The 249,363-nt window shown below is 35.4% G+C and overlaps 1 protein-coding gene across 1 annotated transcript; it reads left to right on the forward strand.

The window, feature by feature from the left end:
• The first annotated feature begins 15,675 nt into the window (after positions 1-15,675).
• On the forward strand, positions 15,676-186,478 carry LRRTM3 (leucine rich repeat transmembrane neuronal 3). Its single transcript, XM_047761435.1, has 3 exons — positions 15,676-16,232; positions 16,584-18,115; positions 184,783-186,478. Exons 1-3 carry the CDS (start codon positions 16,229-16,231, stop codon positions 184,990-184,992), a joined length of 1,746 nt encoding a protein of 581 aa, XP_047617391.1. The 5' UTR covers positions 15,676-16,228; the 3' UTR covers positions 184,993-186,478.
• The last annotated feature ends 62,885 nt before the right edge of the window (positions 186,479-249,363 follow it).

Consider the following 249,363-nt stretch of genomic DNA (forward strand, 5'->3'; position numbering starts at 1 on the left):
TGAGAGAGCAATAAAAATCCATCTGCAGCACTTTTTTATTGAATACAGATCACAAATGGTGAAAGATAAACCAGTATTCTAGCTTGCGGACCCAAATTTTGAGTGTTTGTTATACCTAGTACATACATTTCCCTTATAAATGAGCATATCTTGGGTAACATAGACTTGTGAATCAGCAACCCTTCTCCTTCCAGTGGTCCTTCATTATCATAGGAGTATCTTTCCTTGAATCATCTTGATTTTTTTTTCCTTTTAACAAACATATACTGAATATGTAGCTATTTAAAGAGGACTGATATTCTACCATCTCTGAATTTAAAGGATAGTCTGTTGGGAAAATTTACATATAAACAATTACGATACAATGTATTTATATGCCATATGTATATGGTATATAACACAAAAGTGCTTATGTGGAAGTCACCAAAATTCCTCGAGAAGGTTTTATGGAGATTATGGCTTTGATCTCATAGACAATTTCACCCAATAGGTGTGGGGGGAGGCTACTCCTATAAGAGAGAACACTGTAAACACAGATGTAAGGCAAAGCACGTAGATTGTTCAGAGAATGGTACACTTTGATGTGATTGGATTGTAGATTGCACAGCGTATTATACAGTAAGTGGAAATAATGACAAAAAGATAGCTTAAAGTTTACTCGGAATCAGATTTCATTCATTGTCTTTCATAACTGTAATTGGCCCCATCCGAAGCACCTGCCGAGTTTTATACACCATGACTCTGCCAATTCTACCAAGACTCTCAATCCTCCATGCCATCTGATTAGACTCAAGGTGATCACTTTATTCAAGAACAACCAACTCATAACCAGATAGCAACCTATGAGCTGGCATTTTACAAAAGCATCAGACTTGCCTTCACCATAATTTTAAACTGAGAAATACTGAAGAATAAGCTGATTTTCAATATGGTTTCATCATGAGGTAGCGTGTAGGCACTGAAGATATCATGGCAAACAAACTACATAGGAAGCAAGTACCATGAATAACACTGGAGCTTTGAAGCAGAACAGAGGTGAACACAAGACAGGTAATACACATGGAGAACAGCATGTGCCCAGCACTAAAAAGAAGCTATGATCCCTCTCCAATAAGGTTCATGCTTTTCTAGACAGCTGATTGTTTGGCTTTATCTAACAACAAAATAAATCAAATCAGAAGAATCTTGTGTGTCATGAAGATGAGTCTGCTGTTTAACTGGAGGTGACACTGAGCTATTCAAGGGATTTAAGCAAAACAATAACAGTACCAAACTGATGGTACTGTTTGAGGAAAGTAGTAAGACCATGGTGGAGTCGACCTTTGGGTCATTCTGCTGAAGACTCATCAAAATAAAAAAAAAAGCAGGAGTTCCCGTCGTGGCGCAGTGGTTAACGAATCCGACTAGGAACCATGAGGTTGCGGGTTCGGCCCCTGCCCTTGTCAGTGGGTTAACGATCCGGCGTTGCCCTGAGCTGTGGTGTAGGTTGCAGACGCGGCTCGGATCCCGCGTTGCTGTGGCTCTGGCGTAGGCCGGCAGCTACAGCTCCGATTAGACCCCTAGCCTGGGAACCTCCATATGCCGCGGGAGCGGCCCAAGAAATAGCAACAGCAACAACAACAACTACAACAACAAAAGACAAAAAAAAAAAAAAAGCAAGCAATAATTCTTTTCCGTTTACCTTGTCTTGTGGCAGGGGATAACTCACTATTTCAAAGATTATGTCAGCCATGTGGGAGAGAGACTGTATCAGAATATCAGTGCTTCCTTTCCTTTTCAGAGCCAACAGTTTACACATTTCAGTGACTTAAGTGAAGGTGAGCCCCAATGATTCAATGTCAATAAAGATTGTCTATAAACTAAGTGTCCAACAGTAGAAGGGATTTAAAATAATTGCTTCTGCTACATCAAGGAATGTGATGTGGACGAAGGAATTAAATTCAAGTTAATGAAAAAATTTGTGTAATTGCCAAAATTGGTATAGTTCATATAATTCCCAAACTTCGAATGGTGAAACCCTGGTCCCTATGTTTTATAGTAAATATATATTACTTTTATAAAGGAAAGGAAACAAAGAATTGTTTAAAACATGTGTTTCACTTCTAACAGAATAGATTTTAAATCTTAGTTGTCTGGATAAATCTATACATGAGGCTAGGTAACAAGTTACCTTTTAATACCTGCTATTGTTTTTCACCTGGTACAAAAACTTTGGTTTGGATACAAAGAAGACAGAATGGTTATAAAAAACACACTAGAGACAAAAGATCTAAATTTCACACTAAGATCCTGTATCTGTGTCACATGGGACTAGAGCCAGTTACTTTATCTCTCTGGGTTTCAGTTTTCTGATATGTAAAATGTAGACTGGACAAAATAATCTCAAAATCCTTTCTGATTCTATGATTCTCTAAGCCTTTATATCATTATTACTTGGTATTACTACAATATTTTCCAAGTTTAACTTACAAAGCTTATAAGCCACTTAAAATTATGTAAAACCTCTCAAGCCTTTTAGAAGTATCGACAGAAAACCTTCAAAGCTTAAGAATTAGGACTAATTGTCTAAACGTGGAATGGTATGTTGAATTGTTTTGGTTTCTCTAAGCAGAAACCTAGAGTACCTCAGTAGAAAATCATCAAGATTGAAAGTAATATATACCAAGTAAAAAATATTTTCATGATTTTAAATCAATATTATAAAAATGAAAAAATACAGAAATAATGTAGACTGTTGCCTTTAAAGTCTGGTCTTAAACACAGCCAGTGAATTAAATAACTAACTTACATGCCTATATGATACTTATTACTAGTTTTTGAATATAGGTCCCTATTGGGTTATAAGAAGATACAAATTTGGGTCATAAATAAATTATTTCCTAGCTGAAATAATATATTTATTTGAAAGCTCTACTTCTTAGAGGTATAAATACACACACATACTACTATATACCTCTATATTAAGTTCAAGTTTTTCTATTTTTTTTACTATGAAGTCACAAAAATAAATTTGAAAAGAATAAAGTATGTATTTTTCAATTTGAAAATTCATTCTAAAGTATAAGTGATAATAATCATTGAAACAAAATTTTGACACAAAAAAGTGGGGAAACAAATCCATATTTCAATTCAGGCTATAGTTCATTTCCTGAGAAAACATATACATACAACCCTATTATCAACATTTCATTATAAAATTATAAACTCATTCTTTTGAGGAAACACTGGGATCAGGCAAATTACACACATTTATAGACACTGAAAATGTATAAATTTGCAAGCAGTTACAATAAATAAAAAATATAAAATTCTAGAGAAATTTTAGCTTAAATGAACATGAAATCCCAAAAGTCATTCTATTTCTACCAAATATATTCACTCAAGAGCCATAGCAAAATATAAACCCCAAAATGGTATTAAAATATATATGTATTTTCCTAGCACTTTTGAAGGCTCCTGGCTTGCAGAAATGAACAAGTTGATCTGGGCTAAAAGGAGGATATGGAAGAAACCTCAGAGAAGTGATGAGTCAAAGTTCAGAAATGAATGAACAAATGGAAGGACACTTCAACAGAGACACACAGAAGAGACAACAGAATAATAGCAGGCGCACACTGCATTACATAGCCAAGGAAGCCACAAATAAGTACAATATAGCCAAGTTTCTTCTGACTTAAAATATTGTATAGAGAAATAAGTACAAAGTAAAAGACCTTATAATGATGCTGGTTAAAGGTAAATAAGAGCCTCAAGGAGGAAAGCAGCTCCCTTTTATAAGTAAAGACTTCCGCTTTCCTGTCTACCCTTAGGCTACCATCCTGGCTTACATTCCTGGCTTATAAACCTTGCCAGTTTCGTTCCCACACCCCTGTGATCACCTGTCATGCCTGAAATCTGTCATGAGAAAAATTATACCTTAAATATGGCTGATGCATTACAGTTTATTACCTCATCCTCCTCAAAACTCATGTGATGACAAATGAATATAAACAAGGATAAAGACGAGGTAAGAATGGATGAAAAATTTCTACAAATTTTTGGAAAACAAAGAATATGTAAGAAATGAATTGAGTCAAGGAAACTACCTACATACTTGCTGAAGGGAGACCCTACACGTTACAGCAAAATCTTGAAAGCCTCCGGGGCGGTGGTGGGGGGGGGGTCCACTGAAAATATGGGGACTGGTTTAAAGTCTTCATGGAGAATGATTGCCAGATCCCCACCTTCAACCCAAGAAACCGAGAGACTATGTGACATGAACTGAATGCTTGAGTTCCCCCTCTCCCCCACAAATTCATATGTTGAGGCCCTGATTCTGAAAGTGACGGTATTTGGAAGTGGAGCCTTGGGGAGATAATTACGTCATGAAGGTTGAGCCTTCACGAACAGGTTTAGTACCATTATCAGAAAACAGAGATCTCTCTCTCTCTCTGCCATGTGAGTATACAGCAAGAATCCATCCATCTGAGTACGAGGAAGAGGGACCTCACCCAAAACCCAAATATGCCAACACCCGGATCTCAGATTTTCAGCCTCAAAAAACTGGGAGAAATAAATTTCCGCTGTGTGAGCCTTTTTCCCCCCTTTTTTTTCTTTTATTTTTTGTCTTTTTAGGGCCGCACCCATGGCATACGGAGGTTCCCAGGCTAGGGGTCAAACCAGAGCTGTAGCCGCTGGCCTCCACCACAGCCACAGCAATGTGGGATCTGAGCCAAGTCTGCGACCTACACTACAGCTGACAGCAATGCCGGGGCCTTAAGCCACTGAGTAAGGCCAGGGATTGAACCTTCATCCTCATGGATACTAGTCAGATTCATTTTCACTGAGCCATGACGGGAATTTCTGTAGCATTTATTTTATATGCCCAAACCAAACTACACCCTCACATAATTTCCAAATACCAGGGTAAATAAAGTATAATAAAAGGTTCCAGAAAGTAAATAAGAGATTATACACAAAAGAGTAGGAATCAAAATAGCATCTGATTCTCACCAGGAAGAGAAGGTGTGAGAACACAGTAGAGCAATGGCTTAAAGATTCTGAGGGAAAATGACTTCCGATTGTGAATTATGTATACAGCCAATCTATTACTCAGTAAAGTTAAATTTTTAAAAATTCAGACATAAGATTTTTATTTCACATGCACCCTATCTTAGGAATCTACTAGTGAATATGCATCAACAGAATGAATGATAAACTAAGAAAATGAATATATAATCCAGGAAACAGGGGATATCACCATAGGCTAATGGAGAAATGGAGTGCTGCAGTATTGGGAAAATGACAAATGACAAATCTTTTTTGGGGGGTGGGGTGCTTTTTAGGGCTGCACCTGCAGCATATGGAAGTTCCCAGGCTAAGGGTTGAATCAGAGCTGTAGCTGCCGGCCTACACCACAGCCACAGCAACACAGGATCTGAGCTGAGTCTGCAATCTACACCACAGCTCATGGCAATGCCAGATCCTTAACCCACTGAGCAAGGCCAAGGATCAAACCTGTATCCTCATAGATACTAGTCAGATTTGTTTCCACTGCACCGCAAAGGGAACTCCAACAAATCTTTTTAAATATTGTGAAAAACATCTACCAGACAAAACTAAGCAAATTTAATAGAAGAGGGGAGAGAGAGAATGGGACTGTTTCTTAACTATAAGAAAAACAAAAGGTTGAATGAGAATGGAAGCACAATCTAGTATACCACTTAATCCAACAACACTGTTGCTTACGGAGAAATCTTAAGTTAAATACTGTCCGTGTATTTAATACTATATTAACATGGGGAGTAGGGAAGTGAGAGAGAGGAGATACTAAATTTTCAATGATAATAGCAAGAAATGGAGATATCAACAAAATTCAGAAATATTATGAGAAGGAAATAGTGGCCAAAATAAAACGACTGACTCTAAAACAGAGAGATTGGTGAAGAAGCTAAAAAGGAAAAGCAAGTATGGATGTTTTCAATACAAATCTTTTTCTCATATTTGCTTTTCAAACTATGTACATAAAATTCAGTTCTCCTATACCTTAATGTTCCTTTTCTTGGAGTTACCTATTAAATTTCAAGGTCACTGAGAAGGCTAATACTACAAACCATTGTAAGCTTATACCATAGAATTCACTTGTTGATAAGTGGAAAAAAATCTCTCAAAGTTCTGGGTCACCCACAGGGACGTGGGGACAAAGTATTGGAGATGAAAGAAAATCACTGAGGGAGAGGGAAGGAGGTACTTGGAAGAGAGGCTGCTCACTGACTTGCACGTGCAGAAGTCTTATTTAAACAGTGGGTTTACTGTGTGAAGATGAGATATGAGTTGTAAGGCCTGTGACAGTCTTCGAGTAGGTGGAATCACATCTGATGGAGCAAATATCCCTGAGTCTAACCCTCAATCAGAAAACTGGGTCTAAGAAAGCCAACTCTAAGACTCACTGTATGAGTGATGTTGCTAAGTTTGTTCTCTTTATCGCCTAAGTTTCTTAATTAGAAAAAAAAGTCTTCAAATGTTATCTCAGCTTTCAGCTGTGCCACTTGTTCCAAAAAGAGACTATGTCCATTCTTGGGTTGACGTTTCAGAGGCGAAGCAGCAACAGTGCACAGTGTAAAAGTGTAGGTGGTGATTAGTGAAAATCCCCCAGGGAGATTACATCTAAAGGGACACGGAGTCGCAGAAGTTGCTTTCTGCTGGCTCTCAAATGTGAAGTCCTCAGAAAGGGGCTCTCTGACCACTCCATCAAACTGTTGCCAGCCCATAAACTCTGTTATTTTTTCTTCAAGGCACTAATCTCGAGCTGGCATTGTAATGGGTGCCGATGATGTTTATTTTTGACTATCTCCCCAGCTAGAATGCAAGTCCTCTGATGGAAAACCCTGGGTCTTATTCACTCTTGCATTCCCAATACCAAGAACAGTATAAGAGCTTGATAAATATTTGTTGAATAAACAAATCCTCAATCTAGTACCAGATAAAGAAATTTTATTTTTATTAGAGATGCATGGCATTTGCTTCTAGGGACTCAGACAGTTTCTGCCTGAATCACAACTTTGCCACATGGGGGCTCTGCTGTTAGCCACAAAGACTCCTAAACATTCCCCACACTCTTAAGGGAAATAGTTTTCCATCAGGATTACACATGTTCAACACAGAGAAGGGTTCTCCAGCCCAGTTTAAGAGTCCCCAAATAGACTGAAATATTTCAGTGTAATATAAGGACCCACAGCTCCTATTCTCTGCCACTACACTGCTAACCTATGCAGAATTTCTTTTCTATCAGAAGTTTAATATCTCTTAGGGTAGGTCTGGAGCACAAAATTTTTTAAAAATTAAGCAATGTTCCAGAAACAAAAATAGAGCTAACCAGTGGCATGTTATGCTTTATTTTTTCTTTTTTTTCAAATCAAGATTTATATTATCTTTTCCCACCTGGTGGTTGGGAGGGCTTTAATTCTTAATGCTGATATATTTGTCAAGAAGGTCAATTTAAAAATATACTAGTGTACCTATTGAAACTATGGTACATAATGCTTAAATACTACAATACAAAATGACCTGAATATTTGTGCCCCCTCCTCTACAATAAATCATAGGTTGAAACCTAATCCCTGACACAATGCTATTTGAAGGTGGAGTCTTTAGGAGGTAATTTGGTAAATAGGATAGGTGCCCCTGTAAAGGAGGCCCCTGAGGTCTTCCTTGCCACTTATACTATGTTAAGTTCCAGAGAGAAGATAGCAGTCTATGAGCCAGGAAGAAGGCCCTCACCAGACATAGAATCTGACCACATTGTGACCTTGGACTTCCCAGCTTCTAGAACTGTGAGAAATAAGCTTCTGTAGTTTATAAGCTACCCAATCTATCATGTTCTATTACAGCAGCCCAACTGACTAAGACAGAAATTTTTCTTTAAAAAAAAATCTTGTACAACACAATATATGTGAAGCAATATAGCAAAATGTTTATTAGACCATTTAAAGAATATGATTTTATATTGAAAGCAAAGCTACAGAGGAATGCAAAGTAAAACATCAAATATGAAGGTGCAAATCTGGTTAAGAGACTTTTATAGTTTCTCTAAAACTCCTTTGTTCTATTGTGAGAAATAAGTTTGGGACTATACATGGGACTATAATTTTTACAGTGTGTCTCTGGTGCCACATGTTTCTTCATGGAATTTGTTACAAGTGAAAAGTTAAAAAACTGATTTATCTCAATATAAATGACTACAAATGAATAGTAATTTTTGAGCCTGTTAGAAGAATATCCACCCCTCCTTTTTTTTGCGGGATACACCTGTAGCATATAAGTTCCCAGGCTAGGGGTCAAATCAGAGCTGGAGCTGCCAGCCTACACCACAGCCACAGCAATGTCAGATTCAGGGTGGATCTATGACCTACACCACAGCTCACAGCAACAGAGGATCCTTAATCCACTGACCGAGGCCAGGGATTGAACTCGCATTCTCATGGATCCTAGTCGGGTTCATTACCACTGAGCCCCAATGGGACTTCAAGAATATCCCAATATTAACACAAAAATTAGCAGGTTGGTTGAGGAAGGAATGATATCAAATAATTGTTTTGCTGACTCAGGCAAAAAGGCAAGTATAGTGAAAAGTGAAGAACAGAAATACTAGTAAATATGAATATTAAAAGAACACAGACTCATGACACTTTAATATATTTTTTTAATCTTTTGTCTTTTTAGGGCTACACCTGTGGCATATGGAGGTTCCCAGGCTAGGGGTCAAATTGGAGCTACAGCTACTGGCCTACACCAGAGCCATAGCAACACCAGATCTAAGACTCGCTTGTGACCTCCACCACAGCTCATGGCAATGCCGGATCCTTAACCACTGAGAGAGGTCAGGGATCGAACCTGCAGCCTCATGGTTCCTAATTGGGTTTGTTTCCACTGCACCATGACAGGAACTCCCTGACACTTTAATACAAATTCCTGCTCCCAAACTTGCCGTGTGACCTATTACCGAATTCCTTGGTAGTTTAAATACCACAAAATAGACATACATATTTTCCTTCAAGATCTAAATGTCATCTGATTCAAAAGCTCTGCAAGTCTTAAATTTACTATCAAGAGTAAATAGCTGCCCCAAATATTGATTTGAAACTGGATATTCTTCTTAAATTAATGAATGGACTCTTGTTCAGGGCATATGCCATTAAAACTTAATACTTGCAAGTTAAATGACACTGAAGAAAAAAATCAACTGAATGTGAAATGTGGGGCAAGCTACAATCCAAATGACCCAGTACCTCCCAATAAATTGATGGCATTAAAAACTTAAAGAAACTTCAGAAACATGAAAATCAAATGCAAATATATGGGCTTTGCTTAAATCTTGACCATAACCAGCCTTAAGGACTTATTATTAAACATGTTAATTGTAATAATGTAAGATGGTTAAATTAAAAGTCTTTATTGGTTAGAAAAGACATATATATGTGAAATGACATGATTTCTGAGATTTGCTTTTAAAAATACTCCAGAAAGAAAAAAAAAAAAAAGATGTATGTGTGTGTAAAGGAAGGTGGGGATAGGTGGAATAAATTAGTAAAACACTGATAAATGCTAATATTAATTATACTATGCTCTCTACTCTTGTGATGTTCTTAAATTTCCACTAAAAAAATTAAACCAGTTATTTCCCCAAAGTCAAGTAGTCTTTTCAATCTTCATAAATCCACCAATAAATGTTACACTTTAAGAGTTTATTTTTTCCCTATTCCCAAGTTTAGTTTAGGGCTACCTCTGCAGGAAGTAACAATGAGGAATGCAGTAAAGCCTGAGAATATGGACTGATGCTGTAGCATAAAAGTATCTTTAGGGGAGGGGGAGGGAGATATGTTGGATAACCTTGTAGGTCTCATTCATTTGAATTTGCCTCATTCCAAAAGGACACAGAAAGCACTTTGATGGTCAGACTTAGAAATTTCTTCATCCATTTATCTACATCAGAGATATTCCCTCATAACCATATGTGACCAGACAGGGCTTTTAATGGAGCCCTTGAAGCAAGTAGATCGAAACCACGATATTTCAGAGACATGTTAATGCCTTGATGGAAGAGCAAAATATAGTTATAAATGTATAAATGCATATGAGTACTCTAACCAAATAGAAATGAAGAATATAATCTTCACAGTCGTAGGGATTCTATGATAGCATTCTATCAATCTTATTACATGATAGGGTAAGTGAGTCAAAAACAAGCTCTTTGCAACACCTAGATTCCATGCACTTATTGGTGAAAGCACTTTATGATTTAGAACACAGAATGTCAATGATGTACAGTCTATAATAAATGGTTGCAGTATTAAAATTGTAGTGGAAAGGGAATACTGAAGAAATTTTTTATAATCTTGGTAATTTTTGACTCTGTCCTTGGCCATGCAAGTGACCTTTGATATATATTTGTTTCAGTACGTGCTCATGACCAGAGAACCTAGACAGAATTCAAAGAAAAATTAATTTTCTCATAGGAACTCTGACTTCCAAAATATTTTATAGCACTTTATACTCTACAATGTATTTACACACAAATTATGGAAGTTGATCCTAAATTAAAAACTTTAGAGATTCATAGCACAGGTTTTATGAGCACTAGATAATCGAACTGAGACCCTAACAAGACTGGCCAGAATCAGTTCCAAATTCTAAATGTTAACCAACATATGCAATAAAAAGTATATGTCATTCTCTAAATTATTTTAGAAAAACATTTTGGACATACCAAGTTTATCTCTTAAAGCTCTTAGTCCAAATATTCCCATATCTGGTCTTTATGTAATTTTTATCAAAGCTTTGGTCCATTGTCCCTCCAAGACCATATGCACAGATAATTGCCTCTGTGTAGGCCATCTGAATAGCAATCCATGTGGCTATTGTTTAGTGCTTACTTTTGCTAATCATTTTATAAAATATTTAAAAGTATACCATAGTACTTTGAGGTCTAATATCAAGATGTTTGCAAAAATTAAAGTCTCATAAAATTGAAGAAAATTGAGAACCAAATTCAAACATAATTCAAGTCTGTCAATCTCTTGATGTTATTCCCCAAACTTGACCTATAGAAGCAGTTGATGTCTTCACCATTCCTCTAGTGGCTTAGCCCCTAAAACTAGCAGTCATCTTTAATTTCTCCCTTTATCTCATATCTCCACTTCTCATCCATTAGAAAATTCCTGTTGGTTTTACCTAAATATAAATCTAGAATCTAACCAATTCTCACTTCTACTGCTACCATACTGGCCCAAGCCACCATCATTTCTGTCCTAGATTGACCTTCTTACAGGCTTACCTGCCTTTACTCTTGTGTCTTTAGACTCTATTCCCTCTCCAACTTCATCTCCAATTATCCTCTCCCTCATTTCTCCACTCTAGACTGACTGGCCTCTTTGCTATTCATTGAAAATATTATTTGCTCCCACCTGAGGGCCTTTGCACCAGCCACTCCCCATATATAGCTAAGGTCAACAATCTCATTTCCTTCAAGAAGTGCTCAAGCCACTTTCTTAGTGGCCCTAATCATTCTATTTATGTGCAATCCATCTCACCCCTTGCACTCCTCATCTTCACTATCTTTCTTACCTTTCTTTTTTCTATAGTATATACTACCTAATATTATGTTTATTTTTTCCTGTACCCCTTCAGAATGTAAACTTAGATATCTGTTTTGTCCACTGATGTACTCTAAGTGTCTGGAACACAAAGGATATAGTCGGTACCCAAACTATTAAATGAATGAAATCTCTGAGATCAACCCACTGCTAAGATATACATCCATTTTAAGTTCTGATTTTTCACAATTTATATTTGGCAATTCAATTTATATTGGACTGGAGTTTGGCATTCTATAACTGAGATTGGATTTATTTACCCAATTTAAACAAAATATGTTAAGCTATTTGAAGTACTGGAAGTGCAATTAAAAAAAAAAAGTCTCTAGATACATGACACTATGTTTCATATAAGTATATAAATGATTAAGGCCCTAAATTCGTTAGGGCAATTAAACTTGTCAGGTAGTTTATGGTTGTTCTGTATGTAGTGATAAGTGCAAAAGAATTTGCTAAAGACATAATGTAGTATAATTTTGCTTCTTTTGAAAGGCAAATAAGAAATAATCATCTTGCTGTAGTCAACAAGTAAGAGGAGAATAAACAATTAAAAGTATACCAGTGGAGTTCGCATCGTGGTTCAGTGGTTAACCATTCCAACTAGGAACCATGAGATGGCGGGTTTGACACCTGGCCTCGCTCAGTGGGATCTGGCATTGCTGTGAGCTGTGGTGTAAGTCACGGATGCAGCTCGGATCTGGCGTTGCTGTGCCTCTGGAGTAGGTTGATGGCTACAGCTCTGATTAGACCCCTAGCCTGGGAACCTCCATATGCTGCGGGTGCAGCCCTAGAAAAGGCAAAAAGACAAAAAAATAAAAGTATACCAGTGAGTTACTAAAATCTTTTAGAATATAAGAATTTGTTTTTTCTTTTGAGAAATTACTTTATGTCTTTGGAGTGATTTCTGTAGCTTCAAGTATTCAGACTGGTTTAGGATGGCACTAATTTATTTTTTGAATTTTTCATCTAGCCTCATGGATGGCCTTCCCTCCTCAGGCTCCTCATTACCTTGAACCAGGACAGGTCTGGTGGTGATGCTGGCTGATAGACCCGTGCCAATGCAGGGGCCTCTTAGAGGGCCTGGCATCAGACCCAGTCCAAGAATGGCTACTGATTACTATTGAAGAAAAGATCAAGAGTCAGTATTAAGAGAAAATACAAATTTTGAGATCCAAAGGTGAATGTGATGTGAGAACTATTGAGCAAGATAAAATCCGAAGCCAAAGCACCAGGAAAATGTCTGAAAACTAAGGACGAGGTATGTAACACAGCAGCACACATTATTCACCATAATTAATCCAAGAAGATTTCTTTCAGGAAAAGCAAAGTGAGAGAATTATCTCCCCAGCGGGCTCATCTGTGCTTTTGTCAGGGAATGAGAGAAGAGTAAGAAACACAAAATTGATGGAGTCTCCAGCCACCCTAGAAGAGCTCCTTGAGGCTAATAAGCAAAACAGACATCTTGATGGCCACTTCCCAAGGAGAAGCAGGAATGGTGAAGAGAAAAATCAGAGGTTTTCAAGCAACAGAGAGATGATTAAGGGGTGATAAACATGATTCCCTTTAGTCTTTTTTATTAGATACAAGTTGTCAAGCCCTATTTGGGATGGTAGATGATAAAAATTGTAATATGCCAAAGGGAAATTCAAAACCATATTTGCCATTCTCATAAAATTTATAGTTTAGCTATGAAGATGAGATGTCTACATGAAAAGTGACGATCACTTGCTGACCATCTGAGAATTTCCACTTTCCAGCATGGTGCCTTTTCACACACATTTTTTAAGAACACTTTCTCCAAAATTGTATCCAATCTCATTGACCAAGGAACTCTGCAGGGATATATCCCATGTACACAAGACTTGTATTACATAACCAATGTGTCCTATATCAAATGTACTTGTAACCCCCATAAAAATGGATTCACTCAATAGATATTTATTGAGCATCTGTAATGTGCCAAGTGCTATTGCAGGTTTTAGGGAAACATAGTTTTTTCTCCTCATAGAATGCATATCACATAGTCATAGAGTTATATGTCCTCTCTTCCTTCTAGGAGAAAATTTATTATTTTTATTTATTCCCTTACAGGGCATTTCTTAAACCTACTTGACCATCAAAATCTGTTGATAAGTGTGACTTCTTCCGACCCCTTGAATCAGAATCTTGGAGGAGGGATCGGGAAATGTATCTATTTAACAAGCTCTCTAGGGTATTATATCCATTCACAGCATGAATAATTTGGGAGAAAACACTGCCCTATTAATGGCATACTGTCTAAGGAGTTGGTGACTTTCTTTGGACTATCTTTATGGGACCCCTTTCGATTATCCTGACTGTTACCAAACTTTTCATCCTTAGAGAATATGAAAGCTCATCAGGATTTTCCACAGCCAATTTGCCTAACAAAGACTAACAAGGTAAACTAATTTTTTTAAACAAAATGACCACTTACTTTTAAACAAAATGGTTTTCTGTATGGGGCAGATGTTATCATAGTCTGCTTTGGGGAAGAGAACAATAAAGCATTCATTTCAATTAGGGTTCATTTTAAATATTCTCATCAAAGATGGCAGGACCGCAAGTCTCTCAGAAATCCATTGTAAACAATGTAAAGATATTCAATATAAAAAAGTAGTTCCTTGTGAGTTGACAGTCAGTATAGACAATATCCAATACTAAACAACATGCAATACCAACAAATACAGCAAAGTTAATCATATTAATCAATTGACAGCTAATACAAGTTTATTATGTGCCACAGACTAGTCTAAGTACTACAGATATTAAGATGACAATTCTCAAACCCTCCATGAAATGCAATTTTGTTATTACGCCCATTTTGTAAAATGCAAAGGGAAGATAAGTAACTTAGTCAAGGTAACAGAGGTGGTAAATTTAAGGAGGATTTGAACCTAGATGCAAAAGTCCATGCTCTGAATCACTAGACTAAGCTGCTTCTCTTTAGTTTTTGTAATACTTCTTTAGAAGACTCATACCAAAGAAGTTTATGCAAATCCACTCTAGAAATTGAGAATCCTATTTTATTATAGCTTCCCTGCCACAATGCCTTAATCAGGCTAATTTTCATTTGACTCACATTAAAATGAGGATAACAATGTTCTTGAAGTAGGATCATCTAGCGGTTAGAGGTTGAAGCATAAGAGAGAGATGGTTTTGAATCTCAGGTCTGGCATGTACTTGCTATAGGACCTTGACAAGTTACCTCTCCAAGTCTCAGTTTCCTCATCTTTAAAATGAAGTTTATATCAGGACTTACATCATAATATTGTTTAGAGATAAAACAAGATAGCCTGTTCAAAGCACTTAGGAAGTGCTCAGTAAATATTATTAGTGTAATAAATAGCAGCAGCATCAATAAACTGAACCAAATGATCTCTCGAATCTTGTGCTCACACGAAAAATAGTTTTCCTCATCTAATTAAAAAAAAATGACAGCAACCAACAACAAGCCAAGTCATAAGCCATTAAACCAATTATTTCCTTTGTGGGAAAACCAAAAAGGTTGCTGGACACATTAGTTTCCATGTCATGAGTTATCCTCTCTATTCCAAAATGTACGTGCTCTAGCATCCTGAGACACCTTGAATAATATAATCACTGTGACTCCAAGAGGTCGAATGGGCAGGCAGTTAATGCTCCTCCGTGAAAAGCTCAATAAGTCATATTATACATTTCAGTTCAAAGCCTATGTTGAGGTTAAGAAAAATTGACATTCGGTCTGTGAACTTAATGTCAAGCTCCAGAAAAACTCCGGGCAGCACATGTTTAGCTATTAAGTGGATGCAGACAATAAAGACGTTGCCAAATTGTCAAACAAGACCGGGGAATTACAGCAAATGTTGCTAGTTATTGATTATGGTGACCGCTCGGTTCCGATTGAGCCACCCAAAAGAATCATTCATTTTCTAGCAGAGAGCCTGCTCATTTGCAAGATAAAAGAGAGACATTTCTGCACATGCCCATAATGTTCTTCACCACTGGGGGCAGCTTTACATAAGACTGCATTCACTGAAACCAAAGCAACAGTCCGAGCAGCTTTCAGAATGACAGTCTGCAGAAGTGAGCTGAGCGTGTGTGCGGTACGGGGCTCTCCTGCCTTCTGGGTTCCAACGCAGCTCTGTGGCTGAACTGAACTGGGTGCTCGTCACCAGAAATGCCGGGCTATGGAATACAGATGTGGCAGCTCAGGTAGCCTCACATTGCCTGGAGGAATATATCATGTTCTCCGTTAAGAAGAAATTGTAGAAGCCAGTTTTTTGTTTTTTTTTTAACCCCCCCCAAAAAAAAACCTGTAAAGATGCAAAAACGTAATATCCATGAAGATCCTATTACCTAGGAAGATTTTGAGGTTTTGCTGCGAATGCGGTGTTGGGATTTATTTGTTCTTGGAGTGTTCTGCGTGGCTGGCAAAGAATAATGTTCCAAAATCGGTCCATCTCCCAAGGGGTCCAATTTTTCTTCCTGGGTGTCAGCAAGCCCTGACTCACTACAGTGCAGCTGACAGGGGCTGTCATGCAAGTGGCCCCTTAAGCCAAAGCAAAAGACCTAAGGACGACCTTTGAACAATACAAAGGATGGGTATGTTTTGTCATTTTTCTTCTTTTCTTAAAAAAAAAAAATCCTCTAGTCTATATATGAATTCTGCTTTAATTCTTGTAGAGATTACCTTGCTCTGCCCTAAGACTATAAATTCAATTGCTTAGTGGACATGTTTCCTTGCTTAACTATTAAAAAAAAAAAAAAGCCTAAAGACAATTCTCTTTAAATTACCAGGAAATGATATTTGGTGATATTAAATGTGGTTATCTAGATTTACATGTCTTAAAAAAAAAAAGAGAGAAAGAAAATACATGCTTCTTTTTGCTTGATTAAAAAACCAATGAATTCTTTTTTGGGGGGATAACTTTTCTAAGTTGTTTTTGTTTCCAGGTTTCAATGTAATTAGGCTACTGAGCGGATCAGCTGTAGCACTGGTTATAGCCCCCACTGTCTTACTGACAATGCTCTCTTCTGCCGAACGAGGATGCCCCAAGGGCTGTCGGTGTGAAGGCAAAATGGTATATTGTGAATCTCAGAAATTACAGGAGATACCCTCAAGTATATCTGCTGGTTGCTTAGGTTTGTCCCTTCGCTATAACAGCCTTCAAAAACTCAAGTATAATCAATTCAAAGGGCTCAACCAGCTCACCTGGCTGTACCTTGACCATAACCATATCAGCAATATTGACGAGAATGCTTTTAATGGAATCCGCAGACTCAAAGAGTTGATCCTGAGTTCCAACAGGATCTCCTATTTTCTCAACAATACCTTCAGACCGGTGACAAATTTACGGAACTTGGACCTGTCCTATAATCAGCTGCATTCCCTGGGATCTGAACAGTTTCGGGGCTTAAGAAAGCTGCTGAGTTTACATTTACGGTCTAACTCCCTGCGAACCATTCCAGTGCGAATATTCCAAGACTGCCGCAACCTGGAACTTTTGGACCTGGGCTATAACCGGATCCGAAGTTTAGCCAGGAATGTCTTTGCTGGCATGATCAGACTCAAAGAACTTCACCTGGAGCACAATCAATTTTCGAAGCTCAATCTGGCCCTTTTTCCTAGGTTGGTGAGCCTTCAGAACCTTTACTTGCAGTGGAATAAAATCAGTGTCATAGGACAGACCATGTCCTGGACCTGGAGCTCATTACAAAGGCTTGATTTATCAGGCAATGAGATCGAAGCTTTTAGTGGACCTAGTGTTTTCCAGTGTGTCCCGAATCTGCAGCGCCTCAACCTGGATTCCAACAAGCTCACATTTATTGGTCAAGAGATTCTGGATTCTTGGATATCTCTCAATGACATCAGTCTCGCTGGGAATATATGGGAATGCAGCAGGAATATCTGTTCCCTGGTCAACTGGCTGAAAAGTTTTAAAGGACTGAGGGAGAATACAATCATCTGTGCCAGTCCCAAAGAGCTGCAAGGAGTCAATGTGATCGATGCAGTAAAGAACTACAGCATCTGTGGCAAAAGTACCACGGAGAGGTTTGACCTGGCCAGGGCCCTCCCCAAGCCCACATTTAAGCCCAAGCTCCCCAGGCCGAAGCATGAAAGCAAGCCCCCTCTGCCCCCCACAGTGGGAGCCACAGAGCCTGGGCCAGAGACAGATGCTGACGCCGAGCACATCTCTTTCCATAAAATCATCGCAGGGAGTGTGGCCCTTTTCCTGTCTGTGCTCGTCATCCTGCTCGTTATCTACGTGTCCTGGAAGCGGTACCCTGCCAGCATGAAGCAGCTGCAGCAGCGCTCCCTCATGCGAAGGCACAGGAAAAAGAAAAGGCAGTCCCTAAAGCAAATGACTCCCAGCACCCAGGAATTTTATGTAGATTATAAACCCACCAACACGGAGACCAGCGAGATGCTGCTGAATGGGACGGGACCCTGCACCTATAACAAATCAGGCTCCAGGGAGTGTGAGGTATGAACCATTGTGATAAAAGCCCTCTTAAAAGCTGGGAAATAAGTGGTGCTTTATTGAACTCTGGGGACTATAAAGGGAACGCGGTCCCCTTTCCTCTCCTCAGCCCTCTCCCTCTCACTTCACTGGCAAGGTCCTTCCCTGTCCGTTTTAGTAACGTTCAGAATACTGGTCATTTTCCTTTCATACATAATTAACCCACTGAAATTTAAATACCACAATCAATGTGAAACTTGAACTCTGGTTTAGTATAATGCCTATTGTATAAGACCCTTTATTGGTTCTATTGATGTCACACTTGTTTTAAGATAAAACTTCTTTCATAAGTAATCCCTCACATCTGCTGTTAGTCTCCCTCTGGTAGGACCAAATTTATAGTTCTGGAAGGTTTGCAGTTCATTGGTAAATTGAGGAAAAAGTAAATGATCCCAGGTGCTTGGAGCTTGAACCTAGTCTAGGAGATGATTGATTATAGGAACATTTAGAGACAACCTTAAAATAATGCCTTAAACAGAAAACTGCAGGAAACTATCAAAAAATGGTGCTCTGTTAAAGCAGCACCAGGAGCAGCTTCCAGAGGTGTTTGAATTACAATAAAGCAAGCCTAGTGAAAACCGGTGAAGGGTTAAAATGCTGCAAGTAGACAACTGCGAAATGTGAGGAGATGGTAAAAAATAGGTTTTAGGCTGAAAGCCTTGTCTCTGAGACTCAGCTCTGTAAAATCAGAGTGGATGGTTCACTGTCAACTTCTTCTGGCCTCCACATTTCCAAAATAAGTAAATAAATAAATAAAATAAATAAACAAATAGGCACACGACAAATTCGAGGAGGCAAATTTCTCCAATGCTCCTCACCTTAAGGAGTTTTCAGAGATGAGGCTCATAAATGGGAATGCAGCTTGCTAAGTGCATGTGGTTGGAAGCTGACCAGAATTGCTCTTTCCAGCTCTTTTAATGACCCTAATGTAGAGAATCATAAGCTCTATCTGTTCTTCTGTTTGAGATTTGTCAGTCTGTCCTGTTGTGTTTCACTATATGCCCTGCACACACACCAGTCCCCTGATGACTGACACTTCGTTCAGAGGTGTACAGAGAACACATTCCAAGGCATGCTTTCCACCAGCAGCCTCAGTGAACAGGATAATTTTGATAACACCTTAATAAAATAAATCTTACAGGAAAAAAGGACCAACCCCATGGCAGTTGTCTTTTGCGTCCCTCTTGTTGACGTTACAGTGTCCCTGTGTTCATCTGTATTGTGAACTCCATTCATCAGTATGATTCTGTACAGACCCTGTTGGCAATCTGCAAGCTGCATGCATGTTTTTATGTCGATGGTGAAAGTTTATTGACTGCAGCACAAATATCACAGTTTCTGGATTTAAGTAATTTGACCACCAATGGTTTAGGTTTTAGAAAAATGTCTTTAGTCTGTATCCTCTTTCATCCTCCAAAGTGAACAATTTTAATGGGAGCAAAAATCGGGAATTGTAACATTGAGACTGTTTCATTTAATTTGGCTTGCCAAGCCCTACATCTTTAACCATGTTCCTGTTCTTTCAAAACAGAATCGCTGCAGCAAAAAGGAAAAAGTAAATGGCTATTTTTACCAGCATTTTTTATATAGTTTGGAGGCTTTTCATTTGCTGAGAGGCAAAATCTAGGCAAGTCACATTGAGATATAATTGCAAGGAAGCCAGATTATAAAAAATCATACTTTTATAAGCGATAAAGGAAAACGAACATCTAAAGTGGATTTCTCAGGTACTTTGATTTTGATTAAATCTTAAAATGAATGCCAGTTCTGAAGAGCATCATAGCTACAGTATATTTACCCATAAAGAACTGTTGGATATACATTTATTAATGGCAAGTAGTCATGGATTCCCAATTGATTAATGATGCAGATACTTCCTTCAGTACTATGAACTGGATGACTGAGCCTACTGTGATGTTTTTCACCGAAGTTGTAATTTTATATTTTTCATAAAATGTCAGTAAATACATATTGCATCTAAAAAGGACATTTTCTTTGGTCAGCCTCATTTTTACCTGTACTAAAGATGACTATATTAATTAAATGCAGTGTTAAAGTAAAAAAGGCCCATTTCTATTATTTGACTTGAACTTCTGCCTTATTTATCACAGATACCAAATAGATTCAGGCAAGTTATATTTATACTTATATTTTAAATTTTTTGCAAATTCTCAATGCTGTGGCACTGCTGGTTTATATAAAATATGTTTGCTGTATTAAAAGTGTTTCTAAAATTCAAAGCCACTTGGTATGTTAAGATTACATGAATGCCAACATTTTGAAGGCTGGTCATTTTTTTAATGTCTAACTACTTATAAATTTAATACTAGGGAAGAACCAAAGTAAAACCCTTTAGATTGTAAAAGTAATTTTGATTTAGGACATGAAATGACCAAAAAAAGAAAAAACAGTTTTTTCCTTCTCTTTGGGAATGAAGCTTCTCCAGTTCTCAGTATGTAATTACTGTAGGTTAGACGATCTCTAGTTCACCACTATAAATTTAACAAAGCCAACTGGTAAATGTTCTCCTGATCAAAAGGTGTCCTCACCTTTACCCCACGGCACTTTCCATAATATATACCATAAATCTTGGTTCTTTGTATAAGTATTTTAAACTTACTGCATATTAGAAAAATGTAATGATATTTCATTTTCTATTCCAAAATTTATATTCAGCATCTGACTTCCTTTAAGGGTGACAGCCTGACCTGTTGAACTATACAACTGAGATGCATCAGTGTGAAACAGATTCAGTCACTACTTTGAAGGTTTTACCAGAGAGACAGGAAATACAGTTTAGTCTCTGAACTGTATTTTTCCCCCCAATTTCCATGAACCCAGTAGGCATAGTGCTATTGCAGCATGGAGGGAATGGTCACGGGTCCAGTCTTCTAAGCAATACTGACATAAGTTATATATTCCTTTTAAGTGAGTTTATATTTTTCAAGGATGTTGACATTACATCTTTTCAAAGAATTTAAACCATTTTTTACTCTATTTGGTGAGTCAACTGAGTAGACAAGCAGGCTATAAACTCTTTCTGTGGAGCCGCAGTGACCTCCAGTGGCTGGTTAGACTAACCACAGCTATTCAAATATTTTATCGAGTTTTTTTTTATCTTGCATCCTTATGTAAATGTGGTTGACAACATATAATTTTCTAAATGTGGTCAGATTTAAATTTTATTTTGTTCCTCTTCCTCGAAAATACATTTACAGTGTAATTTCTTAAAGTTATATTTTGCATGCTGACTTCTAATGCTCAGAGGCCACAGAACTAGAACTGAGGACTCAAAATAAGGGTCTTAAAATGAAGACCAAATAATACCGTAACAAAAATAGGTAAGGAATCAATATTTCAAAGTATTTGTAATCATTGACACTATCCAAATATTCTGATTTTCATTAGGTGAGAATATTTTCCATAGGCAGGATAATGAATGATAATGTAATTTAGGTTGGGGGGGCGGGGAATGTCAATACTAATACTGAAAGAAGCAGCAGCAGCAGTTATTTACTAGACAGTAGGAATGTCTGAGCCATGGAGTGAGGGAGGCCTCCCCTTCCAGCTCTAGAACTCTCCAGTTGCTTGATCATGGCTGTGACCTGTGTTTTGCTCCAGTGCTCTCTCTTTCCCTCCCCACTTTCAGTCAGCTGAACACTGGTTCTATTAGGCTCTCTGACAATGATGTTTCAGTCTAAGAGGTGATGATTCATAGATAATGAAATTATGCTCTCCTTCTGGGGAAGGGTAATGCAGAGTCATATTCGTAGATTTGGCAAGGATTTTTAGGATGCTTAGGTGCATGAAATAGCTTCTCTTCCCTTGACATTTACCAAGAGGAGAACTTAAATACTTTATTTAAAGTATGGATTAGACTAGCATCAGAAACAAGCATCAGGCCATGAAGCCTAAGACAAAATGAGTTCCAGACAAGACAAATGAGAACTGAGCCATGAGAAATGAAAACTTCAGAGACTGTGTTGCTTCTTGTATTCCCTTTTCCCTGGATTCTCATTAGAACTTAGATCTGCAGCAAACCCATGGAGTTTGGCTATACTTGTATTATCTTAGCTGCCTCCATTAAAAATCAGAGGCAGCTAGATGAAACAATGAACATGGAAAATAATATCAATGAATTTGAATTACAGTGTTGTAAGAGAAACAGAACTGATGAAAGTGGAATAGCTTGTATTAAATGACTCTTAAAAACTGATAACATAATACATGGGTGAAGGTGATAGTTTCTCTATCATAATCACCTATAGAATTGGACACACTTTTTGCTTACTCTTCAAAATCAATGGTGGTTTTTGCATAGTTGGGTGGAATACAGTAGAAATACCACACAGAAAGTCTACCTAAAAAGAGTTTATGATTCTTTTTGATCTGGGAAAATGTCACAGCCATGTATGATAGAATATAGATAGGCCTTAGATTCCAATTTCTCTAGCACTTACACACCAAATAATACCAGGGAAATTCCTTAGCTTTTCTGAACTTGAAGTTCCCCAAGTAGGCAAATGGCAAATATTACTGGGCAAATATTATTACTTCACATAGTTATTGGGAGGACAAAATATGAGCAATACTTTGTAAACTCTAAAATGGCAATTACTTCTTATTTCCAAAGGGCATTTAGTGAGATAGGCAGCAATGTTTGCCAGTGTTCTATGTTTGGCTTGGGTTAAAAAGACATTACTAACCTCTCTATAACAGAAGCCCAAATCCATTTTACATTAATATGAATTCTGAGACTTGACAGTGAGTCTAGAACTTAATTTGTCTTTGATTTTTATTTTCCAAGAAAAGTTTCTTCCACCCCATGTCATCTAAGTCTATGAGTTATCAATAATGATCACAGTGTACAGTAGATATAAATAGACACCAGCTAAAGAACACTGAATCAAAAGCTTATCAAACTAAATCAAAATCATATTGTGTCCCAAACCAAGTCATTTATAGCAAAGGCTTGCAATCAACATAGGTTACTTGCTTTACCCCTTTCTAGAATCACTATTTTGAGTCTTCTTTTTACTTTATATTATAAATATAACATTTATGACAAGATGACATCATTATTGAGCAAAATGTAATTGCTTCTAACATGTTAGAGTGAGATTAGCACATGTTCCAGGTATCAATTATATAATATCTCTTCTGTTGCTTCTTTTTTCCCCCCAGTGAAAGACTATCAAAAATTTACTCCTAGTATAGAAATTACTGTTGACTCTATCAATTATTGTTCTTGAAAATCACTGGATTGGAGTTCCCGTCGTGGCGCAGCGGTTAACGAATCCGACTAGGAACCATGAGGTTGCAGGTTCGGTCCCTGCCCTTGCTCAGTGGGTTAACGATCCGGCGTTGCCATGAGCTGTGGTGTAGGTTGCAGACGCGGCTCGGATCCCGCGTCGCTGTGGCTCCGGCATAGGCCGGTGGCTACAGCTCCGATTCAACCCCTAGCCTGGGAACCTCCATATGCGTGGGAGCGGCCCAAGAAATAGCAACAACAACAACAACAACAATAACAACAACAACAAAAAAAAAAAAGAAAGAAAGAAAATCACTGGATTAAAAAAAAGCATAAACATACAAAGGCTATTTTATAAGTGACAACCTATTAAGCAAAATTAAATCCTGAGGAGTACACTTTGGGGGTCGTTCATCAAAAAATGACCAATGTGGAGTTCCTTTCGTGGCACAGTGGTTAACGAATCCGACTAGGAACCATGAGGTTGAGGGTTCGATCCCTGGCCTTGCTCAGTGGGTTAAGGATCCGGTGTTGCCGTGAGCTGTGGTGTAGTTTGCAGATGCAGCTTGGATCCCGCGTTGCTGTGGCTCTGGCGTAGGCCGGTGGCTATAGCTCTGATTAGACCCCTAGGCTGGGAACCTCCATATACCGCGGGAGCAGCCCAAGAAATGGAAAAAAAAAAAAAAAAAGACAAGACAAAAACAAAAATGACCAATGTAATCAAAAATCTCTACTGAAGGTAGCTTTTCTTATCAAGTATGACATGGTGGATATATTTCCAAAAGTCTTGTAATGTAAGTAGAAAATCGTTCCTCTTTGACAGCTGAATTTCTATGAAATCTCTGAAGAACAGAGAGAAGATGGTTTTATCAATGGAGAAATCTTTTTGGATTTTGTGCTGCTTTACCTTCATAGCATAGATTACTCGTATATATTCTTTGTTATGTCTCCTGAACATGTGAGGACAATTTCAGGAACACAGACAGAACAAGAGTATCTGGGTCACAGTGTAAGACCTAGCAGAGGCAATATGTTTTACAACTGTTCTTTCTAAAATAGCAGAACCTCCATGTGCAATAATAATTCTTTTATTGAAAAAAAAGAAAAAGAAAAAGAGCTCCTGTCTTACCCTATCTAGAAAATGTTGTAATGAAAATTAATAATTTTCTTGACAATTCTTTATACTTTATTTTCAGGGACTTCCACTCCCCCACGCCAGAAGGAATTTCATTTAATTCTTTCTCCCATTCTTAAATTGTCATTCTGTACCTCCTATATCATACACAGTCTTTCCTCATATAAATCAACATAACTGGTCATCTTACTCAAAGGAACATCCTATCTCAATAAAACTAATTAGACCATAAAACAAAATTTAAATCTGGCTGACCCGTCCCCTTTTCCTCTACAGCTTCCAAACCACCTCTACAGTATCTCCTAATTTCTAGTGGAAGAAAGAAGAAATATAGTTGAATTACCACTCTGGCAAAGTATCGTTGCTTACTATTTCCCTTTTTAATTAACCAACTACTAGAAACAAAATATAAGACTTTATGAATGGGAATACTCAACTACATGTCATTCATCAAAAACATACCAACAATCGGAATTTTGTCTCTTGCAGGGATAAAATGCAAATGGTGGGGGGGCTCACAAATAAAATGATAAGGCAAAGACTACATGTACTGAAGGCAATTTCTTTTAAAGCTTCATTGAACTTCTTACATAAAGCCAGGGTATAAAATACATTTCATGAGTAAAGAGCAAGACTTCAATTAAATATAAATCTTTATTCAGCACTTTTGGGGCTCAAACTTACTGATGAAGTGGGGATAAAAAGAGAACCTCTTCAGACAGCGAGGCTCTAGTATAGTTACGCTATACTATTGAGTGGTATTCAAGGCTTCAACTGGGTGGTTTATGTGCATAGCTAAAAAGTGCTTCTTGTCATTAATATTGCTCTGTTATAACTCTCTGAAAGAAGGAACGCACTTACCCCCTTTTTGATACATGCAGCCAGCATCTCACAAAGAATTTTTAAAGGAAACTTGTATGTTGAGCTTGAAGTAGTAGAAAATCTCTTATAAACCTGTGATAATTCATAACAGTGAAAACTAAGTTTAAAAACTAATTCAGCACTTTAGGATCAGTGTTGGTTTGTCTTTCATCAATTTATGAAAGGGATTCTGCATAATTTGTACAAAATTTTAAAGGTAAAACGTATAAATGTTTGGTTGGAGTATGGATATTTACCCAAAGGAAGGTTAGGCAACATCATTGAGTGACAATTAAAATGGAATAAGTAGAGATCTGTTTAGTATGACAGAGACCAGATGACTTAAGTATTTTATGCTTTCCACCAAGCAAAGCATGTTGTTGATGCTTAGGGAAAACAAAGAATCTGTATCCTTCCTATAAGGATATTATGCACAATTTATTACACATTTATTTGTGTGTATGCATATTTTTGTGTACTTGACTTATTATGTGCCAGGAATGTGTGTATAGTTGTGTTTTTTTAATATAAGAGCAAATCCTTGTGTCAACTCTGTTCTCTGATAAGTTTTATCCATTAATCCTAAACCTTATGCCTTCTTTCTAGGGCTATTCTAAAATAACTCATACCATATGCACACAAGCCTTTTCAAGCCAAAATAGACATCTCCATCTCCCATTAGGAAACAATATCCAATAATTTACCATTAGGATATCCCTCTGCTGGTTCAATTCTAATCTGCCAGTATAGTCTTCCTCTCAGTCTGTGGCACCCACTCTAACCCATACTTTGTCATCAAAAGGCAGCATGCACTTAGTCCTGTGGACTTGAACAGGGAGGGCTGACTAGTAAAATGTAAAAATCTACATATATTTTTATGGCCTTCACTTTAGTTGTTTTTATGGTCTAACACACAGAGAGATGTGTGGGATCTTTATTTACACTGAAATGCAAAAGCATTAAGCTAGCTATAAATTAAAAAGAAAAGGTCAAGATAGATTTTTCAAAAAATAGAGTCCAAAGCTCATGTTACCTATATCTTAATCTTAAAAATAGTACTGGGGGTTCCCGTAGTGGCTCGGCAAAAGCAAATCTGACTAGTATCCATAAGGATGCCGGTTCTATCCCTGGCCTCGTGCAGTGGGTTAGTGATCTGGCATTGCTGTGAGCCATGGTGTAGGTTGAAGATGCGGCTCAGATTCCACATTGGTGTGGCTGTGGTGTAGGCCGGTGGCTACAGCTCTGATTTGACCACTATCCTGGGAACCTCCATATGCCACAGGTATGGCCTTAAAAAGACAAATAATAATAATAATAATAATAATAAACGTCCTGTATTTCACTTTCCTGACATAACTTTACCCTCCATGTTTACTATCATATTCTTGAATTTGTACCTGTCTTACTTTTTTTCCACTTCTAACACAGAGGTTTCTTTTGTTTGCTTTTTGGTTATTTTATTTTGTTTCCTGACTGCAGACCTTTTCCCAATTCTTTCAGTGTATCACTTTGCCTGCTTTTCTAGAATCCCCACTCGGGTTTTGATCCTGTCAGAACATCTCAAAGAAACTCATCAGTTTTATGCTTCAAGTGATCAGACAGACGGATTGGGTTTGTCTCAAGAGTGCAATCAAGTGAAGCCTGAGATATCTGCCTTCTATCTTCCCAGCCTCCCATCCCCATGTCTCTTCTCCATTTAGGATTATCCATATGGAAGTTCCTCTATCCAGTGCTACCTAAATCTCTCTTGGTTCCTTGCTCTGTACCCAAATATGCCCTTGGATCTAGACTGGTATCATTATTCCTCCCGAGGACACTCACACTTACATAGCAGCAAAAATCTTTTGCTAAAGATACGAAAGTCATATAATAAGAGTGAGGGTTGTGTTTCTGAAGGCAAAAGTTCTTTGCAAGCACCTCTGAAATCATCCTTCATGGATAGCTCTGTATTTTTCTCAAATCTGAAGTTGAGTGTTACCAAAGGAACAAACACCTGGCAAATAATCCATGTATCATTCAACGATTTATAGTTTGAGAAATCTCTTCAGTGAATCTTCATTATATGCTGGCTTTCTCCTAGTTTTTCTACACCGAGAGACAATGTTGATTATAAGAAAGAATGTGGGCTCCAGATCCAGTATGAACCAGTTTGGATTCTGGTTCGTGGATGTATAACTGTAAAATCTTGGGTGTTAGCTACTTGGTCTTAAAAATAAAAATATGTAAAATAATATATTCTGCACAGGATTGTTACAAGAGGGCAACAGGTCAGCATTTCTTGAGTATTTTACGTACTTTGTTTTGGCATATTGCATATATTATTTAATTTAATACACATAAAGTTTCTATGATGATTTTTTTAATGTCTTTTGTCTTTTTAGGGCCAATCCCATGGCATATAGAGGTTCCCAGGCTAGGGGTCTAATCAGAGCTATAGCTGCCAGCCTACACCACAGCCATAGCAACACCAGATCCAAGCCACATCTGTGACCTACACCACAGATCACGGAAACGCCAGATCCTTAACCCACTGAGCGAGGCCAGGGATTGAAGCTTCATCCTCATGGATCCTAGTCAGGTTCATTAACCACTGAGCCATGATGGGAATTCCAGGATCCTAATGCTTAAAGGAGATGACACAGATAAAAATCACTTAGTACAAAGCATAGCATGTACTAGTAACTAACTCCTTCCCTTCATTAGTTCTAATTGCTAAAAATTTCAGTACAAAGTATGGATTAATGGCTGTATTCCACTACCTCTTTTTATATGACATGAACAGGTATTTGGCAGGCTTTTAAGAAATAGAATCTCAAAAGCCACAACCTCAGGGGCACCTGGACATATCATTAATATTGAAGAGTCATATGGTATATAAAGCCAATGTCCTAAACCTCCCATCAAAGCCCAACTACACCTCTGCTTTTATTTCCACAGCACTCCCCATGCTCAGCACTGGCCAGAGCTTGAAGTAGGATGTGCTTTCCTAGCTCTCTGCTTTGGCTCAACTTATTTCCTTTGTGAGAAATGACTTCCCTCTCCCTTCAAATCTCTGAGTCTTCTTATAACAGATCCACTTCAAATTCTGCTCATTCCAGAAGTCTTCTTAATCTTGCTTGCCCTTCTCAGTTTCCCATGATATTCTGGACCTCTATTGGAGACAGCTTCACGAGCTGCCCTATGTTAGAGTTATCAATGTGTTTTTATACCTCTTTTAGGAAATGAATCTTCTTTTCTTCTTCCAATGATTATTGGTTATAGTCTTTATTCATAATAGATGTCTGTTGAATTGATTTTCTTCTAATTATGACAAAATTCTTATAAACCTCGTATTTATTTATATAATCTACATCTATTCTTTGTTTATATTTTATAGTTAAAAAAATTATTATAATATAGTTGACTTACAAAGTTGTGTTAATTTCAGGTGTACAGCAAAGTAAATATATATATATATATATATTCCTTTTCAGATTCTTTTCCTATATAGGTTACCACACAGTACTGAGTAAATTTCCTGGTGCTATACTGTTGGTCTCCATTACCCATCTATTATTTATATAGTAGTGTGCATATTTTATACATACTGTTTCACATGTAGTTTTTTCATTTATCAGTTAAATGGCTTCAAACATTATTCTTAAAAATTATGGATTTTAAATATCATATTCTGATTTAAATTGCTTCTATGTTGTGAATGATCTAAAAATCATTTTTCTTTGATAGTTACCAAGAGTATGACTGTGTTAGCTAGTATGTTAAAGTGACTAAGAGGTAAAAAAACATTGTGAGGCAAAGAAAGAATATTTACAAAGAATGAATACATTTTGATTTTAGTGAAGTACAGGTAGCCAACATTTGTTGTAAAAGCCCTATATTTGTGACTGCTTCTTATCCACCGCCTCTTGGGAAAGGTCCTTTTCTTTTTAGTTTGGATGTCTTTTCATTCCATGACTAGTGCCACAAGGCTTCTAATTTAGACCCACTCCAAGGCCTCTCTTCTCTTCCCAAACAAAGTGTTCACCCTACACTATCACAGAGGCCAAGTCAGAGGCCTTTGGCTTTCTGATTACACACATTTTCAAAGTAACTATTCAACTGGAGGCTTTGAACATCAAATACTCAGAATCTGACAATTTGAACTAAGCTTTTTTTTTTTAACCTCCTGAACATTGTCTATGCAGAAGGCACAATTGATTATAAAGGATTAAAGCATCTTCCCTTTGCTGGGTCTCTCCTTTCTTTCCTCCTTTCTGTTCATCTTCTTACTCCTTTTCACCAAATTTCTTTTCTCTCTCATCACCACTTAAAATAGCTTTCAATTTTCCCCTCTACCCAACTTTTATTGCTAATTCAATATATATCATTTGAATATGCACCTTCTGACTGGGTGAACAGGAAAATACTAATGGTTTTTATCTCTCAGAGAAGCAATAATTAAGATGACACAGTCTAATTTAATTTAAAAGGGAGTCAAAAATCTATTTGTATTCAACAGCTTTGTTTAGTGCTATAAATGAAGAACTGTAATTTTGTAAATTGTAGTATAGTTTGGGAAATGGAAATGACATCCCTCCCTAAGATATTTTTAAGTCACATTCCAACTGTGATTTGTAAAGGCAGGACAGATTTGTAGAACATTCAAGTATTCCATTTCATGTGAGGTATCATTCAACCTTGGATCCTGGTTGTCTTTGCCATCAATGGAGCAGATTCATTTTTGGAACATACGTAACAAGAGAATTGAAATGAAACCTTTATTTAGTCCTAAAACTTTTAGCTATGAGGATTTTTGAGAACCTTGACATCCAACCTTACCTTCTATTTGAAACTCTAAGCTAATAAATACATATTTAATGATCTTCCAAGGACAGCATTCCTTAGCCCCTCTCTTACCCATTCCAGGGTTTTGCTACAAATATTGCATCATTTTTTAACTCTAATCTAGATCTCTCCTGCTTCATATCCATCCAGGGGTTAGTTTTATTTTAAAAAGATAATTTTTGGTTTCCCTTATTGTTTAAAAGGAGGAAAGAAAAAAGGAGTTGAATTTTTGTTTTGGTTTTAATCTTCAGTATTGGAACCTGTTTGGTCTCTCACTCAGGTAGAGGGCCCTGGGCTCCATGGCACTACTTTGAAAAGATGAAAAACTACTATTCTGAAATTAGGACTAATCTACCACAGATTCAGAAAATTCTACGTAGTTAGCTGAAAAACAGGAACTCTGTGCATAACTAACCTATAACCAATCATATAGGCAAGAAGTTTCCAGCAGGTTGTATTCAGTAGTTCTTAATACCAGGCTCTCAAATTATATTTCCAGAAGTCAAATTTGCATGCAACTCTTTGACCTGCATCTCTCTCCTCATACTCAACTCAGTTTTAACATCCACAGTGTGTTATGCAGAATAATCAACGGTTAAATTATTCCCATTTTGTTGGCTCAGCTCACAGTAGCCCATTAATTAGTTTTTTTTTAAAAAAAAAAAAAAAACTATTTTATCTTCAATTTGTATTTCAACCGTACCCAAGTGCAGATGCCATCCCTGGTAAATGACAAAACAGATTTGAGTTTATAAATGTTTCTGTGGTTCCAATAGCAGCACGCACCCTGCAGTAACTATACTGTAGCCCAAAGTGTTGTAAAAAATGCAACTGAGTTTCCTGGAGAATCATTTGAGAGCTAATTAAACCTTCTCCACCTGTAACTTAAGAAAAAAAGAAAAAGCCCAACACTCCTAAAGACCATGGGGGAAAGGCAGTTTAAGAAATAGAAGTCCTCTGTTTATCCAGGGAGGTACTTTACAAGGCAGACAGCTACACCACAGTAGAGAGACAACATTTCCTCAGCTGATTCAGTTAATTAAAATGCACAGTTATAACAGGCTTTCTTAGAGCCTGCAGCTGAATGACCGAAGTCTCCATTTTCCTCCAGTGTCATACAGAACGTGAAGAGGCAAACATACTGCCCAAGCACAATTTGACTCACTAAAATCCAGTACTATAAACACAAAATACATTTTTCAGGCACATTTTAAAAGACGTCTTATCAAGATTTATGGCACCAGGATAGAAATATTTTGCAGTTAGGCAGCGCCAAGAGACTATCCTATATTCCTCTCAAAGTAGTTTGAAGTAAAATGTACAAATAAATCTAAAGGGTGGAGTCCACTTTCAATGCAGAAATTTTCAACTCTTTCCTTTCGAATGTAGGGAATTTGAATCTGACAAACAGCCCATCCATTGCCGAAATTTACGAGCGATATGAAAAAAAAATCAAAGGCCACAAAAGCTATTTGTCAAATAAACTGCAGAACGCAAGACCAGACTGCAAGGCTCATTTGCAGAACTCCTGATGAGCAAGGGAGGAGGGGGTGCAAACAGCTGCAGCCTTGACTGCACTGCCCGCCCGTGCCAGCCAGAATTCAAGATGCAGGAGCTGGGTATGGCTGAAAGAGGGGCCAATAAATGGGAAAAAAAAAAGAAAAAAAAAACAGAAGAGGTTCTTTTATCAAAGTTTTTATTAAATCAGTACATCAGCATGCACAGATAAATACCTGCAGCACCAATTTTAGACAGATGTGGCCTGTGGATGTTCCAATTAAGTCTGTTTATGGGAGCCTACATTTATTTCCTGAAATGGGGGAGATATTACAGCCTTTGAATCAGTTAGACTAGCAGCGTGGCATAGCATCAGTTTTCCTCATCTGTAAACTGGGAACAGTGCTTCACATCTCAGGGCAATTGTGAGGCTAAATCGAGTGTGGGCAGAGCACTACTCAGTAAAAGTCATTCTCCTCTTTCTCACTAGGTGTTTTCACAATGCAGTGAGGTGAAAGTTCCCATATGAACCATATAAATTAAAAAGTCTGATCTTGGTATTGTCTTTTTCTAATAACTCAGCATTATTTCCTTTTCATAAACATTACTTGAAGAACTGACTATATTACTTCTCAGATATTTCTCTTAAATGTTGTTCTAATGTCTATCTCACTCTTTTTTATTTTTCTTTCCTAAACATAGACATATTACAACCTCCCACACTCAGTACTGAAGGGAACATTCTATTACAATCATAGCAAATAAAATGGTCTGTATAACTTAGTACCTAATTTTCATTTCCGGGGTGGGGATAATTTAGGCATTTGGAAGCGAGGAACACAATATTAATATTTATATTTTAAAAAATTCCAATTCAGTTTGTGAAATAATGGCTGCATTATCCAAAGCTGTTTAAACAGAAGACTGCCAATGGATATTAATTGAGTGCTTACTACCTGCAGGCATACCAGTGGATTTTTGTTTTTCCTCAAGGCAAGCAAAGCATAATATAATGGCAAAGGATATTTGACAGAGTCATGTCACCAGGAAAGCCCTTGAATTATTATTTGGAAAATCACTTCTTCATAAAGCATTGGGTTTTCTCTTCTCAAGTGAGAAATTTGATATGTGCTCTTCACTGGAGACATGATAATAATTAGTTCTTTTTAAAGACTTTGAAAAGAGCAGAGATGAAAAGAGCTGTAAGAGTTTCTAAATGACATGAGATCTGTGAAGTGGTAGATATTTAACACAAACCTCATATAGCTGTTATGTGGATTCATTAGTTAATCAGTTAGTTAATGACTTTGAAGTGTAAAACCTTATTAGACTTTTTTTTTTACACTTAACACATATGAAAAACTACTTCATCTGAAATTAAAAGCTGACTATACCGTTCTAACATATTGGATAGTGCCATGACATACCTTCAAGATGTTCCTTCTTAGTCTGATTTTCTTTTTCCAGACAATCCCTAAAAGGTCTATCTAGACCCTGACCCCCTGCCCCTTTATTGTTCAGGACCAGCACTGGCTTTCAAACACATAATTGAAAACCCCCCAGGACAAGTTATTTTTATAAGATGTTATTTGATGATAATGATATCAACTGTTAAACTTGTAATTTAAATGCAGTTTTGTACCTCTGTACAGCAGGTGGGGGGGGAAGCTACTGAGAGAATCTGAAAGAAAGTGAACAAGGGAAAGAGTTAAAAACCCTATGATAACTACCTTGCTCTTTGGAAATAGTGACTAATTTCTCTCCTGCATGATGGGAAGTTGATAAAGGATGGAGAGGCATAACTAGTTTAGCAATATTCTACTATATGGGAGACATTTCTATAGCTTAAACAAAAATTTTGGCTGACAGATATCATACACAGAGAAAAGTGCACGTATTATCAATGCACAGCTCAGCCGATGCTGGGCACTCTTATGTTCTCTGCAGCTAGTTTAAGAAATAGAAAATTCCCAGAATTCCAAAAGAACCCTCTGGTTCCTCCAATCACTGGCTCTGTTTCCAAGGGTAACAACAACTCTTACCTCTCACAGCATAGGGTAGCTTTATCTTAGTATTTCGTATAAATGGAATCCTAAAGAATGTACTCCCTTTTGAGTCTTGCTTCTTTCTAGAGACATTATCTTTCATGAGATCCATCCATATTGTCGAGTGTAGTTGTAGATCTACAAATTTCTAATCTTGTGTCCCTCACTCCTCCCCCACCTATACACACACACAGAATTAATCCTTGTCTTACTCAAAGAATGGTCAAGGATCCCAGGATTTAGAAGTTCTTGATGAACTTCATGGAAGACTCAGGAATTGCTGGTGAATAATTTCCTCCTGTCTTTTTTTGCATCGGTAAATATAATGCAATCAAATCATTTTGCATTTTTAACTACCTAGTCATGGACAGAATCAGCTCTGAGGTGCACACTGAGGTAATCATCTTCTTCAGAAGCCCTTGTTTTCAGCCGCAAATCCCCTCCAAGCTGTCCTTACCAGCAAAGCCTTTGGTCCCTGGCCTTCAGCTCCTAGAAAGCCTGCCCTACTCAAGCAGCTGCATAAAAAAACTACTGGGTAAACTCCTTCACACCAAGGTGTTAATGCCTAAATCGTTAGCTCTCTAAGGTATGGCCCCAGGACAGTGCTGTGACACAGAAGCCCAATCACTCTCTGATTACTCTCTAATGGGGTCTCTTATAGAACTGTGCTTATTGACTTATGCTGTAAGGTTCCTTTACATTGAAGGACTCTAAAAACAGATCACTGGCATTTGATGTTGTTTTTACTATTAGAACATTATTGAATCTATTATTTCAGGACATCACACTGTATTCTCTTTATGAAAACCTGTGGGGGAAGGGAGGCTAGTTCTACTTCTTCTAATTAACTTTGTTTTATAAAATATATTGCTATTCATGCAACTGATCCTGTCTGAACTCTCCCCTACCATCTCCTCAACCTCTCTTCACCAAAAATACCAAAAAACAGAGACAAATACTTCTAACAAGTATCAGAAGTTTATAACTTGTATTTTTGGTCTACCTTCCTCACCCTCGGTTTTATCTTTTTCGTATGTTCTGTTTAAATGTCTTTAATTTTTTTAATCTTAAAGAATTTAGAAGGATATAGACTAATTTGATAAAATATACTATCTCTAAAGGAAAAAAAATTCAGTCACTGACATTAAGGCAAGCTGGCCAACCAAGGGGTATATATATTTTAGTCAGTGGGCTCTTCTAGTACTTTTCAACCCCTTTGGTTGGCTGTGATCAGAAAGAGTAGAGGGGAGTTCCTCTTGCAGCTCAGCAGGTTAAGGACATGAGTTGTCTCTGTGAGGATGCAGGTTCCATCCCTAGCCTCACTCAGTGGGTTAAGTATCTGGCATTGCCGCAGGATGTGGTATAGGTCTTAGATGTGGCTTGGAATCGGTGTTGCCATGGCTGTGACTCTTTTTGACCCCTGGCCTGGGAACTTCCATATGCTGCAGATGAGGCCATAAAAAGAAAAAAATAAAGATAGACTGGAGGAAATGATTTCTGAAGTACTAGATGATGTAGTGCCTTACACAAGTTAGGTTTTTAATTAAAGCTTTGCTGAATGCATAGACTGAAGATATTTTCCAGCAAGTGAAGTGGAAAGAAGGAGAGAATGTCCAGGAAAAATCTAGATCCAGAACAGGATAAAGATAAAAGTACTTGTAAGAAAATGTGGAGTTGAGTTTTCAAGAGAGTGGAACTGTTACTATATTTGCTATGTGATATTTTGCAACTACTAGTCCGTTCTTGTTTCTAAGACTCTCAGAGTTCTACTTGGGAAGATTTGATTAATGCATTATTTACCTAAGAGTCATTGATTTATGGAGCTTAACCATGAGATATGGCACAGTTCATTTTCTTTCTAATATTTATATCAACAAAAAGAGTACCATAATGACAGGGGGGTGTTTTAACCTTGACTGGTAATCCATGGAAGTGATCACCCAAACTGACAATAATAAAAACACTAAATAACAATCTGTTATTTGCTCCCTTCAATGCTAGGATCCCGCTAGTTAAATTAGTAAAACAATTCCTAGAAACTCAGTGATAATCTATAAATCATACCATAAAATGGTCCAATGGTCCAATGGTGAAATGGGGAGGATAAGATGTCAAAAGTAGATCTTTAAATCCCATGTTTAGATCAAAGAAATAACTCCAAGTTCAGATAAATTAAAATTATGGCTTTTTTTTCTTTTCTGTTGAAACTATCTGATTATGACACTCTGGGAAAGGCATATCATTTTACCAAAAATATGAACAAATTTATTATCAGAGAGTATGTGAGATTAGTAAAAACTACAGTATGTATTGATGATATTCCTGAGGTTTTCCATGGTACCATAATAAGACAGAACAGTCATATGTATGTAATTTTTTACTTATTCACATATGTTTTGCCAAATTAAAAATAAATTTGTTTAGAAAATATCAGTCTTGAAAATACCATGGTAAACATTCCCTTTAAAAATCATCAAAACCAATATAAAAATTAGGATATATTAGGTTAACTTTTTTTTAACCCAGTATGTTAAACAACAGATTTTTATTCCCTTATCCTTGAAAAAATAGCCATAAAAGGTAAGGGGTACAGTTCATACCATAAAACATTACACTTCATATATTTCATATATAACAGATGTTTACCATTTACAGTAATGTGAATGACTAGACATGGCAAAATAAGATTTCAAAATAGAAAAGTGTCATCCTATAAGTTATAAGTTGTCTTGAATTATAAGCAGCCTTAATTGAACATACAAAACATACATTGAGCTGCGGCCATTTAATCTTTATCCAAAAGTTGTAAGAATTTTACATAGAGAACATGCAGGGGAGGGCTCTGAATGATGGGCCCAGAAGGAGATTCCAGAGGTTTTGTGTGGTGCAATTAAATGGACTGTTAACCCATTTTACGGGTAAAGAAATTGAAGTATAGTCACAAAGCACTGGAATTTGAATCCTGACTTGTTTTAATTCAGCATGTCTCTTACAGTCACTCAACAATAGCATCTCTTAATGTTAGCTTCCCTCTGAATAGATGGGATGCTTATTTATACACAAATCATTTTGCTCTGTCTCATAGTATTTACCCCAAGCCATTCTCTGCTCTCTCTACAATTTCTTTAAAAATAAAAATGGACAAAAACACAAAGCTCTCTCTTTTGAATGGCTTACCATGTTTGAGGCACTATGCTAAATGCTTCCTTTAAATATTTAATTCTTACAACAACCCTGTGATATAGGTACCAACTTTACTAATATTCCAAGATAGGGGAACTGAAACATAGAAACTTAATCTCAGAACCAGATCTCTGTTTCTACTAGTGTTTCTACTAGGGCTTCTACTATTACTAGAAACTAGTTTTTCTAAGGATAGGAAATGGAACTTGAAGTCATGATTTCCTTATGCTTGAATCCAAATTTTTAACTGCTCTATTTTATTGCCTTTACTCCTTTTTACTAGTCCTTAATTTTTTTTTTCCCAAAAAGAAAATTGGATTATTTGAAACACTCGCTATCTAGAATATTTATCTTAGCCTGGGGAACATTTAACACTAGACTTGGAAGGGATCTAGAGGACAGAAAATCCCTGGTGAGAGAGGGATAAAGAGAAAGGGTCCTCTTACCGGGTTTAACTAAGCTGGTTACGTTTTTCAGAGATCCCATCTCCAAGCCCAGTCCTGGACCCATGCCAGGGCCATTTAGATAAACAGAATGCATATCAGGGAAGCAGCCAGTACCCTTAACGAATTGGCTGGCTTGTCTCTCATCCCAGATCCGTGACTTTCAGCAGCTAAGCATAATATGGGAAACAAGTCAATATTTTCCAGCATGTTGAGCCCATTTCCTCCCCCCAATATTTTGAAGTCCAGGACAGGTGTGGAAATCATTTCAGCCACCGCTGCAGGAGGGCACAGCAGCTGTCACACAGTCACACAGCAGCTGAAGTCTTTGCTAAGATTCAAAATGGAGAGAATACTCATTGTAATTGAAACTATGCAGGGGACAAGGCTCCCCAGATGCACACTAGAGTTCTGAGGGTTTGAAAAGGGACAGATGCCACTTTTACACTCAAGCTAAGAGATACCACATTTCAACAGCTCATGAGGAGGTCCAATCAAGTCTTCAGAGAAAAAAAAGATGTAGGCAATACATCTGCAGCATCCCCGAAAAAAAATCTTATAAGCTACAAGGGGCCTTGAAGGTGATTCAGGGTATACTCTTTTGTTTTCTACTTAATGACAGCAAGGTCCAGAGAGGTGAATACTTGTCTAAAATGAGTGAGTAAAACCGTGACTTCATATTTCTTCTACTGTACACATTGCCCTGTAATCTTATATCACTTTTTTGTTCAGTTTTAGATTATTTTGCTTCTTTTTTTTTTTTGAGGGTTACTTAATGAAAGACAAGTATGACATAGCAATAACACTAATTCAAAAGGAATTTCTTCCAATACAGGGAGTTCTTTCCAATGCGCATTTCTCTCCTGGCCAAGGCATTCAGTTGTTCCTTTAGCTAAAACAGAGAACTGCTGTCAACAGTCAAAAGCTCATGGCAAGGAAATAAACTGGAACAGGTATTCCTCTTGGCTGTGGCTGAGCTCAGCTCTCTGATTCTGAAAGGACACCTTCATGAAACCTCAGAATTTCCTTTGGATGAGATATGAATTATCAAATTACTGTGCTCTGTTTTAAAATGGTCAGTTTATCCACAGGTCATAAGAGATTTATGTTTTCATCAAACCCCAAATGCATTCATTCAGTGCCTAATAAGACAGACTAGATGCTGGTGATACCAAAATTAAATATCTGATGTATAACAGCCATTTCATAATCATAGAAAAGTAACATCCCAGTCTGTGATGCAAGGGAACACAGTCAGTTTTTATTCACGCACTAGCAATCAATTAATAAACAACTTACTAAATGGCTTCTTATAAAAAGCCTTATGATAGGTACTGCAGGAAGATACCAAAACATAAGCTTAATATCAAGTGGAGAAGATGTACTCATATGAAATATGTAAAAACCTAATATTTAATCATTTTAATGATATACTTTTTTACCAATATGTTAAGATTATATAGGAGGGTATAGTATTAAATACGTAAAGCATGGAAGTTTCCTAAACTAGGTGTTTTGAAAAAGGGATGGATGAAAAAAAGATGGATGGAGAGAAAATGCAGGAAAGCATGTCTAAGTGTGACGATCAGCAGAAAAATTTTACAAGATTAGCTTGATTAATTGAAGTGGACTAACTTAGATTTCATAGCAATGAAAAAAATTAATTCCATGTGTGTGTATGTGTGTGCAGTTGTGACTGACTGCTTATGCAATAATAGGCCATAATGAATGGATAAATCAATTAATTCTAAGTTGATATTGCCACCCTCAGATGAATTCAGGATCTTCCTATGTCTATTTGCATTCATAATCGGAGTGGTAATCACTATGGGTATACCCATTGTTTACAGCCAGGGACTCTTCTGCTTAGTCAATACTATGCCCTACTAGTTGTTAAATATATATATTTTTTGGCTGTGCCCATGGCATACAAAAGTTCCCAGGCCAGAGATCAAACCCACAGCACAGCAGTGACAATGCTAGATCCTTAACTGCTGGGCTGCCATGGAATTCCATTAAATATTTTAAAAACTGTCCCAGATTATAACACTTTGTATAATTTCAATAATTTTCTGGGAAGTCTGATACAAAAACAAGTTTTTTTTTTTTTTCCAGTTAGTAACTTAGAGTCAATAACCAGCAAAGCAGCAAGATAGACATTCAGAATGCAGAGTGTCCATTAAAATACTTTTATGGAGCAAATCTAAATAGTTTTCAAAACCCCTAGAACCATTGCTGTGATTTCCACTTAACTTCCTTACCACCAACTGGAAAAAATAGAGCCCATTAAGAAACAACTCCACCAACAGTGTATGAAGGTTCCCCTTTACATTGCTGATGGGAATGTAAATTGTTGTAGCCACTGTGGAAAACAGTATGGAGGTTTCTCAAAAAAAAAAACAAAAAAAAAAACCTAAAACTAAAACATCACATGACACAGAAATTCCACTGGGGGAAAAAAATGAAAAAAAATAAAAAACGAAAAACATTAATTTGAAAAGATGCATGCACCCCAACGTTTATAGCAGCATTATTTGCAATTGCCAAGATATGGAAACCACCTAAGCATTCATCAACAAATTAATGGATATACACCACATCTTCTTGTACACACACACACACATACACACACACACTGGAATACTACTCAGCCATAAAAAATGAAATTTTGCCATTTGCAGCAACATGGATGGACTTGGAGAGCATTACACTAAGTGAAATAAGTCAGAATGAGAAAGACAAATTCTATATGGTATTACTTATATGTGGAATCTAAAAAATATAACAGAATCTAAAAAATATAACAAACTAGTGAATATAACAAAAAAAGAAGCAGACTTACAGATACAGAAAACAAACAAGTTGTTTCCATTGGGGAAGGGGAGGAGGAGAGGCAATATAGGGGTAGGAGAGTGAGAAGCATAAAATGATTAGGTATAGAATAAGCTACAATGACTCAATACAGGGAATATAGCCAATATTTTATAATAACTATAAATGGAGTATAAACTTTAAAATTACGAATCACCATATTGTATATCTGTAACATATGATATTGTACATCAACTATACTTCAATTAAAAATTTTTAATTTAAAAAAAATTAATGCAGAAAATAAAAAGAAACAACTCCAAGGGTAGAAAGAAACCAATCAGCAAAACCTAAAGGAAGTTCCTATTCATGTCTTCCCTCAGTTATCTTAAGCACAGACTTGACCCAGTATTTTTCCCTGAGGCACTAATAAGCTAGTTCTTTCAAGATCTTTCTAACTTTTCTGTGAGCACCACACAAATCAATCCAGGATATCACTTCTGATATCACAGGGAAGTAATTGTTTGAAGAGGGAAATCACTAATTGCTTTTCAATGTGCGCCTGCCAACAATCCAAATCATTAAAAACAAAAAACTTCCCTACTAGCGGCTCAGTGCCAATCGTCTGAAATGAGTTGAAAATGAATACACAAATCAAAGAGGTTTATTTTAAGATTTTCCATATTTTGCTCAAAGGCTGATGATTACATTATTTTTTCCTGTACTTTCCCAACAAAAAGTAAGTCATACCATCATGTTCTTCCAGAATGACTTTTTTCTTAAAAGAATCTTACTGAAACAGACATTATCTTATAAAAATAATAAAAATACCAGAGAATGCCATCCATTTCCTACATAATAATTTCATCTTGAATCTTCAAATAGGTGTCTAAATTTGGTATTGAGATGATACTTCAAATAGGTATTTCTGGCATGTCTTATAACAAATTAATGGATATACACCGCATTGGTAACATTGTCCTCCTAAGATATTATTAGGCCATTTAAGTTTTTGTGTTTTTTTTTTCAAGTTAGCCAAAGGTGTTTGTAACCTTTGATTACTATGGTCATTAGAAACACAGGGTCCAGAGACAGATTCAAATCTTAACCCAAAGAGCTGTGTCACATTGGACAAATAACCACTGTAAGCCTCCTTTTCCTCTGTTATAAAATAAAAAAATAACAAAGCCCACCTTAGAAGTTTGTTAAGAATATTACAGTTTACATATGTAAAATGATTATAACAAAACTGGTACAGAGTAAATGCACATAAAGTATTAGCTGTGATTTACTCTCTTCATGTGTACATTGTAATTCCTAATTTAAAGTGGTGGTTGGCAGGAATTTTCTTGTTGCAGTGGAGTTTTCTTGTTGCAGTTGTCACTTCAGTGGGTTGGGTTTGATCCCTAACTCAGGAACTGCCACATGCTGTGGGCATGGTCAAAAATGGTGGTCAATAATAGAATGGAATATTCTGATATTTAATAATTCAAGCCTTATCTAAACATAATGTTTTTATTGAAAAATAACTTTTTTAGCACTAAACTTGAAAAATATGGATTTTTCTTAGTATAGTCCAGTGCTAGATTTTATGAATTGTGAATTGAGCATAGCCATATATTCTTTGGCAGGTAGCCCAAAGGGTATTATTTTGTAAACAATATATTTTATCCTAAATTTGCCTTATGTCTATTTAAACTAATAGTAAAATAAAAATTTCTGTATTGTGGGATCTTTTGGCAGGGCTCCTAAGTGATGGATGAAAGGAAAAAAATAACATAGAAACAGCTAAAATAACGTGACAACATTTAGTGCAAGGCAAGGCTACCATGTATAGGAAAGCAATTTGTGCACTGCAAAATCCTACAGTTATCATACATAGATTGCAGTGTTAATGCTGACCGCTTAGAGCAGAATGTATGGTCAATGGTTGAATATAAATATATAGGTTTGGTTTCAGTTAAACTTGTATCAAATTGTCAAAAGAAAGACAAATTTGAATTATCATCATAATGTGCATACTACTATCAGCACTTACCACTTGTATTATCTTGGCCTAGTTAACTTAACTTCTCTGAATCTGTTTCCTCAAAGGCCTCTTTCCTGTTGAATAGGAACAGAAATGCTCCTTCACAAAGACTTTGCTATATATTCCATAGAAATTTACTACATGCTAGCAGATCTAAAGAATGTTAACCGAGTTCCTGAAAAGCTATCACAACCCAGGTAGACGCTCTCAAGGCAAATTCAACTGACACTTTTTTTTGTCTTGTTCTTAAAATTTTCAAATTGCTCAAAGCTTTCCCACAGAGAGAGGATTATTAAAAGATTTTTTTTATAGTGGAAAAAAATTGTATTGGGGAAATAACAATTAAAAAAATTAAAAAAATTTTTTTTTGATTAAGAGTAGAGAACCTATTAGACTAGAAATCAGGAGCCATGCATTCTAGTCTAAGCATTGCCATTGGCTTACAATATAATTATGTATAATTTTATCATATAAAATGAAAGTAATAAGCTTTGATATCAGTTAGGAGAAATATCAAGATAATAGATGTAAATGGGCTTTAGAAAAAATTAGAGCCACAATTACATATACGGTACTATAAGTCCAAATTTTTCATCATATAATACGTGGTAAACAAAAAGTTAAATAAACAGACTTCTGTTAACCTCTGAAAAGTAAGAAACTTTTTCTAAATGTCTTTGGTCTTTTGTAATCGTCCTCTGAGTGTTATTTCACTGAAAATATTGACTTAATTCTGTCATGCACTATAGAAGACAGAAAATTAAGTGTTACGTACATAAATTACCCATATAGAATAAGAAAAGATGAAAATAGTTTGTGGTATCATTGTGTAATGCCTCTAGATAATACCTATTAATTATTAATTATTCATATATGTCAAGCCCAGTAGGCACTATACAGATGCATAGTATATTTCCTCTTAATCAATGCATAATATAGGTGATAAAATCATCCCTATTTTCCAGTTGAAGATACCATCTCAGTAAAGTTAATCATCTTGTGTAGGTCATGCATTCATCTAAGAAGTCGGGGGACCCAGATTTTAGAAACACATCTGGTTCCAAAGCCCATGTTCTTTCCAGAATTCCTCACTGCCTCTTATACAACTTGACATAGAGTCAGCACTAAGTAAACACTAATGGATAAATGGATGGATGGAAAGGTGGAAAGATGAACGACTGGATGGATGGATGGATAAATGGATGGATGGATGGATGGATGGATGGATGGATGGATGGATGGACAGAGAAATGACTGACCCCTGGGAACTGAAGTCTATAAGAGCAAGATTTAGGCTGCCTAACTGGGCTCTGTAAGAAGTTGGAATTTAGTTTCTATTATTCTTCCCAATTTGCAATTTGAAAATCCCAGGTTAAAAGAGTTTCTTAGGTATTTATATGAGCATCACCTATCCTATTATTTCTGCTCCCATAGATGATGAAGGATTTCAAAGTCTTGGAGCCTATGGTGCCTCACCCCCACCACTGAGAGCTGACCGAAGAGTCTCTCTCTAGAAAAATTGCAACAGGAATTTTACTATTTGCTCAGGCCGTTTGCTAATTCTGGTCATAGGGCCATCCCCTGTAGGAAAGGGGTTCTCAGGTCTAACTTTGAGAGAATTCAAAAGAATTTTGCAGAAGCTGCTGAGAATTGAAAGAACACTATGTAAGTCCAGAGTCCCAGCATTTCGTTTTGTGTTTTATATACTTTACAAACATACTTGACACCTGAAGGAAGAGGCATTCTCTCACTCGTTAGCCTTCCTTACTTTCTGCAGGTGGAGGGGGTGCATCTGCCCAAAGAGTCCCCCTTTTTCTAATTTACACAAGAGCAATATGTGGGCCAGTGGCTGTTCTGTACAACTAACTGCAGGATACTCAGTCCTAAAGTAATGGTAATACCACGTACATGGAGTAGACAGGAACTGGTAGGATTAGCATTGCATGTGCCTATAATTTCAAGAAAGGCTACTAGAAAGCATATTCACTCATTCATTCATTCAATGATACGTGTGTTTTTTGGGGTGGTGGGTGTGTGGGAGGTGGCCACTATAGATACACCTTATAGTTTGAATGATCAGCAATGTAGTCAGACTTGAGGAGAAATGCCAATATAGCGTGACTGGTGCCATGACACAGATTTATATGGAACAGAGGACCAGCAACATCAATATCACCTGGAAACTTCTTAGCAATGCACATTCTTAGGTCCCACCTCAGACTTACTGAATCCAGAAATTGTGGGGCTGAGCCTGGAACTCTGTATTTTAATAAGCCAAGCCCACCAGATAATTCAAAAGCCTGCTTAGGTTTGAGAACCACTGCCAGAGAGTGTTTTGGGAGCAAGGTAGGGTCTTCCCAGGGAGGGTCATAGTCAAAGTGAGTCCTAAACAGTGAGTAGACACTACCTGTAGTCTTGTTAGCAGTATGAGCCCCATAAAATCAGTTGATATCCAGATTTAGCTAAATCTCCAGATTTAGCACCTCTTGGCTTGCAGATTTTGACTTGAAAAACTTTGCAAAACATCCAGACAAGAAACAACAATTATTCCTACTCCTTAGCAAAGGAAAGGCAAGTTTTGTAGGTAACTGGTAAGAGTTGTAAGTTTCCTTCTGGTGAAATGTTCTCTGCAAAAAGTGAACAATTCAGGCAAAGTAGTATCATTTCACGGTGAAAGGAATGCTTCTGATCATTTTTACCTGTGGCTCTGCTTCCACACAGAAGCAATTTCAGTACCTGGGTTGTTTTAAAAATAGACGCATCTATATTTTTTCAAAGTGAATGCTTAATTGACTTTGACTGAATTCATCCATGGCAAATCACACTCCAGGAGGAGCCTGAAAACCGATCCAGGGACAGGCTTAACAGTAACAACTGTCCTGTTTACTCCTAGCCCTTAAGAGACCTAGGGAAGGGTCCTATGCTCTTACAGGATGAAGGGAGTTTGAAATCTTTTCAGAAAATAAGTGAGAGGCATCAGAGACACCAAATGGCTTTGCCTCAGAAAAAGAAGTGGTAATAAAAATGAAAGGAAGTTGAGGGAATCACTAGAAAGGGGGAAGTGGGAAAAAGGCATAATGCTACCTAACTTTGCGGAGATGAAATTCCTGATATGTATAAATCACATGATTCCTGAAACACCATCTCCTAAAAAGCAGCAGAGAATAAACAGGAATATCTCTCCCATAAACTTGGGCAAAGACTTAGGTTTAATGTTTCCTTTTACGGTTAATAGATGCCCAACTTTATCAAGGGTCCAATATCTCCCCTAACCACCCCAATATTGCTACAGCAAATGGATAAAAAGTGAGATGTAACTTTTCATTTACACTGTATCTTAAATTGCTATTTGCTTATTTCTTAAAAGAATATATTACTTTCAGAGTAGGGAGAGAGGCAAGTAAAAACACTTCAGAATAAGTGGATCCAGGAGTTTTATAGATGTTGGTTTAACCCTGAAGGAAGGAGATTGAAAGACTTTACACCTAGCCAAAATGGAAAGGACATAGGAATGGGGTAAGGAGGAGTTCCCACTGTGGCTCAGCAGGTTAAGAACCTGACTGTATCCAGGAGGATGCAGGTTCAATCCCTGGCCCTGTTCAGTGGGTTAAAGGATCCAGTACTGCCACAAGCTGCAGTGCAGGTTGCAGATCTGGCATTGCTATGACTGTGGTGTAGGACTGTAGGACAGCGGCTACTGCTTTGTTTCAACTCCTAGCCTGGGAATCACCATATGCCATGGGTGCAGCCCTAAAAAGACAATAAAAGGGGGGTGGGAGAATGGGGTAAGGAGACCTGAATCTAGGTCCCAGCGTTATTGTTTACCAGAGGAATGGCAGTTTGGATTCTGGCAGGAAATAGATGACACACTCAAAAGGGATGACTCAAAAGAGTTAATGGAGCAAACTTTTGCAAGGGTGTTGGCAGAGTATAGGGAGCCATCAAGGATGTTGCAAGCAAGGAAATGTAAGTTTCATCAAGGATGAAACACTTGGGGACAGCTACAGCAAGATGCCATTACTACCATATAGAAGAAGGACAGGGAAAAATAAAAGTGGCCAGAACTGCTGGAATGTGCCTGTCAGAGATGGCTGCCAAGATTACAGCCAGTACTAGCTTAGACAAGGAGTGAGCACAAAGATCTCTATGTATGCATCTCCCCCTACTCAAATTTACATGTTGAAATCCTAATCTCCAAAGTGGTGGTATCAGGTGGTACTTAAAGGTCAGGTTTCCTGGGATTAGTGCTCTTTAAAAGAGACCCCACAGGAATCACTAGCTCCTTCTACCACATAAGGAAACAGAAAACATGGGCTATGAACGAGGAAAAGGACCTTCATCAGAATGTGATCATACTGACTTCCTGATCTTGGATTTCCTAGCCTTCAAAATTGTGAAAAATAAATTTCTGTTGTTTATACGCCAGCCAGGCTATGATATTTTTGTTGTAGCAGCCCATACAGACTAAGATATTAAATTGGAGAAATGAGAATCCCACATTTTTCTCCTTCTGCTGTCTGGACTTGTGTATGTGACCCATGTGTATTGTTTAACACAAACAGAAGCAGCAAGAAGCAGGGATCCTCTGAAGCCTTTCATAAACTTCAGAATCTGGGGCTGAGAAGAGGGTGAAGAAGGAGGGAACATAGGTCTAGAAGGGTAAACAGCACTTCCTGAGCCCACTAGCTAGGCAATTCTGATCATTTGTTCTTTAGTACTACCTTCTAGAAAATTAAGAATCGGGGCTAAATAATGCCTGAAATTTATTCCACCTCTCATATCACTTGAGAACACTGAATCAGAGAGAAATGAGGAAAATAAATGTTCTAATTGGTCCAAATGATTTATTTGAAACAGGTGGATTTAGCAACTTATCTTTTATTGGTTAACAAACCATAGATGTTTTTCCCTCCACCTGCTTTCTTGCAAGAAAAACTGTCTGTGCCTCAAGGTTATTTAGAAAAGCTTCTGAAAGCTATTAATAGAAAGCAGATTTAAACACAGTCTCAAAAAGGCTTAACTTTGTGTACGATAGTTCTGCCCTTGTAGAAAAATTTTAAAAAGATTTTTTTTTAAAAAAAAATGCATATAGCTCAGATTATTAGCTATCTCTTTGTCACAAATGTGCAGCTGGGTTCAGAATTTGCATGTTTCCCAGGCAAAAGAATTCAATAAGCAAGTAAGCGAATCCTGCCATTTTATTAAATACTTTCAGAAAACAAAAGCAAAGCAAGCTTTCACTCAGCCGGAACCAGAACATAATCCCCAGAGCCAATAACACATGTTAAAATTCCAGCACCAGAGCCAAAATTGACAAAGAAACCCTCTCTATCCTACTACCCCTGGGGCAAACTACCCTAATTGTGATTCTCACACTCTTCTTTTTTGAGATCCTCCAAATATGGTTGCTCAAACAAAGGAAAAGGGAATTAAGAAGAGCGAAGATTTGAGGCTTAAAATGCACTTTCAAGATACATTAGTGAAGAAGTAAGAGGTTCTTGAAAGCACCCTGTATAGGCCAGATAGCATTTAACTTGCCCTAGTAGTTATACATCTGTTCGGGGTAAGAAAATATAGTCAAAATTAATTATCTCTTCCCCATAGCCTTTCAACGGACCCTTCCCCCTTAATTATACACAGCACTACTGAAAAGGACCTGCTGAGCACTGGTGTCCACAGGGTAGACGTTGAAAAAATCCTAATTGTCATGTTCAGCCTGCTGCTGTCATACCCACAGACTCAGGGCAAAGGCTTATAGCAGAAGTTGGCTCAATGTCCTTACGCAACTGATCCATCTTTCTGACAACCTTTTCTTCTCTTCAAAACCTCTTCCTCTCTACAGAATTTCATTTTTCCAAATCTTCAGTGAATGACGGCACTCTCAGAGAAGACTTCCAGAGCATCCAACAGCTGCCTGGATTGATACCTAGGGAACTCTCTAGCTAGAAGCCAAGATAGCATTTCTATTTTTATTCTTGTTTCAATCTTCATGCTAAACGGAGATAATGAAATCTTTCTTAAACTCATTTATTTTATTAAGAAGAGTCAGGACTATCGTTCTTGCAACTTTCAGGGCAATTGGATCAAGAGAACAAAAAGCATAGAATGATTGAGAGTCCAGCCCTCTGAGTTCTAAGCACTCGGCCCCTGGTTATCTGCAAGAATATTGGAAAGAGATTTAAACCTCTCTGGATCATCCTGAAAATGAAGTGGTTAAAGTAGGTGATTTCACATTCGGTGACCTTATTTGTCCCAACGATCTCCATTCCACGCCTTCTCTCTCAATGTGACTGAAGTTAACTTCACCCTCATTCTTTCTAATATCTTGAACCCTTCCTAATTTCTTAGCCGGTTTTATTTTTCTAGCTTTTCTTTTCTCATAGTTCAGCCTGGAACTCAAGAGTAAGATGCTTTGCTGTTACAAACTGCTACCTTTCTTGGTCCCATCTTCCACCAAAGCCATTTGGCAAGCCCCCACTTTGGATAAACTCCACGTCTGTATTCCTACATACAGGTCTCCGGGCATGAGTTGGCATCATTTTAGTCTAGGATGAGTTTATATTTCTTTTTCTAAGTCTCATCAAGATTGATATGTAAGCTTCATGAGTTGACACTCAGAGCTATTTGGAAAGCTTTTTTTTTTTTTTTTTTTTAACCTCTAGCAGCCTCCCTAAATACCATCCTTGTTCTCCTCAAGCCCTCAGCCTTATCTCTGAAGCTAACTACTTTTTCAGTAAAGTGATTACACTAAAACCATTTTCATAATGAAAATGTTTAAAATTTAAAACACAGCAGCTCATTTTTAGTTCTATTATATTTACATAAAAATGATCTTGAATGATCTGCAAAAATCATGGGGGCATTTCCACATTTCCATATCAGTTCAAAGTCAGCTCCATTTTGATTTATAAGCTTGACTACAATCTAGCTGTCAGACCAGATGTTGTGTAGAAAATACCAGCTAAATCTGATTGGATTTTTCAATCTGCCTCATTGGAAAGCCTACAGCGAGATAGAAGCAGTTACGAACTTCAAAAAGTTTTAGGGCATAGCACTAATTGCTAGTTGGAATTATTGTTTCTCAGATAATATGTAGCATGAAAATACAATTTAATCATTCATAAATGCCTATAAGAGAAGAGGGAGAAACACAAGGCATTTGACTGAATCAAAATATTATGAACATATCCTATCTTTGACATTCTAAAAATTATTGAAAGATTCATTTCACTTTGCAAGCATCACTTCATCGCACGACATTTCAAAGCAAAGTTTTAAGGAAGAAATGTAGAAGAGGGTAGTGTAGGGTCTGTGGTGGATAGAAAACTTTTTAAATTCCACTTTGTGGGTGCCATTAGAAAAGGGGGAGTGGTAGGATAGGACTACAGGCAATGCTGGTAAAGGGTATAATGAGAAGGGAAAAATGCACAGAAATGTTAATAGTGACCTAAAAGAGAGTGGTTCTTAAGCTTTTTTGCTAATGACTTCTAGTTAATCCCATGGACCTCCAGAACAATGTTTTTAAATGCGTAAAAACAGAGCTAAAAATGAAGTCAATTATATTGACATAGTTACTACGATATTAAAAATAAATTTGTGATATAGTAACATATGTGTGGGCTCTTAATAAAATGTTCAATAGGAAGATCTTGCATCAGCCCTGATAAATGTCATCGTTTTTAAAAAGGGATAAATATAAACTCTATTTTTTTCATTTTATTGGAGTATAGTTGACTTATATTAGTTTCAGGTGCACAGCAGAGCAAATCAGTTATGCATACACATATATTCATTCTTTTACAGATTCTTTTCCTATATAGGTTATTACAGAGTACTGAGTAGACTTCCTGTGCAATACAGTAGGTCCTAGTTACTTATCTAATTTACATGTAATAATGTATATATGTTAATCCCAACCTCCTTATTTATCCCTCTCCCCAATATTGCCCCCATTTGGTAACCATAACTTTTTTTTTTTTTTTTGCTTTTTAGGGCCGCACCTGTGGCCTACGAAGGTTCCCAGGCTAGGGGTCGAACTGGAGCTACAGCTGCTGGCCTATGCCATAGTCACAGCCATGCAGGTTCCAAGCTGCATCTATGACCTACGCCACAGCTCACAGCAATGCCAGATCCCTGGCCAACTGAGCAAGGCCAGGGATCAAACCCACATCCTCATGGATACTAGCTGGATCCATTGTGCCACAATGGGAATGCCAATAACCATAAATTTGACATAAACTCTCTTTAAAGCTAGCTGTAATAACTGCATTATGTTATGGTAATATTGGTGATGTCCATTGTTGTCTATAATCTCTGATATACAGTTCATCTCATTGTGTCTCTTTAACTCACTCCAAAGTTTTCTGTCTCACAATTCCACTGAAATCGCTACCTTCATCTGAACTCTATGTTGCCAATTTCGTCGATTCTTATTACTTATCTTACTTGACCTATCAGCAATATCTGACACAGTTGACCACTTCCTCCTCCTTGACCTACAATTGTCAGTAAATTTAAGGACAGTACCCACTGCCTATTTTCTTCTTACCTCATTGGCCTCTCTTTTGAGGTTTCTGTAGCTGGTTCCTGTAGCTGGCTCCTTTTCATCTCACCAACCTCCTAAAGTTGGAGTGTCTCAGAAATTAGTTCTTGGATCCCTTTTGTGTCTAAATTTATGTCTCTAGTCATTTCATCAATACTACTAATACAGATATATGCAGATGACTCCAAATTTATACATATAGCCTAGACCTCTCCCCTGAATTCTAGACTCATATATCAAATTGACTACTCAATGCCGCCTCTTAAAGAAGTAAGGGACATCTCACATTTAACATGTGTAAACCCGCCTCCTGATCTCCACCTCTACCTCTTCCTACTAAACCTATTCATCCCCTTATATTCTCAGCCCATTCAGTGAGATGCTTGGGTCTTTGGAGTCATCTTTGATGCTTCTCCTTCTCTCTCAAATTCACTTCTTCCAACCCATTACCATCCTGTGATCAGAAGACTCTGCTTTCTAAATATAACCAGAATCTGGCATCTTCTTTCAAACACTCTTACTGCCACTGTGGCTCATGCTATGAAATCGCTGGCTTGGTTATAGCCGTAACCACCTAAGTGGCTTCTACCCTCACCACAGCTGAAAATGTCAGCTAGAGTGATCTTTCGAAACATAAGTTACAGCATATCACTTTTTTGTTCAAAACCCTCTAGTGGTTTCCCCCTTTTCCCTCAATGTGAATGACCTCAAGGCCTTACAGAATCTGCTATATATCTTCTCACCCACCTTATCACCCACAACTCTCTCCCTGGCCCATTACAGGCAGGCTTCTTCCTCAGGATCTCTGTACCTGTTTCCTCTGCCCCAACATTCTCACCTAAATTTTAGTCCACATGGCTTACTTCCTCATCCCTGTCAAGTCTTCATTCAAACGTCCCCTCTGTGAGGCTTTGTGATCCCCTCCACTTAAAATTGTTTTATTTTTATCTTTATTTCATTATTCTCCAGAGCAACTATCCCCATACAATTTAATACGTATTTTACTGCTTTATTTATGTCTTCCCCAATAAGGTATCCTGTAAGAAGAAGGATTGTTGTCTGTTATGTTCACAGATACAGCCCTTGTCCCTGGCATAAGTATGCATTTATTAAATAGTTGCTGAATAAATGAATGAATGAAGAGGTTCTTTGGAATTTATCTTCTGTAAAGTCTAGCACATTTATCCATTACAGTTAGAAGCCCACATAATTCTACTTGCCAAAACTGTATCATACACTGTAAACTAAATAAGATTGTATAAAACAGGGTGCTTGAAATGAAACAAAGGTAGTTCCTGGTATTTGCGAAAGAAATATCATAAGCATTAACTAGCAACTAGTGACTGTATGAGATGGTGCCTTCATAAAAGGGATGCTGCATAATGTCATGGATAGAATGAGCTTTGAGACAAACAGAGTTTTGAACTCCACCTATGTCAGTTGTGAGTTGTATAATGTTGGGAAGTTATTTACCTCTCTTAACCTCTGTTATTTATCTGTAACATGGAAAATGCCACTAGTGCATCTTAAATTAAACTGTATGTGCCAAGTGTGTGGAACCTGAAAAAAGATGCTCCTTGCTCTAGTCCTGTCCACATGCCTATTACTTTCCAGGCAGAAGAGTAAAAAATAGAAAAAAAATGCTCAAAGAAATGTGAAAAAAGGACAGACTGGGAAGAATCTGTGTTACATGAATTGTCAGTCACCTCAGGTATTGGTGAGGACAAAGAGGATTACTGGGTTCATCCTAACTCTGACAGTTCCCACAAAAATAATATTCAGGTCCTTTTTCAAGGTGAGGTGTAAATGGTGTCTAGACAATAGGTCTAAAAATAGAAGGAGACTAAGTTTCTATCCATGAGGAGAAACAGAATAAAACAGTATCATCTGAGAAGCTAAGGAGCAAAGAAGAAAGGTGCAACTGGGCAGAATTTGTGCTAATGGCAAAGTTGCCCCATTCTCAAGGATTTATTGTCTGAGAGTCGTTATCAGTATATAGATTTTTATACACAGCAATCTCCTAGGGAAAAACTTTGTCACACTCATTTGGGAATCAATAAAAAGATTATTCCCTTTCCTTAGACATAAATAAGGGATGTGAATTCTGAAATGAAGAAGAAAAGATATGTTTCTCCACTTTTAGTCAATCTAGATTTCTCAACTACTGAGGCAAAAATAAGTAGAAGCGATGTGTTTTTATAAATCACTATAGGTTGTTTCTCATACTTTAGATTTTTCAAAACTGGCACAAAGAGACTGAGTTGGAAGAAGACAAGAAAATTAATAAAATGTTCATCAGCTGACAGCAAGTGTAGATATTTACGAGTTAGGGACCAGGATTCTCAGTTCCCAAGGAGTGTGCCTAGCCTGGGAGCAGCCTCATTTTGGACTAGAGGTGACTCTTGGAGACCTTTACCGTTATACTTATGCATTATGAGTCTGTCAGGTGACTCATTATTCACTTCAGAGAAACTGTCATCTTTGATGACCATTATAGGACAAGGTCACCAGTTAGCCAGGAGTTTATACTTGGTCTTCTTCTCTAATAGAAGTTCATGATTCCTCACTAAAACTAAGACAACTTAGGAGTATGAGGGGGAGAGAGAGAGAGAAAGCAAAAGAGGTACAGATCATAAACTCAGACAGGCTCCGCAAATACTAGACTTTCATCTTCATAGATGAGTCAAGTTCAAATAAATCTCAAAATGAAACTCTGCCTAATGTAAAACCTAGGCTTAAATGTATACATTTAACGGAAAAATTATTTTTGCAAATGATAAAAAAATTAAAGCTTATTAAAATTAATAAAACAAGGTGAATTCTACAGTAAAATTGCCACATTCCACCTCCTGAATTAAGACACACAAGCAAATCTTTCCTTCCTCAGGCTTCCTGTCTCTATTCTTCTGGCTACCATTTTGTGAGTGCCAGTTTTGGGTCAGGATCTGTTCTTTGTACCATGCCAGAGAGGCAGCAGGAGTCACCAAGAGTGGTGGAAGCAGTCACTCCCCTGGATTTATATAATAGTTTTCTCTGGGTTGTATTTTAAACTATTTTCTTTATAAAGAAAACAAACCAAATACTTCCCAGGAAAGCAAAACAGCTCCCCAAATCTCTTAGTTACTTCATATAGAGAGAAGGTTTTTACTGGTTGTCCTTCTAGAGCAAAACTATATCAAATCCCTTCACAAAATTCTCCCTCTCTCTCTTCCATCTTCTCTCTTACTTCCTTTTTCTGTCAAAGGATGCAAATATTTCAAAGAGCATATGATACAGGAGAATAGAATAGTACTTTCAGCTTCCATATATTTTCTCTCTCTGTTTAAGTGCAAATACTAAATTCATGAAGTGTACCTTCTTAAAATAGTTTTGGAAGAAATGCATCCTCCTTAGCTGTTTATAAAACCCATATAGTGGGTTGCTTTGAAGGCATTATATAAGTCCAGCCATGGTATGAGCTTAGTATAGTTCAGTATAAGAAAAATAGTTTATATATTATTGTGGTCAGGACTCAAAATGTGAGTCTCTTATCTATTGTACTTTGACAAATTATTTAAGATGCTTGTAGGTCAGTTTCTTTCTTTGTAAAATTTGGACAATTGGGACAATATTTCTTATTTCACAGTGCTGTTGTAAGAAATAGTGAAGCATCTAACATATAGTAAAACTTCAAAAAAATGTTAGCCATTTTATTCATTGGCATTAGTAAAGGAGAACAGGTTTATTATAATAAAAATTCCCTGTTTCCAGTGAGAATTTAGTTGATAAAATTCCTTTTAGCCAATTAAATTAAATTCGAAGTAAAGGTAGCCTTATTCTCACTTTTGATATATAAATTTTCACCATCATATAATTAATCCTTAAAGATTTTTTTGTATGATGCAACAGAAGATAAATATATTCGGATTTCATTTTTGTGTGTGTGTCTTTTCTTAGGGCCACACCCACAGCATATGGAGGTTCCCAGGCTAGGTGTCAAATCAGAGCTGTAGCTTCTACAGCTATGCCACATCCACAGCACTGTGGGATCTGAGTCATGTCTGCAACCTACACCACAGCTCATGGCAACACTGGATCCTTAACCCACTGAGTGAGGCCAGGGATTGAACCTGTATCCTCATGGATACTAGTTAGGTTCGTAAACCGCTGAGCCATGACAGGAACTCCTCATTATTTTTTAAAAGAAGCAAATGTCATATAATTTTTTTTATCATTATGAAGAACTAGCATACAAGTGGATTAACTCAACCATGCAAAAATGATTTTGTAGAGAAATTTTTTAGGAAATAACCTTTCAGACTATACAAAGAAATAGCTAAAAGTAAGCAATCAGACATAAAGAATCTTTTTAACACAGCCAATTGTGGGTCAGCTCTAGTGCCCTAAGTCTAATGGAACATCACTTAATTTTCAGGGATGGAGGGGTAAAGAGTTACAATTAGTAAAAACAAAGTGTCCCTTCCCTAGCCACTAACTAAAGAATAAAACCACAAGTTCAACATGATCATTCACTGGGAAACCACGTGCACAACTTGCCAAGAGGAAAAAAAAATCAGTGGCACTCTCATTGCCACATCTCTGCATTACCCCACAAAAGACTAGTATTTCTCCTAAAGCATGTTAAATTTTTCCTATGCTTTCCTTAATTAATTACTTATATCAGATTCGAAATGGAGTAAGAAGAAGAGAAATATTTCGTACTTGAATAAGGTGGTTTATCTTACATTCATATATATTATTGCAATTTTAAAAATTAAGTTCCAAGAGGAAAAAGACACATTAGTCATAACATAGAACCTGGTAGTATTTATTGCGATCAGGCAATTATTTTCACATCATTAAAAGTTCTGGTATTGAACAATGGGGATGGAAAACAATAATGGGATGAAAAAAATAGATTCTTTGTCTAGAAATACAAAACTTTTAGTTATGGAAACATGCACATACATACTTCACCATGATCTTCCATTTGTTAACAATTAAAGTATTGTCAATTATATAAGACTAGATCTTCTTCTCTTTTTTTTTTCCTTTTTTCTTTTTTTGCTTTTGAGGGCTGCAGGTGCAGCATATGGAAGTTCCCAGGTGAGAGGTCGAATCCGAACTGCAGCTGCCAGCCTATGCCACAGCCACAGCAACACAAGATCCGAACTGTGTCAGTGAGCTACACCACAGCTCAAAGCAGTGCTGGATCCTTAACCCACTGAGGGAGGCCAAGGATTGAACACGCATCCTCGTGGATATTACTTGGGTTTGCTACCACTGTGCCACAATGGAAACTCTCAGATCTTCTACTAATTTGCATGTGTATACATGGCGTTTGTATAAATTAAAATACATAAATAAACAAGCTAACAAACTGCCCCAACTGGCTAGATGAATTTAAAAATGGTACCTTTTCCTCAGCACTGGAGGATTTCAACCTGCAGTGTATCCTTACCCTCCACACATCTTTGAGCCTTACACACAAAAAAATACAACCACTTGTGAGGCAGGAGTATGAGGACACCCATTCAAAGTCACATTCCCAGACAAAATAAGAACTGATAGTTTTTAAAATTATTAAGATCATAAAATGAAGAATCTAAGAATAAAGTCTTAAGAATATTCAGAGGTGAACCATAAAGTAAGATGACTGTGCCAGTGGTAAAGAATTAAAGGAACTTCTGTAGTAGATCTGAGTTATCATTAATTTTATGCAATGCTTGCAAACAGTACTACCTAAGGAATATTAAGTATAATATGTCTGAACATAAGAAATCCTGATTAAGATGGAATTTACTCCCTAAAAAATTCAATTCAACAGTAATGACTACCGAATGGATTCTTAGAAATTTGGAAGCTGTTGTGTACTACTGAATAGTAATGAAATCTATGATTCAATGTATTTCAAACATTTAAGTTATTTGACAAGTGGATTTTTTAATGGCAATAGAATTATTTTTGCCTTCTTTATATACAAGCATAAGACTATTACTAAGGAAACATGCCCTGAGCATCAAATTACCACTTAGAGGCAGTTCTTTGTCCCATGAATGCTGAGGCTGAAAGATCCAATCTGTCCTCAGAAAATTTTGCCAGTAAAGCCCACAGGACTTAGTGGAATTATACAAGATCACAACACCATCTCCACTGTCTCAAATAAGATTAGTGTGTCACTGACTCTGGGACTGTTGTAATTTTTTAAAGTTCAACCTGTTTACAAAATAAAACCAAGAGACTATCTGATTCTAGGCTATAGCAAGAAAAAAGTAGCTAGAACTGTTTTAGAGAGTAATAAGTATGATAGATGAAATGTATCTAATATATTTGTTATATATTATGTAATATATAACTATATATACTATAAAATATAAATATATGTTAGTTTGATATCAAGGGAAAAAACTGTTTAAAAAGACAATGGATTTAAGCTAAAGAAAATTTACTTATATAATATTATATTTTGGGAATAAATGAAGAAACCGTATATGAATAAAGTTAATAAATCAGAAAATAAAGGGAATGTAAGAGATGGGATCCAGGAGTTTCTATCAAACAAAAAGATTGTCCAGTCAGTTCCATGAACAGCACCTAACACAGAAAATTTCCTTAATACACATTCATGTAAAGGATAGTGAATGAATGATTGTGAACTTGAGTATATAGCATCATATTGAATCCAAAATGTACACTTAATAGGTGTAGTTTAAACATATCTATTTATTTTATAAGCTATTTCTTTAAAAAAATAACATCTATTGTTCTATTTTCTGAATGTAAAATCAAAAATGTTCATTGCAAAATATCCTCAAAACATCAAGCATTAATAAAATGTGAAGTAAACATAGTATCAATGGAAAGATAAAACCACCAGCAAATATTCCTGTACCTATTCAGTCATTATTTACATGTATATACTTGGAACAATAATGCATATCAGTTTTATGTATTGTTTTTATAACATTACATTATGAGCAATTCTCACATCATTCACACTTCTTCAAAAATATGGGTTTTGATTATTTGGTCCAGAAAACGAAGTGCAATAATTACATTATTATGCTATTGATTTGATTGATGTACATTTGGATAATACATAAAATCAAAATATTGGGGAAGAAAATTGTAAATGGTCTTGTCCATAAACCTCTGGTTGTACCTCTAATTATTTCCTTATAATACATTTTTATATGTCAAACTGCATAGATTTAGATTCAGCATTTTTGATCCATAGTACCACACTGTGTTCCTGATAATTTGTATTATAACTACGTTGAGTAGTTATGAAAGTACTTATTTCATCACACTTGGAAAGTAGACACTTTAAGATTACTTTTAGAGTTTGATAGGTCAAAATTGATATAATGCAAATTTTAATGCTGATAAGATTGAACATATTTTTCTACGTTTTTTTTTTTCTATTTGTATTTCTTTTTACATGAGTTATCTGTCCTATATTAGAAGGGGAAAGCTGCTTCTTAGATTGCTCTAAGGTTTCACGGTACTGGAGATCCTCAGCATTTCCATATCATCAATAATACCGTGCTGTGTAATTGTTTCTACCAGAATTAGCTTTCTGAAACCACATGGAAAGTTCTGAATCTCAGGGTTAGTACATAAATGTGACTGTAACAATAGAGACCTACCTCGACTTCTCCCAGAACACAAGTATTACAAAGTAACTGGAGAATAGAAATGTTTGAGAGATAAGGCTAACTCCATATACAAAATGAATTGCAGATATCTCAACAGCTCCAAAATCACTGTAACCTACAGTAAATCTCTAGGTCACTCATGGACAGTCACATCCTGAAACATACAACCAAGACAGGTACTCTGAGTTATGCAACATTTAGAAACCCTGAACTATACCAGGATCAGAAGTATTAAGTATTAGATTCAAGCATCCACAAAGTATATAGAGTGTCCATCATAAAGTACTGCCATTGGAATTTCTTTACAAGTATTTTGTGAATGTACATTTTGGTTTTATAAACCATCTCTTAGAAAGATACCCATATATTTCCTGCGTACATTAATTGGCTTTTTCTCTGTATACAGCAAGTATTTAACAATTATTCTTTTCCTCTAAGACATTTTGATTTTATAAACCATCTCTTAGGAAGACACCCATATATTTTCTGCATACATGAATTGGCTTTTCCCCTGTTTGCAGCAAGTATTGAACAATTATTCCTCTTTCCTAAGACATCCATGGTAATGTTGCATTTAAGTTCAGGGAGGTAACTAGTGGCCAGAAACCAACTGGCCCTCCTCATGACCAACAAAAGGGATATAAAATCTCGGAAAAAAAAAAAAAAGACTTCTATTAGGATAATTTTTAGCACCTGCTTATTTTAACATAAAAGACTTATAATGCTAAGAAAATATATTTCAAATGGGATCTATAGAAATTTAGAGATGATTATTACTGAAACATCTACTAAATATAACCAGAAAGTCTGTGTCTAGATAATGACAGTATTTTCACAAGTCAGCAAAACTTTGGTTTCTTCAAAAGATAGAGTCTGCTTTTTCCTTGGCTCCAGGCAGAACTAGTTCCAAAGTTAAGAGATAATTGCCCAAATATTTGAATTATATCTGAAAGGAAATTCAGAATATAGATCTTCATTCTCTGTAAACTTATTCTTTCTTCCTGATATTACTTCATTTTCTCAAGATAATAGAAATGGGATCTTAACAAACCTCAATGTTTAAGCAAGAAGATGCCTTTAACCAAATTAAATAGAAACATGTTATTTATTAATGATGCCAAAATTCAGTCTGTTTCCTTTGCTGTATTTCTTCTTCCATTCATGCCAGTTTATTTGTGTTTCTAAGTATTTCCATTATTTGCCCCTTTCTAGCCCTTTTCATCTGTCTGTAATCTTAAGGGGGAGAAATGAAGATTTATCACCTTGGGTTTTCTTTAATTACATGCAGCATAGCAAAGACGTAAGAGAGTGAAGTAGAAAAAGCACAAGGTTTACAATAAGTGTTAAGACTGGGCTTGAACCCCTATTATACCCTTTATCATCTGAATAGCTTTATGCCATTTATTTAACTTCTTCAAGCTCATATAATGAGGAGTATAATTCACTCATCTACTGGAATTGCTTTATGTAAAGCACCTAGTAGAGTACTTATAGTTAATAAGTACTCAATAAATAGTAAGTGTCATCATGATTACTGTGTTGGTAAGAGCAGGAAAGGGGTCAGCCACTCCCATTTCACTGAGTTTACAGGTAATCCCTGGCAGTCATAAATATCTAATAAAAATATACCATCAACATAATTTATATTCATTACAAAGAACCCTTTCACCTCTACTATTCTTATAAATTCACATCAGACATTTTTCTGCAATATTTCTCACTTATTGGCCAAAATCTTTTTTTAAAGCTATAAGGTCATTCTGTTAAAATTTGTTTCGGGAACTGGAAATTAAATACAGTTATGTTTCTCTATTTAACCCCCATGAGTTTTGAAAATTCTCATCTTTTTCCTTGAAGCTATGGTCTTTTATAGTCTTTATGACATCTTGAACTCCACACTCCACTTAGTTTTTAAGCTTTTTAAAATGTTTCCATTGCACATCTACTCTAGAATTTGACAACAGATCACCAATTTATTGTGATTTTCAGGTTCCACTTAGATGAACGAAGCTTTATTTCTCTTACCTGCTGCTCTTTCTCCTTCCTTATTCAGCTTTGGAGTTTAACTCTTTTCTTAACAATATACAAGATAGGCTCAAAATTTCTCATATTGTATATCTGTATTATATTATATTGTATATATTACTGTCATAATATATATGGTAATGTATATACTACCTTAGAATACAATCTATTATCCTAAAATATTAATTATTTTCCTCCTCTTTTCAATAGGAACAGTATTTTTAGTGCATTCATGCTTGGACAATAGTTAACAGCCCCATACACAAGCCTGTTCTCTATGGCTAAATTGTTACATTACTTCTTTCTGGTGATAAAAATTTATTTCATAAATTAATTTTTCTAAGACATAATGTAAACAAATCCATAATAACAAAAGCTTTTATAGAGTCTATTTAAAAAGTCTGTAAAGTAAAACTTTTAAACATGTTTCATAGATAGAGAAATGTGAGGTAAAACATATGGAAGAGATAAATAATACATTTTCAGAAATGTCAGTATTAAAAATTAAGTCAGCCGTAAGAAATTTTGATATATGTCAAGAAAAAATATTATATTATCTGAGGACAGTTAAGAATAGTTCTTTTCAATTGTTCAAAATAATTTCAAAGCCAACTTATCAATCTATTCATCTAAAATAATTTTAGTACTTTTATTTTTAAAAGTCAGACAATTCAGCTTTCAGTTGAAATGAAAAGTAAAGGCTACAATGTTTGAATCTTGATGGAAAAATTGACAATAGACAGAAAATTCTATGTTGTCAATCTACCAAGCCTTTCCACATTTTTTGATATGATACTAACATTAATGTTACAAAGAATTCTCACTACTATTGATGGTGGCAAGAGCAATCTGAATTAAAATGAAAAAGTATGCTTAGATGTATCAATTTCACTGTAACTTTTTGGTCACCAAGTATTTCTGTAAGTAAATCTTTCAAGTTTGCTTTTTAGATCTGCTTTCATAACATTCTCATTTATAATTACCAGCATATAATACGTATTTTTCAAAGTGTTAAAATGCTCTTGTGTAAATTAAATATGCTCCAAAATAATTTTGTTGGACTGCTAAATTACTTACCTACTCCTTTATTTTTAATACTTTTTATGGTACTGTAATTTTCAGATAACAAAATGTGCAGATTTAGTGTACAGTTTGATAAGTTTGACAATGGTATAAACAAGTGTAACTACCAAAAAATTAAGATACAGAAAAATTTTATCATCTACCTAGGAAGTTTCCCTGTATTCCTTTACAATATCCCTGTCTCTGTACCAGACAACCACTGATTATTACTGTATATTAATTTTGTCTGCCTTTGAACTTCATAGAAAGGAAATTATTTACTGTACTCTTTTGTGTTTAGTTTCTTTTGCTCAATACAACTTTAGGTCCAGTTTTGACACAGAACATGCAATGACCTGTGCTGGTGTAAGTTGTTCCTTAAGAAAAATGGAGTAATATAAAGATATCTTACTAGCAATTCTTTGTACTTTTATTGCTGAGTGGCAGTCCATTGCATATTCACATGCATCACACTTATTTTTACATTCACTTGTTGGTGGACATTTAGATTGTTTCTAGTTTTTGACTACTATGCATTAAGCTGGAGCAGTACAAGTACATGTCTTCCATATACATATGTTTTCCTTTCACTTGGGTAAATATTTAAGATTGGAATTGCTGGTTTGAGAGTAGATATATACTTTCCTTTTTAAAGAATCTCTCAAGCTGTTTCCCAGTGTGACTGTACCATTTTACATCCCCATCAGTAATGCATAAGAATTTTGTTGGTTCACATTATCTGTAACACTGAATATGTCAGCTTTTGTTTTTGTTTTTGTTTTATTTTAGTCATTCTAGTGGGAGAAAAATGGTATCTCCTTGTGATTTTCATACACAATGCCTTAATAATTATTGACACTGAATAACTTTTCATGTGCCTATCAACCATTTATATAGTTGTCTGATAGATGGTATTCAAGACTTTTGCTTACATTTTATTGGGGTGTTTTTCTTCGTGTTGAATTTTTAGAATTCTTTATAATACTCCTTTCTTGAGAGGGAAACACATATTCTAGCCCAGGTCAATACAAGCTCTGCATCAACAGTAGGCCTAAATCCACAGAAGCAACTCTGGAACATTAGTTTTGAATCAAAGGTTCTTGATAAAGAGGAGATGAGTAGTACGGTATTTTGGACTTCATTAAGACTTGCCATTTTCTATCTGAACAAAAGGGTCATTTTTCATTCGCATTTAAAATAGCATTCCAGGGAGTGCCCATCATAGTGCAGTGGAAACGTATCCAACTAGGAACCATGAAGTTGCGGGTTCAATCCCTGGCCTTGCTCAGTGGGTTAAGGATCTGGCGTTGCCATGAGCTGTGATGTAGGCCGCAGACACAGCTTGGACCTGGCATTGCTGTGGCTCTGGCATAAGCCAGCAGCTACAGCTCCAATTAGACCCCTAGCCTGGGAACCTCCATGTGATGCAGGTACAGCCCTAAAAAGGCAAGACAAAAAAATTTAAAAATTTAAAAAAAAAATCAGCATTCCATCATTTAGAAAAGACTGGTTCAATCTAAGCAAAGCATGGTGTGATTCTGCAACTGACAACTCACGCAAGTACTGATCTGTTGTTGAGAAGGAGGACTTATAAAATACAAAGCTCTCGCCTTAGCACCTTTTCTAATAAAGGCATTCACATATAATTAGTAGTGATAAGTAGTACCAGTGAGTGGTAGAAGCAACAGACATACTGCTTTCCTCTGCAAAGTATTAAAGGAGATGACTAAGCATTGTGGGAAAGGACCTACTTGACTTAGTTGTGCACTGATGGGTATGGTTCCTGATCAGATTGGCTTCTGAGTCAGCAGCTATTGGTGCAAGTGAAAAAGAAACTGGAAAGGCTTCGCTTTCTTGAGATTTTCTATCGAAGCCTGAAGACCATTTGACTGGATACTGTGAAGAGAAATCAAGAATTGGGAAATGATCTGTCTCTGACTTCTCTCCAGACTATCCAACATTCTGAGGCTATGACTATCAAGTCCAGAGTACTTGGCTTAATGGTTTGTGTGTAACTTTTAAAGATTAATGGTGGCCTTGTGCCAGCACATCCACAAGACTGTCTGGTTCTCCATCTAACTATCAGCCAAGGTCACAGACATTCTGCTAAATCCTCAGCCTCCCTATTCTCTGCCGTTTTCTCCATTCTTCTTTTTTTCCAGTTGCTTTAAGTGAATATACAATATTTCACTTCTTTAATCAGTCCATCAAAACTGCTCACAGGAAAATAATTAAAATTAATTTATTCTTAAGAATAAATGATGGACCAATAACTGTTCAACATGCTATTAAGGTTCAAAACATGACTCTTTCTTACCCACCCACCCCCTATCATTTTTCTGTACCTTGAAGAAGTTAGTAAAGCCAGTTACTCCACAAAAATTTGTTGAATACTTATCTGTTGGGTACTAGCAGTATTGTAGTGAATAAAATAAACACAAGCCCTGCCCATGTAAGAGTTAAGGACTGGTATAGAAGACTTGAGAAAAATATTTATAGTAACTAATGAATAATTATAATTAGAAGTATTTCTAACACTGAGAGATAACACAGTACCAGAGGACAGATAAATGGAATGGAGGCAAAGGAGGAAAGAAAATCTCAGAGAACAGCAGGTGCCAAACATTCCCCAGCCTCTGGAATCCACAGGACCCCTTTCCATTTTTCTCACCATCACTTTTATTCCTGTCCTCATCACCTTTCCCATGGATTACTACCATAACCTTATTACCAGTATGCCCTATAAAATGTTGAAAAAATTCTTTATATAACATTGCTGTAATAATGTCACACATTTTTTAAAAATCTACAATGACTTCCCTTAAGAAAGATGGTGAAATTCCCAAGTTTTGCATTTTTAGACCCCTTCAGTCTGAACCAAACTTACCTTTCTAATCTTATGTTTCATTAATTCCCTATCAGACTGATCCATTCACTTTTTCTCAAAACAAATTTATTTTGGGGACAAGTGCCTTTCTTCTCACCATTCATTTTATCCAAGACAAATCTTTAAATCTCAAGAATTATTAGCAAAAAGTATATGGAATCACAGGTCTCTTAGTAGAAAACACACCTGTATTTTTTTCTAACAGTGATTGTTTTCCGAATAACGAAGCATGGATTTATCATTTCATTATGAAATACATCGAAATAAAAACTTCTAGAATGAAGAACTTTATTGGGCATTTCATGTGAAATTCAATATAATTTCTGCCTAAATGTTTCCATGAGCATTAGGTAATTGTTGGTAGTTCCATTGTCTAAAATAAGGACCTAATATAAATCAGTGGGAAATATATTAAGGGCTAGAGATGGCAAAGTGTGTTGAAAGAACCTTCAAAGCATATGATACATAATGATCTTGTGATAAGACCCTGAGTCTGCGCTTAGCAACAAATCTTTAGAAACAATAGGGGTGTCCCAGGTCAGAGAGCCCTCAGAAAGAATGATATCCTGTGGTTCATTGCCACATATAGGATAGAAAGTCAGAACTTCAGCATTCCTATCTAAATAATTTCCAAATGTGTTTTAAATTGTAAAAAATAAACAGGGTTTTGTTTGTTTTAGAGGTAAAACACACACACACACCCATGTACATATACACTCAAATCAGCTATCTACCATTGTTAGATAAGGAGTCAGTGTTTTGTGTATGACAAAGAATAAATGCTTTTCTATAACAAAGAGGAAAGGAAACAAGATTCTCTTTCTGAGATATATGGATAGGTGCTATTCATAAATCCTGTGCTTCAAGCTGTCACTGAATTTAAGGTAAGTCACACTCACCTCATGTATGTCTGGATCTCCTACATTTTAATTTGGAAATGGCACAAAATAGTTTCTAAATTTAAGTCTTCGTCTGTACCATTTATGGAAACAACACATATTTAGAAAAAAAATGACATATAGTCTAACTCTTATACCTAAGTATAGCAAAACCAAAACGGCATATAGAAATCCAGACTTTTGTATACTACCATGAGGGACATAAATGTTTATGTCTAGATGCACAGGCTTTCAATGACATTTCTGAAAATATAATCCTAGAGAATTAAGAAGATGGGGAGTTGCTGTTTAATGAGTATAAAGTTTCAGTTACACCAGATGAAATAATTCTAGAAATCTGCTATATAGCATTATGCCCTGGGTTAACAATATCATATTGTCTACTTACAAATTTGTTAAGAGGGTTGATTTCATGTTAAATGTTCTACTGCAATTTTAAAAAGAGATGACGGGGGGTGCTGAAAGAAATCCCAAATAGCTGATAAAAAAATTTGGAATTCAAAAAGTTTCAATGAATACAGTTACCAAACATGTCACGCTATTTTACAAGGGATTTCTATTTAATTGAATAAAAAGTAGCCTGAAAGTAAGGCTTGCTATACACAATAGATTTGGTTCTAAAAATATTTCCTACCCTGAATTATTATGAAATGTATTTATGTAAGGGATACAAAGCCAACCATTTGAAGGAAGAACTGACTGAATCTTTCTGATAAAGTGATGAGCCCCTTCATAAAATAGTCTCTCCCTTTTAATAAAATAGACTCTCCTCACATACCTAGTTCTTAAATATGACTTTGAGAATTGAGCTGTTCCAAAGTGAGAAAATCATATGTTTATTGATTTAAATGGTACTCTGCTGGATTTTGGATTTTAGTTTGTTCAGAATATTAGGACATAGTTATAGACTTTTTTCCCATACATGTATTTTAATGAAAAATTAAGCAATATAAGAGCTTCTAATATGAGATTCTAAATCACAGAAACAGGAAAGTCTAGGTCCAGAGCACAAACTCAAAGGTTAACTTGCTGGTCTGTGTAATGGCTCTGCCACATTCTGGCCCTGATATCTGGAAGCATTAGTTAACTATACCACATCTCACCAGCTGCATCATTAGAGTGAAGGGTAAACTGCACTTACAGAATAGACTTTGGCTGGGGCAATGAATAAAATGAGGTAGGTAAAGTGCTGATAATCCTTTTGGGCATACACTTAGTGCCCAATAAACATTAGCTCCACTAGATCCTCCTCATCATAGAAATCCAGATTGTTCAGTTTTTCAAAATTTTCTTCCATGGGGAAAAAGCCCTTTGAAATTGTACTGTCATTTCCTAGATTTTCAGACTTTTAAAAAAAAAAAAACTGGTTTGGTTTAGTTTTGTTTTGCCTCACTTTTCTGAAGCACTGATAGAACAACAGGTGGTTAACCGTGAGGTTTTTATCCTTTCGTGTTCAAAGACAAGGAAGGAAAACAAGGTTATACCTTGGCAATAGAGACATTTCTCCCCTACATTTTGGAGAGGATTAGCAACTTGTAAGGCACCAGATATATTTCCTGGTCACTAGTCAAATGAGTCAGTATTTCACTTCCGAACCACGGAAACAGACACAACTTAGGGATAAATATCAAGAGGATGACTGTTCTTTGATGATCAGTAACCAGTCTTTCTTCCACCCACCAATGAAGTCAATGACTGACTTGGAGACCACGATGTCCCTCCTGTGTTCTCCTAAGCCACCTTACCATAAGACAGAGAAGACAATGTTTGTCGGGAGCCAAACACAAGGGAAATGCTTACTGCCTACTCACTCTATTAGCTGCAAATTATAGTGGAGGCCACCTTCTGGCTCACACAGAGGAAAGAGAACTTTGGCCTTGCCACAGCTGTCACTGGCCTTTTCCATTCTCCAAGCAGAAATGGGAATTGAATGGGAACCAGAACGACTGAGACCTTCCTACCCACCTGCAACTAAATGAGCCAAAGGCATAGCAAAAAGGCAGATGGCCCTGGAGTTAATGAGACTCTTGAAAGCCCTCCATTCTGTTGAAGTAAGATTTTGCCACCTCAGCTTTCCAAACAAAATTAAACCCACTGAGCCCTCCAACAGTTTTCCCCAAGACAGGACTGGTAAATCTCAGAAGGGTCCATTATCAGAAGACAGTCTTCAAGTGGAAGGGTGCCCAGGATAGTCTCTAATCCTGTAATAGTCCAGGTTTGCTCTGATTCCTTGTGTACCAGAACTCTTTTCTCAGACATTGATCACTTCAAGCATCCACAGGTTTTTCTAGAAGTTTATTCCTAAATCAATAGCCTGCCTACAGTAAGTCCTAAAGTAAATGATCACATTTATAGCTATTTTCCTTACACCTTCATTTATATCTGTAAGCATGACTCTGATCAGACCTCCTGCTTTAAAACTTCATCTGCTCACTCAGGCATCACTCACTCTGTATTCTTCACTCTTTTCCTGGATTGGAGTCCTTTTGAATTGCCCCTGACCATATGAATTGCCCTCCCCTGCTTCTATTTCTGTCTTTTTTGGCAGCTTGACCTCAATTTCTTTCTCCTCCTCCTCATTTACAGCATATCCCCATTGCTCTTCTGGCCAACTTCCATAGCAAAATATTTTCTCCCTCCTATAGCTAAATCTAAATCTGCAGCTGTTTAATATGGCATCTGTGGTTAATTTTTGGTACAATATTGCATATCTTGAATGACAGTAATGTCCAATGCTACTGCAATATTATGCAAGACTCCAGATGGATGGAACCTATTAACTCACTGAAAACAAATGCATTATGGATGTGGTGTGATGCTTCATTGCAATATACAGTAACTGTGTGGGGAAACTCCAGATACCTTCCACCACTTAGAAAGTAAAGCCATGCCATCCCTTTCCCGTTGCTGCAGTGCTTTATAATTTTACCACTTACTTGCTCCCAAAGTAGCATCAAAAGAACAAAGAGAAGATGAAATCTGCATGAAGTTCCCAAAGGTTGCCTGTTTGGCTCAGCTATTTGTTCATTTTTCTAGGTTTATGAGATTGTTCTTGGAGATTTTTGACAATATGAGTGCTTCTTTCTACCTTTAATAATGATATGAGGGGCTTCATACTACTAGAGATATAAGAACTCAGTAAAAAACAGTAAGCCAACCAATATACTAGAGCAAACCATATCTTGAAATAGGTGTATTTGCATTCTGGCAGCTTGAAGAGCAGAGTTATTTGAAAGAATGGGACTAAAGAGAATGAGCCTTCTTAAGGATAGCCAAGAGCTAGATTTGGCTAGTTAGGCATTTCAAGTAAAACAGAGCAAGTGGAAGCATCATTTTGTACTGGAAAAAAAGAAACAGAGTTTAAGAGTAAGAAAGACTTTCAGATATCAGCTTTTCCCCTCAATAGTTCAGTGATTCACGCAAGTTACTTAACCTCTCTGACTCTGTTTCCTCACCTGTAACTGGGGATCACATTTTCCTTACATGCTTTCTGAGAAGATAATTTGACATAAAGCACCCAGGAGGATGCCTAGCTTACAGCAGTTACTTCAATTTTCAGGGGTGACAGAGGACATGATTATGCAGGGGCTGGCAGGAAAAGTTAAAAAAAAATGTTTTAGGAATGAAAGAGCAAGTGCTGAAATTAGACAAAAGCAATTAAAATAGCAAGAAGAAATGAAAAAGAAATTTTGTTCACCTTGCAAGTTTATAAAAAATAGAAAGAAAAGAGATCAATGAGCAGACAGGACCAGATGGCCAAAGACAAGCTAAGTAAGGCAAGCCAAGAGAGAAAGGGAAAGGTGAGAGAGAAGGAAAAGTAGCAGATAGATGAAAATGTCAAAAGACAGGTATAAATGGAGCCTTGCCTTTCCAGTAAGGTATTACCAGGACATTAGGGACTGGGAGAAAGAAGCTGAAGTCCTTCAGCTGACCTGGGTAGGAAGAGAGACGGGGAGAAGCATAAGACCCCAGGGAGATCATGCAAGCCATTCTTAAACAGTCTGTCTGCCGAGGGCTTGAGCCTTCCAGTTCTGACGGCGCCCTGGGCTCAGGCAGCGCTGAAGGAAGTGCGCTAATGAACAGAAGGGCACGGTGCTGAGAGCAGCGACTGCCGAGCTCTCTGGTCAGGCAGGGGCTTTTCATTTCATAAATCAATTACAGTCTGCTATATTGATTTCACCAAGTCAGCAGGACTTAAAAAGTTAATGAGCAAAATTTTTTTTATTATTATTTTTAAAACACTGCAGTTTCTGCAGTTTGGCACATTCGGCAGAAAGACAAATGGAGGCTCTGGCTGCCTCAGATGTCACTCCATCCCAGCCCCCCTCCCAGGTTCCTCATCTCAGCATCAGCAAAGAATCTGCAGTTGGCCTAAGACCCTGGTGCACGATGCCAATAAAATCTCTCTCTGGTGCCTGGAGCAGAGACGGCCCCGACTACCTAACGTGTCTGTGTTTAGGCACTGCTGAGGTTGTACAGGTGCCCAGGCTTTTCCAGATGGAGCAAACAGGGGAAAGCATGAGAAATCCACCTGCTAAAGGAAATGAATGCAGCAGGACTGCATTTGAGATTGTGCCTCTTGATAAGCTGTTATGGCACTGGTCTAACAAACGTAGACACATCAAAACGGGAGTTTTGCAAGAGCTATTTCTTTTGGACAACACCAAAAATGAGAAAATCGCTCTGGGGGATCTATTCTGTCAGTCAACCCCAGGCCCAGTGCCAAGAGCAGCAGAAATACAGTTCAAGTCGAGGGCAGCATGGATAGTTTACCTTTTTTCCAGAGGAAAAGAAGTTTTTCCCAGAATGCAATTTTCAGAAAAAATGCAAAGGGAGAATATAAATTGTTGCCCATTAATATTAGCATATTGGTCCAAAATGAGCTACTAGTCACTATTAATTTCAGAAATGTTTCTACCAACACAATGTATCTTCATAAAAAAGAAAACTATGTTTTGATTAACCTATTTATAAATTTCAGTTAAGAACACTTTGCTTTTTATGGAAACATTAGGAAACACCATGCTTCAACCTAGAAGGAGAGAATCTTTCTTTGTGCTTCTTCCCATCAGAATCACAATATTGTTCACTCAGTGATGCCAAATATAAGCAATTTTATGATCTCCTTTTATATAGTTTTCCTAAATAAAACACTGCCTTTTTTGGGAGGGTGCACCTGCGGCATACAGAAGTTCCCAAGGTAGGGGTCAAATCAGAGCTACACCTGCCAATCTATGCCACAGCCACAGCAACTTGGGACCCAAGGCACATCTGCAACATACACCATGCCGATCCTTAACCCACTGAGTGGAGCCAGGGATTGAACCCACATCCTCATGGATACTAGTCTGGTTCACTTCCACTGAGCCACAGTGGGAACTCCTAAGATATTGTCTTTCCTAATAATATTTGACATTTTGAGATCATATATCATTTTTTCCTTAAAATATTCTCTGTATTGGCTGCTGAATTGGCTTTTAATTAATTCAGCTTTATTTATGAGAACATATTTCCTTTAAGTTTCCCCCTGAGCTCTGGGAAATAGCTGTGTGAAATTTTCCTATACTTGTTAGTTCTCCCAAGATGCTATTAGGAAAGAGAATCTATGATACCTAGAGAAATGTGATTTCAATTTACAAAAAGTGTATAGGGAGAATATTGACTCACTCCACACACTCCCCACCTCCCACTATCCCTGCTCACTCTGGGGTCTCTATGGCTGACATATAGTTTAATACACACACACACACACACACACACACACACACACACACACCAAAAATTAAAAATCCTCAGAGATCACAGTGCCTTTGTAGACACAGACAAAAAAAGAATGGATTAAAATTACATTTAAATAGCCCATTCAGTAGAGAGAGAGAGAGAATGCCCATTGGAAATAATCAAGGATGTGCACTGAAAAAAAGGCCATGAAAGAAAAGCACATCCATCAATAATCCTGTCTAAAGTATTAGGAACATCATGGTAATGCCCAGACAAGACAGCCCAAATAGTTCTGAGCTTACTAAGAAAAGACGTCAGGGTCAAGGACCAGGAAACAAGGGTAACATGTTTTGGGGATAAACAGAACAGAGGCCAAGGAAAGAGGTTTGGATTCAATTCTAGCACGTCTACTACCAAGACCTATAAACATAAGCAATTCACTTCAGCATAGGTATACAAGAAAATATGAGGGTATTAAAGTGTCCCTAGATAATTCTCAGGTTCCAAACTCATGATTTTATCTAAAAACTCTGTTTCATTAAGGCAATGATGCTACCTGCTCCAAGAAGTGGCAATGTGTTATAATGAATCTAAAGCTCTATGCTTGGTGGAATTGATATTATCTCTTCATGAACCAAATGCAGGTGGAAAGGAGTTATCAGTAAAGAAAGGTTTTATAAAGTAATAGCTTGTCCTCTTGGTAGATAGAGAATTCCAGGTTTTAATGAGTCATGTATTCCTTTAACATTCCTTATTTCTATTGCATGTGTGTATGTGAGAGAGAGATTGGGGTGGTTGTGATTATTGTATATGGAGAGAATCACCCAACAGGAACATGGCCTTAGACAGAAACACTCACTGTCCATCCATGGGAACTGGACAAGGAGGATCCTGGGGTGTATGTTTATATATATATACACCCAGTTTTCTCCATTCCCTAGTTCTCAGATCTTCTGTCAAGGGCTCTGATTGGTCAAAAACAACCAGAGGCCAATGGCAAGGGAACTCAGTGATACAGTACAGAAGGATAAGCCTCCTGAAGTATAAAGCAGTGTGGAGAATAGCAAAGAGAAGATCGGGGGTGGGGGGGGCAGGGGGTCAGATGGAGACTATCGAGCATAACATCCAATCTGGTTGACACCAGCACTCTTACCATTCACTTTCTTCTAATTTTTTTTTTCCATGAACTTACAACTCTGATATCTTCTTCTTAACTTGCATATCTGTTTCTCTTATTATAAACTCCAGGTTTTTTTTTTTTTGTCCTGTTCACCTATGTCTCAGAAACTAAATTAATGCCTGTATATATTTAGGTCCCCAATAAAAACTTCTTGAATTAGATTAGCAAGACTTCTATGATTTAAAAAATTTACATGAAAAAATTGTGAATGAGGAAGTATTCTGTAGTTTATGAGAATGATACAGAATGATATCTTACTTCACCCAACAAGAATTTTAGAGTGAATTATTTGTAGTCGACCATAGTGGGTTTACAACCCCATGGTTATCAAGTTGATTCCTTTGATTTATCACACCTATCAAATAGAGAGAAATAATGCCACATACATCAGGGTTAACAGGGAGGTTAGATGAAACATATGACAGTTATTTATTCCCTTACCCATTCATTTTTTTTTACTCACTAAATATTTACTGAACACCTATCATGGCACTATACATGGCACTGGGGATACAGCAGTGAACCAAACAGACAAATTTCCTGTTCTCACGATGACTACTTTTAAGGAAGAGGTAAGCTAAATTTGAGGAAAGATTTGAAGGAAGTGAGGAGGAAAAAAATCAAGCAAATTTCCAGAAGGACAATTTGGACAGAAAGAAGAGTCAGGGCAAAAGCCCTGACGTGGTGTCTGAGCAGGTTGTGAACTGTGGAGACAAAGCAGAACTGATAACAAAGGGAAGCAGAGTGTGTTGTGCAGAGTCAGCGTCTCCTCTTAATGAAATAGGTGGCCACAGAGTGACACATGACATGATCTAACTCACACTTTAACAAGAGAACCAGGCAGAATTAGAAAGCCTGGGATAAGAGTATGGCATTAATTCAGGTGAGGGGTGATGGTGTGAGACGTGGTCTGAGTCTGTGGATCTATATTGCAAGATACAGGTAAAATGATAAAATGATAAAACATGAGGCTGAAGCATGGGAAAGGAGTCAAGGATGATGCTGAGATTTTGACCAAACCAAGATGCTCAGGAAAAGTTCATTTGCTATTCATCTGTTTGATTTATTTGTTTTGTATTTGACTCTGAGAAAAAAAATTTTACTCAGTTCTCATTGATGTTATGGCCATGAAAACTCACCCTAGTTATCATTGTCTCGTTGGCATGAATCACTGAAGAAATGTCTGGTACTTAAACTTTGTGAAGTTAGCCTTAAAACAACATTATTTTTCAATTCAAACACAAAGCACTACACTTTAAATTTAGAATACTGAACATCGGGTAAGAATTTTGTGAAATAGATATTTCAAATCTATTTCTCTTCAGTGATTCTGGTTCATACTAACTAAATTTAGATGTTTAATTTTGATCCAGATTTAAGCAATGACTTTAAATTTAATCTTTTTTTTTTTACAATAAAGCAATCCTTGTTATGTGGAATGTTTTAAAAAATCAGGTTTTCATATTAATCAATTGGTCTTTTAAGCAAATATTTCCATCATCTCAAACATAGGTTACCAAATTATAAAAATTAGAATACAGTGTTGTGTAATTAATATTGAAATTTAATATGTTTTGATCAGTAATTAACTGTGCTTTATTTAGTGCACTAGAGTCAATACAGTGCAGTGAAGAAGCACAAGCTTTGAAGACAGAAACTAAATTCAAATATTCAGCTCCCTTCTAACTTCCAGCATTATGAACTTGGGTCAGATAACCCAAGGTCATTATGAACAACTTGGGTTAGATTAATGTCTTAATCTAGGTATCTTCATTTATATAAAAATGATCTCACAAACAATTCTACCTCATAAAGTCATTGATAAGTTTATATTCAAGGTTTTGTTCATTTGGATTCAGATACTTTGGAATTTACTAATTTGACATAGATTAGGAATTTGTTAGAAATCCATCTAAACAATGTTTGAGCCAACACAATGATTTTCTTGGTATTACACAGATATTGATCTAAAATTAAAGTATGTTTTCTACTGCCACTCTTTAAACTCAATCATTTGGGGTAAATTGGAATGCTCTGACCTCTGGATATCATGCGTTTTTTATTTAGTGGGTGGTGTGACAGCTTTATTCTGAAGCTAAATACATTTTCAGACCAGTATGCAGTGTTACATAATATGGCGAAGAAGCCGATATTTTCATTATGATTTACCACGTTACATCAGCCCTTCTGACTACCTAAAACTAACACATGTTTAAAAGACTTGAAAACATTTTGCAGTCTGATTAATTCTCTTCTCTATATTAGAAGCTTAAAAAATGAGGCCACAGCTAAAGGGAAAGGAAATGTATTTTTCCTATTTAAGCTCTATTCCCAATAACAACACTTAGAATGGATGGATAATTATTAAACCTCTCCTAAAACTCTGTGTTCTCCCCTGCTAGTGCCCCTCCCTCACCTGACACACACTTAGATGACCAGGTCTACCTCTTCACTCTGAACACCCATTGCAGGCTCATCTCCCTCTCCATTCCTTACATGTCAAGGTGTTCCCTGAGGCAGTCTTCAGTCCTTCCATGCACTTAAAAAAAAAAAAAAAAAAAACCCTGGTAAACTCTTGTCGGTTTCATTACCTCTCATGGCAGTCAAAAGTGTTTTTCCCCTTCCCCAAATTTCCTGGGCATTTTATCTGTTTCACTTGATGGTTCTTGTCTAACAGAAATGAAGAATTAGAGGTTTCAATCAAGAACTTTTTGAAGGCAATGCAAGATCTTATTCTGCTTTTCTCTCCCATTGGACCTGGCAGAGGGTCCTCTACAAGTTTGATACTTAACTCTTGAATTAATCAACTGCTATTTCAAAATACAGCCAAAAAAACTCTCATGTTAATACATATCAACTTATTCCCTAAAGTCCTAAGAAACAAGCATTGTGTCAGAGAAAAGTCATTGAATATGAAAGACTATTGTTTCAAACCCTTGCTTCTTGGTTATATTTTTTACTTGTAACAGAGTTAGGCTAATTTAATGGCTAAGTTTGTTTTTATTTCATTTGTGAAATAAAATGTATGCTGTGAATGCTATACTATGTTTATATGCCATGTATGTTTTGTCAGATACATTTAGCTTGATAAACACATCAACTCAAATGTCCATTTAGTTGACATACAAGAGATGGATATACATTTTGAACAAATATGTGTACAAATATGAATGGTTTATGTAACATATCAGATAATTTGTACAGAATAGGGAACTTTGAATTTTAAAAGACTTTACTCTAGACTGCTTTTTAAGTGAATATTCTTAGAAAATTCATTCCAGTGGCATAAAGGATTATTATATTTGGTTGCTAGGCTGAGCCATCCAGGAAATAGATTTGAGTCTTTTTATTACCTGCTAGAATGTAAGATCTCAAAGAAGAGAAATTACATTATTATTTTTAATGGTACTAGAATTTAGAACAGCACCTGACCCTTAATTAGTGGTTAATCAATATCTGTTGAATTGAATTAAAAAATAAAATAAGCACTTAAATACCTTGGTTTATACATATATTCTCAGGAGCACATATATTACTTGAAGAAAGGCAACCAATAATCCTAACATAAAACAAATGACCCTAGGAAGCCCATCTCAATATAAGATGTGCTATGAAGTCTTCATTTTCTATATTACAAGCTTGTGAGTAGACAGTGTTGAGCTACTGTCCAATTCCTTCTGTTGCTCAGTTGGATGTTTCATGAACAAGGTCAGGTTCTCTTTCCTGGTAAAAATAATGAAGTGGGGCCAGTGAGTCCTCCTGCCTTCCAACATCCAGAACGGCCAGCTAACACCCTGTAGTGCTGTGGCCAGGCAAGGGGACTCAGAAAATGTGGCCTTATTCTTTCAGGCCAACACCATTCTGAATAACCACATCCTTGTTTCCACTTAAATAGGAAAGATGCACAGAGGCTCAACCCACCCATTATTTCATAATTTCAAGAAATAAAGGATACATTTTTATGGTTGTTGAAAGTATTTTCTGCATGGAATTTCTAGTCACCAAACTATCCCAGAGTTACAGTTTCACATGGATTATTCCTAGATTATTTGTACATGGAGACTAGAGAATAACAGAAAGAATTAGAAATCATTGACTTCTGGAGTTCCTGTCATGGCTTACTGGAAACGAATCTGACTAGTATCCATGAGTGGGTCAAGGATATGGCATTGCCCTGAACTGTGGTGTAGGTCCCAGATGTGGCTCAGATCTGGCATTGCTGTTGCTGTGGCATAGGCCAGCATCTGTGGCTCCAATTGGACCAGTAGCCTGGGAAACTCCATATGCTATGGGTGCAGCCCTAGAAAGACCAAAGAAAGAGAGAGAGAGAGAGAGAGAGAGAGAGAGAGAGAGAGAGAGAGAGAGAAAGAAAGAAAGAAAGAAAGAAAGAAGAAGAAAGAAAGAAAGAAAGAAAGAAAGAAAGAAAGAAAGAAAGAAAGAAAGAAAGAAAGAAAGAAAGAAATCATCGACTTTTATTATAGTACTTGTATTTATTTATCATCCAATGTAATGGAGGAACAGAAAGATCAATGTTACTCAATATAACCCAGCAAGTTAGGGGCCAGGAATGAACTAGTTAAGTGTCCTCCTCCTCTACTCCACATGGATACTGCATATTTATAGCATAGCTAACATTGAACCCTTTGGGTTTCTTTGGACAATCTGGAATTTGTATAATATCATGTATAACTACATGATATGTTCATAGATTGAACTATATAACCCAAAACTGTTCCTTTCCAATGTTGATATCCCATTCAACGGAAATTCCATTAGAATTACGGGCATCTTTATCATGTCAGTTCTTGTCAATCAAGTATAGTCTCTAGTTAGTTTGTCTTGAATGGTAAGTCAAGCACAGTGTCACTCTGCCTATGAAAACAATGCTTTTTGAGTAGTCAAATGGCTTATGCTAAATATTTAGTGATACAAATACTTGCTGGTGGTAGAAGTCTTATAAGATGTCTTGCAGAAAAACCTTCAGAAAATAATCTATGATCTTGATTAACAGATATTCTAAAACACACATGAAGGGGTTTTATACATGAACAGCATTTTAGAGTTTTCCCAACTTTTTCAAACAGAATGAATTTAAAATGTCACTATGCTAAGTTTTCTAAACTTTTGTCTTTTAAATTGATATAGTTTGAGAGAGGTCATTGGTTTTGAAATGATCTGCACATTGTTCATCAAGACATAGATTTCTATGTACTAATGTCCTTCTAAGATAATAATTAAAAGGAGCATGTGATCAATATCAACAGGCTATCTAAGAAAATTATATTAAGGTTAAATAACTGGTATTATAGTCATTTTTATGTCAATCTCCATTTATTTTGATTTTTTAGTATTTTAAAAAGCACTTGAACATTTTTAAATACCACTAACAGATAAACACAAATATGTCATAGATACATTAAAAACAAAATATTTTATCCACCATTTATAATATTTGTCATAACTCTGTTCTATTTAACTTGATAAAATTGTACCATGTGTAGGATATTCAGTTATTATTCACTACCAAAGACAATCTCTTAATTCTACGAAACAAGGCCATCTATTAACTACTTCTGCTGGCTGCTAGCCCTCATGCTTACCCTCCCAGTGTCTCTTAGATCTTCTTTCATTGTGTCTTTTTGAGTTGATTTGATTCAGTACCTGTCTTTAAATATAATCTAAATTCTCTTGACTACAAAGCTTCTATCACTAGCCTTGCTCTTAAAGCTCTAAATCTGGAACTTCAACTGTATTTTCTCCTGCTTCTCTGATGTCTCACTGTATATCTGTGTCCAAAACTGAACTCCACAAGTCCATCTCTGCCATCACCATCCATTCCCCCAACCCTACCCACTCCCACCCACCCGACCCCCACTTAACACATCCTAGCCAGATCAACCTTTTGTCAGTAACTAAATCATGGAGATCCTATTTCCCTATTATTAACCACACGGTAGCAACCTATCTTTGTATGTCTCCTGAGGTACTTCAACACTTAGGATATGGACCTCCTCAGCTTCACCAGATGTCATCAAATCACTCTTCAAAGAACTAATATCAATTTAAATTCCAATCAAACAATAAATAAAAGTTTCAATTTCTGCACCACCTAGACATTTGGTATTGTCATCCTTTAATTTTTAACATCTAATGCTTGTGAAATGTTAATCTAATTACTGATTTAATTTTCATTTCTCTAATAACTGGTGAAACTGAGCATCTTTTTTTATCCTTTATATTTAGGGGTTTTGTTTTAGGAGAGCAAGCATCTTATCATACATTTATTTGTCCTTTGCATTTCCTTTTCTGTAAATTGATTATAACCTTTGCCTATTTTACATTAGGTTGTTTGAGGCTTTCTTCTTTTTTTTTTTTTAAGTTTCTAGGAGTTTATAATACTCCATGGGTACAAATCCTTTGTCAGTTCCATGTATTACAAATATGTTCTTAGAGTTTGTGGCTTGTTTTTTAACTTTGTTTATAGCAAGCTTTTATTACACAGAAGTTTAAATTCTATTGTATTCAGTTTATCAATCTTTTCATTTAACATTTCATGCTTGTTTGATAAATTCTTTTTATCTCATAGTTATAGAAATATTTTCTTCAGTTTGCCTATCACAGTTTTAACATTTTGTTGATCACATTTAAGTCTTTATAACCCACTCGTTTATTTTTGTTCATATGTGAAGAATCAAATTTTAATTTTTTGTGTGGATATCTATCATTTATTAATTAATCCATTCTTCCTACCACCCCTCATTTTTAATGCCTTCATAGTTATACAGCAAATCCCTTATGAGTGAGGATTGCTATAAGGCTCTCTCTTTTCTTCAGCTTGATGATTTTTCTGTCCCTACACTATTATTACACTGCTTCAATTATCATAGCTTTATAATCAACATTTACGTTGGTGTTTTAGTTATCTATTGCTTCAAAACAAACTGCTACAAAACTTAGTGGCTTTTTAAAAATCATTATTTTTCATGATTTTGTAAGTAATCACAAAATTCTGCTTCCTGTGGTATCTGCTTGGGCACTAGGACGGCAGGAAACTCTAACGTAGCTTTTTACAAGTGGTTGACATTTGGTGCTGGCTGCCAGGTGGGAGCCCAGCTGGAGTTGTCAACCAGAAGCCTTTGTTTTCCTCTTCATGGGCCTCTCCATGTGGCTATTTGCAGAGTACAGCAAGTAAGATTCAAGGAGATGCTGGAAGGTGCCGCTTTCTTAGGGGCTGACCTCGTGGGAGACTCAAAGTCATTTCTGCCTTATTATATTTGTCCAATTGTTTCAAAAGGAGGTAAATTAGAATCTGCCTCTTGATGGGATAAGTAGCAATGTCACATTGCCAAAAAGTATGTGGAAAGGGAGATAGTATTGTAGCCTTCTTTGGAAATACAACCTACAAATTCTGGCAGAGAAAATCTTAACTTTTTATTATGCTTCTCAACATCATTTTGGTATTTTGACTTCCATCTATGAATCTATGAATTTTTGGAGTTAACTTATCAAGTTCCATTAAAGAAAATATTAATGGGAATTGGAATAAAGTTTCAGATAACATTCATTCAACAAATATTTATTGAGTACCTATTATGTGATAAGTATTGTTCTAATACTACTGATACGTAAATAAATAAAATGGACAAATTGCCTTCTCCAATGAGTTCATGTTTCAGATACTTTGGAGAAAACAGACATCTTTATTTTCTTTAGGCTTCTAATCAATGAACATATTTCATTTCTCAAATTTAACTTGGTTTTTATGTATGTCCTTCATTGAAGCTTTCTAAATTCTTCTTACAAACATATATCTCTTTTATCTGATTTTTCTTAGGCAACTTATTGAATTTTTTCTGCTGCTACTTGAGGCTAAGCTCTTCAAGGGCAAAAGCTGTACCTGCTTTGTGTCTCCTTGTAGCTACAGGTACATCACCAGATACTTCAGGACAATGTAATTTGCTGAATGGTTAACAGTTTGAATGAATAAAGGCACACTGAAGTGAAAGTTTAATTTTCCATTTGGAATTCTTAGCCATGCCAGGTCAAACTGCCCAAACTAAGTTAAGCTCCAAGGAATGAGCAGCATTCATGTGTCAAGTGGATTTCCATCATCATGCAGATAGGGGGACTCCTGTATGTAAAAACCACTAAGTAATGCAAAGAAGCAGCATATCTAGTTACATCAATGGTTTAAAAAAAAAAAGAAATAAAATGCATTCTAATCTTTATACGGACATTTAAAGAAGTTAAAAATGGTTTGCCTTTGGCTAATCACACCTTTCACTAATAATTTTGAAATTAACTTTTTTTTTAACCATTGATCTTAATCTTTTTAAAATGATTTTTATTTTTTTCCATTATAGTTGGTTTATAGTGTTCTGCCAATTTTCTACTGTACAGAAGTGTCCCAGTCATACATCATTCTTTTTCAAAAAATTTTGAAATTAACTTCTAAATCTGCTACAGTGAAGAACAAATTAGCTCCCTTTATAAAAGGAAAAAAGCTCAGTGTGAGTCTCTTGAGAAATCCTTGAACATTCTTATTTTCAGACCCTAAATTATCAAATATCTACAACTCTTAGTTTTACAAGCCTGCTGAACATCTAAAAGTGTATGTGTGGGGGAAAGCAGCCTAAGTAATATTACAACACCAAAATACACAAAAATAGTGGTAAGTATTGAGGAAACCTAAGATTCATAGTTCAATTTTACAGTTTCAAGTTAGGTAGCTTCTGACACAGTGTTACCGTGCATTCAACACTGTCATCAAAATTACTGTCAAAATCATGATTATGCCAACAAACAGAATTTCAAAGCATTTTAAGTTCTGATACATGGATAAGAAATTGCCTAATGATGAGGTCACTATTTTCAATATTATTTATAGTTTATAAACACAGTCCTTTGTATACATGAGAAAAAGTTTGTATATTGTGAAAAAGTTTTACAAAACACCAATACTTTGAAAAGCTACAGACAGTGTATAAGTAATTTGAAATCTGTGGAATGTTATGCTATGAAATATAAAACGAGGAAACCAGAATGGAAAGAGTGAGAAACATAAGCTCAGCTAACACTAAAACACACTGCCAAGATGGAAACCACATAGTTTCTCTGCCCCTTCTGTGCTGGTATCCCCTAGGGTCCTTTTCTTCTTCCTCCAAGTGCATGCTAATTAATTCCTAAATCTAAATCTTTAGCCCAAGATCTGTCACCTGAACCCAAGATCTGTCACCATGTTTCTAACTCCCCCGAGTTATCGCTGCTTGAATGTCACAGAAGCACTGCAAACTCAGCAATCCCAAAATGAACTCCTGATTCCCACCCTCACCCCATCTGTTCTTCCTTTTGTATCTCCTATCTCAGTGAATAGCATCATCATCCACCCAGGCCTCTATGCCAGAACACTGGGTGTCATCGAAAACCTTTTTCTTTCTCTCTTAGTTCACACATTTAATGATATTTCCAAAACTTGGGGGTTAAACACCACCTTATCCTTTAATGATGTGTTAACAAGTTTTCTCTTCATACTCACTGCTACAACCTTGGTTCAAATCTTCATCATCATCTACCTGGACCATGGTGGCAGTCACCTAGTTGGACCTCCTGCTGATAGATATGCCTCCTTTAATCCATTCTCCAAACAGTTAACAAATAATCTCTTTAAAATGCACAGAAGAGCAAATTACCACCTGTTTAATACCTTTCAAATGTGATAAATTTTCATGTTCAAATCCATTACTTGCAGGGACCTCTTGCCTACATCTCTAACTTTCTTATTAAATCCTGATTCTCTCCCCAATCTGCTACCTATTCATGCCAGACCACCTAGACTCACTAATTGATATCTTTACTCACATTGCTCCTTCTGCTTAGAAGATCCTTTCCCCATCTTTAACCTAATGAACTATTAATTCCAAAGGTCCAATGCAAGCATCATTGCCTCTACAAACCTTCCTGAAATCTATGCATGGAATTATACACTCACATCTTTGCACCATAAATATAATAAGAACTAATATTTACCAAGTATTTACCATGTGCTAGACATTGTACTCAGTGGTTTACATTATATTGTCATTTTACCCTATAAACTTGGAAATTCCTTTCACCTTACCTTAAGATATCCTACAAATACATTTATAAACAAATTCAGTATGCTTTATTTTTCCTACTTGCTTATATTTTGTATTTTTTTCTACTAGACTGAAAACTGCTTATGGCTTAACTATGTTTTACCTCATTGTCTATTACCTAAAATCCTTCACTGCACAAGCAAATCTCAAGGCTTTGCTGATAAATAGGGTTTAATGGCTCCAAGGAGATTGATATGATTGGTGGAACTTCACTGACCCTCTATCTACTTAGAATATCTCCTAACACTACTAAAGATGATCTCAGAAATTTTTTTAAATTTAAAAATGCATCCTGGATCAAAGCAATTGTCTACCTAACTTACTAGTTTTACAACAAAGAAAAAAGAGCAAGAAAAATAAAAGAAAAAAAGATAAAAAAACAAGATTTCCATTTATGATAGTACTCTCAAAGATAACCTAAATTAATAATGCGTGTTTGTATTTATGCATTTATCTGAGTTAACTAGAGCCTATGCGGATTTTCCACTTGCTCTATTTATTGAAATAAATTTTTTTTTCTAATAGCACATTTAAAAATACTGACTAAAGTAGCATTTGAAAATCTTATTCTACAACAATTTTATTAAACACGGTAATTCCAAACAATTCTTTTTAGCTAACATCTGTAAACATTTCACCAGCTGAAAGTCTGTGATTCAGTTTTGTGAGTGTTGCTGGTTTGTAACATTAAATTAAGATCTTTAATCCTGGATTAAATGCAGAAGACCATAATGAATACACCAGTCATTAGCTGCCTGACAGCAGGGGAGTTAAAGATCTGTTGATATTAATACTAACAGAGTTACAATTTCCCAAAACATTTAGATGTGGTAGCACAAATAAAGTTGAAGATGACTTACATATCAAATAGCCTCTTTATCCTTGTTTGGTGTACTAATATTTGGGAATTCAGCATTTAAGGGGTAAAATTTCCCATGGTTGGGACTATAAGGGTAACTTAAGCTACTCCATTCATAGGCTGAGGTCAGGTAAAACAGATATAACTGAGATAAAATCCAAACAAGAAGTATTCATATATTGCCAAATAAGCATAAGTGTTTTCTTGTTTGTAAAAATCAATGTAACTTTTTGAAATAATTTCAATTGGATTTGATTGTAAAACTAGCACTTTAAGTATGATGTGCCCCCTCAACAACTAATAAAACAAAATAAAATTTTCTGAAGCATATCGAATATTTTAAACTGAATTCTTATTTGTTCATAATGCTCCTATAAAACATGTAGATGCCTGCCATTTAAATAAATATATCTCTTAATGTTTATGTATAAATTAAGCACTCTTCCTATACATTGTTTTCACTAAATTCAGGGTTCTGGGTGCCCCCTTTAATAGGAAACCGTATCCCTATTTTTGACATTTTTTTCCTCCACGTTTGCTATCTGATTACCTCCTTAAATAACCTTATATTTTCTGCCATCACATGTCTGTAAGAGATACCCACCCCAGGCAGGTGCAGTCCTCAAATCTGCTGCCATATCCTATTTGCTTTTTAGTGGCTCAACCATGTATTCAATCACCCAAGCGAGAAACCTGCCGCCATCCATTCCATTATAACTCCACACCCATAACTGGTCATTAGGACCTATTGATTCTTCATCCTGAATTAGTAAATCTATCATAACTCCTCAAGTTCACTACCACTGCTTCATCATTCATCACTCAGATTATTGCAGTGATACTCTAAATGGTCTCCCTGTTCCCTAGCCTTAGCTTTATCCTCCATTCCAGTTCATCACTGTATAACAATTATAATTATATTTCTACAATGAAATGAATAATGCAATTCCCCAACATAAATCTTCCACTGCTGACAATAGACCATAGGATGCAAGCCAAACTCCTGATCATGGTATCAGTGTGGCCTGTAGGTATCTGACCAGATTTATGTTTCATCATCTTCCCGCATACCCCCACACTGCATGCAGTTCTCTTACTAGATGGAAATAAGTGTCTCCCTACATTTTGTTGTCTGAGTATTTGGTACACACTGTTGTGTTAGCACTAGTTTTAAGAAAAAGAAAATTTTAAAATTTAAAATAAAAGAGAGGATGATATTTTTTAAAAGCACAGAGAATAGCACAAATAAAACAGTAGAAATAAATCAAAATACATTAATAATCAGAATAAATACAAAGTGAGTGGTTTGTAAGTTAAAGGATAAATTGGATTTTTATGCTTCTTGCAAGCCACACAACTAAAAAATATCCAATGACACATAAAAGTTGAAAATAACAGAAAAAAGATAATGAAAATGGGGCACATATAAAGACAGGAATAAAGATGTTTCTACAAAACAATAAAAAATGATTTTGGTGATTAAAAATTCATATATAAATAATAACATTGACTCAAAATACAAAGTAAAATTGGAGAAGATTAGAAACAGTGGAAGATTTCAGTACACTCCTCTCAGTAACTGATAGATCAGAAAAAAAAAAGAATGGGCAGATTTTAGATTTAAACATCACAATTTAAAAGCTTGATGTTGTGGACATATGTAGAACCCTGCACTTAACAATTACACAACACACATTCTATTCAAGTATATCATAGACTTTAAACCTGAACACATGCCACAATGCAAGCCTCAACTAATTCTAGACAATCGCTGTCACACAGAACTTTTTTATGTGCGAATAAGATAATTAAAGTAGAAATACAATTTTTAAGATTTTAGTTATGGTAAGTTGGAATGTGGGGCAGAAGTTTATAAAATGGAAACACTAGAGAAATTGAGAAAACCCTAGAAATTAAGAAAACTCTGAGAATAGAAGGTATATACACTACTTCTAATTTATCCTCTTCAAGTGATGGTTTGTATCCAAATATTTAATAAGCAAAGGTTTGCTTCTTTTAAAATTATCTAAACATTTTGTGTTTTCAAATTTCTCAGTGGAAAGCCTTGCGAATGAACCACAGTGTACACTGATTAATTAAATAATATCTCTAACTCTACAGTGGGAGCTGACATTTCCAAGAAAAAACTTAGGACTTCTGAAAAAATAAGATATAATTGAGGTATTTGGGAAGATGAGCATCCAATAATCAAATTAATATCATGAATTTACACTAAATTCACAGAAAAGTGGGGTCTTACTGGCTAGTATGGATCAGAATATGATTAGGCAATAAAATTCATCCATCCAGCTTCACTCACTCTCTTATCTGACTATAAAAGTGATCAGATAGCATACCTTTTAGGCCATAAAATAAATCCTATTAAATGCCAACCTATGAATGGTGCTCTTGGAAACATAAAAACTGGATCTGGGTTAGTTTAGGATGAAATGGGCCTTAACTTAGATAGAAAATGGAAATGAATAGCATATTTCATAAGTCTTCATGCAAAAGATACTGGCATTTCACTGTATTTTATCACTTTAGCTCAGCTGAATTTCACATCACTGACAAAGAAATGACTTGACCATCAATTTTGCAGATTTGTATAGTAACACTGATTTTATTTTCGTGAAATTTTTCTTTCTCTAGTAACAGAAACCTATTCAGAAATGGTAATTAAAAGGCATTGAAGGTCATCTGATTTGTTGTATTGGCTTTAGATCAGTGACTAGATTTTATCAGTCACTGCTCTGTCAGCTTTAATACAAAGCATGCATTTATCTTACTAACAGTACTAATTTGTGGGATAGCTGTTTTTCACAATTAAAACTACTGAAGCTTTAATATACATGGAAATTTTCATGCTAGCATTCTTTCCACATTTCTAACAACCCTGGAAGACTCTATTATAAAAATATATACAGATGACTACAGCTGGTTTTCTGAGGATAGCTTTTAAGACTGTTATACTATCATAAGAGAAACATTTACATGAATCTTTAGATAAGTTACTAAGTGCTGCAGAAATAAACCATTTGGAATAGATTTACAAAAACACTCTCACATAAATAATTGTTAAGGGGTTGAAGTAGGAAAGGGCTTATCATGCTCTTGCTGAAGGAATAGACAAAGCTGCTGATCATGGAGAGATGAGAGAGAACTGGCACAGGAAGATTAATTGCAGGAGAAACTAAGCCGACTTGCTCAGTGAGATGATGTTGACTAATATCTAGTTAGTTCAATGAGAGAAAACATCCACTTACACAGAAGCTTCTACTGAACTGAGCTTAAGGCCAGTTCAGTAATCAACAGAATTAAGAAGCACTAGGAAGGAATGTTAAAGATAACCTAATCCAACCCATGTGTTTATAAAGAATCTGGGAAATTATATGATTTATCCAAGAAATCCAAATCAAATCTGCTGTATCCTATTACAGGCCTCTTTCCAATGAATTAAATTGAATTAGATGTGTGGATTCAATAGAAGCAATCTTGCTGTAAAGTCAATTAGTATGAATATACCCCTCACCCACCACAATGTCTGACAATTACAATAAAATTCTATGGGGAATGCATTATGAAAAGTAGAAGAGAATGCCAGTGCAATTTTGTTAAAGCTAAAGCAATCTGAGAATTTAATTTTGGTATGTCTAGCCAAAGTCAATTACTCATGCACACAGACTGGAAAGTGACCAAGGGCTGACACAGCAGCTTTCGAACTCTTCTGTTGAATTAAAAGAATAAAATAAGAAAGAAGGGAGGGGAAGTGGGGAATGAATAGTGTGAGAAAAGATATAAATTAAATAAATTAATAGCATAATAGTGAAAGTGTGAAATACTGGGCTGTGAATTCACTTCAAGAATGCTTAGTACTCATGGAAATGTATTTAAAATCAAAAGGGGGAAGTAGAATTACATTGTAGAAATAGAAAAATGCATTTAAGGAGTCCCCACTGTGGTACAGTGGATTAAGAACCTGACTAAAGTGGCCCAGGTTGCTGCAGAAGCACAGGTTCCATCTCTAGCCCAGTACAGTGGGTTAAAGGATCTGGCATTGCTTCAGCTGCAGCGTAGGTCTCAACTTCAGCTTGGATTCAATCCCTGGCCCAGGAACTTCCTTATGCCACAGGTGCAGCCATAAAAAAAAAAAATGTGTATAAGTCTACTACAAGTTTATTCAAAAGAAGATGTAGGAATTGGAGACAGGGATGGTAGGATAGGAGGGTGGGGCAATGTGGATAGAGGCAACATTTGGGGAATGGATGTGGGAAAACTATAGAGGAATCTAGACTTTTTCACCATCTTAAAGTGATACTTCCTCATTCAGAGAAAAAACTCTCAATATATAATAACTATCTAGCACTACAGAGAAGTTCAGTGTTTAGTATTTTACTTTAAAAAGAATCATTTTACAGAGTAAGTTACCACAGGACTCCTCTAGATAGTAGATCCTATTTGTATTTATAATTCAATTTACAGAGATGTTATTTACACATAGCCCCTAAGTAACACATCCAGGACACCAAAATTTAGAGTCATACTACATCAAAACAGATGAAAAACAAAGATGCTATAAAATGAAAGAAATCCACCAACATCTACTATCTGTATCTCTTTTTTTACTTTTATCTTTGTCTTCATCGCTGAGAATCAAAACTGGCTCATCCTGCAGCTACAGATTCTATAAGCAGGCATTTATCTCAATTGAAGCTTTTCCACAGCTGGGATATGAAAACTGAGGAAGCAGAAGGTGCAGAAATGACGCCTTAATTAAGGGTGCATCTTAATGACTAAGACACGTTAGTCTTGGCGTCTGAAGACCTAGGTTCTGAAGTGTCAGTACTTAGCTGTGACCATACTCAAGCTCTGTCATCTCTTATAACTCAATTTTTTCCTTTAAAAAATGAGGCGTTTGTATTAGATGATCTCTAAGCTCTCTGACAGCCTGAAATGGAGTCAGTCACTTCTTGTTTGAATTTTCCTCACATTCTCTTTAAAATGGTTGAATAGGGAGGTTTTGTAAAACAATAAGTAGTACTTTCTTAGCAATAATATTCTTTTTATATATCACACTTCCTTAGCCTTTGCCAAAGGCCCCAGTAGACAAATAACTTCAAAAAACTAGGAGTTCCCATCGTGGCACAGTGGTTGGCGAATCCGACTAGGAACCATGGGATAGTGGGTTCGGTCCCTGCCCTTGCTCAGTGGGTTAAGGATCCGGCGTTGCCGTGAGCTGTGGTGTAGGCTGCAGATGCGGCTCGGATCCCACATTGCTGTGGCTCTGGCGTAGGCCGGTGGCTACAGCTCCGATTTGACCCCTAGCCTGGGAACCTCCATATGCCGTGGGAGCGGCCCAAGAAAAGGCAAAAAGACAAAAAAAACCCAAAAACTAATTCTCAGAGCAGTACAGGTCACCTAAGATCACTGTTTACATCCTACATTAATAAAAGGGTTTTTGTACAAGTGAGAAATGTTTTTAATACTTAGCTGAAATCATTTAATGGTAGGAAAATTAATGCTTTCTACAAGGATGAATCTATATCCAAGCAGTAGATAAGAGCTACTTCAATTTGTAGAGTATCTGTGATTGAGAAGCAGAAAAAAAAACCTCCTTTAAAAGTTTTTATTTATGACAGTCTAACATTATGCCTTTGACAAAATGGACAAAGGTAAATTATCTCAGTGCTGTGTTTAATGGCTCTAATGGCCAGCTCAGTGCTGAGCCACTTATCTCAGGATACCTACTCATTTGTTGTTTCCAAAAAATAGGCTAACATGGTACTAAGTTATTGCAGAAAAATATTTTTGAAATTCCAATCCTTGACCATATTCCATGCATAACCACTGGGTGAAACATATACATATACGTAGGTGTAGGTTGCAGACGCGGCTCGGATCCCACATTGCTGTGGCTCTGGCGTAGGCCGGTGGCTACAGCTCCGATTCAACCCCTAGCCTGGGAACCTCCATATGCCTTGGGAGCAGCCCAAGAAATAGCAACAACAACAACAACAACAATAACAACAACAAAAGACAAAATAAAATAAAATAAAATAAAATAAAATAAAATAAAATAAACCGTTAATGAGACTTCTGGCTACTGAATAAAATACAATCATCAGATGCAGCATGCTTACATGATAATCATGATACTGTTTATAATGCCATGGTTCTGTCCAAAGGCCACTAATACAAATCAGCTTTTTAGATGCAGTACTTAAACAATGATACCATAATTACAGTATCCCTCTCCATTCAAATATTCTGTGTATTTTGCCACAGTGACTTCATTTCACACTGGGATGCTTGTAGAAACATGCTGCCCCAATTATTCAACCACAATGCCTGTCCTATGACTAAGTTGAGATAAAACTGAGAAATAAAGAAAATTAATGTTTGTGTTTTCCTGTCCATTTTTACTAAGCCCTTCCTTTCTTTGGTGTCTTTTCTGAAATTTATATTGAATAATTTTTAACCACTCCTGGCATAAAGAGAGCCTCAAATGCCATATGAAGTCTCGAAGCCCTGTAACAGTATTTCCCAAAGAATGTGCCAGAAAACACCAGTCTTGCAAGATATTTATCAAAAATATCAAAGAGAGTTGGAGAGGTTGCAAGATCTTATATTTTGGGGAAGGCTTTGTGTACTATAATTCCCAATTTGAGGATTCTCTAAATCTATTAGCATATCACAGGTTCTTAGAAGTCGTGCAATAATATTTTATCTATATTTAACCAATGAAAATTCAAAATGTATATAACTATGGAGCCTATCACATTTTTTTCAAATAAACTCTATTAACAAACCTGATAACCAGGGGCAATATTAGGCAAGTGCATGCCCTTATATGGAATCTAACTGCTGAGATCCTAGCCCTTCAGAGATGAGTTAGATGCTGGCTAGTTAACTGGAAAAATCAACACACACTGAAAAGTTAATTTTTTATAATAGATACATGTGTTACCTCTATCCAAGGACAGTTGATTTTAACATACATTTACAATGCATCTGCCAAAGTACAGAATACAAGAAAATTTCAGGAATTAAAGTTGAGATATCACACCTTGCATGTGTCTGTTATTGCATGAATGAGTACTCTACTGGTTTTGGAATTTTATGCTCAAAGAGCTAATATTCTGAGGCAACAGTTACATGTACTGAGTAAAGGTAATGTATGTATACACATTTAATCAAACCATTTCTCTCATCTGACTAACAGAAATGGATTTAGTCATCTACTTCTGATGCCAAAAAAAAAAAAAAGAAGAAGAAGAAACAGCACCTGCCAAATTCTGGCTTTGGAGACATGGCTGTGCCCCAACCATTTATTTAACTAATGATCAATACTTGATTGATGAGGTCACTGAGTTAAAGAGGAAGCCTTGAATTTTGATTTCTACAAAAAGATATCAGAGGAAGACTTTTGCTTTGAACAACCACTTATCTTAGGAAACTAGCAATTCGAGTCTGCTATTTCTACAACCGCCATGGGCAAGATTTCTTCCCATCTTTAACCAAAGTAGAAACTTGGAGAGGAGGCACGTCATCTATTTATATTCATGTGAATCAAAAGATACAATGGTGACTATGAGAATGAGAAAATGTGAGGGAGCTCAGGAGTGCTAAAACTGAAGTTGGAAACTATGTCAAAACATGCTTTGCTAGGACATTTCTGATACAGCCTGCTTCTCTGTTAAAATAGTAGCACATATGAGGACAGAGCGCCTGCACAGTGTCTAACAGCTTTTTAGTTCCATATGTTTATGCCCTCAGCAACCCTGATCACAGAACTTTTGAAATACAAAATATCTGGAGGCATTTTTTGTTTTTGTTTTTGGTGGAAATCAGTACTATCGCCCACAACCTCAATCCATTCTCATAGAAGGCTGTGGAATGAACCCTAGTTTGTAAGCCATTGTCTGCACTGGCAGGTGGTTGACGTCCTTAGTCTAACCAAATAATGCTTTGAAAGACTAGTAGACTTACTGATAAAACACTTTTAAGCCTACATCATGTCAATTATTTGCAACCTCTTTTCTTTATAAAATATTTGCTGGTTTTGGGAAACTCTGCAGTTTGTTTCTGATTCTTTGCATAAATATCAATATAATTTTGTTCAGTCTTATAATACCAAAGGGGAAATACCTTTGCATCTTCACCCCAAGGGGAAATAATTCTAATAAAATGCAATATTTTGGGGACAGATTCTGTTTTTAGGCTGTATCACTCCAAAGAAACATAAAAAATTAACAGACTTGCATTTGTTACTCTTACTAGCTAAAACCTCAAGGTAGTTTTATAAAAATAATCATAAAACACAAATAGTTACAAAAAATAGTACATATAGAGTTTTGGTATTTTCCCCACAAACTCATCAATGTCCTTTTTATCTTATTGATTTTTCTTCCTAGTAGAGAGAAATGCTAATTTTTTCTGAATAGTATATTAAAAGTGATTTCTTGACATTTTACTGTTTGCTTTTGCATTCTACTTAAGAAGATGATTCCCAAAGCCAGACAATGACTGTGTTCAATGGAAAATGATGACATACTATCAAAACTCTTCTCCTTACTAGTTTCCCCATGTCTCCTAATCAATGCAGACATGGCATAATTGAAGGAGAAAAAGTATTTGATCTAAAATGGCCTCTCCAGCTTTATCACTTCCCTAGAAGATATTCTCCATCTCAGCCCCTAGTTCATTTCCCTCACTGAATTTTCAATTTGAACTTACTTCCTTCTCCATTGTATTTCTTATCATAGGCCATAGGTCCCATGTGAGATGGAATTTTCTATAGCTAGTGGCTACCAAGTATTATTGTTGAAGGGAGGAATGAATAAGGGAGTGAGGGGAGTGGGAGAATATATTGACAGGTCAGAAAAAAGGCATAGTATGTTCCCAAAATGTAATCTCTAAGTATACCAAGTCAAAGCAAAAGAAATGTTTTTGTTTATTTATTGATTGATCATTTATTCATAAATTATTCAACATCTTTCATTACACTATTATTACAATAATTAGCTTCCACCTATTGAACAATATAGTGCCAGGTACTTTAAATACAATTTTGCAATCATCTTGATATACATATATATATATATATATATATATATATATCCACACACACACACAACATACAGAGAAAGAAATGAAGTCATAGTCACATACGCAGGAGGTGGCAGAACGAGGGTTTGAACTTACTTCTGTCTGGGACTCCAGAGGGTCAGGCTTGGCAGATCTCTGAGATCATTTGACAGCTTTGCTGCAGCCTAGGACAGCCCCACTCCTCTGTCTGGCTGTTCTAAGTATCCTCGGCCAGGACAGCACACCTCTGCTCCACAAAGTCTCTCATCCTCCAATATGCTAGCCCAAGCATACTCACAAGTGATGGGCTCAGGATTCAAAAGAACAACATGAGAGACAAAACCTCCTTACCTAAGAAGCATTTTGCAAGGCTTTGCTTACATTGTGGTTATTCAGTTTTTTTCTTTTCTCTTTTTTTTGGGTTTGTATTCACATGATAATTTTTTAGGCATTTTTATAAATTACGACTTTCAGAGAAGTTTTAGGTTCACAGCAAAATTGTGAGGAAACTACAGAAACTCCCCATATACAGAAGTCCCTCTTATTCATGGGGGATAAGTTATAAGACACCCAGTGAATGCCTGAAACTATGGATAGTAGCAAACAGCATACATTCTATGTTTTTTTCTGGTGCATACATATCTATGATAAGTTTAATTTATAAATTACTCAGAGTAAGATATTAACAACTAATAATAAAATGGAATAATTATAACAATATACTGTAATAAAAGTTATGTGAATGTGGTCTCTCAAAATATCTAATTATAAACACTATCTTTTCCATTTTCACTAAGAACTTATCATGCACTGTGGCTGTAACTTTTGCTGATTGAGGTATGACAGCAAAAACAGTAAAAATTTATTTTTCCTTCTTCACAATTTTACCACTGATAGAACATTTGTTTTTACCAAAGGTGTAAGCAACCTCTACATAAAATTTTTGACTTTTTTCTTTCTTAAGTAGAGAACTTTCACTTTTCCACTTAAAGGAAGCACTATACAGTTCTTCTTTGGCAAAACAAAATTGCCAGCATCACTACTCTTGTGCTTTGGGGCCATTGTTATAAGTAAAATAAAGGCGACTTGAACACAAGCACAGTGATGCTGTTAACATTTGATCTGATAACCCATAGGGCCAGAGGACTACTGAGTGACTAAAGGGTAGGGACATGCTAGGCAAAGGGATGATTTGTGTATTGGATGGGACAGAGTAGGATGGCTTGAGATCTCATCACACTACTCAAAATGGGTTATTTATTTCTGTAATTTTCCATTTAGTATTTCCAGACCTCGTTTGATCACAGGTAGCTGAATCCACAGAAAACAAAACTGAGGATGAAGGTCAACTACCATGCTCCCTGTCCCCACACCTGTAAAATCTTCCTCATTATCAATGGCGTGATTATCCAACAGGTGAATTTGTTACAAGTGATAAGCCTACCCTGGCATATCATATCATACATAAAGTGGTTTATTCTTGGTGTTATGAAGTCTATCAGTTTGGACAAATGTATAATAGCATGTATCCATCATTACGGTATCACACAGAGTAGTTTCACTGCCCTAAAAATCCTCTGTGCTCTGCCATTTCTTACCACATGTCTCTTCCCTCTAAGTCGGGGAATTTTTGATACCTTGTAAGACTGTGACCCTTGCCTTTGGGAACTATTTATTCACTCTCAGGACTAATGAATTACAAGGAAAATAAACACACATATACAATGCAGGTACACATGTGCATCCAACAGCAGAAGATTGCATATGCCATTTATAACTGTTCTTTACATAAGAGAACAGACCTGTGGTTGCCAAAGGGGAGGGGGAGAGAGTGGGATGGACAGGGAGTTTAGGGTTAGTAGATGCAAACTATTACATTTAGAATGGATAAACAACAAGGTCCTACTGTGGAGCACAAGGAACTATATCCAAGCACTTGTGATAGAACATAATAGAAGATAATACGAGAAAAAGAATGTATGTATGTATAGCTGGGTCACTGGGCTCTACAGCAGAAATTGACAGAACATTGTAAATTAAGTGTTGTTTTTTAGAAAAGTTATTATAGTGACAGCTACTATATGTTGTCTCATAATTAAGAGTAGGAAAGTAGGTCTCCTCTCATATTAATTAGAAAACCTAAAAATACTTAAAATTTTTTTTAAAAAGTATTGATTGTCTTACAAGAAAATAGTCAGGACATAGTGGCATCTGGTGTTGAACTGCTGAGGAAGTGAGGTGAAGCCTAATAATCTCTCCAATTATATTTGTCTTATCACCTCATAGTTCCAAGATGGCTATTGCCCTGCAGGCACTTTAGACTGAGGCTCAAGGCAAGAAGTGAAAGAACACATTAACTCCAACCTACCTCTTTTAATAGGAAAGTATCCCTAGTACCCCTATTATCAATATCACTTCCAGAAATTTCTACTCATATCTCAGTACCTGCTAGGAATTTTTGAGCTCTATAGTACAAGCATGCAAGAGACAAGAGACTTAGGAAGAGCTATTAATTGAGCCAAACAACAGTTTTTGCCATACCCCAAATGCTGAGAACTCCTTAGCAGAAAGAATTAGAGCTTATCCGTTTTTGTATGTCTAGCCCTTAGCTGGTTTGACACATTTTTATAAGCTAAATAAATATTGATTGAATTATATCTCTTTATAGCTGATGTTATTTATTGCTTTATGGACCTATAAATGAATTAATATTTTCAAGAAAATATGAATCTTGAACAACTATAATAGTTTATAACATAAAAATCTATAAAATCTCAAATTGTTAAGCTGAAATTAAGCCTCTGTTCATCAGAGATGCCAACCTAGCATTTCATGTACCCAAAATTATATTTAAAAAAGAATAAGGAGTTCCCGTTGTGGCACAGTGGTTAACGAATCCAACTAGGAACCATGAAGTTGCGGGTTCGATCCCTGCCCTTGCTCAGTGGGTTAAGGATTCGGCGTTGCCGTGAGCTGTGGTGTAGGTCGCAGACGCAGCTTGGATCCTGCGTTGCTGTGGCTCTGGTGTAGGCTGGCAGCCACAACTCCAATTAGACCCCTAGCCTGGGAACCTCCATATGCCGCGGGAGTGGCCCAAGAAATGGCAAAAAGACAAAAAAATAAAATAAAATAATAAAAAAAAATCTGTGGAATAAAGCCTAGGTGTAGAGTGAAGAAGAGAATGGGAGATTAGGTTTATGTTTTGATTGTGAAATGCTTTTCAGTGATTTTTCTTACTCCTTACACTGTAGAGTTAGGTTACTCTGTTCTTAATAATAGACTATTAGGAATGTTACATAAAAAGAGGAACACACTACTGGTAATACTAATATTAGAATTAAGCTGTACAGTGTATTCAGAGTACCAGAAAGTAATTTACACTGCTGCATCAGGCATTATTGTCAATATTTGTGGAAACTTTTCATTCTAGTCTATCATGTATACATGTTGGTTCTAATACAAAATAGCATTTTCCCCAAGTGTTTTAGTAGGATTAAAATTTAAGGATGATGTATTGCGTTTAATCTGGGCTTTTTCTAATGATAATGATAAAAGCAAATATTTAGAGTGCTTATACTTGCCAGGCACTTTCCTAAGCACTTTACATATATGAATTCATCTAATCTCTATAACAATGCTAATTAGTAGTTCTATTATCGCCCACACATACAGCAGAGGAAGCTGAACACAACTTGAAGAAGTAACTTTCCAAGGGCTTACAGGTAGCAAGTACTAGTCCTGGAATTCGAACTAGGGCTCTTAAACACTTGTCCTTGAAACACGCTATGGATCCCCAGGAGTACTCATACCTGGTTTTGACAAACATATTATCTCCTCTATCACTTTACGCACTCTATTATATAGGAATTACTCTCTATATTTGATATATGAGGAAACAGAAGCTTAAAGAAGTTAGAGTACCTTGTGAAAAACCAAAAGACTAATCAATATGATTGAAGCACAACTCTCTCTGACTCTAAATCTACATTACTATACACTTCCCAGTGTCCTGCACTGTCTCCAAAAAGTTTGAGAAAATCCTCCTGTGAATGATGTGCTTCCTGTGTCACAAAGTATGAGGAATATCACAAGGTCACAGAATTTCAGAGTTTACAGGGATTATCTGGTCAAACCCACTTATTTTACAGGTGGGGAATAAAAACCCAGAGTGTAAAAATATTACCACCTCACTGTGGATTGCTAATATCCTCACCTGAGGGTCCATCCTCCCTAAAATCTCTTCTCTCCTTTTGCCTTCATGCTGATTTTCCATTTAAAAATTCTGGGATACAGGACAAATTGTCATAGTTCACAACTGGAAGGAAATTGTAAATACTCATTTTTATCATTTTAGAATGACAAAAACCTTCAGTATTTCACAGCATTTATTTTCTCCAAAGTTTTATTTCCAAAAGCATTTTCTCGGTTTGTCATCTTAGAAAATATAAAATCTACTTGCTAGAAGGGCATACAGCACAACATGCATCAAGCTTGTCTCCTAGGAAGACAAAAATCGTGGCGCTTTATACCCAGTATCCCTAAAGAGCCCTATCCATCATGTATATGCTTTTTATTTATTGTCCTCCTCTTGTACAAATATAATCACTTAAGTCTTAGACTGATTTTCCATCTTCACATTGGTCTTAGATATATATCAAGATTGCTGGTTGTAGAGGATTGGCAAACATTTGTTAAACTTTATTCAGAGTGATCCCAGAAAAAATAACTGGAGCTTATTATAATATATTGTAGATTAGAGAAATCTTATAGCCTCATGAATACAAAGAAATTATTAATTAGCAGCAAGGACATGCCATTTTCAATCTTATTATTTCACCATGAAAATAAGCAATCAACACTTTCCCATTGATTTTTCTAAGCAAGGGGTTGCAAGTTCGTATGTAATGTAATAGCCATTAAGTAATATTCACTGATACTGTCATTATATATCATTATTTTATAACAATTGTAAATTAGATAGGAAAGGCATAACCCTCATTTTCTAGATGAAATTAAAGCTCAGAGATGTTAGGTGAAAAGGTAAAAGTCAAATAATAAGTTGAGAATACTAAAATTCAGATCAGTCTCCTGTAGACAATGTCCTAATACTGCATTGGGTCACCTCCCTAGTTTTATAAATTTCTTTAACATTCAAAATTAAAGTTTTATATATGTAACATTTGTTCTGTTTATTTCAATGAGCAATTTTTTAAAGCCTTTAATTCAGATATATTTTCCTTTATTAAAAGTTTTTTTAAAAATTCTAATGTCTTTAAATAATCACTGTTATGATTCCAAATAAGCAAAGGAGACTATTTAAGGAGGCAGCATTCTTAGACATGCAGCACCATTTCAAAGGCTATTCACTTGCTGTGCAAAAAAAATCACATTAGGGCACTTTATCCTGAACCGTTCCATGACCTCAGAGAACACCATACTATATGTTAATTCCTACAGGCACAGTTAATTACACTAGTCAATGGTCACAGGTAAAAATTATTTCCTTTTCTTAATACACAATTATTAAAGGTATTAACATAGTATGTTAGCTTTGAAAAATAGGGGTTTTAAGGAAAGTTATACTATCATAGGTAAGGAAATGACTCAGGGTTACAGCTATGTATATAACACAGAAAAGGAGTTTTTCCTGTGTAGAGGTTGAGAGTGACTAATAGGATATCCTTAGATAGTTCTTTCTGAATATGCACTGCTGGTCTGCATGGATTCTAAAGTCTTTACTTATAAAAGCAGCTAGGATACAGGCTCCCCTTCCTAGGATGTGCAGTGACTCCTTGCCTTCCAAGTGTGCTATGATGGGTGTGAAAGGGCAGCCACAGCCACAGTTAATTTAGCAGAGTTTAAGAACCTGCTAAGGTGGCCTCCCCAGGGAGGCTACATTGCACAACTCCAACAGCTCCATCTTTAAAAATAAGGACAGAGAAAAGGAGCCAGGCAAAAAAGCACTCTTCTCCTTTCAAAGCAAAGAATCAAGATGATCAATTTGTATCTGGGTGAGAGGCAAAAGTCAATAACTACTGTGAACCACACATTTAACTAGAAAAGGAATTTATTTGCCTAACATTCTCCACCGTGCATATCTCAGTGCTTCACGGATATACTAGTCATTTTCTTAAATTTATAACCACACTGGTTATATGTGTGTGTGTGGGGGGGTATGTGTGTGTATATATATATCATAAAGTTGATGCAGGAATGGTAATAGGTTTACACAAAAATCATAATTGATGCTATGCTGTTTTGTTGAAAAGCAGCTAAACTTCTATTTTTAGCTTTAATAAGCTACTTCATGGTTTCTAACTGTGTAACTTGTGGGGTTATAGAATACGTAAATTGGAAAATACCTTTATCTAGGACCCCCAAATGGTGTCCCCTTATAATATATGCTTTCTTGAAATATATTCTTTTAGAGAAAATTGGTTTTTAGATTAAAATATTAAGGCAAATTCACTGTTCCTATAATCCTTTTGATTTTAGGCTTCAATTCCAAAATTTATAATTCTGGCAAATACTTGAAATTTGTCAGAGACTTACTATAATAGATAACAGGAAAAAATTTCTAAGCTGAGATGGTGGTAATACTGTAAATTAAAAAAAATTATGACATTTTATTGAGACGGTGTATATGTGTGTGTGTGTGTGTGTGTGTGTGTGTGTGTCCTTTATAAAAACTTGAATTAGTAAAGTTCACAGAGAGTTTCATTTTAGGTAATCCAAAGCCCATTTATCAGAAAAGAAATAGATACCACCAACACAAAGTAAACATTATTCAAAAATTTTCTAAATATTCATTAAAATAGAAAGATGGATCAGGGAACTTATGTATACATACCTGAGTTTTAATTCTTAAAAAATAGAATAAAATCATATATATTTTAATATTTAAATACTCTATTTTCTTTTCCATGCATTTAACTAAAAAACATTAAACTAAAAATGAGAGGAATTATTGACATTCAGGTAAATGCTTCTTAAACCCAAATGATTATGTTGTCTTTTCTAAAAGAGCACTGCAACATTGAGAAAAAAAATTGAAAGACTTTAGGAGGTTAGGTTCTCTTTAATTACATATGTCAACATTAGGTAGTAGCCACTAACCCCATACTATGGATAAAAGGAAATTAATTCACTGATACTTCTTCCAATATTGCCTTTTTAAACCCTCATCATTACTATATTTACATTATCACATTTAGAGTATTCTTTTCTATGGCTATACTTCCTAAATTTTTAAATCCATAATTAAATAGATTTGATGTTTACCAACTATTTAATAATCAGTTTCTCCATTCGTGTGTGTGTGTGTAAGGAAGGGCTGCATATTATCTAGGTTCTTTCCTGCTTCAGAATGTCACTCTGTTGACATTATATTCAACTGAAAATAAAACTTGGGTCACACTTTCCATCCTTCAGAACTATGTAGAAATTGCTTCTCTGGCTTCTGACATTATCTGGAAATTGGAGGCCAACCTGTTTTCCCCCTGGTGTGTATTTTGCTTTTTCTCCTTAAATGTTCACATGATTGAGATTTTATTTATGGAGTTCAGGAAACAGTATCAACATAAATCTTGGGATGCATTTCTCTATATAAATTTCCTAGGACATAGTATGATCTTTCAGTTTAAGGAATCAAATATTTGTAATAGTTTTCTTTTTTTTGTATTTTAAATTTTTTTCTTTTCTCAGAATCACCAATTATACATACAATGGCTCTCTTTTCATTTTCTCTCACGTCTTTCATCTTTGTAAAAATTTTATATTATTTATACATGTTTCATTTTGTCAGAGTTTTTCATAGCTAGTTTCTTGCCTCTGACTTTGCAGTCAAGTTTATTCTATTTCTATTGTATCTAGTGTATGTTTTTATTTTATTTCAAATTTCATTTTTTTCCCCTGAACTCTGTTAGCTCTATCTTCACCTCCTTATATGGTCATGTGTTATCTTTTCTGAACTCTTCTGTCTCTCCCTAATTTTTTTTTAGGAAATATACCTCTTATGATACATGCTTTTCATAGCTGTTTTGCTTGTTCTCCTCTCTTCATATAAAAGATAAAATCCATGCGGTCTTAATGCATGGATTGACCTACTGGCCCCTTTCTCATCACTCCTCAACTCTGAATGAGGCTGGAAAATAACCAAGGAGCACAATGGGAAGGGGAAAGGGTAGAGAGGATAGAATGGCTGGAAATTAGCTGGGGAAGTTGGCAGCCACTCTTTCAGCTTATGACTCAAAAACCCTCTTTCCAAATCTTTTGTTTCCTTAACACTGAAAGCACTTCTCCCCCCAAGGTTTTTTTTGTTGTTGTTGTTGTTTTCCTTCACTCTTTAAAGTTTTATTGAAGTATAGTTGATTTACGATGTTGTAATAATTTCTGCTATGTGGCAAAGTGATTCAGTTATACTTATAGACACATCCATTCTCTTTCAGACTCTTTTCCCACATAGATTATCATAGAATATTGGGTGGAGTTTTCTGTACTATACAGCAGGTCCCATTGGCCAATCATTCCAAGTAATATGGTAGTTCTATTTTCAGTTTTTTTGAGGAAGGTCCATCCTGTTTTCCATAGTGTTTGCACCAATTTATATTCTCACCAGCAGTGTAAGAGGGGTCCCTTTTCTCTGTATTCTCTCCAGTATTTGCTGTTTATAGACTTTTTGATGATGGCCATTCTGGCTAATGTAAGGTGGTACCTCATGGTAGTTTTGATTTGCATTTCTCTAATAATTGGTGATGTTGAGCATCTTTTCATGTGTTTTTGGACATCTGTATATCTTCTTTGGAGAAAGTCTATTTAAATCTTCTTCCCATATCCAGAGAAAACCATAATTCAAAAAGATACATGTTCCTCTCAGGTTTTTTCAGATAAGGAGTCTACATGGATCACAGAAGCTTCCCTCTAGCAGTATGCCACTGACTTCCTCCACCTTCTCCTCTGGCAAGCTTCCTGGACTCAGAGACCAAGTGGTAGAGAAAAGAATGACCTGGTTGGTATTCCCCTGCAAGGCTTCCCACCCCTACCATTGTAAAGTGGCAAGTTGGGGTCTCTTCAGGGGTCTTCTCCATTTTCTACCAGAAATCAAGCTCTTTATAATCAAAGACTTTCAGATATGCCTTTCAGGGAATAGCACAAATTGCTGAGGCCTGAGGCAGAAAGTGTCATCTCTCAGTAGGCTTAATTATCCAAGCAGAGGCTACAGTGTTTAATATATGACTTTATAACTTGTCATTGAAGTTGTAGAAGTTTGCTTGCTTCCTAGGAGATGGTATTTTTCTCTCTCTTTGCTTCTGATATTTCCAGTGGACTTTGAGGGAATGAGAAGAAAAATGCCTCTATAACATCTAAATCTGGAAGTATATAAATATTTTATATTCGATATATCACCTTATCATCAAAATGTCTGATTAGATGTAGGAGATTTCTAGCCAGTTCACATAAAAATATCAAAGAGTACTCAAGGACCCAAATACTTGGCTAGATGCAGATGTTATTACAAAAATTAACAAGCCAAAATCCAGACTCATGGAGCTTACAGATTTATAAGTAATTATACAAGGCAATAAGTGTTATAGTAACTGAATGAACACTGTACTATGAAAACATGCAATTTAATACTTTGCAATTCCTGAACTCTTTCCAAGTCCACTTAACTAATATTCATTGAGGGCTGACTATGTTAGATCTAACAACAATACTTAAGCTGCCAACTTCAAATAAAGAAACTAGGCTGAAAGAGCTTAGGTTAATTGCCAAGGACATAGAGACATAGACATAGACTCTTTCTGACTAGAATCAAAGATTCTTTTTATACTACAAAATGCTGCCCTGAAAAGAACTGTGTTGATCACATGAACAAATAATAAATAAATCCACTCTGTAAGCAATGATGGGGATCCACTACCTATCTTCTGTGGACCACACTAGGATCCATGAACTGTCCTCAACAGAACAGACTGTGACCAACCCTCCTGGAGCAATAGAGTTTCTTATGGATTTGGATAAATAGATGTTTGGAAATATTTCTTTCTTGAAGCACAATTAGTACTGTTAAGCAAAAAAAAAAAGTTTGGCTAAATCATAAATTTTTTTGTATATGTATTTATATGCTTTAAACATAGGTATTTTAACTTAAAATATAATAAATATTCACTCATTTGACAACCATTTGATATAGAGCCAAAGCTTTATATTTTAGTAATGTTTTAATTATTGGAAATACATATTTTTGTAACATCTATTTTTCATGTATTATTCAGTATGAGAACATAACAGCACATGAAGCCCACTTCAGTAAATGTCTATGCTTTTATAATGCCTCTCTACTCTTTTAGTTTTTACCCATATCTGATTTGACAGGTTTTTTTAAGGTAATTCTCCTTAATTCTTAGCAATGTATTCAGTTTAGTTTACAAGCATACAAAATCATATTGTATTTTTCCATTCCTAGTTTATTGTTTTACATAATAATTAAATTACATAACAAAAACTAGGGCAACTGGTATAAATATGCTTGGGAAAAATACAGCTGACTTTTGAATAAGCCTTCAAATCAGCCAGGTGTGTTGTTACACAGTGATTAAGACAATGGACTGTGGAGCCAGATTACCTATGTTTGAATCCTAATTTATTAGCTACTAGTTAGTGTTAACCATGAACAAATCACTTAACCACTCTGTGACTCAGTTTTCTCATCTACAAAATGGGAACGATAATATTATCTATAGTGGGATATTGTTGTGAAGATTAGAGTTAGTTCACATAAAACGCTAAGAACAGATCTTAGCAAGTGTTAAGTGCTGTCTATAAATATTAGCTTTTATTACTAGCCAGTCACTCAGTGTACAATAGATGATAGTAACTGTGTTTTGCAGTGGAAATGGAAAACATTAGCTATTCTGGCAAGTGGGTTAAATGGAGGCTGTTAAGAAGAGCTCTTATTTTCAGTATTTGCTTGTTCACCAATGACCCTTAGTAGGTCATAAGTATCTTAAAAGCAGGAATTAGATCTGCTCTAATCACTATTGCATAACTAAAAAACACAGTGCCTGCATTTACTTAATATTTTCTGAGTAAATGAATTAATCAACTTCAAATATGGTAGGATGATAAAGTTCCTACAATATGATATCAATATGACCTTATTAAAATTGGTTAATTTACATTAGAAAGATAATCATGTTCCTTTTCTAATTTGATCTTTATGATAATTTATAGCACACATAATTATTTCCATTTTATAAATAAGAAAGCTGGAGTGCAGAGAGGTTATTTAATTTGTTCCAGGTCACACAGTGAGTCATTGTTGGAGCTGGGGCTCAAAGTCAGGACTCTTCTCTAGACGTCACCCATATAATGTCATTCTCTCAATGCGAATAGTCCTAAAATAGACTCATCTCAGGTTATACTTTCGAATCTCCAAGAATGCCATCTCCCCTGTTGATTCCTTTTGACTTTTGGAGTTCCTTCCTCTAAGTTCAAATTCTAAGCATCTGTTTCTGCAGGTATCAGTTACACTTCCATTCATGCCTAATTTTCTCTATTGCTCTATCATAAAAACAGTGAAGCATGAGATTAAATGCGGTTTATGAAATAAGAACATCACTTGTTTAATTTGCTTTAATACCTCACTGTTGATGCATTTAACAATGTAATTATGTTAATACCAATACTACTGCTTTAACTCATTGTGTCAAGAAGCATAGTACTTTAGACTCAGTCAAGGTCGCCTTCTCCTGTAACTCAGTCTCTAATCACCTGATAATAAAAAAAAAAAAAAAACTTACTATCAAAAGCAGTGAAAAGACAGATTTATAGCATTTCATATAATAGTAGTTTATTGAATGCCATGACCACCTCAATCAATTTAAACCAATCTTTAAAATATCATTCTAGCAAGTAAAGTGAATAACTTGAAAAAATAGTGGGGGGGTGGTTAGGGGTGTGGGGTGTGAAGGTTTTTGAGGAAGAACAAGAGCTCAAGCCTTCTGTTTGAATGTACTGTCAAGAAGACAAAGAGCATAGGGAACTGTATCCAATCTCCTGGGATTGACCATGATGGAAGATAACATGAGAAAAGTAATGTACATATATATATATGACTGGTCCTTTTCCTATACAGGAGTAATGGCACGATATCAGTAAACCAACTATACTTTATTTTTTAAAAACACTTAAAAAAGACAAAAGCTTATTTACACATGTAACCATTCTAAAAATGTGTCCGGTCTATGCTCTTATTCTCTTAAATGATTCTTTCTTACATGAATGGCAACAAAGATACTGTAACTTTCCCCAAGTGTAAGGTTATGTGAGATTCATCTCTTCTCATTTACAGCACCCAAGAATTTTCACCCTCTATAAGTTTCAAAACAGCCTGAAATTCATTGAATTGAAATAATTCAACAAATATTTACTAAATCTTGTTGTATTATCCATTGTTTCGGATACTATGAAGAATTGAGGCTTGCTTAAGGACAACCTTTACTTCCATGAACTTAAAATGAAATGGAAAATTCAGATTTGTACATCAAAATTTATTCTATGGGAAGAATGGTGTAAGCATCAATATTAGAATTTAAATAATGATAACAGAAATATGAAAAGAGATGAATTCTAAGGGGGATGATCACTACCTAAACTTCACAGAATAGGTAGTGTTTGTTGGTTTCTTGATTAGTAAGATATTTGAACAGGGGGGCTTCAAGTGAAGAGAAGAAAGTGAGTAATGACATGGAAGAGAAAAATAAAGGGCCTCAGGACTAAGAGCATGTCAGGATGGCTGATAATTGGTATACCTAGATGTAATATGATAAAAGGTTAGAAGCCTGGTTAAAACTTGAATGTGAAATATGGAAAGTCTGGAATACGTTCAGCCTTCTCTGTTAGTGAAAAGTCAGACGTTAAAACTTTTCCTTGTTTTATTTATGCAGTGTCATGATTTCCTGGGTTTTATAACAGCAAGAGACTCATGGATGAACAAGGCCAGTTAGGCTACTGAAATAACCTAGGCAAAAGTCATTAGATCACAGTAGGAAGTTCAAGTAGCCAACAAAACACTGGAAAAAATGTTCAACCTTGTTGGTTATTAAACAGAGGCATATTCAGAATGTAACACCATCTTCTCTCTTTTAAAAAGCCAAAATTTTAAATAATGATGGTTAAGTTAAAATACATAGGTAGCCCTTGTACATAATCAGTGAATAAGTTAATAAAACACATTTTGGAAAGAAATTAAATATTTTTAAAGTCACATGAAATTTTTCATATATATTTTAGTCATTTAGAAAAATTGCTAAGTTTAAGGATCATTTATGCAAAGAGTCGCTTAAGTAGTATTTTTGATAGAAAAAAATATTAGAAATATCCTAGATATCTAACCAAAAAATATAACAAAAATACAATAAAAATATTGATGGGCCCTTATGTACTTATGAAAGTTATATTTGTGTCAGCTATGTAGTGATATTAAAAATGTACAAAAATAGAATAAAGTATAACATGACGGCAATTAAAAATGTAAGTATGGCAATCTGAAAGGATGGGAAGAATGCACAAAATGAAAATGGTTAAGACTGAAATTGTTCTTCAATATTTTGGCAATTGTTAAAATATGTGTGATAAATAATTTATATTGTTAATGAGTTGCTGAATTAGGAACAATAGAAGTCCAAATGAAAGAATTATAAAGAGAAAGGGGTAGAAATGAATAGGAGTGAATTACTGTAAGTTAAGAATGGATGAAAGGATGGAGCAGACTTGGAGGCTAAGAGTCTGATAATCAGATAAAAAAACTTATGTAAACTAAGAAATTTTGTTCATGGAATTAAAACAATCATGTTCAGTTTTGACTATTAAGGTGCAAATAGATCTCTCCTATGTGTTTGTAATTGTGACATGTATTTGTGAAGAAATAGCAATGCTAAGATAGGAATCTTGGACTTTCCCTGCAGTAGCTTGTTTTTGAAGCCAAAGGAGTGGGGAAAAAATTAAATTTCAGTTTAGTACAAGCCAAGACAACTTTGGAAAGAACATGGAATGACAATTCCATATAGAAGGTGGGCAATTTAAAAGAACCAAAGAAGCATGGTGGGAATAAATAGTCACTGTTAAACATCCAGGCTAGTCCACTGTTGTGCAAACAAAGTTCCCTCTCTCTCTCTCTCTCTCTCTCTCTCTCTCTCTCTCTCTCCACCCCCCCGTGTGTGTGTGTGTGTGTGTGTGCACGTGTTCTTTTATGAGGGAAAATTTTTATCCAAATATTATAGGGAAGTGAAAGAAGCAAATTCAAAATAGAGATCATGGAAGTTGACTGAATAGACCTAAAAGAAGGTCACTTCTAAAAAGTAATTTCCATAGACTGGTAAGAATAAAAGGCAGATGACAAAGGAAATAGTAGGAAAGTGGTGAATGAAAATCATGCCTTCAAAAAGCAAATGTAGTCAGGCTGCAGGATACAAAGCCAATGCCACAAAGATAAGTATACTATTATATATTAGCCACAAATAATTAAAATTTTTAAAAAAATTGCTAAGTGATATTTTCAATGACTGAAATAGTTGGAGAGCTATACTATGTTCAAGGATACTGAACAATGTTTTAGAAAGTCAGTTCTCCTTAGTTGAGTCATATATCCAATTCTATTCCAAAGTCCCAGCAGACTTTGTGGAAACTACCAAGCAAGTGGATTCTAATATTATTGTGGAAGTGAAAAGGAGACTAGAGCAGACTAGTAGAAGATAAAATAGTATGGTAAACTTGATAGGGTAAAAGATAAAAAAAAACTAAGTAATATAAGAGGAATAGGGTATAGGAGATGGAGTCACAGAGTACGTAGCTGCTGAAAGGTTTGTATGGAGAATGAAATAAGCCCATCCTCCATAAGAATTTGTCTGCATGTCTCTTCACACTGCCTGATGTCAGGAACTTCAGGGGAGAAACATTAGATTGAAACAATGATTCTCAATCGTAGAAATCCAACAGTCTGACTTGTAAAACTTCTACATATAAAAAAATGACTAGAGTCCATTCTCAGATTATTACTATTTAATAGAATATTCTTAAATAAAAGGGATCTATGATAATATATGATTTTCTACCTTGCATGCTTGGGGAGAAGGAATAATGCTCTCGGACAAGCTGATGACCCTCACCTAGGAAAAACTTCATGTGAGCATCATTAAATGTAGTAAGTCATTTATCTATACGTCATTAAGAATCTATGAAGAGAAATAAAGTCAATGTATATTGATCCATTTTAGACCTACTGATCTTCTTATAAGGACATAAAAGAACAATTACATGTAATATGGATTACTGACACGTGCTTGGGATTTTATATAACACAATATTTAAGAAAGCATATTAGACTGAAAGATCAGGATATGTGGGTTTTACAACTCTTCTAAAGATTTTACAACTTTAGGCAAAATGATACCCAACACTTTGGCTACTTACTTATGTGATGATGGTAAGAAGTTGGACAAGATAACATCCAGGGTTACTTTGAGCTATTATTCAATTTCTACACCTCAAGATCTAAATTAGTCTTCTACTGCTGCTGTAACAAACTACCACAAATTTAATGGCTTAAAACAACACAAATTTATTATCTTATAATTCTGAAAGACCAAAGTAAAAAATCAGCTTCCCCTGGCAAAGTCAGGGTTTCAGCAGCGTTCCTCCAGAGGGCCTAAGGGAAAATCTATTTGCTTACCTCTTCCATCTTCTAGAGGCTGCCTACATTCCTCAAATCACCGACCCTTTCTTCTTCAAAGCCATCAGCGTAGCATCTGCAAATTTTACTCCTTTCTCACTGTTTCAATCATCACTTTGTCTCTGAGAGTCTGACTTTACTGCTTGTATCCATGTATCTTCTCTCTCTGACTTTGACCTTCCTGCCTCCTTCGTAAAAGGGTTTTTGCAGTTTCATCATTGAACCCTCTTGAATAGACCAGTTTAGTCTATCTCAGGATCCTTACATCTGCAAAGTCTCTTTTGCCATGTAAAGGTAACATCATCACAGGTACTTGTGATTAATATGTTAATACGTCTTTGGAGGGCTACTGTTCAGTCCACCACACTAACATATCCTTCAAAGTGGTTATGCATCTGAGTTACTGCAAAAGAACAATTTTCCTAATTTGAAAGAAACATAATAAAATGAACCATGTATCCAAGTGAGTTGTAACCAGCAAAGTCACTTTCAAAAAAACAGAAAATTGGCTCACTAATCTTGCCATTGCTCAGATTTTGGTAAAATACTTATTTGGAAGGGCTTTCAGAGTCAACTACATATTCTTTTGAATGTCATCGTTGTTGCTTTTAGTATCAGTTATTTGAAACCAACAGTAATGAATGAAATGACGTGTTTCATACTTTTCACATAAAAATACTAAATCAAAAAAAAAAAAAAAAAGAACCTCCATATGCCGCGGGAGAGGCTCAAGAAAAGGCAAAAAGACAACAACAAAAAATATACTAAATCACGAGAAATATTTTTCAGTATCACCCATCAATTGACACTAAAGGTAGTTACCTAAGAGGAGTTTCAATAATGTTCTGAGTGTTGGTAGCATCACAGGAATAGTATGTAGAAGTTTATTATGAGAACTTTTAGAGAACAAGACTCATTTTGCTGATGAAATTTTGGTATATTTGTATTTTAAAGTTACTTCATTAGTTTATAAGCATTAATTTTAAGCACTAAAAAGTACACCCCATCCAAAGCTAGAAAAGTTTTATATAGGCCATATATCAACCTTTTTAGCCCTTCATATCTAATTTTTTAATAAAATATTTTTCTCTCACCTGTTTAAAGCTCAGGAAAATAAGGTCATAGCATACTAATCTGGCAGAAATTCCAGAATTTTTTTTATTCCTTTTTTCTTGTCTTTTCTTTCTTTCTTTCTTTCTTTTTTTTTAAGGTAGCTCCCCTGGCATAAGGAAGTTTTCAAGCCAGGGGTCAAATCAGAGCTGGGAACTATAGCTGCTGGCCTACATCACAGCCAGAGCAACACCAGAACACCAGATCCTTAACCCACTGAGTGAGGCTAGTGCTTGAACCCACATTTCATGGCTAGTCAGGTTCCTAACCCACTTTGCCACAACAGGAACTCCCAGACTTTCTATATGATAATACGTGCAAGTTTTATCACAAGGGCAAGAATGTATTTTCCTTTTTCTTTCTTTTATTAAAGTATAGTTGATTTACAATGTTTCTTCAAGTTCTGGTATACAGCAAAGGGACCCAATCACACACATTTCCCTGTGCTGTACCATAGGGCCCCATTGCCATCCCCCTTACAATTTGTAATGTTACTGAGAAAAGTTCAGTTTCCATTTTTTTTAACCCCTAAGAACAGGATACTTTTTGAATCTATTCTACAGGTCGACATATTCTCTAAAGTACTATATCATCCATAGCAACAACAGCAAAAAGATCTTATTCTTAGTTGCGCTTAAAAAACCCAGAGAAGTTATAATGCCGGTTAGATGGTCTTAATTTTCACTCAAATATCAATGATCCACCTGGCAGTTCAGATTCAAGAAGAGTTTTATGAAGATAAATAAATTAAAAATCTGGGGATCATTTCATAAATATTGCTATCCTGACAATAGAGCTAGTGAGTTTTATGAAAGGCTATGTGCAACAAAACATAAAATAGTGTTTATAACAAGACACCAAAAAAATACAAATAAAAAGGTGTTAAATAAGCAGTATGGAAAATAAATAAACCATCCCAATGCTAACTGACAGGAAAGACATTCAAGATACATCATGACATAGCTCCTTAATTATCAGTTAAAGTTACCTTTCAACAAAGAACAGTGTTCTGAATACTCATGTTCAAAAGAAGGAGCCTAGAACTTGTGAGAAAACCAATATCTTCATAAAGAGTTCCTTTCTTTCACTTTGAAAAACTGGTAAAAAAAATGGTTTATTATTGTACATCATTAATTTTGATTTAAAACTTCATCTATCAGGTCCTTAGCTATTCAAAGAGGTGATTGACACATGGATAGATCTATGAAAAATGGAACTTTTGACTAAAAGAACTTCGAAACCTAAAATTGAAAAATCTTATTTTCCTCCAGTATCACCTTAACTCTGAGAGGTGATAGTGTTAAAATTAGTAACCCTGTATATCAGGGCTGATTCCTTCTTTATTGTTCCATACACAATACAGTTAATTCTGAGTTCCCAGAAAATAAGTCATGATGAAACATTTCCTCTTACCAAAATCACAAATAATTTCAAAAGACTCAGCGGAATTGAAAACTCCCTGAAAGCAGAGATTTTTGCCTTCCATTTCTTTCATATTTCTTACAGCACCTCCAAATTCTGCTGACAGAGCAATTGTTCAGTGAGATGGGAAGAAAGAAGAGTAGGAGTGAAAGAATGAAAGGAAAAAAAAGGAAAGGGGGTGAGAGTAGGAGAGGAAAGAGGGGAGGAGGAAAAGGAGAGAGCTAAATGAGTCAACTAGATCTTTTTTACTTCCTGAGTGGAAGTTACTGAAAGTTTTACATCTGACATTCAACTGACATTCATCTGAAATTGGTATTCCTGAATTGTTTTAATGACTCACTTAGAAAATATCAGATACAGCTATTTCTGTCAATGATACTGACTGTCTTCTGCTTCTTTAGGACATTTTCGTATAATTGTTTATAGGTACTTCTCACCGGGTTAGCCTTAGATATATAACAAGTCCATGAGAGTATGCAGAAAGAACACATTTTCTTTTTTTCTTTTAAAAATTTTAAAATTCACACTGATAGAAATCTGCTTTTTGCTTCTGAAAAATAAGCTCTTAAACAAATGTCATAATGATGATGAGGAGGAGGATGAGGTCACTTTAGATTTGTATAGCACTTTGTGGTTTATGAAACCTCCAAAACATTTTTTTTTCCATTGACCCATATAACAATCCTGTGAAGCAAGCAAAGTAGTTGGTATTAACTGTATTTCAGAGATGAAAAAGATGAACTGATATCCAGACCATGGCATAGCCAGTATTCATTCTCTTCTGATCCTGAGACACTTCATTTTTCCCTCATGATAGAGTGTATGCTGCACTGCATTGGATAACTTTATATGGAACCCACTCTTTTACTAAACTTTTCTATATATTCTTTCTTCATTTTTAAAATGTAAACATAATGGCACAAGCAGGGAAGTTAAATTTGGTCTTAAAAACAATTTTATTGATTAACTCAAAAGCTGGAAATCAAATATAGAGACTAGGTATTACCCACAGCTTGCATGACTTCTTGTGTTTAATGTTGTCGGGTTTTTTTTTTTTTTTTCTGGCTAAAATTTAGGATTTGCCAAGCAGTCTTTATAGACTAAAAATAAATAAATAAATAAAATAAAACAAACCTAGGAAGAAGCACTTGGGAGTGAATAACATTTGGGGAACCAGGAAGGAAAGACTCCAGGCAAGAAGCCCTTGAAGTTGTAGAGACATTTTGAGGATATAATGTAGTTATTTCAAAGAGCATGTGCAATGGCACAGAATTTGCCAGCCCAAGAAGCAAGTGAGAGATAATTTAAACAAGCTATATCTACTTTTTAAAATATTCTCGAAGTTCTTTTCCCTTAATATTTAGCAAACTATGTTAGGATATACAAAATCTAAAACAATTCAGATCTTCTAGGAAAAGTGGAAGTAAGCTAGTGAAGTAATTTTAATATTTTAAGGCTTCTTCCCATTTTACCAAAATTAATTAGATTAGGAAGAAGGGTAGATGGTTAGCTCTTTAATATAAAAATAAAATTAATGAGTCTTTTAACTTTTGGGTGCAAACATAAGGCAAAACTCAACTTCTCATTTTACCACACACTTAGAAACTAGGCAGATACTTTGAAAATTGTGGCAATCATATTCCAAATCAGAGATACTCAGAACTCCCTGTTAAGGATTCTTGCTGTACATTCCATTTATAAATCAGGAGTACATGTGGGTGCAGGAGCACACTACAGTGAGTTCAAAAGGTGTACTTTGCCTATCACTGATATTTTCTAACTTTCCTCTCCTGTTCCACTTAATCACATCTTTTATTAGCTTGTGACTTCTGTCCAGGCCATTACTCTACTGGCTAAATTTAACAGCTCTTTGAAAAGTTTTACTTATGCCCTAGACTAGCCAAATAAAATGTAAATTTGTTAGTTAAAATAGCAGTTTTCAAGTAAGCAAACAAAGCACATACACTTGGAGACCATTCCATTTATAAGCACAGAGTCACAGATATTTTGAAGCTGGTTCAGACAGAGCAGGTTGCCCCACGGTGGAAAGAGCTGTAAAGAGCTGTTAAAGCAGAGGTTCAGTGGTAAGGAACCTGACTAGGACCCATGAGCATGCGGGTTAGATCGCTGGTCTCATTCAGGGGACTAATGATCTTACGTTGCTATGAGCTGTGATGTAGGTTGCAGATGCGGCTCCAATTCGACCTCTAGCCTGGGAACTTCCATATGCCACAGGTATGACCCTAAAAAAAAAAAAAAAAAAAAGGAACCGTTAAAGCAATTTGCATTTGGTCCTGGTCAAGGGAAATTTTATTTACTATTTCAGGGGAAAAGTGGTGAACAGCAGGTCTACAGCTACTGTGGGTAAAACATGAGCACACAGACACACAGACACACACACACACCCGATTTAAGCTATATCACTAAAGATTTCGAACATCGTGAATGAGTTTTGACATTGGATTATTTAATAACACTTCTGAAGTTACTACAAAGAAGTTTGTAAGGGCTTTTTCTGACTATCTTTAAGAATAAATTTTCAGAAGTTCCCGTCATGGCTCAGCAGAAATGAATCTCATTAGCATTCATGAGGACGCAGGTTCAACCATTGGCCTCACTCAGTAGGTTAAGGATCCAGTGTTGCCATGAGTTGTGTAGGTTGCAGATTCGACTCTAATCTGGTGTTGCTGTGGCTGTGGGGCAGGCCAGCGGCTACAGCTCCCATTTGACCCTTAGCCTGGGAACCTCCATGTGCCGTGGGTGCGACCCTAAAAAAATAAATAAAGTATAAATTTTCATTTTTGAAAAACACTTAAGTATGGCTCTACTTAAGTATGGATAAAAGGACCAGATATTCTTACAAATTCAATTTTGTTTTCCTTTTTCAGCTGTCCCCTCAGTATATGGAAATTATCAGGCCAGGGATGAAATTTGAGCTTCAGCTGCAACCTATACCACAGCTGCAGCAACTGGATCCTTAACCCAATGTGCTGAGCTGGGGATTGAACTGGCACTTCCACAGAGAAAAGCTGTTTCATTAACCCACTGTGCCACAGTAGAAATGCCACTTACAAATTCAGCCTTAACTCTCTGATTCTACATAAAAAAAAAAACAAAACAATCCATATCTGAACTGTCCAACAGGGTAGCAACTAACCTCATGTGTCTATTTAGACCTAAAATAAAAATTAAAACTCCAATTCTTCCATTGCTCCAGAAACCATGCTCAATAGTTACATGTGGCTAGTGAGTTCTATATTGAAAAACACAGATATAGAACATCCTCCATCATTGCTGAAAGTTCTACTGAACAACACTGACCTATACATATATATTCCAAATGCCTCAAAAGTACTTTTTTAAGATATGCATGCCCTTTTTTTGAACATTGTAATTGGAAAACTATTTTTAAAAGAAATATAATCTTTCAATAGCCATGTAGAAGGTATATTTAAATCATCAAAAGAGTCTGTTTTCAATGTTTAGCTAAATTAGCAGCAACAAATAATCTTGTCCTGAAACACCAGTTGGATGATTTACAAGGGAAATCAGACATTTATGTACTGCATTTTTATACTTGGCAGCTTCACTTTAACTTTAAAGCATTCTGCTCTACAGAATGGTGTTCTGTTAAAATGGTGCAATGTTTAAGGTTAAGAAACATCTGAGGTAGAGTTTTAAAGTAGTCATACATATGTTATCATTTAGCTTATAAAGTTTTGAATTCCCTTTAAAATGCCTCTCAATTACAAAATGTATGACATGTTTAAAAGCTCAAAATTTAGGATCTTTGGTGAATTAAGGAATTAATCTTGACCTCTACATATATGTATATATATATACGTATACAATGTAAACATAAATAAATGTATGTATACAAATTGATGTTGATATGCCAAGAACAAAAAAGAATAACACTGGATAATTCCACATATTTTGGGGAAGAAATAGAATAAATAAATATATTTCTCTCCATTATCATTTATTAATAAGGATAAAAAAGGTGAGACAAAAAAGGGAATTCATTTAATCCAGAATATCAAGATAAGTGATTGGTTGTGTCACACTTGGTCTCTGAACCCACATCTCATACAGTCTCACTCAGCTTCTGTTTTCTTATCTTTTTAAGGAAGAGTTTAAACTATATGACTTTTAAAGTGACCTTTAATTATGAAATCCTATCATTCCACATAAAAATAAATCCCTAGGACTTATATAACTTGTCACATATCAATATATAGCTTGTCTAAGTTCTTTCCAGTAAAATAGCTCACATTCAAAAAAGGAAGAAATTCTAAGACTCAAAAGTTTTCAGTAACAGGGAAGGGAAACAGAAAGCAAGAAGTCAGGTAGTTTGCAGAAAATGATAGAAAAAAATCAGCATCAGATCTAAGAACATAATTCTTCATGTTCACTCCTGGGTACATTATCCCTTTCCACTATACACTGCACTTACTGCAAATGCATTGAATTAACTTCAAAACCTGAGATCTCCTTGAAGATTTTCAAGCAAATTTACATTGCAATGATAATATAACAAGGATATACTGATAATTAAAGACAGTAAAAGACTGCCAGGGACTACTTGGGATATTTTAGAGGACATAACATAACAATGTTTTCAGATAAGTCAAATAATTGGAACTTGAGAGTGAGAAGTTTAGAATATGCCATTTAGACTTGATAGCTAAACTGTCAAAGTCAGCAAATTGAAATATATATTTTGAGAAAGCTAAGACCGGGGTTTCCGCTCAAAGCTAATGTAATTCTTTTATTAAAAGATCCAAGACATGAATGTTCATCAGTCTCTTTCTAGCATCCTACTACAACATCATAAGACCACAAAATCATGAAGTGGGATAGACAAAAAAAGAATTCATTTTGAACAGTCCTCTTCCACCTGGCAGATAAACATGCCAAACATTTTATTTTTCACTTATCCTCATGTAATAATGGCATTTTAGTTCTAGTCTTTATTAATATTAATGAATATTTGAGCAATTACTTTTTAACCATGGAATTCTATGATTCTGAGTAGCAATAAAAGCCTACGGTTTATATAATACGGTTCATAACAATATATATAACTTGTCTACCTTCTTTTCTAGTAAAATTAGGTAGGTCATGTACTTTCCATATATTAGTTCATAAAATTCTCATTATTTCCCCATGATGTTTGCCTTATACATGAGGAAACTGAGGCCCAGAGAAAGTAGGTAACTTGCCCATTCACACACAGCTAGCAAGTGTATACAACCAAGATTTAGATTCCATTACTGAGACTCCAGAACTTGAATTGTTACACTTTATGCTACATTGCTTCTCTTTGTTATTTCTGTGATGTGAACTATACAGAGGAAATTGACAATATAGAAACTATTCTTAAAAATCAGTTACCTCCTTTACTTGATAGCTCTAATAAATCATGTTTAATGGATTGATTTCTGAAGTATTAGTTCAATTTACAAAGTTTACAAGAAGGAAAAAAGAATATGTGTGCGATGTAGAGGTCCTGCTAGAGTTAGCAGAAGTATATCATGAAAGATACAAAAAATAGTACCTGCAGATATATTTTTTTAATATATGCCTAGCATACTTTCAGGTAATAAGCATCACATATATGCTATTGATTTTTATCTATAGTTATAATTTTACATATTAAAACTCAAAAGTATTTAGTGGAAAAAAATTTTAACTTAATGAATTTTATTACATTTATAATTGTACAATGATCATCACAACCCAATTTTATAGCATTTCCATCCCAAACCCCCAGCCCATACACCCCATCCCTGACCGGTCTCCTTTGGAAACCATAGGTATTTCAAAGTCTGTGAGTCTTCCATTCTGCAAAGAAGGTCATTGTATTCTTTTTTTAGATTCCACATATAAGTGATAGCATATGACGTCAGTGTCTCACTAACTTTCCTTAGCATGATAATTTCTAGGTCAATCCATGTTGCTCTAAATGCCATTATTTCTTTCCTTTTTATGGCTGAGTAATATTCCATTATGTATATGCACCACATCTTCTTTATCCACTCCTCTGTTGATGGACATTTTGGTTGCTTCCATGTCTTGCCTATTGCATATAGTCTTGCAATGAACATTGGGGTATATGCATCTTTTCGAGTCATGGTTTTCTCTGGATAGATGCCCAGGAGTGGGTTATGTGTTCTGATTGAATATTTTGCAATGAGTATTTCATTTTTTATAATCATAAGATACTCCTTATTTTTTTCTTTTGCTATTTAGGGCCACACCTTCAGCATATGGAAGTTGCCAGGCAGGGGTCAAATTGGAGCTGCAGCTGCTGGCCTACACCAAAGCCACAGCAACCCAGCAACTGAGTGATGTCTGTGACCTACACCAGAGCTGACAGCAATGCTGGACTCTTAACCCACTGAGTGGGGCCAAGGAATTGAACCTGTCTGTGTCCTCATGGATACTATTTGGGTTCGTTACTGCTGGACCACAAAAGGAACTCTGACACCCATTTTTTTTTTTTTGGCCGTGCCCAAAACATGTGGAAGTTCCCAGGCCAAGGATCGAACCTGCACCACGGCAACAACCTAAGCCACTGCAGTTACAATGCTAGACCCTTAATCTGCTAAACCACAGAATGGAAAAATATTAAAATTACATCTATATCATATTTAAGCTTTCTGGTTTCAGTATACTGCATCTTATGTAAAAGGTATCATAAAATAAAATCTCTTAGATGTATAAAACCAACAAAAACAATCTGGCTCATTTTTTTGTGTGTGTTCCCAGTTCAATTAACTTCCCTATCAGAGCACAGTGAATCCTGGGTACTCATTTACCGACATATAAGCCTTCTACTATATATCTGAAAAAGTGGGTTCTGGTTCTCCAGATGACACTTTAAATTCAGCACACTTCAGAATTTTAAATGATTCAGAACAACCAGCTTTTGAAATTCCTTTGAACTAAAGCACCTTAATTTTTACCTAGATTATTATAAAGGATTTACATCTGTTCATAAAGCAAAAAAAAAGACAATAGCTGTGTTTTTCCTACAAAGTTCTGGAAACACATGATCTTCCAAAAAAATGTAGTTTAACAAAAAACAAAAAACAAAAAAAAAAGAAAAGAAAAAATCTTAAATGACTTTAGTTTTAAAGATCATTTCTTTCAAAGATATATTTTGCTGGTCCTCTTGACTTTTGAGCTGTTTTTGATATCATGTTCTATTTATACAGGACTTCCCCTCTGAAGAGTGTAAATCATTTTATTATTTATAGGTGAATTTCAATGTTCAAAAACATTAATCCTTAGGTCTTAACTACATTTCCACACATGCAAATCTTCCCTTATCATGGCTTATAGCACAGTCATACAACACAAATCTTTTTTTTTTCTTTTTTTGTCTTTTTGCCATTTCTTGGACCACTCCCGCGGCATATGGAGGTTCCCAGGCTAGGGGCCTAATGAGAGCTGTAGCTGCCAGCCTATGCCAGAGCCACAGCAACGCAGGATCCGAGCCGCGTCTGCGACCTACACCACAGCTCACGGCAACGCCGGATCCTTAACCCACTGAGCAAGGGCAGGGATCGAACCCGCAACCTCATGATTCCTAGTCAGATTTGTTAACCACTGCGCCATGACGGGAACTCCCCAACACAAATCTTAATGATGTATCTCTCTTAACAATAGGGATTTTGGAAAGGTTGCCCAAATCAGATTATCATCTGTTTCTCAATTATTAGTAAGAAAAATATGTCAGAAAAAAAAATTGTGCACTGTTCTGATACAAAATGTAAATAAAATTTCAGTGCTAGTACACATAGTTTACTTCTACTACATATAAAATATATAGTGCCTGATATGTTCCAGGCACTGTTCTAACTACGCATAGCAACTCATTCAATCCGCACAATAACATTATGAGGTATGTACTATAATTATCCCCATTTTAAAGACAAAGAAACAGAAACACAGAAAGATTAATTGTCTTGTCCAAGATCTTAAGTGGTAAGAGGCTTCAAACCCTAGAAGGCTACATCTAGAGTCTGGACAAAGTAACTCTTACTTTCTATTACTTCTTTTTTTTTTTTTAAGGGCCCTACTTGAAGCATATGGAGGTTCCCAGGCTATGTCTGTGACCTTCATCACAGATCACAGCAATGTTGGATCCCCAGCCCATTGAGCAAGGCCAGGGATCAAACCCATGTCCTCATGGATACTAGTCAGTTTCCTTCACCCTGAACCATGATGGGAATGCCTATATTGCTTCTTAAAAGGGAAAGTAAGCTGACATACTGTTAGACCAAAAGCCACACCAATGCTTTTAATTATCTAACTAAAGCCAGTGGATATATCCTTTACCAGTAAAGCCAACTCCAGGGCAATCAAGATCACTTTCTTGACCCACACTAAAGTATATCCATGAAGTCGTTTTCTAAGCAATCAATTATTCAGTCACTTAACAAGCATAAACTGAGGCCCTCTTGTGTGTCTCACACTGTTCTAAATGATGAAGTTGTAACACCCAATAAAAAATAAACCCAAGTTTACCTCAAGGAGCTGATATTCCTTCTTCCAATCCTTCCATGTTGGTTGAGGATCTATTACATCTTCTAGTATCCTATGCCTATGCCCTTATAATGTTATATGTGCTCACTTACTGGCCCCTGGACATAGGGATCACTCCAATTTTTCTCCCTCCACTAACATATTCAGATTATGTTTTTAATTCCTCTACCATCATCACCTAAACTCAAGTTTTTACTGATAACCCACAAGTATATTATTGTAATGGTCATGTATTTTATTCTCTCTATACCCAATCTTTCTCTAAAGCACCTAATAACAGCATCATGACCCCCCGCCCAGACCTAAAAACTGACTTTCTGGTGACAGTATAACAAGGTTATAATTCATTCATGTAGTATTAACATTGTTTAAAATCTAATCCCCAACCAGTGAGACCAGTCTTGCATCCTACCATTTGCTTCATGTGCACTTCAGACTAATAAAACAGTTCTATTTGCAATTAACCTGCTCACAACTTGATCATGTTGACAAGTTTCTTGGAAATGACATTTTTCATGGATTTCTTTTTTTTTCTTTTAATTGGACTATAGTTGCAATGTTGTATTAGTTTCAGGTGTACAGCAAAGTGAATCATATGCATTTGATTACACATATACATATATCCATTCTTTTTTTCCCATATAGATTATTGCAGAATATTGAGTAGCTTTCCTCATGCTGAACAGTAGGTCCCTATTAATTATCCATTCCACATACAGTAGTGTGTATATGTCATTCCCATCCTCCCAATTTAATCCCTACCCCCACAGTTTCCCCCATAAACAGTAAAGTTTGAGATATCAGTTTTTGGGGGCAGATGAACAAGTAAATAGGCATTCAGAGTATAGAGAACAAGGTGGCGTAAGCGTTCTAAGATATAAGCAATCGTTCTGCCTTAAATATCTCCACCCATGTCTTCACTAAGAAATCTCACAAGGCTCAGTTTAGAAGTCATTTATTTCATGAATCCCTCACTGAGCCCACTAGTTAGACATAAATCTTTCTATTCTCTGAATAGTGATAGTTCCTTCTACTATCACCTGATGCTCACCTGTATTGCATTGTCTATGCGTATTCCCCCTCCTAGACTGTCATATAACCAACAAGGGCAATCTCCTTAGCCATATGTATGTAGCATAGTCTGTTAAATGCTGTCTGAACAAGTAAAACTATGACTAAAAAATCTTTGGGCCATGAATATCTAGATTTCTTGAAAACATGTGTGTAACATTATCACATTTACTGTTATAAAAATATCACATGGCAATGGTTTAGAAGGAAGTAAAACTGAAGCTAAGGTGTTTGACATGCCTTTATATTCATGTTCTTCATTTAGGCATAGGTTCTTTTGCAGTTTTTTTCCCCTGCTGTTGTGGTAGATGTTAGCATTTTTTTTTAATTATTTGGAAATTAGAAGTCAGAGAGAAATTAAGATATTGGGGATACCTCACTTGTTTTCCAGTGTGAGTCAGTAAACTCCAACTGAGAGCACTTTTTGACATACAGTTCCTAAGTTCCCATCAGAAACTTTGACAAGAGACACAATTATGTAAGAAAAAAAAAAAGCCTAAGAGATATTCTATCAATTCACCTATTTCAGTACTCAAAATTCAATCTTTCAAATTAAGCTACAGACCTGAGCCACATCAGCTGAATATATCGCAGAAATGCTTTCACTGTATTGAGCTTTAATGTTATTCTTTTAAATTTTATCAAAGTGTGCTTTAAAAAATCCATAGCATCATCAGCATTTTACAAAGAAAATGTTCATTAAATTTTTCTACATTCCTATTTAACTCCAACATTAGAATTTTCTTTAAAATGCTGCTCTCCTTTCTCAAAACAAGAATTAGGTAAATTTCCTTGCTTTTCTTTTTTGTCTAAAAGAAAGTTCAAAGATACCTTTGATATAGAATTAAAGTAAATTTGTTAACAGTTATGGCTGTTGCATTTGCTTCTTCCTCTTCTCTTCTTATTCATATTAACCTTATTAGTGATATACCTCACTGTAAATTACTTCATATAATTTTGGTCTTATTTTTAAGAACATGCCATCTGGAGAATAAATATAGAGGACTTACTGGTTCATTTATTCATTCATTCAAAAGTACTTATTATCTGTTAGGAGTCTAGGAATACAACAGTAAGCACTGACAGACAAGTCTCTGTGGGAGTCTTATAATTCTGTCTGTGAGAAATGGTACTAAATAGGATAAAAGGAAAATATATATAACAATGGAGGGCAAGTTGTGGCATGGACAAAAATAATAAAGCAAAAAAGGAAGAGGGAAAGCATTGTGGTTTTATATGGGAAGAGCTGACATCCAATTAAAGATCTAAAGAGACAAAGCCACACGGCTGAGAGAAGATCCCCAAGGCAGGGAATCAAGTTCTCATGTGCAAAGGCCTCAAGGACTTGAGTGTTCAAAGTCCAGCAAGAGACCAGGTGGTTAGAGTGGACTGAGGGAGGAAGAGAGATGGTCGGTTGGGAGGCTACTGTGAGGACCTTGGATTTGGCTTATTAAGCAAATTGAGAGGGATGTTTAGTCATTTTTTTTAATATTATGTGTTGTATTTTATTTTTTTTCTTTATATACATATTTTTTTCTACTGTACAGCATGGTTACCCAGTTACACATACATGTCTATATTCTTTTTTCTCACATTACATATTCCATCATAATTGACTAGACTGAGTTCCCAGTGCTACACAGCAGGATCCCATTGCTAATCCATCCAGAAGGCAACATTCTGCATCCACTTACCCCAAGCTCTCAGTCCCTCCCACTCCCTCCCCCTTGGCAACCACATTTTGATTGATAGTAATTGGTGATTTTAAAATGATGCTTATTTGAAAGTAATATATTTGTCAACAAAGATAAGCAAAAACTGATTCTTTAGATCTATGTGGTTTCACAGCATTCTTTTTCTTAATTCATTAATTCACTTACTAGTTTCACAGCATTCTTTTTCTTAATTCATTAATTCGCTTACTCAGAGAAACTACGGTACCTATTATGTACCAACAGTGGTAATATAAAACAAAAAAAATTAAAAATAAAAAATATGGTCCATAACCTTAAATAAGTGTCATGTAACAGAGGTGAATGACTACTTGTCATTAAAATATTTTTCCTTATCTTTTAGGTAAAGGAAACCATAAAAAGATGTTTGGGGAAAGGGGGTGATGATCATATTTGGATTTCAGATTAATCAATGTGTAGAAAAGGTTTGAATGAAGCCTGATTAGACACAGGGAAATGAATTTGAAAGCTGTAAATAAATAAATAAATAAATAAATAAATAAATAAAACCTGAACTAAGATCCTAGCAGAGGGTGGGCAGCTAAGTAGAAAGTTATAGGCCATTTTTAGAATGAAGAATTGACAGGACTTCATGACTAAATAGGTGTGGGTGGTGTTAGAGGGGGATGAATCAAGAATAACTCCCAGTTTTCAAACTTGAACAACTACAAGGATGGTGGTTACAGTTAGTAAGTTCAATTTAGGACAACTTGACACATATTGGTAAGACATGATTAGGTAGTAGCTGATGTCATGGAAATAACTGAGGTAATCTGGAGAAAGCACTCAGTTAAAAAAAAGGTCAAGGACAGAACCCCAGGAATACCAACAGTTAAATAATGAGCAAAGAAAAGCTGCTCATACAAGGAATTTAAATGAATAAACTGGGAAGGTTTTCATGGAAGCCCTGGGGAAGACAATTTTTGTGTTTTACCATACTGTAGCCTATGTCTACCCACAGTGACAAATTCAACATGACTATTCATTTAGCTTTAATAGGATTGTTTACATGAAGCATTTCAGATCAAGAGTGTCCAATTATTCAATTTATAAAAATTATCAGATATGAAAATAGATATTCTCCTGAGTTTAAAATATGTGGTATAAATACTTTATCTTCATTGATTAGTCACCCTAAAAAACAGTCCTGAAATTGAAATGTGTTGTAAAGTTATTACTTTCAGCCCTTTCAAAGTAGTAACTTCAATGTGCTCTTTAAAATTTTAGTTTTACTTCCTTGGAGAAATGTCTCTTCAGGTCTTTTGCCCATTTTTCCATTAGGTTGTTGGCTTTTTTGCTGTTGAGTTGTATAAGTTGCTTGTATATTCTAAAGATTAAGCCTTTGTCAGTTGCATCATTTGAAACTATTTTCTCCCATTCTGTAAGTTGTCTTTTCATTTTTTTGGTTCCCTTTGCTGTGCAAAAACTTGTAAGTTTGATTAGGTCCCATTGATTTATTTTTGCTTTTGTTTCTGTTGCTTTGGGAGACTGACCTGAGAAAATATTCATAAGGTTGACGTCAGAGAATGTTTTGCCTATGTTCTCTTCTAGGAGTTTGATGGTGTCTTGTCTTTAAGTATTTCAGCCATTTTGAGTTTATTTTTGTGCATGGTGTGAGGGTGTGTTCTAGTTTCATTGATTTGGATACCGCTGTCCAGGTTTCCCAGCAATTCTTGCTGAATAGACTATCTTTTTCCCATTTTATGTTCTGGCCTCCTTTGTCAAAGATTAATTGACCATAGGTGTCAGAGTTTATTTCTGTATTCTCTATTCTTTTCCACTGGTCTGTATGTCTGTTTTGGTACCAGTACCATACTGTCTTGATGACTGCGGCTTTGTAATATTGCTTGCATTTCTCCAAGGAAGATATACAGATGGCCAACAAGCACGTGAAAAAATGCTCAACATCCCTGATTATTAGAGAAATCAAAACTACCATGAAATACCACCTCAAACCAGTCAGAATGGCCATCATTAATAAGTCCAAAAATAACAGGTGCTGGAGGTGTTGTGGAGAAAAGGGAACCCTTCTGCCCTGTTGGTGGGAATGTAAGCTGGTACAGCCACTATGGAGAACAGAAGGGAGGTACCTTAGAAGTCTATACATAGAACTACCATATGATCCAGCAATCCCACTCTTGGGCATATATCCGGACAATACTTTCCTTAAAAAAAAACACATGTACCCACATGTTCTTTGCAGCTCTATTCACAATAGCCAAGACATGGAAACAACCTCAATGTCCATTAACGGACGACTGGATTAGGAAGATGTGGTATAGATACACAATGGAATACTACTCAGCCATAAAAAAGAATGAAATAATGTCATTTGCAGCAACCTGGATGCAACTAGAGACTCTCATCCTGAGTGAAATAAGTCAGAAAGAGAAAGACAAATACCATATGATATCACTCATATCTGGTATCTAATATACAGCACAAATGAACCTTTCCACAGAAAAGAAAATCATGGACTTGGAGAATAGACTTGTGGTTGCCCGGGGGGAGGGGGAAGGAGTGGGAGGGATTGGGAGCTTGGGATTAATGGATGCAAACTATTGCCCTTGGAATGGATTAACAATGAGATCCTGCTGTGTAGCACTGAGAACTATGTCTAGATACTTACAATGTAGCATGACAATGGGAGAAAAAATTATATATAAATGTATGTGTAACTGGGTCCCCTTGCTATACAGTGGGAAAAAAAGTGTGTTGGGGGAAATAACAATAAAAAATAAATCAAAAAATTTTTAGTTTACTAAAACAAATTACTACATAACAAATAATATCATTTCCATTAAAAAGAAACAGCAATACTACAAAAAGATTGTAATATGCCTTACAAAAAAATGAAAACATGCACCTGGGAATCAGAAAATCACACCTCACCTATGGAAATGAGGTTAATGTACATTCCAAAATCATAGGGATTTAAATGGATTATAAAATTAACAGAAGCCCAGGGCTTTAAAGAATATATAAATCTATATAAAAAGCAAATAGTATTTTTTTTTCTTTTAAGAGCTTTCAGCTAAGTATTTGTCAACCTAGAAGTGCTTACAAAATCTCACTTTAATTTCATAAAGTGATTTTGAAAGGATTAACTAAAAACTATCACCAGGTCATTGGTAGAACCAGGATTTTAATAGGAGGTATTTTTAAATTTTCTCTCTTTATATTTTCTGATACTTAGTCTTTAAATGCACAAAATGAAAACATCAATACATACTTTTATATATATGCTATGCTATAATAATATACATAAATTTAGTAAAAAGGAACAAATTACCTATAAAAGTTCAAATAACATTTATCATGAATCTTAACATATGTTTTTAAGAAGATTCACAATAGGTATGAAGAATTGGAATCCAAAGTACAAAAAATTCTGGAATGAAAGGATTTAAGAGGTTGCTCTATCAGCAGAAATGTTCTCTTTTATTTTTATAGCGTTTCTACCTGTCTTTTGCACCACAATAACATATGAACAAAGGCCTCACAGAGAGGTTATTATGAAACCATAAGCTATATACTATTAGCATACTTAACATTATAACCAAAATTACAACTTTGTGAATTACAGTTGTGAACTAGAGGATTACAGGTTATACCAAGTGTAGCAGATACATAGAAGACGGTAGCAGCTGTTAGAAATCCTGAGTATTATACCTTATGAAATTATATTTTCAGTAAACATAAATGCTGAATTCATTCTAAGAAGTTTTCTTTAGACTGGCATTGCCTTGTACATCAGATAGAGCCTAGTATTAGAAAAGCCTGCTATTACAAGTGCATTTGAATGTTCAGAACTGCAAATAGAGTATTTAATGCCACTTAATTAATCTAAAGGTATAACTAAACAATCATGCCTCTATTCACATAAGTGTAATGCACAAGACTTATTAGGAGAGACCATTGATACATAATTTTGTGTGTTTTAAAAAATATACAAGTAGCTCAGGATCATGAGAGAAAAAATATCTAGATGTTGGAAATGAACAATTATTAAAAAGGCCAGAAAGATTTTATATATATATACTAGAACACTGGTAGCCATGTAAACAGCTGAATATGTCGAGCGGAAGAATCCATACCAAAAATGCACCAGTAAAATCTAAACAAGTGAGTAGAAGTTAGTCCACTGCTTTAGCCATCATTGCTTCTTTGTTTAAAAGATAATGATTGACTGTTCTAATATATATTAACTTATTCAGAACTATTAAAGATTGGCCTGAATACCTGGAGCCTCAGTCTGAATATGTATGGCTTAGAATCCTTTAAGTCAGCTACCCACCCTTCTGGCATAAACATACTAGCTTTGTAGGGGTCTTCCACTGCCTCAAGGAAGTCACCCTGTCTTCCATGCACTGGTTAAGTGAAGGTGAATAACACTCCATGCTAATTTATCATTATTTTCAAGGAGTGTAATGAGTTCAGTAATCACTCTAACAGTGTCTATTATGACAACAGCATTACTCAGCCCTACCTTATGCCCAAAATGTGAATGTTAAAAGAAAGGAAACAAGCTCCAGTGGTGTCCTTTAACATTCTGAGGGCACACTGAATTCTCTGTGAACCTGACATTTTCTTGGTCTACACCTGGTCCTAAGGATTCCAGATAAGATGCTTTAATGCGTCAAATCTGTAAGGCATTTCATCACAGACAAGTAGCATGAAATTGTATGATGGAATACAAAAGACACCATCATTAGTAACCAGGTAAGGATTGTGTTGGTTTCTCAGTTGATAATGGGGACCACTGCACAAATGTCAAACATTTAGGACTAAAGGGGTCCTCCTACTTACCATCACAAATTTGATTTTGGGATACCATGAGAATGACAAACCAAAACATACTGCTTCTCCTCTGTGACATTTATTCCCTTTCACCCCCTCCTTTAGTTTTTATGAATTCTCCTGAAAAGACCAGGTGAAATATTTTCCTAGATGTATTAAAGAAATTATATATCTGTAATGTTCTAAAAATATACAGTTATAATATCATTATAATATTAGCAATAATGTAAATTAAGACCTCTGAGACTCTTCAGTATATGCAGTGATAGAAAGGGTTAACTAATGTGGTAAACCAATATGATGAGAAAAATGAATCCTGGAACATTAACATAAAAGTAGAAGCCATACCCTGTCATATTTTTTAAAAATATGAGCACATATCAATTCAACCCAGCAAGCACTCACCGAAGAACTATATCAAACAGCAAAGATATAAAGATAAGAAGACCCAGACTGAGACTTTAAGGAGCTTACAATCCTTCTGAAGAGATAAATAATAACCACCAAAGATAAGACAATATAAATATTTTGCATATTTTTTAGACTCAGAAATACTGCATGGAAGAAGCAGATCTTTTTACAAACACATTGGAAAGACTTAGACTTTTGTTGATGCTAAGGATAAGTGTTTTTTGAGCCATGGAGACACTCAAGGTGTTTTAGCTGGATAAGCAGAAATAGGTAGAAAATGACAGTACACAATTACACAAGTCTGACTGAATGCTGAGATGATTCCTAAGCATGTTCTGCCAGAGCAAACAGTATGGAAACGAACCAAAGTTGTTAGAAAAAGTTTGCTGAGATGATGAGCTAAAACTTCAATGTGTGATACAGCAATGGATTTTATGGAGAGTTCAGACTCCCTAAGCTGCCCAAGGGGGTTTTGTATTACCTGTGTTGTTATTGCACGTAATGGAAACTACTTAATGGATACCAAAAATCATCTCAACATTCAAAAGTATTTGCTATTTACCTATTTTGCATGCAACACCATAAGGTAATCACCAAAAATATTTGTATGCCTAAAGCTTGTTTCTAGTCCCTTCTTCCTCATTTATAAAATAGTTTCTGGTCATAGTTTGGGAAACAAGTACAGGAACTTAATGACTCATAACTGCTATAGAAATGAAATCCCAGCTGTATATCCATTTTCAGACTCATGGTTTTTGGCTAATACCTCTAAGCTATTAAAATTTACATATGTCTATTAACTCATTCAACAATTCTTTTATTCAATGCAGTAAAATTGAGTTCCTGTTACGTGTGAGGTTTTGATGACTCACAGATGAATAAGATAACATCTTGCCCTCCAAAAGCTTAGAATCTAGTAAGAAGAGATAAAATGCTATAGCCAATATAATGTATTACGTGCAGGGTAATTTAGGACATAAGCTTATAATGACTAATTCTCTCCAATGGGAGTCAGGAGCAGCTTTGTTGAGAAAACAGTGCTGGTGCTAGGAGATTGAAAAACCTGTGAGGTTAAAACAGCAAGATTCTTTGGGCAAACATAACAGTTTGACAAGACTTAAGCCAACCTTAATGTGCATGGAAAAGGACAGGAGATGGTAAGAGATGGGCTTGAGAAAAGGACTAGGGGGTAAACTAAGAATTTAGACTTTTCACTAACAGAGGAAATTATGAAATGGGAACAAGAAATAATTTTTGGACAGAAACTCTAGAGTGTGTCTGAGGTATACATTCAGAATAATAAAATCAGAGGTTGGGAGGTCAATCAGAGGACTATTACAATTTCAGGGATGAGAAGCAAGGTGGGCCTAAAGAAAGGAGGGCAGCTTTGTGATGAAAGTCACAGAAAAAGGATGTTTCATGGGTATGACGGACAGAACTGTCTATCATTTGGATGGATATGAGACTTGAAGAAAAGGAAGGATTTGACATCCAACTTTCTGGCTTGGCTAAGCAACTGGAAGGTGATGGTACTGGGAAATAGAGGGAATATGATATGGTTTAAGTTGCAGATATGTTGAGTTTGCCGTGTCCTTTAGGCATTGGATTTTTAGGTCTGGGGCTCAGGCAAGAGATTTGGAGTCATTAATATACGATATAGTTAAAGCATGGAAGTGGGCCAAATAGTCTGAACATGTGAGGTAAGAAAAAATGAAGAGCAAGACATGAAGATTCCTAGGATTGTCAGTAGCTGGGAGGGAAAAAGAAGTCAAGGAGGAGACTGAGATAGAAAGAGCAAAGATGCTGGGAAAGTAAGAATCAGGAAACCACCAGAAAAAAGGAAGAAGAGACTGGCAAATTTGGTTGCCATAGGAAGAAAAAAATACGAGGACTGAAAGAGTATGTCAAATTCAGAAACCAAGAAGTCCACGGTGTCCACTGTCAATGTCTGCAGAGAAAGTAGGAGTTAAGGACTTTAGTTCAAACAGGAATGTGAGGAATAAGAGATAGATAAAGGAAAATGGATAAGAGGGTTTGATTGTGTTTTCTTGTTACTAATTTGAATATGTCCAAAGGCTGTAAAAGGAGCCAAACAACATGAAAACTGAGTAGCCAGGTCCCAGTCCCAGAGAAGTTGGCAACTGGTAGAAGAACACAGAAGTAAAGTGTAAACAGTAATTAATCAGTATTAAACAGGAGGAGCAAAGTCAGGAAAGGTATATATAAATTATCTGCAGGTGGAGTTCCTGTTGTGGCTCAGTGGTAGCAAACCCAACTAGTATCTATGAGGATGTCGTTTTGACCCCTAGCCCCGCTCTGTAGGTTGCTATGAGCTGTGGTACAGGTCAGCGACACAGCTATGATCTGTTGTTGCTGTGGCTGAGCTGTAGCATGGCAGCTGAAGTCCAATTTGACCCCTGGCCTGGGAACTTACATATCCTGCAAGTGAGGCCCTAAAAAGCAAAATCAATCAATCAATCAACAAATTTATGGGTGTGAGGGATAAGAGATAAAGGATTTCATAACTCAAAGCTCATTTTTTTTTCCTGTGAGATAAAACCAGATGTACTGCTAACTTTCTCCTTTATTTAATATACTTAAATGTGCCAAGGACCCTAGATATGGCAGCATCCCACAGACAGTTAATGGTATGAAATCAACTCAAAGAGTTTACATTAGCTATATAGTCCTTGATCTATAGAAATTTAATTCCCTTATGTCCAGTAGCAAAACAATTATAGAACCATAGTAACAACAGTCATCTGCTCAATTAGCCAAAACATGCTATTGAAACACTTCCTGTGTCCCATATAAAGAAAGAGTCTATGAAATTTTTTTCTGAGAGAGTAGGTTATCCTCCCAAGCTGAATGCTGAACGTCATTTATCTCTTTTCTTCCCATTTCTTCTAGCATAGGGTTTATTTGAATTATTTTTCTTCTGAACCTGATGCTGTAATGCCTCTGGATCTCACATTTTTCATCAGACTCATTGATGTGTTATTGACTCAGTTGGCCAGATCATTAACAATGATTTTTTAAGAACAGTTAACACCAGTTCTCACAGTGATGCCTACCCTTCATTCTCTCAGTGCTCCAAAAGAAAATAATCCAACTTATAAGTCTTTTCATCAGTCATTGGTATTTGTGCTTTGTTCTTTTTGACAGTTTTCAGTCAATGTGACTGAGTTTTACACAGGCCAACTCAAAAGTACCTGTTAATTTTGATATATTGGAGCCTGCTTTCTCTGTTTACTTCCATGATGCCAAACATTCTGTTTTTGTAGGCAATTTAACTATTGGGGGAATTTTAATGTAAAAATAATCTCAAGAAAAAAATATTTTCTTTAGCTTAAAAATTGAGTATTTGGGAGTTCCCGTAATGGTTCAGAGGAAACGAATCCAACTAGGAACCACATGGTTGCGGGTTTGATCCCTGGCTTCGCTCAGTAGGTTAAGGATCTGGGGGTGCTGTGAGCTGTGGTGTAGGTCGCAGATGCAACTCGGATCTGGCATTGCTGTGGCTGTGGCATAGCCTGGCAGCTGTGGCTCTGATTGCACCCTAGCCTGGGAACCTCCATATGCATGGATGCAACCCTAAAAAGCAAAAAAAAAAAAAAAAAAGAAGAAGATAAGATAGACAATACTAGTTTTGAACCTCTTTGACTTATAATACTAAATCTGATTTTTTACATAGAGAAAAAAATTATGTGACTTAGAACTTTATCCATTGTACTTCCAAGTACTAAACAGACTGCAGCACATTTATTAAGAAAGTTCATTTGCAAGGACCTCAGAAATCTATTTGATTCCAATTTAACCCATACTGTTTTGATACTTTATTTTACAATTAGTGGAGGGTAAGAAGATTGTGTTATTTCAACATTATTTAAATGTTCATTTCTTATAGAGTTTTAAAATTATCAAGCATTGTGATATGGGAATAGCACTAACTTGTCAGAAATTCATGAAAACCTACTTTTAAGAACAGGACAAAGGGACTTTAAATGGATTGTCTAAGAGTAAAACTCAATGTTAGAAAGATCACGTTTGATGGTATCTGGAAAATTTCCAGACTCTCCTCTGAGCAAATTTCTGTGAGTGTTCATTAGGAGAGTGACAGCTGTCTCTCTGGCCAAAAATCAGGCTTTGTCTTATTCTTCACTGACAGAGCTTGTATTACATTAAGTTTGTGAAATGCATACAAAAGCTATGGTAACTTCTGTTTTTAATGACTTGCATAAATTTTTAAAGGAGTAATAGGGATGACATAAGGACAAAGTAACATAACAGATATTTTGCTCAGTAAAAGGCAGGATTCATCTTAGTAGAGAGGAAAAAATCATGGTCTTTGACGTCAAGAAAGAATTGGATTTAACTCTCAGTAACCTCAGCTCTTCCATTTTCTACTTTTATGACCTCAGGTAAGTTCCTTACCTTCTTGGAACCTCTATTTCCTCATTGTCAAAATAAGGATAAATGGACTTACCTCAACAGGCAGCCTATGAAAATTAAATAAGATTTGATATCTAAAGCACCTTGCCCAAAGCCTAATGACATAGAGGATATGCTCAATAAATGTTAATTTGTTCCCCTATGCCATGTCCCCAATAGCATAGGCGTCAAATATCAAAGAACTAAATACATATTTTTTAAGTTTTATTGAAGTATAGGTTGTGATAATTTCTGCCGTACAACCAAGCGATTCAGTCATACATATATGTATATCCATTCTCTTTCAGATTCTTTTCCAACATAGATTATCACAGAATACTGGGTAGAGTTCTCTGTGCTATACAGAAGGTCCCCATTGGCCAATCATTCCATATAGCTCAGTGTGCATATCCCAATCCTAACCTGAAGTCCATCCCTCTCCTCATCCCACCTGTCTCCTTTGGTAACCATAATTTTTTCATAGTGTGTGAGTCTGGTTCTATTCTGCATATACATTCATTTGTATCCTTTTTTTTTTAGGTTCCACATGTAAGTGATATCATATGGTTTTTTTTCACTGACCAACTAACTGTGAATACATTTTAGTGTCTACTAGATACATGATACTAACTAGTTATCTCAGATGCAGTAAATATTGAAACAAAAAAAAAACATTCTATTCCCTTCCTGGACTGTGGCTTTGTTTTTAAAATTACTCTACTATTATTTATTGAACTACAAAATAGGTAATAGACTTTCAATTCAGAGACACTGTTTCATTTTCAAAACCTGAAATACTGTCTACCCTTTTTCTACCTAAATTACCATATGTTTTGTACAGTTGTCATCTTAGGACCTTGCTGCCACCATAAGTCTAATATGAGGGTCTCAAGTTCTAGCATACAAGCACAGATGTAATAAAAAAGCTTTCTGATCACTCACTTATCTCTTCCAAAGTAATGGCACTAGGGACTCCCAACACATACGGAATCTAGTCTAATCTAACTTCAGTTAACTCCAAGCTAACACACATGGCTTAAATCTCCTAGTGGAGGCCTAAGAAGAAAAACAAGAAAGAAGAGGAGCATAACTGTCTTTAACTCCATGGGAAAATACTTTTTTATCAGTATCCATTATCCGTTCTGTATACATCTATAACCTCCACCACCCTAATAAGACTTCAGAAAAAAATTAAATGGTTTCATCAGAAAGGATTGGAAGTATTGTACTCAAGATACTATAAAATGGGCTTGGAGAAGATAAATATAATTTATCTCCCTTATCCTTCATTCTAAACTCCTTTTCTGAATAAGCAGAAGCAGGGACTCAAATCCTGGCAGTTTGTAGACCCTGAATGCATGACCTAGTAGGTTAATGTATGTAACCAAGAGGAGAAGAAATCAGAGTGGAGAATTAAACAAACAGCCCCATAGAAACATTTATCAAATGGGGCTTGGAAGATACTTAAAAATTGGGTATAAAACAATGGAAATGGAATCTAGATACACTGGAGAGAAAAGGGGGTCTGGAATAGAAAGAATTAAAATATGTGTATGTGAAGAGTCTGGAGAGAAGTGGTTAAAAGTGCTAACTGCAGGTCACAGGGTTCAAAACCCTGACCCATCTCCGCATACTAGCTAATTATATAACCTTGCTAAGTTTCAGTTTCATAAGATATAAAATATATATCATGATAATAGTTTCTTATAGCGGTCAATATAAGGATTAAATATACTTATAATGTTTAATATAAAGTCTGGCCTTCCTAAGTGCTCAATAAATGTTAGTTAATATCATCAGGTCCACTAGAGATTTTAATAGGACTTCTCAGGTGAGTAAATAGAAATTTGGGGACCAAAGACAATTGGGGAATTATCTTCCTTTGATATTAGTGACTTGAAGGAGAAACGAGGTTGGGGTGCATAAAGAAGAAATAATTACAAATTAGGATTAAGGATACAGAGGGGAGAAAATAGCCTCTTTTGGCAAATTATGCCCAATGAACCACATATTCAGGATCCAAAAACCCTGCCCAGATCTGATTCTTTACTCTGCTTATCCAAAAATGCAGTTTAGACAGAGGATAATGGAAACAATGCAGGACATGAGTTTCTCCTGTCTCAATTTATAGCATCTGCAGTAAGATGTTTCCGCTCCTTTCTGCTGAAATGGTTTTAAATTTTTTTCTCGAGTCTTACTGGAGTTATAGAGGCTCTGGATGTGTAAAACACCTACTCAGAAAGCTTACAGAGAAAGGTATTGACCAGTAGGATGAAGGACAGATATGTTCCTTTTGTTCCCAGGAATTCTCTTTGCCTCTAGGAGGAGACCATGTCAGTGTCTCAGAGCGTGGAGTTGACTGAAGTTAAACTACAGGAGAAAAGATACAAAGCAAAAGGGAAACATGAAACCATAAAGCAAAGGGGTTGACATGGAAATGTTTAAACACATTTATGGGCAAAAATGTTACTACAGGACTTAAACCAGATTGGCATAAGAGGGAAAGAGTACCAATGAATAACCAGAAAGACATCTGCTTCTCATCTGGCCTCTTGTCTGTCCAGTTCTTGTACTCTCCCCTTTTTCATTTTATCCTCTAAAATCAATAACAAAAGGTGCCAACGATTCAAGGTGCTTCTAGGAGTTTCCGTATGTCCATGAAATAAATACCAATACATTTTCAAATGCTAAAATACCTTAATAGCTATTTCATTTGATAAAACGAAATGAAAATTTCCTATTCTCTCTTTCAAAGGTTGCTATCCCCATATCCCTTCTCCTCCATGGTAACATATCTTCCTATAAATTAAAGCTTCAATGATTCTGCTCTTAGTTCAATGTCACCCTAAATCAAAACAAACAAATAAAAACAAGAAAGAAAAAATGGCCTTAACATCCCTGGGTACTGAAAGAGAATCTTGGATTATTGAGTGAACTGTCTGAAACAGTGAAGCTATATTGAGCAAGGGGAATATTAAATTGTCAGGAGAAATGAGGGATATAATTTTTCTAGGAGTAAAATATTTTAAGCAACCACCTCTCTAATCATGTTCACCTGGTCTAAACCAAAAAATAAAATAAAGTAATAGTTTTTTGTTTTCTTAAAAGAAACAGCATCCCTTCACTGTCTTCTTTCTCTCTTTACCTCTATTCATGCCCTGTTATGTCCACGGGGAGCAAACAACTAATGTAATAATTAGTTAAACCAGGAAGATACTACTTAAAGGAAACAATTCCTATAAAAAAGGAAGGAAATTCTTCCCTAACTCTAGCATAATCAAAGAGTATACTCAAATGCATCTAAAAGTCAGTCTATATGATTTTTGCATGGCTTTGGTGATTAATATTTAGCAAACCCAGTATTATCTTGCAAGATGATCAACAGCAAGGAAATCAATCATTCTACTTGCATTTAATGTAAATAGAAATAATGATAACTTTCAGCCACTAGGAGGTACAAAAGCCATAATGCATGTGATTTAAGAATCCAGAAAATATTGCATAGCACCCCAATATACCAGAGGTTACTAATCAAGGGGGAAAAAATTAAACTATCTGAAGCACTTTAATGATAAATGTGATCCTAACACTCAGAATGAAAATCACTAATTACTTTGAAAATCACGATACATTTTTACCATGAGAACCTGAGGGTATACTGTGAAGCACTGCATAGCTCTTACAATGAAATTCCAGGATTGAACATCAAACATATGATAACATAAGCACAGTAGAGTATACAACAGAAAATGCCAAAATGTCAGTAATCAAACATTCTCATTCCCAAGAACTGCAGCATCTCATAACATTAGCAACATAATGTCTCACTATTTCTGGCTCCTCTAGGATCTTCTAAAACATTTCTTTGAAAATTCTTTATCATTCTGCTAAAGTTTTACTAATAAAACTAGATATGGTATGTTTAGTTATTTAATGCTATCTCCTTGTTATGGGGTTAAATATTTCTGTACCAAAAATTTTATGATCATCCCTGTTTGGTTTTTTGTTTTGTTTTGTATCCTTACCTTAAAACAGAAAAGAAAATGGCATTCATAATTTGAGGTCTACTAAGCAAAATCAGCAATCATTCCATGTAAGAAAATGTGTCTATCAAATGAAGTAATATCATCATTTAGAGAAAAAGAAGATAAGAAAAGAAAATGAAGGTAGAGCGAAGTTTCCATTGTGGCTCAGTGGTAACAAACGTGAATAGTATCTGTGCGGACATGGGTTCGATCCCGTTCAGTGGGTTAAGGATCCTGCGTTGCCATGTGAGCTGTGGTGTAGGTCGCAGATGTGGCTCAGATTCCGCATTGCTGTGGCTGTGGCACAGGCCAGCAGCTGCAGCTCTGATTATACCCCAGCCTGGGAGCTTCCATATGCCACAAAGAAAGAAAGAAAAAAAAAAGAAAATGAGGGAAATTAAGTTAGAAACAAGAGGCAGGTGTATCAATTCCTACATTAATCACGTAGACTGTGTCTGATGAAGTAATAGGACTATCACTGTTCAACAAGTTCAACTAATGATGGGGGTTCAACAGAACTCCAACAACAAGGGGAAAGAATTTAACATTAAACTCCATTATGCAAAAAAAGTGGTTATTTATGAGCTACAGACAAAACATAAATTGAATATATAAGCCACATACAACTATCGGTATAATTCCTCTGTATTCAAAATACATTCTTGACCCAAGCATATACCTATTTCCTACTACAGAGATATACTCACTCAGTTTACCAATAATTAATTCCATAAAGTTTAGGTGATACAATTCAAGGGTTGATTTCACTAGGATGCTTTGTATTTGATTTGAAGAAAAGGAAAAGAAACCCCCAAACAATTGTCAAACAAAAAAACCGTGAATTTTCAATGGTGGAATTTCAGGAAAGAAACAATCCCTAACAAACTCAAATTACCCTACATGGAAAAAAACAGCCTATTTGGCCCCAATATATATATATATATATATATTTAAAAAGTATGCAGCCCAAAACTTATTTAGTAATAACTTGAATACAAAGGACAAAGGTTAAATGTCAATATGTTCATGTTTTATATATAATACATTTTGCCATTGATACGTGCACACACATTTGGCACTACCACACATTATTGTAAACATTAGTCCTAGCATATGGTGGGTTCATATATAGAAATCCCTAAGTATATTTAGAATTAAAGAGATGTATTGCTTGTAACTTACCCTTAAATTCATCGTCTAATGCAATCTCCATTTATTAATTTGTAGACTGTGTTCTCATCAACTCATCAGTTATGAATAGGCATACATGAATTTCACATAATTTTAAAGATTATAAAGTTAATATATATTTTACCCCTCTGATTTCCAGGTCCAAGTTCTCTGCACTAAGGTATAATGCTCTGTGGACAAAGTGCATGCAGAATGTATGCAGAACATGCCGTGAAGAATCTGCAATGCAGATAAGAGGGAAGCATTATTCTTAATTTGCATATCACACTACACACCATAACTAATTTGTCAAATATCAAACAATTTACATATTCTAGGCCTCCTTCCTTCCCTTTCTTGCAATTAGGTTTACTTTCTTTTTCTGCAACTGAATTTTACAGAAAGGAAAACATATCTTTAGCTAAGCTGATGTCATTTGAAAAAAATGAGTATTAGATTTTTCCAAATGACTTAAGAACATTGAAAAAGAAAAAGAGTGCACCTTCAGTTTAGATTGCAGGATGGATACGGAGTTTAAAAGGCAAGCTCTGAATCCAAGAATTGAATTTAGCCTTCCAGTTCCTGCAGTGAAACATAAGACCACCTTCCTTCAGCAGCTCGAGTGGGGAGACATTGCTCTTTCCCGGCAGCTTTGTACGCTCAGGCTGCTGTGATTCTCCAAATTCATGTCCTGTACTGAATTTAAACTATTTTTGCAAGTAAGAACAAAAGGAATTTATTTACTTTCTCTCAGAATGAAGGCAGAAGTGACCACTTGCATCAAATTATCCTCTTGGATTTTTAGCTCATTAAAAATGTGGTGGGTAGTGATTGATGTTAATTTTTATTCAACAGTCTTATCTATTCTGATACTTTAGGATTTTAAAGCGCTTATCTAAGGTTTTATTTGGATTACTTACATGACTGCAACTATTCTTTATTTGCCAAAGTAACAACACAAATCACATTACTTGCAGAGGTAGGGGAGTCTTTCTTACAAATCAGCCCCACAACAACAACTAACATTTATTTATTGAATTTGTGGAGTAGCTACAGAGAAATATAAGACACAGTTATGGTTTTCAAGAACATTATAAAACAAGGAGATTAACCAATAAGGAAAGACAGCCATATGAGCCATATCACAAGGCCAAAATCATAGTGGAGATGTTGCCCTTGTAGGAATAAGATCACATTAACTGGGTTCGTTGTTCTTCTGGTTCTCAGTCTCTGTCTCTAAAATGCATAAATTGGACTAGATTATCTCTAAACTCTCTCCCAATCAAAAAGTTTTAAGAATTTAATATATAGTCTGCTACATATACTCTTTATAATTTTACTCTGCATGGTATCAATGGCAACCTACAGAAAATGGAAGTCAGTGGCCTCTAAAAGACATTTCATATATATATCTATATATTCATAAATCAGGAATATAGACCATAGACCAATAGACTAATAGACCATAGACCAATGTCTTCACATATCTGTGTACAAGAGAAGTGAACTATTAATTACCCATATCCAAGTTATATGCATTATGGTTCATCCACACACATTGTAAATGTAATTTTATCTGAAGGGGACATCGAGAGTCTAATTTTTAGATAAAGAAACAAGCTCACATAGTTAAAAACACTGAGGTTTTACTCCTTGATAGGCCCTGTACTCAATATACCTAACATTGTGTTTGAGTCCTCAAAAGTTATGCAAAGGGATTTACCAGCCAAATGGTTATTTTTTTATATATATTCCTGAGATGACTTTGACTTCAAATCACTGCCCCATGCATATTTTCTGGGAGGGAGAACACAGAATGACCCTGCCAACTTACTCATCACTCCCTTTCTAAAACCAACACCTTGTTCTCCATCTTTTGGCCCCAGAGAAATAGATAGAACTTACCAAGTAGAAATCATTCTAATCCAAATTGTACTTCCTCAGGTCTTAGAACCCAAAACACTGCAACAGAGGGCAGTTGGGGATTTAAAAAGAGAGCATTATCATAAATCCCTTCACTTCTTCCAGCTTGTGGCATTGTTCCAAATTTCTCTGTTATGGGTTCCGAATTATTCTAGGGCCTCTCCATTAAGAGGTTGAGGAGAAGGAAAGTTGGAGACGATGCTAGCAAGAAAATAGCACAAGGAGTAAACTGCAATATGAACTAGAAGCCACATTGTGTGTCTCTAAGTCTACTGTTTTTTCTTCTCACATTTTGCTATCCACCTGTAAATAAAGGCTACTCTTCCCAAAACATCTTAATATTACATAACATTAAAATTATCTTTTCCTAATCCGCTACTATAAATCATACACTTTCCTAGACATCAGCACATTTGACTTTTAAACAACATACGCTATCATACATTATGCATCAAAACTCCCAAACTGATGATTGTAATAAGGTTCAAACTTAAATTCAACTGATACATTTCTCAACCTTTCACATGATGGGGTAGCCAACAAGTTTTGCACTACCTAAAAACAAAATTTGCAAATCCTTTCTCATATTTTGCTCTAGCTATTTTTCTAAATGTTGATTTTTAGTTCTAAGTGAGAGTTTTATAAAGTGTTAAGTAAAATGCAATTGAAGTAAAAAATTCCTTTAGCACACTGAAAGTGGCAAACCATTCATCTCAAAAGGATGCTCATTGTACTTAAGCTGTGCATACTTAAATTGACTATGTACTTAAAGTTTAAGGAAAAACAACATTAAAGAGCAGGAATAGAAGTTTATTCTAGGACACATACAAAATGATAGGGATATATGATCCTCTAAAACAAGTTTTGTAATAAAGCATTAGAGCAATAATAATATAAATACATTTTCATAACATTTTATTTTCTGAGGAACAGCCACCTCTTAGAATATTAAGGTTTGTTCTCCTTTCACACAATTAACTTTAGTACACACAGGAAAGAAGAAGATTGCTTAAATACTATGATGCACTGTTTCCCAAATATGCCAATCCTAAAACTACACAAATGTAAATATAGGGCATTCTCTGGAAAAATCCCATCCCCTTGATCTGAGGAGAGATATAAGGAAGCTGAATTTTTTAAGTGTCTCTAAATATTCTTGCTATCTGGTAAGCGTGGATAAAATTATCATAATGGATTCAAAGCCAGATGCTAAGAATTTTAGATTATATTTACCAGGCTGCCCATCAGTCAGTATCTTTATGCATACCATTTGAAAGAAGCTTAAAAGAGAGCTAGTACTAAAAATATTTCCTTCATTATCTATAATACAACCAGCATAAATTCATATATTTACATCTTAAGCACTTTTCAAATTCCCTGGAAATGCTTCCAGTAAGTATCTTTGAAGAATTGGATAATTGTCCTCTAAGAGCAAAGAGACATAGAAAAACGATGTTAGTGGCAATGAGAGGGGTGAAAAGAACACCATTCAAAGAATTAAAAGGGTAAATGACTCTGTTTCCTATTGAGATTAATCTCTTTTTTGTATATTTTTTTCTATTAAAGTATAGTTGATTTACAATATTTCTTCAATTTCTGTTGTACAGCAGTGACTCAGTCATATATATATGTACATTTTTTAAACCAAAAAAAAAAATTTACGTCAGTATAAATTTATGTATGATTTGTGCTAGAAGGGGCAATTTAATCATGAGGGCTCCCAAAAGGTCAGTGAGAATTTAGCTCACAGTCCTTAATGATATTATGTCAACAACATAGCTTAAAAATAGCAACTCCCTACCCCACACGATCTGCATATTTCTAAAATAATCCACTGGCAGATTTCCTTAATTTTTTCCCCTTTTCATAGAATCTACATATTTAATACTTACAGTTTCAAAAGTAAGTAGGCCCGTACCCACAACCCCTTTGTAATTCTGCATACTCATGTAAGACAGTAACGAAGAATCATAAAAGCACTTCAAGATCAGCCAGTACCTCCTCCTGGTTATAATAGCAACCTTGTTATTATAATAGCAAAGACGATGTATCCCAATGATATAAACTTGTCATGAGAGTTGAGGTATAAAAATTTATTGCAAGACATAAGGAAGGAATATGTAGAATAAAAGCAATGCAATTTAATACAAACATAGATGTGATGTGGGGTCCCTTGGGGCCTTTAATGGTTAAGTCTTTTATTATGCAAAGCTAAGCAATGGGCAGAATCTTACCACTTATTCACCCCAAGTCAATTGGAGCTTCTTCAGTCTCTGGCCTAATGCCTCATGAGCTCCCCCCAAATTATACAAATAGGGGTTTAACAATCGCAACTTTTGATTAGCTACTGATGCCTTATAGTTTCCTTAATCGAAAAGGGCAGCGATCATGGGATTCATCCCTTTCTTACTACTCTTCTCTCTCCAGGTTGGCTAGGATGCAGTTTTCCCAAATGGTGGGAGATAGGAAAAATGTGATGAGTGGGACCCGCATGATGAATAATGTCTGGTATCCTTCATCCTTCTTTCTGTTTAGCTGAAGTACTTTTCAGTACTCCAGATGGCTTTGGGAGCAATCATTTCTCTTGATGGTGCCAACCCAGCAGTCTGAACTGTTCACCAATACTACCTTTCAGTACTTGTGAGGTAGGGAGCCCAATGTCTCTCTAGAGAGCTGTTGGGACTTTATAAAACTGACAGGAATATTGCAAATGACCCTCCTTCTAATGCTGAATCTAGTATATAGGCAAACCCCCTTCTTTTGTAAGATAACTCATCTCCAAAAATATCACCGCCATTAATTTTTTAATTTCAACTTAAAACTAAAACATAGTTGATGTTGTTATAAGGAGATTAATTAGCCAGGATGTCACATCTTTTTTTAAATGAAATAGAAACAGTAAAAACAGAGGGAAGTTGTGTTTTAGAGCCAGCAAGTCCTAAGTCCAAATCCCGGATTCACCACTTCCTATCTGTATATTTCTTTTTTCTTTTTAGGGCTACACCTGTGGCATATGGAAGCCAGGCTAGGGGTTGAATTGGAGCTGCAGCTGTAGGCCTATGCCACAGCTACAGCAACACTGGATCCAAGCTGCATCTTCAACGTATGCTGCAACTTGTGGTGAGGCCAGGGATAGAACCTGTATCCTCACAGACACTTACGTTGAGTTCTTAACCAGCTAATGGGAATTCCCCTGCCTGTATAGTTCTAAAGTAGGCTCTTTGAGTCTCAACTGTCTACATAAACTATGGCATCCGTCATGGAACATAAGTTTGTGCTTTTCCCTTCCACAGGTGCCATCATGCGTTTAGGTATTAGGGCAGTTCACAGTTTCCCATCAAGTTATCATGTTGTTGGAATAAATCTCACAAAATAAAGGTTTGTGGGGAGAGATTAAAAAGAGAGTGGTGGAATTACTAGACACAGAAAGAAAGGCTGGACAGAGATTCATTACAGAAACTTTTATAGTTCCTACTACAAAGGAATAATTAGGAAAACAAAGAGGTAGGTATTGTTTTGAGTAAAAGGACTAAGATAATGAAAAGAAAGACTGCAAAGATGAAAACGAGGCAATGCTGTGAGTAGGTTAGACTGTTACAGAAAATTTCTAAGCAATGAAAATTTAACATGACACAAAATTGAATTGATACATTATTTTGAAAGCAGACAATGCTTCAGAAAAGATAGATGGGATATCAGTTACCATGAGCTTTATTCTTTGTAAGAATCTGCTGGCATTTTTGTGGGAGGCAGGCCTGGGAATTTCAGCCCTCAGAGCTAACATTGAGCAGAGAAGGAAAGGTTCTTAAAAGCCATAAAGATATCAGGGGTATCTTAAATTTCCCAAACAACTTCCACATTTCTAATGACAAAGTGCTATTGTAAATGGTTGTTCTATAATCCATCATGAATATGGATTTAGTTACTGGTAGGAGATTATGGTCAGGGAGGAATATTTTCATGTTTTATTTACACGGATAATAATATATTTTCTCCTGTGTATACTACTATATTCTCACCTCACATCTTACACTCTATAGCCCCCATATATGTGTATTATACTGTTGAAATGGGGATGAAAGAATGCTTGTAAAATATTAGAAAGAACAATATCATGGTTTTATGTCCTCTAAGAAAATAAAAAGTTAGCTTACCTATATCCTAAGATAAATACTGTCTTTTATGCATCACATAAGAGTTGATTATCTGAACCTTAATGATGGCCATAGGCTATGTTTGGTATACACGTTCTAATTCAAGATAAAACGTCTTATATCAATTGCGTATGTCTAAGGAACTAAAATATTTATTCTAAAATCTCCAAATTAAGAAAACATTCTTCATTTATGTCAAATTTAAAGTGTCCAAAGAAAAGTGATATTCAAATTAAGAATGGTCTGGAGAGTGGTCAACCTGTACATTTCTTTCTTTGCTTTTGAGAAAAGATGGGTGTCACTGCACACCACAAGTAAAATGAAGAAATGTCTTTTAATAAGGTCAACATTTTGAAAAGTATAATCACTATGCTGAGTAAAATTCTGTACGATTGCTCCAAAACATTGAAATAACAATATTTCATTGTAACATTGTACTAACAGTTGCCAAACTCTACAAAGGTTTAGGAGATCCCTTTGTGGCTCAGCAGTTAACAAACCCAACTAGTATCCATGAGGATGCAGGTATGATCCCTGGCCTTGCTCAGTGGGTTAAGGATCCAGCGTTGCCCTGAGCTGTGGTGTAAGTTGCAGACACAGCTCAGATCCTGCATTGCTTGGCCATGGAGTTGGCAGGCAGCTCTACCTCTGATTCTACCCCTAGCCTGGGAACCTTCCTATGCCACGGGTGTGGCCCTAAAAACACAAAAGACAAAAAATAAAAATAAAAAGGTTTACAACATTCTTTAACAAAATCAAAATCATCTATTAACTTTTTAAGTAGCTTACTCGTCTCAAGTCATCCAGTCAATCCACATTAATTATAATCTTAATCTGATAATTAAACTACAAGAAAAACCATGTTAGATGTATGTGTACCCTCATATATATTAGTTCAATATGCTTAACAATAAGAATTTACTTTTCTTCAAAAATACTACAAAATTAATCCTTTCCAACATCAGCCATAAAGCTAAAGCTACATTTTATAACTTTATAATATGTCTGCCTCTGTTTACATAAGATTATTCAACTGACCTAGTTTCAAGAAATATGCACTGACATGTGCTATCAATTCAACTGTCCGTCAACTGGGCTCCTTAGAGGGATAAATGAGTGCGTGCAGACTCACTGGGGCCTTTAAGGGGAATGGGGAATACGATTGGGACTTCCACTTTGGGAAGGGGGCTATATTTCTGTGGTTTGCAGTAATGTCTATGTATAATTAGTTATTGCTACTTTTCATAGTGTAGGAATGGGTTCCAGGAACAATCCACAAAACATTCACTTTTGTAAGTAATTTTCTCTCTACAATTTTATATTCTTTTTTAAATTAATCCCAGATCATTTTAATACCAAAAAACCCTCAACAAATAAAAATCTACTGGAATACTGGAATGCAGCAGTTAATCAAAAAGACTAATATATCAGGAGGTTATTCCACAAATGAAATAATACAACACAAAAAATTGTTAAGGAATTCCTGCTATGGGGCAGTGGGTTAAGAATCTGACTGCAGTGGCTCAGGCCACTGCGAAGGCATGGGTTCAATCCCCAGCCCAGCACAGTGGGTTAAAGGATCCAGGACTGCTGCAGCTGTGGCACATAGGTCACAGATGTGGCTCAGATTCAATCTCAGGCTTGGGAACTTCCAAATGCTATGGGTGTAGACATTTAAAAAAAAAATTGCAGCAACATGGATGGAACTAGAGACTCTCATCCTGAGTGAAATAAGTCAGAAAGAGAAAGACAAATACCATATGATATCACTTATAACTGAAATGTAATATACAGCACAAATGAACATTTCCACAGAAAAGAAAATCATAGACTTGGAGAATAGACTTGTGACTGCCCAGGGGAAGAGAGAGGGAGTGGGAGAGATTGGGAGCTTGGGGTTAAAGGATGTAAACTATTGCTCTTGGAATGGATTAACAATGAGATCCTGCTGTGTAGCATTGAGAACTATGTCTAGATACTTACATTGCAACACAACAATGGGAGGAAAAAATCTATATACACATATGTGTAACTGGATCCCCATGCTGTACAGTGGAAAATAAATAAATAAATAAATAATAAAAAGATTAAGTGTCAAATATTATATTTATAATTTATTATAAAGAACAATAATGACCCAATAAAACCATGCCAATCTGTGCTTAAAAAGCATTCCTAAAATTGTGCAGTCATTTTTAGAGTAAAATGTGAATAGAAGGGATAGAAGAAAGCAATTCTTTGAAAGGTACAATCCCCCGAGACTGAACCGGGAAGAAACAGAAAATACAAACAGACCAAATTACCAGAACTGAAAGTGAATCAGTAATTTAAAAACTCTCAACAAACAAAAGTCAAGACCAGATGATGTCGCAGGTGAATTCTGTCAAACATTTAGAGAAGAGTTAAAACCTACCCTTCTGAAACCATTTCAAAAAACTGCAGAGGAAGGAACACTCCCAAACTCATTCTATGAGGCTACCATCACCATAATACCAAAACCACATATATCACAAAAAAAAAATTATAGGCCCAAATCACTGATGAACATAGAGGCAAAAATCCTCAACAAAATATTAACAAAGCAACTCCAACAAGACATCAAAAGGATCACAAACCAAGTGGGATTTATTCTAGGAATGCAAGGATTTTTTTATATCTTCAAATCAATGAATGTGATATACCACATTAATAAACTGAAGAATAAAAACCATATGATCATGTCAATAGATGCATAAAAATATTTTTCTGCATAGAAGTCTTCTAAATTGCATAAGCTTCAAGTTCAGGAAATCAGGAACTCTTTATCTGTATCTCTGAATAGTGTATCCATGAAGCATTTCTATAACTACAGGCTTGAATGACATCACAAGACATTCACAAACTTTCTAGAGCATTAACAGTACAGAGGATGACAATAAGGCTATTTCAAACTAACGACAGAAAAATGCAAAACCAACCATCTTCCATTCACAAGATAGCAATAATAATATCCAATAACTTTCAGTAAATATGATTTTTAAGAACTATACCTAACCAGATCAATGAATAAATAAATAAATAAATAAATAAATAGTACGCAATTTGTTTACCCAATACATTTTCCACATAGTTGGATAATAAAGCTCTGTCTACACTTTATTAATAAAACCTTCAAATTCATAAAAGTTAAAGCTCTTTTGGACAAAATACAAGCCGACAGACCACAGCATATAGAGCACATGAAACAAACACAAATGCATTCATTCATGTGATACTAAAAGACATCTTAAAGTTGTCTTTAGAATGACACTAGAATCACCAGAATGATTCTTCCAGTCAAAAGGACACCTTGCACTGAGGCAGCCCCCTTTCTCTCTCATTCATTGATTCTGCCTTGAAACCTTCTGGTGATTGAACATGTAAACTACATTGACCTGCTGTGCAGTTAGTTCATAGTAAAACGTTACAAGAATATACTTGGCAGTATATTTATGAAGCCATTTCTTCCATAAGCAGAGACATACTGCAATTTGAAGTTAATGGACACACACAAACATTGACTCCAGACTAAATAATCTAGTGCTTAGCTAAATCCTAGCTAAATAACTAGTACTTACACACCATGTATATATTTAGCATAGTGAGGTCAAGTGGAACTAGGTTCACATTCCAGCTTCGGCTACACCACCTACTACCTATATAACACTAATATTTCTTAAATTCTCTCACCTTTGGGTTTTCCATCTTAACAACAGTTTTTTGATTTGTGGGGTTTTTTTTGTGTTTTTTTGTGTTTGTTTGTTTGTCTTTTTAGGGCTGCATGTGGAGGTTCCCAAGCTAGGGGTCAAATCCGAGCTGTAGCTGCCTGCCTACACCACATCCACAGCCACACGGGATCCAAGCCAAGTCTGTGACCTACACCACAGTTCATGGCAACACCAGACCCTTAACCCACTGAGAGAGGCCAAAGATCAAACGTGCATCGTCACAGATACCAGTTGCGTTCATTAACCACTGAGCCACGACAGGAACTCATTGACAACAGTTTTAATAAACCCATCTCACTGGGTTTTTGTAGGATTGAATGTGAGGATGTATATAGGGTTTTCATCCCACATAATAAGTAACACACATTATTTTTACTGGCTGTAAATATTTACTACATTTCAGGATACAACAATAATATGGTTTGCCTGATTATTGTCATTATAGGTACTTCTGGTATTAAAATAAAAACTAGCTTTAACAAAGACAGTAATAATAATAACAACTATAACTATTGGGTGGCAGTGTAAAAAGGGCATGCTTAAACTAGCAAATTCAAATATATTATATGCCAGATGACTATAGTATGAATAAAATCGCTACAGCAGAGTGAAACAAAAGGCAAAGCATGTCATTTACTTGTAAAATCTGGATCACTCAGGAAGGTGCACATGAGGTTAGAAAAACGTCAAAAGAGAAAGGAAGGATCATGTGATGGCCTGGGAGAAAAATGGATTTTCTCATCTTCCTGGGTAGAAAAGAGTAGAAACTAACTAAAAGTGATTAACTTTATTCTTTCTTGACAGCTTAATTAAGTCCTCTAATTAGTCATAGTCACTAAGCACTAACATTATCAACTCTGCTTCCTGCTGGGTTGGCGTCTTCTCTATCCTGATAACAGGTTAGAAAAGTTAGCTGAGCCATACATTGTCTTTGAATTGCAAAATATCTTAACCCAGAAAAACCAGTCTGACTCACTTCAAGATGAGCCACCTGTAAAATTGAAAAGTCACTGATCCTGGGTCTTCTACCCTGTTCTCATCCAATTCTACCACCATCCACTCTGAGCTTCCTCTTATCTTCCTTTCTCATTTTTCTCCCAGATATTAGTCCTTTCACACCATCTCAACCCCTCCAACATCCTTTAAAGAAATTAATCACCAAATTCAAGTCAAGGTTTTTGAGTTCATATCCTACTTCATTAAACAATTCTTACAAAAAAGACTTCAGAGGGGGCAATGTTTATGTCAAAGACATTACTTTCTTTTTAAAATTTTATTTAATTCAAGTATAATTGACTTACAATGTTGTATTAGTTTCAGGTGGACAGCAAAGACCACTTTCTAACTGCAGAATTACAGTCAGCAGGATTATGTGACCACACAACATTCCTGAAATCCAGGAAACCATGATGTTCCTAAATCCCTATCAATGTCCTTCCAGTTAATCTTTTCTGTGAGCCAGAATTAATATTACATTCAGTGCAGTAATATATCTTATGCCTCTAATTACAGGTTTCTATAATCTTAGTAAATTATTTTGTAATTAGATTTCTAGTCATAGAATCCCAGCGAGTACACTGTAGTAACTTGCACGGTTTCTGGAATTATGAAGATACCACATTTAGTCTTTATCTACTGAATCATTTTCCTGCAAAATTTGTTCTAGGTTTTTGTCAGATGTCATTCTCTTTTCTTTATCGATTGTATTGGTTTCACCAGAAAAGCTTATAACATTTTTTATTTAAAAAAAATTCAACTGTGGGCACTATTTCTAACTCTAACTTGCTACTTTCAAATAACAGCTATAAATAAGCACTAAACAACATTTGAAGTACATTACAACATTTTAAAATAAAAATAGTTATTCACTATACTCAAAACTGAGTAATTGGCTCATGTATTCTCTGAACTAAATCTCTCCTCACAGAGTATCATCTTCAGCCTTCATCATCCTGCAAGGCTTCCTTTTCTTCTGAGTTTTAAAGCACAGAGAAGACCTCTAAGTTTAGAGAAGATGCCAATACACAAACATGAGGGATGATTAGAGTATTTTTGCAAGTAATGTTCTACTTCCTTTTTCCTAAGAGTTGTCTGTTGTGTATCTGAAGAATCATGATAGAGAGGAAATGTTTAACTCATAGAGTGTCTAGGAACCAGAAAACTCTAATAATTCTCAGACACATGATCAGTTTCTATGTCTGCGAAGTGAAGATAATACTACCAGGACTTCTCATCTCCTAGGGCTGTGTCAAAGACTTTGTAAACCATAAATCATTACACAAAATCAAGGAATTACTTTTATTGTGATTAAAATGTTTGTTCATCTTCCTTCAGTCTTTAAGTTGTGCTAATGCTGCTAGCTGAGAGGACGACATTTCTCATGAAAGATGGATAAATATCAGCATACACAAATGAGTCTGCTTAGTTTTGAGAATCTAATCATTTACTTATAATTATCTTGGTCTCCATTCAATCTAATTTAAGAAATTCTAGTGCCAAGGCAATATAACATAAACTTTTCAAAATGCTAGCGAAAAATGCAATTTTGCCCTCAAGTTGCTTACATTGTAGTTGTTATAAGATAAATGAACCGGATCACCATTTTATAAGAAGTATACAGAATTTTGATTATGAATGACCTAAATGAGATGACATGATGTTAAATAGTGAAAAGAGCTTTTAAAATGGTAGCAACTGCTACTTCAGCAGAGCAAGAGCAAAATAACTTTAAGATCAATAAGGTTTAAGAAAATGGGGATTAAATAATAGATTGAAAGGTATTAAATATAAAAAATAGAAGGAATATTAGAGTTTAAGAATAGCATGAATTTAAGCATAAGGTTACATGAAATTGGGTCATGGAAAGGCTTTAATAAAAATGATATATGATCAAAGAAACATTATGCTTGGTGCCATTTGAAGAATGTCTTAAAGGATATTTAAATTATTTCCTTTTTTTTTTTTAAAGCTGAGATAGTCATACTATTCTGTCCTGGAGAAAGTAAATCTATCTTCTGATGGTCAAGAAATGGTTTCTTTGAATCTTCACACTCACCTTCAAGGCTAAGGAATAAAAATGGAGAAAATCTGAGAACACACCAGGAAGTTTTCAGTCTACCTGTATAAATCTGTCTCAAAACTAAAGGGCCAGGACCTTATTTTTATACTAATATATAACTGCATACACAATAGCATGAACATATTTATCAGTCATTTTGAAATTAAGACATAAAAATATTTTAGGTACTATAATGGGATATTCAAAAATAGAAGATGCTGTTTCTGTTCCCGAAGATTTTACAATGTTCTTGGGAGAAAAAAAAATTAACATTAATAAAAAAAATTTTTAAAGGTTCTGTAATTGTACAAAATCAATTGCCAAGTGACCAAAAAGGAAAACAATGTGCTATGGTATAAGCAAACGTTTTCTAGAAGCACTTTCACAGCATTTTATGTTGAAGAACATGAAAAGAAAAGTTTCCAAATAGGGAATAAATGGCTATGCTAACCAAATATTACATTTGGTCTTCTGCATTTCCCAGTGCCCTTGAAGGTGACAAGTTCTAGCCGATGGCTGTCTGTAGAAGGAAATTGTGTCACTTAAAGGTTAAGGCAGCAAAAAGCCCATATACACTTGGTAAGCTTCTCTTCCCCTGCCATGGCCAGCAGTCTTTCTCTTCTGCTGCCATGACCAATTGGGAATCTAACAATCACTCAAGATGAAGCAAATAGAAAATTAGAGTCTCTCTACTGGCCTGCATTCCTGAGTGATGGTGGACTAGAGTTAACCTCTTCGCAACTAGGTTTCACAGCCCAAGTATATATATCCATGTATATGTGTATATATCTATATTATGTATCTATATATGTGTATATGTGTATGTGTATCTACATATATTTCACATACATAACATGAATAAGAAATAAACTTTTATTGAATTAAGCCATTGAACCTAAGTTTTTCTTTTTATTTCTTGGCAGTGTAGAATAGCAAAACCTATCTTGACTAGTACAAAAAACTAAAGCCATGTAAATGAAGAAAAAGACTTTTTTTTTTTGCCATTTCTTGGGCTGCTCCCATGTGGCATATGGAGGTTCCCAGGCTAGGGATAGAATCTGAGCTGTAGCTGCCAGCCTAGGCTAGAGCCACAGCAACGCAGGATCTGAGCTGCGTCTGCGACCTACGCTACAGCTCAGCTCACGGCAACACTGGTTCTTTAACCCACTGAGCAAGGGCAGGGATCGAACCCGCAACCTCATGGTTCCTAGTCGGATTCGTTAACCACTGCGCCACGACGGGAACTCCCAGAAAAAGACATTCTAAAGTGAACTGTTAAAACCCTCGAAGACTCATCTGAACCTTACTTGATGAATCAATAAACTTTTATCTGAACCTACCTGATGCAAAAACACATATGTTTATTAAATCAGTGAAAAACTAAGATGAACAGGAAATGATTTGGGGAGATTCTGTAGGGTGAACAATAAGAGAAAGGATTGAGAGAGTCATCATCTTGTTTTCTCTATGGTATGTGGCACATTAATTTCTACTGAGACACAGAGAAGCTGAGCCAGAACAGAAGCATTTACTTTTACCCTCTCCAAGCACTAATCATCCTTCTTTGCCTCCCTGAGAAGAGCAACCACGTCAACTACATACTACTATGTGGATATTGCATCCAAATGATGACACTCCTAGTTAAAAAACAGTAATTTTGATTCATCAGCAAGTTAATTTTTGTATGTTATCAGCATTCCCATACTGTTGATTCCCCTTCTCCTGTTTTTTTATTTTTCCTTTCTCCTGTTTCTTCCCAAACAATTCAGCTCTTGGTACTCTTTTCTGCTCTGCCCTACAAAGAAAGCCTGCATTACCTTAGCCTCTTAATTTGCATATCAAAATGATAAATAAATGATCTGATACCAAGAAAGCAAACCCTGTTTAAGTCATAGTAATGTTTCAGCAGGAGAGACAAGAAAGTTTTAATAGAAGAAGTTCCTTTTAGGGGAGTTCCCATTGTGGCTCAGTAGTTAACAGATCCAACTAGGAACCATGAGGTTGCAGGTTCAATCCCCGGCCTCACTCAGTTGGTTAAGGATCTGGCGTTGCCATGACCTGTGGTGTAGGTCGCAGACATGGCTCAGATCCCGTATTGCTGTAGCTATGGCGTAAGCCAGTGGCCACATTTCCAATTAGACCCCTAGCCTGGGAACCTCCATATGCCACAGGTGCGACCCTAGAAAAGACAAAAAAAAAAAAAAAGAACACGTTCCTTTTATTTGCTTTCATGTCTGGTCAACACAATAGAGCTGATGCAGGAGAAATGATATCTAAGTAGTTGTGTGCCTATTCCAACATGCATCTTTATCTCTAAGACTTTTGATAAATTCCTGCTTAAATCTCAATTGGAAATGACAACCTCATTACAAACAGATTGCTCTTTAGCAGATAAGCAGGTGTAAGAGAGAGTATTTAAGATTACTGATAAAGATCATTCACTGGGCAATGATGTTGCAGATTCACGTAGATTTTAAAGAATTGGTACAGTCTTAGAAAAAAATATAGGAAAGCTTATTTACTGTACAAAAAAATCTCCTAGGAAATATCAACCCACATATTTTTCTACCTACTTTTCCAAAACCATAGTTCAGTCCTTAGAAAGAATATTGGAGAAATGAGGAAAGGGAAAGGAATAATTTTTTTGAGAACCCACCAATGACAATCATTTTCATATATATTATCTCATTCAACCACATAAAAATGTTTGAGATAGGTGAATATTACTGTTATCCAAACATTACAGATAAGGAAGTTAAAGCCCACAGAGGGCAACTCGATTAAAATTGGATAAGTAGTAAATCTCATTCAGTCTGATCCAAAGCCCATGTTTTTTGCTGTAACTTATTGTATTTTAGCACATCAGTTTCCATAAGAAAAGAAACTTACTGAAAATTGCTTGCCAGCTACACACACTAGCAGTGCTGTTCTTCAAAGGAATAATCTGCATAGGTTTCAAAGTAGTGATGCTAAATATCAGTGAGTCATGTTTTAGCATTATCTCATAAATATACAGATGATTAAAAAATAAATACATCTTTTTGCCTTGGTACTTTTCTAGCCATCATTTCTGTTTGCAAACTCTGTGTGTGTGTGTGTGTGTGTGTGTGTGTGTGTGTGTGTGTGTGTGTGTGAGTGTGTGTGTAGATATGGAATATTAAGGCAGGAAAACTGAAAATACCAAATATAAAAGGCAAATGGGGGGTGGTTCACTTAAATGAATTAAATACAATACATTTTGAACTGACTCATCAATTTGGGATCACCTCTGCCCCTTCCTATACTTTTCCTGCATTGCCTGGAAGGTACACTTCCAGAATTCCTTGCCAGGAGGCTTCCAGATTAAATTTTGCTAATGAGATACATTTGTAAGAGATGTAGAAAGCAGAGAAGAAAAAAATTGTCATTCTCCAACAACAGGCAGGCAGGTGTCAGACATGAAGTTTGCGTAGGCTTCAGGTTTTGTGAAGGTCTGTAGCTTCAGTGCCTAGCTATATAGCTAAATTCAGCACCAATTTCCCACATTTTTCCAACTTTTTCATCTGCTTAGAGCTAATGGGGATGTTTCTTTGATTGTTGTCTCCTTGGCTTTCTAATGGTATGTAAGAACCTAGTTTTCTGAAGTTAATTACTTCCAACTTGGGCAATCAAGAGTGGTTCCTTTGTTTCTAGCCAAACCCTGACCAAAGTGATATGTCCAATGAGAATCCATTATCAGACTCTCAAGAAGACTATTTTAACAATGGTTAATGGAAGGCAAAATTGGATGTGTGAGAGGGCATACAGCAGTGCATAGTAAAAAACTGTTTCATAATAATTCTGATGCGAATTACATACCCCAACTTTTTTTGGCTTTTGTTTTTTTAGGGCCAAACCTGTGGCATATGGAGGTTCCCAGGCTAGGTGTCTAATCAGAGATGAATCTGCCAGCCTACACCACAGCAATGCAGGATCCAAACTGCATCCGCAACCTACACCATAGCTCACGACAATGCCAGATCCTTAACCCACTGAGCAAGGCCAGGGATCAAACCCACATCATCTTACTAGTCAGGTTCATTAACCACTGGACCACAACTGGAACTCCTGCCCCAATTCTTTAAGACATATTAGTTCCCGTTTTATACATTCAATGACTTGGGGCAATAACAATAATCTGAGACAGGAAAAAACTGACAGTCTACCTAGATAAAGAAGTATATGTTAAATATTTATGATTTGGAAAGTCAAGGAGTTCAATCAAGGACTTAGATTTGTTAAAGAAGAGAGTATATGAGTACTCTAAGTTCCAGCAGAGGGGCAGTGTCAAGAGATCACACTGGCAGGCAGAAACAGGCGAGTAATAAGGAACCTACCAGGTTTAGATGTAAGGGAACCTATCACTGCCAGGGAGCCATAAAGCGGCATCAGTGAAAGAACTGGACTAAGGCACATCAGCCTTAGTTTGAAATAATGCACATTACGTGGCTTCACCCACTGACTAGGACTCCTTCAAGAATAAATATTAAAGCTTCTGGTATATAAAAATTCACATATACAACTGGCATGAGCCAAGTGAGGTTGACTGTACTGTATATAAAATCCTATATATCCTGTGTCACTAGACATTTTTATTGGGGGGATCCTTAGGCTAGATCTCTAAGGTGTTGAATTCTACAAAGTCTTAAAAAAAAGTTCTAAGAGGTTCAGGCTAGAAATCAATGTAATACCCTGTGGTCCTCTAGAAGGGATATGATCTGATGATATTTTTTTGTGTCTCTTTATACCCTGTATCTGCATGTGCACACACACACATTACACCAACATACCAAAAAGAACATATCTATTGGGATGGAACTTTAGAGTAACATGGCACTATGCATGCATTTATTAGCAAAATCAGATTTCTAAGTCAGGTGATATTTTAACCTCTCATTTAATTGTTTATTTCTTTTTAGCCTTTCAGTCATCTTCCCAAACCTGTTAATCCATCAACTTTTTTGAGGATGGATAACTACTTTTTCTTTATATGATTCTGACATCTAAACTATTAAAATTCCACACATTCCATCATTATTGTGTCCCGTAATCTTTGAAATCTTGGGTTGATGGATCTGCCTTCTGTCCAAAGCTACACTCTATATTAGCATTCCAGTTAGGTTTAATTTCATTTTCTAAAATGATCATTTCTTTAAACTCAATAAATAAATATGCAGAGCATATTTATTGCTAGCATTAGTATAAATGAAATTACCAAACTCTAGGGAATTTTTATGAACTTATGAGATTCAGAATAAATTATTTTTAAGAGAACTGAAGAATGTTTAAGTTCACATTTAATTTTTTATCATTTATAGTCCCCTCAATTATTACTCAGCATTTTTGCATGCAATTAAATGTGCAAGCTTTATTGAAAGTAATTCTCTATAACATCCCTAATTAGAACAAACTAATTTTGACTTGTTCTCCTTACTCAACAGTTTGTGTTTTAATTTCTGTCCATGTCAGTAAGGTTATTCACAGAAGCCAAAAAAAAATGTATTTCTTTTCTGTCTTTCTTTTCTTTTCTTTTCTCTTTTTTTTTTTTAGTTTTTTAGGGCTGCATCCACACCATATGGAAATTCTGAGGCCAGGGACCGAATCTAAGCCATAGCTGTGAATTATGCTGCAGCAGCAGCACTGCTAGAACCTTTAACCCACTGTGCTGGGCTGGGGATTGAACCCATGGCTCCGCAGCAACCTGAGTCCCTGTACTTGGATTCTTAACCCACTGAGCTGTAGTGGTAACTCCAAGAAAATGTATTTCTTAAAGTTTTTTTTTTTTTTTTGCTAAATGACATGGGGAAATCAGGAATTCAGTTAGAATGAGCTGTGTTTGAGGTGCTTATTAGAATATGAGTGTATGATATTCCTGAGTTAGGTATGGAAGATGATAGTTATTCCTATATCCCTTTTACCTCATAAACATAAGATCAGGTGATTTCTAAATAAGAGGATAGGATAAATCCTCAGGGAAATTCATACCTACATATTCACAGGTAATTTTCAGCTAGATCTGAAAACTATGTGAGATAGGAAAGATTTTCAATATAGAAAACTACACAGACCCTCCTTGAAGTTACAGAAGAGCTATGTAATTTTCTCAGTCTCCTAGGCCATCAGCACCTATGGCCCTACATTGCAAGTCTCAGAAAGCACAAGTGAACATGTGACATCCACACGGCAGAGCAATGCCCACAACCCCATGACACAAGATATAAGGAATAGTATCACTGTTTTTTTTCCCTAAAAGGAAAAAGTAGCAGAGGTAATCAGGAGACACAGTTTTCAGTCCTAGGTTGACCATATACCCATTCTATGGCCTTGGGCAACTCATTTGACTTCTATGAATCTCTGTTTCATCATCTGAAAATCAAGGCTAATAATTCCTATCTTCTTAGAGTTGTGATAAGAATAAAAAGATATCATGAAGATGAGGGGGCTCTTGTAATCAATACAGCTATATGTAAAGGCAATGACTACTTTCTCAACATGTTATAGGTTATTTCAATCCTGTGGCAGAAAAAATAAAATAAATATTGAAAGGCATTATGGCAGAAACTAGCTAGCTCCTTACCAAATCTGTTTCATCTTCTCCCCACACTCATAGAAAGTCTACATTTTTCTGTTCCTTTCCATTCATAAATGCCCATATGATGGCTTTCTAGCCAATGGTACATGAAGGAAGTGGTTTAGGATATTTCCAGTCTTGGTCCATAATATTTCCCATTCTGGGTCTTCCACGCACGTTCCCCATCCAAAGGATAAATTCAGAGGATTCCAAGGTCCTTGAAAAAGGCTGGGCCATCAGGGAAAGTACAAGTGGCTTGTACTCTGAATGCACAAGTGGTTCTTACCAGCTAGGGACAGTAGTTTTGGATTTCACATGTAAAACTTATATCATTTACTGTTACCTTAAGTAAAGCAGGGAATAGGAAACAAGTATCAAAAGAAATAAGTTCTAGAGATCTAGTGGACAGCATGGTGATTATAGTTAATAATACTATAGAGTATACATGAAACTTGCTAAGAGAGTAGAGTATTAATTGTTCTCACCACAAAAAAAGGATAAATATGTGAGGTGATGGATGTATTAACTAACTTGACTATGATAAGCATTCCTCAATGTATATGTATATTAAATCACTACATTATACACCTTTTAAAAATGACATTATACAATATAGAACATACACAATTTTTATTTGTCATTCATACCTCATAAAATGTGGGGAGGAAAGCCTACTGCCCTGGAGCAGGATTCCATTTAAAAAAAATGCCATCGAGAATATAGATGTCAACTCTTTCTGCCATATTTTCACAAAAAGCTATTAGTAATAATAATTCCTTGTTTTGGAGAACTAATGGTCTATGAGCATCTTCAGGATTAGTAGAACCACTTTCAGTTCTCTCAACCATGAAGGATCTGAAGTAAGATCTAACTTTCTCAACACCATATCCTTTTCCATAGTCACTGCTGATCTTGGTGAAATCACATGTTCTCTAAAGTGCAGTTAGCCAGCCACATTTCTTGACCAAAACGAAAACAACTTAACAAAAATTAAACCATAAAATATCAAGCCTAGGCTTAAAACTTCTGCAGTTACCCTGAAATCTCAAATCACTAAATAATAAAAACCATGAATGTAGATTTTCTCATCTTGATTATTTATTAAGCCAATATCATCATTTTTGCCTTTCTGTCTTCTACCCTTTTTTTTCTCATTTGGAAAGCTTTGTAAGTGAATTATAATATTATATGTCATAGGTAGCACTTAGATCAATACCCTCTAGCTTAGAAAGATATGTAAATAAACAACAATATTTTAATACAGAAAAACCTGCTTTTCCTTTAATTTTAAAATGAAAGGTAATGGTAGAGTAATATGGCTGTTTGGGCATGGGCAAAAATTCTTTGGACAGGGAAGATAAAAGAGAGGATAAGCTTTATTAATGTAACACTGGAGCCTAGCTAAGGTTTAGACAAGTGAAGAATGGCATCAGACAGAAGGTGTTATATTTTAGGAACCAAGAACTTCATAACCAAAAGCTTGTAGGCTGGACAAGAGCTCAACAGGAAGCTCAGCTTAGTTAGCATGCATGGCACAAATGGTGACTCTAACGCAACACAAAAGATCTCTATCATATAGGTAAAGGTATGCCTCTGTGTTTGTTATTGCACTGTGGAATACATTTATGGAAAAAAAAATAATGCAGTCTACTTGGAGTTTTCCATGTAAATCTGAGTTCATATTGTCATAAGTTTTAAGATTTCCACTCATCTGTTGTATAATGTGAATAACTCACATTATATAACAAACCAGTTCTTCACCCATAAAATTGGAATTTTAAAGAATTACCCAAACAAGAATGCCATAAGCAATAAGTGACAACACTGCATAATCAAAGCTCTGCCTAAAGGCAAAATAATATTAGAAAAAATTAATGTCACTGAACCAGTGACAAGAACCAGGGAGGATAGATACCAGGAGACCAGGCTTTTGGTTGGTTTACCAACAATATCATAAGAATACAAAGAAGGAGGAGAAAACAATATAATTTGTGGTATTCTAATTATATAATTTAACGTCACATATTTGGATCTAAAGAACAAGGATTATTTTCCTAAATATTGTAATAGAATGCATGGGAGATTTTTTTACTCAGAGGTCTTCTGATTTATCCTACTAAACTCAGATGGATCTGTATTCAAATATTTCAAAAGTATGTATAAAATACATATTTTTAAAATGCTATGTGAACACTCTCTAAAACATATACCAAGAACCACAATAGCATTTCCCATCCTTACCTATTAAGAAATACTTCTTACCATGAAAACTGAATCTCTCTACTTTAAATATGGATTTTTCTTCCCATGTTATGCATAATCCCTCAGGTTTGAAGGGATTGTTTGAAGCAGTGCCACAGCTTTCTCTTCCCTGGACTAAAAAACAAACCTTCTCTTTAAAATGAATTATGTCCCCTAATTTACCAGGGTGAAAATTTTGTTTATAAAGGTGATTAGGTGCCCTTGAATGGCAACCACTTCTGAATGAAGATGCTTTGAGTATATCTGTGTGATCTGAGTGCTTATTTTTTCTCAGAACATCATTATCATTCATGAACTGTGAATAAAAACAATTTAGGACATGGGCATGACAATCAGTTTTCACAAGCTATATTAAATATTCCACTCTTTCACAGAAGTAAAGAAAATGTAGATACATGTATATTTATATATTTGTGTGTATTGTATTAGAACTATTATATAACAAGTGAAATCAATAAATCATTTTGATTTAATATTGCCCATTTAATATTCATTGAGCAACAGACTATACACTAAAAACTTAATAACCTCCCAAATCCTTTGCTCATATTCATTTTATTTCTTATCTAATACTTCAAAGATAATTGTTGTTCCCTATAATAATATTTCCATAATTCATTTCAGGACCAGAGATTGGTCAACAAATTTTGACAGATTTCAGGTAAATGTCAACTCTGGCTTCATAGAGAAAATAGCTTTTGAGCCAAATCTCAAATGAATAAGTGTTTGCAAAGTCAAGACCTAAGAAAGAACATTCTAGTAAGAGAAATCAATGCCGGCATCATTGTGCAGAATAAATTGGCTGAGTATGAAATTAGAAAATATCTTTTTTGGAGACCATTTGGAGAAAGAATGAGGGCCAAACAAAAAATTAAGCTGAAGCAGTGAGAAATGGTTAGAGACTAAAAGAATATGCAAAATTAAAAAGGAAGGACTGGGGGAAGGGAAATGGAGAGTTGCTATTCAATGAGCATTGTTTCAGTTATGCAAGATGATTAAATTCTACAGATCTGGTGCTGTACAGCATTGTTCTTATGGTTAACAATGTTGTATTATGCACTTAAAATTTGTTTAGGAGAGTAGATTTGTTAAGTGTTTTTAAATTTTTTTTAAAGGAACCATTGGATCTGGTAACTGATTAGACACAAGAGAAGAGAAGAGAGGAAATAGAATCCACAATTTTGCTATATGTGCATAAAACAGAGATGGTGATACTCTCTCCTGGTTAACGGAATAATGAAAGAGGACAAACTCTGGGGAAGAGATAGGAATTCGGTCTTGTACATGCAAAGCTGGAGACATACAGGTGGATCTATTAAGCAGCTGAATAGATCTGGAACCTTGCAGCAAGAACTGAATTTAGACATATGGATGGAAGGCTAGTAACAGGTGAATAGTGAGTGAGGTCTTAGGAGTGACTGAAATTATATAGAATTTTATTGCCCATGGAGTAGATTAAGACTGGAACTTTGGAGTGTCCTAATATTTAAAAAATGGGCAGCGAAAAAAAGAGAGAGAGACAGTAGGAGAATGAGAAAATAGTGATGTCAGGAGAGCTAAGGGGAGAGAGTTTTAAGTAAATGAATTCTCACCAGAAAATGACCCCCATATGTCAGAAAAAGAAGAAAATAAGCCATTAGATTTGGCCATGGAGAGGTCAGTGATTGAGAAATGGTATGAGTAGGAAATTAACTGGGAACAACGAAAGTAACCAATGATCTTAAACAATTTGTGAAGAAAGAAGAAAAATGTAGATGGCTGTGAAAATATACTGTCTTTAAGGAATCAGAGAATCTCAGAATTTAAAAGATCATGGGAAAGTATCTGGTGCCTATCCTTTTACTCTGATGCAGAAATCCCTTCCAAAGCTTTGCTTACAGGAAGGTAATTGTCCAATCTCTCTTCTTGAATATTTTCAGGAATAGGAAGCTGATTAACTCAAAAGATAGTTCATTATACTTCTTTTTGAAATGTAAGATATGTAGAAAATACACATAAGGCGAAGGTGAATAGTCATAAGTTGAACACACCCTAGTAAGAAAATCTAAACAAAGAAGTAAATGTTACAAGCAGTACAGAATTCCACAGAACCCCACAAGAGTAATCAGTATCTTGACTTTAAAATAGTCTTTCTCTTTCTGACTTACTTCATTCAGTATGAGAGTCTCTAGTTCCATCCACGTTGCTGCAAATGGCATTCTTTTGTTATTTTTTATGGCTGAGTAGTATTCCATTGTGTATATATACCACGTCTTCCTAATGCAATCATCTGTTATGGACATTTGGGTTGTTTCCATGTCTTGGCTATTGTGAATAGTGCTGCAGTGAACACACGGGTGCATTTGTCTTTGCTAAGGAAAGTTTTGTCCGGATATACGCCCAAGAGTAGAATTGTTGAGTCATATGGTAGTTCTATGCATAGTTTTCTAAGGTACCTCCATACTATTATCCATGGTGGTTGTACAAGCTTATATTCTCACCAACAGTACAGGAGGGTTCCCTTTTCTCCATGGCCTCTCCAACATTTGTTATTTGTGGACTTATTAATGATGGCCATTCTGACTGGTGTGAGGTGGTATCTCATGGTAGTTTTGGTCTCTAATAATCAGTGATGTTGAGCATTTTTGATTAGCAATGATATCCTGCTGTGTAGCACTGGGAACTATGTCTAGTCACTTATGATGGAGCATGACAATGTGAGAAAAAAGAATGTATACATGTATGTATAACTGGGTCACCATGCTGTACAGTAGAAAACTGACAGAACACTGTAAAACAGTTTAACGGAAAAAAATTAAAAACATTATATACAAAAAAGTAGATAGATTAAATCTGCTGGATCTTAATTGTGTATAAATAGAATCATTCAGTATACACTTTATTGCGTCTGACCTCTTTCACTCAACATTCTGTTTCATTCATATGTGGTCGATATTCATTCATTCTCATAACCATAAAATATTTCATTGTGTTAATATGCCAATTTATTTTTCTCTTGTTCCATTGATGAGCCTTTCTTTTTGGCACTACTACAAAGAGGGCTGCTATGAACACTCTACTACACGTATTTTGGTTAACATAGATACAGATTTCTCTTCTTATACACATGAAATAGAATTGCTGGGTCATAGAATATGCATTGCAGGTGCTGCCAATTTTTTTCCAAAGAAGTTGGTACAATTTACACACTGACCAGTAGGTCATGAGAATTTCTGTTGCTCTATTTTCATACAACACATAATATTTGCTACCTTTTTCATGTTAGTCATTCTAATGAATATGTGGTGCCATGACATCTTAATTTAATTTGCATTGCTATAATGACTAATGAAGATGCATAACTTTTTGCATATTTATTGACTATCTGGATATACTATTACATGAATGGTTAAAGAAAGATTTTTATCCATTTTTCTATTGGACTGTTTGTCTTTTGTATTTGGAGGAGCTCTTTATATGATACAATCTTCATTCATCAGATATTTGTTGAGACTATAGCTCCCACTCTGTGAATGTCTTTTCATTCTCTTAATTCTCTTTTTCTCTTAAGAGTGTATTTTAATGAACAATTGTTCTGAATTTTAATACAAACCAATCTATATATTTTTTCTTTGGCAGTTAATGCTTTTGTGTTCTAATCAAGAAATCCTTTCCTACTCCAATGTATAAGACTTTCTTCTATGTTTTCCTCCATTTCCTGCTATTCTAATTGTCCTTTCCATTGTGTTCCTTTTTTTTTCTCATAACTTACCTTCTTTGTATTAGTTGAATTATTATCATTCCCTTTATTTCTGTTAACATACCAGTTATACTTTCTCTTTTCTTTTAGTGTTTACTTGAGAAATTACAACATGCATTCTTATGCAATATAATTAACACTTTTATTATCTTATCAATACTGCTAAACTATAGACGTTAATTCCATTTACCCCCTCCCTGCCTTTTATGTTATTGTCACTATTGTTCTATATGTATTTTAAACTCCATGAAGCATTAAAAATTGACTGATCATTTATATTTAATATATATTTATATTCTCCAGTGTTCCTCAATTGCTCTGACAATTCTATGGTCCCATTTAGGGTCATTCTTCCATTTGTAGAAATTCTATCCAGTATCTGTTTCAGTACAGGCCTGGTAGTAATGAATTCCCTTTGCTTTTGTTTTGTTTCTATATTTGCATTAGAGTTTTTTGTCAGATAACATCTTTCTTTTTGAAGGATTTATTTTTATTGGTTATAAAATTGTAAGTTGGCAGTTCTTTGCTGTCAACACTCTACATTTGACTTATCTTCTAATTTCCCTTAGTCTTCTAACTTATCTTTGTTCTTAGATAATGAGTCCCTTTTCTTTGATTGTTGGTAAGATTTTTATGTCTTTGGTTTTTCAGCAGTTTTGGCATTATGTAACCAAAATGTTTTTATTTTATTTATCCTGTTTGAGTTTGGATAAACTTCCTGAATCTCTGTTGGGGTATCTTTCTTAAATTTGGGGAAATTCCTGGCCTTAACTCTTCAGATAATCCATCTCCTTCGTTTGTTCTCTCCTCTGATTTTGAGACTTCAATTTTACTTATGTTAAAATTGTTGAACATATCCCAAATGTCTTCTAGGTATTATCTGATTTTTCCTTTTTTTTTTTTCCTCTTTCTATGCTTTATTTTGGGTGTTTTGCAGTTCACTAATCTGGTCTATATTCAGCATATTATGCTTCTCCATCAAATTCTTAATTTCAGATAGAGTTTATATTAGTTCAAGAATAGCCCTTTGATTATTTTGTATGTACTCCAATTCTCTGATGAAATTTCCTCTTCGTTCAACCAAATGTTTCTTTGGTTCACCTTTATTTCTATTTTCCTAAACATATTAGTTAATCACAGATATTTTGAAGTCTTTGTCAATTATCTGCAATATCTGAATCATCTATTTATTTGTTTCAAATGTCCATTTTTTTCTTTTGATTATTGGTCATGTAGTTTCATATATTTGAATGTCTAATTACTATTTTATTAAATGACAGAATTATGTATAGAAGAACCTCAGAATCTCCAAATGATGTTATTTTCCATCAGAGCAGATTCTACCTTTCTATTTTTAGGCAGATGAGAGGCTGATAATCTCAGACTAATCAAAGACTCAACAGGGTTGGGGCTTGGATGAAGTTTTAGTACGATATATGTCATCTGTCCCTTTCTTTCTTTTTCTTTCTTCCTGTCTGTCTGTATTTCTTTCTTTCTTCCTGTCTGTCTATCTGCCTGTCTTTTTCAGGCCACACCTGTGGCATATGGAAGTTCCCAGGCTGGGGTCAAATTGGAGCTGCAGCTACCAGCCTACACCACAGCCATGGCAACACCAAATCTGAGCCATGCCTGTGATTTACACTACAAGTCATGGCAACGCTGGATCCTTAACCCACGGAGTGCGACCAGGGATCAAACCCATGTCCTCATAGATACTAGCTGGGTTTGTTACTACTGAGCCACAAGGGGAACTCATATTTATTTCTATTTCTAAGACATGGCACTCCATGGACTTTGATTGAGAGCCCAATAGATCTTTATCTTCTCAGCCCTGTAAGAACACAAGAAGTGTTCTCCCAGAAGTTTTCAGCCTATTTCCGCAGGGCCAAACAACTAAAAAAATTTTTGCAAATGTCTTCAAGAAGAATTCAGCCCTGTGTTTGAGTTTAGTATCTCCCTCCCACCAAGTCCTTTTATTTGTTTGCTTCCTAAATACTAAAAATCTGCTGAAGTTTTCACTCTGTCTTTTAGAAGCTTTTAGCCTAGCCCCCCTGCTTCTTCTGTGGCCTCGGAACACAGCAAACCCTGTGGAGAAATCTGGCAATGTGTTTTAGATCCCTCAAGTTTCCAATTTTTCATTCCAGCCTGTACAGTCACTAAAAGTTACTCTGGCTTTTCTTACTCCCAGAAGCCACCTTCTGCCCAAGCCTAATCCAATCCTTAGACAACACTTATAATCAGCGAATGCCCTCAGAGGAAAAAAAATGACAATCAACAGAATGGCTTAAAATGATATTCTCCCCTGAAATTTTAGTTCATTTAGTCCCTGTCACTTCAGCTCTAGGAAGTATAGCTAATTTATTTGAGTTTTTCTAGGTATTGCAAAAGACAAATTTTAGTCTGCCATAACCTACCCAGAAATGAAAAAGCAATTCTGTTTTAATAGCACTAATTTGTTTTCGAAACTCTTTATAGTGAAACAAAACTGACTCTCCTTCATTTTCCAGTCTTTGTCTTAATTTTGAAATCTGTAACAACATAAAAATATTTTCTCCTTATATATTTCTTTATCTATTTGAAGAACTGTCTCATTTAACTCTTTTATCTCCACACTAAATGCCAACCAATTCTAAAATTATATTTTATATTTAAATCCTTTGCCATCCTGATCATCATCCTCAGGAAACACTCCAGTTTACCAATATCTCTCTTAATACACAAATATGAACAAGTATACTAGAAGCTCTCATTAAGCTCAATGAAGGAAAAAAGAATCATGTAAAGATTAATATAGTTTAAAAAGAAATTATCTGATGAGCTGTTTTTGAAATTACATATGAGCAAAAATTAACATAATCAAGGACAGAAAGAAAAAAATTATACAAAATAGAGATAGGAAGAATGTGGTGAAAGCTCCCAAAATGAACAAAAGCTCACGAAAAATGCTAAGTAGAACAAGAAACACGTTTTTTTTTTTTCAAAACCTTTTTTCATGGGTTGCTTCATTTTCATAATTCAATCACATTTTATAGACGAGTTAACTTAGAGAATTTTGCCCAATGTCAAAAATGTAATTAACATCAGAGACCCAGGGAGATGGCAGTTAGCATCTGAAAAGCCCTCTAAATGAGCAAAGAGAGCATGACTCTAAGCAGAGAGGGTGAAGACAGATGAGAGGTTGGCTAGGGACCAATCCTTGGGGAATCTCTACCTGTACTGAGAAGGCAGTGAGCAGAGGGGAGGTGCTCCATACCCATCATCTCTAAGTAAATTCTAAGTAGGTACCTGTGATAGAGGGAGACAAAGAACACCAGAGGGAGTTTCCAGAAGTCAGAGAGGCATGATGGGGGATATTCCTCTACTTCTCACTGCTGCTATGAGGTTCCTTTCACTCACTTCTAAAATAGGCGAATATTCAACAAATACTACAGAGACATGATGACAAGTGAGAACTGACAAAAATGGCATTTTAATGACTGTATTTATTACTCTGCTACTACTTTCAAAAGATACTAAGCTTAGCAATTGTACATTAGTTTTTTTCACCTCTTTTTTATAACACTGTGTACTCTTTGTTCATAAACTTGACATATTTTATTAAAAAAATGTAATTAACAGTAGAGATTTTTTTTGTTCAGATACAGATATTTATTATACAGCTATACTCTGATCTACTGAATTATCAAAATAATGCAAAGCAAACACTTTTAAGCTTTACCATAAAAACTTAGCTAGAGACAATGATCTTCTAAAGACATAGACAATTCTATTATTCAAAGAGAAATATATACAATAACTTCTTTCTTACACCAGCTAAAGACATGTATATAGAACTACAAAATACAGGGAGTTCCCATCGTGGCTCAGTGGTAAGGAACCCGACTAGTATTCATGAGGATGCAAGTTCAATCCCTGGCCTTGCTCAGTGCATTAAGGATCCAGCATTGCCATGAGCTCTGGTGTAGGTGGACAGCAGTGGTTCTGATTTGACCTCTAGCCTGGGAACTTCCATATGCCACAGGTGCAGACCTAAAAGACAAAAAAAAAAAAAAAAAACACCACCACCACCAAAAAACAAAAACTACAAAATACAAGTCTTAATTTACTAAGGTTTAGAGAAGAGACATTAAGAGGACTGCAATATATAGATATCTATAGCTAAGAGTATCCATATACATTTTATATTTCAGAATCAAGCTACCCACTAAAGTGGTCAGTATTTAAACAAAGTAGATTTAATTTAATTCTAAAAATATGCACCTTTCTACCTCCTTCTTACATATTAAGCAAATGTCTGTGTAACTTATCTCCTCTCTTTAAGTACTTAGGGATGCATTTGGCACCTGAGGTGGTTACTTTAAGCTTCAAATAAATGTTTGTTTTCCCAGTGCTGTTGTTGCCTGAAGAGTGAAAAGATGCATTTGCAATTACTCAGGTTGAGAGAAGAGGAATGTAAATGTGGCTGTTTTGTGTTGCTTCCACAAATTTCTCCACAAATAAATGTTATTTAAAATAAGCTTAACTAAGTTTAAAGTAGAATACAGTGGCCAAAAATCTTAAATTTGAAAGAAAAAAATAATCAAATCTCAAAGACCCCTTTACCTACATTAAGTAGGAACAGTAATGGTCTAAATTCAAAACTATAACATGAATAAGTATTTCATTCCATAATTAGAGATAAGATTAGGGGAAAAACCACCCTATGAGAGGTGCCAGTTTTACTTAAATTCTTGGTAAGGGGTAAATGAGAGCAGAGTTGACTTCAGCCTGGGCACAGGGTTTGACACTTGCTGTCATTAAGATGCGAAAGAGACCAGAAAAGAATAGGTGGAGACATTTAAGACAAATTTCTCTAACTTTATGAGACTTCATAGCTGTGGTTCTGCCAATATTGAATATTTTTCCTTAAGTAAGATGCAGTTGAAGCTGTCCAGTCCAGGCAATTAGATGGGCCCAAGCTGCCATTTGGGGGCAAAGGAAGCTGTTATAAATATTGGGAAGTTTGCGTTAATGCAGAAAATCCGATATGTTGCCCGGCGCTTTATAAGTGCTCATTACTATTAATTGAGTTGAATATGAATTCAGTTGTGGGTTTACTAAAAGCATACTTCCTGAGTTAGGAAGCCTGAGCAAACTGGGACAAAAAATTAACTCACAAATTCAAAGCCATCTATTTTTAACATGCGTGGTAAGCAACACAGGAAGCTTTTACAACTAGCCAGCAAAATCTGAGCTTTCAATCAACAATTTATTTTACCAAAGGTGTGGAGCATGGAATGGATCCAGAAGCACAGATGGTATTTTACATCTGCACATGCAATTTCCTTTTTCTCCATTTTTATATAAATCTCTTTCATTTTTTTTTTAAAGAATGATAGAATTTACCAGTAAAAATGCAACACTACTTACCACCCCTGGAAATGTTGCTCACCTCCATTTCACATTTTTAGCAGCAATCTAACTGCCTTTTGGTATGTGTAGAAAGACAGGGGTGGGGGGAAAGGCCTTATAAACTGCCCTTTATTATCTCTTGAATAATTTCAGAAGATTTAATTCCTCCAGGGATCGAAAACACTTCCAATATTTAAAGCAAATGCCTTCCTCCATCCTCATCCCTAACAATTTTTTTAGAATTAATGCTAAATTTCATAGAACCTTAAGGCCAAAATGCATCTTGAAGGTCCTGTTAGGGCAATCCTCTTCTCAATAAGTGACCAACAAAGACTCAGCAGAGCTGGCAGCTTGCTCAAGGTCACTTTGCTGCTCAGTTCAGGGGAGCTGAGAATTGTACACTTGCATCACAATTTACAATTATAGAGCCACATGTACTAAGACCAGCACATGGCCATATTTCTAAAAATTCATTTACAGGACTCCATCAGGATATAAAGCCCTTATTCCTCTTCCTCTTCTTCCTCTTTTTTTTTTTTTCCTTTTTTCCCTAATGGCTGTACCTGTGGAATATGAAAGTTTCCAGGCTAGGGATCTAATCAAAGCTGCAGCTGAGGCCTATACCACACCCACACCAACATTGGATCTAAGTTGCATCTGCATCCTATGCTGCAGCTTGCAACAATGCCAGATTCTTAACCCACTGAGTGAGAAAGGCCAGGGATTAAACCCATATCCTCACAGAGAAAACGTCAAGTCCTTAACTCGCTAAGCCACAACAGGAACTCTGCCCTTACTCTTCTAAAGTAAATCAGATTCATTTGAAGACATAAAGAAGTCTGATTTTCAAAATCCAAGGGTATTTCTTCAAAAATCAAATATAAATACCCTGTTTGATAACTAGATGTAATGTACAGTATGGTGATGATGACAATGATGTGAGAATTATAGACAGAATAAAATTCTAGGTATCCAAACATAGTATAAAAAACTGGACTTGCAAATTTTGGTAAGGAGATGAACAATGTAATACTACAACCCAACTCACAGCCAAAGCAACTGTGAACCCACCACCCTTTCAATGCATCCTGTTCCAGCGAATGCCCATCAGGACGTTCGTGTATCCAGAAAACTAAATGTCCTCAAGACCTTCTTCTTACTCAGTCCTATTTATAATCTCGTCACCAAATCACGAAGAGTGATCTTCCTCCATTGAAATTCAAAGTCCTGGAAAGACTCATGTGTACTTACTTCCAAGACTCTACAGCGACATTGATCGTGTCTACTAACAATGTAAAAAGCCCTAAAGCATAGCTGCCATAAAGGATGTGTGTGCTTTCTGTGTCCAAGGAGGTGAAGAAGGAAATGATTTGCAGGGAAGTAACTGAGGGAGAAACCAACAAAATGTTCTTCCTCTCAAATTATTTAGGAAAACAAAGTCAAGGCAATTACTGTGGTTTATAAATCGTTCGGCTGATGCCTTCTTAATATCAAACCTTCAACATTTAGGGTGAGGCCAGCAGGCCAAATATAATTATGAGAGTGCAAAAGCAGAGAGAGGCAAAAACGCCAGCACAATGCAGTAGAGTGATACATTTGATTATGTGACTTAGGACACTGGTATACTGTGGCTCCCATTAAGAGTTTTCTAAAATCGGGATACAATTTCTAAGAGACACTTAACCCACTTCAACTAGAACCTACACTGTGAATTCAAAGTCACCAATAATTCACACTATATGGGAGGACAAGGAATAATCCATATTTATAAGTTTTAGAGACAAGATTTGCATTTCCAGTTAGGTTTCCTTCGTGCTCTGTCGGCCATATTTTTTGTAAAAGGATATATGTGAGTTTGATTTATAAGCTCTTGCATAAGGAAGTCTGATTTACAGAACTAGGGTAAGAATCCTAGGAATTGAAGAAATCACTGTAAACACAAATACTAATGTCCATGGCCCAGGTGACAGCCAACTTTGTGCCACAGATACAGAAGGACGCAGTGATACAGCCCTTCATCCAAGATCTGGGAGATGTGTGATCTCAGTAAAACTTGTGTATCTAGGTTTGGGAAGCCCCAAGGAAGCCAATAAACATATAAATATCTCCTCAGGACCAGGCAAGCAGTCGAGAAAGAAAAGTGGTTGCTCTAAAGTGTCTGTGATATGATGGGAATATAAGAGAATGACTAACACACAGCAGCATGTACGAAGTACCAGGGGAGGAGTAACATTAAAAAGTCCCAAAATTCAGAGAATGATAGTTACAGAAGTTTTGGGGTTTCTTTGTCTCCATCATCTTCATACAGTAGGTAGAATTTAACTTGGCTCCCAGCAGGATCCAGAGAGGCAGGGAAGAAGTAGTAAGAGGAACCAGGAGGAGTGACAACCTCAAATGCTTGCATTTCTTCATCCAGTGCCCCCTTCTCAAGAAAACAAAACAAAACAAAAAACAAAACCAAAACAAAATCCTATTACATAAGTTAGTGAGTTGTTTTGTAGGTTAGAGACATTTTGTGCTGTATTAAGGTTTTGAAATTGTATTTTTCCACTTTTCTTAGAGCATCTATATGGGGATGGAACAAGACGCATCAGCAGGTTAATTTCTACCTTTCACAGAGATTTTGCTGTTTGTAATTTAAAACAAAACTACTAAAGTATGGAACAAAAGTGTGGAAGTCAGGAATACATATGATGAAACTGATGTTAACAAAAAACTGGTCTACATATTTCCTACTTAGAGTGTTTTATTAAGTTCCGACATCAGAGTGGATCTGATGACAATCTTTTTATCCTCAGCAAGCAAAGTTATTATTTTAATTTTATTATTATTGTGCTTAAGGCTGCTCATTGGTATTTAATCAGCAGGCATCACCTATTTCATTTCAAAGATATGCATAGAAAAGGTACCTAAAGCTAAACAGTAAAATCAGTGTTTCACACTAAAATTAGAATTCTCAGTCCTTTTTACTTAGTTGAATATTTGACATTTGAAATACAATGGTCTCCATTAATAAACCAACAATTCCAATAATGTCCAAATGTTTCTCTCTCCTCCCTTCAGTTTTGACAGACAGAGCTTATACATTTTTGAACACTTCAATTTGATTGCATCTCAAATATAGATTAATGTGGCAACAGTAATAATTACTGGAAAAATGACTTTTGGCAGAAGCATTTAAAAAGTGCTTCATTCTCTAAGTTTTTCATTTCAGCTATGTATTGAACAGTGATATCAGACTGACAAGCAGTGAACAATGTAGAAAAAGAACAGAGAACATGATGTAGTGTTTCAATCAGGAATAATATCATAATCATCCCTTTCACTTTTTGAGAACTTACTATTCCAGAAACGCACTTGAATTATCTCCAGAGCTAACAACAAAACTATAAGGGAGGGATTATTATATCCATTTAACGAAACACAGATATTGTGGCTCACAAAGGTTAGTTAATTTGCCCAAGTTTAGCCACCTAGTCAGTAATGGAGATTGACCCTTTTTTCCTGTCCTCACTCTGAGTACCTGGTTCCTCATTCATCATTTCTCACTTACCATTGCCCTGTATTCTCATAACCCACATATATACCTACTGCTACTCTGCTATGTACAACAGTAGCTACTTCCATGTTAAGTAGTTCCAGTCCTGTGGACCAGCCATGTGGTCTTTTGTCTCTATGTCTCTGCCAGGGATGGTCTTTCCATTTCTCTCCTAGAGTTCTTTTTCTTTCTTCAAGGCTCAGCTCAGGAGTCTTCCCTCTGAGGCCCTCCCTTCCTGACTCCAGCCTAGCACAGTTGATTATGCCCTCATCTGAAGCCAGTGCAAAACTCTGTTTATTAAAGGCTGAACTTACTCACTGTTAATGTTTACATGCATGGATTCCTCTTAGAGACTGAGAGCTCCCTGAAAATAGGAACCATACCTCAATTATCTTTGATTTACCAGGACCTAGCACAGTTCCTGAAACCTAGTTAGTGTTCAATAAACATAAGACTTATAACACCTTGGGCAGAAGTTTAAGCTGGACCCAATGCAATTGCACATGACACAGAGTAGGTTAATCCTTTACCCATTACAGTGTCATTGAGATTGCAGTCAGCAGTCTCAAGGACCAAAAGGTTTTCTTTCAATGCCATAGAGAAAATTTTTTTTAATTACAAACTGGAGATTGTTCATGCTACATTTTAGTTAAAAATTAGATCAGTTACTCTTCCATTTGCTGTTCATTTCCCTTGTTACATTTATTAATTATCAAAGATATTTGTTGGTTTGAACAACTGCTTGTTCCCTATAGTCCATCTGTGCTCTCTTCTCAATAATGCATTGAAGTCATAAGTGCTGGATTTATTGCCTCAGTGATTTCTATGGCACAAACTGTGATTTCACTACAGCAGTGAGCAGAAGGGAGAGCTAATGGGTGAGGCAGAAAATGCTTAATCAATATCGCTCATGGCATAAGTTTAAAACCCTAAATCCCCAAGCAGATTTTGGAAAGGGCTACTACACTCAAGGCCCCGTCTTGAGAAATACATTTGCTACACCATCAAGTTGAGAATCACGTTCTTCCCTCCCAAATTCTCGATTACTCCACAGGCTTCTTAAGGGCCCACTGAGTCTGTGAATAACTCAGGTGGTTCACAGAAGAAGAAACCCCTGAAGGAATGAGGTGGGAATATTTTATTTCCAGATATGGTCTTTCCTCCCCAAAATACAAGCTTTTCTAAAAGATAAAGTATCTATTTGGCCTCAGCACATGGAAGAAAATTTCAGAAATGTGAATGCTGAAAAGGATCTTAAAAATCAGATATCAGTCCTGGAACTGGCAGAAGCACCCCCTGACCTGGGTAGTCCAGGGGATGGACCATAATGTGGTGAGTCAAGAGACCGCCTAGATTTTGGTGCCTAGGAGCCATCCATCTCCTATATAAACTAAGTGCTCATAAGTAGGGACTTTCACTGGAATGCTGCATCAGACAAGCATTTCTGCCATAGTCATGCATTTTGACAGGAGCCACCTGTATGTTCTAACAATAAAGCAGGTGTGCACTGAAGGATCAAGAGAGGCAAGTGTGACCAGGGGACCACTAAGCATTCTGGAGTAAAGACTCTTGCATCATTAAACTTCTTGAACTTTGAATCCCTTTAAATACCCACAGGAACTATCTAATTTATTAGAGGAAGAATCTTCACTTCTTCAAAATCATGTTGCTAATGTCTTCAAGTAAAAAGAAAGAGTCTAAGAGGTAGCCTTAGTACCACGACAAAATATAAGCCACAAAGCTGCTTTTTCATTGAACACCCTCTAGAGAAATAACCAATCAATATAATGGTTAGCAAAGAGGTCCGATAAATTTTTCAATGTTCTTTTGTGGCATATGGTATCTGTCTCAAACTATAGTCTTATTTTTCCTGCCATTTTCAGCCCCCTATCCCCATGTGTTATTTTTCATTGTCTACCTCAACACAACATTTCAATACTATTCTTGAAATTTTAAATACACTTCAATTATATGTGAAATGTTCTTATTTTCTAGAATTTTTTTGTTCTTAATTTACATTGTTAAATTGTCCAGAAGAAGGTAAGAACACCTGTGTTGTGCGGATACTATGTAATGATCACAACACAACAAGAATTTAATGCATTTATTAAGAAACTGTGCAGTTATTGTCTTACCCTGTAACTTCTACGTGTTTCAATTTATTTTTATTTCATTTTTTTTCTTTCTTTTGTTTTTTAGGAGCGCACCTGCAGCATATGGAAGTTCTTAGGCTAGGGGTCGAATTGGAGTTGTAGCTGCCAGTCTACACAACAGCCATAGCAATGCCAGATCCGAGCTGAGTCTGCAACCTGCACTACAGCTCATGGCAATGCTGGATCCTTAACCCACTGAGTGAGGCTAGGGATTGAACCAGCATCCTCATGGATACTAATTGGATTGTTTCCACTGCACCACAGTGGGAACTCCCACATGTCTTGATTTCATTTCCTGTAATAACAAATTATGAAATCATTAAAAATAAACAAATAAGTCGTCCAAAATACATAGTTCTCCCCAAGGCACTTGCAATGATTCTTATTACATTCTTTGGAGAGTTTAATTTATTTACGAAAGCCATAAACATTTTATTAAAATATAACCGATTGCAGCAAGTAAAAAAGCATGTAAGAAAAGAATTAAAATAAAAGATAAGAAAATCTAATCAGTTTTCTCTTAGGGTGATAAAGAGACATGGTAAATTCGGCTGTAATATAGTCATTTTCCAAGGTCAATGCCAGTTCAAGGAAGAGTTGCATGTTTTTGACAAAATTTCTCAGGGAGTGTGTGAAATTAGGGGCTCTGGGTTCTAATGTTTCCTTATAAACAAGCATGAGATATCATACACAGAAAGTCATCTCTTTGCACCTATATTCATAGCTAGTCTCATTTACTTATTATTTTCTTAACTTTTCATTCACATATTCTGAATGATGACAGAAGCTCAGAGACAGTAGGCAATCTGTTTTCACATCTACTGCTCACTGAATTATCCTTACTGAATTAAATCTCTGCCTGGAGTGAGAATTCCACAAGAAACTCCTAATTCCAATTAGGAAAGGTAAAAGAAGAAAATACTAAAGATGCTTCTTTTATGAAAAAGTCACTAACCCTTACCAAGTATAATACTCATACACACACAATTCCCTCATCTTCCCTTATTTTCGCTTTCTGTGGTTTCAGTTACCTGTAGTCAACCATGACCTGAAAATATTAAAGGGGAAATCCCAGAAATAGGAAATTCAAAAGTTTTAGGTTGTGTGCCATTCTGAGCAGTGTGATGACATCTTTCACCTCCAGCTCAGTACCTCTAGAAATGTGAATCATCTTGGTCCAGCGTATCCTGCTATATATGCTACCTGCCCATCAGTCACTCTGCACCCATTTCCATTATCAGATCATCTACAGAAGTATCACAGTGCTTGTGTTCAAGTAACCCTTAATTTACTAAATAATGGCCCCAAAGCAAAGGAGTAAGGATGGTGACAATTTGGATGGTCTCTTACTGTGCTTCATTTAGAAATTAAACTTTATCTTAGGTATGTATGTATGGGGAAAACAATATAAATAGGATTTGGTACCATCCACACTTTCGGGCATCTACTGAGGAGAGGTCTTAGAATCCTGATAGATAAGGAGGGGGTCTAGTGTGTGTGTGTGTGTGTGTGTGTAATCATAATATATATGTATATATAATGCTACATACATAAAATATGATTTTATATATACTATGCCTATATAATACATATTATAAATTGTATATGATATACAATATATTATACTTATATACTATATATAATATGCCCCTTATCTCATATGTCAGAATCCTATTAATAGTTTTTTTAAATAATCTGAAGGAAGAGAACCAAATATTGAATATATTAATTTAAAAATTTATTTATAATTCTACTCTAAGGTTCATTCAAATGACACCATCCATGGCTCAGATCTGGCATTTCTGGGGCTGTGGTGTGGGCCAGCAGCTGCAGCTCCAATTGGATCCCTAGCCTGGGAAATTCCATATGCCAAGGGTGTGGCCCTAAAATGAAAAAAAAAATAGAATGAAAAATAATAAATTGTTCATACTATTCACAATGATATAAGACTAAATTTTTTTCACAGAGAAGATTGTATTCCATAGAAAACCTATCTGGAATATATGTCTATATATAAAGATTCCTTGTTTCCTTCATCACTGGTGCTTTATCACTCAGATTATAAATAATACAGCTTCACAATAAGAAAATAATAATAAAAACTCTTACATAAAACTCCCTTCTGTTATTTTATGTTTGTACCTTGTATGCCACTGAATGTCCAGCTGTGTTAAAAGAAGCTGAAACATATTCTCTCAGTAGGGTGTCCTGATGACAGTGAGGACTTATGCAATCTCAGACTTGAGTCTTACTGCCCAAAGATAGCCTAAAACATTTTGATTTTTTAATTGCATTTGATACTGACTTTGAACCTTGAGTTGAAATAAAATCATATTGTTAATGACATAAAGTAGACCATTAAGAAATAATTAGTTTGACCAAAGCCATGGTTGAAAAAATATCATCTACATCTATATGTGGCTGATCACCTAACACCGGTCAAAGATAAAACCATTTAACTTGTTCATTATTACTAAGAAACTAAAGCCAGACATATGACATCCTATGAAGTAAGGTAACAGGAAATGAACCCTATAAAAATCAAAATGTATAAATGCTAGGTATAAGTTTGGGGGGAAAGGACTGAGAGTAAAATTAAGTGAGACAATGTAAATAAAACCCAAGAAGCACTGGATACTCCCTATTCTCACTATTACTTGCACTCAGTCCAATGATAGGTGCCACTCATCTAGACATGTTAACACAATTTAGACGTTGATTTTTATTTAAATGTCATCAAGAAGTATTTTACTACATCATAATAAAAGCTATATTGTCACGACTTAACATTTTTAAAGTTCCTAATGCTTGTCCCATGTAAAAATTGAAATAAAAATGAACAATATTATGTTAATAATTAATATTATAATTATAATAAATTATAGATAGTAATATAGACATATATATTAGCACATCCTTATCTGAAGATCTGATGTCTTTATTACAAACATAGCTTTGTGAGACATAATTCTGTTCCCTGCCAGTCTTTCTACTAACAAGAACTTTCAAACTTTTACTAACATGTAGCCTGTGTGACCCCTGAGAAGTCTTTATGCTCTATCAAAGTTACAGTCTAGAGAGTTAGATAATGTTAAAATAAATGAAGTAATGGCATTATATGTATAAATTCAACCAAACCAGCTCAAACATTGTATTATCTACATAAAGCAACACAGCAAAGGCAGAGCTTTCCCTCTGCTTCCACCATATCCTACATACACTTCTACTCACCTAGGAAAAGTAGTGTTTTACAACTGCTTGCTTTTGAGGCCAGAGAATTGGTTTTGTTCACTCGGAATCCTAAGAGTACTCAATCATGGCTGGCTGGCTGGCTGGACGGATGGATGGAATGAACAGTATGGGTTGATACTGACATATATATAAATTCTGAAGAAATTCATAACAGAACCTCATCCCTACAGAATAAAATTCATCCCTGCGGTTTTCATAAAAGAAGTGTTATTTGAACTAAATCTCCAAGTGCAAGATTTTTATGCAACTTAGCAAATACATATATTATCATCTCATTTGGTTCAGAGATAATCTCAACCAAAATCTGAGTTAATTTAATAAAATGTTGAAGAGAAACTCAATGCTAATCAGTAAGTAATCACAGTATTTGAAGGTCTATTTAGGAGTTCATGTCATGGTGTGGAAATGAATATGATTAGGAACCATGAGGTTGCAGGTTTGATCCCTGGCCCCGTTCAGCAGGTTAAGGATCTGGCATGAGCTGTGGTGTAGGTCACAGATGCGGCTCGGATCTGGCATTGCTGTGGCTCTGGCATAGGCTGGAGGCTACAGCTCCGATTGGACCCGTAGCCTGGAAACCTCCATATGCTACGGGTGCAGCCCTAAAAAGACAAAAATAAATAAATAAAGGCCTATTTAACTGGAAGACAGCGATAAGGTTTTGGGCAATCCTGAGGTGCCGCCCTCTAGGTCCAAGACAGGAATAAGAACTCCTGAGAAAGTTGGATATCAAAGTCTTGCCAATGCAGGACAAGCTCTGCATAGATGGGGTATCAGAAAACCAGAGCCTGTTTTAAGAAGAATGCCCAAATGACAGTAACTTAGTGGGGAGGAACAAGCCAATTGGAAAGCAAGTAGGGTATCAGAAATCATGACGGGAAATCCCACCTAGAGCCTGTCTGTGAGACTAAAATGCACTGCCGGTCATACACGTGTTCACCAGTTATTTCTGAGGCAGAACTAAACACTGCTATTTGTTGTTTGCTTTATATAATTGGTGATTTTCATTCTCACATTTTTATACAAACCTAGGTTAAAAATATCACTGCTGTATAATCATTTCAAGATCCTTAAGTGGACTGCTGTAACCACAATTTCCAGGAGAAACAAAAAGAATTTTAAATTAATTAGCAACTGCGCCTCAATGCAGAACAGTATGAAGAGATTTGGAAACATAGCATCAAGATTAGTGGGGCCTTTGAGCCATAGTCTCAATTTGGATTCCCACCACTCTACCTGGCAACAGGGCCAATTTAGCAGTCATCAGAGGTGCTGGAGATTTTCCTGTAAATGCAAACAGTTTGGGGTATCTTGCTTTCCATCAGCAAAAGAGAAATTTCACTTTTCACTGACACTACAAAAATAAAACAGAGGTTAACATAGAAGGATCCACGGCAGAGTCATTACTGGGAGAAGCGACTTGGCAGGCACACCATGATCTCTTGGAGATCATGGGCCAAGATTCTAGGGAGCACTAAAGAGTTTGAAAAAGGCAGGTGTGGAAGGTCCTAAAGGACTAAGTACAGATATAACATTCTGAAATTTATAGGAAGAAAATCATCAAAGTAAGAATTACTATATTTTTACTATTTTTTAAAGTTTTATATACTTCAAATTTGTAACATACTTTATATAAAATGTAGCATTACAGTTTAAATATAAATTAACAATAAAAACTTTTAAATAATTAAAAAAATAAAATGAAAAATAAAAAACGTCTCAAAGATCACAACGCAGCATGTGCATCGTGATCTTTGAGACATTAGTGTGGAATTTTGAAAATTCATTGCAGCCCTTTACCTCTAACCTAGAATCACAATAGCCTAGTCTTGACACCACTAGACTTTAACAGCTTACCTCAGTCATATAGTTCCCATAAAACCCAGTCATCCTGGAATAAATGCTGTTAATTTCTTCCCAGACTATGCCAAGTACCCTTTCGGCTACTATTTCATTTACTCATGTATTAATTCATTCATTCAGTCAGTCATTCTATAAGTATATATTTAGTGCTTATTGTGCTTTAGGGACCATGTGAAACAATGTAAGGCATAGAGACATGTGGTTATTCACAGATTTTTGAATTCAAGAAAGTTATGGCCTAATATAAGATAAAATATATGCAAATAAAGACTACAGAAGACAGAGCATCAAAATATACATGTCAGAAAAGTACTGAGGAAGTACCTTGGTAATTCAAGGAAGAGAGAGAACAAGAACAAGTATAAATGAGTGAGTGAAAGAGATGTCAACTGGGGAGAAGAGGAATGCTCTTCCTACAGACTCTTTTCTCTTCCACTTGCTAAGTGTGTGTCAGAAGGGTTTACACAACTTTCTGTATTTACTATAAATAAAACTACCAACTTATACACAAAACTCATGTTTGGTAGGACAGAACCAAATGTTTCTAACCAATCCCCAAATACACATCAAATTGCACATACTCTAGCAAAACCAAAGGCTATTCTGGAAAATCAGCGTATGTAAATGAAATGGAAAGTAGAGGCATCAAGATAAACAAGAATAAAGTCAGTAAGAAAGTCAAATTTTTTAATTTGAAAAAATAACTCATTTAAATAAATTGAGAAATTTACAATCAGCTGTTGTGACATATAATACATATGTATACTCATATACCTATATGTACATATGAAATAATGTTTTTAAGGAAGCTATTTTCTCAGAATAAAGTATATTTCAATTCTCACTTCTTTGCAAAGACAGAATAATGTTTCAGGTACAGCAAAAAAGAAAAAGAAAAAAAAATTCACTTTAGTTTAATCTTCTCCAGAAACAAACTTAAAAATATTTAGTATTATTTATGGCTGTACTGATTAGTTATACCATGTCATGCAATCACTAAAGTAAGCAAATTAATAATATTTTGAGCCAAGATAATGACAAAAGAAATGAGAGAAGTGGATGCATGTAAAAGATATAGGTCCCTGATGTTAATAAAGTAACAGGCAAATAATGAGACGTTTGTAACAAGGGACAAGGAAGAGTCAAAATGGACTGGCAAAACTGACTTAATTTGGTGTTCCCTAAACATGATAAGGATCATGAAAAGTCAGTTTAGATCCAGAGATAATGGGCCCAATATGAGACAAATTTAGAGACCAATTAGAGAAACATTGTTAATGGGAAAATATTATAATGCCTTTTTCTTATTTTATATATTAATATATAGAAATAAACTCAGCTGAAAATTCATTAAACTTAGGTGAAAAACTAATATAAAATAATAGGTTTCCAAATTAAAGATAAAATGGAGAAAAGCATGTCTTGATAGTGCTAAAGGCTACATCTTAAAAAATTCCTTCATGAAGCAAGTCTTCTCTTTCACTATATTCAGATTATTGGAAAACAAAACGCTGTTAGCTTCAAAAACCCTAAAGTATCATCTTTCAACCTAGAAAGGTAGAATACTTGTACTTGTCAGGTAACATTTAGCCTTATAAAAATGGAAGATTTCCCCTGTGATATGTGGAAAGAGCATAGGCTTCCACTCAAAGATAATCAATAGAAATATTTACACTTACTACAAATTCTACTCACAAATATGTTTTGCAATTCTAGAGAGGGGAAAAACTGCCTTTTTATTATTCCCTCTCAAAAGTGGACTGTCATTTTCTGTTCTACACTGTACTTAAAAAATCTTTGCTATGCAACAGAAAAGATGTTTCAGAGGCTTGTAACCAACTAATTAGTATATGAACAATACACATATATGTTCATATAGACACACATATTTTTACAAATATACATAGGTATTATGCAGTGAATATGAGATTAAAATTACCATTTTTAATTAATCAGAAATTGGAAATTTTAAAAAGCTATTCTTTCCCCTTAAAGTCACAAGCTCAAATATTTTACACAAATGAGAAAAAGACTTGAAATGAGTTATTTTTAATTATCTAAAAATTTTTGTATATGAAAGGGGCACATATAATTAATGTTGAGACAGACACTGGAGAATTATAGGCAAATATCATTGATGTCAAGATAGTAACCAGCTTAGCAGAATACACATTTTTCCTGAGGGGAATATGCTAAATAATGGGTCAACTACTACCTCTCATCATTAGAATAGAATATGACTTCCTAGCTCAAACTCTAGATGATATTGCTTTCTGGGGAGTTGAATTTTCATATTCTTGGATCTCTATAAATTATCCCTTAAGAATATTTAACTCACCTAGAAAACACTGACCTAAAGTATTGAAGGAAACCATAAATAATATATGTATGACTAGATCACCATGCTATATAGCAGAAATTGGCACAATATTATATATCAACTACAATTGTAAAAATAAATAAAATAAATAGGAGTTTATCAGGTTAAAATACACTGAAAGAAAGAAATATATTCTCAGAAAGATATGACAAAAAAATTCTATGAACACTCTAAATAGACCCTTCTATCAAAAGATCTGGGGACGGAGATCGTTAGATTCATATCCCTACAGCCTTTCCTGGAACCATTCTGACTAGCTAGTCAGGCACCCAGGTTTGCTGTTCATTTTTACTTATAAAATAATATATTTGGGTCATCTTCAGGGAGGTTGACCAAGTGATTCATTTTCCAAAATGGGACAATAAGCATCAACCGCAGCTGTCCAAGTGAACACTCCAACCACTGGGGAGAGCACAGCAGTGTACCTCTCCTGTGACAGTATTTTAATATAAATCAAGTTAAAATGGAGAAAGGGACAGGGAGAGATAATGAATAGAGAGCACAAAGGTCAGACTGGAAAGGGAAAAGAAAACAAATGGCACAGGGTCACGTGACTGACAATTACGTGAAGAAGGAGAAGAGATTGCTGTATTTATTGACTGGGTAACAAGAAGGGATTGAATCTGAGCTTCTAAGTATTTGTTTAATGCCAGTGGATAGCCTCTCCATCACTACCCAGCCACTGTGTGTGTGTGTGTGTGTGTGTGTGTGTGTGTGTGTGTGTGTAAATAATATCTTTCTATATAGCACACATCTATGTATATGTTTTATACAGATAAGTATGTAATAGTAGTCTAAAACCAATGTAACACGAAAATTCATATTTTCCATATATGAACCAAATAATTTTGAAATTGTAAGGAAATCACAAGTAATTGGCTACAAGATTATACATGCATGTGTATTTATGTATTTATATATTATGTATATATGTATGTCAATATATGTATGTATTCCTATAAATATACATGTGAATATAATTAATGCTGACTCTTAAATTTTCAAAATCATTTAAGTCAACCTGGGGAAAAACTCCTGTGATGTATTTAGATATGTTTAGTTGTTAAATGCTTACTGAAACAACTTAGTATGTTATTTTCTTGATATTAAGATGTCATAAACTTTCAATCGTGGGCCAAAAAAGAAAAATACATGTTAAACATCCATGCTAACTATAAGTACCATCCCAATTTCAGAAAGATTACAATTTGAAAAATATGATTGACATTAAAAAAGTAGAACCATGGGGTTAGGAGTTTTGAAATAAAACATCTAAAAATAAGAAACTCTTACAAAAATATATGGGATTTTTAAATAAATAATAAGAGTTAACTACTTAACTGATATGGTTTAAATAAGGACTTGCACTGTAGATACTAGCAGCCTCTAGATACTAAATCAAGCAGGAAATTATGTGTACACACACACACACACATGCATGCTTAGAATAAATATATCATGGTTTATTATTTTTCATAAATTGTCACCACAGAAATTACAAATTTTTCACAGTAGAGTTAATTCCAAGTAAGCCAGGAATGATATAGCATATATGAAGCATAACTTCCCATGACAAATAAGAACAAGTATATAAAATCCTACAGATATATGACCCATAACACATTTACAGAGCAATGATTTCCCAGAGGCTAATGTTAAACTCATGTACCCAATAACAGGTCTATTTTCATTCTTTCCTGTAACTCGAATCTATTCGTGCTGCACACTTACTTTTGCATATTAATTTGTTTTAGTTATCTGAGCTATTTCATTTATAACAACAGTTCTTATTTAAATGAGCATCTTTGGAAGCATTCTATTATCTTCTTTATGATATTTAAATCACCTTGATTGTTTTTTAAAGGTTTCTTTTATTCACACATCAGATAACATGCTTGAAATTTTTAAAAATCCACATAAATAGGAAAAGTTCTCAGGAATATAATTTGATGAATGGAATTATTTTTCTGTCTCCAAGGACTAAGCCCTACACATTGAAATGTTCACATTAAAAAGAAATAATAATCTTAAAAGAAGTGAATATTTGTATTTAAGAGAAAACAAAGAAATTAATTAATTTTTATTAAAAGAGAAATATGTGTAGAGGGATAGGAATGGAAAGAGAAGCGACAAAGAAGGTTCTTATGCATGGATAAAAGGACTAAGAAAGTAAAGAAGGAGTTAATAAAAGAATAAATCATGGGCATTCTATTTTTCTTAGCTTTGGGCTCTAATTTTAGCTGAGATCAAAAAGGAATTGAGTCTGATGTGCTCAGACAGAAATATATTTTATCCACTCACCAAACAAGAATGGCAGAAGTTTTATCCAAGGTAATTCAACAACATGAATTAGTAAATAGGATATTAAACAGAGATCAAGGCTGAAGATTCTTCAATTCTGCCTACTTTTTAGAACAATTTTTTTATCTTATTTAAAAAAAAATGGCCTGAGTTGCATGCTGATTTGGCTATCCTCTAGAGCCAGTGGAACATGGATGGGCTAATTGGCTTAGACCTTGTTACAGCCAGAAGACTGGCTAAACCAAATGATGGTGACTCCTGGAGCTGAGAGTGGGATAAATGCTACCCAAGTGACATGACTATAACTCAGTGGGGATGGGCTGGAATTGACTGTGGATAAAATGACAGTGTCATAACAGGATTCCACCAAAGATACAGCTTTGGAACCTAATTTTTAGCTGTTTATATTGTTAATGTTATATCAGTTTATTAAATATTCCATATCATTATTTCAGCATACAAGAGAGCATTATATTTAGTATATCTCTGTCACGACATAATTATTTTCCATTATTGAACAATTGACTATTTTCCAATTACTTGCTCCTGAAGCACCGCTATAATTAATTTCATTATAGTTCATCTTTGCCAATCACCTTAAAATGTAGTTCTGGCATGATCAAGGATAATGTGAGAAAAATAACATATGTATGTATACTAGGTCACTTTGCAATACTGTACAAAATTTACAGAATACTGTAAACCAGCTATAATGGAAAAAAAATAAAAATCTTTTTAAAATGTAAAAAAATTTTTAAAAATTAAAATAAAAAATGGGAATAATCTCTAGACTTCGACATCTGATTACATTTCAAAGTACCTTTGGTCTGTACCACATATGTTTCCCTTGGGCTCACAAGGGGTCACTCTTGCTTTTTCCTCCTATTTTTAGAACTCACTTCCTTTCATCAAGTTGCAATTAGCAAGAGTCCCTTCCACATATATATCACTGATTCCTATACTAGAATCACCCTTTGTTGCTTTTCAGACCTCCATAGAGGCCATAGATTCTTCCTGAGAGTTCTCTAAACCTGAGATTTTAGATATGTGGATCGAGCCATAAATACTATTTTTCAAAAAATCCTCATGGTGAACTAAATATTCAGAAGATATTGGTAAGAAGAGCCGGAATGATTTGCCTTCACGATTCTCTTCAGTGGTTCTCAAAGTGTGGTATGTATATTAACACCAGTACCATAAGAGAACTTGTAAGAAATGCAAATTCTAGGTCCCACTCCAGACCTACTGAATTGAAAAATCAGGGAAGTGGAGGGTGCAGCTGAAGAAGAGGGAGGTGATTTTTATACATAATAAGATTTGAGAACCACTGCTCAATTATATTCCAATATCATAAATAATCAAATAATACTTTTCTTAGTTCTAAAACCACAATTTTATCCCACTAAGGAAAAGCATTTTTCTGATTTCTCCAATAAAGGTTTTAGCATTTTCAGAATCACTTAGGCTCCTATTTATCTGAAGATTCTAGTAAAGAATTGAGCAGCTCCCTCCAAGGCTTTAAAACATTGGCATTGTGCTTGCTGGTAAGAGAATGACGGACATGCGTGGACTAGAACATGGGGACTGTTTGAGTCATGGATGTACCGATAGCAATCAGTCAGGTCAGCACTTCACAGTCTCCAAATCTTGCCCCCAAAGTTGTCTGTCTTTTTATAACTGACTTTTCTCATGTCATTTTTCCCCAGATACCTTTATCAATGAATGTGTCAACTTTTCTGGCATACGACCAGCCCACAATAAGTTACTGTGGGGTGCATCATGAACTTCTCTCTCATAAGTCCTTTGAAACGAATGCACAGGAAGATACGATGGAAACACACCTAGAGACTGAGCTGGACCTGAGCACAATCACAACAGCTGGCCGAATCAGTGACCATAAACAGCAGCTGGCTTAATTGAGCTAATTGGTAACCAAGGGTTGCCACCAAACTTTGTAACCTCAAGGACAAAATGAGGAAGATTTGTTCATTGTGGACTCTAAAAACAAAACAAATCCCCTGTTAAAATAAACAAAAATCCAAGATTGATTCATGAAATAAAGAAGACATGAATTGTTTCAAGTCTACACTTTGTAATTAGCTAAGTTGTGCAGTATTTTTTTGACCTAAACAGAGAATGACACTGAAAAAAAAAATCTTTTTTTTCTCAAAACTCATCCTACCTACCTGTAAAAACTGTACAGAGCTAATGTATTTTTCATATTGTAAAGTTTCAATTATAGAAACAACTGGTATGTACAGTACCATAATTTAATTACATTTTACTTTACAAACTTTACACATTTCAGTTTCTAAAATTTTAAATTAACAATAATTATTTCTTGTGTTATTCAGAGTTACTCAGTTTTGTAGGGACTGTTTTGTTACTGCTTTTGTGCCCAGAAACCTTGATTCTAAAATTCTGTGCTGTGAGAAACATGCACGATTTTTATCATGCTTACTGCGTAGAATTTTATCTACTTGTTCCAGAAATAATACATTAACCAAAAATGGTTTAATTGTTGAGACTTATAAGAAGTTCTTCAATTACATAGACAGGTTTTTCTTATAAATGAAAAAAAATCAAAGTTTTTTTTTAACACTTCTCAGACTTAACTGTTGCCTTGAATTACAGCCTAGTTTCTAAGCAGTGAAATGTAATGATAAAGAGGGATATTTTAACAACATATTTTCGAATGAATGACTCATTATTTCATTCTTTTGAGTAACCCATTGTTAAGGGTGGGGGGAAGCATGGACAAAACATCACTGGAAACAAAGGCCGTAACCACAGCAACAGACTTTGACACACTTAAAAGGTGCAGCTGCCAGTGACAAAGAAAAACTTGTTACATTATTTCGGGCCAAGGTGGGAGGATAAAGCATAATAATTGTACAGCAGCAATTTTTCTCTTAATTAACTCAAAGTGGTTTACCTGAGAATAACCATCAGTCAGTGCAAAATGCGCCTGGTTTTTAAGACAATTTCTCATATAGAAGAGTGAGGCTATATTTTAGGACCATCTCAGAGGGAATATAAAATTGTCACTTTGTGTGCTATGTCAGTTTTCTCCTGGGAGAGAACTCTAAACATCTATAGCTCATTCAAAATAGATAGGAGCCATGTGGAGAAATTCATCACTGGACTAAACTGTAAACATCCCTAATATGTTCTGGATTGTTTATATTGCTATTCATAATGAGATTCACCTCCAAATTATCTGAAAAATAACCCAGAGTAATTTGAAACCCACTCCGGATCATACATTGATTATCCAATTGTATTATGAAGTTAATTCCATCACATTTTGAAAACCTGACTTTTCATAAGCTGAAATAATCATCTTGTTTCTGTTGTTTGCTTGACACAGGTGATTGTTGAAAATACTGTTATTTTATCTATGGTATTCACACATTCTTTCGTTTTTTTTTTTTAATATGAAACTACAAGTTTCAATTGCTATTTTACTAGGAGAAGCGCTGTTAATGTTGTATTTAAAATTCATGACATCGAAAATAGGTTGAGAGTATGTCAGTCTAACAGGGGTCAAACACAGTTAAAAACAATTAAGAAAAGAATTTGTGAAAACCAATATCAAACTTTTAATTTTTTATTTCTTCCAAAGAAATTCAAAAGTGTAGTTTTATGCAGATTTATCATGGCAAATTTAAGAGCAGCTTCAAGAAGAATGAACTTAAAAGTTTAGAGCACATTTTTGTTGGACGTATACAGTCAGAAGGAAAAAAGAACCCGAAATGTTGGAAGAGCAAACCCTCTGACTAATTTAAATGAAACTAAATGTCACAGTACATGCATCAACTATTTAGCATCCCAGATTTTGTAACATATTTTGCATAAATTATTTGCTATTCAAAAAATTTTGTCACTTTAAGGTTAATTTTAATCTCTTCAAATTTCTAATTTCCTTGAAATGTATTAATGTCAGAATATTCTTAATCCTCTTGCTTTGCAGTTAGCAAATACATAAAGGGTTAATTATAAATCTATTATGTGTGGATCTGAAATCGGATGCAAAATTTATTATGTACACCAAAATGTGATTTGCAATTTTTTCTCATTAGAAGTTGTCCTTGCAAAGATTCAAACATCTTTTAATTTGTGTAAATAAGCACTTTATACCTCTTTTCAGACATTTTCAAGTTGACAAATGACTAAGAAATTTTTAAGTTTCCAAGGATCCTCACAAAGGTATGCCCCTGATTTCCTGAAGCAAGCCACTTTCTTTCTTAAATATTTTAAGTTCATCTGAAGTGACCAACTAGAAATAGAAGCAGTCACCTTGGAACCACCTGGGTATCAAAGGACTTACTACAGTAAGAACCAAATAAACTAAGAATTTTGATACTTCTCATATTTGAAATTAAACCCAAAGAATCTTTAACAAGGGCAAAAAAAAGATGATGGGTTACTGGTTTGCTTATTTTTCATTCTGCCATGTCCAGGGGTGTAGGAGGTTGGGGGTAGTGGTAAAAACCTAGTAGAGGAAATCTTTACCATACTTTTGCAATTTATATATTTCTGTCTAAAATCCTTATTTCTAACCTATCTTTTTCAGCATTCAGTAATCTCCCATTTTCTCGTTCTCACCACCCCATGTCTCCCTTCCTATTACTTGCCTATTTAAACAACTGAAAGTTTTATGTGTTTGGAGTTGGAAAAATGCAGAATTTAGCCCAACATTGTTACAATAACAGCAGTAGCTGCAGCAAACACTAAATTTATGAAGTATTTTGAGATTTATGAACCACATTCCACATAAATTATTCCATTTTGTCTTCAGAACCCATCTATGAAGACACATTAATCTCAAAGTAGTTGAGACTCACCCAAGAATATGGGGCTAATAACTGGTGGAGTTGAACTGCTCTCAAAATTCAGACCATATTAGTCGTTTTACTATACTAAAAGCCTTCTCTTTCTGATCATGGCCAGAGAATTTCCAGATAGTAAACAGAATAAAACAATGTTTGATATGCTGTTTATTAATCCCTAATTTAACTCAGTTCCTGTATAATATATGGGCCAAGCGGACTTTTTCTGTGTGCTACTCTGGGCTCTCACATTAAAACTGTTTATTCAAAAAGTATAGCAAGTCATAAATTTCTTAACATATATCACTTGTAGATGTGTAGAATGGTTGCTCCTAAGAAGTGAATGTATATAGGTCCCAGGGTACAGACATAAAATTGAAAAGCACAAGAAAAAAAAAAGACCATCAAATTTGAGATTGTGTATATAGGTATAAAACAGACCCATAGTACAAGCTAGAACATATGTTTAACACATGTTCAACACATGTTCAACTGAACATGTGTTCAATTCAGAGCTAATTGGGAAAACCTTTATAATTTTCTTTACTTCCTTTGTTTCAGCAATTGAACCGTGAATTCTTATACCTATCTTAATAGACAATCATTTTCTCTATTCTCTTTCAAATAAAAATGAAATGGAATTCATCCCATAGATGCTAAAATTTACATTAATAAACAATATTTAAATGATCAGCTCATTTTTATCGTCTCTATCCCTACTGCCAAAACTATAAAATCATACAGATTTTAATATAAATTATATTTTTAGAAGGAAAGAAAATTTGCCCATATTTAACATTTGAGACAAAAAGCATAATCCTGACTTGAAATCAGATCAGGATGTCTCCAGGAACCATTTAGAAGTAGCAAAATCTTTTTTACAAAAATATTTTCTAAAATAAAACCACTGTATGTGACATACATATATATATATAGTTTTTGTCTGCTCCTGACTGGAAGACATAAATCATCTCTCAAACTAAACATTAAAAATAATAAGGAAACTGAAAGCATGAAAGTAGGTACCTGATGTGAATGATTCGTAAGATAGAAGAAAGAAAATCAGATGTAAATTTTCTGCTGGGAGATGGCTGCACATGAAGAGGAAAGTAACAGAACCAGCAGGTATTGGCCTCAGGAAAGAAGTGAGAAATCTCTAATGTGGATACAATAACATCTTACTTTGGCAGAGCTCTTAACAGTTTATCTCTTAGATAATAATGTAACAACCTGGTAACAGATAAAAAGTCCCAAGGTCCAGTTGGGTTGGTTATAGAGTAAGAAATCCAGATGAGTGGGCCTTTCATTGAATAATAGCCTTCAACTACTTTTATTACCTTCACAATTCACAACAGCTGTCCCTGACTAGAGGCGTAGCAAAGGCAAGGGGTGCAGGGTCAAGGCTTCCAAAATTCTGACATACCCACAAGCGTAGAGTGGATTAACAACCAGCAATTGTGCTTCATTTTATTACCAACTATTATGAGGAAGAAACGTTTGAAATTAAAAAACAATAACAACAAAGCAGTAATGGGTTAATTGTAAACGTCTCTCATGGCTTGCATTATGACTTCATTATGAGATAGGAGGCGGCTTACACTTAACATTTTTAAGTTAGGGCAAAATTCATGTTGAAAAAAGCCCATAATTGATTATTTACCTTTCTATTAAGGACAGTGACCATAAAGCAACAGAGTGAGCACCTTAGCCATCTAGCACCTAGAGAATTCTTGGGTTTCTTCCTCCTCTATCCCAACATTTGTAGATTTTATTTTATATGGTATGGGTCTTCCCAAAAAACAAAGTGGAATTTTGTTTTGTATAAATCAAATAACATTTCAAACACATCAAGGAACTGTGTGATAAAGGATTCTTGAAGTAAATTTTGTTTTCTAATCTGAAATATCGCCCAACTAATTTATCTTTTGTAAATTGATTTCCATATATCTTATGTTGTATAATGCAGCACACTTGTACTGCATGGCCTTGAAGGTTCTATGATGCAGTCTTTGCCTCAGACTATATAAAATAAAGGACTGACTCTAGATTTTGAGCAGGTCTATAGACACAAAAGAGTGATCATTTTCAGTTGGTTTCATTTATTGAATTTATTTATCTGGACTAATATGAAAAATAGCATTAAAATAATATGGATGGATAAAATTCACAGTTACTTCTTTCAATATATTGGTTTAAACTTTTGCTACCTGTCGAAGCTTAAATGTCTTTTAAGAGTTCAAAATAATCTCAAATTTCTTGGGTCCATACTACATTTACTAAATCAGAATCCCTGGAGCTAATCTCTGATGCATGCTGTTTTGCAAAATATTATTTAGATGAATTTTCTTTTACTGAGCCATTCGATTGCTTTTGATTCTAGTCTAAAATTATTCTCGTGCTTTCCTATGCCAATGTGGATCTAGTTTGCTAAGCCTGGCTGAACATTTTTCTTGATTGGATGAATGCACAACAAAGAACAGCTATACATAAAATAGGTTGTTTACTGAAAAACTGTGTCATTTATAGATTTTGCTCCCCACTAGCTCTTTCAATGGGAATATCTGAAAACTACCTTAATTAGGGGTTATTCACTTAACTTACTATTTGTTTTCATGGTTAATAATACAACAGTTAGAAAGTTGAAATTGGGGAGAAGGGAAAGAATTAGTTCATGATGTAATAGGCTATCCTCATCGCATTCTCAACCCATCTTAGGAAATAAAGCCACCATTTTTTTAAAAAAGAGAGAAAAATAAGGATCGTGGTAGCTGAATAATTTGCCAAGGCTTATACAGTAGAGTTGGGATTCAAATCCAATCATCTGACTCAAAGGATTTGTTCTTACCACCCAAGAGCACATTTTCAAGTTTTATAAAAGACCATAGACAATATAATTAGGATAATATATTTTAATAAGGGTGTGGAGACAGGAGAAAAAGAATACACTTTACCATTCCTAAAGAGAAAAATTGCATAAGCTATTTCAAATTGTGTAGAGATTTCCTTCAATATCCCAAGTCTGCAACTTAATGGAAAGAAATATCTACTTTTTTGCTTGAATTTTATACATTGTTTTCTAAAAAGCATGAACATTTAAAAGAAAAACCCCTCAAAAATAAGGATTTTTTAAAATAATAAACTCCCAAATATTCATGTTGTATTTTCATTTCTAACTTTCCAAACTATCCTATAAATTAATAAAAGAAATATGAGTAGATATCCACAATATAGCTTCAAATGGCCAAAGAAGGAGGGAAGGTTGTCAACTGAAGCAAAAACTACATAGCTGAACAGTCAATAAAGTAATCAGTGCAAATGACAACATGAAAAAAAAAAGACATCATCTACAGGTAAAAAATTATAACTGCAATGATATGGCTTGGGTTGCAGAATAATTCCTGGCATACAGAATGATTTTATGTAGGGATATTTTTGTAGAAGTGTTATTACTTACACAAATGATAGGGGATCTGAGAACACATCACATAAAAAAGGCAGGAATATAACCTTTATAACAAAGTTATATATAAATTCTGTTTGTTCTGTTTCTAAGAATACATAGTTTAAATTAAAAATAAATAAAATTTTCCTTGTTCACAAACAATGCAAATGTTTTCATCATTATGTGTAGGTGGCCAAATAAAAAAAATTTAAGTTTATTTTTAAATTTACGTCTTCAATTAAATCTTCCTCAGTCTCAGCTATTAACAAATGATCATTAAGTAATGTCTTGATTCCATTAATGTCTCTAGGAGCTTTTACTGAACCATTGAAATAAGAGTCTCTGCTCTTTCTCTCTAAACTTTCACAATCCCAGGGTAATAAATTTGGGAAGTTATATTAGAATTTTACTCAATCACACTATCTGAACATGTAGCATACATGTAAAAAACATTTCTTTTATAATCCACATGGGATTCAAGAACCCCTAAAATACTCTGCAATTCACAATTTTACTAAAAATTTGCACTACTACGACTGTGATAAACTTTGCTATAAATTTAAAACAATTAATAAATCCAGCAAAGAAAGAAGCCCTAGCATCCTGAATCTAATATCATTACATCTGTTCATCTTGGCACCATGACAATACAGAAATTACATCTGAAATATCTACAGCCTAATTCTGATTTGGGACAACAAAGATGCTCCTTGTATCTGGGATGAAGAAGTGGTAAAGGAAAATGAAGAGAATGAAAAATTATGCATACCAATAGGTAAGTAAAAAAAGAAGTGATTTATTCTTATTATATAATCTGCAACTAATTTTAAAATCTAAGAAAAAATAATTAAAGTTTACGATAACATTTACATCATCAAATTTCATCAGTAAAAATCAAAATGGACATTAGGGACATATAAGCACACGGTATTTGTGATGGAAATACATATTACATAGAATTAATCCATCAAAAAAAGATAATATTAAGGATAAAAAACATTTCAAGAACTATCACTATTATTTCTCCAGAGAGAATTTTATTCTTTTATCAGAATAAAAGATTAAAACTACATACCAATGCTCTTTCCAAGATCAATATTGAAATTGCCCAAATATAAGCCCCCAATTGCTGCCTCAACCATGTGAGTAATTACATTAATTCACATATACCTAGTCAAATTCTGATGCTGAGAAATTGTGTTTTAAATATACTCCATCTGTTCTCACTGAAAAATCAATGATATGTTTTCAATTACAGATCCATAAATACAATGCCCTAAACAGTCTGATGAAAATGTAGTGAAAGACTGTTTTAACTCTATTATTCTGATCTTCTATGAGGCAGTTACTAGACTAATATGTCGACCACAGTGGGAGCTGGAAATATGGTTTCTAAGGTCCTCTATAGAAGTTCTTGATCAAGACACTTGTAATATTCATTATATATGGGTCTTATTTTAGATTAATTGATAAAATAAGGAAATTATTGCCTTGAGACAAGAGTATAGAGACTCACCCCAGCTCTAGTCTGACTACATATAACAGAGAGGTCCAGGGAAAGACACTGAATATCTCCGAACTTTAGCTATCCAGAGAAAAACTTGAGATCTTTGTGAGGTCAATAATTTTTCCCCTTTGGGTTTGATGAAATCTTAAGTTCAGTATACTGGACACCTTTTGAAACTCTCAACCAGTTTACTCTTTAATTAACTTTAAACTTAAGTTTCCTGAACCAGTATTGGATTTTAGACATGGCTATTTCATACTGACCCTTGTCATAGTTCATTATTTTGTGGAAGAATAACGTAAGTCTGGGGTAGTAGCCCTGGCTGATGCTTTTCTTGTCTTTGATCTCAGCTATGGGACAAAAATGTATGAACTCAATATGAAACCTTGGAACTACCATAAAGGGATTGGAAAAAGACTCTTCTAAAAGATAAACACTTTAAGTAATATAAAACAGAAATGTAATATGGGGTCACTTCTTTTTAACTTAATAACCAGAAATAGATTTCAGATAAGTGTATGCCTTCAAGCTACTGAGAATATAAATGTTATTCTCTACAATAATGATGTGGTTTCATTGTCATATATTTTCACTTTCTGAAGACAGACCTCAGATGATTGTGCTCTATAATTTTCAATGGAAAGTAATTATTCCAGAAATAATGACTTAATACTAAGCACTTTCAGACAAAATGATAAAAACTAATATTTAATGAATGTTTATTTTTAAAATATTTGACTTGTATTAATTCAATTAATCCTCATTAATATGTTTAATAGAATTAATAATAACCCTCTGAAGTAGGTAATATTGTTATCTTCTTAAGAAGATAAGTAGGGAGTTCCGTTGTGGCTCAGCAGTTTGCAGGTTTGATCCTTGACCTTGCTCAGTGGGTAAGGATCTGGCATTGCAGTGAGCTGTGGTGTAGGTCGCAGATGCAGCTCAGACATGGCGTTGGTGTGGCTATGGTGTAGGCTGCAACTGCAGTTCTGATTGGACCCCTGGCCTGGGAACCTCCATATGATGTGGGTGTGGCCCTAAAAAGACCAAAAAAAAAAAAAGGTACATTTATCAATAAACTAGTTATTTTTTAAAAGTACAAATGAAGTTGAGAACTGTTCTCTTTCCTTCAAATCTCGCTTGGCATTCGGACCATTAACTTGCAGCTATCTCTGTGTTCACTTGATGGTTATATATTTTCATTCACAGGTATTTATTCTGTATGTCTTTTCTTTTACAGAGATTATATTTTATGTTATATCCACAACACTTCAGTGCTTTTAATTCAACTCAATCAAATAACTATTTATTTATTCAGCTTTTACTATAATAAGCCAAGGACTAAGGTGATAAAAGTGATCAAATCCTTGAAAGTGGATTCAATTCACTTGACATTTCAAGTAACTTGATGTGATATTTCTAAAAATGAAGTGTATGCATGATGCTATATGACTGAAGGAGAAATAATTTTGCTGGAAGAAAATCAGAAAAGTTCTCAAACATCCGAGTCAGTACTATTTGGGACTCTGGATTTGTTTGCTGGTCATACAACTCACACCTGTCCTACAGGCTCCCCTACTCACTCCTAATTATAGTTTATAAGTTTTCGATGTCTGGGGGTATTAGCTTCTAGAAATCTACAACTGATAGTTTTGGAGTCTGGTATTTTCCTCAGATAGTTTTAGCTACTCAGTTTCTTTCTGTATAAATATTAAAGTTTTTTTTTAATTTCCCCTCCTACAATATTCTAAATTTAACCCTCGAATCAAAAGTATCCAATTTTGCCATCCCATGACAAATTCAGGACATATGCAAATTTATTAAATAAGTAATAAGTAATAAATACATTTAATGAACTATAAGAAGGTTGTTTTTTTGTTTTGTTTTGTTTTTGTTTTTTGTCTTGCTTTGGTTTTAACACTTCACATGCAAATCCAATGCAGTTCTGATCTCAGGAGTATGTGGGAAAGCATAGAAGAGGTGAATACTCCTGTACAATGTAAACTTTCACCATTCACTGGTTAGAGGATGATTGATATTAAAGTGAATGAGAATTAGGTTATACAAGGTCTTTTGTATTTTTGTTTATCAAACAATTCTTTAAGAAAGTGAAATATATTAGTAAAGTGGTCAGTATATCTGATCCAGCAGTAAGCACAGTAGCTCGCATAGCTGCTCAGTACCATTAAATTTTCACTTCTTTAAATGGTTTTCCCCCTTAACAAATTCCTCCCTTTTATTAGATTACCGTTATTTCCAAAGGATTTCATTGTTTGGTGCTTAAGGCAATTTCTTATTAAATCCTCAAGAACGCACCTTGCATTAAGCTGAGCCAAAACAGCTAAAGCAAACTCAGCATCTAGTTCAGGGCATAGTTTTCTGATCTTCACACTTATAAAAATGAATAGATTTTTAAAATAGAATTTCAGAATATATTTATATTAACATTAAGAGAGTTCATCATGAATAATGCCATTTTAATGAATGCTAAAGAACCTGTGTCTTAACGTTAAAATATTCTTGCAGATTATGAAGAGTGTACACTATGGCAAGGGCAGCCAAGACAATCCAATATATGGATACAGAAGGTATATTATAGTCAAACAATTACTTTTCAGAAACAAATTACACATGCTTTATTCCTCTAGTTAACTATAGTATGGTCCATGCAGTATTGTAGTAAATAAGCCTGTAAAATGAAGTTCATTAGACTGCAACTATTTCTGTTATATTAAATACCTAAAACACTCTTTTTTGAGTGCTTTGAATATTATCTTTGAAGTATTACATGTGAAGGGTCTGTAATTTTTAATGACTATAACATTATAACAGCCTTTAGGTTTCTGAAGTTTCATGTCAGTCTCTAATTCCTATTAAGAAGAAGCAAAGTCTAATCTGAGAAACGTCAGTTGGTTTACAAAGAAAATTAACGTGCTTTTCATCTCATGGAGCCCTGTTACCATTAGTGTGAAATACTGACATTTACATTCCTGAGCGCAATAAGAGGAGGATGGAATGATGATGGCAAATAATTGGACAGTCTCCAGAAGTGCTTTGAGAAATATTATTTAGATCTCCATCTGCTGGCTGGAAATTCCAGGCTCACAGGGTATAATGCTAGCTAAAATACAAGCATTGATGATCTCTACCACTCCTTTTCAGGCTTGAACCCCATCTACTTCCAAAAGCACTTGTGACAATTTCTGAACTAAAACACCTGCATAATTAAACATTTTAAGCTAGAGATTACTAGAAAACAGGCTATATTTTATTATTACTTTTGAATTTCCCATTGCATATTAAATTTGCTAGAAATACATTCCCCAAAAAACTCCTAGCTTGAAAACACTTATTAAAGTAGGAATAACAAGAAAATAAGAAAAAGAACAGAAATAGGCTAAAAATTAAATGAGGGTTAAACAGCAACTTATAATGAAGTAATTCTAAGGCTTGACCTAGATACTTTATTCTTCCTTTGACTTATGTGAAATTAAAGTATATTAAATTTCTCCATTATTTAGGACCTACCATAAGTAACTATGGTAGAAAACTAAGCAAGGAACAATTCATTTCATGATTGAAAAAAAAAAAAAAAAAAACAGGATGATTGAAATTTTTAAATATTTTTCATGTCTATGTTTTCTTCCTTCTTTCCTTTTCTCTACCTCTTATTCTGTGATATACGACATACACATGTGTTCTTACCTAGTGGGCAAGAGCAATGAGACTTGAAAAGGAAAAGTTTATATCTTGCAATATAAATGTCCAATTATACAACATTATGTAGTTCTATGAGCTCACCAAAAGGGATAAATAAGGTTATATTTATGATTAATTCCAGATCTGACAGCCAAACCCAGTTTTTAGAGTAAGTCTTTTTTCACTTAATTGAAAATCCCAGAGCTTCAAAATGTTCACATAAGGCTCAACACTTCCCTTTTAAAAAGATCCTTTGACATTTTTCATAAAGGCATCCCTTTGCTTGTGGCTGTACCTTAGGACTTCCACAAATTCCCCTGAATAATCAACAACTTGGCTTTATGTAACTGTACATGTGTACTCCATGAAAGACCCAGAAGTTTATGAATGAGAATCGCTAAATATACATATGTTAAAATATATCTTAAAATTATTTCTATCAAGCACCATGTGATGGAAAGTTATCCATTGGAGTATATTTACATGTGGCACTACAATGGATAGCAAGATAAAATGAAATCCACTACAGGATGTTCCCATTTCTCCCTAGAGTCACGGTATCCCAGAGACAACACCCATCTCCTCAGGAATACCAATATAATTTTTCAGTATGAGAAAAGTGTCCACACTATTCACCTATTACTGGTTATGAAATTCTCAAATGGTAAGGTTCTTACCAAAGCAAACCCTGAAACATCTAGCAGTTAAGCTATTTCATTCTGGAGGAGGAATTTATTAATTTTTTTTTTTGGAAATAAGAGTACCAGTTAGTAATGAATTATCTGCAAGTTAGTCCAGCACAATGTATTTCAATCACTTCAGTATTTTTATCTCCCCCCCAAAAAAAGTGTCAGAAATGAGGCATGAAAAGCTATTAACTGAATCATTCACATGTTGAATAGATGTTGTTGTCAGTTTGTTCTTTCAGTGGAAATAATGAACCACTGATTTATTTATTACTGGTAATTATGATAATACACCTTCACTTTCCACCCTTTTCAGTATATTATAGATATTTTATAATTTTCTTATTTCATACCTGATCTAAAATCATAAGCTTCCATAAAAACATCTTCTTTCCCAGGATTTTCCATAACTTTCTTTGGCTTAGGGTATGATTAAAATATTTAAGCTGACTTGATCACTTGTCTTGTTTTCTCTTTTCATTTTCTGCCTTTTCTCCTGGTTGAATTGATCCATAGCTTAAATTTATGCAACTGGAGGCTGAAATATGAATTTTAAGTAGATGCAGAATACATTTATATAATTACTATAGGGTGAATATTGTTAGCACTTACTTAGTCAAGTTTACTTCATTTTCTTTCTGAGAGGAAAACAGAGGAGGTAAAGAAAGATAATAGAGACAGATTTGTGCTACAAAAAGAAGGAATTCTTGGTCTTAAGAATCAAGGCAAGAAGACTTACTCCATCCCATTTTTCAATTGTTTTCAGAGTGGAGAGAAACATTTCCCTTGAAATTTTCACATCTGACTTTGAAATCAATTATATCTTTTCTAGACATTCAACAATTTTTCTATTTTGCAGCATAACGTGCTACTTATGCTTTGGACTCTACACTCAACATGTACTACAGGTCCATATAAGAAAAGCCTTTGGGAATATGCTTCTATATTTAATTGAAACTATTGCTGAGGAAAATATCCATCACATTATGAAACATAACTTCAAAAAGATAATGTGAGAGATTTATTTCAGAGCTAGGTCTAGAAAAAATTCCCCCTGAGTTACTAGTGTACTTTGTCTTCAATGAATGCTAGAATCCTGTAACTTACCCAGTCTTTACACCTCAGCTCAGGAACCCAGAGCTAGGTTACACCTGATAACATGGTAACAAGCTTAACTTCCCTGTTGAGCATCCCAGCTTTTTTTTTTTTTAATTATTTCCTCTTTATAATGCTATCTTGTTCACTTTATTTCATATTTTTTGTTATAAGCAATTTCAAATTATTTGAGGGGAAATTAAAAGTATAAATAAGGAAATAAAATAGAATTACTATTCTAATTTTTTTTTCTTTTTGGCTACAAATGTAGCATGCAAAATTACTGGGCCAGGGATAAAATCCAAGCCCAGCAGTGACAATGAAAAATCCTTAACAGCTAGGCTACTTTTAGGGAACTCCCTAAAAGTATTCTGACCATTATTGCAACAGTGGTAAAATCTGAATTTTGTAATAGTAATTTATTTCTTTGTAGCATTATGTCCACTTTCACTATCTCACCATCTTTAGATTTTCAATTCCTTAATTTTCATCTTCCCTATGAGCTGTAAAAACAATGTGATAAACACACACATATATACAAACACAGCACGCTCCTCTCATATACTGCTCTTCAGATATAAAGATCACTAAGCAAAGCAGGACATACATTTCAAAATACTTTCCACCAGTAAAACATATATTCAGGTGCTATATAAAAGATACTAATAAAGTATAGTTTCAAAAGAGGTAACAAGGGTAAAAAATGAAGTTCTCAATCATTTTTTAAGTATTTTTCTAGAGTAAACCAAAAGTCTATAGGTTGATATTAAGTGACTCTTACTTTTTTCTAATATTAAATTTTACCTTAAAGTTAACCTGTGTGTTTGTAGATAATAAACCATGGAACTATATTCCCAACATTTATTCTTTCACTTCCTTTATAGCCTAAATTCCTCCTTCTGAGTTGCCCATCTACTCCTCTAAACCCAGCCCCAAATTAAAGACAGATGATTTTTTTAAATATATCCCAAGTTTATCCATATGAAAATATCTTCAACATGATTTCTTGGCCCTATTTAGGTTTCTCCTTCCACTTACATTCAGAGAATTGGGATTAATGTGTGAGTAAATTTCTGAAACTTAAAACCTACATTTTAGGTACCATATTAATAAACTATGAAATAAATATGAACAAAATCCCCAAAACGGAAATTTAAAATGAATATAATTTTCATGTCATTCAAAATTTAATCATGATTAACTCCAGTAATAGATCATAAAAATGCATATAAAGGAAAGGTAAAATAATATTTCATCCACAAAAATATATTAATTCATTCACATGTAGCATTTCATGTGTATTTCTACGGTTAAACTTCAGTCCAGGTAACATATTTATGAAGCATGCAATAAAGACAAACTTAAAATACAATAATTCTCACTTAGCATGAAAATTCCATCTTTAGTTGAATATCCTAGTGCCCCATTACTCCCTAAAATCAGATAAAATAGATCAAAAGCAAGAAAAGGAAGATCAAGAAAATGTGTATCAACTATTACATTCTGTTCTCAATTATTGCATAATTCCTATTTCCTGAACTATTTTTGAAGTTAAAGAATAAATGGGTATCAATGTACTAACTATATCCAAAACCAATATATATTTAATAGATTAAAATTTTGGAATATAAGGCCTCTACATTTATAAACTTGAATGACACTCAGGTTCTGGATTATATTTCGATGTTACATTTCAAGGTTGAATTACATTTCAACCTTTGTAAAAAATGGAGATGTCGTCCTCATCAATAAAGTTAAATGAATTTATAAACCCATGCAGTATAAAAACACAAGTAAAAATCTTAATTAATAGACTAGTTTACGCAAAACACATCTATTCTGGAGTCTCCATAATTTTTTTGTTGTTTTTCACAGCGTTAAGTTTTGATATACTGTAACAATGGATGAGGTTGGAACTACATTCCTACCAGCATATACATAAAGTTAGTAAGAAATTTGGATTAGTGGTTCCTAATTTTTTTTCCAATCCTAAATACTTAAAGAGGTAATACATTATCAGTAATTCATCATAATGATGGTGCTGAGTGGTGTGTGTTTACACGTGTGTGTGTGGTGTGGATGGAAGTCCTGCTGTGGAGGAGGATAACACCTTCTATGCTTTTTCTTGGCTCTTCTCTGCTAAGAACTGGCCCTAAAGCATGTATGTCAACAACCCCCTTTTTAAAAAAATCTCACATCTTCGTTTGGGTCTAAAGCTCAGTTCTATGGAATGTAACGCAACTTTGGGTCAACCCCAATCAAAGAGATCCCAGGGAAAAATCTGAATCTTTGAAAATTTACATGTGGGTATCCCAGACATGAGATTATATATCTAAGGAGCTGATAATAACCTATTTTGGAGCCTCCTGATGTATCAGTCCAGGCCATCCTTCTGAAAGCCACTTTGGCCTGTAAACAATACAAATTTCATCTCTGGTCTGATATTTGTCTAACTTCAAGGTTATAGCAACACCAGCTATCTCTGCCTCACCCAAAGGCCTCCTGGAGACAATTAATCTGATAAGAGTGCCAAGGAGACAACTTTGGTTACCCAGGTGATCATGCAAATGACCATGAGAGAAATAAGGGAGAGACAGAGTTAAGAAATATGCTATAGGTTGAACTTTTTTCAGCTACAGTTTTATGCCAATACTTTTACAAGATTCTATGAAAGGAGACAGAGTTGGGATGTGGGAGGAGGATGGAAAAGGAAAAACTGGATCTACAGACCCTAGAAGCAGAAAGAGATCTTTTAAAACAGAGCTGTACCTTTAGTTTTTTAATAATAACATTCCCTCTAACACTCCCTAGGTCAAAATATTTAAATATAAACCTATAAAAAAATTAGCAGTTTAATACTTCTACTTACTTCCATACAGTATTTTTTAACTTACATTCCTTATCAGTATTAATATGCTTCCTAGGTATTTGACAATTTTTAAAAAGTTATTTCTTTCCCCACCCCCAGCTCGTTAAAGAACAATGAACCGGATCTGACTAGATGAGTCAACTACTCCTTAGGTAAAACTCCTGGAGTTGTATTAATTTTTGTTTGTTGCAGTGGTATAAATGACTTAAATTACAGCATTTGAACATGTCCCAGGAAATAATACTTTTCCCTAAAGGAGATGAATCATGAGCCTGAAATATATAATGCACCTTGAAGGTGCTTCTAATTCTTGAAGGAATGACTTATCCACATGAAAGAACACTGACTGATTTGAGTGGTAACCTTCCAAAAACAATGAAAAGCATTTCAAGGCTTTTGAAATGTTACTAAAACTTAAAAATAAATTAAAATAAACATTTAAAGTGGGTAAACACACACACACCAAATAAAGTGGGTAAACACAGAAGCTTTTCTGGTAATGCTTCTTTTGTGAGGGGAGAAGGCTAAGGACCAACAGCAATAAAACCCTTGGCTTCCCTTCCCTGAGTTTCTATAGAAGGGCCCTTTTCAATGCCTTTCCTTACAACTCTCCAAAACAGCTAAAATACCTATGAGGAAATTTGGTTGGATCTGAGAGTCTTAAAGCAAGTGTTATTAAAGTTTATATAAAGGAAACAGTCAACATCATAGAAAAACTCCATATTATTTAGTACAATAGTTCAAATAAATCTGCACATCCTAAAGCCTAACCACTTAGATTTGGAAATTAACGTATACAATATCCCTTACGATCTTATTTCCATACCACATATAGATCCATAAAATAAATAAAAGAAAAACTAAAAATGCTTTAATTAGCCATAATATATATATGTGTATATTTATACATATATAAAACAATAGATATTATATAAATGTGAGTCTGCTAGATATACAGTGTGCCTCTAGACTTATTCATCCATGCAATACATAATTATTGAGAACTTACTATATTCAAGGCACAAAGGTTGTTGTACACGATGCTCTAAAAGAGGCTTAAAAAGGAACTTATGCCAAAATGAGAATAAATGAGACAGAGAAATTTAATTACCCATAGTGGGAAACAATGATGGTAAAAACCTAAGCCAGGTGCAGTGGCATGAACAGAGTGAAAAAGTAGAACTCTGGTTCTGATCAGTGTGACCTTTGTCAAGGTCAATTCACCTTTGGGTTTCTATTACTTCATCTGAAAAATGAGAGAAGTTTAACTATGTGATCCAGGGTACCCTCTATCTTCAACATTAGATCAAACTATACTCCATAAGCTTGATTTAAACCAGAAGGTACAAATCTCATTCTTCACTTGTAATGGATTCACTGATAAATAGCAATGTCAGGTAAAATGAATTCCATCTCCTTTTTCCTTTCCTGACTCCAGTTTGATGGAGGCGCCAGTTAGCAACAAAATAGCATTGAGGAGTGGGGACTCACAAAAAGACAGAACTGAATCCAAAACCATGATACCTTGACTATGGAATTATAAAATTATTATTTCGATATCCTAACATTTTGAAAATAATTGATGAAAACAGAGAACGATAAGAAGAGCAGGTAGACAAGTAGAATGTCATGAAAATAACTGAGAGAAAAATATGTCTAACTATTTTCTTATTTGAACATTTAAGAAAAATTAATGTCGTGATATTTTATTCAAAAAATGTTTAATGTGCAAGTTCAATCATGTACCCATGGCAACCACAGGATAAAAAGTAAAGTCTTATCATTAGTTTGAAAATGTCTTGGTTTGAAGAACATTTGGTAGTAAAAATCAAGGTTAAATGAAATATCATGAAGCTGTGCAATTAGGTTAATAATGAGGTGCCTCAGGTATCAGTGCTAGAACAGGTGTTCAATATATTTATTAATTATTTAGAAGAGTTGTGAATATGGAAGCGCATGTAGATGACTTCAAAGATATTTAAAGCAATCAAAACAGGTGAATGACTGCTTTCTTGACCAATTCATGAGCAATTATTTAACTATTACAGCAAATAATCAACAAGAGCAAATGAATGTAAAATGGATGGAATTACCCAAGTTTTCTTAATATGCTAATAGCTACTGAAATAGTTATTGCCTTTTAGGCAAGAGTGGGCAGATCTAAAAAGACATCTGTCCAATAAACAGCTCTTCATACTCAAAAAAGCCTGGAATAAAGAATAATGCAAGAGAATAATTACTTACACCAGTAAGTAGGGCTGAAAGTTTTTACACACCAGAGCCTTCCTCCATTGTTGTGGCTGGGTATGTTTCCTTACACCACACCCTAGGATTATCTGGTGTCTTAGCTGCTGACGTCCTGAATAGTTTTCCATTATCATCCATTCCTTTCTAACATCCAGTGATTCACTAGAGTTCCCAGATGTCTCTCAAGTGGGAACGAAATTTACAAGGGCCTCCCCTTCTCTGTGTTGCTCTATTCTAAAGAATTTCACTGACATTAAGTCTTATGCATTAACTTTCCCACAGTGAAGATCTCGAAGCTTTAAAAAACTTAAAAGTAATTCCTTTTCTTAAGAAAACCCAAAACCATTCAAAAATAAAATGAATTATTTTATATCCCCTTCACCACTGCCCTAAAGTTATTTAGTTATTGTGTATACTGGGAAATCACAAATGCAGCATGGTTTCAGTTATAACTTACTCTTTCAAGAACATTTTCTGAGTGCCTGTTTTATTTAAGGCAGAGTGGTAATAAGAAGAATGAAAAGAACTAATAAAACATGGAGCCTGCCCTAACAGAACACAAAAGAAATGTCACCACACTCAAGAACTAAGCACTTCTCAATGTTAGTCTATACAGATCACATATAAACATGTAATTTTATAATAAAGTTGAAACATTAAAATTATTAAGAATCAGAACTGTTTCTCTAGGAATATGCAATATTTTTAAAAACTAGGAACTATTTTCTGCTGCCATTTATCTTTTCTACTCAGGGGAAAAGAGGACCTATGGCATTAATTCTCTCGTTTAAAAAATTAACTTTGGTAGTCCTCCAAATTTCAGGGAAAAATAAAAGATTTCTAGCCTCTTTGGTACCAAGCTGATAGGCCAGTATAACTTGAAATAAAGCCAAATACTAATGCAAACATCAAACTGTCTCTAATTCAGCTCTACGAAACAACCCATCAGTAAATCCTCTAACTATTGAAAGTACTAAGAGTGCAAAATTTTTTTATTTTAATTCTGTCAAGTGTCTCTATCCTCTGTCCATGCTCACCTGAAAATTTCAGATGTGAACATCTAGAATAATCCATCCATGGTCTCAAAAGAATCTGTAGACTCTGGGAATCTCAATGTTAAATGAGATGTTAAACCTCAAATATTTCACTCAAGCTATAAATTTTCTCTATACCATGGGAAACATCACCACCAAAGACTCTTTTCTTATTCTTTTTTTTTTTTTTTTGCTCTTTAGGGCCACACCCATGGCATATGGAAGTTTCCAGGATAGGGGCTGAATCGGAGCTACAGCTACCAGCCTACACCACAGCCACAGCAATGTAGAATCCGAGCCGCATCTGTAACTTACACCAAAGCTCACAGCAATACTGGATCCCTGACCCACTGAGTGAAGCTAAGGATCAAACCTGCATCCTCATGGATACTAGTTGGATCCATTTCTGCTGCACCACAACAGGAACTCCCCAGAGGTTAAAAAAAAATTATTAATAAAGCAAAAGACATATGGCAAAATATAATCTTGGGGTAATTGACTATGAACCTTTGTTAGAACCTCAAAGATATTTATTAATGAGATTTTATATAACTGAAAAACAGAGGTCACAATTTGGAGAATAATTCACATAAGAGGTGTGACTATTAATTTTTCTTTCTAGATCTTTCCGTAGCTGTGTGATATTTTATAGCATAATTTAAGTACAATTTTAGAAAAAGGAAAGAAGTAGTGAATGAGAATTCATTAGCAGGTGATCAAGTGTAAACAGTCCATCAATCATACTAGTATTTTTAAGCATCAGCAAATTTAATTCCAGCTCTAGGAGAATAAACCCATACTTTAAGGTATGTGACATGTGATATGTAGTTTTAAAGAACATTTTAGAATGTGCCTTGATTACAAAAAAACTAAAAGTACTTCCCCCATTAGGTTTCCTAGATAGGCAGAAAGTAATGATGTCCCCAATACAAATGGAGGCATTTTAAAACAACCATATAGAGTTTCTAAAAATACATCTTTGCTCTAGGTAAACAGATTTGTCATGGCAAAACAAACAAAATCTGGATCAGGGCTAAAACTATGAAAGAGCACATGACAGGGATACAGAGTTTTGTATCACAGAGGTACCAGGAAGGCAAATCCGCAGATCTGGTTTTTTGCTCAAAATCGAGTCCATGATGATTCAATAAATTTAATGGGCTTTCATTCAGTCCCAGCTTTTAAATGTCAGCCAATTACCATGAAATGACTCTTTTTTACTTGGGTAATCCATTGCATGTTACATTTCTATCCTGATTTAAGTGAACAACTCGAGTTAGGTTATCATTTTTATCATCCTATGTTACAATGGAAAACAACTATCTTATCCAGACTACACAGTTTTAGACTCTACAAGATCACCCTGGTGAAGAAAGGTGCACATATCGGTTTAATATACACACAGACTCTTCAAGGTCAAACAGCAAGTTAAGGGAAAGAAGAATATTCTGAATGAGTGTTAACGCTCTCCCTCTGTACCATGATTTCCGGATCTTAAAATACCCTGCACTTCACAAGAAGTTATCTGACATTTGAAACCCCTCTGAATGCAAAAAAAAATTCTGACGCACAAATGGAGCGGTCAAGAAAATTGAGCACCATCCAGAAAATAGAAGGCTGGGGACTCAAGCGCACCCTCCTGCATGGCAATGAGAGTTACAAAAGACAAAAGAGAACAAAAGGATTCCACCTACTGCATATATCTTGTTTATCGCCCATTCTCTTGATGAATATGATAGGAACATACAGGCTGATGCAATTTCTTTATTGTACAGAGAAAAAGTTATCCTTGTTTTATAATACATATCATAAGTCTTTCCTAAACACAGACTACATTGTAGTTGTTATCCAACTATATGGAGAAAGAACTGATGTTGAGGGCAGAGAGTCACAATATTGTACTCTGGGGGTATAAATGAAGAACACTTACTGCAAGTAGTCACTAGGTCCCACATTTCACTAGTTGCTATGAACTGGGATTTTAAATAATTCAGAAAGAACTTCTCTCATTGTCATTGTAATTCTTTCAGTTTTACCACACCAACTATAATCCCTGAACAAGATTCCAAAACTCACACAACAGTGTTTCCTCGAATGCCTTAAATCTGCTCTGCTCTCAATTACTTAAACAAATGATACATCGGAACTCTCACAGTTAGCCCATTCTGCCATAAAGTTATTTAAAATCATCGTCTATTTTGCATTTTTGTAGCCAACTGATGAAATTTGGGCTAGTCTTGTCAGCAGGGCTCAGTATAGGCTCTGTTGTAGTTACCGACTTTATAAGGAGTATATAAAAAGGGCAGACACTCTGGGCATGCATTCATTGATAGACATCAGAGTGAATCATGAATCGAGACAACTTGAAAAGAAATCAAGGGAGCTGAAACAGTGACAATATATTAGTCAGTGCATGAGTGAGGCAGTGGAATGCAAAGGGATTGTTAGCCCCAAAGTATTTCCTCCACAGATCATACAACTTGAATCTAACCATTAGATTCAGTCCTCTAATACATTGCCTGCAAATTCAATTATTTTAGTTGAAAGAATCATATTTGGAACAGAAAGCACATTTCAAAGTAGTTTATAACTCTTTGTTGGTGCCAGTGGTGCTGGCCACAGTACGATTCCAGTGAAGGTGAGAGATGTCCCAATCTCAAGTGTCCAGAGGGTCAGGAAGGTGCTGGACTTAAAAAAAAAAAAAAGATAAGTGCTAATATCAATTGATCATCAGCCTCAGTGTATACAAAACAGGGGAGAGTGGGAACTACAGTATATGAGAAAGCCCATGTCTCAGCTAAAAAGGGCAACTACCACTGAGCTCTAGAGGACTCTTGCCAAGTAAGGATATAGGTTCACATCTTCCAGTTTTTCTAGAGAAACCAAAATCTAAATTTGGGGGGGAAATTTTCCAGTTTTCAAATGTTAGAAACTAATTTTTTGTGTAATATCCTGTGTGAGATAACAGTGTTCAGGGCAAATCAAATATGGCTGAGGGACAGGTTTAGCCAACCTGTTGACAGTTTCCTATCTAAAGCATAGAAAAGGGAGACTCAGGTAGATTGAGGGTGGGTTTTAGGCTGTTAATTAAAAGACCATATAAGGGCCCTATATAGCATCCTTTTCTAGGGGAAAAGATACTCAAGCATAAAAACCTTCTTGCAATATGCTACTTGTTATGGACAAGTACATAGCCTTTATAGAAAGCATTACATTTGGATTTTTTAAAAAAGAGTTAAAAATTTTAACTTTAGTTGAATAAATATGTAAAAAATTAACATTATTTAGTTAAATAAATATCTTGTACAAGAAAGGATTCAGGATAACATCACATTTTCAATTAGATAAAAATTAAACATAAATTATGAATGAAAGACCCAGAAGAAGTGATATTAGTAAAAATAAGATAAGGTACACCAAATGCATGCTGAATATAGTTAAAAGAATAAAAGTCTCATTATTTATTAACTTACAAACCTGATTACTATGTGCATGGGGAGGGGGGGAAGTGTTCATTATTTTGCAAAGTACATTTCCCTTTTTTTAAATGCAGTTTGGTCTTCCATGTGACTGAATATATCTGGCTCATAACTAACAAAGTAAAAACTTCATATCAGAAAAAAGGAATATTTCTTATATAATTTGATTGTCTAGATTCTATGTTTTCACAGTTAAAAAGTGTTATTTTTTAAAGGTTGTTTTTGTAAACGTAAGTAGAGGGCAGAACAGATCCTTTCCTACTTAAATTTTTTTATACTCCCTTGGCCGAGAGGGAAAGCTTTTTCAATAATAAGAAAAGGAACTGTGAGTTACAGGAGCATTGGTCTGATGAGGCTATATACAGGATATATTACCAGCAATATTCCAACCTAATGTGTCAGAATTGTACAGCTCTTTTTAAAAAGCTACATTAATAAAAAGTAAGCACTTTACCAAGGTAAATTGATTAATATTTGTTGTTATTCTAAAGGAGAGGAAAAAATAGGATGATGCAGTATCAGCAGTAGGCATTAGTATATTCCAGTCTAATTTCAACCCCAAATCCAGACCATTAAATACAATTTGGAAAGGCTCAGCTCTTAGAGTATCAGAGGATGTGCAGCCCATATGTAATGAAGAAGCACTCCTGTAAATCGGTGGATGAACATTATGCATTCTGATGAACAAAGCACAGAGGCTGAAATTAGCTAAAAAGCTCTCCCTCATTCCTCAGATTCCCTTAATAAAACTGGTAAGCTATAGCCACAGGTCTCTGCATTTAATTTGTTAACAAATATTTATTGCATATCTATACTTGATAGGTGATAGTCCTAGAAAAAAATTATTCCGATGAAACCCCAGTTAACTCATGCCAACTCAATAGGCTCTATTATATGCAGAGAATTGATTTGCCACCACAGCATAATGCAATTACAGTAACAACTTTAGTTAATCAAAACCATTAATTTTATTTTTATAACAAAAATATTGTCATCAAAAAAAATTAACAATAGCAAAATGCTTCCAGACATGTGAATACTCCCCTTAACCCATTTCCACTTCTAAATCTATAAACTTACACAATAAAAATCCACCTCTAAGTAACAACCCTGGAGTACTGCAAAATGTTCAACTATAAAAAGCAAGGTAGGAGTTTCTGCTGTGGCACAGAAGATTAAGGATCTGGCATTATCTCTGCAGTAGCGCAGGTTTGATCCCCAGCCTGGCACAGTGGGTTAAGGATCCAGCATTGCTGCAGCTGTAGAATAGGTTGTAGCTATGGCTCAGATTCAGTTCCTGACCCAGGAACTTCCATATGTCATGGGTGAAGCTGAAAAAGAAAAAAAAAAGGCAAAGTAAATTTTCATAAATCTTCACTTATTGACGAAGTGTGACAAATTTCAAAAAATCTTCATTTGCAAGGAAGGAAACCAAAAATGGTGTGCTTTGTAATCTCCAGTTAATCATATAAATTACTCAGTAGAATGCTTGCTTCTTTTAACTCTAATATTCCAGTTAAATGCTTTAGAGTGCATATAATAAATACAATATCTCAAGGGTAATAGACACAGCCCTGAGGACGAGAGGAATTGGAATCTAGCATCAACTCTGATGTCAATTATACACATACGTATTTTTTTCCTTTGATGAATGTTCTGTATTAATAGGTATGCCCTGAAAATGAAAAGGGAAGGGGAGCCACAGTCAAATATAAAAAATACTGCTTAAATCAAGTCTACAAGTCCAAGTTCATCTAGGTACTCATCCACCATTCTACTCTGTTTCGAAGATTTTCATCTAAGATTCTAAAAGGTAACCATTAAACCACAGGAGACAGATTCCACATGGCTTTAAGATACAAGTGATTTAAAATGCATTGTTGATAATGGAGATGAAAAGTGTGGAAAATTCTATTAGCACGCAGTTTCAAAAGCTTTATACCTGTGGTATACCAACAGAGAGAATTTCTTAAAAAAGTTACTCTTCAGGGTTTGGTGCTTGGTTTAGAAGTTGTGGAGCTTTGGTACGTTTTTGTTAAGTGCATTTCTTTTTTGTTATTTTATTTTATTTTATTTTGGCTGCACTCATGGCATGAAGAAACTCCTCAGCCAGGGATTGAGCCCACACCACAACAGTGACCCCAGCCACAGCAGTGGCAATACAAGAACCTCAACCACTAGGCCACTAGAGAACTCTGAAGTGCATTTATGTTAAATACATTATATATGTAAGTAAATGTGGACTATTCTATGTAAACACTCTTTATCCCAAATCATCCAAAAAAATTCATATGGTGGAAATAATATAAAAATTAATTTTTCTCTACTTTTCACATAGAGAAAAACTGGTATCTAGTCACTAACCATGGGTGCATAACCCATAATTAAAACTGTTTCACCGTGAACTATCTCAAAAGAGGAATTTGTAGTATCCAGAAAAATAATCCATTTAGTGTTCCAGGTTTTATGGTAAAAGCTTCCAAAATAACAGAATGTATTACATATTTTAGCAGTATATTAAGCTACCAGAAACTCATCATTCACAAATCAACTCATGCCTAACCTTTTCAAAACTTACTTATAACAGACTAATCGTGAATCTTGTTAAATACAAAATGATGTTTTCTTCACATAATTTCATAAAGTCAGAACTTTATGAAACTTACTTGCCAAAGGGCTTATAAAATACTGTTACTTTGGCACATACTAGCATAGAAACCAAATATTATCACCAATAATGTTGATATTAGTGGCTAAAGGGAGGGTGACAATTTTATATCAAGGTCTGAATAGGCCTCTCAGACAGGGACTTGGGCAAAATCATTTATCAAGTTAAGTCAGGTGAATCTGTAATCAATGAGCAGAGCTCTGCTGGAACTGCAGTGCCTCGTGGGAAGCAAGCTGAGTTATGGTCTACAGAAGAAAATATTGATTGTTGCCTTCACCTATTTATTTCTCCAAGTAGAACAGAAATGAATATTACTAATTTCATTTTGCAAATATTTAATACAGTTTTCACTAAGCACTGTGCCATATATAAGTAAACTATAGTAACCACAATTACATATGGCCCTATGCCATATATAAGTAACCTATAGTAACTACATGAAGTTAACAAAGCTTGGGGAACTTGGCATTTTCCCAACAACAATGAATAAAATTAAAATATTGATTTCAGGGACTGGAGTGTGACTGTCATTATCTAAAAGAGATAATTTAGTGAGCCTTGGAAAAATACTCTGTTCCCTCCTTTTATAATGAGTCATTAGCAATTGCTTCACAAAATAAACTTATGCTATTCCTCAAACTTAGATTTACAAATGTTAAAATTATTGTTTGACTATAAAACTTTTCTCCAGACTATGTCTCTGTCTCTGCCTATAAAAGATTATAGGGAAAGAATAACCAAATAGAACCAAAGCATGTAGAGTGGAATTGAACCATAAACACACATAACTTATACAACTAGAATTATGTAAGTTGAAAAGAAACAGTGCCAAAGGTTCTGTCAGCCAATTTGCATGGCCTGGATAGAACATGAAATGGGAAATATTAATCTATTCTGCCCTCAAGAGCTCAGAGATCCCAAGTACATCCTAGCATATGAGCAACTAGCCTTATTCAGGGTGCTTATAGGATTTAAAGATGTACATTTTCACATAGTTTGACTTTTTTTTAAAAAAGCCAACTACTTCTTATGCTCGACCAGAGAAATTCTAGAAGGAAAACCGACCATGTTGAACTTACTGAGACATAGTATATTAATGTCTAATTTACCCTTTTTAAAGAGTAATTTTACCTATACTTGGTTTTTTTCCTTTCTGCTGATTTTGGAAGCAAATATCTGATTTTTTCTACACATCAGAAATATCAAGCAATGCCTTTCACTCCTAACAAAAACAAGTACCTTATTCATAGTGAAGCCTATCACAAAGAAGAGAACATTAATTTTATTATGTATTTTTCATGAAAAGACTAACAGGAATCTCTGATATGACTAATAGAATTGGATGAGCTAAATGAAAAAAAAGACAAAATCATTTATAAAAATGAATAATTAGAGTTATTATAAAAATGAATAATTAGAATCATCAGGGCTCAGTGGTTAACAAATCCAACTAGCATCCATGAGGATGTGAATTCCATCCCTGGCCTTGCTCAGTGGGTTAAGGATCCATCATTGCCACGAGCTGTGGTGTAGGTTGCAGATGCAGTTCAGATGGTGCGTTGCTATGGCTGTGGCGTAGGCCGGTGGCTACAGCTCCGACTGACCCCTAGCCTGCGAACCTCCGTATGCCATGGGTGCAGCCTTAAAGAGACAAAAGATTAAAAATAATAATAATTATTATTATTATTCAGGTTTTTTCTTTAAAGAAAATGTCCATGCCAATGTACAAAACATATCTTAGATACTAAACTAATATGTGCAAACTAAACAAAACCAAGAACAGTTGAATGACTGATTGTAAATCAAACAAGACCCCTATACCTTGGGGTGACCATTCATCTTGGAATAAAAGGTTAAGAGTGAAACACTCTGAGCCTTTCCGGATGGTTCAAACTAGATAGGTATTTTGAAAAGCCAGATAATGACAACCAAGTAAATTGGGAAGCCAGTCACGTACTGTTTGGGGATTTTCTGTCCCTGTTTTTGTTTTTTCTTCTATTAAAGAATGAAAGCCTCTCTAGTGGAATTCTCCATTGGATTACATCAGTCCTTTTGACACAATTAAAGCATATGTTTTCTGCCTGACAATTCAAACCAGCAAAAACTAAACATGTATTTCTATTTAATTCTTTACTGTCTCATAAGCTAATAGATATTTTCTCCCTCTATTTTGATGTATTTTGCATATTTGTATTTAGATTTTAACTCATTATAAATACACATTAGGTATACTTACTGACTTTTTATATGATGCACTTTTAATGCTAACCAAACAATAGTATTACAGTACATAAATAATGCAAGAGGTTCCAAAGATTGTACTTGACTGAGGAGAAAACCAGAACTGTCATCCACCAACCATTTTCACTTATATAAAATAAGCATAATCATCCAGGATTTCAGATCCCTGTCCTCAGTCTTCATTTCCTTCTCTAGGGCTGGTTCCACACTAAGAGGCTTAAGACATATTGTAAATAGATTTAAGTAAATATTGGGAATATTTAATCCTTCTGGGGAAAGACTACTTCCACAGTCAGGGATGTGGTCTGACTCTTGGCAACCTCAACAAAACAATCAGACCTCAGATCACTCTCTAATATCTGAGGTATAACACTGGGAATATAACCAGGAATAAAATTGTGTGGAGGGTATCAAGTGCCCTGTCCAGATGCAGCTGTACCAAGCTCAGCCCAGTTCCCTTTCAGTGTCCCTAAGGACCTAATTTCACCCACACTCATTATTTCATATCTATGACAAATAATAAACATTTCCTCCACCCTTTGACTTAGAGTTATTATTACAAAGTCAGTAGGAAAGAACTTGAAACTGTGATCAAGATGCTTACAATTCTATATATGTACATATACATCAAAAAAAGTTTGTTTGAGTCATTTACATTCATTATTCCACACTACTACTACCCCATGATTTTCCTTACAGGACCTCAGTCTAGCAAATGAGATTAACCAGTTGCTCAAACTCACTCTTTGGAAATCATTTTTGATTCCTCCTTTTCCTGTTCCCCATGTCTAATTCATTTCCAAGTCTACTAAAATCCAAATTTAACCTTGGTTATTTTTATGTGTCAATTTACCTGGACCACAAGGTTCCCATATATTTGATCAAACATTATTCTGTGTATTTCTGTGAGAATGTTTTGGATGAGATTAACATTTAAATCAGCAAAATGACTAAAGCAGATTGCCCTCTCTAGTGTGGGTGGGCCTCATCAAATCAGGTGAAGGTCTCAATAGAACAAAAGGGGTGATCCTCCCACCAATAAGAGAGAATTCTGCTTGCCTGATGGCCTTTGAACTAGGACATCAGTTTTTTTCTCTGCCTTCAGATGTTAACAGAAACTCTTCCTAGACATCCAGACTACCAGCCTTCAACCTGGAATTACATCATCAGCTCTCTTGATTATCTGTTCTTCAGACTCATACCAGAACTAAACCATCAATTCTCCTGAGGGTCTCCAGCTTTCCAACTCATTCCGCAGATCTTGAGGCTTGTAGCCTCCATAATTGTGTGAATCCAATTCCTGATAATAAATCAACAGAGAGAGAGAGATGATTCTCTGGAGATCCCTAACTAAGAAACCCTCTCAATGTCTCTATACAATCAGCTTTTCAATCACTTTGTAACAGTCAGTTCAATTGAACATCATCTGTCACTCTGACTACTGAAACAGCCTAAGTTTTTTTAACATCGACTTTGACCTCATTCCAATCCTGCATAATTGCCATATGTAGATACTTGAATAATGTGCACCCTATCTGATATCATAAAATCAAATCAATCAAGAAGCCTCCATTTCGCCATGATCTAATTATCTTTGTATGGTTTATTTCTGTCTTTGATACTTATATCTTGCTTCTAGGTTTCAATAGATATCTCACCAGATGGATTATCCTCAAATAGCTAGTAGAAAAGAAACATGGTCTAAAATTTGTTCGGCATTCTCCTTTCAAAATACAGAGATCATATATACATGCTTAATATTTTTGTAGGGTGAGAAAAAGGGATGATTCAGAATGGATGTATGGTTTTCCCATGACCAGATTCCTCCTAGATGGCCCCATACTAATCCCACTTTTAAGAGTGATTCACTTCATTGCTACCTCTCTCATTTGGGTAATGATTCAAAGTGAGCAGATCTCTTTTTATTTATGTATTTAGATCTGCTCACTTTGGAATCATTTCCCAAATGAGAGAGGTAGCAATGAAGTGAATCACTCTTAAAAGTGTGATTATGTATTTATTTATGTATTTATTTATTCATTTTTAGGGCCACACCCATGGCATATGGAAGTTCCCAGGCTAGGTGTCGAATTGGAGCTGTAGCTACAGCCACAGCAACACCAGATCCAAGCCATGTCTACAGTCTACACCACAGCACATGGCAACACCAGATCCTTAACCCAGTGAGTGAGGCCAGGAATCAAACCTATGTCCTCACGGATACTAGTCAGATTCATTTCCACTGAGCCATGATGGAAACTCTCAAATCTCTTTTTAGAATTATCAGAAAATATCATCCCCCAGTTTAATAAAACTAGTAGCATCTCTGCAATTTTCTCTCCCACAATCACTTGCAAGCTACACTCTTCAGATTTACATTTAGAGTAGCCTTGGGCAGGAACACTTGCTTCCTTTGCCATTAACAGTTTTACCCCCTTGACAATATTTTAAAATAATCAAAGGCTTAACTTTTCCAATTTCTGCTTCCGTATTACTTTGGCAAAAGTCTGGGTATTAAGTCAGGGAGAAATCAATATTCTCTATGTAATACTTGCCCCCAGAAGGTGTCCACAATAAAAATAAATAGGTGTCCTGAGCACAAGGTATTTTTTTCCCATAGGTAAACAACTACCTGAGGAAAAAAACAAATAAACAAAACAATCCTCAAGAATTTAAGATTTTTTTTAAATAAAGGATAAGAATACACTTCCTTATTTCTGGGTAAAATGACTATATCTAGCAAGGACTTTTTTTCCCTTTTCCTTCTAAACATAGAAAATTGAAAAATTAATACAAGTTAGAACTGAGCTGATCATGAAAAAAGCATAAATTAAAATGTACATTAATTTAAAAATATATCTGACCATATCAATTATAAAAGACTGCAAATATAAGGGAGAAAAAAAAAGAACTGTGAAAATTAAACTGTTCACTCATTTGGAACCCTTTGATAAAAAGCACTCTATCTTCTTTAGACTGTTACCCCCGTGAGGGAAAGGACTGTGACATTTTGTATTAATCTCTGCATAGCACTTGCCTCTTTACTGTGCCTGTGACAGTACTTCATAATACAAAATTTTCAGATTTTTAAATGGAACCATTTTTATTAAATAAAAAACTAACAAGACGTGTTTGCCATCCCAACTGCCTTGGAACATTAACTATTTCATTTTCAAATGTCACCATTTTACTCACTAAATTTACTTTTTGCCCTGATTAAGTTAAAAAGTGTCCCCAAAATTTAGTAATGACTTTATAATTTAGCTGTAAATTGTCTCTACTCATATACTTTTAAATGACCGATAACTCTGACACTGTGCTTATTAACTACAAAAAAAATTTTGTGAATTAAATCAAATATAACCTTCAATTAAGCATCAAATGCAAAGTCAAACAGGATTTCCTCACATGTTTATATAAGAAGCTTTGAAATGTATGCAATAATGAGACATAAATCATTAGTGTTACAGAGATGAGAAGAACCTTCAAAAGTGGATTTTATAATAAAAAGAGTGGAGTTCCCGTCATGGCGCAGCCAAAACAAATCCGACTAGGAACTATGAGGTTGCGGGTTTGATCCCTGGCCTTACTCAGTGGGCTGGGGATCCGGCATTGCCATGAGCTGTGGTGTAGGTTGCAGATGTGGCTTGGATCCCTTGTTGCTACAGCTAGCTGTGGCGTAGGCCAGAAGCTGTAGCTATGATTGGCCCCCTGGCCTGGGAACCTCCATATGCTGAGAGTGCAGCCCTAAAAAGACAAAAAAAAAAAGATAATAATAAAAACATCAAAATAAAAAGAGCACTTAAAAATTTGACCTCCTTGACCTTCCCTGACTTACAAAGGGCATTTTCACAAAGTTACTAATCAGGAAAGGGAGGAAACAGAAACAAAGGAAAAGCAGTCAAGAAACATTAATACAACTTTGGGGCAGGGTCTTGGCTCCTCCTCAAGGAAGAAACATATCAGTATCTTTGAGTTCTCTAAGAACTCAAAAGCCCCACCCAGGTGGAGAATGGCAACTTCAGGCTGAGCACAAGACTTTTTGGAGCACCACCCTGTTACCTCAGCACCAACTAAACTGAAGAAAGTCACATACCTTGCACCTCTCACTCCAAATTGTATAAAAGCTTCTCCCCCAAAATCAACAGATAGTTTGGGGTTTTAGAGCATGAGGCACCTGTTTGCCTTGCTTGGCCCTGCAATAAACCTTTCTCTGCTCCAAACTCCAAAGTTTTGGTTTGTTTGGCTTCGCTATGCTTTGGGCACATGAACTTGCATTCGGGAATAAGCATACTTATGAATTTTCTAATTTATGAAATCAGAAAGATTTATGAAAAAGAACTGCCCCATGTGTTGCCAAAACTTGGCCTCTGTCTACCAGTACTGAATAGAAATGCAGAGACAGAGTTTGGGGAAAAGGAGGAAACAAACAAACAAACAAACAACTTTATAAAGCTTTGTCAGGCAAAGGAGGCCACAACAGGCTAACGCCCTAAAGACTGTGCCCTCCCTGGGAGAGACTAGGAAGTGGTTTTATAGTTTGGGAGTAGAAAATAGGGCCACAGATAAGGGTCAGGGTAGATGTAAGCTTTCATTCTTCTTCAAAGTTGGTGTTTAGTGGCCCTGGACTGGTTCTGGTGGTCTTCCTTTCTTGTTTTCATTTGTTGGGAGTTTGGGTTCCACAGAAGAACTCAAAGATATTGTTATGCATATTCCTTAAAGAGAAACCAGGACCTTGCCCCAAAGCTGCACTATTGTTTCTTTACTGTTCCTGCCTTGTCTTTGCATCCCCTCTCTTCCCTGATTAGAAACTGTTGGAACTTGCCCCTTGGAACTCAGGGAAGGTCATGGAGGCTGAAGCTTATTCCTGAAAAACAAGACATGGGGGACATAGAAAGGCTTGTGCCCAGCAGCCCCACGAGATCCTGCTTGGTTTCACCTGCTCTTAAACTTAAAATCTTAAGAGTGTGCTAGGCATTAACTTTAAATACACACACATATACAAACATTGATGAGGTTCTTATGTCATCTTCTTCTTTCTCCTTAGGTGGCTGATAAGAAGTTTATACTTTTTGGCTGGTGGTATAGCAGTGCTGTTCATTAGAACCACCATGGATGTTTCTTAAAATTCCAGTTCTAGAATCCAAGTCCCAGAGATAGTGATATAGTAGGTCAATGTAGACACTCAAAATCTGAATCTGAATGTGCAGGCCACATGATTTGGATACCTGTGGTCTTTAGGTCATTGAGTCCAGGGTATCCTTTCATATCTGGACCTCTTGTACCTCCTGGTTCTTCTTGAATTTAAATACCACTTTTACAACGCTTTGTTTTATTCCAAAATGTTTCATAAAATGGTAGCTTTTCTTTCTAACCTGTAAAAAAGTTTGGTCCACTTGTGTGGCATTATAGCATTTCTTGTCATCCAGATATTCCCTCTCTCATAGGCATAAAGCAGCCATGACTTCCCTGCTCCATTTTCTTGGTGCTCTCCAAGAGTGTGGGAAAGAAAAGAAATTCTTTGGAGGCAGAAAAACATGCTTTGTGGTTAGTAGTATAACCTTAATGCAGTAGTATGACTCTTCCTGAATAATACACTTTAATATACCCTTAGGGTTTTACAATCTAGGCACTTTACATGTACCATTACATGAGGTACATTTGGCACATAGAATACAAAGATAGCCAGTACAAGCTTTCAAGAATCCTTTAATATGGTGGGGAAAAGAATCAAGGCGTTCTAAATAATCTGATCACATCATAGTACTGTTATAAAACTATCAATGATATGTCCTCAGAACAGAAAGAGGCATTTTGTTCACTCTGGATAACCCTATCAGGGAAGAATTCCAGAAGGACACAGTGTATGAGCTGAGTCCTGAAGGCTCAATAGGAGTTAGATGCACATGAAGGAAGCTGTCTCTCTGAAATCCATTTCTTTCTTTTCAACATAATTATTGTTATTCAAACATTCACCACATCTCCCCTAAAGGACTGCAATAGTCCATTAGGTGTGTTCCTCCCTCAGTGATGCTTCTCTACAATCCTCCTCCCACACCAAGAGCACCATCTTTCTAAAACCTAATGAGAACATCACTGTGCCTTAAGCCTTCAGTGGTTCTTCTCCACCCATCAGATGAGATCTAAGTTCCTTAGCTTGGCTGATGAGGCTCTTTGTGATCTAGACTCATTTATACAATGGGCAGGGAGAAAACATCCATTATAAAGGAAGTGAGAAAAGGGTAACCCACAACATTTGCTGACTCAAAAGGCTGATGTCCCTGACAGTATAAGAAAAGCTGGTCAATGGGAAGATAATGAGGACGTTCACATAAAAGGTCCCACTAGGAAAAAAGGCCTGAGATTCCAAACCAAAATTCCCAAGATTTAAAGTTAAATAAACCTTCTGGAGTGGTCCTGTGACAGATAATAGTGGCAAGGCTAAAGAAATGTATTCAATATAAGGGTCTAAGAATCTGTTAAAGAGATTCATTCCAATACATTGTATGGTTCATTGTCTGGAAGCTTTCCTAGTCTAATCCATTTTAGCACATTGATTATATTGAGAATAGAAATGGAAACTAAAAAGAGGTATAGCCATGTAACCCAAGTTTGGAGCATCAAAGAGTCCTGGCCAAGGGCCTCCCCCAAGAGCAGAAGATGGATACTTGGATGAGCATCTCCAACACCAGAAATACACAGAAATGGAAGCAATGGCAGTAATGGATACATCAGACATCATTTCTTCCTCTACTTAAATAGCATTCATTCCTGAGAGTTCTGGACAAGCCTCGAAAAGGTAGGTCATTGAAGAGGGTGGGACATGACTCGAGTGGGATAGACACAATAACCGTGCATGCAGGATCTGGAGAAATTAATTCAAAAAATTAAAGAAACTTGGCTTCATTTTTATTTTCTTCTGCTTCTATCTTCAGTATTTCTGGACATGAGTCATTATTCTTCTTCCCTTCTCACTTTATCTCCACTAACACAGAACTCAGAACCCACTGTGCAGTCTATCCCACGTTCCCTTACTGTGCTTTCCTTTGCCTGGAATGCTCTAGGAAGCCTTGACTAAGCCAAGTGGGTTGGGTTAGATGCCATCCTTTCATGTCTCATTGTATCATGAGCATGGGTTTGTATGACACAATTTATTCAAGTGATGTTGTCTGTCTGTCTCCATTTCCTCACCAGTAAAATAAAGATAATAATCATTGTTGGAGTTCCTGTTATGGTTCAGTGGAAAAGAATCTGACTAGCATCCATGGGGACACAGGTTTGATCCCTGGCCTCACTCAATGGGTTAAGGATCCAAGTTGCTATGAGTTGTGGTTTAGGTCACAGACATGGCTGGGATCTGGTGTTGCTGTGGCTATGGCTAAGGCTGATGGTTACAGCTCTGAATCGACCCCTAGCCTGGGAACCTCCATATGCCACAGGTGTGGCTCTAAAAATACAAAAACAAACAAATAATCATGGTATCCTGTAGGATTGTTTTGATGATTAAATAAGGATATACATACATATAACCAATTCCAACAATACTTGGAACAAATAAACTATTTCCTAAGTAATAGATATTATGACTATTTGTTATTATTCAAAAATAATAAATGTTTGATGAAGTACTACAAAGCAGTCATTATTCTAGGTATTGCCAGACACTGGTGAACAAAATCCCTGCTACCTTGATGCCATGTAAAAATCACCATTCATAAGTCTCTGTCTCCAACACTCCTGGTGTTCAGGGATAACTCTTAGTCATTTTTATATTCCCAACACCTAGCAGAGGACCTATCAAACAGACCTAGGCATATGGAGTTGCTCAAAAATAATTTTAAAATAACCCAGGGTATTCTGGGGAAAAACCTGTGATTCAACAGCATTACATACACAAAAACTATGAACCTGTGGCTGGAACCCTGGTTAAGTGAGGAGGAATGAGGTGAACTGCAGTTAAAAAGAGTCAAAGAGAGATCACAAAGTGACTTATAAGAAATACCTTAACTACATCTTTGAAACTTCATTTTATATATGCCATTTTTAAGGGAATGGGAACACACAAATCAGTTTCAAGTTAAGAGCATTATACTCATATTTCCATTTCAAAAACAAAGTTCTGAAAACTGTGGAGAACGCTGATTGCAAGAAAACAAGACTAGAGGTGGAAAGTGGGATGCTATTTGCAGTAATCTGGCCAAGATGTGATAAGGAATCAATTTAAGGCAGGGTTATGAATGGAGATTAAAGGATAGAGAGAAATAAAGACAGTAGATCTAACAGACCAATAGAAGGTTAGCATTTGGGAATAAGATAGGAATCTAATATGACTCCTAGGTTTCTAGTTTGCTTGCTAAGCACATCACAAATTATTAAATGAAATGATAATATAAGAATAAGAATATGATTTGCACAGCAAAGGAAACAATACCAAAAAAGAAAGGACAACCCACAGAATGGGAGAACAAACAACAAACAAGGAATTAATTTCCAAAATGTACACACAACTTATGTAGCTCAATATCAAGAAAATAAACAACCCAATCAAAAATAGGCAGAAGATCTAAATAGAGGTTTTTTCCGAAGACATACAGATGGAGAAAGAAAAAAAAAAACATGAAAAGATACCCAATGTCACTAATTACTAAAGAAATACAAATCAAAACTACAATTAGGCATCACTTTACACCAGTCAGAATGGCCCACCATCAAAAAGTCTATAAACAGGAGTTTCCATTGTGGCTCAGCAGAAACGAATCTACTAGCATCCATGAGGATGCAGGTTTGATTCCTGGCCTTGCTCAGTGGGTTAAGGATCTGGCATTGCCATGAGCTGTGGTGTAGGTCACAGACACAGCTCAGATCCCTCCTTGCTATGGCTGTGGTATAAGCTGCCGGCTAAAGCTCCCCTAGCCTGGGAACCTCCATATGCTGTGGGTGCAGCTCTAAAAAAAAAAAGAAAAAAAAAAAAGACAAAGAAATCTATAAATGGTAAATGCTGAAGAGGGTGTGGAAAATAGGGAACCCTCCTACACTGCTGAAATGTAAATTGGTACCACCACTATGGAAAACAGTATGGTAGTTGCTCAAAAAACTAATTTGAAATTACCATATGATCCAGCAATCCCACTCCTGGGATTCTAACCAGAGAAAGCTATAATTCAAAAAGATACATGAACCACAATGTTTATTACGGCATTATTTACAACAGCCAAGACATTGAAGCAAACTAAATGTTCATCAATAGAGGAATGGATTAAAAAGATGTAGTACATATACACAATGGAATATTACTCAGCCATAAAAAGCATGAAATAATGTCATTTGTAGCAACATGGATGGACCTAGAGATTATCATACTATGTCAAGTAACTCATACAGAGAAAGACAAACAGCATATGATATCTCTTATATGCGGAATCTAACACAGGGATACAAATGAACTTATTTGCAGAACAGAAACCGACTCACAGACTTTGAAAACAAACTTATGGCTACCAAAGAGGAAGGAGGTGGGGAAGGAGGGATTGGGGGGTTGAGATTTGCATATTCACACTGTGGTATATGGAATGATTGGCCAATAGGGACCTGCTGTATAGCACAGGGAACTCTACCCAATATTCTATGATAATCTACACAGGAAAAGAATCTGAAAAAGAATGGATTATGTGTGTGTGTGTGTGTATATATATATATACACATATATATGAATCACTTTGTGCAGGAATTGTCACAACATTGCAAATCAACTATATTTAAATAAAACTTTAAAAAAGAATAAAAGTATGATTGTGGTGACATGATGGAGATCACATGCTTAATATAGGGCCCGTTGATATATCTGTGAGATCAGGAATGACTTAGAGAGCTTCTAAGTCAAAGCTTTATGAAGTCAGTGGTGCGGAAATACAAAGGAGCAGAGGAGGAGATGAAGCTGCATGCCTAGGGGAGAATTTACTCGTGAAACTATGCCAAATAGAGAAGAAAAAAGGTAAGCTGCAGATGGGGTTAGTAGACTTGGGGAAAAAAAAAAGAATCAGGAGATTAAAATCTGAAGGAATTTGAAGAGTAAATATAGCAGGTAAACCAAAAGGATAAGAAGCTATGATTATAAAAAGAGGCACTGTAGTTTAAGATGGCAAAGACTGAAAATTCCAAGCAAGGATAACACCTGATATATAGCCATGGGAAAGGGAATTTAAATTTGCATTTTTCAGAATCTGCGGGCACTGTCCTTAGACTTTTACATATATCATCTCATTTAATTATCTTATTATTTTTATATGTGAAGAAATCAAAGATAAGTAAAGTTACATGACTTGCCCAACATTGCATAGCTACTTAGTGGCAGAGCTGGAATGTAAATGCAGACTTATTTAATTCTGAAGTATATACTCTTTCCACTACCACCCAACATAAGAAGGCTGCCAAGGAAGAGTGAGTCAAAAGTTACTAGATTTGAGTAAGTAAAAGAAATCTGAGACTAGACAGTGGATGGGGCAATGCACAGACACACAGAAGTCATTCACTTGATGGCTGAACTTAAATGGAAAAGTCTCTTAGTCAATTCCATAAGCACTGGAAAATACAGAGAAGCAATGATGAGAAAAATGAGAGAGGTGATAAAGAGGGACTAGGTAGCCTTTGGTGAGTTCTGCTGTAGGTTGGCACCATGGTAAGTGAGAAAGTGTATTACCATGGTGTTTCATGAATTTTCTCATAAAATGCTATAGTGAACGCTGGAGTGAGATGGAGCCACTCTCCCAGTCATTCACACACAAAAGCAGAGAAACTGAAGTTGTGGGCTACTCTGGATCTGGGGGCTTATTCATTCCCTGCTTGTTACCTAGACTGCTGAACCTTGGGCACCCACCAAGAGAGCAAGAGAGGCACTGCAGACAAGCATCCAGTCAGTTTTATCCTCAGTCTTGCAAGTATCTTGTGTACTCTGCTTGCCAGTTTGATGGCGCATCGTACTGAAAACAACCTTAAAACTAAGGCCACATCATTCTCTACAATCTTCTACTCTGTAACTTACTGAGGTATGGTAGCTCAGGATAGGGGATGAAAGAGTCAAATGTTATGAGCTTCAGAGAAAGAGAAATTTTTTTCATAATATAAAAGATAGAGTCTGTGGATTTAGAATGAAAGGGCAAGGTGAACAAACACCCATTCACACCCCTGAGACTCATGACAAAAGATGGACCCATGAGCAAGGAGTGACACCAAGCAAAACTCCAACACTCTGGTAGAAACAGCCCTGCTGCTATTTCTTACTTGCTCCACTAAATAGCTGTGCTGGAAGAACATGGGTTGGATGAGAAGAAGTAGTGGGACAGAGCCTAAAGTTCAAAAACGACAGAATGCCCAATCCAACAGCTTACAGTTGTGACAACAACAGTGTGACATGAATGGCATCTGGCAGAGGACCTCTGTTGGAGCATTAAGATGGTGTCTAAAGGTAGGTGAAAAAGTCTCTTAGCTATTATGATCAAAGTTTATCAACTGCATTTAATAGGAGGAAATAATTTTATTGCCTTTGCTGTATTTTAAAAAATTTTTTAAATATGTGGACAATTTTTACATAGTTTCACAATTAGATCGAACCCCCTGTCATGTTTCAAATTTACATATTTCATTAATCTCACAGTTTAAATTAATCTTCACACTTTGAGACATGATTCTTCATCCAACAATGTATTTTCTTATAAGTTTCTAAATTTCTTACCAGGGCACAAAATAGGGTTGAGAAATTACTGCTCCTAAATGAGAGTCAGAAAAAGTTTTGTTTTTATAACAGACCATAAAACCCATCTGATGCTGGCCATCCCCAAATTCTTTCTCACTCTCATAACCAACTTTGAAATAATACATACAACTTTACTTAAAATATTTATTTTTTATGGCTACTGAATAAAATGAACCAACAGAAGTCCTAAAATTGTATAGGCTTGGTAAGAGCAACTGCAGAGGAATAGATGTGCTTAATTAAACCCTTTTTCCAAAAAAAAAATGGGAAAGAGTTTAAATCATATTATTCTGTCTTCCACCTTAGCCTTGCCAATTGATTATGTATGTATTACAGAGGAGGATTTGTATGAGTAGTCATGACATGCATCACCATAAGTTATCAATTTATTTTAGTAGATATTCATATAACTCCAGAATAAAAGGTCTTCAGTTTCAAGCTTATTCATAAAATTTCATCATTTCTCTGGATATGTAATTTTCTGAGTACTTTATATCAGGAAGATATTTCAAAGTTCAGATTATTTAGTCTTTTCAGATTCACCTCTGAGAAAAAACACTGATTTATATACATATGTATCTGTATGTGGTTGTGTGTTTTAAAATTTGTCAAAACTAGAGTTAAGGTAAAACAGTTAAAACCCATATGAAGTCTTAGAATTAATAAGGAAAAATCTAGGAAGCATAGACCCAAGTCCTATTAACACACACACACACACACACAGACAGGAAGCAGCAGATTCTTCAGCATCAAAGAACAACAATATATAAGCGGATATTGGAAACAAACTTTCCTGGGATATAATAGAAGTATTTCACATTTGAAGCCATTACTCTTTTTTAGATCATAATTTATAACAAATTAAGGGACTCATAGATCCATGTCCTCTAAAAAAGAACTGAAACTTTGCTGCCTGCATCTATAGCTGTTATGAACTAATACATAAGATATTCCTTAATCGGTCTTAACATGTTTCTTTTTTTCTCTTTAGAGAAAATGGATATTAAGTGCCCAGCAAAGTGCCTAACATTAACATACATACATGCTCATTAAATGACAGGTATTTGTACTGCTGTCTCTCAGCGCCATGTTTCTAACAAATATTCCTTCCAATCAAAGGGTTCATATGTCAACTGCCATCTTTTTCAGATTTTTCCATAGTTAAGCATCCATGACAAACTGAATCATCAGAAATGAGTCAAATATAGAAAACAGCTGCCTCACTGTTTACTCTTTTGTATATGTTGGCCTAATCCACTAGTGGATTGTCCATTAGTTGATTTGTCCATTAAAAGACCTGTTCATTCATGTATTTCCCATTGTGGGATATCCTAGAGATTTTATGTAAATTCAATTTACTTTTTTTTTTTTTAATCTTTTTAGGACTGCACTCTTGGCACATGGGGGTTCCAAGGCTGGGGTTGAATCAGAGCTGTAGCTGCCAACCTACGCCACAGCCATAGCAGATACAAGCCACATCTGTGACCTACACCACAGCTCATGACAACGCCAGATCCCTGACCCACTGAGCAAGGCCAAGGTTTGAATCCTCATCCTCATGGACACTAGACAGATTTGTTTGTGCCGTGCCACAATGGGAACTCCCTAGAAAGGGCACTTTTAAATGATTTTTCTTGGGGGCAGAAATAAGCACTGATCTTGGAATGCTTTGATAAATTTAGGTGACATATATCTGCTTAATATAAATATGGTATAACAAAATTATGCTCTTAGAGATTTTTAGGTACATGAATAAAATAAGCTAGAGTATGAAAATAAGGGATATGTATTTATGTGATTTTTTAAATTTGATATCATGGCTCTTTATTTCAAAATCTAATTCAGTTCAAAAGTATAATAAATTTTAAAGCCAATTCATATTCTTAACTTAGTGAATGTTGAAATAAGAGGGTAGATAATGTTATAATGACTAAGGTTATAAAACAGAATGCCATTATGGTACAAAATTTTAAAGATGATAAAAAAATGCATGCTTACACTTTTATCCCAATAGAAAAATTTTAACTCAAAGGGAAATCTCTGAAAATGTATTTACTTTTCCTAATGAATATTATGGGATTTCTAAGCCTTCACTAGACACTCAAGACCTTTATCTGTTTACAGAATGCTTTAATTCTTTGAACAATTTTTCAGAAGGCTCTAAGTGAGAATACTTTAGGATATCCCTAACTAAAAAGATACAGTAGAAATGACAGAGTGTTTTATTTCTTACCTTTGAAAATCTTCCTTATTTCTGGCACATTATATAACATATATCTACATCTGTTCATTCAAACTGCTACTGTAAACAGCCATAAAAAAGAAAATGTCTTAAAATTGGTAATCTCTCACTTCCCCATAAGATGGTTAAATTTTTCTAATTGAGTGCTTTGGTTAATAATATATTTAAGGATTTAAAAGTGTGGGCAAGAGTTCCTGCTGTGGCGCAACAGGATCAGCAGCATCTTGGGAGCGATGGAACACAGGTTTGATCCCCTCCCAGCATAGGTTAAGGATCCAGCCTGCAGCTGGGATCTGATCTCTGGCCCCCAAACTCCATTTGCCACAGGGCAGCCAAAAAAAAAAAAAAACCAAAATTTTAGACAAACTGCTAGTATTTGATGTTTATTTTTTTATTTTATTTATTTATTTTTCTGTCTTTTTTTGACTTTTGAGGGCCGCACCTATGGCATATGGAGGTTCCCAGGCTAGGGTTCTAATTGGAACTGTTGCTGCTGGCCTACGATAGACCCACAGCAATGCCAGATCCGAGCAGAGTCTGCGACCTATACCACAGCTCACAGCAACACCAGATCCTTAACCCACTGAGCGAGGCCAGGGATCTAACCCTCAACCCTCATGGTTCCTAGTCAGATTTATTTCCGCTGCTCCAAGATGGGAACTCCGATGTTTATTTTTGTCTTAGGATATCAGAATGAGCTGCATTAATAGTTTACTCCAGCACACACAAAAAACATTCAATTTATATTAATAATTATACGCAATTGATTTATAAATTATGTGAAAATAACCCAGATCTATATGCATATAATGACTAGAATTTAAAATAAAAATCTTTTTAAAAGAAAAAGAACCCTAAACCCAAATATACTAATTATATGTACAAGGAAGGATGACTTAATACACTTGAAAAAGACAAGTACAATTTTTAAAAAAGGCTTAACTAGGAAGTACGAAAAGCCACACATTTAGTTTCTAATATCAATGTGTCATAAAAAATGCTGTGATTTTTGTGAAAATGGTATAACAGAGCCTGTTTTTTTACTGTACATACTAATATTCTAAGAGTGAGTCAGCACCTATCTGATTTTATACTCCATGTTAAAGGAAACACCTTTTTTTTTTCCTTTTCCTGGCAAGGAGCCTTTAAAAGGCCACAGAAGTGCCTTCTACTTCATGGAAAAACTGTTATATAACATTTCATCTTTAGGCCTATTTAATGTGTAAGGTGTGGACTATATGTCAAGGAAAATGTAGAAGAGAATGAGGAATGTACATAGAAAAATAAAATGATCCTATTCATGAGAAGAGATCGAGACCCAAGAGAATGGATAAAGAATCCCTGCTCTCTAAGGGTTTGCACTGTAGCTCAGTGGTAATGAACCTGACTAGTATCCATAAGGAAACAGGTTTGATCCCTGGCCTCGCTCAGAGAGTTAAGGATCCAGCACTGCCATAAGCCATGGTGTAGACTGCAGATGCAGCTCAGATCTGGCATTGATGTGGCTGTTGGGTAGGCCAGCAGCAGCAGCTCCAATTCAGCCCCTAGCCTGGGAACTTCCATATGCCATGAGTGCGACCCTAAAAAGAAAAGAAAAGAAAAGAAAAGAAAAGAAAAGAAAAGAAAAGAAAAGAAAAGAAAAGAAAAGAAAAGAAAAGAAAAGAAAAGAAAAAAGAAAAGGAAAGAATCCCTGCTCTCAAGAAGCTTAAAATGTCACATCAGTTTAATATAGAGGCATGCTTCCTTGTCATCTTAAAGAGAATATTTGGTTATCAGAGCTGAATAAAAGAATCCAAACTACTTGTCTGTGCAGTCAGCTCTGCCATTTAACCATAACCATCCAATTCTGGATACTACTATAAAATCTCTAAAATGCACATCATGTACATCATGTCATAGCATCAACCTAAGAGAAATGTTGCTGGGATTAATTAACGTTTGCAAAAGCGCACCAAGGTTTTTGCAAACCAGTGCTATAAAACAGCAAAATATCTATTACTATGCTATCACCTCCCCAGCCAAGGCATATTTTGGCCTCCCAGTACTGCTGGCAGAAGAATAAACCTGACGTCATTCTTTTAAGTCCAATTGGCAGACCAGCTGTGCCATTATCCCCGGGAAGAGTGGTCATGTACGGTAATACCCACATTATATGTCTATGACCAAGCCAAATTACCCCTTTGGAACAGAGTTCAGCCTCTGAGAATGTAGAGCTGAGAAGACCTGCTGGGTTCGGCAGACCAGTCGTGGTGAGGGACATTTTAGTTCGATAATAGCCCTAAATTACTGATATCAACTTGGTGCCTGAGACTCAGGGCAAAAGCAGCTATTTTCTTTCTATGTGAACATTCACCAAAAATATGAATGCAGCTGCTTTAGTCTTGATTTTCTTCCCTATTTTTATGGGATATTTGAGGTCATGACTATAAATATCAACAAAATTTATATAAAACACCAAATTAAGTGAAAAGCATTTTACATACTCAAAATACATTTACGCTTTTTCTTATTTATAGACTTTAGAGACATATAAAACCCGGGCCTCAAGCCAATTGATGGTTTAATAAACAACTGTATAGTTTTGGATTTTCAAGTATAAAGAAATACCAAAAATGAAAAGAAGCTGGTAATTTAGTGTATTACTTATGGCAATAGCTTAGTACAAATTTTCCATATGTTTGATTTATGGAAAAAGCTTATATTCTTCAAAGGAAAGATTCATCTTCTCACACAAAGTTAATATTCATGAAAACTTAAAAAAATGTTTCTCCAGCAGGAGGAAAAGATCACTATTACGGCTTTTGCAAATATATAAGGAAAGAGAAGGAGAGGTAGAGAGAGAGATATTATAGGAGGAAAACCTAAGAAACTAATTCCATAATCCCTTTGCTCAGATAACAACTTATTTTTAACAGAACACAGTCAAGATTAGTAAAAGCGAAAGGTACATCCTCCTCTCCCCTACAGTTCTGTCTTGAAAAAAAAAATATTTGTAGTAATTTCCTGAGTTTCCTTCCAGGAAAAACAAGTTTTATGTAAATATCAGCATATACCTATGTAAAGAGAGAGTGCATACATCCACTTTTGTTTTTCCTGCTATTAAACAATGAACTTCCTGGGCCAAAAGGTACATGCATTTTATTTTGTTAGCTATCCCAAATATATTTTGCAAAGCAAAAATTCATCTTTTATGAAATCAATTTTTATATAAATCAGGGAAAAACAAAACATTTGCTGAACCAAAGGAAAATAATTTAATGTGCATCTGAGGATACTGTGGAATGGATGAGAAAGGAAAGAGATATTCTGCAAGGATATATACTTAACTTCCTAACTTACTGTCCCAGAGGCCTTTAACTTTGAAAAATTAGGCCTCTAGATCTCACCAATACATGGTACCCAATTCTGAAATCAGTCTTTCCCTATTTTGGAAAATGTGGGAAGTCAAATTTTCTGAATATCCAGTTTTTCATCTTGGTTCCATCCTGACTTTTTACCTTATTTTTTTTTAAAAAAAGGGAATTTGTTTTATTTTCATAACTGGATCTTTAACCCTGTCTTAGTTCCTTACTTTCTGATGCCTCAGTTCCTGTAACAGTGAGAATCTTCTCAACAGTTTCCAAGAACTAGTGTCTTGATAGTGAATTCTAGTCCCCATGCATGGTTCCCTGCCGTCTGTCCTCCATGACATTCCCTTCAAATGTATGAAGACCTGCTCTCTCCATTGTCAACCTCTAGATTTCCTTGACAATTACATCATGACTTACAACAATTGCCAGTTGTTTCAACCTGCCCAAACACTGACAACGCTTTCCATGACTGGCCTCTAAAGTCCTACTAACAATAACATGAGCTTTGGCATGACAGCAAAAAAAAATTGAGATCTTTTTTACTATACTATATGATAAAAATGTATATTCATCTTTTTGTAATTCAGTTCCTTTTTGTAACTTGAACACTTCAAAGACATATTCATCCCTTTAGATCACTGGAGTACCATTTAATTAATTACCATTATGGCAGAATAAATTGTAGCCCATGGCAGCAAATAACAAAAGCACTCCTAAAAATGCCAAGTTGCTCTTTCAGAGAAAATCACTGCCAGGAAATCCTAGCTGATCAAATTAAAAAATAAAAATGTTTAACATGCCTATATTGATGCCTGAGAGCAAGATGAAAGTATGCATTTCTGAATAAAAATCCAAGTATCCAAATAGTATTTAGTCACTGTAGTCTGAGATTCTGTTACTTCATCTGTTATGAATGCCTTTGCTAGACTACTTTCTCCCAAACCAAATCTACCTGCTGGGTGTTGCCATTCCTTGGGTCAAGCCTTTTATATTAGGAAGCCAATACAACCTAATATTGAGAGTGATAGAAATCTTGCCTTTGTCCTGTGTTGTAATCTCCCTCTGGTGTCTCCATGGCTTTGTGCCAACAGCCCAATATTCTTGGCTCTTTTGTACCATAACTGGATATTTCTTCTTGTTTGTTTTCTTTTTTTATTGCCATACCTGAGGTACATGGTAGTTCCCAGGCTAGGGCTGAATTGGAGCTGTAGCTGCTAGCCCACACCACAGCCATGGCAACACTGGATCTGAGCTGCATCTGCAAACTGTGTTGCAACTTGTGTCAATGCCAGATCCTTAACCTACTGAGCAAAGCCAGAGATCAAACTTGCATCCTCACGGACATAATGTTGGGTTCTTAACTCACTGAGTCACAACGGGAACTCCATAACTGTATATTTCTGAAGCCGCTGCTCCAGTTGATGTTCAGGTCTGTGGGGCAGAAGGAAGAGAACATTGTGCCCTGATCTACCTATCTTCCTTCTACCTCCTTTCTTCACACAATCTGTTAGGTGGGAAAGAGTAGTTTTTCTTATACTTCCCCTTCCCATGGACTTGGGATTTCTCTCCTGATGAGGCAAAAGAACAGGTCTAGGGCTTTCCCTTTCCTCCATAATCTCTCCTCCTTTACCCCAATCCATTTAATTCAAAATATTTGTTTGGTGGGTGGATAAAAAGAGGTAAGGAGGAGGAAGGTGAAAAGAAGCTGAATAATATAGGTAGTAAATTGCAAGTATTTTTTTATATTATACCTATCATATTTACTACTCTTCACTGTAAATATACTATTACCCTAAACTAATACCAATAGGAAAACAGTCTCCAAATGGGAAAAATGATAGATATTTATTCAGAAAAAATACCTCTAGTATTTATTTGAAGTTCTTGGTTCTTGCCATATTGAGGATTTACTCTCTTTAAGGTTTGGAAAAATGCCACTTCAGAGAGGGTTTCCAGGGGGGAAATGTCTAATATACTCCTAATAGATGTCAAGTGTTGCCAGGTGTTCCAAATGTGAATCACTGACTATTGTACAGAATCATCTTCTATGGATCCATGAGCTGCTCCTGCCTCCTACCTCACACACACTAATCAGATGCCACCTTGGAAGTTATATTGAAATAATGTTGAGATGATTTGGATCAAAAGGATTAGATGAAGAACAGGGCTTAGTAAAAGCAAACTTTTAATTATTATCCTCTGTATTAAATGCATAACTCTCTGCAAATGGCAAAGATTTAAAAATACTCATAGTTTGATAACTTACAGGCATATAGGAATGTTCTAAGTGATCCAGGGGAATACAATGATTACAGTAGTAAAGTAAAGCCTATGGGTACAGTAACAAGGCAGTGTCCACCCCTCCAGTCCCCTTGTATCAAGTTTGTATAACATTAGCATGTCATAGAGCATGTGAACACCTAAGGGAGGTAAAGCAGGTCATCCAGAGATTTAGCCTCAGAGTAAGATGGGGGACCCCAGGCTTATTCAAGTTCCCACAATACGCCATGGTTCCAGCGATACCAATGACGTATCAGAACAAAATGAGAGAAGAAATAAGGATTTCTACTCTCTTCTGGGAGGCATTGGTGAGCTCTTTCTCTGAATATTATTCTTTGGAGATCAAGAATTAGATTTAAGCAATAAATCTTTAGTGCTAATTTACCAATCTAATGGAGAATATTTTAAATTCATATCTATCTATCATCTATCTATCCATCTCTGAGAGAGTGGCAAAGACATGTCAAAAAAAAAGCACACTCACATTCTTTTTGCTTTGAGAATGTAGATACACATTCAGACAAAAATATACACACAACTCTGCCCATGTGTATCACAGCCACACATATCACAGCACTTATATATATCCTCTCAGAGAATAAACCAAATCATTCAAATAGATCTGCTGGTAACCATTTGGGACTCCAAAATTATGTAATTCTGTAGAACAGCAAGTGCAGAATTTGTGAGATTTAAAAGAAATGTGTTTGCTGAGGTTAGATTTTCCCAGGCTTTTGTCAGATAAATCTGGGCTATGTCCCCAAATTTTAAAGAAAATATTTTCCATCCAGAAAACTCTGGAAAAATATGTGTACTATACTTTTTACATATTTCTCTTGCTGCATTTAAATCCCTTTCCTTGCCAAATTAAAAATATATATACAAATTGTTGCTTGCTCAAATTGCAATTTACAGTCCCTTAAACTAAAACAACTCCAGTAAAATGAATGTGACACTGGGTTCTGGAGCAGACCTTGGACCAGTTGGGTGACATTGGATAAGTTACCTAACCTCTCTGTGCCTCATTTTTCTCATCTGAAAAACTTAGATAATAATAGTACCTACCTCATGGAATAGTTATGAGGATTAAACGACATGTAAAGCTTTCAAAATAGTAATCAGCACTCTATAAGTGTTTGTCCAAAGCTTATAAACCAAACAAATATTGCACTAAAGCACAACATGTATCCTTCACTTCTAAAGTCAAAACACAATAATAGCTCTTCAAAGAGCAGGCAGGATCCAAAAACAGGAGATGAACAGTTTTAACGATGAGGTAAATGAGAACAGCAACATATTTTTGTCCTCCTCATATTCTGATCTTCAGTATACATGGGCTTTTGAATCAAAACAGTACATTTTACTCTACAATTGCATTTTTCTTCTTTTGTTTTGTGCTTCTTAAGAAGCCTCTTTTCTCTGGTCCCCAGAAATTTCAAGTTTGAGTTAACGCTGACTTCAAAGTACAAAAATGAGAAAACAAAAATGTGAGACTAATTCTTTGTAGCTGGCTAACATTGAAGATGTGTACAGTGACCTTCCATACATAAACTGCTATTCTCTATAACCTGATATCTTATCAACTAGATAAGCATGAAAAACATATTTTAAAATAGCTATTGTTTCTTCAGTACCCTTAGAGTAAAAGCAGAACTAGTGAGGTGCATGGGCCAGATGGTTAACATCATCAGGAAGTTACTAGAACCTGACAAAATATCTGAAACTGGTTCTTCTGATGGGAAAGGACACTGGGAAAGACTTAACAACCAAAATATCTGTTTCATTGATTATCACTTGCACAAAATTCTACCATTAGAGATACATTTATTTGGATAATAAGGATACTTTATTCTTTAAGAATGTCAAGTTTTTTTTCTTCAAGGTATATACGTTATATAAATGCTAAGATATAATTAAAATAAACATTCCAAAGATTCTAGGCAAGATTTGTCAATTTATCATCTACTTTTCCACAGCATCCAATTCATAGTACAAAGAAAATATATATATAACATAACATCATGACTAGCTATCTATCTTTCTGTTCTATTCTGAATTCCTTGAGAATGTCTTTTATGGATATCTTTGAATTCCTTTCACTGAGGGTAGTGACTATGATACACACACTCAACATGCAAAATTGACAGATAAGGAATCTAGAAGCATCCTTGGAACAAGGATCACTCTAACTTGGTCAAATTAAAAACAAAAAAGTCTTTGGAATTATGGTGTTTAAAGGAATATTAATACTGCCCTTGTCACAAATAAATAATCAATTACAAAATAGTGGAGTCCACTTTTTTTCTCAAGTTCTATGAAACTAATTTATTTCTACTTTATTCAGAAAATCTTAAAACTTTTATACCTGAACTTATTTTACTGTTAGTGGACATAAAAAATCTGATATAAGAAAAACATCCTCAGGGATATATAAACTTTTGTTGATCAAAAATAATTAAATTCAACAGGAGAATTTATTTATTGTATGGAATAGAGACACAAACCATAACTCAATCTTTAGTTCTATAATCCCCTATAAAGAGATGTCATTGTAGCAATATTCTAATTTTTGACATATTTTATTTAAATATCTCAGGATTATAAATTATTCAGCTGTTGAAATTACTTCTTGAAATAAAAAATTCATTTGAGAAATATTTCCTGAATATTTATTTTATGCACTGTTCTAGGTGCTGGGGATAACACATAGGTCCCTTCTCCCTTGGAGATCATATTCTAAAGAGACAGTATATGGAAAGATGAGCAGATGGATAGATATTTAGCTACACAAATGGACAAATAAGAAAAGCATCAGAAATGCATTAGTGTCATGCAGAATACTAAAAATAGGCTGATGTGACAGAATGATTGACTGCTTTATACTGGGCATTAGAGAAGTCCTCCCTAGGGATGTGATATTTATGACAAGACAGAGCCAACCATGAGAAAATGAGGGAGAGGAAATGAAGTGGGCCAGACCAGAAAGGAGCTGGGTTTGAAAACTTGGTAATCATGATTTAGGTTGAATTTTAACGTTTTATTTCCTTTTACTAACCAAGAAGTAAATAAGTGGTACAAAGAATACACACACAAAAAAAAACACACATATATATAATACAAACCGTATCTTTTTCCACCTGGAGGATGCTTATGTGTACTGTTTTAAGTCAACACAGAGCAAAGCATTCACCAAGTATAAGCCTCTGGCCTTTTACACTTTGAGATGTTTGGGAGAAAGAATGTTAATACTCAAGAGTCTACTTTATTACCTTGTAGACAAGTTCTTGCCATACCATGGTTGCATATGTCCAATTTCATGCATCCCAGGAATGAGATTTAATGTGGAATTTTTAAGATGGCAAAGGACTTGATTGCTCAGGAAAATGAAAGTCTGCCAGTGGGGTTGGAGATAAGTTGGAAAGGGAAATAGTGCTCTTAGATGTGGGTCCAGATCATAGAGGGTCTTATAAACCATGGTAAGAAATGTAGACAATATGGTACTTGCCCTGGGAAATCATTGGCATGTCCTAAGCAGGAGGACACATTGTGGTAAATTGAGAACAGTATGGAGATTCCTCAGAAAAGTAAATATAGAACTACCATATGATATAGTAGTCTCACCCCCTGGCATAAATCCAGACAAGACTTTCATTCAAAAGGATACATGAAACTCTATGTTCACTGCAGCACTATTCACAATTGCGAAGACATGGAAAAAGCCTAAAATAAAGGTCCATTGGAAGATGAATGGATTAAGAAGATGTGGAACATATACACAATGGAATACTACTCAGCCATAAAAAATAACAATACAATGCTATTTGCAGCAAAATGGATGGAACTAGAGATTCTCACACTAAATGAAGTCAGAAAGAGGAAGACAAATACCATATGATATTACTTATATGTGGAATCTAAAATATGGCACAGATGAACCTATGTATAGAATAGAAACAGACTCCCAGACATGGAGAACAGACTTGTGGCTGCCAAGGAGGAGGTAAGCAAGTGGGATGGACAAGGAGTTTGTGGTTAATAGATGCAATATGTTACACTTAGAATGGATAGACAGTGAGGTCCTGCTGTATAGCACACAGAACTATGTCCAGTCACTTGTGATGAAACATGAAAAATAATATGAGAAAGAGACTGTGTATAGATGTATGACAGGGTCACTTTGCTATATGAAAGAAGTTGACAGAATATGAATTAACAATAATAAAAATTTTAAAAGTAAAAGATTGGTCTTGCTACTGCATGGAAAACAAAAGCATAAGCAGAGCAATCAGTTAGAAGGCTGTTTCAGTAGAATCTTCATGAAATGATGGTGGCTTAGATTAAGGTAGCAGTGGTATGGGAGGAGGGAAGTAGCTCTCAGGATATATTTTGTAATTAGAGTCCCCAGGACTTAAAGATACATTAATGCAGGATAAATGAAATAGGAGTCTCAATGTATCAATTATTGATTTTCATCTGTTTGTTGATGATCGTGCCATTTAGTGATATGGGAAAGAGTAAGAGAGAACCACTTTCATCAAGAGGGTACATTCATATTCCATCACAGAACAAGAGGACAATTAATTTTCTCCCATCATTCAGATGCATAGAAACAAACTGGTAGTGCTGCTAAAGTAAAAACAAACAGAAAAAAGCCTGGCATAGCCAAGTACTCTACTGTAACAGTGAAATCAACCAAGATCCACTACATTCAGATACTGAATCCAAGAAAATATTACCAGCTGAACATAGTAACAGTGAATCTAATAATTTGCTAAAAGATTTAAAGATATTTATAACAGAGGAATCCATTACAAGATAGGAATGGTGGGGCCTAAAGAATTATTCTGTTTGGCTTGCACTCCATTGTTTTTAAAAAGATAATTAAATATTCAACAATGAAAAATAAAAAGTAAAAACACAAAATTCTTTAGAATTCCATGAATTACTTTTATGGAACCAAGGAATTCTGGGAGTTCCGTAAAGTCTATAACCTTACATTGCATATGGGTTGCCACAGGAAAGATTTTGGAAATCAAAAATTAAGAATAGAAATGGTAACAGAGTCTTAGAGCTTACCTACAATGTGATATAATCTAATCTTAGCTTTCGCAGTGGACTAGTTACACTACATCATTTCAAATTGAATTTTTATTGGTAAATTAAATATTATTCTGCATCTAGCTCTTGTCACTGGGGAAGGAGATTAAAGATTCCTACTAAGCCATAAGTGCAAGAAAGGCCCAGAATGTGGAAGGTTCAACCAAAGATTTTCTTCAGTTTTTCAATAATGAAACTAATTTTAAGAGAGCTATATATTTCCCATCATATATAAAATTCACATTACTGATCTGCAAAGTGGTATAATTCAGCAAATGGACGGATTTTCAATTTTCTTGTTAATGTTTTTTGGGAAACTTGAGAAAACTCAATAACAGTTTATTGATTAAAACTCTTACTATCAACATAAAATTAGTGACATGTGCAGAATGGCCACCAAAGTCTACAGATAGCAAATGCTGGAGAGGGTATGGAGAAAATGGAACCCTCCCATACTGTAAGTGGGGATGTAAGCTGGTGCAACTACTATGGAAAACAGTACAGAGGTTCCTCAGAAAACTAAAAACAGAATTACCGTATGATTCAGCAATCCCACTCTGAGGCATATATCTAGACAAAACTATAATTTAAAAAGATACATGCACCTCTATGTTCACAGCAGCACTATTGACAATAACCAAGACATGGAAACAACCTTAATGTTCACTGACAGATGAATGGATAAAGAAGACATGGTACATGTATAGAATGGATTACTACTCTGCCATAAAAAGGACAAAATAATGCCATTTGCAGCAACATGGATACAACTAGAGTTTATCATACAAAAGTGAAGTCAGTCAGAAAGAAAAACACAAATGCCATATGACATCACTTATACCTGGAATATAAAATATGACACAAATGAACCAATCTATGAAACAGAAACAAATTTACAGACGTAGAGAACAGACCTGTTGTTGCTAAAGAGAGGGAACGTGGGAGTGAATAGAATGGGAGTTTGATATTAGCAGATGCAAACTGTTATATATAGAATGGATAAACAACAAGGTCCTACTATATAGTACAGGATACTATATTGACTATCCTATGATTAAACCATAATGGAAAAGAATATTTTTTAAAAAAACGTGTATTTGTGTGTGTGTGTATACATACATATATCTGAATCATTTTCTGTGTAGCAGAAATTAAAATAACATTGTAAATCAATTATACTTCAATAAAAAATTAAAATAAAGGTTCCATAGGAATAAAATTACTAACATATGAACAAACAAAAGAGCAACAAAAAAATCATACAATTCACTGACATGACAATAAGGAGAAAACATAGGACAGAAAAGGCTATCTATGAACCAACAAAATAAAAAAAAATCGTTTTGGGGGAAAACGGGCTTCAGGGCTTATATAAACAGAAAATTCCTTACATACATTGTTTCCAGAATTTATAAACTGACATTCTCATTCACTCAGCCATCTTCCTAAAAATAAACCTAGCTTTAGGATAGGAGAATATTATAATTCCTGAATAACCAGAATCCTCCCTGAGGTCCTACATGAACTAATGTTTCTCCAGTGGGTGCCCAAGCCAGTACAGCAAGAAAAAGCTAGCTCTCTGCTTCCAGTGCGACACATATGGGAGTCATATGATCATTTAAAAACCTGCAATAAATTGGAACAGGTGAAAGCAGGGTTTCTCTTTACTGAATAATAGGGCCTCGATAAAATGACTTTGATTTTCAATTTCAATTCTAGCTTGTCTGAAAATCCAGGCTCACCCTCACTGTAATTCCTTCCTCAGAAAAATATTTCAAACATCTAGTAAGGATAAAGTAATAATAATGAGGTAAGAGACATTTACTGACAAACATATGATGTCAAGATTTCCTCATCCAATGCAATGCCCTCTCCTTTGATATGACATCTAATGTCACCCTAAGCCAAAATCTTCCGGGTAAATATTAAAGTGCTCCAACAAAGTAGAAACTTATGGGTAATTTGTAATAAAGCTTGCAGTAAGCATTACTGCTAAGAAATGGAGCAAACTTATGAGAGGACTTCTCTCAGAGCTGTAAGAACTGGGTTTGTGATAAATAGTTTATACTTTTAATTTAAACTTCCCATGTTTCATATTTTGTCTCCTTGAATTTTCAGCATATCAACTAATGAAAAATAAAGGTTAAAGTCATTCTTTAAAGGATAAATTGCCCTTATGGCTAAATCAAATCCTAATTTAGCCTCCTCCACCTATGGCCATTATTAACATGAAGGTAACGTGAAAGGCAAGAAAATCAGGGACATGACTTAAAACTTGTTTTTCAAGGTAAATACCCAAAACAAATTCCATACAATATTCCCAGTTTTATCTGAGGCTCTATCATAATGCTTACATATTTTCCACATGACTATATCTTGGTGAGCTGTCAGTGATCTACTATAAAGTACTCGTTATAGCTCAAAAGTAAAATTTTTTCCTCATGAGAGGGAACAATCTGAGCAGAAAGTCAGAAGAAAGACAGTAATATGAAACTTCCAAATTAGGGAAGACAATTGATTTGCAGGTGAAGATGGGAAGTTTTATTTTGCCTAACATCATGTAGTAAATGCTAGAGTCTAATGTTTTTCTGAAATGATTAAATAAACTTAACTCCCAGCACACTGCCTGGCCCTATGCCATTATCTAAAAGACCTTACCAAAAAAACACTAAGAAAAGTTATCAAAGATCAAGTTAGTTAAGATCAATTATGCATTTGATTAATATATTGCCAGTGTTTAGTATTACTTAATTGTAGGACAAAAAATATTTTAATTATTAAATTTTGAATAGCAAGCAATCTCTTTTTCAATAAGCTGATCTTAAAAATATCTAAAAAGTGTATTTGGAAGTTCCATGGAATTTTGATTTGTAAACTTTAAATATAAGGTTCTTAAATATCTGCATTTAATTTGCCTGAAATAAATTCACTTTAAAACTTTAATATACTCAAGAGATGAACTTCATTTAGAAAGTGAATAAACATAAATGAATCAGCATATATAGCAATGCTAATTTTAATCACAATATAACTTTATTTTGGCTATTTGCTTAAATACTAATTTATTTATATGAGGAACAAAATTTTCAACTCCACCTTAATGTAACTCCCCCTCAAAATGCAGAGATTATGTTAGTAACTCTCTTCAAGATTCCCCAGATAAAAGCTAATTCAATTATTAAGCAATTACAAATTTGAGGTTCTAAGCTGTGAAAGAGTCAAGAAAATTCACAACAATATGATAGTTGAGACCGTGAGATGTCCTCAACAACCATTAGATCACTCTCTTTTAAATGATGCTGCATAATGCAAAACTCGTGAGAGTTTTCTAGCTCAAAGCCAGTGATAAATACGCCAATAAGACTATGGACAGATTCCCTTATCTGCATGCACTGCATTACCAGGAGATGTAAAAAGGCCAACAAAACATCATGGTTAGCAGATTTATCAACCTTATTCTGAGATTTGGTATGAAGAGAAGTATAAAGAAAAGATTTACTTGAAATTCATTTTTCATCTGCAAGCCTCGCCTTTTTTCTTCTATCTCATAAATGAGTGGCAACAGGTATTTCCCCACCCCAAGTTCTAGCTCTACAAACATCTTCAGGAATTTTTTTTTCTTTTTTTGCTTTTAGGGCTGTACCCATGGTATATGGAAGTTCTCAGGCTAGGGGTTGAATCAGAACTACAGCTCAGGCAACACCATATCCTTAACCCACTGAGAGAGGCCGGGGATCAAACCCGCATCCTCATGGATCCCAGTCGGGTTCGTTAACTGCTGAGCTACAAAGGGAAGTCCAGGAAATTTTTTATTCAATGTCTAATGGAATATTTTTCTACGATGCATAGTTGGCTAACTCCCAAATGTGTCTTCAAAACACAAATACTTTTCCCCAGTTCCTCCTAAAAAATCAAAATGACATTTTTCTATCTTTTCAACACCATATTGCTGATAGGGCTTGCTTTTCTAATATTTCTTCTGTCTAGACAAAGCAAAGAGAAAGGCCTTCCTTTAGCCATCTTCCCCAAAATATTTCAACCAGGAAGACACAATAGCAGAAAGAATCTCAAATGTCATTTTGCCTTTTTTGTTTAAACTTTATCTCTGAGTATATAGAACCACAAAACATTTACACCATCAAATTTTCCATCACAGTGTGACCTTTTGGTGAATCAAAGAAAAATAAGGTATTGCATTTTATTTTTTGTATTGTTTCAGAAAACAAAGGAGTTATTAACCATAACATGACACCAAATAATACATGGAAAAGTTTAAAAGTAAACACTTCAAGTAGGTTTATAAACAAAAATGAGAGTTTTTTTCAGGTTACCAATAATAAAACATGCTTCATCTTCCTCATATATCCTTTAATTTATAGGTCAGAGCTGTCCTTCCCTTTTCACTCTAGATAATAAGTAAACTCCTTTTCCATGACTTATATAAAGACTGATGCTCTTCCCAAGGTCTCTGCAAATCATTAGAGGCTCATCTTCTCAGATACATATTTTAGCTTCTGCTTCTATCAAAGCAGATCAGTTTATGGATTATCACAGCATTCTTTAGAGCAGGGCCAACATGCAGAAATCAGTCCTTTTCCATGATTCACACAAAATAAAAATTAGTGTTTAGTAAACTTCATTGAAGTTTTAAGGAAAAAATATAATTACAGAATACAACCTTAAATGTATTCATTAAAATGTTTTATTCTTAAAAGTCATTTGAGCCATTCCACCATGTTACCCCTTTCTGTCCCTTCTTTCTTTCCTCAGTTTTTTCCCTTTCTGTGCTTTCTGCCAAACTGCAGAGACAGCAGTTTAGCTTTTTCTTCTGTGCTTCATTTCCTGCTCACTTATACTCACCCAGTTGCATTCAGTCACCCAGATCATTTATTAAGATTTTTTTTGTCTTTGTTTTTGTTGTTGTCTTTTTAGAGCCTCACACATGGCATATGGAAGTTCCCAGGCTAGGGAATTACAGCTGCTGGCCTACACCAAGGCCACAGCAATATGGAATCTAAGCCATGTCTGTGATCTACACCACAAGGTTCATGGCAACTGGGGATCATTAACCCACCTGAGCAAGGCCAGGGATCGAACACGCACCCTCATGGATACCAGTGGGGTTCATTACTGCTGAGGCACAATGGGCACTCCAATTTATCAAGATATTTTCTTAATTCATTCTCCAAGAGAAACTCTGAAGTCACAAGCTAACATAATTTTTTTTCCCTCTCATTTTGATGTATTCTTTATCTTTGTTCCCTATTATAAAAGTTCATACTCTTAATCAGGGTTTGCCCAAGTTTGCTTTTAGAAGAGGAATCTTTTTTCAAATGAAACCTAACATGACACATATATAGAATACATATGCAGGGGAGTTCCTGTCGTGGCACAGTGGTTAACGAATCCGACTAGGAACCATGAGGTTGCGGGTTCGGTCCCTGCCCTTGCTCAGTGGGTTAACGATCCGGCGTTGCCGTGAGCTGTGGTGTAGGTTGCAGATGCGGCTCGGATCCCGCGTTGCTGTGGCTCTGGCGTAGGCCAGTGGCTACAGACCCGATTCGACCCCTAGCCTGGGAACCTCCATATGCCGCGAGAGCGGCCCAAAGAAATAGCAAAAAAAAAAAGAATATATATGCAAAGAATCTTAAGATGACTAAACCCTAATAGAGCTGCTCTTTGCAGGGGAGGCTGGGAGTAGACTCGAGACTCTTTCCTTTGGCCTCATCTTGACCTCTCTGCTCTAATCTCAGACACATCTCACTGGAAGACAAGGTCTATATACAGCCAAGTGTGAAAAATACTGGACTTCATGAGGAATAACAATAAACTGCAGAATTTGGTAACTGATTATACAGAAGCAATAAGAGAAAAATGAGTCAAAGTTGATCAGAGGATTCTGAGCATGTTATGTTGAAAATTATAATACCTTTACTAGAAATAACTTGGGGGAAGTATATATTACTTTTAGTGTCATAATTTGTGAAAATATGAAGATTCTTTTCATAATGCAATTTGATGAAATGAGCGTAAATGTGGCAACTTAAGAAATAACATTTCTAAATGAATTTATTGTAAAAGTTAAGCATTTTCACGTGAATAATTAATGTCCATATTCATCAATACTTTCCACTATTATAATTACACATATTTTAAAGTTAAGTTGATAAATAATAAGCTGAATTAAATTACAGCATTTAAGTCTAAAGAAGCTACTTATATTTTTCTATAAAATAGCTTTCATTTATTATACTGTGCCAAAAGGAATTATTAGATCCTTTTCTATCTTTCTATAGATATATATACCTTACAGCTCATCTTTCCAGGAAGGGAAATTTGTATAAAAATGGAAAGCAATTAACTTATAAGAGGAAGAGGACAGGACTAATTTATAATGCCTACCATAAACAAGGAACTGTTCTCAGGATTTTATATCAGCACTTTTCATTCTGATTACACAAGAAAATCTCCCAGGGATATTTTTTAAAAACCTTATGCATAAGTGCTGCCCCAGAGATTCTGATTTAATTGATCAGAAGTGGGGCTTTGACTTAAGAATTTTTTAAGGCTCTCCAGATAGTTATAATGTGCAACTAGGATTGTAAAGAAGTTTTGCATACTTTAGCTCATATTTTCATCAAAACAATCTGACCAGTTAAGTTTATTATCCCTTATTTAAGAGTAGAAAATTAAATTTCAGAAAGGTTGAAAATTTTTCCTTAGGGTGTAAGAAAGTAAATATTAGAGTTGGAATTTAAACCTAAGACTCTCTGACTACAATGATGCTTTTAACCCTCACTTTGTCAAATTCAAAACACCAGAATTATTATTATGAATTAATAGCAGATATTTATATTTTGTCTTAATTCTGGCTTTAAAAGAAAGTAGAATAAAGTCTCTTTTACCTTTCATTTTCTAGCAAGACACCATTTTCTATTCTTTTCTTTATGAAATATAGTTGATTTACAATGTTGTATTCATTTCAGGTATATAACAAAGTTATTCATGCAGGTATATATTCTTTCCTAGGTTGCCATCTTTATGCTCATTTCATCAAATTGCACTATGAAAACAATCTCCATATTGTTCACAAATTATGACTCTAAAAAGAATATATTCTTTCCCCAATTTATTTATTTCTAGTAGTGGTGTTAGCCTTTTTCAACATAACATGCTCAGAATCCTCAGATCATCTTTGAATACATACATATTATTTTGCATATTATTTTCCATTATGGTTTATTATGGGACACTGAATATAGTTCCGTGTGATATACAGTAGGTTCTTTGGTTTTTTTTCTTTTTCTTTTTTTAGGGCCGCACCCTCAGCATATGGAAGTTCCCAGGCTAAAGGTTAAACTGGAGCTATAGTTAGCAGCTTATACCACAACCACAGCAATGTGGGATCTGAGCCAGGTCTGCAACCTACACTACAACTCATGGCAATGCCAGATCCTTAAGCCACTGAGCAAGGCCAGGAATTGAACTCACATTCTCATGGATACTAGTCAGGTTCACTACCACTGAGCCACAGTGGGAACTCCTACAGTAGGATCTTATTGTTTATCTGTTTTGTAAATAACAGTCTGTAGCTATACTAATCCCAGATTCCCAATTTATCCCTCCTGCATTCCCGTTCCCCTTTGATAAACACAGGTTTGTTTTCTACGTCTATGAGTCTGTTTCTGTTTCATAAATAAGTTCATGTGTGCAATATTCTAGGTTCTACATATAAGAGATATCACATGGTATTTGTCTTTCTCTTTCCGACCTACTTCACTTAGTTGATAATCTGTAGATCCATCCATGTTGCTGCAAATGGCATTATTTCATTCTTTTTTATGAGTCAGTAGTATTCCATTGCATATATATATATATATATATATATATATATACCATAACTAATGTAACCATTCATCTGTCAATGGAAATTTAGGTTGCTTCCATATCTTGGGCTATTTTAAACAGTGCTGCTATAAACATGGGGGTACATATATCTTTTGGAATTATATATTTCTCCAGATATATGCCCAGAAGTGGGATTGCTGGATCTTACGGTAACTCTATTTTTAGTTTTTTAAGGAACGTCTATACTGTCTTCCACAGTGGCTGCATTCAATTTACATTTCCATCAACATTGAGGGAGGATTCCCTTCTCTCCACACCCTCCCCAGTATTTATTATTTGTAGACTTTCTAATGATGGCCATTCTGATCAGTGTGAGGTGGTACCTCATTGTAGTTTTGATTTGCATTTCTCTAATAATTAGTGATGTTAAGCATCTTTTCATATGGCTATTGGATATCTGTATACAGGCACCATATTCTTTCTTTTTTTTTTGTTTTTTTTTTTTTTTTTTTTGCTTTTTATGGCTGCAAGTGTAGCATATGGAAGTTCCCAGACTAAGGTCAAATCAGAGCTATAACTGCCAGCCTACACCACAGCTCACAGCAACGCCAGATCCTTAATCCACTTAGCAAGGCCAGAGACTGAACCTACATCCTCATGGATCCTAGCTGGGTTCGTTGACTACTGAGCCATGAAGGGAACTCCCAAGGGACCATTTTCTTAATTGAAGTAATTAAATTGCCACAAAAGACAAAGTTGATTTGTATTTTATACCATAAAAGTATGGTATAAGTTTTCTGATTTTCAAAATGTCCCTGACTTTCTTTCATGGATAAAATGTTTAAATATTATGGATTTTAGAATTACCTTTCAAAGATAAGAGGGAAAATGCAATACAAAATATTTGAGAAATATAAAAATATATTTGTCAGACATTTTATTCCATCTCTCACCTGTCAGGGAGAAAAGTGATATTTGTTATAAATATCCTGGTTTTTTAAATAGCAGCCAGGAGTTCCTATCGTGGCACAGTGGTTAACAAATCCGACTAGGAATCATGAGGTTGCGGGTTCGGTCCCTGCCCTTGCTCAGTGGGTTAACGATCCGGCTTTGCCGTGAGCTGTGGTGTAGGTTGCAGATGCGGCTCGGATCCCGCGTTGCTGTGGCTCTGGCGTAGACCCCGGGCTACGGCTCCAATGGACCCCTAGCCTGGGAACCTCCATATGCCACGGGAGCGGCCCAATGAAATAGCAAAATAAATAAATAAATAAATAAATAAATAAATAAATAGCAGCCAAAAACTTGAATAAATTTTTAGTAAAAATACTTTAAAAACAGATTCTATGTATAAGCATGTAAAAATATAAATACATATCAATATTTTGTTTTAACTTTCAACAAGCCTATACAGTTTCTAAGCTAATATATGAATGTTTGATAACTTTTATAACAAGAGGTTAGCATGTAATTTCATCTAGCTAGCTGAAACCCAATATATAATGTGCATTCTATCTCCTCAACTTTAAAATATATTATCAATAGGCTTTAAAAAAAAATCAAAAAGTGATATTACCAACTCCCTAAGGGAAACGAATTCCACTAAACTAGAATTCATATTTCAGAGTGGAGATGGATAACATCTCACAATTCAACCTCAGCAGGAGTCATTAAGTCAGGCACATATGTGAGGGCTATATTTCTCATTGGATTGCAAATCCAATAAGAGATTTGCCTTTGAGTTACTAGCACTACAAAGATTAAATCAAGGTATTGTAAGAAAAGGAAAAGCTCTTGGATGTTTGGAGATTTCTGGAATAAAACACTTAGGATTTTTTTTAGCTCAAATGAACAAAGCATGCATGAAATTTAGTCCTGCTTTTTCAAAATGCAAACCACTTACAAGGCTTGTAATGACCCACCCTTCATTCTTGACCCCCTCCAATCCTGTACCTATCGCATTTGCCAAATATTCCAAATTGCAGGTATGTTCTGCAATGCCTAACATGATACCCAGCCTGCTTCATCCCACCCTACAGTTCCCTTCAATCTCAGGAATAAAGTCACTCTGTCCTTCTTTCACATCTTCCTAGGGACTGAGGTCTTTCTCGCTACAGGGTATCTGCAGAAACAATTATGTTTTTCTGAAAAGTATTTTCTCATCTTCACCTCCCCCTTCCCCTAGCTAAAATCTACTTATCCTTTAGATCCCTAACATAAAGAGGTGTTCCATATCACTTCTCCTCCTTTAATTTCAAAGTTAGTCCTCTTTCTTAAGTACCCTATACATTTCCTTCATTTCTTCCCCAATTTAGATTCTAGTTTAGAAGGTTATTATTTTATTTCTCTGTCACTACTAGGCTGTTGGTTTCCTGAAAGCAGGGAACATGTCTTGCTAATTCATCTTTATATCTTCATCTTTTTCAATACCAGGTGCATAATAGATGCTCAATAAATATTGAATGAATGAATCAAATGATCACTAAAAGACAGTAGTTAAGGGCAGAGCCTCTAGAGTCAGGTTGTCTCAGTTTAATAACCGGTTCAACAACATAATGGTTATAAATTTCCTCACCTCTAAAAAAGGAAATGTAACAGTAGCTACTTATAGAGTTGTTGTCATGATTACATGATAATAATTAAATTATCACAGGGCATCAAATAAATATTAGTTACCATTACTAATTACTTCAGGATGCATGTGATATTTCATTCATGCTTTATAGCATATATGTATAATGTATCTATCTGTACAAATATACATACACACATACATATACATTTATACATGTATATATGTGTGCATTTTTTCATTTATTACTTTTTTATAACCAAATATTCCACAATATATAGTGGGATATATTGCTAATATATGATTGGCTTCTATTTCTCTTACCAATATTTTTTTCTAAATTTTCTCATTATAAAGTAGGACTTGCAAACTTTGGAATCCCTAGGAAATTTATCATATATCATATATCCTGTCATCAGTATAAACAGCACACTATACTATTATTAATCTTCTTAATTCAGTTTTTAATTATCACTAGTATTGTTAGTAAAATAGCAAAACATCATATTTTCACTAACTTATACTAGTATTCCTATAGAATGCAAACTCTCCATGTTTGGAAAAATACTAAAATAAACCTTTTCGAGTAAAAGAAAGAAAAGCAATATCAGATAAATTACATGCAACAAAAGAAGAATGGCTAAGCGGTTCTGCATGAGAAAATGAAAGAATATGTTAACCTTAAAAAGAAATGAGGAAGGAAAGTGGATGGGAGGGGACCAAAGAGTTAATAATACAGGGTAAGTATTGTTCCTCAGGTGATGAGATATAGATTAAGACAGTATGCTCAGAAGCAAAAATTCATATCTCTTCCCAACACATACATAAACATTTCTAACAAAATGCTAATAAAGAAATATAGAAGAATTATACACCATGAACAAGTTTATTCCAGAAATGCAAGGCTAGTTTGATATTTGAAACTCAATTAATATAATCCATCATATTAATAGACTACAGAAGAAAAAAATCACATGGTCATGGTAAATGATGCAGAAAAGGAATATTTTTGACAAAATTCAACATATATTTATTCATGATAAAAACTCTCGGAAAAGTAGAACTAAAAGGATAATTTCTGTATCTTAATTTTTTTGTCTTTTTTTATTTTATTTTTTTAGAGCCACACCTGCGGTATATGGAAGTTCCCAGGCTAGGGGTAAATTGGAGCTGCAGCTGCTAGTCTATGCCACAGCCAAAGCAACGCTGGATCCCAGCTGCATCTGCAACCTACACTGCAGTTCATGGCAATGCCGGATCCTTAACCCACTGAGTGAGGCTAGGGATTGAACCTACACCCTCATTGATACTAGTTGGGTTTGTTACCACTGAGCCACAACAGGAATTCCTGTA

Source organism: Phacochoerus africanus, chromosome 15 (genome assembly GCF_016906955.1).
Source record: "Phacochoerus africanus isolate WHEZ1 chromosome 15, ROS_Pafr_v1, whole genome shotgun sequence".
NCBI classification, from domain to species: domain Eukaryota; kingdom Metazoa; phylum Chordata; class Mammalia; order Artiodactyla; family Suidae; genus Phacochoerus; species Phacochoerus africanus.

What these genes read in the sequence shown, in the direction of transcription:
- LRRTM3 (XM_047761435.1), top strand. An exon ending in CAGGCTCCAGGGAGTGTGAG is followed by an intron (nt 18,116 to 184,782) that starts GTATGAACCATT and finishes ATTTTTCCCCAG; the next exon opens with ATACCTTTATCAATGAATGT.